This window comes from Phocoena sinus, chromosome 9 (genome assembly GCF_008692025.1).
Source record: "Phocoena sinus isolate mPhoSin1 chromosome 9, mPhoSin1.pri, whole genome shotgun sequence".
Classification (NCBI taxonomy): domain Eukaryota; kingdom Metazoa; phylum Chordata; class Mammalia; order Artiodactyla; family Phocoenidae; genus Phocoena; species Phocoena sinus.
The window spans coordinates 46,727,748-46,963,321 of NC_045771.1; the positions used below are offsets into that span (position 1 = coordinate 46,727,748).

The 235,574-nt window shown below is 42.1% G+C and overlaps 4 protein-coding genes and 1 pseudogene across 14 annotated transcripts; 3 read left to right on the top strand and 2 right to left on the bottom strand.

Moving 5' to 3' along the window:
* Positions 1 to 1,145: 1,145 nt before the first annotated feature.
* Positions 1,146 to 30,574, bottom strand: MTURN (maturin, neural progenitor differentiation regulator homolog). 2 transcript variants are annotated; one of them, XR_004351448.1, is made up of 4 exons: positions 30,067 to 30,574; positions 20,549 to 20,671; positions 6,360 to 6,521; positions 1,146 to 4,974 (listed from the first exon to the last, which is right to left on the bottom strand). XR_004351448.1 is itself a non-coding variant. In XM_032643273.1 (3 exons), exons 1-3 carry the CDS (start codon positions 30,226 to 30,228, stop codon positions 6,411 to 6,413), a joined length of 396 nt encoding a protein of 131 aa, XP_032499164.1. In that variant the 5' UTR covers positions 30,229 to 30,572; the 3' UTR covers positions 1,146 to 6,410. The 2 variants fall into 2 exon arrangements, 1 of the variants encoding a protein (XP_032499164.1); XM_032643273.1 differs by having other exon boundaries at positions 1,146 to 6,521; positions 30,067 to 30,572.
* Positions 30,575 to 44,525: 13,951 nt separating this feature from the next.
* On the top strand, positions 44,526 to 44,857 carry LOC116759705 (annotated as a pseudogene).
* Positions 44,858 to 74,958: 30,101 nt separating this feature from the next.
* PLEKHA8 (pleckstrin homology domain containing A8) lies at positions 74,959 to 150,972 on the bottom strand. 6 transcript variants are annotated; one of them, XM_032643326.1, is made up of 15 exons: positions 150,537 to 150,937; positions 113,174 to 113,290; positions 111,992 to 112,147; positions 110,145 to 110,269; positions 106,853 to 107,011; positions 105,782 to 105,822; positions 103,807 to 103,964; positions 101,284 to 101,443; positions 100,789 to 100,874; positions 96,441 to 96,499; positions 96,185 to 96,247; positions 95,926 to 96,056; positions 95,201 to 95,271; positions 86,143 to 86,204; positions 74,959 to 80,794 (listed from the first exon to the last, which is right to left on the bottom strand). In XM_032643326.1, the coding sequence occupies exons 1-15, from the start codon at positions 150,574 to 150,576 to the stop codon at positions 80,597 to 80,599; spliced, it is 1,626 nt and encodes a 541-aa protein (XP_032499217.1). In that variant the 5' UTR covers positions 150,577 to 150,937; the 3' UTR covers positions 74,959 to 80,596. The 6 variants fall into 6 exon arrangements, with proteins under 6 accessions (XP_032499217.1, XP_032499216.1, XP_032499219.1 ...); XM_032643325.1 differs by having other exon boundaries at positions 106,841 to 107,011; XM_032643328.1 differs by lacking the exon at positions 96,185 to 96,247 and having other exon boundaries at positions 150,537 to 150,972.
* Positions 150,973 to 152,693: 1,721 nt separating this feature from the next.
* Positions 152,694 to 164,076, top strand: FKBP14 (FKBP prolyl isomerase 14). 2 transcript variants are annotated; one of them, XM_032643677.1, is made up of 4 exons: positions 152,694 to 153,062; positions 155,836 to 155,987; positions 158,843 to 158,970; positions 161,771 to 164,076. In XM_032643677.1, exons 1-4 carry the CDS (start codon positions 152,866 to 152,868, stop codon positions 161,927 to 161,929), a joined length of 636 nt encoding a protein of 211 aa, XP_032499568.1. In that variant the 5' UTR covers positions 152,694 to 152,865; the 3' UTR covers positions 161,930 to 164,076. The 2 variants fall into 2 exon arrangements, with proteins under 2 accessions (XP_032499568.1, XP_032499569.1); XM_032643678.1 differs by lacking the exon at positions 161,771 to 164,076 and adding an exon at positions 159,255 to 159,839.
* An 11,180-nt stretch (positions 164,077 to 175,256) lies between these two features.
* SCRN1 (secernin 1) lies at positions 175,257 to 232,704 on the top strand. 4 transcript variants are annotated; one of them, XM_032643404.1, is made up of 9 exons: positions 175,257 to 175,450; positions 194,943 to 195,102; positions 205,770 to 205,951; positions 213,298 to 213,500; positions 214,522 to 214,716; positions 216,892 to 217,057; positions 226,146 to 226,326; positions 228,429 to 230,370; positions 230,498 to 232,704. In XM_032643404.1, exons 2-8 carry the CDS (start codon positions 194,944 to 194,946, stop codon positions 228,585 to 228,587), a joined length of 1,245 nt encoding a protein of 414 aa, XP_032499295.1. In that variant the 5' UTR covers positions 175,257 to 175,450; position 194,943; the 3' UTR covers positions 228,588 to 230,370; positions 230,498 to 232,704. The 4 variants fall into 4 exon arrangements, with proteins under 4 accessions (XP_032499295.1, XP_032499297.1, XP_032499294.1 ...); XM_032643403.1 differs by having other exon boundaries at positions 175,301 to 175,450; positions 228,429 to 228,588; positions 229,025 to 232,704; XM_032643405.1 differs by adding an exon at positions 226,723 to 226,808 and having other exon boundaries at positions 175,313 to 175,450; positions 228,429 to 232,704.
* The last annotated feature ends 2,870 nt before the right edge of the window (positions 232,705 to 235,574 follow it).

The following is a 235,574-nucleotide window of genomic DNA, read 5'->3' on the forward strand; positions in this document are numbered from 1 at the left end:
GTGCCCAGAGGGAACTTGGAAATGAGTCCACACTCTTGTTTTTACAGATGAGGAAACAAAGGTGGGGCAGGGGGCAAGGGGGAGCTGGTGACAAGCCTGTGATCACACAGCCAGTCAGGGAGGAGACTGGGCTAGAACCTTGTCCCCCGGGAACCAATTTGAGAAAGATTCACTGCAAAGCGGAAAGTGGCTCTTTCCAACAGCAGTCCCTGCACTCAGATAGAGGAGCCAGCTTACATCTGTTTCAAATTCTTCGCCCATTTAGGTTGTTACATAATGTTGGGCAGAGCTCCCTGTGCTATACAGTAAGTCCTTGTTGGTTATCCATTTTAAATAGAGCAGTGTGTACAACAGAAACTAACACAACACTGTTAATCAACTATACTCCAATATAAAATACAAAGGTAAAAAAAAAAGTCTACCTGTGAGAGCGCACAACTAACAGTAAGAAATGAGTTCTCTTGTAAGAAAGCCTTTGTCTGAGGTCAGGATCTTACACTAAGTGAGGTCTGGAACGCTTGCACACAGCCGACCACTCAGTACCATCTCTGAAAACACCCATGTCCAAAACGAAGAAGCGGGAATCAAGTTACCTGAAACACACACAGGAGCCTCTAGGCTGTGCCTGTTAAGGCACTCGCAAATCTAATTTAACAATCTATGGAGACCTATTCATTTGGCGAAAGAAAATGGCTCTTGATCAAATAATGGGACTTACCACCAACTTCCAGACTTATTTTTTAAATGCCATTGTTTCTGAATAACAATTGGGCGGAAAGTAATGGGAAATGGTGTCATGTCATGGTAGAAGGACCACAGGTTTCTGATTGATGCCATGAAGGATTCCTAACCAGGACGGGAAAAAATCTAAAGTTCGAAGGAAGAGTGGAAAATTACTAAACACCAGGTACAGCATCAGGATAGATTAATGTCTCCAAATACATCAATTATTAACATCTGAATCATATCAGTGGTTCTTGTAATCACTCCTCCCTTCCCATCCCCCTGCCCCCCGCAGCCAGGCTCCAGCATCAGCAACCACAAAGCTGGCTGATGGTCCCTATTCCCGGTCCTCCTTTATGGCAAGTCAGGCGTCCTTTAGGACCAAACGTGGTGGAGAAAGTAAACAAGAGGCAAATCGCAGCGGAGTTCGGAAGGCTCTTTAATAGCAAGCGTATGGTAATTACATCGTTGGATGAGATCCTCACCCTCAGGGGAGAGGAAGGAGCAGGTGTGGACAGGCTTCAATTCTGCGTTTACACTGCTGAAGCAGCTCATGAAGGGCAACGGTTTTTGGCAACCCATTTCACAGTTTTGTAATTTACAAGAGAGTTCTTTGAAAGGAATATAAAGGCGAAGAAAGCAGAGACACCCTGCATGAAACATTTCTCACCTAAAAAACAAAATCCCCAAACCATTCCTTGCTTTTTCTTCTTATGTAGATACTAAACTTTGCTCTCTTACACAAATTAAGACTGGTTCACAGATAGTTTCAAGTTTTCCCTAGAACTGACGACTTACTTTCTCCTCTAAAAAGCTGGCATTTGTACGGAGTATTGCTCTGTATCTTATCTGCCTAGCTATCAGAAGGTACTTAAAGTAAAAAATGAATCTGAAGAAACAAAAAAGAAAAAAAAAAAACCAGGCAAAGGCAGTCTTACAAGGAACAGACTGTCAGCTCTCTCTGTGGTACTGAGTAACTTGAATACACAGTTCTCAGAAAATGAAATGTTTATTCGTATGTGGCCTGGTGCCTGCTTTTAACTACTTGGGCCTCTTCAGCCATACCGTGCTTTAAGTAGACTTTCTACAACATGAAATGCTCATAGGTCCTCTATTTTTGTAATCCAAATTTAAATGAAAATACCAAAGACAACACATTATTTAACAATTTGCCCAAGGAACACGAGCTATAGATATTTTACCATGGACACCACGTTGCCACGGATACCAGTGGCTACCGGCATTCTGGCAAGTCTGAGAATTATTCTGTATAAAATCTAAAAGACTTCAGCCTTTCATGCCATACCTGGTATCACCAAACCAAGATAACTGCTTGTGTCTTTATGGAAGAGGATTAGTTGTTAATGCAAAAAACCTTGAGGCTTCTCTGGTAATCTGAAGACAGCAATCAGGCAATGACGTCTCTTTGGAGTTAACACTCGCTAGAGGGAAGAGGGATCTGTGACCCACTTGAGTTTTAACTGTGCTCTTTTACAACCCGGAAGCGGAAGCGTGGTGGAGTAGGCGGGCTCTGCCCTCTGGCCAGCTGGGGCATTCCTGATCTGTAGCCTCATCTGCAGCTGACAGCGAGGTCAAGTTTGGTTCCCGTTCTGCCTGCCAGGTGACTGGAGCCCCCTGCAGATCTGTCAGCACTTTGGAAATACAGGCTTCTCTAGCAGCTGGTTGAGTGAGGAACAGAACCCCACCAGATTTGCAAGACACCCACTGTCTCCTTGGCTGGGGGGCATTTTTAAAGCCACAAAGCCACCCCGGACAGAGGCCTTGCCTCTCAACATGCAAGCAGCCCCTTTGAGGAAAGCAGGATCCTGGTGAGATAGCCAGGACGACAGTTCTCTTGTATTTTATATGATAACTGCCTCTTGCGCCTTTATATTGATTTAAAAAATCAGACCCTAACTCTCCCATTCTACCTCACTCATCTCCTCCTACCCCGGGTTAAGTCCTGCCTATTCCTATGTGTCTCGCAAACCAGGAGAGATAAGATCTGTTCATACCACAGCTTCCCAACTTGTACCTTTTAACATGAGGCAGATTCCTAAGATATAAATTCCAATGATGCTCTAGTATCACAGCTCTCCTAGGTCCATACACTTTGTGCTCTTACGAAACAGAAGCAATATTTAGACGTGTAATTGCGCTAGGGAAAGGTTTCTGCTCCCATGTGGAAACACAGTGACTACGAGAGGAGAGGGGTTTTCACTTAAGGACACTGGAAACCTCAATTCTGGCACCAGGACACAAGAAGAATTCCTAAATTAGAGACTTTTCACGTTCTAGGCATGGGGAAAAAAAAGCACTGTGTGTTGCCGGGAGCCTGGGAGACTTGAGTGGACACCGTAGTGTCCGTGGTGGTGGCAGGCATACTGTGGGGTCTCACCTCCCCCCAGAATCTGCTCTCCGACTCCCCGAAGTCTCCTCGGTATGATTATCAGGCAGGGAAAGTAACCAGGTAACCACCAGAAAAATGTCTCTGTGATTCACTCAAAGCTGGGACCAAGGTTTTGGAACGTTATCACAGGTGTGACTTCACAGCTAGCCCACAGTGATCAACAAGCAATCAACCATTCCCCTATTCACACACACACACACACACACACACACACACACAGTCACTTTCTCTGTTACTTCTCTTTCTCTCTACTGGATGACACGGCAACAAAGCACTCATCTCTCACGCTCTTCCAGCTTTTCTTCATGCGAATTCCCCGACTAAGTTAAGTTAAACTTACTCTACTTCCAAAGCCCCAGTCTGTCAGAGCACGAGGCAAATCCATACCTTCCACGGCACAGCAGCCAACTGGGACAAGTACTGATACGCTTTCCATATCTCCGGGGCCCCCCTTTACCCTCTCATCTGAGGACAGAATCTCATCAGCCCCTCAGCATCAGACCTGAGGGGGTTTCAACACGCACAGACTAACACAAACCTGTTCTAAGGTCATCCTGTGGCCAGGATCCTAAGGACAGCAAGATTCAAAATGCATTTGCTTCGCATTTCTCGAAAAGTTTCCTTCACGGTTGCTCTTCATACACACACACATAGTAAATAGTAAGGCAGTTAAGGAAGGACAGTGGTTCAAGCAGGAAGGGCCAACACCCCTTTCTTCAGGCGAGTTAAATGACCTGTCCAAGGGCACGTACATGGTCACTGGCAGAGTCAGGACTAAACCCGGGTCTCTCTCCTAACTCCTGGGTCTACGCTTCTCCTGTGGCACCACACTGCCTCTCGGTAGGTGTGTTTACGTGTTTGTGAGAGTCGGAACTCGGTCTAGCCAGGGAACCACTTCCATAATGAGAACCACAGGCTGCCTGCGTCCCTGAGCGGCCAGGTGAAGCTCTGCACTGAGCCAGTTCTGATGCCACCCACGACCCAAACAGAGAATCCACAGCGCAGGTGAGTGTGTACATGTGCGTGTGTGTCAGCATGCACTGGCTGGGATGTGCACAATCAGAGAAAACGAAGCTTTAGAGGAAACAATCCGATTCGCAACGCCCTCTGGGGTTTTGCCTTGAAAATAAGTAACACACAGCGATGTCCTTTCCTACCCCTGGGGCAGAACAAAGGCCAGATTTCTCCTCAGCCCACTGAATGGCTGAGTCTATCTCAGCTCAATTTTTATCGACAGAGAACATTCACATAATAACACCACAATGCATTTGGTCAAAGCCTAAACACTTTTTTCATAAAATACATTTTATATGTCCATTCCGTTTTCAAACATATGTAAATTTAGATTTTAAGCCTCTACGTACAAAATTCCAGTTTACCTCTGAATGGAGCAAGCCAGTCCAGCTTCTTCATTTCGGTGGCAGAAGTCATTCTTTCAGACTACAGTGTGAACACGGAGCTTTACAGACGTGGGCTCTACCTACGGGAGGCATAGCTCCCAATCACCTGTGCTCAGGTTCACAGCCAATCAGAACACAGGCAAGGGAGCAAAGCACGGAATCCGCTTGCTCCACTGGATAAAACCCCAAGGTTTGTTTTGTTAATAGGCTACTCCAAAGATAATTCATTTCACTTGAAGTTAACCTTTAATATGTTTTTCCAAGGAAAGAAAAAAACATGGGTACTGAAGCACGGATCGAAACCACGAAATTATTTTACCCGATGACTTAAAACTGTAGGACACCATTTTACCACGAGCAGCTGTGGTACCAGCTGTACTCCTCACGGCACCAATCAATTAAACAGAAAATGTTGAGATAATCAGGTTTACACCGACATGCCTGGAAGATATACAAGACTCCCGTAAACTCCGTGGCCTCTGCTGCTTTTTTTTTTTAATCTAAAACTTTGACAACCCAACAGGCATGTGTGTGCATGTTAAAAACAATTCCACCCCAGATGTTAAGTGTTGTAAAAGAGGCATTCTGCATCTTTTATTAGAACCAGAGATGCAGAAGGGTCTAAGCAAAATGAATGTTTTAAATAATTCCATGTTAGCATTGCAAAGAATTTCCCCCCTCAGTGTGTGTTGCTAAATGATGACAGCAGTGTTTCCAGTTATGACAGTAGTTGTTTCTGTGAGTTGTCTGAATATTTGATCATTAAAACTTCCCTTCTGAACCAAGCTAACCCACGATGAAAAGATTCCCACCTTCATACAACTTTAAAACTTCACTGCAGTTGGGTTCCTCAAAGCACTTGATTACAATTTTTAAATAAATTATACAGTGGGATCCTTTCTTGACTTTGTTTTGAAGAATAAAAGTCAGATTAAGAAAGTAAAGAAGGATTCCATCATATTTAAAAAAAATTTATCCTGGTTTATTTTCCTATTAAATTCATCTATGGCTTCAAAGTTTAAGTGGCACTTGGATTTGGGATGTTTTCATGATTTAACAAGTTGCCATCTTGTTATAAAGAGAAGGTAAATGTTTCATTTCATATGTGGGGTGGCTTATAAACATTTTAAAGAAATCAATAATTTATGTCACCCCATTTATATTCTCCACTATGAGACTTTAAAAGTGGCTTTGGAATCAGCATGTTTTAAAATAACTGAACAGGCAAATAATGTTTCTACCTAACCATGAACCAGCTGCTATATATCTAGGTAACTCAGTAATGGCAGAACACTTAAAGGCTTTTTTGCCTCTCTTACCCTCTTAACCCAAAACTAAGTAATTCTCCTTTTCTGCCCTTGTATTTGCACTTGTGCAGTTTAACGACTAGATATTAAAACTCATGCTTTATAAGCAAAACCTTCCATTTACATACACTTAAAAGGTACATAAAAAGTGCAGACTGCATTTCTTCTCTGCCATGCTTTCTCTCAATAATGTCCCCTGTGATGACTCGAAACAGATCCTTAATACATTCAGAGTTCTCTACTTTTGAGTCAGCAAATGTTAGTTCTCCAACATAAACTCAAGAGAGAACAGTCAGCCGCAAAATGGACTCTAAATTCAAAATGGCAAAGGCTACCGAGACAACTCCATTAGAGACCCACTGAAACGGGAGTAAAATTCCGGTCACTTCTGAGCAAAGCTCATCCCAGATATCGTGTGGTCGTTAAAAAGGTATTTCATTTTAATTTGGATGCCGGGAGTCAGACGTCCTGTTTCGAAGTGCTATTGCGAAATGCTAACCCAGGAGCTTGTGACCCCACCTCGGGTACCGCAGGGCCCACTCTCCTTCTCAGGTGGGAGCCCTTGGAAGTCTACTGCTGACTGACCCCCATTTGGGGGTGGTCCGCCTCTGGCTCCTCCTCTTCCACGTCCGCACTGTACTCTTCAAATGCGTCGTCCTCCGCATCCGGAAGCCCCAGTAACTACAGGGGAGAGAAGAGAAGCAGCTGTGAATGCCAAATGGCCCACAGGCAGGAAGACAACCAAAGGCGTCCGACCCAAGTTCAACAAAGGGGGCAAGAATAGACTGTGGAGAAAAGACAATCTACTCAACAAGTGGTGCTAGGAAAACTAGACAGCTCCACGTAAAAGAACGAGATTAGAACACTTCCTCAGACCATATACAAAAATAAACTCAAAATGGATTAAAGACCTAAATTTAAGACCAGAAACCATAAAACTCCTAGGAGAGAACACAGGACACGCTTTGACATAAATTGTAGCAATATTCTTTTGGATATGTCTCCTAAGGCAAAAGAAAGAAAAGCAAAAATAAACAAATGGGACCTAATGGAACTGAAAAGCTTTTTCACAGAAAAGGAAATCACTGACAAAATGAAAAGACAACCTAATGAACAGGAGAAATATTTTCAAATGATATGACTGATAAGGGGTTAATATCCAAAATATATAAACAACTCATACAACTCAATATCAAAAAAACAGCCCAATCAAAGAACAGGCAGAAGACCTGAATAGACATCTTTCCAAAGAAGAAATACAGATGGCCAACAGGCACATGAAAAGATGCTCAACATCACTAATATGAGAGAAATGCAAATCAAAACCACAATGAGATATCACCTCAAACTTCAGAATAGCTATTACCAAAAAGTCTACGAATAGTAAATGTTGGAGAGGGGGGAGGAGAAAAGGGAGCCCTCCTACACTGTTGGTGGGAATGTAAACTGGTGTAGCCACTATGGAAAACAGTGTGGAGGTTCCTCAAAAAATTAAAAACAGAACTTCCATATGACCCAGGAATTCTCCTGGGTATATATCTGAAGAAAACAAGAACACTAATTCAAAAAGATACATGTACCCCCAATGTTCATAGCAGCATTATTTATAATAGCCAAGATATGGAATTAAACTAAGTTTCCATCAACAGATGACTAGATAAAGAAGATGTGAGTTACACACCACACACACACACACACACACACACAGGATTATTATTCAGACATAAAAAGAATGAAATTCTGCCATTTGCAACAATATGGCTGGACCTAGAGAGTATTATGCTTAGTGAAATAAATCAGACAAAGACAAATACTCTGTTATTACTTATATGTGGAATCTAAAAAATAAAACAAATGAATGCATATAACAAAACAGAAAAAGACTCAGATATATAGAACAAACTCGTGGTGACCAGTGGGGAGAGGGAAGGAGGGAGGGGCAAAATAGGGGTAGGGGACTCAAAGATACAAACTACTATGTGTAAAATAAATAAGCAACAAGAATATATTGTACAGCACAGGGTAATATAGCCACTGTTTTGTAATAACTTTAAATGGAGTATAATCTATAAAAATACTGAATCACTGTTATACACTTGAAATTAATATAATATTGTAAATCAACTATACTTCAATAAAAAAATTTCAACAGCACTTAACAGGAATTAGCACAGTAGCTATGGATTTCTCATGGGAGTCAGCTACCTCTATAATTATTTTCATAAGCTTATTAGATGGAAGTGTCAATCGTACAATGGATTAGTGCCCAAAGGACTAGGTTTTACTGGAGAGCCTGGAGATTCTCTACTTTTAAGTATCATCCATGCATACACAAAGATACAATATCTATGCGCACACACACACTGGGCCGTCAGCAGTAGTACAATGAACAGTGCTGACTATCCCATCAAGATGTTAAAAATCTATTCTCTATGTCTTCTTCTCTAAAAATGCATGCTGCTATTATTCATAACACACATATAAAAATATAGAGACTACTGAAATGTTCAACAAAACGGTTAAATAAATTATGGTGCATCCATAAAATGGAATCTTATATATCCACTTAAAACAGTATTTTTGAGCTTAATGATATAAAAAATGTGCTCATGTGTGTAAAAAGAACATGATGAAAATTGCATTTTCATTATGATACAAATTTTTTTTAAAGTATACACAAATGCATAGAAAAAAAGACTTCAATGAAATAAATATATCCAAAATTTAAGAGTACTTTTTTAGGCAATGTGATTATGGGTATATTTTTTCCTTTTTATCTTTTTGTATTTTCCAAATGCTCTATAATTATCATCAGGGAAATTCACAATAAATACACAGTAAACGTTTTCTTAAAACACCGGCTGGTCCTGGGTTAGAAACCGTGAGTGCCCTTTGCTGGGCCTGATCAATATGGACGAACGCTCTGGTGCTGGCAGGAAGCCATGGCTGCAGGCATCTTGCTTGGCCTTGTCTGCCATCACGGGGATGCCGACCCACAGCTCTTTGATGAACCTTTCTCACGTGGTAGCCCCTTGGTTGACCATTTTCAGGCAACTTCACTGAATGGCCCTATGATCCAAACACTAACTGCATTAGGACAAAGTGAGATGGACCATTCCATTTACTCTGCATTGCTTCCCAGGGCCCTGCCACCCACCCCACTTTCCAATCCCTCCCAAAGGCTTACAGGAGGAAAGGGTAAGCAGAGTCCTGATCAAAGTAACACCTTTACTCTTAAGTTCTCAGACCACAACTCTTGCAGGTCTCAGAGAGCCCTCTGAACACTCTCTGAAAATCATCTCTGAAAATCATCTGCCAGGCATTATGGGTCATATGATGCACGTGGCCTGCCAAGGCACTACGGCCAACTGCAGGCACGTGCCTTCCCCTTAGAGCTCAGGGCTACAGCTGTCTCAGAGACACTGCTGACTGGGGGGAGGGGTGGGAGGGGCGCATCTCAGCTTGTTCGCACAGTCTGCACCAATCACGTAGTCTGCACCAATCTCGTGTGTGCTGGGGAGAAGGGAAAAGCCCCTTTCCCCTACTACTGTCTCCCTTCCATATCTTACTGGGTGGAATAAAAGGTAAAGTTTGCCTCTAAAGAGGGAAAAAAATGGCTGGTTACAATGAACACAGATGACTAATGGTGTTCAAGTTTATTTCAAGAGCTGCTAGATGACACAGCAAGGTGAAAGTATCAAAAGAGTGGTAACATAAACAGTTGATAAAATATAAATATTTTTGCCACTACCAAGAACTCCAGAATCACCTAAATGCCAAAAGAAGATGCATTATTTCAATAATAAATATAACTCCTCATTGTACAGAAGGGATGCTCCTTAAAAGAGGAATGGTCAATGGGTTCCTTCTCAGTTAACAAATCTGACTGGATGCCTGGAGCCTTGGGTTCAGGAGGATTCTGAGGCTCAGTGGGAAAGATCCTGGTCAGTTAGCAATGGCTGTCGTGAGTACAGGGGGCGCGGTTGAGGTATGCATCCACATATTTGCCATCTTGTCCTAAAGTGACACGCCACTGATTATTCTTTTTCATAATACGTTTAGATAATTCACATGGACTCAAACTGTAGGTACCCCTTAACACCCACCCTCTCCTCAGCTTAGGGTGGCTTGGTAGAAGAGGTTCCAGCAAGCCAAGCATGAAACCCTTCCCCTCTCTCCTCTGCCTAGCTCTGTACCTTACCTTGATGTGAATCCAAAGCACATAGTTCTAGGTCTGTAGCATCAGCCACATGGGAAGCCCTTCCCTTTGGCAGGAAATCCTCAGATGCTAATTTGAGAGCTGCTCTCCCCCTGTCCTTAAAGGAGGGAGAGAGAAGAGAAGCAGCTCTCAATGGCTGTCAGGACGTTTAAGGCACCTTAGCAGAGTATCTGAAGATTTGTTGAGAGGCTGTGTGGAAAAGGCACTGGACCTCGCGTCTGGAAGCCAGGGCTCTAGCTGGGGACCACTGCCTTTGCTGAGCCTCGGTGTCCTTCTCTGTAAAGTGGGAACCATGACATCTGCTCTACTCCAGAGAAACGATGGAGATTCAGTGAGAAAGTGAATGTGGCCATGGTCTGCAAACTGTAGAGTCTTATGTGAATTATCTAATTACATTATATTATCTTGCTTCTCATCTTAAAGCACAGCCAGTTCAATTATTTAAGGGGAGTTACTGCTGCATCAGTAGACTGTCTCCAGACCCTGCTTCTTCCTCTTGCTTCTGCTGGGCTTGCTTCTGGACTGCCTCATTGTTAATTAGTACTGTAGGAAGTGGGAAGAGAACTAAGAAACTCAATTCTATCAGCCTCTGCATTAGATTCTCAGGCTTACATTCCATGGAACCAACCAATTTTGTCACACTATGGATTCAATGATAATAGTTTATATCGGTTAAGTTACTAACTGCTAGGCACTGTATAAGCAGCTTTTCTGTATATTAATTCCTTTGGTCCTCATAATAACCCTATGGGGTAGGTACTATTATCTCCCTTTCACAAAGAAGATCTGAAGATGTTGAGTAAATTTGCTCAGAGTTGCCCAGTAGGAATCAGAGCAGGATTCAAACACAGGCCAGCAGGTTGTAGACATTACACACCTAACCGCCAGGCTACCTGGGAGATATCCTTCCAGCTGTCCATGCTGCTCCTATAGCTGGAGCCTTCAATGTTTTCTACTCAGTAATACACTTTAAAAAATTCAATATGCAACGTTAATATCAACATTTATGAGTATGTACAATTTGGAAGCATGAGGAGGAAAAGAGAAAAAGCACAAGAGCTAGAATTTGCCTGGGATTCCAAAGGACATCATACAGATATGTAATAATCTAGCATTCCCACCTCTGTCTCCATTCTCATTTATGGTAGGTAAGTCTAACTTCTGGGTTACCAGAGGCAGAGGTGAGGGGAGGGAAAATTGGCTGAAGGCAGTCAAAAAAGTACTAACTTCCAGTTATAACTTAAATAAGTACTAGGGATATAATTTACATCATGATAAATATAATTAACATTGCTGTATGCTGTATAAGCAAGTTGTTAAGAGGGGCTTCCCTGGTGGCGCAGTGCTTAAGAATCTGCCTGCCAATGCAAGGGCCATAGGTTCGAGCCCTGGTCCAGGAAGATCCCACATGCCACGGAGCAACTAAGCCTGTGCGCCACAACTACTGAGCCCGTGAGCCACAACTACTGAGCCCACATGCCACAACTACTGAAGCCCAGGTGCCTAGAGCCCGTGCTCTGCAACAAGAGAAGCCATCACGATAAGAAGCTTGCGTACTGCAACGAAGAGTAGCCCCTGCTCACCACAACTAGAGAAAGCCTGCGTATAGCAACAAAGACCCAATGCAGCCAAAAAAAAAAAAAAAAAAGTTGTTAAGAGAGTAAATCCCAAGAGTTCTCATCACAAGGAAAAAAAGGTGTTTTTTTCCTATTTCTTTAATTGTTTATCTATATAAGACCATGGATATTCACTAAACTTACTGTGATCATCATTTCATGATGTATGTTAGTCAAATCATTATGCTGTATGCCATAAACTTATACAGTGCTGTATGTCAATTATATCGCAATAAAACTGGAGGGGAAAAAAAAGAATAGATTGAATAGCCAGACTGGGAAAAAAATTTAATTTCTGGATCCAAATTTTTAACAGTCAAGAATTCATATCAGAAACAGGACTATAAACAGACTGGGAAGAATCCTGAGTCCTTGCTTTTACTGCACTCACACACTCTTATAAGGGAAAGGAGACAGGCCAAGAAACCCTGTCAAGTATATTTAAATTGCTCCTGATAGAGTCATTCATTCCTACTTCAGTAAATTTTTTTTTCAGTTGACGGGAAAAAATCTTTATGATCACTCTGGACAATAGCGTTGGCACTCCCAGGGTCTTGCTTCTTCAGAACAGTCTCTGATCACATAAGAACTACTGGAGCCCACCCATCCTAACAGGGTTGTACCTGGTGGGTAGAGATGCCAACCCTTGAGGATTAAAGCTCTTCAGACCCAAGAGAGTATCAGTTTTCTGTAGGACTAACTCCAGGTCTTTTTGAAAGTGTTATAAACTAGTTGAGGCTCTATTCAGTTGGCACTTAGCATCTGCTGTCTCTCACTCAAACACTTGCGCTAGAGTGTCGTTTTTTTAAAAAATCTTTTTTTAAAATTAATTAATTAATTAATTAATGGCTGTGTTGGGTCTTCGTTTCTGTGCGAGGGCTTTCTCTAGTTGCGGCGAGCGGGGGCCACTCTTCATCGCGGTGCGCGGGCCTCTCACTATCGCGGCCTCTCTTGTTGCGGAGCACAGGCTCCAGACGCGCAGGCTCAGTAGTTGTGGCTCACGGACCTAGTTGCTCCGCGGCATGTGGGGTCTTCCCAGACCAGATCTCGAACCCGTGTCCCCTGCATTGGCAGGCAGATTCTCAACCACTGCGCCATCAGGGAAACCCTAGAGTGTCTTTATAAAAGAAGGGGAGATAGTATCTAGGCCCTAGAGAGCACAGGCAACCAGCTAGGCCTTCGGGGCTTCCATTAAGTGCCCTGTGGCTTTAGAGGTTCCTGTAAGCTCCTTCCAGAGGATTCTTTTGAAGTAGCATTTCCCACACTTTGCTGTGTATATGACTCACCCAGGATCTACCTAAAATATAGATTCTGAGTCAGTGGGTCTCAGGTGGGATCTGAGATTCTGCTTTCCTAACAAGCTCCCTGGTGACGGGGATACTGCTGGTCCAGAAACCACGCTCTGAGTATTGAGACCCTAAAGCATTTGGGGAATTTGTCACGATTTATCTTAATGATCCATGATGCTGGTGGTACCAAGAAACCTCTGATGGGATCCTGGTCAGTCTGTCTTTTTGATAATAAAGAAAGAAAAAGGTTGGGGGGGGGGGGGGTAGGTGGCAAGACTGATGTAAGACCCAAATGGGCAAGAGTAATAGGTACCCTCTTATTTTAGGGGCTATCGCACGTTCTACAAAAGACAAGGGTTTGAATGTTCACCATATGAGCAAAAAACAAATGCCATGATAAACTTAAATTGTCAACATTCAATGTGTGTGTGTGTGGTTTTGTTTTGGTTTTTTTTGGATGTAGTGGGTTGTTTTTTTTGTTTTCTTATTAATATTTTTTTACTGAAGTATAGTTTATTTACAATTTTGTGTTAATTCAATGTGTTTTTATTAAAACCCACACTTGTGCATAATCTTTCCTACCAGACTTTCTGACCAACTGGGGCAGCTTCCCACAAGTGGATTCTCTCTCTTCTTCCAGACTCTTGACCAGACTAGAAGAGTAGAAGCAAGAATTGAACTTTTTCTGGGACACAAAGGGTTTTCCTGTGGGGTATAATCCCTGGCTCTCCAGCCACTAGTGGCAAAAAAAAAAACAACAACCAATCTTGCTCATGCCAGTAAGACTTAATTAAAGGAATTCTTCTGGTGGAAGGATCTCTGTTTCTCAAGAGAAAAAAACGTGGAGTCATACAGCAACCCCAGGCAGGGGACCAGGGTCAATCAGAGTGAGAAAACCTAGGGAAGCACAGGCTCTCACTCCAGGTAGGGCCATCAAAGCAACAATGAGAACCTGCTGTATAGCACAGGGAACTCTACTTCACTTCGCTGTACAGTGGAAAATAACACAACATTGTAAAACAACTGTACCCCAATTAAAAAAAAAAAAAAACACATCAACCAAAACAGCACAGAAAATCATCACAGCAACAGATGCCTCATGACCCTAATGTCCACAGTGCTAGTAAGAGGAGAATACTCCAGAAGAATAGAGTAAAGCTTTGAGAGAACTGAAAGGTAAAGATTAGTTTTGGTTTTGCAGCTAACTTGGAAATGGTAAGTTCTCTCTTCTTTTGTGAACTGTTTTCTAGTGGGGGGGTGGAGGGGAGGAAGGACTGTTAATCATCACTAAATAAAAGATATAAAAACATGGAGGAAAAAAATGACTGGCATGGCCAGCATTATTTAGACCCATAACCACTATTTCATTATCTAACTCAATCATGTGATGGCTGGCAACTGTCAATCCAGGGCCACTTAAACAAAAAAAAAGTAGGACTCCAACGATTCTCCAATTCGCATTGATCAAGCCTAGTGACAGGTGTCTCCGAAGCCATTACTGGTGCCAGGACATGGATAAACCCTCCTGCTCACAGATGGCAATGACAGCACTGTCATTTGCACACATGTACCATTTGGATATGACATTGCAGCAGGAAGGAAAAAAAAAAACTAGGTAGAAGCTAGGCAGCCCCTGGAGTGGAGCAGAATATAGGTCAGTCCAGGAAGGAAGCTGTCCCACTGCATCCACGGAGCCACATATCCACCCAATAAGCATTTCCTAACAGCAGTTAGGAGCTGGAAATTGAAACAAACCTCAGTGGGGTGGCTGGGCTTTGATAGCCCTCTGTGTTCTGATTTTGAAGCTCCCCATGCATCCACGAGGCAGAGAAACATGTATGACCCCCATTTTAAAGATGGGGGCACAAAGGCTGAACAACACGGGCTGGGAGCCGGCCAGGCCGGGGCTAAGCCACCTTGCCCCACCCAGGGACATCTCTAAGGTTCTCTGGGCTATGGGGCCAAGATGGGCCCTTCTGGTCTTTCTTCTTGGCCGGCCCTCCTCCTGCTCCAACACTGTCCAGATCTCGCCCTTTCAAGCCCCCTTCCTGGCGAAGCCACTGCCAGCACTTTGTTCCTCGATGAGCCCACTCACATCTGATATTCCCAGTCCTTCTGACACATAGTAGATAAGGCAGTTTTTTAAAAAAAGAACACAACATAGTTCCTGATTATACATGTTTTCTGTGACATCATGGAAAATTTAGAAAATCCAGAAGAGAAAATAAATATCACCCATAACCCTGTCACCAGAGGCTCTTTGGTCATATGTCCCTCTGGGGGACAGGAGCATCCATTTGTCCCCCTTGTAGCACTAGCCTCAAACCCACTGAGTTGTACGGATCAGGTACTGAATGGATGGTTATTATTTTGCCAAAACCAGTGTCGATAAACTTTTGGCAATAATACCCCAACACTGCCCCCTTAAAATCTCTTATCTTAGCCAGATGCTTCTGTTAAGCGTGTGTTGAAATCACTTAGCAAATTGTTTACTTCCTCCATCAAAAACCTAAGGGTCCTACGAAAGCTTTCATTACTGAGCTCACTTCTCAACAGTATTTTGCCAAGTGTCCCCATCCCGTGCGTGTCAATGCCAGCATTTACTCAGTGCTTATCCTCTGTGCCTTGCGCTGCACTAAGTCCCCAACAAGAATCGTGTCATTTAATCTTCATAGCAATCCTAAGGTAACTATCATCATTTGTTTCCTACTTTTACAAATGAAAAAACTGAGAAACAGCAAGGTCAAGTAACTTGCCTGAGGTCACACAGCCAGCAAGTGACAGAACTGGGATTTGAATCCAGGCAGCCTGCCCCCAGAGCTTGGGTTCCTCATCACTGTAGTAACCTGATTCTGCCTAACTAGGTAAAGGGACCACAACCAACACCCTGCGGTCGGTGCACACTCACTGACATCCTCTCAGGAAACACTTCCCCAGAGAACCAGCAGATCGGATCAAGCAGAGCAGGGAATGGAACTCCTTTGCACTGTATCTAGCAGAGTGTCTAGACCAAAATAAATGCTCAATTTTGTAACCTGGAGTTTCCCTGTACGTTTTTGTGGTTCTGTCTCCTACCAGAAAGCCAGCTCCTTGAGCGCAAGGGCTAGGCACCCTGCCCTGCCTCTTATTCTCCAAAGCGGTGCTTTGGCAAATAGCAGATGATCATACATTTTGTTGATCATGTGATGAAGGGATAGAGAAAAAAGAGGAGGAGTAACATGGTGAATAAGAAAAAGAACAATTATTTTTTTCTTGTCAAATCAAATAACAGATTTCTTTGGTAGGGCATGGACTTTGTGATATTGATTATTTCAGTGCGGGGAAGGCAAACAGAAAGGGCGGGGGGAAGGCAAACAGAAAGGGGAGGAAAAGCACACAGTCTACAAAATTGGAATGTCCAAAGGTAGAGAGTGCTACTGTGGCATGCTGAGCCTTGCAGGCAGGATCGCTGAGGATGGCCAGAAGATGACTCCATTCTTTGGCCCATGCAGGCAGGCACGCGTGGGCTTCAGCAAAGTTAATTGACCCTGCTTGACTGATGCCCCAAAAGGCCGCAGAAGGCTGTCAACAGAAAGGTCCTTATCTTTCTGGAGAGATTACACAGCATAGGGGCTGGCAATGGGCTGGCCAAGGTAAAACAAGAATTCCAAGCCATGAATGAGGCTGTTCTAAGATGAAGGTAAAAATATTCCTTCTGTGGTTTCCCCAACTATAAACAAAAAGGAGCTACACAGATTGATCAGATTATCCAAAATTTTCAGGGAATGAGGTGCTCAAGCTTACCTGCGTGATAACCTTGTAGCATCTGGGTATGTGTTACTTCAACAAACACTTTCAGCTACAACAGCAGTAAGACCCTTTCCTGGGTCTTATTTCTAAATCCGAAGCTCCTTTATATAAAACAGATAAATACCAGTGGGAAGAAATGCACTCTTCAGTGGAGAGGGAGAGGGTAAAAGCTTCCCCACCGATCTCCAGCAGTCCTTCACCTGGGTCTGTAACACTCCCTCTCATCCCATCTGGGGCACATCCTGACTGAGAGAAACCCAAAGCTTGTGTGCATTTCACCCTCACTAGTTCTGAGGAGGCCTCCAGCCTCTCCCGCAGGCAAAAAGACCCAGCCAGAGTGCCCAGCACGCAAAAGCTTCCCCACCAAAGGGGGCGCCGTGCCAGGTAAAGGCCCCACCTTGGGAGCATCATCCCTGCCCACTGTGGCGGAAGGCTCTGCTTTAGAAATGAACTCTGGAAGCCCAACAGCGTTAAATGAAATCTGTGTGTCTCCATGACACAAAGCAGCTTGATCTGAAAGAAAGTATTCAACCAAGTCAATCGCTTTTAGCTATGCATCTGGATTTTTTGGACTGCAGTTTTTTCCATTTACATGTGGCGGCCTGGTTGCTGAAATACAGCCACAGACTTGGTAAAGCAAGGTGGCAAAAGAAGTCCTGGTGGGAGCTCACCTTCTGCAGTTAAGCCCATTCTGCAGGTAGTCTGTTGCTTGCCCCCACAGATGACAGCCACATACAGAGAATCAGGTGGCAGGCTAATAAGGGGAACCCCCCTGAGGAAACCAGCTGCACAGTGACTATCATTTGCTAATTAGATAGTCTGGGGGGGGGTTAAGATTTGAGGGAACCAATTTTTAAAAAAAAATTTTGCTTGCCTTGATATCTCTAGTTGGATGTCTAACAGGTATTTCAAACACTGACACGTCTATAACCGAGCTCTTGATAGACTCACCCCTAAACTTTCCTCCTGCAGCCTCATCCATCTCAGTCAAGGAACACCATTCCCTTCACTGAGTAGATGAGGACCTCTGGAGTCATCCATGTCTTCTTTTTCCCACACCACACTTCCAACCCATCAGCAAGTCCGGTTGGGTCTACTTTCAAGGTATCTCCAGAATCCGGCCCCTTTCTTCCACCTTCACTGTGACCATCCTGGTCCAAGACGGATGGCCTCACCTGGATGAAAGCAACAGCCTCCTCACTGGGCTCCCTGCTCCCACCCCCACCTCACAGCCTGTTCTCTACTCAGCAGATCCCTCTTGTGCTTAAACCCCTCCAGCGGCTCCCCAGCACACGGGAGTACAAGCCCAAGTCCTTCTGTGACCTGCAAGCCCCTGAGGTTCCTCGGATTCATCTCGATGTTCCTCCCCTCCCCCCCAACTCAGGCCATACCAGCCCCTCCTTGTTCTCTGAACACTAGTTTTCTCTCCCTCTGTGGTCGTATTTGCTGTTCTCTCTACTTGGAAAGCTCTTCCTGTAGCTCTCCTCATGGCTCACATCTCACCTCAAGTTTTACTCACATTACCTTCTCAGTGAAGCCTTCCCTGCTCCCCTAGTCAAAACTGTCAGTGCCTCTGACACTTCTCACCCCGTTTCCCTGACTCATGTTTTTTTCTCCTCAGCACTTGTCACTAACACATTATGTGTTGTACTCATTTATCTTATGTTGTACTTATTTGTCTTATCTCTCTGCCACTAGAATACAAGCTCTGTGAGGTCTAAGATTTTCATCTGTCTGGTTCAACTGCTAGGAACAGAGCAGTAAAGAGTGCCAAGTGCCTACTGGGTACTCAGTAAATACATCTTGAATGAGTGGAAGTGGGATAGACCAGTATCTTTAAGTCAAAAATCTATTTTGAATAAGCCAAACAGGCTTAGAAAATTAACAAACAACAACAACAAAAAGAAATGGTTGGACAAATGATACAAATCAGATAAAGTGACGAAAGCCACTTGAAATTCCACTTTTTATAATGATGGACTAAGTGATAGTGATCAGGACAAACTCCTGCAAAGAGACCTAAAAAATCTAGATTCAATATGAAAAATGCCTTCTTAAATATCTTGAGAATTAGCACCCAGAGGGGTAAACCTATCATAAAAAGCTGCTTTTGTCCTAAGGACATCTGCTGACCTGGAAGAAACTTCTACTGCATCCTTGGCCTACTCTAAGAGCTAGGGAGACCAAAGTCAAACCCAGGGCCTTTCAAAGGAGCAAACTGTTATAAACCATTGTCACTTTAGGCTAGGACCCCTATGCTATGGTCTGAGTATTTGTGTTCCCCCCTCCAAATTCATATGTTGAAATCCCGACCTTCGAGGTGATGGTATTAGAAGGTGGGCCCTATGAGAGGTGATTAGGTCATGAAGCTAGAGCCCTCATAAATGGCCTAGTGCCCTTATAAAAGAGGCCCTGGGGCTCTCTCTGTCTCCTTCCACCATGTGAAGTTCAAGTGAAAAGATGGCCATCTGTCTAGGAAGTGGGCCTTCACTAGATACCAGATCTGCTGGCACTCTAATCTCAGACTTCCAGCCTCTAGAACAATGAGAAATAAATTTTTGTTTATAAGCCACCTAGTCTATGGTATTTTGTAATATCAGCCTGAACAGACTGAGGCTGCTCTCGGAACAAGGATGAACCAGAATAAACCAGGCCTGCAACCTGACTGGCCATCACCTGGAGAGTTCCAAGAACCACAGGTCTCAACCTGATTGAGGGTGGTCTCTGACTGACAGGGCCCCTCCAGCCCTGGCAGAAGCAAATAAAAATCCTCTCTGGAGGAAAGTACCATCATCTTAGGCCTCAACATACCCCTATACATAAATTTTCAAATACAAATATTCAAGCACGCAGAGATAATCCAACATGCAAAGAAACAAGATACCAGGACGGGGAACCAGTGGTAACAAAAGCTGACAAAACGGACTCCCAAACCTTGAAATACTGGAATATCTGACAGTCTCTTATGCAGCCAAGCCTACCATGTTCAGAGAAACAGAAGACAAGTTTGAAAATTCCAGGAAAGAAGTAGATACTACTTTAAAAGATTTGAAAAAAGAAAAAAAAAAAAAAAAAGAAAGAAATCCTAGAGCAAATAACACTGAGCATGTAGAGTATTTATGGTGGGCAGGGAATTGAACTTGGGGCAAATGTCACGTAATCTGACTTTCTCTTCCAATAAAAATAAAGAGAGAAGCAGTCTTCAAATTAGGGGTGAGTATTCATTTTACATGTTTTTCAGCTATAATGAAACAAACTGTCAGCTAACCACAGACATACAGGTTCCTAAATCCTAAGGGGGTTGGGGGAAAGCAAGCTCTCTATAAGAGACTTCATAAAAAGAGAAAAGAACAGAACAACTATCCAATTTCCTCCTTCTCTATATCCATCAACATGGAGGTACATCCTTTATATAGCCTTCTGGCAATTTCCTATCATAAGAGAACCTCCATAGCACTTCCAAGCATTCTGGTTTTAAGTCTACTGGATGAGAACCAGAATACTCAGTGGTCTCATAAAGGCTCTGTTTGCTTCCCACCCAATCAGAGATTCTTAACTCAAGTGATGCTAGAAATAACCATCATCCCTGCAACAAACAGCTGTGTCGCATCCCGTTTCCCCCTCCCTCTCCGCCCTCAGCCTCCCTCCACTAGCTGCTATCTTTAAGCCACAGGGCAGACAAGAGAAAAACAATTAGTCACCCCAGGTTTTGCCCACTTTCCCCACAATCCATGTCATTCAAAGCACAATCACTGGAGACAACAAGATGGCTTTAGAAGCCAAGCAGGCACCTACAGGTCTGAAAGACTTGAAGACTTTTTCCAAGACTTCATGGAGCGTCTTCTTGCCGCAGGAGGAGATATAATCCTGTGCTAGCTGCAAAAAAGGCAGGCAGTCCTCGCTCTCACTCCACACGTGCTACATGCCCGCCGGCAAGGGAAAGGAGAAAACAAAGACACACAGTTATTATACTCAGTTTGAAATAAACAAAGCCAAGAAGATTTTTTTTTCTTTAATTACGTGAATTCGAAGAAGGCCTCCATTCCAGAGTAAAATCCATAGAGTCATCCTTGATTTGTTTGCACTGAAGGAGATCAGAAAATGCATACCCTGCAGAAAACCCCCACGCTTCTGGTCCATAATCTCACCTGCTCAATTTTCCATCAGATCTGCTCATACGCAGTAAAAGCGGCATTGGGATCAATATTCCCCCACCCATGATTTCCACCGCCCCCCTTCTGGTGCCAGCTACGGGGGGTTTTAAAACAGGAGGAAGGAGAAACCGAGAGCCTGTGTAATCCTTACCTTTGCCTTCAGCACTGGCTGAAGGATTAATTAGGCATGGTTTGTAACTGCTTACTTCGAGATATTCTTTACCCAGATTAGCCTGTGATGATAAATTTACTTCAAGATGAAATGAATTCAGGAGAACACACAGAAAAGTCATCACTAAGTCACCAGGAAACAAAGGCTTTCTGAAAGCTCACCTTCCCTTAAAATGCTTTAAGAGGGCATCGTCGTACCCAAGCAACACTTTGCAATGTTAACACGCGCCAAGAGGAGACTGATTTAGGTTTTATTTTTTCTTAGGGCTAGACAAGTGGGGTATTTTTTCCCCAAATGAGGATATCCATTTTAGCACATCTTTAAGACTAGGCTAGTTTCTCCCATAAATGTTCAAGGATCTGGAATAAGTTCAAGAAACAGGCTTGAGAGATGTAGATGCAGAAGGCCCCTGCATATCTGAGCAATGGAGGGGGCACTGAGCTACCAGGATGACATCGGGGTATCAGTCAGGTACCAAGAATCACTGTTTAGAGGGGCCTGAGCAATGACAGCTCAACGTTGGTGAAAGAAGTGTAGAGGAGAGGAAGATATTTGGCAGATGAGAGCAAGGAGTAGGGACTAGGCAGCAAGAGACAAGATCAATTTGGAGAAATGGTCCATGTCAAGCACTTGCCCCCTCCTATTAATACAAATGATTAGAGCATCACCCCAGAAAGTCATATGCCCAACACTCAATAAACATATTTCACTTACTTCTCTCACTGCAGGATCTCCAGGAACTAGAAAGAACTTAAAACACTTCTCAGATCCAAGAGAGAATAACAAGGTGCTAATATGCCATCTTTACCACCCAATTATCTGTGTTTCATAGATATGAAGGTCCATTTCCGACACGTGCTGCTCTAATTCCAGCAGACTTCTAGAGTAGCTATCGCCTTGACCTAATAAAGATAACTTCTAGCTTCTCCAACCTTAGAGAATAGCTCAAACACGATTCCCTATTAATTAGAGGCCCTTAAAGTTGTTGAGCCTCTGAAATGCCATTTATATAATAGTCTCTTGCATTGTACAAAAACATAATAGTACAAAGCGCTTTTATATCCGTTACTGCACTTGATTCTTAATTAGTGGGGATTCTGCAAGACCAATAATAAAGTCCCACTTTATATAAGTTCAGCTCAGCACCCATTTTCAAACTCAAATTTTAAAAAGTTCAAGCATATTTCAAATTCTTATCCAAGTTAGAGATGGGGTTAACACCTAGCATCACACGATGGAAAATTTTAAGCCTGCCCTCCCTAGACTTGTTGTGAAGGTTAGAGAAAAAGTAAAATGTTTATTTAGTGCCTGGCACAGTGCCTGGCTGGCAAATAGTAGATATTCAATAAATGGTGGATGTAAGTCGCCTATGTCCCCTTTTGCATCTGCAGGAGGATTGGGGGGAGGGGTTTCCATCTGCCACAAGGCTAAATCAGACACCCTATGTGACTTCACTAAGAACGCTATCCAAGGCAACTTGGGATATAGTTCATTCAGAAGCATGTGTATCTATGAAAACCTTGCATGGCTATTTTTTAACTACATGTTTTAAAAAAAGTACTTCAAATTACGAAGTAAACTAAGGAAAGTATATCACTCAAACAATAACAGAATCACAGAGTATCCACCACTGCTTGGTAATCAGTTTATTCAGTTTGAGTGTTTCTAGGGCATCTATAGCCTCATGAGGAGATTATTCATGCCACAATTTTCATTACTCCACTTTTGGAGTTGTTGATTTACGAACATATTGGAGAAGAAAGACTTAACACCTGCCAAAGGGCCTTATGTCCAGTGTGCCTAAATCTCCTTCCCGTGGCTCTCTAACTCATCCTGAATTCCCAGTAGTGTTGGTTTTGCGGCTTAAAAAAGAGTTTTAACTGAAGCCCTGCCCAAATGATAACGTGAGGGAGCAGGGGATTTGGAATAAGACAGGCCCAGGTGTCCACGGCCGCTTAAAAGACATCACTTGCTAAACGTTAATTGTTTCACGTCCACTGTATCTCATAATAAAAGGTATTCAGTTTTATTCATTGAAACTGTCCCCTTCTAAAATTAATCAAGACAGTCGGCATACAAGATAAGATGAACTGAAAATTAAGTCTGCAGTTGAGAACATAAAGACAAAGGGGAAACAACAGAAGAAGAAGAATGTAAAACCAAGTGAGATTAGGACCAACAGTGCCGGTAGACAAGCCTGGCACTTGCCACGGATGGGGCACAGATTTGCCTCCACTGCTTTCCAGAGGCCTATGCTGTGCAAAGAAAGACATGCCATCAGTGCCCCGAGGCAGTGCCCACATTTAAAACAGACCAGCTCTTCAGAACTAACAGGAAAGGGACTAGGGACAGGAGGGTTACCTCTTAGGAAAATAGAGAGGCCCATTCCAAAACCAAGGGAAGGCAGAGAGAGCAATGCGGTGGCTGGGCTGAAGCTACTGAGAGCAGGATCTGGGGTCTAGTCTTGTACAAAGACAAATGGGCACTTGAAGACCCACAGTCCTGCACCACAGGGCGTGGCTACAAGGCCTTGGACTTGGAAAATATCAAGCATATGTAACCAAACACCCACTTTGGCCACGAAAAAACTATAGCAGGGAGTCAGAGAACCTATGGCTTTGAACAATGTCATTCCCTGGCAAATATAAATCTGAGGACAGAATGTACTGAATTTCCAATAGGGTAGTTAGAGCCGAGGCAGATCGCAGACCTGGACTATTATAATAGGGGAAATGCCAAGAAAAGGCTTCGCAGAGGAGGGGAAAGCGGTGGTTCTTAAGCTTTAGCTTGCATCACAATCACCTGGAGGCTTATTAAAACACAATTGTTGGGTCTCACCCCAGAGTTTCTGATGGGGGATGGGGCTGAGAATTTGCATTTCCAACAAGTTCCCAGGTAATGCTTCTGCTGCTGGTTCTGGGACCGCAATCTGAGAACGAGAACCAGAATGGAACTTTGACTAACTACATATTTGAGGGTGGGCGTTACATCAAAAAAAATCTAAATGTCATTACTGACTAAAACCACCTCGAATTTTCAGGATGGCATGGGTTGCAGTGAAGTGGCCCACCTCGTACCTACCTTGAGCAGCCTATAGATTCCTGCTCATTTAGAGTTGAAAATCCCCAGTGAGAACTCTGGTTTCAGCACACACCATCTGCGGCCGTTCTTTCTGTTACTAAGTTGGGTCAGAGTTTATTATCAAAGCTCACCCAGCTTAAGACATTATAACAATGTCATCTGCAAACAGGAAAATGAGCGCCTTTCTGTTTTCTGTAGTATAGATGAGAACATCCAGCTTACCCCAAAATGGAATTAGATCATCGAGGTAATTCAATCCCACAAACATCTTATTGATAATCTGTGTGCTCCTACTGTTCTACCACTTGTGGGGATGGCGCTTGACTTCCTGGTGCTTAGGCAGAGCTGGGGGTGGCAGGGGAGCTAAGAACACGCCCGTTGTCCTCCCAGGACTCAGTTATCTGTGTCAAAGGGCCATTGCCAAGGGCCTCACTCTCACTGCATGGGTTTTCTGCTGTCAGCAGTACTGGGGAGTGCATTTCAAGTTGGTGCAGCTTAACACAAAACTGACTGCTCTCCACAGAAGAGATGGTATAAGAGGGTAAGAGCTACAAGCCATCTCATGCCAGCCAACGTATTTCTGCCCAGAGAAGAGCATGGCTGGCCACACCTACCACCTGCTCTTGGTGTCAAACACTGCTCTGTTTTACCAAGGAGGAAACTGAGGCTCAGAAAGGTTAAGCAACTTGTCTGTAGTCACACAGGAAGCAACAGGCAAAGCCAGGATGTCAAGAGAGGTGTCATGCCTTCAGCCTGAGCCTCAGCTCCTTCCTTTGTAGGTCGCAGAAAATAATAATACCCACGGGGTGGATATAAACATTCCATGAGATAATCTGTAGATAACCCTGCCTCTCATTGGGCAGGGGCCCAATGAGTGCTTATTCCCTCCTGTTTGAACTTATATTAGCAGAATTTTACTCTCAGGATCCCCACCCATGAATGATGAAGGGCATATCTGTTTCCCTGAAATAATCTCTCTGTATGAATAATGCATGGCCACTGTGGAAGGCATTACAGCCTACCACTATTGCTCGTTTAATCTGCAAATAATAATGTGATATAGGTATGATTATCCCCATTTGACAGAAGAGGAAACTGAGAATAGAGTTTAAATTTAACAAGAAAGTGCCTTCTTTCCACTATACCACCATGTAAACATGATGCGATCTCATTCAAACAAGTTGTATTTTCTTTCTCCAAAATGAAAAGGTTGTTATTTAGTCACATAGTTAAGAATAGAGACATGCCTAGGACGAAAACGGAGAGAGAAAGACATAGGCATAGGCACACATATAAAATTAAATCACACAGTCCCTCTATAAATAAAACATTTTTCTTCAATACTATGACAACTGCTACCTTTGTTTTTGCATTGAGGAGGGATGAAACTCTACAAAACTGTGGACCCAAACATGTCGTGGACAGTAAGGGAGCACCCCCCTCCTTGTCGGCAGTGCCCAGGCACCAGGGAGGGGCCGGGCAGTGCACTTTGAGAGCTCCTTTCTCCTGGCCTGGGCGAAAAGGGAAACAGCTGGTGCTGCCATGCCCAGGAGCACGTGCCCCTCTGTCTGGCTGGCATGTTAGTGGCTGCCAACACTCCATTCCTCAAGCCTGACCGAGCTCTCAGGACCTTCTGAGCTGGCAGAAGAGGGGAGCACACTGCCTATGTGAGCTGTCGGCCACTTCCCCACGACACCTGAAGAGCCAGGCACAGTAGCTGCGTCCCTCAACTCCCAGCACACACAAGGCACTGGCAACGTTTCATCCCGGGACCTGAACTCCCTGGCCGTCCATGGAGAAAGACCTGAATCAGGACAGCAGTTTGGAAACGGACTGCAAGGACAGGATGGCCTGTGAAGCAAGAAGGGGAAGGAGTGCACAAGGGACCCAGGAGCTGCCAAAGAGAGGGCAGACAAAAAGAAGTCCTTGTTCCTAGGCCTCTGGAGCCCCCAGCCTGATGCTGCCTGGGGTACAGTCTGCATGGCAGAAGGCACAGCCCTCTGGGCTTTGGCTCAAGTCCTGGCTCTCTTCCTTCTTAGTGGCATAGTCCTGGATGAGTCCCTTAAACTCATTAGCCTCGGTTTCCTCACCTATAAAATGGGGATATAATAATACCCACCTTAGAGAATATTTGTGAGGCTCAGTAAGAAGTAGCCCTGGAACCCACAGTCTGAATTGGGTCCCCTGTTGTCACTCCTGTGGTGCTATATAATCACTATATAGCTATATAGTTCAAGTTGCTCTACCATCTATCAGCTGTGGGAAAGTTAGTAAACCTTGCTGGGCTTCACTTTTCTCATCTGTAAAGTGGAGGTGATTACAGAGTAGTTTGTGAGATTACTAAGATCAAATGAGTTCATATATGCAAAGTCTGACACACAGTAAACTGCACTTAAGTGGTAGTTGTCTTTGAAGCTGTCACTCTTGAAATTTAACATCTATCTTCTACACTAGACTGTTAGTCATTCATTCTTACAAACATGGATTGAACGCCTATCACATGTTTGACACTGACACTGTTCCAAGCGCTGCAATACAGTGATAAGACAAGCTCTCATGAAGCTTACAGACTAGTGGGGCAGGCAGAAAATAAACAGTGGACTATCAAGTGCTGATGAGCGCTATGATAAGAATAAAAGGGTGAGGGAGGGAGTATGTGGTCAGGAAGGTTTCTCCCAGGCCACAATGGCAAAAAGGAGCTGGCCATGGAAAGATGTGGGGGAAGAGTATTTCAGGCAGAGGGAACAGCAAACGTAAAGGCCCTGAGGCAGGAATGAGCTTGGCTTGTCTGAAGACCAGAAAGGCCAGTGTGGCAGGAACACAGTAAGCAAGGGGGAAGCACGGTCCAGGATGAGGTCATAGAGGTGGCAGGAGACAAATCATGTGGGGACTTGAAGCCAAGAAAGCTTAGGTTTTATTGAATAATGGGAAGTCAGTTTAGGAGAGGTAGGGAGTGGTGAGAACATGACTTGGATTATATTTTAAATAGATCCAGAGGGACTGCTGTGCAGAGACCCTGCCAGAGCCACTAATATCATCAGCCCCACTTTAGGCACTTTTCCCAAACAAGTCTGCTAGGGAGGTATTAATATCATCCCTATTTTACAGATGTGGAAATCATGTCAGAGAGGGGTTAAATAACTTCCCCCAAGGCTCAAAGTTAGATGTGGGGAGCTGGGGTGCAAACTCAAGTAGCCTGACCCCAGAGCCTGTGCCCCTAACCATTATACAACACTGCCTCTTAGATGAATAGAATGGCCCCATTCTAGGTAGCCCTGGCCAAGTGCAGAGTGAGCCCTCAACAAATGTCTGTTGAATGAATGAATGAATGATATAAAGACACCCTGTAAATTGAGAATTGCTATGTAAATATTCTTATGGTTAACAAATCCTTCAGATTACATTCCCTTCATCTCAAATTTCTTCTAATGTTTAGCAGATTTTCCTCGGAAAAGGAAAAGAACAGAGGTAGGACATTTACTTCATGTCTGAGTTCCCTTAGCTAGAGGCAAACAGCACTTGACAAGTCTGGCCTGGGACAGATTAGAGGAGATGTTTTGGGTGAAGAAAACTCCAGTGGTTGGCATCTTGTCCATTATGGCCTCTAGAAACTGAAAAAGTTCCAGTCTACCCAATGAATTACTCCCCCGCCCCAACGCCCACCATTATCTTTCTTCCCTATCTATTTCATTGAATTGTCAGTGAATGAATGCTTTCAAAAGAAATACTTTCAAGCACTTTACTCATACAGGTGGGAAAACATTTAAAATATAATATGGGTGGCCTTGAAAAAGGCCTGATATACTTAATGTTTCTGAATGATGGTTTGATAAACATATTCAAGGCAAGAAATAGCCTTGCTTTTCTCTACCCACTTATTCTCTTTGGATATGTCTCCTGCAGTGCCAGCAGGAAGGTTGTGTGGAACTCTCCCCCATAAAATCCGGAACCATGAGTGATTCTTGTCCCACCTCGAGCAATAAAGAGGGGGAAAGGTCACTGGCAGTCCAAGGAAGTCCAGGGCTAGAAGGGACTCCTAATCAAACCCTAACACTGCAGTTACTTGGACCCTGATGCCCTTTCCACTATATCCCTGGAGCTTACTTTTACAATGGAGTAAATCCCTTTTTAATAACCTCCCACTGACAATACTAATTTACTTATTTTAACTAGTTAATAGTGTTCTTACATACATTTATAGTTTACTTGCTCTTCACAAGTACCTATGATGGAGGCATTCTGATTAACCTCATTTTACAGGTGAGAAATTGAGGCTCTTAAAAAAGAGACAAGTTCTAAACTCTGGAACCCCAGATCTCTGACCCAAATTTGTGGGGTCCTTGCTGTGCAGTGGAGACTATTAGGTGCTTTATCTATTTGATCACCTGGGGGTTTGGTATTACACCCATTTTTTGGATGTGTACACTGAGCATCTGAAAACATTAAAATGCATTTGACCGGAGTCACACAGCCAGAACTCAAATCTGGCTGTCCCCCAATGCCATCCCTTTTCTAGAGTGTGGCAGGGCTGGGGCCAGGTCGGTTGTTCACCTTTGCGGGGTGGGGTGGAGGTGGTGGGAGGGGCATGCTTTATCGACAAGTCATACAGAAGCCTTCATCTCTCTGGGGCCAAGAGAGACAATCTTGCTGTCTCTGTAACTCCTTCTCGAACTTCCCGTGGGTGGTAGGGGCGCGCGACAGCTTGGACCTCAGCCCAGCTTTGTCTCACCCCACCTGAGGAGCCAGCGCCAGGCCTCGCTGAGGCGCTGCCCCACCTCCGTCCGCAGGGGCGGCAGCAGCGCCAGCTCCAGGCTCAGGCCGGCGACTCAGGCCGGTAACCTGAGCCCATAGCCGCCTCCATCTTACATTTGGGGACCATTATTTTTTCCTCGTCCTTACAAACACTTCATGAAGCGCCATCGTCGCCCAGTCTCTGCACCTCCCAGCCCAACTCCCCGGCCCTCTACATCCCCTTCCTAAACTACCAGCGCCAAGATCCCAGGTGGGCGCAGGATGCAAAGTCGAGGTTTTGGACACCGCAGTTCCAGGTCCCGGTACCTCCAAGCCTGGGGCAGGGCGAGGAGTGGGGTGGGGAGGGGGAATTCCCCCTCTTCTGGAAAAACCGAAGGGCTTTGGCAGGGCCGAGACCGCCGCCTCAGCTGGACAGAACCTCTCGGGCTCCAAACACCTCGTTGGAAGCTCACAGAGAAGCAATGGAAGCACGAGAGGAAAGGGGGATAGGCGTGCCTGTGTGTTTGTGTGTGTATGCGCACGCGCGAGTGCGTTTTTAAGATCCGAGGTGTAATTCCGCAAAGAAGATGCAGGAGATGGGGCATCGCTAGTGTGGACGGAGGCTTTGTGTCCAAACACCAACGAGAATAACATGGGGGAGGGGGACGGGAGCGGGTTCTCCCCGGCGGGGGCAACTCGAGGAGTTGTGTCTGCGTATTTAGAGGGTAACGGGGTTCCTCGCCTGGGCGGGACGCCTGGGTGTAGGAAGCTCCCGACTCAGGATCCTGTGGGAGGGGAGGGTCCGTGCGCCCCGGTCCGCGCGCCCTGGCCCGCACTGGTGCGAGGCTGAGACACCCCCGGAGATGCTCCAAGCCGAGCACAGCGCTCGAGCCGTGGGGTCGCGTCCCGGAACCAGCCCTCTCTAGCCCGGCTCCCCGGATCCTAAGGACGCCCCTGCCTGCCGCCTACCGGACGCACCCGGAGCGCTGACCCCAACGGGCCGGGCCCGAGGGCTCCCCCGGCGGAGCGCGGAGCAGCTGGGTGCGCCGCGGTCAGCCGGTTACGCCCCCCCACCTCCCGCCCCACCGCCTCGCGGCAAGGGAGCTCGGGCGCAGGGAAGCGGCTGCGAGTCCACACTCCCGCGCGCTGCGGCGGTCCCTCCCCCAGGCACTCACAAAATTGTCCCCGCAGCCGTTGTCCGGACACAGCACGTAGAAGGAGACGCCGGGGTCGGCGTAGAAATCCATCCTGCGCTCGGTCTCCTCGGTGGCGATGAGCTCGAAGGGCGTGTTGGAACACCATTTCTCCGCAACGTCAGCCAGCTGCTGGAAATCCATCCTGGCCCGCCGCGCCCGCTGCTCCCTCAGCCTCCTCACGCGCCGCCCGCCTCCCGCTCCCTTCGCCGCCCGCCCTCCTCTCCTCGGGCGCCCTCCTCCCGGGCGGGCAGCGCGCGGCTCTGTGGGCTCTCGGGCAGGCGGCGGGGCCGGGCGACGCGGGTTCCCTCCAGTCCCGGGGCTCCTCCCGGCGGGGACTGTTTACATGCTGTGTGTAACGGGGTGGGCGGCGACCAGGGACAGCGCGGCGCCGCGCCCGGCTCCTCCCCGCTCCGCCTCTCCGCCCGCCCCCTTTCGGGCAGCCACCGAGGCTGGCGCGGTGGCCGGGCGAGGTCGGCTGTGGGCGCGACCGGGCGGGACCCGGCGCGGCGGGAGAGACCGGGCGCTCCGCGAGCTCCCCTGTTTCACCCCCCCCCCCCCCGCCCTTTTTAAAAACTAACCCGGATCATAGCTGGGCCCTCCCAAACCCAGGGCCGCCCCGGACCGTGACGTCATGGGCCCCAGCCAATCAGCCGAGCCTGAGGCCAGCGCCGCGGCCTGCGAGCCCGGTGACGTCACAGCGCGGGCCCGAAATCCGCGGCTCCCAGGTTGCAGTGAAGTGGAGTTATGTGGATCGCGTTTTTCTGCTGTTGGAAGGCCGGGAAAGCGTTTTCCCCAATGCGACTGAAATGCAGGAAAGCTCACAGAATTGCAGATAACGTGTACCTTGTCTGAGGCTAGCAATGGAGGAGCTGACAAAACCTAAGGGAAACAGAGCTTTTCTTTTTCAGAAATCACAGCTCTGTTCTCTGATCAACGTAAAGAAATGTTTCCCATAAATACATTTACTAGACACTGAAATGAATGTCCATTTGGAAAGGAAGATGAAAGTTTTGGGATTTGGGGGGTTTGTGTGTGTATTAACATAAAGCTGAATATTTCTTAGAAGTAAGCCTTATAAGACTAGCTTGAATAGTAGTCACCTTCAATTCATATTGTATAACCTAAAATGATCAACTGCTAATTTGGGAGAGAAGAAAATACATTTTAGAACAGGAGTACAAGGCCCAAAGAGTGCACCTGTTGAATCCTCACTGGCTGCCGGGGACCAGACAGGCATTGCTGGCTTGCAGAAAATGCGTTGGACAGAGCCCTGGCCGGCAGGAAGTGAATGACTAGTAGCAGAGACAGGCTAAATAGCATTCATTCTACAAACATTTAATCAGCTTTTATCTTTAAAGTCTGTCTTCTGAACCAGGCACTGTGCTTTCCTTAGGGATGTAAATATGAATAATATGTAGTTCCACCCTCAAAGAGCTGGCAGACTAGGGAAGGGAAGCTCATGACACCACAAACCCATTGACCACACCACTTCCTCAATAGAATAGATGCGATTCTGGAAAATTGTTTTTCTTGCACATCTCTGGGATAGGAATTCTTTTTCCCTTGACTTCCCTTAATAAAATCAAAGCTGTATTCCCATAGTGAAAGTAGAAAATCCAGTTAATCTTTTGGTAGAGGAAGAGGTCACGATAGTGATCAGCCGAAAGGCATCCTGGGCATTGCATCCTATCTGATCTTTTTCCTGATGGGAGTTGTCCTTACCTGGAAGTTAATGCTCATGTGTAACAATTTCATGACTTCGTAATTTCCGAATCCCTTTAAAACCGTTCAGTTCAGTGAACATCCCTGGAGTATCTATTGAGTACCAGACAAAGATGCACAAGGCCCAGTTTTTGCCATCGAGGAATTTACAGACTGAACTAGGGAGGATTCTAAGATGACCTTCAAGATCCCTGTGTACACCAAGATTCCTGGTATACACAGATGTTCTCCCAATTATTCAAACAACCACTAATCTAGGCACTGCTGTGAGGGATTTTGCTGATGTAACTAAGGTCTCAAATCAGTTGACTTCCAGAGAGGGAGATGGTCCTTGGTGGGCCTGATGTCATCACGTGAGCCCTTACAAGGGACTGGGCTTTTCTTGGAGATTCAAAGCATGAAGTAGATTCATCGTCAGTGAGATTCTCCACTAATGGCTTTGACGATGGAGGGGGCTGCTCTCCTGGAGAGGATTCTAGGAGCTCAGAGCAACCCCTGACCACCAGCCAGCAAGGAAATGAGACTTGAGTCTTACAACTGCAACGACCTCAGTGAGCTTGAAGGTGAATTTTCTGCAGAGCCTCCAGAGAAGAGCTCAGCCTGACTGATAGCATAATTTCAGCCTTGGGAACCCTGAGCAGAGAACTCAGTTATGCCGTGGCTGTGCTAGAAATTCTGACTTACAGAACTGTGAGCTAATTAATGGGTGTTGTCTTAAGTTGCTAAATTTGTTTTAATTTGTTATACAGCAGTAGAAAACTAATACACAGGACAATGAAGGAGACAGACACAAGAATAAAAAAATTCAATACGCTGTTGTGTTACAAAATGCTGCTTTTTTCTTTCTTCTAAATAGGGACACCTCAAGATAGAGCAATTGTCCTTGTAGTCTTACCTGGTTCTGCCACTTAAAGCATTATATGCATTAGTCTGGAAGTTTCATAAATGAAGAGATTCTTTAAATTTGGAACTAAAATATATAAAAGACACAGCTTTTCTTCTTTTTGGAAAGGAGGGAGTTTTACAAATACATGTGTTTTTAAATCCATCTATCAAGTTTGCTCCAAGTGATGGATGACCATAATTACAAAGTTTTATTTTATTTAACAAATACTTTTTGTCAGAAGATGGAAAATTCTCAGGATGGAAAAGAGAACTCTGAGGCTTCCCTGGTGGCACAGTGGTTAAGAATCTGCCTGCCAATGCAGGGGACACGGGTTCGATCCCTGGTCTGGGAAGATCCCACATGCCGCGGAGCAGCTAAGCCCGTGCGCCACAGCTACTGAGCCTGCGCTCTAGAGCCCGTGAGCCACAACTGCTGAGCCCGTAAGCCACAACTACTGAAGCCTGCCCGCCTAGACCCTGTGCTCTGCAATAAGAGAGGCCACCACAGTGAGAAGCTCGAGCACCGCAAGGAAGAGTAGCCCCCGCTCGCCACAACTAGAGAAAGCCCGTGTGCAGCAGCGAAGACCCATCACAGCCAAAAATAAATAAATAAAATAAAATAAAATAAAAAGAGAATTCTGAATATAAAGCAATTGTTCAATAAATTGAATAGACATCGTTGGTTTCCTTAGAAAGGCATTGAGTTTAAAGAGCAGAGACTTGAGTTCTGGGTTGATTCCCACCTCAGTGACTTTAAGTTTCATGTATCGATAATCTGCAATTTACTTAATTGCCCTGAGCCTCAGTTTTCTCTTCTGAAAATGGTGACAATAAGTGAGATAAAGTATGTAAATTCCTTTCTCCAGAACCTGGCACACAGCAAGAGCTCAGTAAATGCCATGATTACTCTTAATCTGCTTCTTGGGAATGATTTGTAGGAAGATCAGCTGATGAATTTTAAAAGTAAAATTCAGGAGTGACATGAGGGTGATATAGCAGGGTGAGTACTGATCACAGATGATGTAAAATATTTTTTCCAAGCATTTGGAGCAGGGTTTCTCAATAGCAGCACTATTGATATTTGGAACTGGCTCTTTCTTTCTTGTGGGCAGTTATCTTTTGCATTGTTGGATGTTTAGCAGCATCCCAGGCATCTACCTGCTAGATGCCAGTAGCCTCCCACCCCCCCACTCCCCCTGCCACTGTGACAACCAAAAATGTCTCCAGACATTGTTAAATGTTCCCTGGAGGCCAAAATCACCCCCACTTGAGAACTACAGATTTAGAGAGAAAAGTCTTGTACTTTTCATGGAAAAGGTGCTCATATAAAAGCAGTGGAAATTAGTTCTGGAAAGTGCATCTACAGAGGCTGCTTGAACCTTGGTTTCCTTAACGCAACTGGAAAAGTCAGTTGCTTAGACAGGAAGCCAATAAGTCACTCTGCTTCCCTTCTGCTCGGACAGAGTCCTGTGAGGTGTCCTGTGTAGAGATGTATACAGGCTCCAGGTACAGGGCAGTGGTCATTCCGGAACTTCAGCCAGGTCTTTTGTGTAGCCCAAGGCTGAAGGAACATCAGGGACCCCTGAATCCCCTTTCTTTTTTTTTTTTTGCCTTTGGCCATTGATCAGAAGGAGAAGGAAAATTAAACCATAGCCCCATTGGCGTGCACAGAGTTGTTCAGGCTTCATTGCATTTAGAGAAATGTTTCTCTTCTTTTACAGTAATCTAGACTTTGCTCTTTCTGAACACTGTCTTTGGGAGATGTGTGTTGTTAAGGAGAGGAGGCATCTTCAAACCTGGCTGGGAGGTCTCAGAAGCCCGAATCGGAATTGCAAAGCCCACCCAAGATTCTCCTACTCAAGCTGACTCTTCCACCCACCCCTGTTCCCAAGTCCTCTGTGCCTTTTATTCTAGTGTGAGTAAGGCTGACTTGGATATATAATTTTACCTTTTATTTACTCCCACATTGTAAGCACATTTAATTAGCCCTACCATCTGGTGAATCTGCTTCATCCACATAGCCTCGTGGTCATGTGGCACAAGGAACGAGGCAGAAAGGGAAGTGTGGCTGGTTCCACATTCACCCTTTGAACCCAAGGTAGTTGTATTGTATCAAGAGGGACTGTAGACGCCAAGCTCCAGGAGGTGACCATCAGTACAGTGGTGTGTGATTTGTTACAGCAGTGACGGGAGAGGTGAAAGGACTCCAGGATCTGGAGACAAAACCCCCAAGAAGTCAACATAAGAGGGATGAGAGCCATCCCCACGTCTTCCCAATACACTCAGGAGAGGTGACACCTGGGCAGTGGGGTGGGGTGGATAAATAGAAGGTAGTCGGGTGAGTTCAGCCTATGCCAAAGTTTATGTTTCATTGTAACTGGAGTTTGAAAAAGAAAATTAACTTGGAAGATCAGCAAAAATGAAAGAATCTACATAAATGGGTCACTGTGACCCAAATACCCCTCAAACCTCAGGAGAAGAATTTTCTTCAGCATTCTTGCCCTCTGGCCAGAAAAATTCATTCTGAATTTTGTTTCTGAATCTGTCGATCTTAACTTCTACAAAATCATTTCTTTTTTATTATCCCTCTAAAGGCTTTGCATCTAGAATCTGAGGAAGCTTCGGGTTACATAATTTGGCTACATTTGCCTTCAAAGCATGTCTACCTGATCAAATTCCCTGATAAACATTTTCCTTTTATATATGACAAAGAAACAGAAATTATTTTTATTTTATTTTTTAAAATACATTTAAACACCTTGGCATTCTATTTTGTTCAGTCATTCCCCTCCTTGCCCTTACTCTCAACTAAAATAGTTTCTCATGTTCCCTGTTTCTAAACATCTTCATTGCCTTCTTTCCACATAACACACAAAACTCCCTTTTCAGCGATATCTCTTTGGTGGTGCTGAAAGAGAAACACAGACTTTATGGTGGCAAAATGGTTGTTTTAATATTTTTCTTTTCCCTTTCTGATCATGATTATAGTTCTGCCTTTATTTTATTTGTCTGCTAGGCTTATTAGCACCTAGTTATATTAGCTCATTCTCTAGCGAGGTGTCCCAAGAGCATTACTCCAGAACTCCTACAAGGATGTAGATTTCCCTCTGGGAAAAGGCATGTATCCAGGAAATTTGCTAAACCAGGACCTGCTGTCCTTAAATTAGCAGACTGATCTTTTATGATACGGCCACTTAGTAAGATACAATGATCTGGATGACAGCAGAGCTTGCTTTACTCCAGCCTTGCCCCAGACAGAGAGCGTGCTTGTCCTCAGCTACAACGCCAGCAAAGTAGTTGATAGAACGAGTGCAGCCAAGATTTGTGACACAAATGGAAGTTGGGGTGTTAGAAAGACTTCAATTAATTAATTAATTGTGACCTTGCATAGGTTACCTAACTCCTGTGAACCCCCATTTCCTCATCTGTGAAAACACAATAAAGGTATATTCCTTGTGAACTTGTAAGAATTTGAGAAAATAAGTATGTGAGTGTGTGTTTAATAGGGGAAGACAGTGCAAAGATCAGCATGCAGTTTTTTAGAAAGTGAGAAATTTGACAATATATCTAAAGTCCTGACAGTAGTGGTCCTTGGTCTATAATGTGTGTAGAGATATTAAATTTAGGTTTTGTTAAATTAAGTATGCCTGTTAAAAAGTTTAAGATGTAACAGTTAGAAATTGCCTTCAGCTAATAATAAAAATCTTAACTAAAGTGACTTGAACAAAATCAGAGTTGGTTTTTGTTTCACATGAATGAAATGTGGAGGTGGGCAGTTCAGGGCAGATTTGGCCACTCCTTGGTCATCAGGGGTCGGGCTCTTTCTGTCCTACTATCCTTAGGGTGTGGCTTCCATCTTCAAAGTTGCCTCAGGGTGTATCATGGCTTTTGGAGTTCCAACTATCACACCCACATTCCGAGCAGGACAAAGGAGGGAAGGACAAAGGAACACAGGCCAACTGTCATTATTCTTTTAATGAGCCTTCCCAGAAGTTCCAACTAACTTCTCACACACTGTTTCCCTTCTATCTTTGAGGAATACTCAGAAATGTAGTTTCTCAGCAAGGTTTATTTCCCAGTTTCGTTGCTAAGGAAAAAAGGGAGAATCGCTATCGCAGAGACATCGAGCAGGTTCTGCCATAAGAGTAACCACTAAATATTAGAGAAAGAATGAGAAACTTCCAAACAAATAGAAAGGAAAATGGGGACCAAAGAAAGTCCATCGATCCAACAGGTAGTGATAGACACAAAATAAGGTGGAGTAAGTAATTCCAGTGTTTAAGTGTACTCATAGTCAATGTGAATGGACTTAACCCACAGATGAGAAGATAGATTGTCAGACAGGATAAATCAAACAAAAGTCATCCATATGCTGTTTATAAGAGACACACTTAAGTTATAACAGAGGAAGTGTGAAAGCAAAGGACTGGGAAAATATGTATCAGGCAAATTCCTGTTAAAGGATGATGTTTTTAAAAGATAATATCATGATGCTTATATAAATAGAGAAGAAAACATCAAAGATTTTATTTAACTCTTTAATTAGTGAGGGAACTAGTAAGATGCTATAAAAGAGAATTCAAAGTATTACACTTTTATAGTTGAATCAGGAATGAATACACAAATAGATGCAAAATTGGTTAATATCTACAGGGTGATAATCAATTACATTTCACTGAACACAATTTTTATATCGACGGAGAAAAACTATTTGCATTGCTATCAGTTTTCTATAAGACAGCTCAGAGACAAGGAAAGGCACAAACTACAGAACCTGAAAGCTCAGCGGGATGTGCTCTCAAACAATGCTTAATTTTCCATTGAAGACACCAGGGAACCTTTTGCTCTATGTTAGTCTTTCACAACGTTCCCTAGTGTCCCCTCTCCTTCTATGACCATAACAATCTCAAAGAAAGATTACTCTTTTTTCCTTTTTTACAAAAAATTATTTATTATTTATTTTTGGTCGCATTGGGTCTTTGTTGCTGTGCGCGGGCTTTCTCTAGTTGCGGCGAGCGGGGATCCTTGTTGCGGTGCGCGGGTCTCTCATTGCGGTGGCTTCTCCTGTTGTGGAGCACGGGCTCTAGGCGCGCGGGTCTCAGCAGTTGTGGCTCATGGGCTCTACAGTGCCGGCTCAGTAGTTGTGACGCACAGTTTTAGTTGCTCCGCAGCATGGGGGATCTTCCTGGACCAGGGCTCGAACCCGTGTCCCCTGCATTGGCAGGCAGGTTCTTAACCACTGTGCCACCAGGGAAGCTCTCAAAGAAAGATTATTCTTAAGTTTGACTGGCAATATCCAGGTCCACAGAGTAATTTGACCAGCTACAAAGTTAATTTTTGTCTTGAAGTTTTCATAAGGAATCCCAGAATGATCTCTTAAAAGATTTGCTCTCCTATGGCTAGGAAATTCCTGCCATCAAATTATGCCTGCAGTATCTATAAATTTGGGTGAATTTCTTTCCTCTTAAAATCTTCCAAATTTCTTAAGGTTCCTGGTCTGCCAGGAAGTAACCTTCCTCACCCCCTGTGAGGCTGGGATCCTATAAGCCAGACACCAGCCAGTTTTCCTAGGAGGGCTTTGTAAGCGTCAGCTCCATAAGCCAAGTCAACCTTAGCTCCCTAAAAGTGGTTGGTCATATCTGATGAAATAAGCATCATTCTCAAATATGGCACTCCAGGAGAGGCCCTGGTTGTGCAGTCAATTCATTCAATTGTATCCTGGTAAGGAGAAGAGATTCTTTCTGAACCTTTGCAAATAATTATATTGCCATGAAAAGCATGGAGAATCAGTAAGAGTTTCTGAATTCTGTGAGATCAGTGGTGATCAAATATAATTTTTAAATGTTCCATTTCAGTTTACAAAAGCAGAACCTACTAAATTTTATAGGTTACAAATAGCTTAAGAAGAAAGAAAAGGGTTTATTTATACAACCAGAATATAGAACACTGAAATAAAATCAACATTCCAAAAAAATAACCACAGTGAAATTTTCCTCATCAGTTCACTCAGTCTTATGTAATTAATTCTTATTCTCTGAGCCTTGGGTTAGTAGTCCTCTTGACTAAAAACAGTCCTGGAGATCTTGATTTGGTCCACTGGTATGGTATGAAAGTTATCTAAGAGATGCCAGCTCAGAAGCATGTACACTAGAGGCTAAGTTTTAAAGCACTGATAGCCTGAAGTACCTGGTACAGTCCTTTTCTATACTGAGAAAAGACTCTGAGACCATCCTTCTTGGTTGAAGACAAAATTGGCCTGTAGCAGGACTTCCCTGGTGGTACAGTGGTTAAGAATCCACCTGCTGATGCAGGAGACACGGGTTTGAGCCCGGGTGTGGGAAGATCCCACATGCTGTGGAGCAACTAAGCCCATGTACCGCAACTGCTGAATCCCGCACGCCTAGAGCCCGTGCTCTGCAACAAGAGAAGCCACCGCAATGAGAGGCCTGCGCATCGCAGCGAGGAGTGGCCCCCGCTCGCCGCAACTAGAGAAAGCCCGTGTGCAGCAATGAAGACCCAATGCAGCCAAAAATAAATAAAGTAATTATTTTTTAAAAATTGGGCTGTAGCTTACAGCAAAGCCTTCAGGCCAGCATCAGAGTAAAATAAAAACTACTTGTAGATGGCAGAGACTTAAAATGGCTATGTTTAATTTATAACTAGTAACCTTCAAATGTGAAAGGTCTGATGAGGGGTGCCTAATAATAATGCAACCCACAAGGAAATTTGGTTGTTTCTATAGCATGCCAAAGAAAGATAATAACGTCACGCCCCTGGCAAAAAAAAGTCTGTCCTTAAGGATAATGATTGAGCTTACATTCAAAGATATCTGATTCATTAAAATGGAGAAACGTAATTTTATGGAGGAAAAATCTTGAGATATAACATAATGATCATAAAACGTAATATACCAAGAACATACCAAGAATAGCAAGTAAAGAGATTCAGGAGTAGGGCCCAGACCTCTGTATTTTTTATAAAACTCCACAGGTAAGTTTGATGTGCATTCCCATTTTGACAACCAGTAGACACCAGGTTCAAATTAAAGAAATAAGACTATGGCCAGGCCAAGGTAACAGGTTAATTACTGAAATTATGATTGAGACTACACTGTTGTTTAACTATACTGTTGTCGAACGTCATCAGGCAAAGTATTGCCAGGACTCTGATAAATACAGGAAAACACGACACACCTATTTCATAAGAGTTTTGATCAGTATTTTCCTTGAGGATAAAAACAGAACACGGGGGCTTCCCTGGTGGCGTAGTGGTTGAGAGTCCGCCTGCCGATGCAGGGGACACGGGTTCGTGCTCCGGTCCAGGAAGATCCCACATGCCGCGGAGCGGCTGGGCCCGTGAGCCGTGGCCGCTGAGCCTGCGCGTCTGGAGCCTGTGCTCCGCGGCGGGAGAGGCCACAGCAGTGAGAGGCCCGCGTACCGCAAAACAAACAAACAAACAAAAACAACAGAACACGGACAGACAGGGCATTGACGAATCTCCAGGGATTTCCTGGAAAGCGTACCATTTCTGAAATATTTATATTAACAATAGTTTATCTGTACAAGTTTAACCTAGGGAAAGCTGAGCTCCTCTTCTGATCTGACAGCTCTACTCATGCAAGTCCTACAATAGTAATGCATTAAACAAATCTAGCGCCTCTCTTTCTACAAGGTGAAAGAACAAGGCTTTGTGACTTCCAGGGAGCCTCTAGGGAACCTCAAGATTGTTTTAGATGTAAAAGACATCTTGATTTTCTGTACACTTTAAAATGGCTAAAATGGTAAGTTTTATATTATATATATTTTACCACAATAAAAAGATTTTTTTAAAAATTTAAATTACAATTAAAGAGTGCCCCCACCCCGAATCCTGATTTTATTTTACTTTTTCTAAATTTAAGATCTAAATTTTGGGGAAATGAAAATAAAAAACTTATCAGAAGATATTTGGATACTTAATTAAGATGGGATCATGGATGACTTAGAAACAATAATTGATTACCTATTTAATTAGAGTCACAATAAAGCATTTAAAAATAAACATAGATGGTAGCAGGATTTTAAAAAATCTGTGTTCTTTCACAAGTGAAGAACCTTGGTTCTTTTTCTTCCTTAAATAATCAAGAATATAGTGAAGTCAACATAAAGCACAGGAAATTATTCTGGTAAAACCCAGAATCTTTGGTTACACAGCAGGTAATGATAACCTTTACATTGTAGGCTGAGGCATTACTCAGTAAATCAAGGCAACAAGCCTACCAAAATTGGGCAAACTTTGCTAAGATTTTAACACATTACAGAGCTACTTTTCAGACTTGAGTATTAGAAACTAAGGCAAATAAAATGTAATTTCCAAGTTCTGTCTTTCATTATCCGTTTTCCTATTCTGAAACAGACTGACATTTTACTTTAGAACAGATCTTAGGGGGGCTGCAAGGTCAAAACTAATTTTATTATAACACTAAGATGTTATCTATGTTAACATGCAGCGCATTAATCATTGCTGTTGGCAAATGAATCAATATGTATTTTTAAAAGTTCTCAGTTGCCACCTTTAATACAGTAAATGTCGATAAGTTATAACCCACATAAACAAAAGTCACTGGGGCCCTCAATAAATCATGAGTGTACAAAGGGGCCCAGAAACTAACAAACAAAAAAAGTCCAAGAAGTACTGCCTTAGGATAAATTTATTCCTTTTCCTTGGAAAACAAAAGCACATCTACAGTTGTACATCTATTTATGATAAAAGCTCTCTAGAAAGTGGGCATAGAGGGAACCTGCCTCTCAACACAGTAAAGGCCACGTATGACAAGCCCAGAGCTAACATCATACTCAGTGGTGAAAAGCTGAAAGCATTTCTTCTGAGATCAGGAACAAGACAAGGATACCCCCTCCTGCCATTTTTATTCAACATAGTCTTCTTGGAAGTCCTAGCCACAGCAATCAGACAAGAAAGAAATAAAAGGAATCCAAACTGGAAAGGAAGAAATAAAATTGTCACTGTTTGAAGATGACGTGATACTATACATAGAAAATCCTAAAGATGCCACCAAAAAAAACTACCAGAGCTCATCAATGAATTCAGTAGAGTTGCAGGATACAAAATTAATATAGAGAAATCTGTTGCATTTCTATATACTAACAATGAACTATCAGAAAGAGAAATTAAGGAAACAACCTCATTTACAATTGCATCAAAAAGAATAAAATACCTAAGAATAAACCTGCCTAAGGAGGTAAAAGATCTGTACTAGGAAAAGTATAAGACACTAATGAAAGAAATTGAAAATGACACAAACAGATGGAAAGATACTGTGTTTAACCCACACACTTATGGTCAATTAATCTATGACAAAGGAGGCAAGAACATACAATGGAGAAAAGACAGTCTCTTCAATAAGTGATGCTGGGAAAACTGGACAGCTACACATAAAAGAATGAAATTAGAATATTTTCTAACAACATATAGAAAAATAAACTAAAAATGGATTAAAGACCTAAATGTGAGACCAGAAACCATAAAACTCCTAGAAGGAAACATAGGCATAACACTCTTTGACAGAAATCATAGCAATGTTTTTTCAATTTGTCACCTAAGGCAAAGGAAACAGAAGCAAAAATTTAAAAATGGGAACTAATTAAACTTAAAACCTTTTGCACAGCAAAGGAATCCATCGACAAATGAAAAGACAACCTACTGAATAGGAGAAAGAATTTGCAAATGATATGACTGATATGGGGTTAATATCCAAAAATGTATAAATAGCTCATACAACTCAACATCAAAAAAACAAACCACCTGACTTAAAAATGGGCAGAAGGGGACTTCCCTGGTGATCCAGCAGTAAGACTCCATGCTCCCAATGCAGGGTGCCCGGGTTCAATTCTTGGTAAGGGAAGTAGATCCCACGTGCATGCCGCAACTAAAGATCCCACACGCCACAACTAAAGATCCCACACGCCACAACTAAGACCCAGTGCAGCCAAATAAATAAATAATTAATTTAAAAAAAAATAAAAATGGGCAGAAGACCTGAATAGATGTTTTTGCAACGAAGACATACAGATGGCCAACAGGCACATGAAAAACTGCTCAATATCATATATCATCAGAGAAATGCAAATCGAAACCACAATGAGACATTACCTCACATCTGTCAGAATGGCTACCATCAAAAAGTCTACAAATAATGTTGGTGAGGATGTGGAGAAAAGGGAACCCGAGAACACTGTTGGTGGGAATGTAAATTGGTGCAGTCACCATGGAAGACATTATGGAGGTTCCTCAAAAAATTTAAAATAGAACTACCATATGACCCAGCAATTACACTCCTGGGTATATATCTGAAGAAAACAAAAACACTAATTTGAAAAGATACATGCACCCCAATGTTCACAGCAGCACTATTTACAATTGCCAAGGTATGGAAGCAACCTAAGTGTCCATCAACAGATGAATGGATAAAGATGATGTGGTGTATATATATATATATATATATATATATATATATATATATATATATATATAGTGGAATACTACTCAGCCATAAAAAAGAATGAAATTTTGTCATTTGCAGCAATATGGATGGGCCTAGAGGGTATTATGCTTAGTGAAATAAGTCAGACTGAGAAAGACAAATACTGTATGATATTTCTTATATGTGGATGCTAAAAAACAAAACAAGCTAGTGAACATAACACAAAAGAAACAGACTCACAGATAAGAGAACAAACTAGTGGTTATCATCAGTGGGGAAAGGAAAGGGAGGAGGAGCAAGATAGAGGAAGGGGACTAAGAGGTACAAATTACCATGTATAAAATAAATAAGCTATAAGTATGTATTGTACAGCACAGGGAATATAGCCAATATTTTATAATAACTCTAAATGGAGTATAAACTTTAAAAATTGTGAATCACTATGTTGTACACCTGAAACATGTAATACTGTAAATCAACTATACCTCAGTTTTTAAAAAGCACATACAGTTGTATTTCTTTGTCGCTATTATTCCTAGCGTAGCCTCAATAACTCTTTTTTTGTGTGTGTGTTGTACGACATTCGGTGATCTAGTTCCCTGACCAGGGATCAAACACGTGCACCCTGTATTGGGAGCATGGAGTCTTAACCACTGGACTGCCAGGGAAGTCCCAATAACTCATATTAATTAAACTTTAAACCACAATAATTAACTTCCATTTATAATGACCCAAAGATGTATCCTCTCTGTAGCATATGAAAATAAGAAGCAAAGTATATAAAATTAAATAGTGGTTACTAGTCAACATTTTGGCATTCTAACTTACCTGGCTGTATATACCAGAAAGCCAAACCAGCTTAAGAAAAAGGAAATACACGGGGTCCGGTAACTGAGAAGTTTAGGAGTGGAATAACTTTGGCATGGTTGACTCTAGCTGCTCAAATAAAGTCACTGGGCATCTGTCTCTTTTCATCTCTTGGTTCTGTTTTCCTCTGAGCTGGCCTTGTTCTTCAGAGCCGTCTGCCTTCTCATGATGAAAAGAAAGTCCCTAGTAGCACTAAGCCCACATGATCTTTAGTGTCTAACAGCTCAGAAAATGGAGATTCAGATCATCTCTTTTATAGTGTCTGATTATTCTCCCTAAAAGGTCCTTAAGTAGCTCTACTTGGAGCAGAAGCCCATCCCTGGGCCAATAGCTGACTCCAGAGGTCTGGGATACTCCAAATGCTCAGCCTGGACCACCTGCCCACCCCTGTGATCATTTAGAATAGGGAGCAGGTGTTCTCTGCCCCAAGCACGATGCTCACTGTTTTCATGAAAAGGCAGTCTTGAAACTTCAGCAGGGCGCCATGGAGGCCTACGAGCAGATCCAAAAGGAGCCCCTGAAGCTGAAAGGCGTGGCAGAGCTCACAGTGACTAAGCGGAAGAAGAAAAAAACAAGGACAAGGCGAAACTCCTGTAAGCGATGGGAACAAGCAAAAAGAACGAGGAGGAGAAGTGGCGCAGCCTGGACAAGCGGACACTGGCCCAGGTGGCCTCTGAGAAGCGGGAGAAATGGCAAATGGAAAGGATCCTGAAGAAAGCATCCAAAACCCACAAGCAGACAGTAGAAGACTTCAACAGACACCTGGACACACTCACGGAGCACTATGACATTCCTAAAGTTAGCTGAACAAAGTAGCCTCCCCATCCGGGGTACGGAGTAGGATCGAGGCAAAGTTGGGATTATGTTTGGTGCCTTTGGCATTTTCTAGAAATATTCTCTTACACACATCCTTACGTCTTCTGCTTGAGACAGTGCTTTTCAAAACTGTTATGTCCTCATTCTGGAACTTGATTAAAGTAAGACTGTCCTTTTACTCTATTTTGATTTCTCGGTAGGATGTAGAAGAGAAAGCTTTTTAGCTTGGAAAGTTTACCCAGAGATTAAGGTTATTTCTGTGTAAGTGCTGTGGAAAAGTGTTTTTACCCCTGAGTTGCATCTGACTCTTTGACAGCCAGCCAGCTGGCTTTGCCTAGATGAAACCAACTCCAGAGACAAGGAGCTAATGCCAGCATGGCCTGCAGCACGTAGACCGCTGTAGGGCCCTGCAGGGGCTGCCTTTCCAAGCTCCCTCTAGCTTGGGGCTCATGCTCTCCCGTCCAGGGTCCAGGGAAACCACTTGTAGCTTCGTGGCCTTCAGACTGTCTCCTCAGCCACCTGGCCACTGAGACGATGTGGCCTGGGAAACAGAACAACCACCTAAGGCAAGGATGGAACGTACATCTTGTCCCTTTCTGAAGCTGTGGCCAGTGTGTAGCCTCTTTCCCCAATGTCCCCATTCCAGACACGTCTAGTGGGTGTTGCCATGGCAGACATTGCCAGTTGAGCACAGAATTCTTTGTAATGGAACCCAGACCCAATCTGCCTTCCTACCCTCCACCCTGGGCTCCAAGCAGCTCCCTGGATTTATTTAGAGTTGGCACATAACATGTTTGGCATTCCTGGCCTCAGGACACCTCAGGGGTGATGGGACCAATGCAGAGCTCCAGAACAGACAGACGTGGGTGCAGTTGAAAGGAAGGACTGAGGTTCCTATGCTGGAGAGCCAGGATCTTTGAGGGCCTATGTGTACCCACAAGATGAAGATCAAATTGCATATGCTATTGGGAGAAAGTGTGTTGACACAGATGCTGAAAGAATAAGAAAGTCAGAAAAGAAAAACCAAGGGTTGGGTTTGGGACTGTCATATGTGAAAGGCAGAATAAAACAAAAAAGTTATTAAAAAAAAAAGAAAAGGCAGCCTTGTTTAGCAGAAAGAACACTAGATTGGTATTCAAAATACCTTGGTTTTACTTCTGCTCTGCCACCTCCTAACTGTGTGACCTTGGGCAGGCAAGTTCACTTCCTCAGACACCAGTATTTTGTGGTATAGAATGAATGGGTTGGATTAGATGATTCCAGACTTAAATGTCTATAAATGTGTTTCATTAATTCAGAAAGAATCAAGGTTTATTTGTCTGTTTGGGGGCTCAAAACAAGATGTAGAAGTAAGTTCTAGTAGTCCTAGTCAATAACAGAAACTTATTCAAGCTAGGTTAAGCAAAAGAAAAAAAAGTCAGGAGAACTTTGTACAAAAATCCGGAGTATCTCACAGAACCCAAGGACAGAAGTGGACGTCACGAAAGCCAAGCAGCAGGAACTAGAAAACTACCAGGAACTATTAGTTTCTCTCAGTCTCTGTCTCTCCCTCTCCCTTCCTACCTCCCTCTTGCTCTCTCTCTCTCTCTAACCAGATCACTTTTTTACCCTTTTCCCTTTATTTTGCACATCAGCTCTGTTCTCCTCTTTAAATGTCTACTTTCTCTGCTTCTCCCGGCATGTGGATGAGAATGGTTTTCCATGATGGCAGGTTCTGCTCTTCAGTTTCCATAACCCTCATTCCAGCTAAAAGGCACAACACAATCATCCCTGAAGCTCACCTCCGAGTCTAATTGCCTCACCTCAGGTCAGGTGTCCATTCGTGGCCAGCAAAGCAGGGTCATCAATCATAAATATGGCTGCCTCATGGAGATGGAGATGTTCTCAATGAAATGGGGGTACTGAACTGGGAAGACACCCCCAAAGGTATCTATTTCAACAGTTAGGCTATTTTTTTTTTTTTTTTACCGACAAGTGCAAGGTACTATTGTTAAGAAAGAGGAGCGCAACAAGAAATAACAAATGTCGGAGAGGATGTGGAGAAAAAGGAACTTTTGTACACTGTTGGTGGGAATGTAAATTGGTGCAGCCACTATGGAAAACAGCATGTAAGTTCCTTAAAAAATTAAAAATAGAACTACCGTATGATCCAGCAACTCCATTTTTCGGTATTTATCTGAAGAAAATGAAAACACTAACTTGAAAAGATATATGAACCCTCATGCTCATTGCAGCATTATTTATAATAGCTAAGACATGGAAGCAGTCTAAGTGTCCATCAATGGATGAATGGATAAAAAAGATGTCATACACACACAGACAAATATACACACACAATGGAATTTTATTCAGCCATGAAAAAGAAGGACCTCTTGCCACTTTTGACCACATTGGATGGATCTTGAGGACATTATGCTAAGTGAAATAAGACAGAGAAAGACAAATTCCATATGATCTCACTAATATGCTGAATCAAAAAAACAAGTAAAACGGCTCGTAGATACTGAGAATAGATTGGTGGTTGCCAGAGGTGGCAGGGGGGGAGTGGGTGAAATGGGTCAAAGTGTGGTCAAAAGTACAAACTTCCAGTTATAAAATAAATAAGTCCTGGGGATGTACAGCATGGTGGCTTCAGTTAATAATACTGTATTGTATATTTGAAAGCTGCTAAGAGAGTAGAGCTTAAAAGTTCTCATTACACACACACAAAAATTGTAGCTACATGTGGTGAATGATATTCACCAGACTTATTGTGGTGATCATTTCACAACACTTGTATATACAGAAATCAAATAATTACGTTGTACCCCAAAAACTAACATAATGTTATATGTCAATTATATCTCAATTTTTTAAAAAGGAAAAAGAAAGAACTTTACAACTATAAGGCTTTTAGATAGATAAACATGAGTCAAAAAAAAAAAAAACTTCTGGGGCTTCCCTGGTGGCGCAGTGGTAGAGAGTCTGCCTGCTGATGCAGGCGACACGGGTTCGTGCCCCGGTCGCGGAAGATCCCACATGCCGCGGAACGGCTGGGCCCGTGAGCCATGGCCACTGAGCCTGCGCATCCGGAGCCTGTGCTCCGCAACGGGAGAGGCCACAACAGTGAGAGGCCCGCGTACGGCAAAAAACAACAACAACAACAACAACAAACTTCTTGGAAGGGGATGGATTCATAGAGTATAGGAAACTGAGCATGAGTCATAATAACACCATTTTAGAAACGCAGTAGGAAAAAAAAACACAGTGGGAAGTGTAACCAAAAGTATAACACAAATAGTTTTAGTGTCTTGTATGATTTATATATATTTGGCAACGAGGATTCTGATATATCAATATGTGGATCTGGTGGTATTTCTTTTCTGAACTCAATTAGAAAACCAGATGGATCAATTTCCAACAGCAGCTCCCAAGCTAATATGTTCTGATCCCACCTCTTAGGAGAAAGGCCATCTGACGGAATGCCCAGGTGGAATCACAAGGCATTTCATACTGATATCCTCATTTCTGGTCATACCTCTTATAGTTACTTATAAATAAATATTTATATTATATATAGAGAGAAATAAATCTGGAGATTTCATAGAAATGGAATCATATAATATGTGTGGTCTTTCGTGTCTGGCTTCTTCCATTTAGTACAGATATGCCACATATTTTTATCCATTCATCAGTTGATGGACATTTGGGTTGTTTCCACCTTTTGGCTATTGTGAATAGTGCTGCTGTGAATATTTGTGTACGAGCTCTTGTTTGAACACCTGTTTTCAATTCTTTTGGGTATACACCCAGGAATGGAATTGCTGGGTCATATGATAAGTCTATGTTTAACTTATTAAGAAACTACCAAAATGTTTTCCAGAGCGGCCGCACCATTTCACATTCTCACCAGGGTTACATGATGAGGGTTATAATTTCTCCACACCCTGGCCAACACTTCTTTTCCGTTTTTTGACTACAGCTAACCTAGTGAGTATGAAGAGGGAATCTCAAGGTGGTTTTAAGTTGCCTTTCTCTAATAACTAAGTTCTTAGGTGTTTGATTGCACAGAAAAGATTGTTTACTCTCAGAGGCATGGATTGTACCTTAGAGGCTTAATATTCTCCGGGCTGAGAACACAGTAGGTGATTTAATCATTACCTGCTGACAAATCTTTCATTGGGCAAACATTTACAAGCAGAGTCTGGGCTTCGTGTGAGCTCAGCGCCAATCAACAAGAGTTCTATTTAGCTTCAGGAGGTCAAAAGATCAGAGCACATGGATACCTTCTAAAGACTCTGACAACAGGCCCCTAAGAAGGCAAATTCACACCTCAACATGACAGAGCAATGGAAGCTTTAGAAGCAATCTGATCCATTGCACCAAATGGTGGCTGAAGGTCAATTACAGTTAAAATCGGTATCGCCTTCTGTTTTCATCTCCCTTTTCACTTTTAATAAAATGTGTCTTGGCAGAAATCTCTTAAGGCAGATGGGTGCCCACTTTGTAGAGGTGTTTGGTGGGTTAATGTGAGCCAAACGCTTCATGATAAGACGTCCGCTGCAACTGAAGAGTCAGGTGCTCTTATTAATGAGACTTTTAATTCTGAGCATTTACTCCATGCAAGATCCTGCCCCAGGCAATTTATTAATAGCTGAGAACGTAATGCGCAGCTTTCAGACATTATCTCAATCTTAATAAATAGCTTTCCTCCGCTGCAGCACTGGCTCTGTCTGGGCTCAGATCTGAGCTCTGCCCCTCACTAGCTATGAGATTTAACCTCTGTGAACATCAATTTCCTTACCTGTAAAGATGGAAATGAAAATGCTCATCTCTTAGGTTGTTTTTAGGATGAGCTAGGATAACCTGGTTAACTTATTACCATGTCTGGTACCTGGAGAGAAGTTAATAATGTTAGCTCTCTTTGCCTCCATTTAGAAGTAGCGATATTATAGATATTATTCCTCCTACTTTGTAGATGGGAGGAGTGAGGCACAAGCCTCACAGTGAATGAGTCATCATCCTGTCTTCCCAGCTCACAGCCATTTCCAGCTCCCTGAGGACTGCACGCCGAACCAGGGTGATGGACCACAGCAGTCATGTTTGTACCACAGGCACGGCCTTCAGGTCATTGCTCATTGAATTGAGGGAGACAGACATGGGATTAAAGTGGGCCAATCAGATTCTTGTGTAAGAATTTGGAATTGAGACCAAGAGACAGAAAGTTAGAATCTGTATGTGGTTAGAACTGTGTCACATAATTTAGAATCTTGATGCCACTATATTCTGGCATATGGATGGGGGAGTGCAGAAAGCTGGTCCTCAGAGAGAGAAGAGGGAAGCAGATGTGCAGAAAGAAGCAGCAATGAGAGCCTAGAAGAGACCCCAGTGGTTTTCCAGTACTTGGTTCTAGTATTTTCTGAGCCCAGCTCACACATTTTCCCTTGGATTCCATGAGACACCCACCTACAGACATCACAAATTCCCTCAGGTTGCTTCTCGGAGTTTGGTGGGCAAGATTTTCACAGGCCACCAAACTCCAGAGAGCAAGTGACGGAACTTTATTTCCTGTAACATAATTACATTTGAGTTCTCATTCCACCTGATGGCAGAAAAGCAATCAAGTTCAGCTTCAGGTAAACTCAGTCATTTTAGCGTTTTTGGGGCATTTTAGGCTTCACTCAATTCAGGGTACCTTCACACATTTCCTTCTCACCGTAGTGTCATCTCCAGACTTCCTGGGCATCCTTCTTGCCAACAAGAGGAGGCACTTAGCCCATGCTCACCTCCCTAGAGAGAGGTGTAACGGCGGTACGATGCATTCCATCTGCTCCGGGGTCATCATGTCCTTGCAGCCACTCTCCAGTCACCTGATTCTGCACCACAGCCCTCGACAGCTCTTTGCTCACTGTCAGACACTTTTGTGCCCCTTTTAGGAACTCGCTAGCATCCAAATCTTTTTATTTTTAATAAAAATGGTTTTGACAAGATCTGAACAATCTTTAATCTGCAGGAAGCAGAGCCTTGTGGTTATCCTTCTGATTTCTTCCTAATATCTTGCTTACAACATAAACTTTGTGCATTGATCTTTTGGGGGGAGAGTCTTTGGAAACTTGAAATTCCTTTTTATTTCAAAAATCCTGGCTGTTGTAAATCAAAAGTGTTAGATTTTAAGACTATTGTTTCTACTATAAATTTCAAGAGCCTAAGTTGGAACTAATCTGAGTTTTAAGAACCTAATTTGGAACTCAAATCCATTTGGCTAAGATACTGCATAGTGGTGACTTAACTGGGGAGGGCCAAGGAATAACTTATAGAAATGCACATTTTGTCGTGCTGCATGGGTTTGCGTTGATTTCTTGATTACTGTGAGCTGGATAAACACTGGCTTCCCAAGAATGCTTTCCATCCTTCGACCCTGTCTGCCTTTTAGAATTTCCAGGATTATCTCCTCTGTAATGTTCCATCTGCTTTCCACAATCTTTGTGTCACTTGGTGCACAGATACTGGTGGGCACATGGAAAGGGTGAGCCAAAGTTAGACCTGCATTTGCAAGACCACGTGAAACCCAACGCTCATTCTCCTGAAGCCAGGCTGCTTTTAGAAAGAGAGAAGAGGAATGCCATTCCATCACGCATGCTTACCATTCCCCAACTTTGGTTTCAAACCATCTTTATACCCTGGCCCATGGAGAAACTTGCCATTAAATTCTGTTCTCTCATAGCCCTTATATAGCAACTGTGTTGGGGACCACTTCAGACATTCCAAGCTTCACTAAGACAGCAATTTTCTAACAAGAAAGCTAGAATGGGGGAGCATCTAAGATTTAGTTGGCAGCAAATTGGAGACCAGACAATATAATCAACTTATTCAGAATAGTCAGTGAAAACAGCTCTACGAGAGACACACAGCATTGTCATGCTTTAAATGCAATGCATCTATCAGATAGGATTATAGGGGTCTTAGAGTAAGTATTCCCTTTGTTACTTCCAGGTCATGGGGTACAGAAAAGTAAATTTAATGAATTTTAATGATATAATAAAATATAATATCACATGAAAAAAGTAGTAAACAGATATACACATATGAATCCAGTTATTCATATATATATATACACAAACACATACACATATATGTGTATCTAGACACATATAAGAATAAAAGATGGAAGCAGTAAACAGTGATCACTTCTAGGTAGTGGTATCATGGGTAGTTTACATTTTCCTCCTAACATTTTAACATGTGGCCCAAATTTTTCATTACTCTTATCAAGGAAAATAATTAACATCATCCTTTTTTAAAGAGTGAAATGGGACTTCCAATCTCATAAGATAAGATGAGGGGAAATGATAATCTGAAAGTTCTCCTGCCACATTGTCTAGAAATGCTTGATAAAATATAGCAAAAGTGGGCTTCCCTGGTGACGCACTGGTTGGGAGTCCGCCTGCCAATGCAGGGGACGTGGGTTCGTGCCCTGGTCCGGGAGGATCCCGCATGCCGTGGAGTGGCTGGGCCCGTGAGCCGTCGCTGCTGGGCCTGCGCGTCCGGAGCCTGTGCTCTGCGACGGGAGAGGCCACAGCAGTGAGAGGCCCGCGTATCGCAAAAAAAAAAAAAAAAAAAAAAAAAATATATAATTATATATATAGCAAAAGTTATTTTAAATCCCTTAGTGAACTAGTAAGAGAGAGGGGAAGGCCCAGGTGTGTCAGTTAGAAATAGGAAAGCCAGTGGCGAGGATGTGAGGTGCTGCTGCAACTGGGATTGGGGTCTGGATCCCTGAATAAAGCAGTCTTTAAAGGGTTGTACTCTCATTGAAAGAGTAGATCAGGAAAAATATCAATCTACTGGCATAGAGACAAAAAGGTATTTGTATGCTTTTCTCTGTGTGGGAAAAATGCCCATCTGAGAAACAAAATCTCCAGGTTTGTTCCTACTCCAACTTTGGAGGTTTAAGTTTGCTGATGATCCAGGAACCGTGATTCTAAATGACTGCCAAGGTGATAAAATGACCAAAAACTTGGTCCAGATATGGTGATCTCTCCGTAGCAAACGCAAAGCAGCTCTTGAGAGATACACCCCAAACCCAGGCCACAGGGGAGTCTCACAGTAAAACAGCCTTCTCTAAAGAGGAGCTCACAAACAAAAATGATGAAATACAGAAGGACAAAATCCTCCATGAGAGTCAGCAGACACAATAAATAGCACCAAAAGATTCCCTAAAACTCTGCATAATAGAATGACAATTTGTTTTTGTTTGTTTGAGTACAGGAGTGGCATGATCTGATGTAATATTCCACTGTATATACGTGACACATCTAGAATGACAATTTGAAAGAGAATGTAAAATAATCACCTTTATAAGTCTTAAAAGGCCTGAACGATGTAATTAAAACACGAAGGAACTTCCCTGGTGGCACAGTGGTTAAGAATCCATCTGCCAATGCAGGTGACATGGGTTCGAGCCCTGGTCCGGGAATATCCCACATGCCGTGGAGCAACTAAGCCCGTGCGCCACAACTACTGAGCCTGAGCCTGTGAGTCACAACTACTGAAGCCCGTGCGCCTAGAGCCCATGCGCCTAGAGCCCGTGCTCTGCAACGAGAGAAGCCACCACAGTGAGAAGCCCACGCACCGCAACGAAGAGTAGCCCCCCCTCGCCGCAACTAGAGAAAGCCTGCATGGAGCAACGAAGACCCAATGCAGCCAAAAATAAATAAATAAATACATTTTTTTAAAAAAAGGGTTTGTTTAAAAAAAAAACAACACCAAAAAAAGAACAAGTCCTATGAAAGGCACTTTGCATGACAGTTACAAGTACAAAATCTGGAGCTAAACTGCTAGGTTCAAATCCCAGCCCTATCACCCATTAGCTGGATGGTACCACCTATTAGCTTGATTTCTTGATTACTGTGAGCTGAAAACCCTGGTCTCCCAAGAATGCCTTCCATCCTTTGACCTTGCCTGCCTCTTAGAATTTCCAGGATTAACTCCTCTGTAATGTTCAGTCTGCTTTCCACAATCATGTCAATTGGGGTGAGTCACTTATTATTTCTGTGCCTCAGGTCCCTCCTCTATAAAGTGAGAATATTAATGGTACTTACATCAATGGGGTGTTGTGAGGATTAAATGTGTTAATATATGTAAAGTGCTTAGAAGACTGCCTATCAAACTATATCACGATCTATATACAGAGAGATGGAAGTGGATAGACATAGACATAGTTATATATTGTATCAGTATATATACAATATATATTCTAAATGTTTATATACTAAATCCATGAATTTAAAAATAGACCCAGATATCAGACACAAAAACCCAGCCATAGGCTGTTCATAACAAGGACACTTAAAATCTAATAACTCAGGAAGACTAAAAAAAAATGAAATAGCAAAAAAATTATACCAGGTAAATACACATTTTTTAAAAATTGAGGGCTTCCCTGGTGGTGCAGTGGTTAAGAGTCCACATGCTGATGTGGTCCGGGAAGATCCCACATGCCGCGGAGCGGCTGGGCCCGTGAGCCATGGCCGCTGAGCCTGCGCGTCCGGAGCCTGCGCTCCGCAACGGGAGAGGCCATGACAGTGAGAGGCCCGCGTACAGCAAAAAAAAAAAAAAAAAAATTGAGAGCACATACTCAGTAGCAACAACAGAGGCCAGAAGACAGTAATTATGTTGATACTAGACAAGAAAGACTTTGAAATTAAAAAAATTTTTTAGATAAAGAAGTTCACTGCAAAATGAAAACATGAACAATTCACTAGGAATATTCAATAGTTCTGATGTTCTAAGCACCAAATAATACAGCATAATTGACAGAATGACATGGTAAAAATGGACAAATTCACATTTAGAATGTGGCAGGCAAAAACAGAATATGGAAGATTTGAACAACACAGTTGACATGACTCAGTGTATACCAAAAAAGTCAAGGTTTTCTGAATACAATGTACTACAATTTGAAATTAGTTAACAAGATAACTCAAAAAAACCATTAAAAACACACTTCTAAATAGTTTCTTTGTCAAGAAAGAGACTTTAAGGGAAATAAATACATATTTATCACTAAAGGACAATGACAATAACACATGATAAGACATGTAGGATGCAGCTAAAGCAGACCTTGAGTCACTATGACCTTAATTGCATACATTAGAAAGGAAGAAAGCCTGAAAAGTAAAAAGAGAAACGTCCATCTTCCAGTTGTAAAACAAATATGACAAACCCCAAAAAGTAGAAGCTAGGAAATAGTAAAAGTCAAAACAGAAATGAATAAAAAAAAAAGTTGTTTTTAAAAAAGTTAAAATAAGATGACACTGAATAGCCAAAACAATCCTGAAAAATAATGAAGTTGGGGGGGTTCCCTGGTGGTGCAGTGGTTGAGAGTCCGCCTGCCGATGCAGGGGACACGGGTTCGTGCCCTGGTCCGGGAGGATCCCACATGCCGTGGAGCGGCTAGGCCCGTGAGCCATGGCTGCTGAGCCTGCGCGGCCGGAGCCTGTGCTCCACAACGGGAGAGGCCACAACGGTGAGAGGCCCACGTACCACACACACAAAAAAAAGATCCCGCATGCCTCAAGGAAGATCCCGCGTGCTGTGACTAAGACCCAATGCAGCCAAAAATAAATAAATAAATAAAAAATAAATCTTAAAAAAAAAAGAATGAAGTTGGGGGACTTACTCTTTCCAATTTCAAAATTTACTACAAAGCTCTGGAAATAGAGATAGTGTGGCATTAATAAACTGTTATATTAATGGTCAATCCATTTTTAACAAACATGCCAAGAAAATTCAATGGGGAAAGAATAGTTTTTTCCACAGATGGTGCTGGGACAACTAGATATCCACATGAAAAAGGATGAAAGTGGACCCCTATCTTACATTATATATAAAAAATTAACTCAAAGTGGATCAGAGATCTAAAAATCTAAAATTCTTAGATGAAAGCATAAGAGTAAATCTTCATGATTTTAGACTATGACTTCTTATATACTTCTTCTCATATAAAATAAGAAGTATATAGACTATGACTTCTCATATAAAATAAAAATTTTGATAAATTAGACTTTATCAAAATTAAAGAATTCTGAGTTTCAAGTGATAACACCAAAAAAGTGAAAAGACAACCCATAGACTGCAAGAAAACATTTGAAAGTCATATATCTGGAAAGGGACTTGTACCCAGAATATATAAAGAACTCTTACAACTCAATAATATAAAAATAAATAACTCAATTAAAATTGGGCAAATGATTTGAATAGACATTTCTCTAGTGAAGATATACAAATGGTCAGTAAGTGTATGAAAAGATGCTCAACATCATTAGTCATTAGGGAAATCAAATTATTTGCAAATCAAAATGATGAGATACCATTGTGCACCCACTAAGATGGCTATAGTAATAAAAGAATAATAATAACAAGTGTTGGTGAAGATGTGGAGAAATTGTAACCCTCATTAATGGCTGGTAAATCAGAAAATGATGCAACCACTTTAGAAAACAGCTTAATGTCAAATATGGAGTTACCAGTTACCATAGGACCAAGCAATTCTGCTTCTAGATACATATCCAAGAGAAATGAAAACGTTTGTCCACACAAATATTGGTACACAAATATTCATAGCGGCATTATTCATAACAGACAAAAGATGGAAACAATCCAAATGTCCATCAACTGGTGAATGGATAAACAAAATGTGGCACATCCATACAATAGAATACTTTTCAGCAATAAATAAAGCAGAATAAAGTACTGATATATGCTACAATATGGATGAATCTCAAAAACATGCTAAGTGAAAGAAGCCAGTCATAAAAGACCAAATATTGTATAATTCTATTTATATGAAAGATTAAGAATAGGAAAATCCATGGAGACAGAAAGCAGATTACTTGTTCCCTAGGGCTGGAGGAATGGGGAATGATTGCTTAATGGGCACAGGGTTATTTATTGATTTTTTTTGCGATACGCGGGCCTCTCACTGTCGTGGCCTCTCCCGCTGCGGAGCACAGGCTCCGGATGCGCAGGCTCAGCGGCCATGGCTCACGGGTCTAGCCGCTCCGCGGCATGTGGGATCTTCCCGGACCGGGGCACGAACCCGTGTCCCCTGCATCGGCAGGCGGACTCCCAACCACTGTGCCACCAGGGAAGCCCCGCAGAGGGTTATTTTTGAGGGTGATAAAAATTTTTTAAGATTAGATTATGGTGAGGACTGTGTAACTCTGTAAATATGATAAAAACCATTTAATTGTGCACTTTAAACGAGTGAACTTTATGGTATGTAAATATGATTGCCTTTTGAAAAATTAAATAAGATGAGATAAATGCAATGTGCTATCCTGGATTGGATCCTGAAACAGAATTCTGGAACAGAAAAGGAACACAATGAAAAAATTGGTAAAGTCTGAGTAATCTTTGTACTAACATTAGAGATGATGGGTGATAATAATACAGGAATTCCGTATTAACTTTGCAACTTTCCTATAAATCTGAAATTATTCCAAAATGAAAGTAAAACAGAACCATGGCAAACCTTTAGTGCGCTTGATCTAGAGATATGGGGCACGGAGCCGGTAGAAGAGGCACAAATAAATAGTTAGGAGTGATACATAGGATATAAACTATAAACAGTGGAGGTGTAAACCTAATACTAAGAACTATTGTGTACTACTGCTGTGCAAGGTAGGTTCCTTCACTGTCACCACCGGAAAGTGCTCTGGGCTCGGGATGACTTCCACAACGTAACACAGTTTGAGATAAGGAACAGGCCCTATTGGGGGAAACCTACAACACAAGGGTCAGCAGAAGAGACGAGAAATGTGGTTCACTGTCTTCCCATCACTGCATGGAGAGTCATGTCAGGACCTAAGCGTGTATCAGTGGGAGGCAAACGACTGCTTGGCAGAGTGATCTGGGTTCAAGTGCTTGATGTTTATAGCAGCTGCTGAGAAAGCCAGTTGCCCAGCACCTGGAAACCTGGGGTTGGGGGTGTGGGCTGTGGGAAGCTGCAGGTGCTCCTGCCAAAGGAAGGGAGCTACTGATCCAGTGGGAAGCTGATTTTGGGTGTGATCCCTCCCTCTAGCAGAAGGTGGTACAGGCGTAGCCTGCTTCTTGTCCAGTCTACCCAGAGTAAGCTCTCAGGGTTACTTTTGCACGGTTGTACTTGACATTCATAACCAGTAAATTGAAAATATACACAAAATGCGTGGTTTCTTAGAAAAATACAACTTAATAAAACCACTCAAGAAGAAATATAATTTTGTCTTAGATTTATAACTTGAACCAGGAGTTTTAAAATCCACCTTCCTCTCTTAACAAGAAAGAAAAGGAAGAAAGAAAGAATAAAACAGCCCATTAAGCCCAGAAGACTTTACCAGACACAAACTTCAAAGAACAGATCATTGTTTTCTGAAACAAACTGTTCCAGTGAATACAAAATGAGGGAACACTGCTCACCTCATTCTATGAAGTAAAATAATTCTGATGGCAAAATCAGATAAGGAAGGTATGAGAAAGTAATAATTAAAGGCTAATCTCACTTCCAAATATAGATGCAAAAATCCTAAATAAAATTTAGTCACATCAATCCAGAAATGCCTATTAAAAATATATCATTACCAAGTTGGAGTCATCTTAGGAATGCAAAGATGATTAAAATTAGAAAGTCTATTAAGAAGATTTATTATATTAACTGGTTAAAGGAGAGAACCATATGATCATCTCAATAAATGTAGGAAAACTTCTGACAATATTCAACCTTGTTTCACAAATATCCACAGCAAACTAGAGTAGAAAGCAAATTCCTTAGCCTGGTAAATGGTAGCTACAAAAATTATAGCAATTTTCAAAATTACACAACAAAAATTACACATAATGGTGAAATGCTGAAGGCATTCCCTTTCAGATCAGGAACAATGGAGATTTGTTCTATCACCACTTCTATTCAGCATTGTATTGGGGTTTTTCACTAGTGTGATAATACAAGAAAAAGAAATAAAAATTATAAAAATTGAAAAGGAAAAACTGAGAAATACAAAAGAATCTACAGACTACTAGAAATAAGGGTTTATCAAGGTTATTGAAGGCAAAACAGATATGTAAAATCAGTAACACTGCTGTTCACCAGCAACAAAAATTATAAAATGTAATTTTTTAAAAAGATAGATTTTCGAAGGCAACTCTAAAATATAAGGTACTAGGAATAAATACAACAAAAAATGCACAAGATCTTTATCACTAAAATTATAAAACTTTATTTATTAAAAAAATTTTTTTTAACTTTATTGAAAAAATAGTAGAATACCTAAATAGATGGAAATATAAACCATATTTATTGATGCGAAGATATAATTTTGTAGCAATGGCAGTTTCTCTCCAAATCAGTCTGTTAGTATGATTATAATAAAAATTCTAACAAGATATTTTTCAGAACTTGAGAAGATGATCCTTAAATTCTTACAGAAGATTAAAGGATGAAGAATAGCCAAAACTCTTTTTTTTTTTTTGGCTGTACGCAGGCCTCTCAGTGTTGTGGCCTCTCCCGTTGCGGAGCACAGGCTCCGGCCGCGCAGGCTCAGCGGCCATGGCTCACGGGCCCAGCCGCTCTGCGGCATGTGGGATCTTCCCGCACCGGGGCACGAACCCGTGTCCCCTAGCATCGGCAGGCGGAGTCTCAACCACTGCGCCACCAGGGAAGCCCCAAAACTCTTTTTTTTTTTTTTTTTCCCAAAACTCTTTTAAAGAGGAAACACAAGGTGTGTGTGTGTGTGTGTGTGTGTGTGTGTAGTGGAGGAAACTCACCACTTTCTTTAAAGAACAGTGTGGTATTGGTCCAGAGAGAGACAATCAAACAAATGGAATAGAACAGAGTCTAGTATTAAACTCATGTATATATGATAGTGGTGGCATTTAAATTACAGGAAAAGGATAGCTCCAGTGGTGCTAAGACTAGTGGCTATCCATAAGGAAAAGATAACATTAATCCAAACTACACCTCATACACAACTTCTGGATGATTTTAAAGGCCTAAAGGTGAAAAATTATAAAATTATTGGGAAAAATATCAATGATGTTCTGGTGATATTTGTATATGGAATTATTTTCTAAACCAAACACAACAAGCACTAATCATAGAGGAAAAATGATAATTTGATTATATTAAAATTAAAGACTTGTTTTATGACAAAGCCATGAGATACAAAGTGAAAAGGCAAGCCACCAACCAAGAGAAGATATTTGCTACTCATATGACCAATATAACCAGAATTAAAAAAAAAAGATAAACAACCTAAGAGAAAAATGACAAAAAGTATGAATAAGCAGTAACAGGAGGAAGAACCCTGAATGTCCAGTAAACATATGAAACCATGCTCACCAATCCCTTTTTTTAAGCCATTTTTATTTCTTCATTTGTGAATTATCTAGCCATAGCCTTTGTAACTTTTTCTATTGTGTTTTGCATATTTTCTAACTGATTTGAGGGAATTCATGTTTTTGAACTTACCATTTTGGTCTGGCTCTTCTGACCTTGTAACGTTGGCCCTGCTGTTTTAATACTGTTGTTCCTTAGAACATGTTTGTTTGTTTGTTTTTAATGACTTTTAAAATTTAAATATGATTTACATACGTTTGAAACTTTGTCTGCTCCAAATTCACAAAGATAGTGCCCTAAGTTTCCTCAGAGAACCTTTAGACTTTAAAAATTTTTACCTTCAGTTGTGTGATCTTGAATTATTTTTTGTGTGGTGTAAGGTATGGATTGAGGTTCATTTTTTTCCCCGTATAGATAGGCAGTTGTTCCAGCACATTTTGTTGAAAAGATCTGCCATTCATCATTGAACTTCTTTGATATTTTGACCAAAATTAATTGACTATATAAATGTGGGTTTATTTCTGAACTCTCTCTTGTTCCTTGATTCTTTATACCATACCATCTTAATTACTACAGCTTTATAGAAAGTCTGGTAATTAGCTAATGTAAGTCCTCCAACTTTGTTAACTTTCGAGATTCCTCTGGTTATTCTAGGCCCTGTACATTTTCACATAAATTTTAGAATTAGTTCATCAATTTCTGCAAAACCCTACTGGTATTTTTTAGACAGGTTTATTGAGATATAACCCATATACCACACAATTCACCCATTTAAAGTTTACAAGTCAAGAGTAAAATTCATGTATGCAATTCAAAGTATAGAATTCATGCAATGAGTTTTGGTATATTGCTTTATTAAGTTAAAAAATTGTGAAAAATATATGTAATATAAAATTTGCCACTTTAATCACGTTTAAGTAAGCATTAAGTACAGTCACAATGTAGTACAAACATCACCAATATCTAGTTCTGAAACATTTTCATCATCCCAAACAGAAATCCTGTAACCAGTGTGCAATAACTCCCCATTACCCTTCCTCCCAGCCCCTGGTAATCTCTACTTTCTGTCTCTATTAAATTTGCTTACTCTTGATATTTCATGTAAATGTAATTGTACAATGTTTGTTCTTTTGTGTTTGGCTTACTTCATTTAGTATAATGTTTCCAAGATTTGTCCATGTTATAGCATGTATCAGAACATCATTCCTTTTTTTTTTATGGCTGAATAATCCATTGTTTGTACAGACGACATTTTGTTTACCAATTCATGTACTGATAGACATTTGGGTTATTTCCACTTTTGGTTATTGTGAATAATGCTGCAATGAATATTGGCATACAAGCGTCTGTTCAAGTCCCTGCTTTCAATCCCTTTGCGTCTATGCTTGGGAGTGGAATGCTGGGTCTTATGGTAATTCAATGTTCAGTTTTCTTTTAGAAACTGCCAAACTGTTTCCACAGCACCGGCACCATTTTACATTCCCACCAGTAATGTACAAGGGTTTCAACTTCTCCATATTCTCTCCAATCCTTGCTATGTTTTTTTTGTTTGTTTTTCATTATAGCCGTCCTAATAGGTGTGAAGTGATATCTCATTGCTGCTTTCATTACATTTCTCTAATGACTAATGACGTTGGGTATCTTTACACATTCTTAATGGCCATTTATATATCTTCTTTGGAGAAACGGCTATTTCTCTTTTGCCTAACTTTTAAATCAGGTTGTCTGTCTTTTTGTTACGGAGTTATGTCTTCTATTTATAGTCTGGATACAAGTCCCTTATCGGGTATACGGTTTGCAAATATTTTCTCCTATTTTGTAGTTCAGCTTTTCACTTTCTTGACAACGTCTCTGATGAACAAAAGTTTTTTACTTTGATGAAGTTCAATTTATTTATTTGTTATTGGTGTTGCTGCTCATGCTTTTGGTATCATATCTACATGCAAGTATTTTTATTGGGATTACATTGAATCTTTAGATCAATTTTGGAAGAAATGACATTGTGATACTGTGATTTATAATAAGAAATATATCGCATTTCTTCCATCTGGCTGTTCCTGTGGTATATCCTTTTATAATAAACTGGTAAGTGTAAGTAAAATGTTTCTCTGAGTTCTGTGAACTAATTTAGCAAGTTAATTGAACCCAAGAATGGGGTTGCAGTCAGTGAGAGGCACAGGTAACAATCTGGACTTGTGATTGGCATCTGAAGTCAGGGGAGGGTAGTCTTGCAGGACTGAGCCCTTAACCTGTGGAATTTGACGTTTTCTCTAGGTAGATAATGTCAGAATTGAATTGAATTGAGTTGAATTGTAGGAAACCCAGCTGATAGGAAAGAATTGCTTTGTGCCGTGATAAACACACACGTACACACACACACACACACACACACACACACACACGTCGGAGGCATCCTGTCAGATCTTCTAACCCATAAACATGGTATAACTTTAAAATTTTATTTTAGGTCTTCTATATCTTGTCTCAGACATATCTTACAGTTTTCCGTGTAGGGGTTTTATACATATTTTATTAAATTTATTCTTGATTTTTTTATGCTATTTTAAATGGCATTGCTTTTCAAATTTCGTTTTCTAATTGTTTTTTGCTAGTATGTAGAAATACAACTTATTTTTCTATACTGATCTTGTCTACTGCAAACATCCTATATTCAGCTATTAGCTCTAGTTGTCTTTGTAGAGTTCTTAGGGTTTTCTGCTGCAGACATACATCCTTTGCAAATAAAAGGTTTTACTTCTTTCTTTTCAATCTGTATACTTTTATTTCTTTTTTTGCCTTACTGCACTGGCCAGAACCTCAACTTCAATAACGAATGGAAGTGGTGTGGTTAGAACAAACATCCTTACTTGCTCCTGATCTTTGGTGAGGGCAGGGCCGGGCGGGGGAAACATTCATTCATATTGTTAGGTATAATGCCACCCAGTGTTACAGGTTGAATTGTGTCCCTCCAAAAGATATGTTTAAATCCTAATTCCTGGCAGCTGTGAATCTGACCTTATTTGGAAACAGGGTCTTCGCAGATATAATCAAGTTAAGATGAGGTTATACAGAGTTAGGGTGGGCCCTAAATCCAATGACTGGTATTATAATAAGGAGAGAGAGATTTGGAGACACAAGGGGAAGACAGCCACTTAAAGATAAAGGCAGACATTGGAGGGATGCTGCCATAAGCCAAGAAGCACAAGGGTTGCTGACAAACATCAGAAGCTAAGAAGAGGAAGCACAACCCTGCCAGCACTTTGATTTTGGACTTCTAGCCTCCAGAACTGACAGAATAAATTTCTGTTGTTTTAAGCCAACTAGTTTGTGGTAATTTGCTACTGCCCTAGCAAACTAAAATACCTAGTTCTGTAGTAAAAGATGTTCATGAAGTTTTGGTTTTGCTCTCTTGTTGTTCTGTCTGTTTTTATGTGGAAATTCAGAGACTGAAAAATTATACTGTTGCCATTCCCATCTTCCCAGAATCTTTCTTCAAGTCAATGATCTTGTTTTATGGTTAGCACATGGTTTAGCTTGGTGAATGTTCCATGTGTACTTGCAAAGAACTTGTATTTTGTAAATGGATGTAGCTTTCTACAAATGTCAATGAGGCTGAGTTGGTTGATAGTGTTTGTTAGGTCTTTGGTCACTTGCAACCAAAAGAGTGCTAACTGGTACAATGTTCTTTATGCTCCCACTTCATTGCCACTCCCTCTAGGGAGCCTTTGTGCTATGCCCTCAACTAAAAGGACACATTCTCCCCTCTGGGATCCTGAAGCATTTTGTTTACACTTTTTGTAGAGCTTGTATTACATTCTGTTTTATAAGAAAGTAATTCAAGAACATGTCTTATCTCCATTCCTAGACTGAAAATTCCTGGGAGAGCACGGTGTGTATGATTCATTCCTATGTCTGCAAGGTACCTATCACGGTGCCTTGCACACCATAGGTACTCACTTGTTTGCAGTGTTTTACTTCCTGCCTGGTTGTGGAGACTTTTGTCAATAGAACTCAGTTTTACAATGCAGGGACCGGCACGGGGCTATATTAGATAGATTTCACTTTTGGTGTGTGATTAAACATCTTATTTTCTAAAACATAAGATATTTTAAATAATTTTCTTTTAAAAGAAACTTCCTCTCCTACCAATCCTGAATATTTAGCAGATTAAAACAAATAACTATAAGAAACTTAAAAGAAAAAGCCTTAATTATAAGTGATGACATTTATGAACAGTCTAAAGATGTCCTTCCTGAGAATGTAATTTCCTTTCTGTCTACGTGCAATTAGAGTGAGCTGAGGAGGAATTAACTACATGTCAGAAGCAGGTACCTCTTTAACCACTCCACCACCACAACTTAACTAGTACTTGCCATGTGCCAAGCACAGTGCTATGTGCTATAGATATGTTCATCTCACATACTCCTCATAACAACGCCATCTCAGTCTTAAAGACAAGGAAATAAAGATTCAAGGGGTTAAATGATTTGCCCAAGATGACCCAGAGTGTAAATTACAAGGGCAGAACCAGAATCCAGACCTGTCCATTCCAGTCCCATGCAGTTTCTACCCTCTCGCTCAGGAAGATAAGAAGGGTACGGATGGATCTGAACAAAATGTGAGCTCCCACTACGTGTCCAGGAGATTCGAATGTGGGCCATGATGAAAATACCTACAAGCTTGTGCCTGTCCAGGTGAGTAAGGCAACACGCCAGGGGATCTTCATACGCTGCCACATTTAATCCCTGCAAGGAAATCAAGAGCAGGGAGTGTCACATCATTCTCTCGGTTTACAGAGGAGAAAGTGAAGCTCAGAGAATGTAACTAGCTTGCACAGAGCCCAGCATGCAGGGATGGCAGAGCTAGGATCCGACTCCAGGTGTCTGCTCTCCTACATCAGTCACTTAGTGATAAGGATGTGGGCTCTGGAGTCAGCCTGTCTGGGCTCACGGCTCAGTTCCACCTCTCACATGCATGCTCCTTGGGCAGACAGAGCAGCATTTCTAAGCCTCAGTTTCTTCCTATATAAATGTAGTTAATAATAATAGCATATACTTGCGGGTTATTCTGAGGGTTAAATGAGATACTATGGAGTTCTCCACACAGTTCTGGGTGGTACACGAAGATTCATGTATTGTAATTTAGGAAGGAGGTAAAGACTAACGGAAAGCAAAGACTCAGCCCAGTGTCCTAGTGCTGCTGCAGAGTCAAGCAGTTATGACTTAACTGGACCTCCGGCTGGCCCTCGTTTAGGCACGTTGCTCCTTTTCCTTCTATTAACCACAGAAGATTGTGTCCACATATCATGTGGAGGTGGAAAGCATTGAGAGAGAAGGTGATAATGGTGCCAAAGGCAAATGTCTTGGACTCACTTGAAAATTGCTCAGGCTTCTTTCAGTTACAAGTGCAAGAAGCAGGGGGAAGTGTTGGTTTGTACAACTGGGAGAGGCGGGCGTGGACCCGCCCCAGACACGGTCTGACACAGCACTCAGCAGCGTCTATCCACATCCTCTCGCTCTCTGCCCTCCGTGCTGCCGTTCCTCAGCTCTCTGCTGCCCCCATCTACCCCTCCTGTCTCAGACCTCCACACGCAGTCAAGGGAGGCAGGCTGCCCATGAGTCATTCTTATGCCACCGTAGGTTGGTAACCCTAGAGAAAAGGGATGCCTTAGTCAGCTGGGGCTGCTATTCCAAAATACCATAGCCTGGGTGGGTTAAACAACAGATGCTTATTTCTCCCAGTTCTGGAGGCTGCAAGTCCATGATCAGCAGGCAGGCTGGTTGGTTCTTGGTGGGGGTCCTCTTCCTGGTTATGTCCTCACATGGGCTTTCTTGGTCACGGCAGAGACCCCTTGCCTTCCTTTTACGAGAGCACTGATCCTATCAGGAAGGTCCCACCCTCATGACCTAATCTAACCCTAATTACCTCCAGAAGACCCCCCCTCCTACTACCATCCCACGGAGGGTAGGGATTCAACATATGAATTCTGGGGGGACACAAACATGCAGTTCATAACATGGATGCTCTCTCCCAGTGTCCAAATATATGATCCTGGAGAAGTCCCAGGATGGGCCCATTCTGGATCACATGCCCACTGCTGTGACCAGAGGGCTGGGCACTGTGACTGGGGGCCCAACCAGAACTCAGACCAGTGAAGGGGCTGTCACTCAAAGAAATCAGTGTTCCAGAACAAGGGGAGAGGAGATTAGGGCAGAAAAATGTATTAGATGTTCTCTGGAGTGAGGGGGAATGTCCTATAGAAAGTGTCAGGTCCACCCTAATGCCCTGTGAGCTCTTCTTCTGGAATCCTCCAACTGCGATACAGCTATGAAGCATCACAGCTGGCTCTAGAACTCAGGCAAGGAAGAGGAAATGCCACGGTCTCCGTGGAAACGGGATTAGGTGAAGGTCTCCTTTTTGAAGGTGGTATGACATTCAGTGCGGGGAGGGGACCTGCCCTAGAGGCAGCACTGGATCCTCTGTGAGAGCAGGGACAAGTGGCCAAATTAAGAAAAGGCTTATTCAGCTAGGAGAACTCCAGACATGATGGCCTTTAAAGTTTTACCTCCTGTTAAAACAGTAATAATAACAACAACTATTACCATCACCACCACCATTTTTGGAGCTCTTACCTTGAGCTTGACGCTGTGCTGTGCACGTTATGTACAATTCCGGATTGGATCCTGATAACCTTTTGGGATACTGGTCATGCACCACACATGAAGGAGTCTTCCAGTTCTACAATCCTGTGATCGTTTTTCTATACTAATCAAGTCAAAGGTTTGGGATTTTATAGAACTGTGTGACAGAGAGAGGGTCCTGAGTTGCTCTCACGCATGCCACAATAGAATATAGGGCTCCCGTGGGTTTCCACCAACATAATGTTGAATGGTCCTGAAAACAGATGCTTACTGAAGACAGGTTACTGCTGCATTCTTGCCTCTGCCATCCCTGGAAGCTGAATTTGATCAGCACAAGCTAATACCGAAGCACAGTTCTACTGACCAGCAATTTCACTTGGGCAGGGGAGGGGCTGACGTTTCATTTCCAAGCTCCCAGAAGCACAAAGAAAGAAATCTTTCAGCATCTCCAATGGACTGCAGCCAATTCATGTGCAAAATTCCCAAGTTGCTGAGTCTTTTTGGCTTCCTCTTGTAAGATGACTGTCAGCTACTCCAAATGGCTTCTTTTCCTATTTTTTTCATGTTTCAGATGCACTGGGCAAGTCAGCAGGTCTCATACTGGGTGTTCCATTTTTTCCCCCTTAGCCCCAAAGAATATAACACTCATAAGCTGTATAAGATGGGATATTTAGATGAATAATATATGAGTAAAGAAATAGCGGCTTATGAGTGAAAAATAACCAGGGGGAAAAGGGAAGTGTGGTGAGATTAAGTTAAAATTTTAAGGTACCTTGCTAGAAGTTATAAAGCAAATGTCACTATAAGGGGCAGCATATGTCAGAGGTCCACTCACACTATACGATGATTTTAAACCTTGTTTTAGACGGGGCCTCCTGCCCTAATTTTAAAATAAAAATATAGCATAGTTGGGCTTCCTTGGTGGCGCAGTGGCTGAGAATCTGCCTGCCAATGCAGGGGACACGGGTTCGAGCCCTGGTCTGGGAAGGTCCCATGTGTTGCGGAGCAACTAGGCCCGTGAGGCACGGCCGCTGAGCCTGCGCGTCCGGAGCCTGCGCTCTGCAACAAGAGAGGCCGCGACAGTGAGAGGCCTGCGCACCGCGATGAAGAGTGGCCCCCGCTCGCTGCAGCTGGAGAAAGACCTCGCACAGAAACGAAGACCCAACACAGCCAAAAATAAATAAATAAAACTAAAAAAAAAAGAAGGTAGCATAGTTATCAAACAAAAGTCAAGCAATATAATAAATGACAAATAAAAAAGTAAAACTACATCAATACACACTTAAAAATAACCATCATTGGGCTTCCCTGGTGGCGCAGTGGTTGAGAATCTGCCTGCCAATGCAGGGGACATGGGTTCGTGCCCCAGTCTGGGAAGACCCCACATGCCGCGGAGCGGCTAGGCCCATGAGCCATGGCCACTGAGCCTGCGCATCCGGAGTCTGTGCTCCACAACAGGAGAGGCCACAACAGTGAGAGGCCCGTGTACCGCAAAAAAACAAAACAAAACAAAAAAACCATCATTAACTTTAAATATCATTCCTGACGTTTTTTTACACAGATACAGATTAAAAAGAATAGAGGATATTTTTATAAACATAGATGTATACTTATTTTTTCAAATTTATTTCTAATCATATTAAGTTTTTAAAAAAGCATTCAGGTAGTTTGCTTGTATTTAGGATAAGAAACTAAACTGATGCCATTACTAAACTTTAAATATTTCTTTATCCCAAGAGGTATTTCTTTCAAGATCCATTCAAGCTTATTAAAAAAAATACCATTATATATATTCTTTATAACTTTTTGTTTTAGACACTATCAGCTCTCTGCTATGAAAATAAGAGATTGGTACTCTTATACCTCCCTTTCCCCACTTTCAACTTATTAGTTATATTATAAAGGTTTATAATATTTGCAATCTGTATCTACAATACAACTACAATTCCCAGTTTGGTCTTGGTTCTTTATATAAATTCAATGCTCACCACCAGTCCTTTTATTTGATTCATTTCTCCTATCAAATGGTTTCTTTAAGAAGGGCTCACGGGTGTTGCATTCTCTGAGTTCTTGCATGTTTAAGAGTACTTGACGTTATATTTGACAACTTGGTTGGCAATAATATACTAATCTTCAGAAAACTAAAAATAGAATTACCATATGATCCAGCAATCCCACTCCTGGGCATATATCCAGACAAAACTATAATTCAAAAAGATACACGCACCCCTATGTTCATAGCAGCACTATTCACAACAGCCAAGACATGGAAGCAACCTAAATGTCCATTGACAGATGAACGGATAAAGAAATGTGGTATATATATGCAATGGAATATTACTCAGCCATAAAAAAGAACAAAATAATGCCTTTTGCAGCAACATGGATACAACTAGAGATCATCAATCATACTAAGTGAAGTTAGTCAGAAAGAGAAAGACAAATACCATATGATATCACTTATATGTGGAATTTAAAATATGGCACAAATGAACCTGTCTACAAAACAGAAACAGACTTACAGACACAGAGCACAGACTTGTGGTTGCCAAAGGGGAGGGAGTGTTAGGGAGGGATGGATTGGGAGTTTGGGGTTAGTAGATGCAAACTATTGTATATAGAATGGATAAACAAGGTCCTACCGTATGGCACATGGAACTATATTCAATATCCTGGGATAAACCATAATGGAAAAGAATATAAAAAAGAATGTATATAGGTGTACAACTGAGCCACTTTGTTGTATAGCAGAAATTAACAAAACATTGTAAATCAGCTATACTTCAATAAAAAAATAAATTAAAAAATATATTTAAGGCACTCTTTTTTCCCCACTCAGAACTTTGGAAACATTCCTCCATTGCCTTCTGTCACTGAATCTCTGAATCTGGTGATAAAGAAGTTTGAGACCCTTTGGTGTTTCTTCCTAACCACTGAGGAATTCTTTCTTCGTTCTTTAAGTTCATTAACTTCATCAGGATACGTTTTGGTGTCAAGTGCTTTCTCTAAGATTCCCTACAACATAGTGTACTTTTTCAATCTGAAGATTCATTCCTTCATTCCAGGAAAACATTTCTGTATTATATCTTTTAGTACGTTTTTAGTTCCTTTTTTTTTTGGATACCAATTAATGTTAGAATACCTTTTTCTTTCTACAATTGTCCTCTCAAGAATTAATCTTGGCTTTTTAAATTCTTCATTCACTTGCAGTCATCTCAAGCCCTTTCTTCTATGTTACCAATTCAGTTTTCAACCATGTTTCTTGCTATTTCTAATTCATTGATTTGTTCTATGATAGTGTTATTTTGGCCAAGTTGTTTCCTTAGCTCTGCAATCTGCCCTTTTATCTCATTTTGTTTAATCAGCTCACATGTGAGCTCTTGTTTTACTGAATTCTTGTTCTTTTGATGCTCTTTGAGAACACAATATACCTGTAGGAACTTTTTTTTTTTTTTTTTTAGATGTTGGGGGTAGGAGTTTATTAATTAATTTATTTTTGCTGGGTTGGGTCTTCGTTTCTGTGCGAGGGCTTTCTTTAGTCGTGGCAAGCGGGGGGCCACTCTTCATCACGGTGCGCAGGCCTCTCACTATCGCGGCCTTTCTTGCTGCGGAGCACAGGCTCCAGACGCGCAGGCTCAGTAGGTGTGGCTCACGGGCCCAGCCGCTCCGCGGCATGTGGGATCCTCCCGGACCGGGGCACGAACCCGTGTCCCCTGCATCGGCAGGCGGACTCTCAACCACTGCGCCACCAGGGAAGCCCCTGTAGGAACTTTTGTTTCTTAGGTTAGCTTTTCTTCCCTATTGGTTTCCTCTGTTCCCCACTCTGCTCCCTTTGCTGCCTGTAGCATATTTATGCGGTTACCAGGCCATTTAACTGAAATTTGCTCATGCTTAAGGTGGGCAAGTCTGTTCAGACCATTTATCTGCTTTGATATGGCGTTGGTATATTCTCCTTGGCATATTTCCCATCTTATTTGACAGCTATTTCTCTTCCTCTGTGAGCTTGTGTTCTATATACTTTCCTGCATGGATGATATTAAAAATATTGAATAACTAGCATGACACAGACACTGAATAAGCAGAAAACAGGTTGACCACAGCTCTGGGGCAGGGGTCTGAAGGCTCCTCGTTAGGCCACAGGTTATCTTTTTAGGTTCCGGATTGTGGGGTGGTCTGGAGTTGGGTGGTTCTCGTGAGAGGGGCTGGGGTCAAAGCAGCATGAGTCACTTCAGAGAGTGATTATTTACTGCTTGGCATAGAAGCATTTCGATATTTTAATAACCCGCACAGTCATACCAGTGTGTACCAGCCAAACCTGAGCCCTGCTTGTCTGCATGGGGGAAGGAGGAAGAGTTGTGTATACAGGCTCTTATTGGAGGGACTGGACTCTGCTCTGCCTTCTGATAGTTATATTAAGTCCTGCACCAGTGTGAACTCCGAATGGAGAGGAGAGATTATCTACTATAGCATGGGGGAGAATACCCTTGGGACGTGGCTTCTTCTCTTAAATCAGGGATGCGCTGGTTATTCCTGTTCCTTATTCACCCATCTCTCCCCAGCAAAATCCCCTTCCACCTACACACACACACACACACACACACACACACACACACACACACACACATACTCACCAGCCCCACTCAGAGGAAGAAAGAGATGTCTACTCATCCTGTCCAACTCTCCAATCTTCTTTCCAAAATCTGAGATTTTAATGAGAATTCTAGATTTTTCAAATTCCCTCAATAAGGGCAGGATTAGGAACTCTTCTCATTCTTGCCAGAAAAACGTGGTCTTTTTCTTTGGTGATCATCTTTTGAAGTTTAGGGCACAATGACAAGGTTGGGCTCCTTCTTTTGTTTCATCGCTGGTGAAATTGTTTTTACTGGTTTGTAATTTAAAAATGTTTACTTTTTATTTATTTGTTTATTTATGGCTGCTTTGGGTCTTCATTGCTGCGCACAAGCTTTCTCTAGTTGCGATGAGCGAGGGCTACTCTTTGTTGCGCTGCGCAGGCTTCTCATTGCAGTGGCTTCTCTTGTTGCGGAGCACGGGCTCCAGGCACGCGTGCTTCAGTAGTTGTTGTAGCACGTGGGCTCAGTAGTTGTAGCACATGGGCGCAGTAGTTGCAGCAGGCCAGCCCTAGAGCGTGCGGGCTTCAGTAGTTGTGGCTCGTGGGCTGAGTAGTCGTGGCACGCGGGCTCCACAGCACATGGGCTTCAGTAGTTATGGTGCGCGGGCTCAGCAGTTGTGTCTCGTGGGCTCGAGCGCAGGCTCAGTAGTTGTGGCGCACGGGCTTAGTTGCTCCACAGCATGTGGGATCTTCCCAGCCCAGAGATCAAACCCGTGTTCCCTGCATTGGCAGGTGGATTCTTAACTACTGCGCCACCAGGGAAGTCCCTCCATCAGTGTTTTTGTTTGCTTGTTTTTTAAGTCCTTCTATTAATTCTAATGTACAAATAGGACTGAGAACCATGAGCTGGACTTTGCCTTCTAATTGTTCATAATTTGATACACATAAGCACCATTAAAAAAACATTTTATTACCTGCATTAACGAAGGCAAAATACAAAAAAGCCCATAAATTATTTATACTCTGAGTGTTCAGTCAGTAATTCTTGAGCAGCCAAGGAAGCAGGAAGGACTAGAAGAGATGTGTATGGCTTTCCTTCAAAATATTTTTATCTAGCTAGATAACAGTAGTAACACACCTGAAGGAACCAGGGAACACCATCAGAGGTAATGCCCAACTTCTAAGATAGTCCTGGAAACCTCCCATGGACAGGAAGGCACTGTTGGGTGCTGGGCACACTCTTTTGAAGAAAGTGAAGTTTATGGTTTAGTGAGGGAGGCGGCTACACTGATAACCAAAACATGCACCAAAGAATTAGTCCAGTTCTCATGTAGTCACACTTCCCAACATCAAGTTCTAATTTACGTGGTATTGTTTAGAAGTGCAGGAAGTGTTTAGAGGTGAAATTGATGGCCGGGATTTACTGCGTCTGGGCAGTTTCTGAAGAGACTCAACCTGGGTTTTCAGGAAGGGGAAAGGGCAATGCAAGTCTGTAAAGCAACCTGAACCATGGCATGGAGTCATCAAGGATTTTCAGAAAGACAGTGACAGGCTGAAAAAGCAGAGAATTCAGAGATCAAGGCTGCAGCCACTGGGAGTGTGCAGGCCAAGACAGGCCTTCATAACAAACTGGGAGAAAAGTGTAGAAGTGAGGGAGTTTAGGGTGTCTGAATTTCTTGCCTGAGAGATGAGAATAATGGTGATGCCACTGACTTAGAAGGCAAAGCTTAAGGGGCAACCACGTTTGGAATTGGGGTTTCAGACGAAGGTAGGACATCTAAGGATCAATGATCAGGAGGCAGATGGGTCTGGATTGGAGCTCCAAGACCACAACCCAGGTGAATGACCTGGTTATCCACACTCCATATTCCAGGTGTATCCACATTCTTGTAGAATAGTAATAAAACAGAAAACGTACCCGTATTCTCAGGTTCTGGAAGAATAGGAAGCAGTGGACATTGCCTCTCCTCAGCTGACCCCTCATTAGCACAAGGCAACTTTGCTCTCCTGCCCACCAGAAATGAGGACAGATGTCCAAACATGGTCTCTTTTGAACCCACCTTGGTTCATCCTCCAGGAAGCTTGTCTTTTCATGGTTTCCAACTGCTGCAGAGGGCGGAGCTGAGGGACAGCGACTGAGTCTTCACACACGCATATCTGAGCACACTGCTCCAGGTAGGTATGGGGGAAGGCAGGAGATGGTCAGCTAGTCCTTATACCGCCATCTCTGGGAGAACTGATGCTTACAATTTGCAAGAACAAAGCCATTCCAAAAAGGCCCCTGGGGTTTTCTGGGGGAATTGAACCTAAGTTAGAATAAGCAGAGCCCATACAGACTGACTTCAGGTCTGGAGAGGCATTTCCATTTTACACGGTGAGAATGATGGTGGTGGTGGTTCTTCGACGTATATCACTTGGGTGTTTCTGGACTTGCCCATATTCAGTGTGGAATAAAGACACACATGCTTGTCACAGGGATTATTTCAAGGAATAGAAGCCCGCTAAAAGCAGCGTAAGCAAAAAAGGCTAGGGTCTTACTGTAAAGGTACAGGGTTCTCAAGGGGAGGAATTCTAGGGCAGGAGCCAGAAGTGGGAAAGGGAAAGCCAGCCTTCAAGGAAAGTTTGCTGGTGTGTGGCAACTACACAATTCCTCGTCCTTGCTTCTCGGTGTGCCTGCACCATCCTTTCCTTTCCCACCAGCTTTCTCTTCTTCCTTCTCTTGCATGTGGCCCAACATGGCCACGCCAGCTCAGACTCCACAGGACCCTCTTGCTTAAACACCTACCACACTTCACTGGTTTCTCTCTCTTCCTCCAACCCTCCCTGTCCCAGTTCTAACTGGCCTAGCTCACGTATTTAAAGAGGTGGCTGGAGAGGAGGCCGTGTGGGCAGGGTTGCACCCCATCGCCAGCCACACGTATCTATCTATCTGCAGGCATCTTGACATCCACCAACAAGTATCAGAGAGTGAAAACCTAACAAGTCCAACCCTACTTCGGCACCAAGTGATTTAGGCAACAAAGTATCTGCTTTGAATGTAACCAAACAGCAACTCAGACGTTAAGCACAGCAAATTCATCTCTTTGTTCTGCGTTTGTGGTTTCTCTGAAAACAGAATTAAACCAGGCCAAAGAACACAGCCACCTGTGACAGGAGCTAGTCTTTCTAGTGTGCTTAGAACACCCAGGGGCAATGCCATTACAGTGGTCATTTGATGTTTCAAAATTACGCTTTGTTTAGGTTTAAATAGTTTGTTATAAAGATTCTGGAGCCTCAGTTTGTAGCCTGGCTCTACTCCTCATCAGCTGTGGGACCTTAGACCAGGGGCTTCCCCAATCTGTGCCTCAGTTTTCTCATCGTAACTTGGGGTTAATAACGGTACCGGCCCCACAGAGTGATTACGAGGACTAAGTGTGTTAATATTTGTAAAGAGCTTGGAATGATGCCCAGCAAATAGTATGTGTTCCATAAATGATACTTATTACTGGCATATTCATTAAGCAAAAACCCACACAATCTTTAAGAGAAGCACTTGATAAAATACTTTAAAAATAAGTTTATTATAACTAATGAATATAAAATCTGACAGATGTTTTCAAATATTTTTGCAAAAAAAGTAAATCCCTCCCTTGTTCCCGCTCCCCACAAGATACAGAGTTAGAACTTGGACAGAGTTTTACATGAAACCTAAACATGAAATTCTCATTTATCAGTTGATCCTTAAAGGCTCCAACACATTATATTCTAAGTAAAGGTCCATTAAAATTAAGGGATCAACAAACCACTGGACACTTGCTTTCTACTGTTGCTTTCTACTGTCATTATGATGCTCATTCAAAATGCTAAAGGACAAGAACAGGTAACATAGGATTGCATGTGACAGATATTCAAAGCGCATGGATCTATGAGATCACAAACAATGGAGGTGAGAATACTGGGGGTAGAATTAAACACTGACTTAAAAAAGCAACCCAAGGAAATCTATGTACATTGTAGCCTTTGGCATCTGGTCTAACATCTTTCTTCTTTATAGAGACATCATTTTGTCCAATCTATTAACCAGATTAAATCAACCTTAACACATGTCTCATCTGACACAGATTGTCCACAGCCAATTTCATGTGAGGTAGTTGGGCTGTTTACTGACATTCTAGTGAAAATTGTCATGACACAAAGGGATTCATGCATCAAACATGCCACAGGAGACTGGCTCATTAGCCTTCTGGGAAGCAACAGAATTACTTCTAGATCACCTTTCTTGTCACCACTGACTCCATATACACCTATAAACAGACACAGATACGCAGGAGTCTGTGGATGAGATCAGCTTTGCAAGGGGTATCAACCATTTCAGGGTGGTTTCTGTTTATAAAGTACAGGGAAGAAATACTGATCACACTTTAAAATATATAAAATAGAACGGACAGTGCTTAAAACAAGCAAGATCTGTTGTGCTCTCACATAGCTTAGCTGAAAACATTTGTTCACGCTCAAAGAGAAGTGATTAAAAAGGGTAACCGAAGAATTTTAAAAACTTTTGCTTTGCAGAGCAGTGGTATGTTTTTTCCTTTTAATTTAAAGCTATATAGAAACAGTGGAGAAGAAAGATCGATGCCTGCGTCAACCGTACCGCTGAGGATCGCTTCCAAGTGCCTTGATGCAGCAGCGCAACAAGAAATCATGCAAATGGCTTCTGTACGCAGGCTACTTACTGCCTGCGCCAGGATAGGACTGGGGACATTTCCAGAGGAGGTCTACTGAACAGTATGCTCATGGAATTGCTGAAAGGACCCTAACACCCCTGTAATAGATAAGCAGTCTTAAAATACTATTAGACAGCTAGTGGGTATTTTTGTCATTCTTATGAACCCCTGGGTAAGCAACTGCAGACCACAGAGGGCCGCCCAGAAGCAGAGTGCGTTTCCAAGTAAAGCACTCTATGCGCATGTCACAGGGACACGGGCTGCCGTAGACACTGAAGCTCATGTACAGAGTCCACCAGATCACACACGGCATGGAAGTCAGCCCCTCCAAGACCAAACATGTTAGCTCAGCTAACAGAACAATGTCTTAAAATGTACTGTACTTATAAGTTCTAAATCTAAAAAAATTTTTAAAGGTTGATAGTTCACCTTAAAAAAAAGAAATGAAACACAAGGGCAGGGAAGCTGAAGAGTTATAAAACCCATGGCTAATATCAGAAGCAACTGATTTTAATCGACGATTCAGAAATGCACCATCATGTAACCAACTTCTTATGGGACGTGGTCGTTTAGCAGAGAAAAACATAAAAAGTGGCGTTTCAGGAAGTTCCCAAAATCACATCGTCTTGTATCGCTCATGACCCTTTGACTCTTCCTACTGACTTAAATGATGTTTCTTCATACATATGACTTTCACAATCAGATTAAGTTTCCTTAATAAGATACCTCTTCCTTCAGCTCTTTTCCTTACTTCAAATTTAATAAAGAAGAGTATAATTTATTTATTGGTCCCTACCACATATTTTTCTTAATTAAAAACACTTTTCCGAAAATATAAAGTTGAAAGCATTAACTTTTGATGAATTAATAATCAAAAGGAGACTGCAAACCTTTCCAGCAGCACTCATCTAATAACAGATCACCTTTCCTAGATGCTACACACCATGTGGTCACCTGCTTTACAGCTACACATGGGAACAGGGGTTCTTTAAGAAGCTCTTGCAGTCTGGGAGGGGAAGAGAATGCCCACTGACTGGGCACCTGACCCTGGCTAGGTCTGTGCCAGATGCTCCACGTATGTGCTAGAAGCTGCTGCTGAGGAATGGAGCAGAACAGCTAAGAAAGGGGACGGATTTGGTGCTCTGATGGGGGCACTGTTCGCAATCATTAGTAACAGAAGAGGAGAGAGAAGCAGCAGGGCTGAACTATGGAGTTCAGATATCCCTCATCGTGGAATGTGACATTTTGGGAGCATTTATTTTCAGAATGACACACAAATAATGATGACAAGGCACCTGAAGCCACTACTTACACATCCTAACAAACGCTGCCTTTCAAAGTCAATGCCCCGGGGACTGATGTGCTCAACATTCCAAGAGCCCCAGTTCTAGAACTACCTGAGGAGCTGGATCAAGAGGTGATGAGAAAATCATTTCTACCTCAGAGTCACAAGTTGGTTCTTCCCCAAAAGGTATCCCTCTAACTTAACATTTTTGTCAAGATTAGGTATAATGAATCAAATCTGCTCTCAAGGACAAAAAAAATTTGCCATCATTGAAAGGATTTTGTTCAGTTAGACAAATATATATTAATCCCTACTAAGTGTAAGGGCTGGCTTCTGCTGTGGGGAGAAGTGCAGACATGATGAAATTATGTGTATGGAAGTGCCTTATAGGAGGTCGTCCAAATGCTACTTATTAGTTAGAAGACACATTACCTTTTCTTTTCCTTCAGGATCTCTCTAAAGGTTACTCTAGAAAGAGAATCCTAAAAACGTTTGAGCAACCAACAAACATACTAGCGTTTTCCCATCTCCTCTCATTGTCAGAGAGAGAAAGCTTAGAGGTCCCAGGAATCTTAGAGGATTATGGAGAGAAAGCCTTATCTTTTCTCTTTGTCCTCGTCTTAGATAGTAAATGTCAATTAGCACACATTATGCCTTTAAATAAAATGGAGAAGCAAATACTGCAGGTCCAGGAGGAAGCTCTGACCGTGCCAAGCGTCAGGCCAAGTTGAATTTGTCATCTAATATGAAGTTCAATTTCCAGAGCTTTACGCATCTTAGGTAAACTTAGTATATGCTCCAGTGAGGAAAATACCTATCAAATAACATTACCCCCTTTCTGTAGGGTTGGAAAAGTGTTGAGTAGGTAATGCAACTTATTCAAGTTATTCAAGCTACTCTGATCTGGGTTCCCAAAGGTCCCAGATAATGTGAAACCCTTCTTTCCCAGAAAACTGGGTCATATACCCCAAGGCAGTACCTATAGAACCGCGCGATGGCCGTGCTGAGCAGCTTTCTTCCTGTGTGTATTCAAAGCCTCGGTGGAAAATCTGAGGTATTTTCAGTGTGCCCACCTCCCTCCCAGAGACCAGACCAGCTCTCCTGAGGTGTCGGGGAGCACCACCACTTGCTGCGAACGGTCGTGCTTCACAACGCTTACAATCTCCTGGCAGCATCCCCACCCAGTGGTGCAATGTCTAATGTGCATTCATTCAAGGTAAAGCAAAGGCTGGTGGCTTTTTCTTTTTCCCTTTTAGGAGGCTCTGTAAGGGCAGGAAGTCTAACTTATCCCCTAGTCCTGCCATCATGTTCACACTAGCCAGAGGAGGAGGTCCGCACTAATTACTCGTGGGAATGGGAGAAGACAACATACACCCCTTAGCAGCTGCTAACAGCAAGCGCTAAGATACAAAAGAATCAACATCACTTTAGCACCCTTTTTCTCCCTAGCCTTAAAATATTTGATGTTGCTTTTCTAAAGGTTAAGCATTTTCCAGAAGTCCTTACTGAGCACAGTATCTGCTTCGTGAATTTGAGCTACATAAATGCCCATTTGTTTAAAGACAGACAAAAACAAATCAATACCCCTCCCTACATTAATCTCTCACCTAAGGAGAGGGTTCTCTTTGCCCTCGGGACAGCATCACCTGTGCCCCTCGAAGGAACTCACCTTCTACCCGGGGAGCTTCCCTTCCAGCTACTTAAAGCGAGTAGCCCCTGACAGGGAGGGCAGCCATGGCCTCTCCCCGCCGCTCGCTCTTGGCAGCCTGGCCTACTGAGAGACTAGGGCCACAGCCCTGGCGTCACACTCTTCAGGAGAACGCCTACACAAGGTTGTTTTGTGAAAGGCTTAAATCCCACCTTTAGGCTGTGACACAGTCCCAGAGCTTCTGAGATAAGATAAGCAGCTGCATTTAGCTTCCTCTGCACCACTGGTGATAAAGCCAAGACGATCAGAGAGCACATTCAGAACTGTGGTCCCTGAAGGCCTGCTGGCTCAGTTACGAAACCTGCCGAGTAAACCTGCTCCATTTCTCACTCTCCCTTTAACTACTTCATTTCAACCATAGCCTCTTCCTCTTTGAAAAAAAGGACACATCATTTAGTTCATGCAGAAGACTGGGAATTCGGTAAACTAGAATTTAATCTCGTAGCTCTTCAACCCTGTGTGCACAAGAATAACGTGGGAAGTTCATTCAAATTCAAGGTTTATTATCCTGAGTCCCAATCCCACCATTCTGGTTCTTCAGGTCAAGGTAAGGCCTGGGAATTTGCTTTTCAAACAAGCGCTCCCTGTGATTTTGATGCAGAGGCGGTCCAGATCACACGTGGAAATCACGCGGCTCTTCTATTTAGTGGCTGTGTGACTGAGCAAAGCCCTCGACCTATACACCTTACTTTTGAAGTTTAATAATAATCCCTGAATGTCACGGTTTTGCTCTGATGTCCAACTGAGATGATGCCGAGGAAAGCAGGCTGGCAAAGGGTGTGCACTGCACAGGGGTCACCTCAGATGACCTGTCCCACACCTCCCATGCTGTCCTCCAGCTCGGGGCTAGGACATACCACTCATCTCTTCAGAGCCAGTCTCCTGGCCCATAAACAGGGGTGGCACTGCTTGGTCACACCAACGTCCCGGACACACTGACTACACAGGCTCTTCTGGCCCACAGAGCCACAGAGAAGAGGATTCTTTGCAGGACGTCTAGGAATAGCAAACTCTATATTTCAATAGCTTCAACAAAGGGGCTGAGCTCCCTCTAAATTTTTAGTCTAATTCTAAACTGATTGAAACACTGGCTAAGAGTTACAGTCCTTGATAAAAAAATTGCTCATTTTCAGCTTGGGTTTGGGTGGCCCATTAAAACTAAAAGCAAAACACAATACTAACAAATTCATTTGTCAAATCTGCTCTTATAACTCGCCGTTCACGTCTGTGTAACAGCTATGATTTGGTTTCCAGGAGGCCCTTTGAACTGAATATATAGCACCTTGATTTTTAAACACACAAAACATATATGCATTTAAAAAATTATACATAAAAGCACTAGGCTTTGCCTCCTCCTCTCCATCCCCCCAAGTAAGGGATTGGAGAGGACTGAAGCTGCTGCTGGAAATTAAGTAGGGCAACGAAACACTTTAGCGAACTTTATTCCCTGAAGTTAGGAGGCGGCGCTGCCCTGCAGACATCATACCACCTCGTCAGACTCCAGTCCGTGGACCTCATATAAAGTGTCCAGTATCGCCAGCTGCTTTTCCATGGCGGGGAGGTAAAGGCTGAGGTCCCTCTGCATCCCAACACTGAAAGCTGCTTTCTGGTGGTCGCCTTCCTTAATGGTTAATGCAGCCACAAAATCTTCATAGGATGGAGCTGCCCTCAGAGCTAACTGCAAAAGAATTGCCCGTGAGAAGCTGCACCACGGCTCGCTCTCTTGCACATTATACTCATGCATAAGCGCACGCGTGCACGCACGCTCACACACGTACACAGCCGAGGGGAGCAAGAGTGACAAAAAAGGCATACAGCCTTTCAGCTGATGGACTCGAAAATTACGTGTCAAGCACCACATCACTAAGGCTAGAGGAAGCAAGTATGTTCTTGGGCCGTCTTCAGGATGCATAATCCCATCAAGTCAGGGAATGCTGAGAGGAAAACAGTTTGAGGAAGGCTCCCTTCTCATTCACAGTGATCCAGCCCCTTCCGGCTGAGCGCTCAGGATGACCTGCATGCGTGCTGCTACCACAGTCTTTGTCGGCACGTGGCCAGCCTGGCAGGGCGCCTCACCATCCTATTTGTATCTCATCTCCACGTACTTTCTTTGCGGGTCTCCTATTTCCCCCTACATGGATATTTCCTTTGTAGTCTTGAATATTTTCTAAATAGGAAGGGGGTTAACATTTGTTGTCTGCTTGTACACTGATGCTTTAACGTATTTTATCCCAGTTAATCTTTGTAAGAACCCTGTACAATTTACATTCCCATTTGACAGAGAGACATCACACAGCTAGTGAGAGCCAGGGCCGGGATCTGAACTTAGAATCATCTCTATGCTTTTTCAACTCCACCACCAACCACACTGCTTCCCTGATGGAAGATTTCCTAAGCTCCTTATAGCTCCCCTCCCTTTGCAGGCCAACTGTTCCCTAAGCTTGCTAAAATCTGCTATCTGGCACCTACTGGTTTGGCTCCGCTGAGTTCTCTGGAGACTTTTTGGAATCTTGAATAATCATTCTGCAGTTGCTTCCCTGAGCTTCCTTATATTGAAAGTCTTTTGAGGATCAACCCTCTCCTTTTTTGCAACCAGAAAGTGACTGGCATTATGCAATGGTTAAAGCACAGGCGTGGGTGAGGAGACCTGGACTTGAATCCCCAATCTTTTACATATTAGCTTGAGGAATTTAAGCAAGGTGATTAAACTCCTAGAACCTCAGTTTCCTCATCTATAGAAGATGACTGAGAGCACGTTCCTCATTTGAGGGATTAATGGGACATGTAGGATGTGTTTATTCTACTGCCTGGCACGTAATGAATACTCAAGTAATGACACGGGTACAGGGAGAGCAGAGAATGAAGGGAAGGCAACTGTCCAAAAATATAATGTGAGAAAGTCTCCCAGAACTGAAGGATATGAGTCTCCAGATTTAAAGACCTATCCAAGTGCTCAGCAGAATGAATGATAAAGACCAAAAGGAGAACACGGTGAAATTTTAGAATGTGGGCATAAAGAACAGATCCTAAAAGCATCTAGAAGGAGGTGAGGAACAGTTTATACACAGTGGCACATTAGATTTTACAACAGTAACACTGGAAGCTGGAGGACATCAGAGGAATGCCTTCAGAGTACTGAGAGAAAATGACTATTAACCTAGAATTCTACACCAGCCAAAGCAACACTCTAGGAAAAAAGGGGCAGAATAAAGATAGTTCCAGGAACTCAAAAATTTACCTCCCTTGCACCCTTTCTTAGGAAGTTACTAGAGTTTGGGTACCATCAAAAAAAGGGATTGGATCAAGAAATAGGAAGTCATAGGACTTGGGAAATGGAATTAGGGTGAGGTGGGGATGGAATATAGGAAAACCTGTGAAGAAAAGTCCTAGGGCAATAGCAGTACAACAATTTAGACTGGAAGAAGAGTTTAGAAAGTGCTGGAAGGGCACACTCCAAGAAAAAAAATACAGGTAATCTGATACATTCGTGAGTTCAGAATGATGGTGATCTGAGAAATCTGATGGTACGGGGAAAAATGTAAACCTCATGTAAGAAAGAACGAAAAAAATCACAGAATTCTGGCTCATCATCATAGTGTTACCTTGTGATATAATTATATAGGGAAGGTGGAGGCAGGGGAGGTGAGGTAGCGACAGTAAGGTCTAAGAGAGCTAATTTCTAACCTATAACAGAAATCAACAGTGATTAACACTGATAAGTCCACAAAGAACAGTAAATAGTTTTAGAATTACAGAGGTATTGGAAGAAATAGTCAAAGCAGTTGAAAGTGGCAGCCTCTTTTAGCGAGCCTGAGAAGTATGGAACAAACTGCTATTTTTTTTGTTATAACCTTTTTGGACTCTGTGATAAAAAGCAAAACAAAACTCTGCGTATATATATTTAAGTAAAAGAAAAAATTTTTAAAGTTTCTCCAGAGTGGAACCCAGGACTACAGATTTCTCAAAGACTCCTAGTGGACTGGGATGCAGCCGAGTCTATCTGGGAAACAATAACAGAACTCAACTGAAGATGAAGCCAAAACGGAGCCACAGAAAGAGGCAGAGCCTAGACTGGCCATCAGTTCCACAGACGGTAACTGTTTGAAGATAAAAGTTCACTATTTGTCTGGTAAATAAGTCAAATTCCTTGAGCGTGAAAGCCACTTCCCTGAGCAACCAGGATTAGTTAAATGAATTTGCCCCTGATAATTTTAATTAGCACATTAGAAAACTCAATAAACTTTCCAAAGTAGGGATGACTTAGAGAATAACAGGAGAGACACTGAAAGGTAGCTCCTCTATTGAAAAGGCTGTTGCCAAATGCTCAACATAATCTATTTTCTTAAAAACCAGCAACTTGAAAAACTATTGGCAATAATATCAAGTCTTCAAAATGTTCTTACTCTGTAACTTTGGGTGTATTACCTCACCTCTATGTGTTTCCGGTTTCTTTGTCTATGAGCAGGGAAAATAAGAGAACCTACCTCAGAGTTATGAGATTAATAACTTTATGTAAGTAAAGCACTTAAAACAACATCTAGTGCATGGTAAGTGCTCCAATTCTAAGTTGTGGCTGTAGTTTCTTGGTATTAGACATAGCAATTCTACTTCTAGGAACGTATTTTGAGGAAATAACAGTTTTAGTCAAAAATGCATAAAAACAGATGCTGTTCTGTCTGTAAAAACAAATTTAGAAGCAGCTGAAATTTCCAACACAGAGATTTGGGCAAATACATTATGGTACCTCCATACTAGGGAAATATTATGCAGTCCCTAAAAATAAGTGGGGAAGACTACGGCTAACACTCCTGTTGGATACACAGCAAACTTGTTCCAAGAGTAAATTCTAAGAGTTCACATCACAAGGAGAAAAATTTTTTTCTTTCTTTTTTTTGAATTGTATCTATATGAGAAGATGGATGTTAGCTGAAGCTATTGTGGTAAGCATTTCACAATGCATGTAAATCAAACCGTCATGCTGTGCACCTTAGACATACAGTAATGTCTGTCAATTATTTCTCAATAAAACTAGAAAATATAAAAAGTTAAAAAGTGGAGAAAAAGAATACAAAATTATACAACCAGCTAAACGTCAAAAAAATTTATGTGCATATACAGAGTAGGTATACAAAATAAAGGTAATTATACACATAAAACAAACATGTAAATATAAAAATATAAGTATCTATAAGTAGATATTTATATAAATATATGAAATGAAATAGAACCATATTGAAGAGGATATGTAAAAGTATATGAAAATAAGAGCTGAGAAGGTAAAACACAAAAATGTTAAAAATCCTTATTATAGAGTGGTGAGATTATGGACAATTTTAATTTTTACCCTTTCTATTCTTCCATAATTAAAAAAATTTTTTTTTTACAATGAGTCTAAATTACTATATATTGGGAAACATCCTGTAAGTTAAAATGTTCTTTTAAAGACTCAAGCTTACGATAAATTTTGTGCCATAGCTTCATTCTTGTTGGCAACATCTCGGATCATCAATAATATTTCAGGATTAAACTCTGCCCTCTATACTGAAAAAATAAAACAACCCCAAACCACATTTATGCTTCTTATAAATGGTGCAGCTCAGTGTTTTTATGCTCTGTCACCTCACCAAGGTACCTGTAGGCAATCACAGTATTTACTCAGGGAGACTGATGAATGCGGCAGCATCCTTTGCCTAATTTCTCACTAGCAGTTTCTCAGTTATTCTGTCTTCACTGTGGAGAGCTGTGATGTGTGGGATGAGCACCAGCCTCGGAGACAGCAGATCTGGGTTTAGACCTGGACTCTGCCACTGCCTCACTCTGGGACTGGAACAAACAGTTCTGAACTTGTAAAATAGTGGGAGTTAATCCTGAGGATTACCAAAGATTGTGAACACAGAAGTGCCGGGCACAGCGCCTGATACACAGTAAGTGTCCAACAGCCAAATGGTAACTATTATTATGTTATTAAACATGCACTGAAGGTAAGTGTGGGCAGTCAGTGGCTGCAGCTGGTCTGGCTCCTATTCCAGTGAACAGCAGGACATAGAGCTAGTCATCTCTATGCTTTCAAAAATGTTTCATTTTCACTAAAATTTGATTTCTTCCACGGTAAATTCTTCCCACTTTCTTTACCTGCCTCCGAGTAAATCATGACCTGAACAGTTCTTACCTTAGGCAAACGATGTCTCCCATGCTTTAAATTAGTAAAAGACCATCATCTGCAAGGGTATGTTTAATCCCCCGACCTTCCAAACAACACTCATATTCTATGACATTTCCTACTGTACCATTACATGAGGCTCCGCCTTTTCATGGCTGCACCTGACTAAGGCTGACCTCTCCCCAGATGAGAGAATAACAGAGTATTACTGCTGACATAAAGGGGCCATCTTCTCCTTCTATTTTACAAAGCAGGCTCAGTGATTTGTCCGGGGGACTATGATTCTCAGGCGTGTGTTCTTCCTAGGTCACGCAGGGAAGGAAGGAGCGGTAGCTAAGAGGAGCCCAAACATATGAATACAAACACCTCCATAAAGAAAATAACTGGGTAAGAAGATATTTCTAGTCCTAGCCACTGGCAATCCAGGTCAGTTAATATTCAAGACAAAATTCAATTTAGGGGAAAAAAACCTGACTAAAATCTGAGAATGAACAGGATTGACTTTAACAGGCAGCAGAGGGAGCTATGGGCTTCAAACCACCACTGGTTTCCCCTCAATGGTGAGCATTCGACAGCTTCCTGCCTATCTCTACACTGACACTCTTTACTACCACATCAGAAGGCAACCACTTCTGAGACAAATCTTCTCAGGGTCACTGGAACTAGATAAGGTGAAGCACATTCTAACAGTCTTTTCTTACTTTTTATTGCCAACATTTCCATACAACAAAGACCTACAGACTTAAATGAAATAAGCAATATTTCGTTCTTATTCTCAAAAACAAACAGAAACACCACACACACAAAGCAAAACAAAACACCTTGCTGTGACCATCAGAACATTAGGAGGCAGAAGGATTACTTACCGCAAAAACCCCTCGAACTACCCAGCCATGGTGTTGCCGTAATGTTTTACCATATGCGTTATCTTGAAAAGAAGAAAAACTCCGTGAGGAACAATTTCATCAGAATTTGATGTGCTATTTGTATCATGTCCTTTCTAATGTATGTAGTAGCACATTCCTATTGGTATTAGAAACTGATTAAAAGAAAGCTGAATTATGAGATTATGTACCCCAAAAGTCTTGAGTAGGAAAAAAGCCTACAGAGATTATTTTTTTAAAGAAAAATTGGTATTTCCACTCTTACCCTCTGTCATATCTCAACTTCAGCTTATTATCATGGTTGGAAAATTCAATACATATAAGGAAGTAAAGAGGGAGGAAAAGATACTGTAATATAGAAACTAAATACAATTTAAAATACACTATAAAAATATAAAAATGCAGTTCTTTGAAATGTTGTGTGATCCTGAGCCAGTCCCTTAGCTGACCTCTCTAACCATCTGTTTCCCTCTTTGTAAAATGAACTCTAAGGTTCTCTTCAATTCTAACATTCTATTCTGGGATGTCAAATGCTTGTCCTAGATGTCCCTATGACCCTGGATATACAGTTTTAAAGCTAGAAACCTTTAAAACTATTATGGAAAGAACAGCTTGAAGTTATTAAGGTAGATATAAAGTAAATGGTGAGGCCTATTGATAAAAGTCATTTACATTCTAGACTTTAAAGATAAAAACCTATTATTTTTGTCCCAGTGAGTTTTTTTAAAAGGAGATTTAAAAACTGCTATATAATAATTTTAATTACCAAAAAAAAATCTCGAGAACAAGATGACTGTATTTTATGCAAGGGATGTGTTCCTGAAGGCTTTGAATAATTCAATATATGCAAAATTCAAAACTGATTTTTCCACAGGAATAAATGCATTCTCAGGAGGGCACAGCTCTACATCACCACAGTGCATTTTTATTTCAATGCTCCATTTTATTTTCTCAGCATCATCTCCAGTGGTCTACAGAGTCCTCACACTCCTAAATTACAGCACAGAGTATCATAGGGGTTGTCTGACCTTCTTTATCATGTTTTACCACATCTAAATTTTATTCCAAACTTATTTATTTTCATGGGCTAGTTTCAACACCAGTACAAGCACCACCATCAACCATTTAATCAATGCTTGGGCGACACTGTAATAGGATATAAAGACATTTTAAATTATAACAAGAGCAGATGTTAAAATAACAAAAAAAAATGACACCAAATCCACAACCACAGGCTCCTATGCAGTAAAAAGCAGTGTGGTTCACAGAATACTGCCAAAGAACATCAGGTATCTGCATTTTACTGGGCAAAACAGCACTGCCATGTGGCTGTAGCTTGAACACTTTACAATTTATTCAAGCTCTCTAGCTTTGAAATGATGTAATTCTTGTCAATTTCTATTTTTAAAATTTGGGTGAGGCTTTATTAATACTTTTAGCATACCATGTATCAATTTTACATAATTCAAGTTTGCATAAAATACATTATATTTTGTATAAAAGAAGACTGTACGTTTGAATTCTAACAGCAGGTTTCGCTGGCTATCTAAAGTTTTAGGAATGGGTTGAAATGCCAGCATCCAGTGTGGTGAAGCTAAAGCAGAAATGATAAAAATCAATAAATTCAAGGGCACAAAGGGCTCTTAGAAATAGCCTAAAGGAGAAATCAAGATTAAATTCAATCTTTTTCTTAGGAGAACAGTCTGTAGGCTAAGACAGTGTCAAAGATACAAGTCTTCAATGTAAGCCACACTTAAAACCTATCTGATTCTCTAAGGAGACAGATGTTATCAGGGACATTTTAGATGGTATCTAAGACCTTAGTGAAGAAAGGGTTGCTAGCATATGGGTGCAGACGGGCAGGAAATACTAGGCACAGCCTCTGCAGTAAATCAGTAAGACAGTCAAATTTCTAACCATCTAAGGAGCCATCTGGGCTGGTAAGAAGGTGTACAGTCCATGGAAAACATCATGAGGTGAGTCACAGAGGTATAGTGGGAACACTTTCTTTCTTGTTATCCTAATCCATGTAAGGTATTAAATGCCATTAAAAATCAGTAGATGAAACTTAGTGCCATTACAATCTGCTCGTAGACATCTGTGATGGAACAGCTGCTCCATTCAGCAAGGATTTAGTGCGAGTCTACCACTGCCCCTTACTAAGTGCAAGGCAGCAGGGATCACTGGGTGATTTAAACTCAGTCCCTTGCCCTCAGGAAGTTCATGGGTTTATAAGAGAGCCAGCCTTTAACAAATCATCGTTATGTAAATTGCCTACTGCTATAACAGAGATCTCTATCCAGTGCTACAGGAAAAGAAAGAGAGATGAATCCAACCTGGGAGCAAGGGCACAGAAAGAATTCTCCAAAGGAGTCTCAAAGGCTGGGTAGGGCAGAGAGTAGGGTGGTACCTGCAGTACCACCTGCAGACAGAGAAAGCTACATGGAGTTGTGAGAGATGGTGGCATGAAGGGGGAACAGTCCAGTAGGGCTGCAGATCACTGGGGCTGGGGCCAAACTGTGAGGGCCTTTTTTATGCCGTGTCAAGGATTCTAAACTTCCCACCTGAGGCACAGTGGTAGTTTAAAATAACACTTACTGCTTTTTTTCTGATTTCACAAATAATGTTCAGGAAAATGCAAAAAGGGAATAACTAAAGAAACCTATAATCATGCCTCCCAGAGGTAACCACAGAGGGCATTCTGGAGATATATTCTCTTAAGTCTTTTTTCCTATACAGACAGTATTATTTTCTTCTACTAACAGTCACGATCATTCTGATTTGGAATTGTGGTAGGGAAGTAAAAGGAGATCAGTATTTCTTTACGGTATGCAGCAAATGCAGCTGACCGCTGTCCTGGTCCCTGAGCCTTCGGCTCCAGAGTTCACCTGGCAGACAAACTGCCTGTTTATAAGGGCTCTGGATCCAGTGCTACTCCAACCTCAGGGGCCTTATGCCTTTCCTACACTTTGCCTGTGAAGTCAACCACTCAAAAAAGCCCAGAAACCCTTCTCCATGCTCCCTTCTATGGGACAGGAAGAAAACAAGGATGCTGTGAGTCCAAGTAAGAGGGGCAGCCTGGTCTAAGGAAGGGAGAGTGTTTGTACAGCAACACGATCTGTGTCTCCCCCCAGCCCTTCTAGAGAAGGCAGTTGTTCCTTGCTGTGCCTGCATCTTGCCAGAGAAGAGTCCCACTGGGCAAAATGTGGGCCAGTAAGTCTAATGGGAGAAGAGGGAGGCAGAGAATTTAGGCCAGGTCCTGACTCAGGCCTAGGAAGACCACCTCCACAATTGAAAACCAACAAATAAAATAAAACTCATAAATGAAAAGGACTTGCCCCAAGTCTTTAGCTGACTTCGAGGGCTGCAAATATCCCTGCCATGTGAGGCTGCATTAAATTAGGATGAAGTCTAAGTATTGACCTATTTTGGTTACCCAGAGAAGATTTGATAATGAAATACATTAATCTTCACTATAATACCCATTCATTATCATGATGCATGTTCTATAATCTGGAAGTATTTTTGGCCTCTGAAAGACATAAATGATTCCCTTCTCCCAGTTCTCTGAAATCTGTCAGTTCCTTAGAAACTGAGTCAAAATTTCTAAGTAGGAAGTGTTGACAATCACCTTGCCCAATTCTCTTCCTCTTACAGGTGAAAAAATAGAAGACCCAGAGAGAGAGTTACCTGCCCAAGGTCACAAAGCTAAAAGCAATGAGAACTTGGGGCATTCTTGTCACATTAAACCATTTTGACAAAACTAATGTTTATTCTTTGTGATAAAACAAAATAATGAAAATGAAAAACGTGCCTTTTCCCAGCCATATCCTGAAAAAACTGCAACCATATTCTATTCATAAAGATGCAGATTTAGGGGCTTCCCTGGTGGCGCAGTGGTTGAGAGTCCGCCTGCCAATGCAGGGGACGCGGGTTCGTGCCCCGGTCTGGGAGGATCCCACGTGCCGCGGAGCGGCTGGGCCCGTGAGCCATGGCCGGTGAGCCTGCGTGTCCGGACCCTGTGCTCCGCAACAGGAGAGGCCACAACAGTGAGAGGCCCGCGTACCGCAAAAAAAAAAAAAAAAAAAAAAAAAAGATGCAGATTTGACTTCTTTAATGGTTAGTCAAAAACTTTCTATGAGGTATTTAGAGATTATGCCTCAACCTATCATAGCATCTGAACAAGAACTACCTTTCCATTACTGTTGGTGGATAGCTATTCTGTCCAGGAACAGAATAGATGAGAGTGTTTCTCTATTGTAAATCTATAATTAGTGAGAATTTGCAAAGTTACTTTGGGTGGTAGAGAGGGCAAAGGAGAAATGCAAATCTAAGTCTTAGGAGGCAGCTTGAGAAGTAGACAAGCAAAGCCAGAAAAGGGTGAAATCAATCATTCAGTGAGCTCAGGAAGTGACAATCATCTCAGTTCTGCAAATGAGCTAAACTAGGAAGTCCTTAGGCAAGAATCACGAACAAAGAAAGGTTTGAAAGTGAATAAGCAGTGAATAAATCTGAAACTACTGAGTGAAAAAGGAAGAATGTGTATAATGTGACACCATGTACATGAGTTTAAAACATGCAATACATTACTAGATACTGTTTGTGGACAAATAAATATATAGTAAAAGTATAAAAGCATTCATTATATAACGATAAACTACAAATTCTGGATGAAGATCTTCTCTGGAAGTAATGGGGTTATGAGGTAGTAGATGGTACTGTATTTACATATTTGGTCAAATGATAAATATCTGATATAATTTTAAAAAACCTACTACTAGGAAAGTACCCCCAAGTTCTTTACAGTGACTAAGCTTTGGGCAAAATGAATTGTATGGAGAAAAGCCAACTCAATAACCAGTTGACAGAGATGGAACAAGTACCCAGAGATATCCTTTGTTACCTCCAGGCACCATCGAGAAGAAAACTTGTACTGTAAGCCAATTCTGCCATTAGAAGCACATGCTGTTAATAGTTCTGGAAACGGCATGACTTGATTCACATTCCCCGGTACTTCCAGAATAATTAGTCAAGTTATGATTTGGTGTCAAATATCTGATTATGAGTTCTAACTTCATCTCTCTCATATAGCTCTCCTTGTTTGTGAAAGCCTTTCATATTAAATGCGTAAGTGAGCCTCCTCTACCTTTTTTTTTTTCCTCCTATTCTGTGCTCCAGATCTTGGTTAGGTTAATGTTTACCTGACATTTACGGAATCATTCCGAGGTGAGGGATGTGGCAATATGCTATCCCACTGAGGGAATAGTGCAGAACACATAATATTTAGTACAATGGTGCATGAAATGGCAGAGCAACTTTTCTTCATTTCACCTACAAAGATGCTTTCCAAAGCCTCTTCTTGATGTGGCATCTGTGAATGGAGGGGCTCAGCTACAGGGTGGACCATTAAACACATTTGCCTTGTGTACCCAACTCTTTCCTTAGAGTGATCTCTAGAGAATGTCAGAGGACACTAGAGTTCAGAGCAGCTCTTGGCATGAGACCACCCAAAATATTCCACTCTGATCATCGTTATGGGGAATTCAGGTGATGGCTCAGGTGATGCAAAAGGGGGCAGTATAAAGCCCAAGGCCTCCTTCCGATTGCTGAAAACTCATTCTAGGTCACAGAACTGCAGCAATACAATGACTATACATGCATTTTCCAGAGAGTTAATAGATGTCAAGGCTTCCGTTGTGTCATTTAGGACTGTTACATATCACCTCCCATTTTCAAAGCCACTAAGACTATCCAAAATTATGAGCAGTTACCTCAAAACCTTTCTTAAGCAGTGTTTTCAAATTTGGGAGTGTCATCCAAGGTTTATCCTTATTTTATCCCTACTAATTGTCTTGCTGTTCCTAGGTTAAGAAAAGTTTTCAGCCATTGGGTAACCAGCCAATTATCATGAAAAGGAGGCAAAATTAACTGATGCTATGGGTAACTAATTTCAGTACTTTTATTCCTGCTTATTTAATAATCACTTAGATGCAGTCAAAATTCCCAAATAACCAAATGTAGCCTAGTGACAGGTGAGCTTCAACATCCCAGCTCTAGATGAATGGGTCTCACACTTGAGCATGGATTAGAATCACTTGCATGACTTATGAACACACGCATTTGCTGGGCCCCACCTCGGGAGTTTCTGAGTCAGCAGGTGTCAGGTGGGACCCAGTAGTCTGCATTTCTAATAAGTCTCCAGGTGATGAAGATGTTGCTGTCCTTGGACCACTCTGAGAACCACTGATCTAGATCTGAGACCCTAGGGAAAGTACTTATCCTCTCTAAACCTCAGTGTACTTGCTGTAAAAGGGGAGTGCTCAGAAGATTAAATAAAATGCTTATGGAGAACCTAGTGTTATGCCAACACTGGGTGCTCTATAAACGGTGGCTGTTATTACAATAACTCAAACTCAATTTCAGAATAAAAAATGCAAGCTAATTTGCCTGTATGTGGCATAAAAATCGCACATACCCACTCTTTTACTTACATACCTAAACTATCTCATTTTAGATAAAATATCAGTTCTGCTTATAAAGCCTGTGACTTCAAAATGAGAAAAAAGAAGCCAGCAATCCGGAAGAAATAGGCAACAAGCAGCCTGTGGATTCTGCATAGTTAATGTGTAAACATTTCTCATAAACCTCTCTTACTTGCTTGCACAGAACTTGTTGTGTCTGTGTTTAGAGGGAAGGGGGCTGGTTAGGGGAGCTTTCTCTCTCCACATTGCAGAGCAGCAGGAAACTAGGGATCCCGGTAAGCAAAGATGATTTAAATCATGAAGACCTCTGAAATAATCCTGAGCATCAAGGATGAACATCTCAAATTTATGGTCCCTTTTCCTTTCCACTGAAAACAGTCTAGCAGGGAAGAAAAGGAAGGAAAAGCTGAGACTGGCTGTGATTATTTCAGTTTTGAAGCAGCATTTGCCCTTCAAGTCTCCTCTCTCTTCATAAAGTCAACATCTCTAGGCCCAGCTTTCAAACCCAGTAAAAGATAGGGGAGGAAGGGGGGCAGAATTAGGGATGGGGGCAGGGCAGAAAGGGTATATCCTCAACTGTCTCTCCACCTCCAAGGGGCAAAGCTTTTCTTTTCACTTGCTGTGTCCGGTAAGCAGCTGGGTTCTCCTCAATCCCAGCTCCAGCAGAGGGGTAATGAGATTAGCATTCCCCACTTGCCCTCACACAGCCAGCCATCAGAAAGCAGTAGCATCCTGTGACGTGTGGAGTCCACCACGCACACAGTGCTGAATCCCATATCTTCTGCATTTCCTGCAGGTGGTGGAGTCTTCCTACCAGTGTGAAACTTCCATACTAAGAAGTCAGTCTGGAGAGAAATTTCAGGCTTGGCAGCTGAGCTTGGTAACGTTCCATTTGTGATTTGGGACAAATAAGTCCCATTTTCTGGTAGGTTATCAACTTTGTATATGTCACGATGATGAGAATATAAACAACAATAGAAGCTAACCTCTATTAAGTGCTTATTATGTACCAAATTTCTAATCTTTTCACATGCATAAATCTATTTAATCTTTACAACAATCTTATTAGGGAAATCAAGTCATCATTCCCATTTTACAGATGAGGAAACTGAGGCACACAAAGGTTAAGTAAATTGCCTAAGGGCACCTATCCAGAAAGCCCATGATCTTAATCACTCCACAAAGTCATCAAGTTTGATAGAGACTGGTTAGGGAGTCCTAATAGTCGTGGTGAATATATTTTTAATACTGAAATCAGGACACTTAGGGGAGGATATAACTGAGACAGTCCTGGAAATTCAAGGATGTATGAGAAACCCCAAAATGCAGGTAGCTCAGGGATGGTGGAGAAGACCTTCTGTGGGAGAAATGAGGACCTTACAGCTGAGGATCCCAAAATGACCCTGCTTCAGATCCTTTGTGGTCTTAGCGTGTCTTTTGATCTTTCAGAATTTCAGTTGCCTAACCTGTAAAAATGGACTGATGTGAGGACTAGGTTGTCTAAATTTTTTATACAGTGTTACAGAAATATCAGCTTTTATTGTTTCATGGCACATCAGCAAGTTTCTATACAGGGAGGCCTGGGAAAATCACACAGGGGCAGGATCCCTCAAGATTCATGACCCAAAGGGAGGACTAACAAAAGGAAGAACTCACCCCTGACATTGATAAAATGCTGTGTGAACACTGGCTCCTCCTCCCCAGCAGAAGTATCTAACTCATTCATTTCATTATTTATAATCATGACTGCCTAGAGCCTGACCATGTGCTTCTCTACATCATAATAATACAGGGCTTCAAAGTAATATGGAAATCTCACTCCCATCTGCTCACCTCAATGCCCATCCTGGAAGGATTTCCTAGAGACCAAGATTGAGAGTTTAGCCAGTCTGTTAGTGGCACTATGAGGATGCTTCCAAGTCTTCAATGTTTTCCAAAAGTGGTCCGACAGGTGCATTGATCCATCCATCTATCCACCCACCCACCCAATGTTTATTAAGTACCTACAACGTTCCAGTCACTGCATTAAGATGCTGGAGATGTCGGATGATCTCCTTTGACCAAGGCCTTCATCCGAGTCTCAACTACCACCACAAAAATGGGGCACATAGGGCACTTGAGGAATACAAGATGATGACCAGCCCTTCATCTTACTTCAGAGCAAATCCTAGGGTTCCCCACACCCTCCCTTTTATGGTCTCCAAAACTAGCTTCCCTCTGGATACAGATTTTAGAAAACTACACAGTTATCTCAAGATTCATTTAGGAAGAACTGACTTCTTAAAAATATTAGGTTTTCCTATTAAGATTAAAAGATGGCTCTTCTATTAATTTAGCTCTTCTTTAAGAGATACTGATTTTTAATAAGTTAGATCTAGACTACCAGGTCACTATCTCGAGTTCTTTTTTAACAAAGCATATAAGAAACAAACAATTAATAATAATGAAATAGAAAAATGCCAAAATCAGATCTTGAAAAGCACACCCTATCTCCTCTTCCAGGGGTCTCCATTCCACATCCTATTCAATTAATCAACCAAAATGTAAATAACACTTACTCAGGGCTGTCTGGATGTCCTTTTCTCCATTTTTCACTTCTGTCAAAAATCCCTTCAAAAATTTGAGACCTCTAAAACAAAAAAGAGGAAGAAATATTATTTTCAAAGTTCACTTATGTTGAATGGGTATGAATAAATGGCAGACATCAGCTTCTTTTTCAGTAGTATCTTGGGCACAGCAATAAACAAGTCAAGTCACATGGCAGTCCTTTCTAAGTCTCTTCCCTGTGATTTCCCTTTAGCTTGCTCTAGACGCTTCTTATCTGAAATACCTACACAGTGGTTTTCAAAATGTGGTCCCAGGACCAGCAGCTTCAGCATCACCTGGGAACTTGTTAGAAATGCAAATTCTGGAGCTCCCCTCCAGACTTACTGAATCAGAAATTGGGTTTTGGGTGGAGCAATCTGTGTTCTTTAATAAGCCCTCCAGGTGAATCTGGTGCCAGTACAGTTTGTGATCCACTGACTTAAAGACAAACCAATCGGCTTTACTGTCCTTTATGATTCCTATCTTATATATTCTATTAATATTAACAATGTTTATCACTATCAAGACAGGGGCCAAAAAAAGTCGATATTCTATTCTTCAGGCCTTCTAGAAAAGGCTATACATGGGTTACAGCTTTCACTCAGAAGCAGCCTCTTTTGCATAACAGTTTTTTTTGGTAGGGGTAACATTTCAACTAAGCTGGATTTCAACTGCTGCCCCACCCCAGTTGCCTCACCTCTTCAGCCACAGGAGGGCTTCTGTAGCTGAGTTCCTAACCTGGGCTACGTCGGCCTCCACTTCGTGCAGCACTATTTTCTGGAGTGTGGTAAACTCCTCTTTGTTGGTTATATACTTCTGATTTACTTTCTGCAGGAGAAGCAGGGAAATAACCTAAGTTAAAAGTGCTAAAGCTGTCAAGCAAGTCAGTTTACTGTTGAGACCTAAGTTTGTCAACCAGGCCTCTAAGAAATCAAAATGAATTAAGCCTCTCTTACCTTCGTCCTTATGCTTTCCAAGTAATCTGTTTTATTTGTTTGAGGATTCTTGTTAGGCTTAAGCTAGAATTAAATAGTTTTAGGGTTTTAAAGTACTGTTTTTAAAGTATTTTTTCCTCTGAGAAAGGTTCTTACAGCTGGCCTATACTTTTCATCCCGAGTATAAAACTCAACAATCATTTGTTTCTGAATGAGATTTCATGCAACTACTCCCTCCAAATATACAGTCTCCACGGAGACAAGCCAGTATATTCACCTTAATATTTCCAACTAGATCCATTTTAACAGGAGCAAACACTGTAGGGCCAAGTTTGTCTAGAAGAAAAGATTGAAAACATCTTTGAAAAAGCAATTTTTTCAAGTGGAAAATATTTTTTATAGTAGCAATGAATTTAACAGGCCCCCCCCACCCCCCGCCAAACTTTTATTTTTTGCTTTTAAATCATTTTCTAAACATAAGCTTCAAAGGTTCCTGCCACACTGTCATTGCTTTTTTCTACTTCACTGCTCTGAAGTGAATAACTATAATAAGGGCCTAAGGGCAGGTGAGGATAACCTTATAAGTTTAGAACGCGCATTGTAATCCTTAGGGCTGCACTGTCCAATACGGTAGCCAGTAGATGTGTGGCTATTGAGCCCTTGGAACGTACCGATTCCAAACTGAAATATGCCGTAAGTATAAATATATAACAGATTTCAAAGACTTAGTACCAAAAAAAGAATGCCAAATATCTCAATAATGATTCTTTTATATTGATTCCATGTTCAGATGATATATTCTATATACCAAGTAGATAAAATACATTATTAAAATTAGTTTTATCTGTTTTGCTTTACAATTTTAATATTCTTGCCAGAAAACTTAAAATTATATATGTAGTCTGAATATTTTTGTTGGATAAGAGCAACTAAAAATAGTAACACAAAGGGGTATAGCCAAAAAGCCAAAAGAGAAAATATAATAAAATTCTAAAAAATACTTGACTCATCCAAAAGAAAGGCAGGAACAAAGATAGGTAGCTAAAAAGCTAAAAGAGGAAATAAAATAGAATACAAACAAATAATTGATTAATTGGGTGGAAATCAAGAAAGGAGTAAACAAGGAAGAACACACGAGACAAACAGACAATAAGTAGCAAGATGGTAGAAACAGACAGCAAGATAGCAGGCTTAAATTCATCCAAACAATGTAATTTATTACATTGAGTACAAGAAAAAAACATGATAATTTCAATAAACACAGAAAAATATATTTTATAAATTAACTCATTCATGATTGTAAAAAACAACTCAATGTACAAGTCAATTGTATCTATATGCTATTAATAAACAACTGGAAAATGAAATACTTTTCATGATAGCATAAAAAAACATAAAATTCTAAAAGTTATTCCTAACAAAAGATGTATAAGACCTTTACACGATACAAAATGTTGTGAAAATAAAGAAGACCTAAGTAAATGAGAGATACAGCACATTCATGGATTAGAAGACTCAATGTTGTTTAAGATGTCAATTTCCTACTAATTGGTTTACAGATTCAATGTAATCCTAATCCAAAAAATCCTAAAAAAACAGGATTTTTTTTTTAAAGAAATAGTAAGAAAATCATATATGTTTATTGAAAGGTTTTCAAGATTCATTACTTCAAAAAAAAATCACAATGGGACACATAGAATAAGCTCTCTTTTGTGTCTTATATAATACAGTATGTCTTATTCAGAAATGCCTCTATCTATTCAAAAAAATCAGTTGGTAGTACTTATGTTTTACTTACTCTCACTAAGTTTTGAGTGGTTTACTGGCTTAGTACAGAAAACCAGTACATTTATCAGAATACTGCATTTTACTATCTTACTCCTTTTTTTATTCCTAAACCATAGTCCTTTTCTGTTTCTGTGTATGTTTGGGATATATGTAATGAGATTTATTTTTATTTATACAGAGAAATATTTATGATTTCTCTGATTTTAAGGTTTAAGACTTAAGACTCCTGGCATCTTCATGATAAGAGGGATAACTTGTATTATTGACCATAACTACTGTGTAGGGTGGAATTGGAGTTACCTTGTAGCTCTCCCATCAGACTGCTATTCTATCCTGCCTCCTACTGTCATACGTGCTTATCAAAGAATGTATGGTCCCAGGAATCCTACAGGAAAAAAAAATCCCCTTCAACCTCTAGTCCCAGTGTGTATATAGACTCGCCTTTCTTTGGCCAACTGGACCATGTGGAAGCCACCTGCATGCCCCCCTACTCTGTGGGCTCCACTTTGTCCTTGCTTATCCTATCCAGGAGAGTGAAGAGGAGTCGTGGAAGGAGGATGGGAACTTTGATACCCTCCACACATCTTTGGAAAGGTCCACTCTAGTACACTGACCCCTGGATACGGTCTTAGTTTTTCTCTTTGATCTGTATCAGGGCTCTTCTTCCTCTCTGGGGTTGAATTAGTGGGATGGGCAGCTTTGCTTTTTCCCTTAAAGTAATGGGAAGCATGCATGGCCCATGATTCTTCCTTTTCCCCCCCCACCCCACACACTGTATTTTATTTTTACAAGAGATAAATAAACTGACACCAAGCATTGTAAATGGATGACCACAACAAAAGCAACATTGATTGCAATTACCAAACATGAAACACACTCATACTATGTCATAATATTGACATTCATTTTAACAGCTAAAATTTATATGGACATGCAAAGGACCTAGAATTGCCAAAACATCTTGAAAAAGAAGAACAAAACTGGAAGAATATATTATCTGATTTCAAGCCTTACACAGTAATTAAGATACTATAATACTAGGATGAGGAAAAAAAAACAGATGGTTGAAACAAAAGAGAGTCCAGAAATAGACCCACACTTATAGGGTCAACTGGTTTTCAAAGCGCTGCCAAGGTAATATAAAAGGGAAAAAAGATACTTTTTCAACAAATGGTTCTTGAACAACCAGATAAAGGAAAAAAAAAAAAAGAAGGAATCTCAACCCTTACCTCACACCACATAAAAAACTGATTCCAAGATGGATCACAGATGTAAACTTAAAATCAAAAATAAAAAGTGTAGAAGACAACACAGAAGACTATCTTCATGACCTTGGGGATAAGCAAAGATCTTTTAGGATACTGAAAGCACTAACTATAAAAGAAGAAAACATAGATAAATTGGATTTAATGAAAATTTAAAACCCTGCTCTTCAAAAGGCATCATTAAGAAAAGAAATGAACAAGTCATAGTCTGGGGGAAAATATTCATAATGAGTATGTCTACAATGAAATGTTATTCAGAACATACAAAGAACTCTTTCAATTCAATAATAAAAAGAAAATTAACCAACTTTTAAAAATAGGTTAAAGATTTGAACAGACTTCACAATGGAAGAGATAGCAAAGGTCGATAACCATATGAAAAAGTGCTCAACATCATTAGTCACCAGAGAAATACAAATTAAAGCCACAAGATACCACCAAACACTCACAGAAATGGCTAAAACCAAAAATACTGACACCACCAAGTGCTAGTGAGGATGTGAAGCGACCAGAATATTCATATTTTGCTATTGGAAGTACACAACGGTACAACCACTCTTTATGAAATTACATGTATAAACCCTACGAATCAGCAATTCCACCCCTAGGTGTTTACTCAATAATGAAAACATGTGCCCACAGACACAAAAACGTTCAGAGCAATTTCACTTATAATAGCCCCAAACAAGAAACTACCCAAATGTTTATCAGTAGGAGAATGAATAAACAAAACGGGGTATAGTCACTTAATAGAACACTATTCAGCAATAGAAAGGAATGAGCTACTGATACATGTAACAACAAAGGTGAAAACATTACACTATCAAGAGTATAATAATGCAAGAGTACGTAACATGATTCCACTTATGTGAAATTTTAGAACACGCAAAACTAATCTATGGTGACAGAAATCAGTATGGCTGCCTTGGGCTGGGTGACAGGTTGTGGACTGACTGGCATAGGGAACATTCTGGGGTGATGAAAACATTCTCTGCCTTGATAGAGGTGTGGATTACATAGGTAGATGCATTTGTCAAAACTCACTGAATTATAACAGTTAAGTTCTATGCAAGATATACCTTGATTTTAAAAAGAGATACAGAGTTAAGTGGATTATATAGCCAATTTCAACACATTAACAATTCCTGGTATTACTGGCTCTATAAAAAGTAAATGTAATTTAAACTTAAATAAAGTTATATATATATATATATTTTTTAATCTGAAAAATGTTTTAGCTGGTAAAATGTTTTTTCATAGTACCAACAGATTTGAAGATCTGTTCCTCAACTACTTTCACTTTTGCTCTTAAGTAAGATTTCTAGAAAACAGAATTCCCTTTTTTCATTACACAACTCTAAGGTCAATATTAATCATAATTAGAAATGAAATAGAAATATGTAATAATGCTTAAGGTCGCACAGTTTTAAGTATATGTGCCTAGTGATATGAAGAGGTAGATAAGAAGGGTCATCTCACTGCACACATAGTTCAGCATATTTCTACTACAAAATAACTGCAGTGAAACAGATTCTAGAGACTATGAATTTAAGGCAAATCCAGCAATCTTACCTAATACTGGAACCACAGCATAACATGATGCTAAGAATGCTTCTGTGGGAATGCCACTGTCTTCCAGAAGTTCAATGTCACTAAAGCTAAACAATTTGGTGATACAGAGGAGGAAAGAGTGAAAACACAACATTAGCATGCTCTGCAGTTCACAGGCAGTCGTGAAAACAGCTGCCCCTCTGTAGGTCAAATCATTTAACTTCATCTCACAAATATGCCCCAGTGACTGTTCTTCTATTATAACACAGTCTAATACAATCATTTTCCAAAGATAATCCACCAAAGCAAGCTAAAACTTGTTGACCGAGTGTACTCTCACAATCCGGTTCCTTCTCATCCACTGCTTCAGGCAAGGTGAACAGTAAACCAGATGCTTGGTATGCCACATTCTCTATTCTGTTAGGATACGCCATCCCCTGAAAGGAACGCCAACATTGACTTTCCAGAAGGAAAGCTCGTATCCGACTGTCAGTGATTTTAGAGAGTACAGAATACCTGGTGTTCATGGTACTAAAGAAAGTTGGGATGACTTCTCGGCCTTCTTCCCAGTGGGCTTCTGGAGAGCTGCTTGAGGAGTGTGATTCAGACTGTGCCAAGTGGCTGTCATGATTTCCCAGGTTTTCCTCTCCATCTTCCTTTATCATTTCACGTTGGACTGTAAAGCAGGAGATACCTATCACCAACCTTTTATTTATGTATTATAAGATTACTATATATATCTATTCATTGTTGAACATTTTTAACACAGAAAAGTATACAGAAAGAAAAATCAGTGAAATACTACACATATACACACAAACAAAATTGAGTTTAAATACATGTAGATTTCCATCCAGCCTGTTTTCACTGAACGGTATATCATGAATATTTTCATTATCATTCAATACTCTTCAAAACATGGTTTTAATGACCATGTAATATTGACTCATGTTTATGTGGCGGGCATTTAGGTAGTTTCTAAACTTTCAGTATTATAAATAGAGTTGACCCTCAATATTAGTGTATTCTGTCTTTGTGGATTTGCCTACTTGCTGAAGTTTATTTGTAATACTAAAATCAATGTTCATGGCACTCTTGCAGTCATTTTGGATATGTGCAGAGTAGTGAAAAAATTTGAGTTACCTGACACGCATGTTCCCAGCTGAGGTCGAACAAGGTGACACTCTGCCTTCTTGTTTCACCTTTCCTACTGTACGCAAATGTGTTTATTTAGTGCCATTTTTTTTTTTGCATTTTTGTGCATTTTGTTGTTGATTTTGCTGTTTAAAAGGACCCCCAAGTGTAGTGCTGCCTAGTGTTCCTAAGCACAAGAAGGCTGTGATGTGCCTTATGGAAAAACACGTGTCATATAAGCTTATATAAGATAAGCTTCGTGGGCTTCCCTGGTGGCGCAGTGGTTGAGAGTCCGCCTGCCGATGCAGGGGACGTGGGTTTGTGCCCCGGTCCGGGAGGATTCCACGTGCCGTGGAGCGGCTGGGCCTGTGAGCCATGGACGCTGGGCCTAGGCCACAGCAGTGAGAGGCCCGCGTACCGCAAAAAAAAAAAAAAAAAAAAAAAAAGAGATAAGCTTCGTTCAGGCATGAGTTATAGTGCTGTTGGCCATGGGTTCAATGTTAATGAGTCAACAATATATATAAACAAGGTATCTTTTTTTTTTTCCTTTAGGAGGAGGGACTCTTTTCTTTTTAATTTTTATTGGAGTAGAGTTGGTTTACAATGTTGTGTTAGTTTCAGGTGTACAGCAAAGTGAATCAGTTATACATATACATATATCCACTCTTTTTTAGATTCTTTTCCCATATAGGCCATTACAGAGTACTGAGTAGAGTCCCCTGTGCTATACAGTAGTTCCTTATTAGTTACCTATTTTATACATAGTAGTATGTATATGTCAATCCCAATCTTCCAATTTATCCCTCTCCCCAACAAGGTGTCTTTAAACAGAAACACACAAAACAACAATATGTTCTGATCAGCTGATGAAAATGTGAAAAGAGGCTTGCAGGAACCTAACCATGTATTTCCCCTAGGAGCAACGGTTCAGTATTTTCTAATTCAGTGTTTGCGGTGACTTTATAGAACAAAACTACCATGAGTAATGAGAATTAACTGTAATGTCATAAAGGACATCCCTGTCCATATATATTTGTCTTTAAATCTGACTATTCCCTGAGGACAAATTCCTAGAAAAAAATTATTGGGTCAAATAAATAATAGTACTGTTTTGACAGAAATTCTCCTGTCTATTATTTTCTCAAGGGATAAGACTTCAGTGATATATGGATTGCTTGCTGCAGGTTAACAGCTATGAAAATGCATCTTTTCTTCCCCCCACTCACCAGAGTAGATGAGGAGGAAACTTTAAAAAAAATTTTATTTTCAAACTATTTAGTACACACTTATAACACAATTAAAAACTCTAAGATGGTTGTCATGGACTGATCTGAAGTTGGTTTCAGTAGCTAGAGCCAATGAAATTAGTAAATCGAAAAGGGCAGCACTTTCAACTACAGGTTATTACCTAAAACTTGGGAATTTGGCTTGATGAACACAGAGACGGCCAGGCGAAAGTCTGATGGTGGCTGGTGAATTCGGACATCCTCAGGCTTCACCAGAAACCAGGAGGATGGAAAACTGAACTGCCATAACTCTGCAGACTCTTAAGCTCACATCATAGTCTATGTTCAATGGACTTTGAAATTCTGAGCAGAAGGCCCTAATACTCATACTCTCTAAAAAGTCAGCACAGACAGCTACGGCTCACTGAAGCCCATGGACATCACAGCTAAGAACAGTGAGTGGGAAACTCCTCTTCATTCTGCCTTTTCAATAGGGGGGTCAGGTGGGATGGCAGAACGTTTTCAAGTGAACTCTGTTATCTTACGAACAGCTGCCTCGGGAGCTACCTAGCATGCTGTCTTGAGGTCAATCCCTATCAAGTGTCGCATCATGGATAATGAATCAAAGCCCCATGATCCTTTTATTCAATGGTTTGCCTCACATCTTTTTTGTTTTTACCTGTTATATTATCATCTGTATTTTCTTCACTTGATATGCTGCGATCTGTCTCTGCAGGTTTCAAACATAAGGAGCTCTTGTTTTTCATTAGGATTTCTTCACCATCATTTATCTCCATATGTAAAGATCCGTTCTCACAGCTGTTTAACTCTGTTTGCCTAAAATTTTTTTAAAAGGAAAAAAGCCAAGAAGTCCAATTATTTGGTCATAAATAGACTGCACAGATAGATCCTATTCTGAGGGATGGGGAAGGGTCCACAACCACAATGACCAACTCCTTTTAATGCTGATTGAAAAACAGAACTGTTAAATCAAGCCAAATCTCTCACCCCACCCTCCTGCCTCAAAGGCAGGTATCCTCCTGTGCTGGGAGCAGGCCTGTCTCCAGGCTGAAGTTCAGAGACCAAAGAGCCATTCATGGCTCTTCATGCACCCTCAGCTGACTCCAACTTCCTGCTCCCCACCAGCAACAGGAAATATTCACTGATAGCACCTGGGTTTTCAATCAGCTTTTCTACAGGTACCACATTCAACACTTTTTCTCACTTTCCTCAGCTTCTCCCTGGAAGGTTTTTTTCCTCTCTCCTCACCTCTCAAATCACTGGCCACTTTCATTTGTTTGCCTAGCAGTTAACTGTCTAGAAGCCACAGCTGTGGTCAAGGAAGACAAAAAAACCCCAGGAGGACACAATACATCCTGAGTATCTGTTGCTCTTTAGGGTAACATAAAAGGCTATTTAACATGCAAGTGAAATAACTGATTCTGTTAAAGGGACAATCATAACATCTTATTATAAATAACTAGACTCAGCCAAATTAGAACAAAACCATTTTCTTCTAATAAGAATAAAGGGAAAAGGTCCAAGCTACATGTTGACTCCAGGAAAAGCATTTGTTTTTCTAAAAAAAATACCGTATTTCAACTTGGCAATTAAAAATATAGGAGTATATTGATGAAATACCTCAAAAGAAAACAAGAAGTCTACAAAGATGTTCCTAGTAGAAATATTTAGATCAGGAGAAAATTATTAACCAAATTGGGGAACAATCCTTGTACTAAAGAAACAAACAACTGTATATAAAGAGATGAAAATATTAAATAATAACTTGAAAGGACAAATACATGGACAATGTCAAAATACAGGAATGCTTATATGAAATAATAACTGAATAAAGACCCTAAATAATAGGAACACAACTGTGTAAACGTGTACTTTTTTTCAGTAGTTCAGATTTTGATATTATGTTCTTTTTCCAACCTGTAAAGCTACCTAAGATTTTTATTTTTAAATGAAACAAAATAGCACTGTCTTTTCTGATAAAACCACATTTAAATCAATGCTCGGCTCCTTCACAAGAGAGGAGGTTCCAATGCTCAGTACAACAGAGAAATGAAAAGTTATTAGATGTGGTGGGTGAGATCCATATCCTGGGGAAATGCAAACATCTTCCCTAGTAGTCAGTGCTGAATGAAAGATTTGCAGTGCTTCAGGTTCACCTCTGGTATCATCTCAAACCATGAGAAAAACCACCACATGATTTCTTTCCTTTTCTTTTTAAAATTTATTTATTATTTTTGGCTGTGTCGGGTCATTGTTGCTGCACATGGGCTTTCTCTAGTTGCAGTGAGCAGGGGCTACTCTTTGTAGCTGTGCATGGGCTTCTCAATGTGGTGGCTTCTCTTGTTGTGGAGCACGGGCTCTAGAGCACGTGGGCTTCAGTAGATGCGGCGCGTGGGCTCTAGAGCACAGGCTCAGTAGTTGTGGCACACGGGCTTAGTTGCTCCGCGGCAAGTGGGATCTTCCCGGACTAGGGCTCGAACCCGTGTCCCCTGCATTGGCGGGCGGATTCTTAACCACTGCACCACCAGGGAAGCCCACCACATGATTTCTTAAAAAAAAAAAAAAAACAAGGAATACCAATATCCTTATTTTATATTTTTAGAAAGAAGAAAAAACAAAAAATGTTACTGTACCTTTCCAATGAATTATGAATTGGTACAATAGGATGTTTCATCTTTAAAAGAAGCAAAGAAAAGAAAATTCACATGTTAAACTCCCAACAGAATATATTTTGAGTTTTATCACATATGAAAGTGGTAAATATGATCATAACACACACTGCCCCACTCAAGAGGAATAATTTTAGGTCTTCCCAAAAGAAAGGAGTCATTGATCCCAACCAGTCTCAAATAAGGATACCCAAATTTCTAAGAAAAAGGAAGATGGTCTTTTGAAGGGCCTAATTACCATATTTATACCCTTGGTGGTTAGCTTTCTTGTAATTACTATTACACTCATTAAATATTATTAAATACCAAACTATGATACAGCATTGTATCAAACACTGGAAGCATAAAGGTAAACAGTATGGGGTTCTTGCCCTTAAGGTACTTTCAATATAGAATAAGGCTAAAATAGGGGTATGCATAGAGGAGGAACTCTTAGCCCAACTAAGGGATTCAGGGAAAGAGAGATTAAATTTTGAAGGATGAATAAGAGCTAAGCAGGGCAAGACAGGTGAGAAGGGCATTCTTGGTACTGGGAAATGGCCCAAAGAAGTGGGGGAGCTACAAGCAGTTAATACATTCAAGCCAGGTTATGAAAAAGAAAGAGGTTGGTGATGTGGGAAGGGGCTAAGACGTTTTGACTTTAACCTGTAGGCAATGAGGGAGCCACTAAAAGGTTTAGGTAAAGTGGCCCAATTTACACTGCATGAACAGAAACACTGTAGGCTGCCTCAAGAGTCGAGCTGAAGGCAACTAGTTAGAAGGCTGTCACCAATCTCAGCAAGACTCCCTGGACAAGGAGGCTGGAGACAAGAAACTAGCTACATCAGAGAGAGACATGTTCAGGTGGTAAAACTGCCAACACTAACTGACTGGATACAAGGGACTAAGGGCATATATAATAGTGGACATAAAAGAAAGTCCACTACAAAAATGTCTTTATCAGTTGCCAAAGGGTGATGGAGAACTTAGCTCAGTATATCACTTTCTTAACTTTTCATCATGCCCTACTGCAGCCAAGCTGACCTGGTCTGTTACCTTGTTGGACTTGAGCATGGCCAGCTGAGGTGATCCTGGGGGAGTGCGATAGAGCAGCTCAGAAGTGAAGGCTGCGTTTGCGATCTGCATGCATTCTTCCAAAGTCTTCAGAAAAGTATTGCAGGTTGATTTCAGCAGAGTTCCCACATCAATTCCCTCCTACAAAACAACCAGGGTGAAGACTCCTTTACCTTGCCAAAAAGGAAAAAGCCCAGTTGTGGAATGTCCTTATAGGTTTTATCCAGCTAATAACGGGTGATAACAATAATCATGTACCCGTCTATTTTGCTGGACAAATATGTGTATCAGTTATAAAAGAAAAAGACTGAGCAAGTCCAACTTATCTATTAATCATACTCAAGCCCTACCCTCAATCTGCCCTTCATGCTCACCCACCACTCCAACTGAAGGCAACGACTTCTCTCAACTCAACAACACTATATGACAGCACTTTTTCAGGTGCTAGGCGCTGAGCCCTTGTGGAGTTTGCGGTCTCTAAGGGGTGGCAGACACCAAACAGAATTACATGGACTAAAGACCAGGGGGATCAATGGAAAAATGTCTCCCACTGTCTGAGTAAAAATGAAGTTCTAGAGTAGAAGCATTAGAAACCACAAATCACAGTACAGATGAGTCTTTCAGTAAAGATGAGTCTAAGAGGTTTCAGCAACTGGAATTATTCTGAATATCTAATCATTTTTTTCTCCAAGTTATTTCACTTGCTCAGGTTGTTTTTCCTCTGGATATTGATATTAATAAGTTGTTCAGGAAACTGAGGCTACCCGCTGACTAGAGAGTTTGGCAACCACATCTTAGTGGTATTAAAGTTACCAGATTGGGCCCAAGATGGAGTCACTCATGCTAAGTCTCACAACAGCAAACCAAAAACTTATCCAAGTTTCTATGCTGGGCTCTCCCAGAAAAGGCAGGCCTAGGTCAACCAATCAGTGCTTGCCTGCTCAGCACAAGTTAGTGAGTGTACTGACCTGGCTCTAAGACTTCCCTTTGCTCCATATAAGAAAAGTAACCCTGCTTTAACCATTCAGCAAATGCCCAGTATAACTTCCTTGTTCCTGTTCACTTTGGTCCATAAAGATCTCTAGCCTGGTACAGCTCTTCACAGCTCCTTTCTATCTGCTAGACTGGATGCTGCCCGATTTATGAATTGCTGAATAAAGCTAATAAGATCTTTAAATTTTACTCAGTTGAATTTTGTTCTTTAACCATAGCCTCTATAGTTTCCTCAATTTTGTATTTCTAACAAGCTAGATGTTACTGGTCGTGAACCACTATTTTTCAGACACCAATTACAATGTGTGGTTTTTTTTCCACACCACCAAGAAATTCTTGGACACCAGCTGGGTGTCTTACAATTCTGACACAATTTACCTGGAAATAGTGTCAGATCTCACAGGTTAAGCGCTCAGTCCTACAAGACTGCTCCCCACCCCCACTTCAGACACCAATGGCAAGTTCAGGGTGTCACTTGTACTACTGACTGACCCACTCTAGAATGAAGATTCCAACAACCCCCTCCTTGTGTTTAGTTACTTTGCCAGAGCAGCTCACAGAACTAAAAGAAACATTTAACTTATTAGACTGCCAGTATATTATAAAAGCATATAACTCAGGAACAGCCAGATGGAAGAGATGCATAGGGCAAGGCATGTGGGAAGAGGCTTGGCACTTCCATGCTCCCTGAGTATGCCACTCTCCCCAGTCAACACATATTCACCAACTCGGGAGCTCTCCAAACCCCATGCTGTGGGTTAGGGAAGCTTCGTTAAATGGGCACGACTGATTAAATCATTGGCCAAGGGTGACTGAAGTCAATCTTCAGTCCCTCTCCCCTCCCAGAAGGTGAGGGGGTAGGAATGAAAGTTCCAACCCTCTAATCACTTGCTTGGGTCTACAGTCAACCAGAGCCTCTATCCTTAGTATTTTCCAATTAACATAACAAAGACACTTTTTATCACCTGGAAATTCCAAGGGTTATTTTTTTGGAGCTCTGTGCCAAAACCTAGACAAAGACCAAACATATATTTCTTATTATAAATCACAATATCATAACCACAGTTTCATAAGCAAGTTCCCAAGGCACTTACTATAAACACTTCCTAGAATTAAACATTGCTGTGTTCACTTTTTCCCTTCCTACTAGACCAGGGCTGCTCTACCTTGGCATCACTGGCATTTGGGGTTGGCTTATTGGAGCAGGGGATATAGGGGGAGTGGCTCTCCTATCCATTGCAGATATTAAGCAGCGTCCGGCCTCTGCCCCTTAGATGCCAACAGCACTCCCCCAGTAGTGACAACCAAAAGTGTCTCAGACGTTGCCCAATGTCTCCTGAGGACCAAAACTGCTCTGGGTTGAGAATCAATGCTCTAGTCTCTAACATCCCAAAAGCAGGACTGAAGTGTTTTGGTACCCCTCCCATCTCCCTCCCCCAGCACAGTATCTTGTAAACGATAGGCAGTTGCTGAATGAGTAAGAGAGACCCCCCAAAAAGTGAGTGAAAGTGAGTTAAACCACCTTTATTAGAAAAACTTAGAGCACATATATCACTAGTAGCATAGTGATACACCACCTAAGAAAAGTAATTTAAACGCATTAATTATAATCTACAGATTCTTCATTTTGTGGGCACTGTTTTTCAGATAACTTCTCTGAGAGCAGAGCAGAGACCCCTCTCTGGTTAATGTGAACCATTCAATACATAGCTTAACACCAGATAGACCTTTTAATATATGTTTTAGAATGAGTAAATAACAATTTCATTAATAAATGATAAAAACCGCAATCCTTGCTGATGATGAAGAGAAATGAAGCTGTGTCTCTATCTTTGAAATCACTAGTCTCTACTCAAGCAGAACATCTATTTCGGTGAAATAAAATCCTGTTACAGTCTCATCAGAGGTGACAGATACATATTACTGACAGACATGATGCTGTCACCTTAGGAGCCACATGCGTAGTATAGAAGTGGCTCTGCCAGACAGCTAAGGTTATATTTTAGAAAGTTATGCAAACTGGGGAGACACATATTTTAGTACATCAGTACTAAAGTTAAAAGTTCCAAAATTATCAATTAATTAATCCTGAATTCATCCCAGGAAGGAAAACTATACGCTTCCATATGCTGAAATGCACACACTTCTCTTTGTTGAAGTCTGTCACTTTTTTTCTCTGAAAAACAGTAAATTCCAAGGTAGGGATTATGTGAGAATAAGCAGCACCTGTAAGCAACATCTGGCGCTACTTGTCACGTGGCTAAGAAGAATGGTATTTTACCTCAGAATTGGACACACCAGTTGCGGTCACTTCTTTTGTTTTATCTACTTGCTGAACAAGAAGATCACAGTAGAGTCTTAGTTCCGACATTTTAGTTTTCAAGTTTTCAGTGTTTTCAGCAAACTCTAAATAACAAAATGATGAAAACGTAATTTAATTCCCAGAATAAATAACTGATATACTAGTTAGCATACTATACAGATAAGTGAAATATAATCTATGCCTAAAGTCAGATGTTTATAGTATGGGTTACAGATATGACATATTTGAAGTTATGGGAGCAAGAAAAAGAGAAAAAGGAGATTTCTAGTCTTCTGAAGTAATCTACACTATTTCTTGAGCCAACATATTTAATGATCACCAGTACAGGAAGAAGGAGACAGTATACCTCTGATCCACTTGTGTCAGAACTGGGAACAGTCAAGGGTTCAGGGTTTTGGTCTCAGTTCTGCCACAGTTTTCCTATCTGTAAAATGGGGTCACAGCTATCTATCCAGTGCTCAAAACTGGGAAACAGTGTTCAGTAACATGCAATTACCACTAATAAGACAGCTTGTGAATTCAGAGGACTGGTCCAGCATGCTGCCTGGCAAGGCGAACGGCACCCTCTGCACACCTGCTGCTCCTTCATTAGCACGGCACTCCAGCCATCCTGGCGCTGAGGGCTCGGCTACAATCATAACTGCCTCTGCTTGCTTCTCCGTGAAAAAGCTGCACATTACCACCTGATCTGAGTCAGAGCTGACAGTGTCTAGAATTTGCTCTCGACTTAGCATTGAAAAACAACCAACAAATAGGTCATTTTACTGTGTCTACTTGAAGAGTTAAGCACATCTGCCATATGTGTCATGAGAAAGGTCCCCTGAAACACTTGTTCCCAGAGGCCCCTCTCTCCCACCAATCTTTTCAGGTGTACATTTGAGGCTGGGGGGCTGGGAAGGCAGAGCTCAGGCAGTAAGCCCTGGCACTCGTGACCCAGGCAAAATAGAAAGTTATGCCATGGTTCTCAGGAGACCTAATGATGTTGAGTCAATGAGCATTAAGCAGCAGCAACCTGACAATTAAGTATCCATCTACCCCAGGAACAGGGCGGGGAAAGCGGGGTGTTACTGCAGGAAATACCAGATCCAAGGCTTCTCTGGCTCAGCTACTCTTTACCACAAGTCAACTTTGTGCCAGACGAGGTACCTCATGGTAATCCTTCTAAGATAGGTAATTACCTCTTTTCAAAATATAAGGAAACTGAAGATTAGAGAGGTTAAGTGACCTATGTCAAGGTCACAAAGCCATGATTTGAACCCAGTTGTATCTGGCTCCAAAACCTGCATTCTTTCTACTATGACATGCTAAGAAAGAAGACTCAGGTATAGACTGTTTAAGGTCCACTGAGATATACAGCATTTGCATGATATAAAGAGCTGGCTATGGGGGCTTCCCTGGGGGTGCAGTGGTTGAGAATCTGCCTGCCAAAGTAGGGGACACTGGTTCGAGTCCTGGTCTGGGAAGATCCCACATGCCGCAGAGCAACTAGGCCCGTAAGCCATGGCCGCTGAGCCTGCGCGTCCGGAGCCTGTGCTCCGCAACAAGAGAGGCAGCGATAGTGAGAGGCCGGCGCACCGCGATGAAGAGTGGCCCCTGTTTGCCGCAACTAGAGAAAGCCCTCACACAGAAACGAAGACCCAACACAGCCAAAAATAAATAAGTAAAATACTGAATACATAACTACTTTAAAAAAAAAAAAGCTGGCTATGGCTAGGTGGTCAGAAGCAAGATAACAAATATGGGAACCCAGAGATGCCACTAGGTGATTCCCAGGGTTCCCAGTCCAGAGGACAATCAATACTTGCCTTTTTCTTTCTGGGTCCTACTGTCTGTCAGGCAAGCCTTGGCTGACCCTAAGGCTACCAGCCACCGTTGTCTCTCAGCCACACTTCTGGCCTTCAGGTAGAAATATTGTTCCCCAGGGATTATCAGGTCCATGCGTGTGTTATCTACAGAATGAACTGGAAGCAAGGCATAGGGAGGTCAGAAACCCAGAAAAGCCCTATCTGGGTAGCCTCCACTCCATCCAAATTCTTGAGCTTAACTGGCGCGCCAGTCACTGAGAGCTTCCTCCAAGAGAGGATGTCAGCCCTTACTACTTCTCCTGGTTTATTTATCTCTTCCTAGAGGTCTCTGCTAATGGAGAAGGAAAACTCTGCAATTGGCTCCAAGGTCTCACCAGGACTTTGGCCTAAAAAAGAATCACCTAAATCTCCTTAGGATCATTTATAAGAGGAGAGAGGAAAAATCTCTCTTCTGGTGTGTGTGTGTGTGTGTAAAGTATGCTGCTCTGCCGCCAAAAAGGCTTGATGCAAACAAGTAAGGATGTACTCTTTCTCTCCTTGGGTTATTGAAAAGCAATCAAGAACACCACATCTTTCCTTTCTACTTTCCTTCACTAGTCCTATCAAAAACGTGAGAATTCCCTTAGAACACTTTAGGAGAGGAAGCAAGTAAGCCACACTCTCCTTCACCCCCAGCCCCATGCCCCAAATTCCCCTCTAGTCGGTTTCTGAGCCACATCCCCTCAGCATGTCTCAAGATTCTCAAAACCAAGAAGAAAAGGCTATTTGCAGGTCTGTTAGGTGTTTGCTTGTTTAGTTTTGAGCATGGTGGTGGTGGTGAGAAGGTGTGTATGCGTCGTGACTTAAACACAGAAGTGTTTGATGTTGCAATAAAAAGACAAATAAGCTTAGCAAACTGCCACAAGCCCGAGGGGAGCAGGTGACCAAGGAATGAGCACTACATGTGTGGTTACTAAGCACATTGCTCTCATTTATTCTGACTTCCTCTAAACCAAGCTCCTTGTAAAAACTCGCTGCAGTTTTAGGTCTGACTTGTAAGACTTTTTCTGGGGGACGTAACATTATATATCTTTATACTATGGGAGCAGCAAAGAAAGGCACACAGAAGCCAGTGTTTTTTTTTTTTATTTTGGGGGAGAAACAGAAAGAAAAATAAAACCTGCAAGTGTCTTGGCTTCTCACCTTGAATTTCACACACCGCCATCTGGATGCTCCCTTTGCAGCCTTTCCAAGCATCTTCAGGAGAATCATAATAAGATAATATTCCCCCACAGAGAAGGAACCACCGAGGCTGCCAACCTGAAAACAGAAGCAAGAGCATGGTCTCAATTACTGCTTCCCAGGACACAGGAATAGGACCTAACAAAGGATGCTGGATTCTAGCTCCAAGGAACTTACATTCTGGGGGAAAATTCTAAGGGAAAGAAATAAGTTAGAAAAGATCTGTATGTTTGATCTCATTTTTGCATAGAAGTCTGGAAGGATCAGCAATAAATATGGTGATGATTCTCTAGGTAATGGGATTACTTATGATTTTTATTCCTTTTTCCCCCTAATACAGTACTAGTAATCTTTGATTTTTACTTTTTCTAAGATAAAAGATTAGTATTTTCCAAAGATTATTGTTAACATCCTTGCTCTCCCTCCTCCCCTCTGGTTAAGAAAAATTATTTCAAACCTAGAAATGAGAGAAAAGATTATGCTGCCCTTTCAACATCATGCGAAGTGCTGTCTAATACGCCTGCCTAGGGTCATATGTTCCCTAAGGAAAGATAACTTTAAACTTACTATTTGGTATTGATCCACTGAAATGGAATAATCTTAAAACATTCAAGGGCTTAACTACTTTTACTTCACAGCATTTCAGGGGACGAACCATATTCAGTGGAAACACACATCTTATCTAGTCCTCTTACACAACCTATGTTCTAGTCAAACCAAACTTACTTGCTGTGTGCCTGCCTCAGGGCTTTTGCTCAGACTGGATCTTCCTAAAATGTCATCCCTGACTACCTCTGCATAAGCCTTGTTAGTCTCCTCATCAGATGTATTTTTTCCTTCTCTGAAATGCCATAGGCTTTTAAGGATACATTTCTCTCACTAGACTCTTCTACAGCTGAGACAGCTGGAGCGAAGGCTGGTAGGCGCTTTGCGCAGAGCCCCAAGGGCTGCTCAGGTACATACCTGATGGGCCCTTGGGAATTGACTCACACCAGCTAAATACGTAAGTCACCAACTGATGTCACAGTAGTATTGTTAGGGAACCACTAACTGAAACCGCCCACCCTGGCCAGGCAGAATAATAACTGCTTGCATGAGTTATCTCACGACAGGAGGTCTCGATAAGAAACACGGAACTGACCAGCTACCACCAGCTGGCAGAAATCGGGAGGGGCCAAAAGGAGGGAGGAGATGCCAGCCATAATATGTCCTGCCGATGTCCCAGAAACCCACCTTGACTGAGAGATGCGTGCGTCACCAGGAATTGGACCAAATATGGGCACAAGCAAGATGACTGGCCAGAGACGACCCGGCAAGCTAACCCCATTACCATAAAACCTGAGATGTGAGCTACGTGGCAAAACAGTTCTCCTGGGTTTCCTTTCCCTGCTGCTCTCCCCCCCCGGGGGGCCCTTCCCAATAAAGTCTTTTGCTTTGTCAGCATGTGTGTCTCCTCGGACAATTCATTCCCGGGTGTTAGACAAGAGCCCACTCTTGGGCCCTGGAAGGGGTTCCCCTTCTGGTAACAGCATCGATTTATTACGTTATAACAGAAGATCAGTGCACTTCCTGGAGCACCCATAGCCTAAGATCATAGTTCAGGGAAATTTACATTTTTAATCAGGAGGCTGAATGGTCAGCACTAAATCTAAGCTCAGGCACAGGAGTTAGGTGGCAAGCGAGATGTTTCACTCATCATTTACTTCATCAGGGTCTGCTTTCTAGGAACCAGAACACTCAGGCCTGCTCAGGTACCACATCTCTCACTTCCTTAAACAAAATTGGATAAAGACCAATTCTCAATATCCACCCTCACACCAGTCACTGAAATACCCTTCCCTATAAGCCTTCTCAATCAAAGATGAGTAACGTATTCTACAACTATGGCTTATGTTCCTCTTATTCCATCTTATACTGGGGACTTCCTTCCCAGCGATGAACCTAGACCCTTTACTGGACATCAGGAGCCCCACGGCCTTATCTCAACACCCCCACAAGTTGATTACTGGCTAGAAAACCTCTTGGGGTGAACTTGAAAATTTTATTTCAGAAGGTGATGCTTCCTGACCTTGGCTTCAAATTCTACGGAAACACAAACCCGAGGGCTACTATTCTTGGCACAGACATTACAACCCAGGAAATCAAACTGATCATCAGATTGTCTTGTTGGGTAGATAACCAACACTCCTGGAGTCAGATATTATTAGTGATATTGTAGCCCTTTGCAAGAGAGTCATTATTTATACCTTATGCCATCTCCCCTCACTGAAACAGAAGAATCAATCCCTAAGAATCTGAGAAACGGAAAGGGCCTTTGAAATCACCTAGTCCGACCAGCTCATTTTACAGAGAAGGAAACCAATCCCAGGTAGATTAAGTGACCTGTCTAAAGTCACACAGGAAGTACGTAACAGAGTTGGGAAGAAAATTATGTCTTTCTAACACTGTCCCTCCTGGCATAACAACCCCCAAACCTTGACTCCCCATTGCTAGAAAGCTATCCTGGTACAGAACAGTAGCATCTTCTCCCTTACAGCTCAACTCCCATGATTATGTTTGGTGTGAACACTCTCCAAATCCACTATGACTCTCAAGTAGAGGGAGTTCAGCATACCCTCAATCATCATATTTTATAATTTAGGACCCCATCTGTATTAGTCTTGGTTCTCCAAAGAAACAGAACCAATAATATGTATGTAAATCTATATATAATTTATTATAAGGAATTTTCTCATGCAATTATAGAGGCTGCAAAATTCCAACATCTGCAGTCAGCAAGCTAGAGAATCAGGAGAGCCAATCTGTAATTCCAGTCCAAAAGTCATCAGGCTTGAGACCCAAGAAGAGCCAGTGTTTCAGTGAGACTGAGAAAACCGGAAAAGACCAGTATCCCAGCTCAACAATCAAGCAGGAGGAGCTACCCCTTACTCAGCCTTTTTGTTCTACTTAGGTCTCCGACTGACTGGATGAGATCCACTCACACTAGGGAAAGCGATTTACTTTACTCAGTCTATCAGTTCAAATGTTAATCTCATCCAGAAACACCCTCAGACACACCCAGAATGATGTTAGGTCAAATGTCTGGGCGCCCCATGGCCCAGGCAAGTTGACACAAAAAATTAACCATCACATACCATTAATTTGAAGATAAACTAAAATATTTGCATGTGATGTGACCGACAAGGCTTAATTTCCAAAATACACAAATAGCTCATACAACTCAATAACAAAAAACAAACAACCCAATCAAAAAATGGGCAGAAGACCTAAACAGTCATTTCTCCAAAGAAGACATACAGATGACCAATAGGCACATGAAAGGATGCTCAATATCACTAATTATCAGAGAAATGCAAATCAAAACTACCATGAGGTGTCACCTCACACCGGCCAGAATGGCCATCATTAAAAAGTCTACAAATAATAAATGCTGGAGAGGGTGTGGAGAAAAGGGAACCCTGCTACACTGATGGTGGGAATGTAAATTGGTGCAGCCACTATGGAAAACAGTATGGGGGTTTCTTAAAAAACTAAAAACAGAGTTACTGTATGATCCAGCCATCCCACTCCTGGGCATATATCTGGAAAAGACTCTAATTCAAAAAGCTACATGCACCCCTATGTTCACAGCAGCACTATTTACAATAGCCATCGACAGATGAATGGATAAAGAAGATGTGGTGTGTGTACACACACACACAAAGGAATACTCAGCCATAAAAAAGAATGAAAAAATTCCATTTACAGCTACACGGATGGACCTAGAGATTATCATACTAAGTGAAGTAAATCAGACAGAGAAAGACAAATATCATATGATATCACTTATGTGTGAAATCTAAAATAAGATACGAATGAACTTACAAAACAGTCATAGACTCAGACATAGAAAACAAACATGGTTATCAAAGGGTTATCAAAGGGGGAGGGATAAATTAGGAGTTTGGGATTAGCAGATGCAAACTACTGTATAGAAAATAGATAAACAACAAGGTCCTAATGTATAGCACAGGGAACTGTATTCAATATCTCTTCTAACAACCTATAATGGAAAAGAATATGAAAAAGAAAAAATATATATATAACTGAGTCACTTTGCTGTATACCAGAAACTAACACATTGTAAATCAATTATACTTCAATTAAAAAAAACCAAAAAATAACCTGCCCATTAAGCAATGACATGATACTCATTCTCAGATGCTTCATGACTTCAGAGCTGTTGGAATGTGAAAAAAAATGCCTAAAAATTGAAAAAATGTGGTATAAACTAGGTTTATCTTACAGGAATCTGAAAAATGTTAAATAACCCAAACACACACACACACGCACAGCACAGCTGCAATATATTTTAAAAGTAGCTTGTAAATGATAATAGTAACTGAAATAATACCTTCTCTGTAACAGGTTCTGTATTTACCTAGGAAAAGTTATAATGACACTAGAAGAGTTTCAATTATTTTATTCTGTAGTTTGTAACTATAAAAACTATGACCAAGAAAAACTTTTCCTTAAAGCATAAAGTTCCTAGAATTTCAGAAGGCGTGTTAAGAGACCACAGATGTCTCATTCCCATTATCTGAGATTTAATGGCAGAGCAATGGAGAGTCCAGAGTAATGTAGAGACACACTGCTCTTTCACGATGTACACTCCTGGGAAGCTCAGATACAGCTCAGGAATGATGCATGAATTGCATGAGAAAAGAGGCATGCATGATGAAGAGGCCATTAATGCACTTCCTGTTTTAAATTAATCTGCTGTTACCTTGGTTTGGGTGATGGCTAATTTTATGTATGAACTTGACTGGCCTACCAGATGCTCAGATAGCTGGTAAACCATTATTTCTGGGTGTGTCTGTGAGGGGGTCTCTGGGAGATATTAGCATTTGGATCAGCAGACTGAGTAAAGATTGCCATCAACAATGCGGGTGGACATCATCCAATCTAATGAGGGCCTGAGTAGAACAGAAAGGCAGAGGAAGGGTGAATCTCCTCTCTGTGCCTGAGCTGCAACATCCATCTTCTCCTGCCCTGGACACTGATGCTCCTCATTCTTGGGCTTTTAGACTCAGACCAGGACTTGAACCATCCACCACCCTCGATTCTCAGGCCTGTAAACTCAGACTGAATTGTGTTACCAGCTTTCCTGGTTCTCCAGCTTGCTGAGAAAAGACTGTAGGACTTCACAATCTCCATAACTGCATGAGCCAATTCCTATCATAAATCTCCTCATATGTATATATATGGTTCTGTTTCTCTGGAGAACCCTAATACACTTGAAAATGATAAAATATTCAAGGTAACAAAATAGCAGATGAAAACTGTGGGTCTATACCAGTCCCTGATCCATTCAATTACCATTAGACTATCTTCCTGTCCAACCCTACTCCCTTTTTTTTTGCCATCCCTTACTAGCCATGGAAAGTGGTGTCAGCCAAACTCCCTGCTCAGAAGATTAGACAAGAAACTTCCATGAGCAGGGAAAAGTTTTAGCTCATATAAGCTACCGCTGCCAGGGATGGGCTACGGGGTTAAAGTATTTAAATGCCAATTTCACATATTTTGTATTATCTTGGATTATTTCACTATAGAAGGTACAGTGGACATTTATTTTTGGCAACCCAGCATCCACCTCCCACATTTCTGTTCCTGAAAACCCCCTTCTGCACACTCTATCCAGGTAGTTTGGGTTGCGCTGACTAGCCCCAGGGTGGGCCTATGATTCAGGCTTAAATGGAGCTTCACATCCCCTTTCCTCAATGATATGTTCCAAGACAGGCAAGGGATCCAACCAGAAATAATTCTGGGACTTTTGCTGGGACTGGGGAAAGGTGGAGAGAAATGGAGACTGTCTCTCTTTTTTCTTTGGTCTCAAAGATGTTTACCTGGAGCTGCTGGAAGTCATTTTGCCATCACATGGACCTAAACATGATCGACACACACTAGGAAAGCGGGTGGGAGGATCTGAGGGAGGCAGGGAAAGGAAGCAAATCTAGATGACATTTTTTGAACACTTCGATCAGACTGTGTAATACCTATAGATAAGATACCCTCTGGACTTTTCAGTTACATGGACTAATAGATGTCCATTTTTCACTTCAACCCTGAGTTGGATTTTTCTTTAATATTTCTAAGGTATCACATGATTATCTCACTAAATGTATAAAAAGCATTTGACAGAATCTAATACCCTTTCATAATAAAAACTCTTAAACTAGGTGTAGAAGGGAACTTCTTCAACCTGATAAAGGCATCTACAAAAACCCCACAGCTAACATCACACCCAATGACAAAGGACTGGATGTTTTCCCCTGAGATCAGGAATAAGATAAAGATGCTTGCTTTCACCACTTCTATTTAACACTGTATTGGAGGTTCTAGCCAGGGCAATTAGACTACAAAAGGCATCCAGAGAGGAAGGGAAGAAGCAAATCTACCTCTATTCACAGACATGCTCCTGTATATTAAACAAACAAACAAAAAAAGGAATCCACTTACTTAAAAAACTATTAGAATAAATGAGTTCAGCAAAGTTGCAAGATATAAGACCAATACATGCGGAAGACCTTCAAGATGGCAAAGGAGTAAGATGTGCAGATCACCTTCCTCCTCACAAATACATCAAAAATACGTCTACATCTGGAACAGCTCCTACAGAACACCCACTGAACGCTGGCAGAAGACCTCAGACCTCCCAAAAGGCTAGAAACTCTGCATGTACCTGGGTAGGGCAAAAGGAAAAAGAGACACACAAAAAAAGGCATGTGACCTGCATGTCTGGGAGGGAGCTGTGAAGAAGGAAAACTTTCCACACACTAGGAGGCCCCCTCACTGGTGGAGACAAGGGGTGGCGGGGTGGGGGGAGGCTTTGGAGCCACGGAAGAGAGCGCAGTAACAGGGGTGCAGAGGGCAAAGCAGAGAGATTCCCGCACAGAGAATCGGTGCCGACCAGCACTCACCAGCCTGAGAGGCTTGTCTTCTCACCTGCCGGGGCGGCTGGGGGCTGGGAGCTGAGGCTCGGGCTTTGGAGGGCGGATCCCAGGGAGAGGACTGGGGTTGGCTGCGTGAACACAGCCTGAAGGGGGCTAGTACACCACAGCTAGCCGCGAGGGAGTCCAGGAAAAAGTCTCAAACTGCCTAAGAGTAAAGAGACCACTGTTTCGGGGTGCGCGAGGAGAGGGGATTCAGAGCACCGCCTAAACGAGCTCAAGAGATGGGCGCGAGCCGCGTCTATCATTGCGGACCCCAGAGACGGGCATGAGAGACTAAGGCTGCTGCTGCAGCCACCAAGAAGCCTGTGTGCAAGCACAGGTCACTATCCGCACCTCCTTTCCCGGGAGCCTGTGCAGCCCGCCACTGCCAGGGTCCTGTGACCCAGGTACAACTTCTCCGGGAGAACACATGGCACGTCTCAGGTTGGTGCAACGTCACGCTGTCCTCTGCCGCTACATGGTCGCCCCGCATTTCGTACCCTGCCCTCCACCCAGCCTGAGTGAGGCAGAGCCCCCTAATCAGCTGCTCCTTTAACCCCCTGCTGTCTGAGTGAAGAACAGACACACTTAGAATTCTGACCTACACGAAGAGGCGTGTCCAAATCCAAAGCTGAACCCCGGGAGCTGTGCGAACAAAGAAGAGAAAAGGAAATCTCTCCCAGCAGCCTCGGGAGCAGTGGATTAAATCTCCACAATCAACCTGATGTACCCTGCATCTCTGGAATATCTGAATAGACAATGAATCATCCCAAATTGAGGAGGTGGACTTTGGGAACAGTTGTAGACTTTGGGTTTGCGTTCTGCGTCTAATTTGTTTCTGGCTTTATGTTTATCTTACTTTAGTATTTAGAGACTATCATCATTAGTAGATTTGTTTATTGATTTGGTTTCTCTCTTTCTTTTTTTATATATGTATATTTTTTTTTCTTTTTCTTTTTTTGTGAGTGTGTATGTGCATGCTTCTTTGTGTGATTCTGTCTGTATAGGTGTGCTTTTACCATTAGTCCTAGGGTTCTGTCTGTCCGTTTTCTTTTAGTATAGTTTTTAGCACTTGTTATCACTGGTGGATTTGTTTATTCGTTTGGCTGCTCTCTTCTTATTTTTTTAATCACTTTTTAAAATTTTAATCATTTAAAAAAATTTTGACTTTAGTAACTTTATTTATTTATTTATTTTTCTTTTTTTTCTCTCCCTTTTCTTCTGAGCCATGTGGCTGACAGAGTCCTGGTGCTACAGCAGGGTGTCAGGCCTGAGCCTCTGAGGTGGGAGAGCCAACTTCAGGACACTGGTCCCCCAGAGACCTCCCGGGCCCTCATAATACCAATCGGCGAAAGCTCACCCACAGACCTCCATCTCAACACTAAGACCCAGCTCCAGTCAATGACCAGCAATCTCCATTGCAGGACACCCCATGCCAAACAACTAGCAAGACAGGAACACAACCCCACCCATTGGCAGAGAGGCTGCCTAAAATCATACTAAGTTCACAGAAACCCAAAAACACACAACCAGATGCGGTCCTGCCCACGAGAAAGACAAGTACCAGCCTCATCCACCAGAACACAGGCACAAGTCCCACTCATCAGAAAGCCTACACAATGCACTGAACCAACCTTACCCACTGCGGGCAGATGCCAAAAACAATGGGAACTACGAACTTGCAGCCTGCGAAAAGGAGACCCCAAACACAGTAAGTTAAGCAAAATGAGAAGACAGAGAAATACACAGCAGATGAAGGAGCAAGGTGAAAACCCACCAGACCAAATGAAGAGGAAATAGGCAGTCTACCTGAAAAAGAATTCAGAGTCATGATAGTAAAGATGATCCAAAATCTTGGAAATAGAATGGAGAAAATACAAGAAACGTTTAACAAGGACCTAGAAGAATGAAAGAGCAAACAATGATGAACAACACAATAAATGAAATTTAAAATGCTCTACAAGGAATCAGTAGCAGAATAACTGAGGCAGAGAACGGATAAGTGACGTGGAAGATAAAATAGTGGAAATAACTACTGCAGAGCAGAATAAAAAAGAATTAAAAGAATTGAGGACAGGGGCTTCCCTGGTGGCGCAGTGGTTGAGAGTCCGCCTGCCGATGCAGGGGACACGGGTTCGTGCCCCGGTCCGGGAAGATCCCACATGCCGCGGAGCGGCTGGGCCCATGAGCCATGGCTGCTGAGCCTGCGCATCTGGAGCCTGTGCTCCGCAACGGGAGAGGCCACAACAGTGAGAGGCCCCTGTACTGCAAAAAAAAAAAAAAAAAAAAAAAAAAAAGAATTGAGGACAGTCTCAGAGACCTCTGGGACAACATTAAATGCACCAGCATTTGAATTATAGGGGTCCCAGAAGAAGAAGAAAAAAGAAAGGTACTGAGAAAATATTTGAAGAGATTATAGTTGAAAATTTCCTTAATATGGGAAAGGAACTGGTTAATCAAGTCCAGGAAGCACAGAGAGTCCCATACACGATAAATCCAAGGAGAAACATGCCAAGACACATATTAATCAAACTCTCAAAAATTAAATACAAAGAAAGAATATTAAAAGCAGCAAGGGAAAAACAACAAATAACATACAAGGGAATCCCCATAAGGTTAACAGCTGATCTTTCAGCAGAAACTCTGCAAGCCAGAAGGGAGTGGCAGGACATATTTAAAGTGATGAAAGGCAAAAACCGACAACCAAGATTACTCTACCCAGCAAGGATCTCATTCAGATTCGATGGAGAAATTAAAATCTTTACAGACAGGCAAAAGCTAACAGAATTCAGCACCACAGACCAGCTTTACAACAAATGCTTAAGGAACTTCTCCAGGCAGGAAACACAAGGAAAAGACCTACAATAACAAACCCAAAACAATTAAGAAAATGGTAACTGGAACATACCTATCGATAGTTACCTGAAATGTAAATGGATTAAATGCTCCAACCAAAAGACACAGACTGGCTGAATGGATACAAAAACAAGACCCGTATATATGCTGTCTACAAGAGACCAACTTCAGACCCAGGGACACATACAGACTGAAAGTGAGGGGATGGAAAAAGATATTCCATGCAAATGGAAATCAAAAGAAAGCTGGAGTAGAAATTCTTATATCAGACAAAATAGACTTTAAAATAAATACTATTACAAGAGACAAAGAAGGACATTACATAATGATTAAGGGATCAATCCAAGAAGAAGATATAAGAATTGTAAATATTTATGCACCCGACATAGAAGCACCTCAATACATAGGACAAATGCTAACAGCCATTAAAGAGGAAACCAACAGTAACACACTAATAGAAGGGGACTTTAACAGCCCACTATCACCAATGGACAGATCATCCAAAATGAAAATAAATAAGGAAACAAGCTTTAAATGACACATTAAAGAAGATGGACTTATCTGATATTTATAGGACATCCCATCCAAAAACAACAGAATACATTTTCTTCCCAAATGCTCATGGAACATTCGCCAGGATAGATCACATCTTGGATCACAAATCGAGCTTTGGTAAACTTATGAAAACCGAAATCACATCAAGTATCTTTTCCAACCACAATGCTATGAGACTAGACATCAATTACAGAAAAAAAACTGTAAAAAATACAAACACATGGAGGCTAAACAATACACTACTTAATAACGAAGAAATCACTGAAGAAATCAAAGAGGAAATAAAAAAATACCTAAAAACAAATGATAATGAGAACATGATGGCCCAAAACCTATGGGATGCAGCAAAAGCAGTTCTAAGAGGGAAGATTATAGCAATACAATCCTACCTCAAAAAACAAGAAACATCTTAAATAAACAACCTTAACTTACACCTAAACCAATTAAGGAAAGAAAAAAAAAAAACCCGAAGTTAGCAGAAGGAAAGCAATCATAAATATCATATCAGAAATAAATGAAAAAGAAATGAAGGAAACGATAGCAAAGATCAATAAAATTAAAAGCTGGTTCTTTGAGAAGATAAAAACAATTGATAAACCATTAGCCAGATTCATCAAGTAAAAAGGGAGAAGACTCAATAGAATTAGAAATGAAAAAGGAGAAGTAACAACTGACACTGCAGAAATACAAAGGATCATGAGAGATTACTACAAGCAGCTACATGCCAATAAAATGGACGACCTGGAAGAAATGGACAAATTCTTAGAAAAGCACAACCTTCCGAGACTGAACCAGGAAGAAATAGAAAATAGGAACAGACCAATCACAGCACTGAAATTGAAACTGTGATTAAAAATCTTCCAACAAACAAAAGCCCAGGACCAGATGGCTTTACAGGCGAATTCTATCAAACATTTAGAGAACAGCTAACACCTACCCTTCTCAAACTTCCAAAACACAGCAGAGGGAGGAACACTCCCAAACTCATTCTACAAGGCCACCATCACCCTGATACCAAAACCAGACAAAGATGTCACAAAAAAAAGAAAACTACAGGCCAATATCACTGATGAACACAGATGCAAAAATCCTCAACAAAATACTAGCAAACAATCCAACAGCACATTAAAAGGATCAAGTGGGGTTTATCCCAAGAATACAAGGATTCGTCAATTCAATCAATGTGTTAAACCATATTAACAAATTGAAGGATTAAAAACCATATGATAATCTCAATAGTTGCAGAGAAAGCCTTCGACAAAATTCAACACCCATTTATGATAAAAACCCTCCAGAAAGTAGGCACAGAGGGAACTTACCTCAACATAATAAAGGCCATATGACAAACCCACAGCCAACATCCTCCTCAATGGTGAAAAACTGAAACCATTTCCACTAAGATCAGGAACAAGACAAGGTTGCCCACTTTCACCACTATTATTCAATAAAGTTTTGGAAGTCTTAGCCACAGCAATCAGAGAAGAAAAAGAAATAAAAGGAATCCAAATGGGAAAAGAAGAAGTAAAACTGTCACTGTTTGCAGGTGACATGATACTATACGCAGAGAATCCTAAAGATGCTACCAGAAAATTACTAGAGCTAAACAATGAATTTGGTAAAGTAGCGGGATACAAAATTAATGCACAGAAATCTCTTGCATTCCTATACACTAATGATGAAAGATCTGAAATAGAAATTAAAGAAACACTCTCTTTTACCACTGCAACAAAAGGAATTAAATACCTAGGAATAAACCTACCTAAGGAGACAAAAGACCTGTATGCGGAAAACTATAAGACACTGATGAAAGAAATTAAAGATGATACAAACAGATGGAGAGATATACCATGTTCTTGGATTGGAAGAATCAGCATTGTGAGAATGACTATACTACCCAAAGCAATCTAAGATTCAATGCAATCCCTATCAAACTACCAATGGCATTTTTCACAGAACTAGAACAAAAAATTTCACAATTTATATGGAAATGCAAAAGACCCCGAATAGCCAAAGCAATCTTGAGAAAGAAAAACGGAGCTGGAGGAATCAGGCTCCCTGACTTCAGACTATATTACAAAGTCACAGTAATCAGACAATATGGTACTGGCACAAAAACAGAAATACAGATCAATGGAACAGGATAGAAAGCCCAGAGATAAACCCAGACACATATAGTCACCTTATCTTTGATAAAAGAGGCAAGAATATACAATGGAGAAAAGACAGCCTCTTCAATAAGTGGTGCTAGGAAAACTGGACAGCTACATGTAAAAGAATGAAATTAGAACACTCCCTAACACCATACACAAAAATAAACTCAAAATGGATTAAAGACCTAAATGTAAGGCCAGACACTCTCAAACTCTCAGAGGAAAACATAGGCAGAACACTCTATGACATAAATCACAGCAAGATCCTTTTTGACCCACCTCCTAGAGAAAGGGAAATAAAAACAAAAATAAATAAATTGGGCCTAATGAAACTTAAAGTGTTTTGCACAGCAAAGGAAACCATAAACAAGACGAAAAGACAACCCTCAAAATGGGAGAAAATATTTGCAAATGAAGCAAGTGACAAAGGATTAATCTCCAAATATTCAAGCAGCTCATGCAGCTCAATATCAAAAAAACAAACTACCCAAACCAAAAATGGGCAGAAGACCTAAATAGACATTTCTCCAAAGAAGATATACAGAGTGCCAACAAACACATGAAAGGATGCTCAACATCACTAATCATTAGAGAAATGCAAATCAAAACTACAATGAGGTATCACCTCACAGCAGTCAGAATGGCCATCATCAAAAAGTCTACAAAGAATAAATGCTGAAGAGGGTGTGGAGAAAAGGGAAACCTCTTGCACTGTTGTTGGGAACGTAAATTGATACAGCCATTACGGAGAACAGTATGGAGGTTCCTTAAAAAACTAAAAATAGAACTACCATATGACCCACCAATCCCACTACTGGGCATATACCCTGAGAAAACCATAATTCAAAAAGTCATGTACCATCATGTTCATTGCAGCACTATTTACAACAGCCAGGACATGGAAGCAACCTAAGTGTCCACTGACAGATGAATGGATAAAGAATGGTACATATATACAATGCAATATTACTGAGCCATAACAAGAAACAAAATTGAGTTATTTGTAGTGAGGTGGATAGACCTAGAGTCTGTCATACAGAGTGAAGTAAGTCAGAAAGAGAAAAATACTGTATGCTAACACATATATATGGAATCTAAAAAAAATAGTCTGAAAAACCTAGGGGCAGGACAGGAATAAACACGCAGACGTGGAGAGTGGACTTGAGGACATGGGGAGGGGGAAGTGTGGGCTGGGACGAGGTGAGAGAGTGGCATGGACATATATATTACCAAATGTAGAATGGATGGCTGGTGGGAAGCAGCTGCTTAGCACAGGGAGATCAGCTCGGTGCTTTGTGACCACCTAGAGGGTTGGGATGGGGAGGCTGGGAGGGAGACGCAAGAGGGAAGGGATACGGCGATATGCGTATATGTATGGCTGATTCACTTTGTTATACAGCAGAAGCTAACGCACCATTGTAGAGCAATTATACTGTAATAAAGATATTGGGGAGAAAAAAAGACCAATATACACATATCAATTGTACTTCTACATAGTTGCAATGAACAATCTGAAAATGAAATTAAGAATATAATTTCAGGACTTCCCGCGTGGCACAGTGGTTAAGAATCCGCCTGCCAATGCAGGGGACACGGGTTTGATCCCTGGTCGGGGAAGATCCCACATGCCGTGGAGCAACTGAGCCCATGCGCCACAACTACTAAGCCTGTGCTCTAGAGCCAGCGAGCCACAACTACTGAGCCTGCGAGCCACAATTACTGAAGCCTGCGTGCCTAGAGCCCGTGCTCCACAACAATAGAAGCCACTACAATGAGAAGCCCGCGCACTACAATGAAGAGTAGCCCCTGCTCTGCACAACTAGAGAAAGCCCACGCACGGCAACGAAGACCCAACACAGCCCAAAATAAATAAAATTTAAAAAATTTTTAAAAAGAAAATAATTTCATTTACAATATCAAAAAGAACAGAACAGGAATAAACTTAATAAAAGAAGTGTAAAACTTATACTCTGATAACTACAAAACATTATTCAAAGAAATTAAAGATTTGAAGATCATTATTCTGAAACTGTTAACAGCTTGCTTTTTTCTCACATAGTGCAAATGTCTTTTTATACTTAATTGACAGCAATTGTTTGCAAGTCATTTTCAGTTCAAGTAATGTTGAACAGTATGTATTTTTTCAATGAGCACAATTTCCTTTAAAAAATGCACTTATATTTGGATCTAAAATGGCATAGCTCATGTTGGTTTTGCACTATATTTTCTTCCTTTTTTATTTCACAACAGTCACCATTTTAAAATCAAAATTTCTAAATAGAGATGCCCTTATTTCTTTAAAGATCCAAACCAAAAAAAGTGATTACTTGTGAGTCATACCCATGTCTGACTATAGCTTTCCTTATTTTTTACTCAGCAGTCTTGTGACAAGTAGCTCATCCAAACACATCACTTAAAAAAATTAAAAAACTATTCCATTCAAAAGACACTTAAATTTTTTAGTATTTATTTTAAAATTTATGCATAGTGAAATTTCTTCTTTGTTTAACAGTTCTGTGCTTTGATAAATTCATAGTTCTCTAACAACTACCATAATAACCAAGATACAGAAAAACTCCATTATCCTCCCCTTAAAATTCCTTTGTGCTACCCCTTTGTAGCCAAGCCCTCCCCCAACACTTTACCTCTGGCCAACCACCGTTATGTTTTCAATTTAAGTTGAAAATATTTTCTAATTTTCTTGGAGACTTCTTCTTTGACCCACAGGTTATTTAAAAGTGTACTGTTTAATTTCCTAATGTTTGGGGATTTCCTACAACTTCCTCTTACTGATTTCTAGTTTACTTTTTGTAAAGACACAGAACATTCTTTTAAATTTGGTAAGGTTTCTACTATGCCCGGAACATGGCCAATTTTAGTGAATATTCCATGTGCATTTGAAAAAATGCAGTATTCTGCTGTTGTGAGACTCTTCTATATTGTTAATTAGGTCAAGTTGGTTGACAGTGTTCTGATCTTCTATATCTTTGTGTGATTTACTGTCTACTTGTTCTATGGATTACTCAAAGAAGAATGCTGAAGTTTCCAAGTTTAATTGTGGATCTATTTCTCCTTTCAGTTCTATCAGTTTTTGCTTCATATATTTTTTTTTTTTTTTTTTTTTTTTTTTTTTGCGGTACGCGGGCCTCTCACTGCTGTGGCCTCTCCCGTTGTGAAGCACAGGCTCCGGACGCGCAGGCTCAGCGGCCATGGCTCACGGGCCCAGCCGCTCCGCGGCATGTGGGATCTTCCTGCACCGGGGCACGAACCCGTGTCCCCTGCATCGGCAGGCGGACTCTCAACCACTGCGCCACCAGGGAAGCCCTGCTTCATATATTTTGACAATATGCTTTTAGTTTGATACACATTTAGGATTCCTGTCTTTTTGATGAATTGGTCCTTTTATAATTATGCAATGTCTTCTTTATCCTTTGCAATTTTCCCTGTTCTGAGGTCTACTTTGTCTATGTTAATATAGTCAATTCAACTTTCTTTTGATTAGTGTTTGCATGGTATACCTTTTCCTATTTTTTTAAAAACTTTTTAAGAAGACTTAAAATTTTTAGAGCAATTACAGGTTTAAAACAAAATTGAGAGGGAGGGAGAAATTCCCAACATGTCCCCTGCCTCCACATGTGCATAGCCTTCCCCATTATCAACATCACTCACTGCAATGGTACATTTTTTTACCATTTACATTGACACACCATAATTTACCTTAGTCCATAGTTTACCTCAGTGTTCATCCTTGGTGTTGTACATTCTATGGATGTGGAAAAATATATGATAATATATACCCATCTTATTCATCTCCCACAACAATCACCCCCATCCCCCCGGCAACCACTATCTCCATAATTTTGCCTTTTCCAGAATGTCACGTAATTGGAATCATTCAGTATGTAGCCTTTTCAGATCGACTTCTTTCACTTAGTAATATTTAAGGTTCATACAGGTCTTTTCATGGCTCAATAGTTCATGTCTTTTAAGTGTTTAATAATATTCCATTTTCTGGATGTACCACAGTTTGTTTATACATTCACCTACTAAAAGATATCTTGCTTGCTTCCAAGTTTTGGCAACTATGAATAAAGCTGCTATAAAGATCCTTGTGCAGGTTTTTGTGTGAACGTAAGTTTTTGTGTAGACCTAAGTTTTTTATTCCTTTGGATAAATACCAAGGAGGGAATTCACTGAATCATATGGCAGGAGTATGTTTAGTTTTGTAAGAAACCACCAAACTGTTCTAAAGTGGCCATCACCACTTTGCATTCCCATCAGCAATGTTTGAGAGTTCCTGTTGCTTCACACCCTTGTCAGCATTTGGTTTTGTCAGTGTGTTCTGGATTTCGTCCATTCTAACAGGTGTGTAGTGGTATCTCATTGTTGCTTTAATTTGCATTTCCTTGATGACATATGATGTGGAGCTAGTTTTCCTATGCTTATTTGCCATCTGTATATCTTTTTGGTGAGGTGTCTGTTAGGGTCTTTCACCCATTTTTAGAGTGGGTTCTTTGTTCTCTTATTGTTGAGCTTTAAGAGTTTTTTGTATATTTTGGGTAACAGTCCTTTTATCCAATGTCTTTTACAAATACTTTCTCTTAGTCTGTTATTTGTCTTCTAATTCTCTTGATATTGTCTTTCACAGAGCAAAAGTTTTTAACTTTAATGAAGTCCAGCTTATCAATTATTTATTTCATGGACTGTGTCTTTGGGATTTTACCGAAAAAGGCATCAAAATACCCAAGGTCATCTAGATTTTCTCCAACACTATCTTCTAAGAGTTTCATAGTTTTGCATTTTACAATTAGATCTGTGATCCATTTTGAATTAATTTTGGGGAAGGGTGTAAGGTCTGTGTCTAGATTCATTTTTTTGCATATAAAAGTCCAATTGTTCCAGTACCATTTGTTGAAGACACTATCTTTGCTCCATTGTACTGCCTTTGCTCCTTTGTCAAAGATCAGTTGATTGTATTTATGCGGGTGTACTTCAGGGCTTTCTACTTTGTTACACGGATCTATTTGTCTATTATTTCACCAGTACCACACAATACTGACTACTGTACCTTTATAGTAAGTCTTGAAGTCAGGTAGCGTCAGTCTTTCAACTTTGTTCTTCTCCCTCAATAACGTGTTGGCTCTTCTGGGTCTTTTACCTGCCCCCAACCCTCCAAATAAACTTTAGAATCAGTTTGTTGACATCCATAAAATAACTTTCTGGGATTTTTCACTGGGATTGCATTGAATTTATAGATCAAGTTGGTAAGAACTGAAATCTTGACAACATTGAGTATTTCTATTCATGAACATGGAATATCTCTCCATTTATTTAAAGCTTCTTTGATTTCATTCACCTGTTTCGTAGTTTTCCTCATACAGATCTTGCCTATATGTTGTTAGATTTATACCTAAGTCTTTTATTTTTAGGGGTGCTAATGTAAAGATATTGTGTTTTGAATTTCAAATTCCGCTTGTTTATTGTTAGTATACAGGAAAGCAATTGACTTTTGCACATTAACTTTGTATCCTGCAACCTTGCTATAATCACTTATTAGTACCAGTTTTTTGGTCAGTTCTTTCAGATTTTCTACATAGGCGATCATATCATTGGTGAACAAAGACAGTTTTATGTCTTCCTTCAGAATCTGTATACTTTTTTGTTTGTTTGTTTGTTTGGCCATTCCGTACAGCATGCAGGATCTTAGTTCCCTGACCAGGGACCTAACCTGTGCCCCTTGCATTGGGAGTGTGGAGTCTTAACCACTGGACCGCCAGGGAAGTCCTCTGAATCTGTGTAGTTTTAATTTCCTTTTCTTGCCTTACTGTATTAGAAAGGACTTCCAGTATGAGGTTAAAAAGGAGTGATGAGGGAGGACATCCTTCCTTTGTACCTGATCTTAGTGGAAAAATTTCTAGGTTCTCACCATTAAGTATGATGTCAGCTGTAGGTTTTTTGTAGCTAGTCTTTATCAAGTTGAGAAAGTTCTCCTCTATCCCTATTTTACTGAGTTTTTGTCATGCGTGGGTGATTTGCCAAATGCCTTTTCTGCATCTATTGATATGATTGTGTGGTTTTTCTTTTTTAGTCTGTTGATGTGATAGATTGATTTTTAAATTTGAACCAGCCTTGACTATCCTGGATCAATTCTAATTGGTCATGGTGTACAATTCTTTTTATATTTTTTGGACTCAGTTTGCTAATATTTTGCTGAGAATTTTTACATCTGTTCATATATACTTTTACTTTCAATCTTTCTTGATCTCTAAAGTAGGCTTCTCATAGACAGCATATAGTTCGGTCTTCTTTTTTTCCCCTGACCATCTGTATCTTTTACTTCATCTGTTTAGACCACTTACACTTAATAGATATAGATCTAGATATCAATATGGTTGGAATTAGGGACAATATTTTATTATTTTTTATTGTTTCCTGTTTTTTTTTGGGGGGGGTGCAGGGTTACTTTGTTCCTCCCTTTTCTGCCTTCTTTCAGATTGTATGAATCCATTTTAATTTATCTATTGGAGTTTTTGCTGTATCTGTTGGTATTTTTTCATTAGTTGCTCTAGGGCTTATGAAATACATATCTAACTTTCAGCCTATTTAGTACTGTTTTATCATTTCAAGTAAAACATACAAACCTAAAACCATGTAAGTCCTTTCAGCCTTCCAACTTTATTATTGTTATCATATATATTACATATACATACAATGAACACTATATCCCCAATGACAATGTTACAGTTTTTGCTTCCAATAGTCATACACATTTTAAAGAATTAAAAGGAGAAAAAGTCTATTATATTTACCCAGATATTTATCATTTCTGTTGCTCTTCCTTTAATCCTGTTCTAACTTCCCCCATTACCACTTCCCCTCAGCTTAAAGAAATGCCTGTAGCATTTCCTCATTACAATTTTCCTTCATCTAAGGATATTTTAATTTTGCCGTAACCCTTGAATACTATTTCATTGGATACAGAATGCTGTGCTGACAATTCCTTTCTTTCAGCACTTTAAAGATGTTGTTCCACTTTCTTCTAGCCTCTATGCTTTCTGAAAAGAAATCCCTGGTATTGAAATTGTTGTTTCCCTATATGTATTGTGTCTTTCTACTCTTGCTGCTTTTAAGATTTTTTTTTTAGCTTTCAGCAGTTTCATTATGTTCTGTGTGGGTATGTCTTTCTTTGAGTTTATACTGCTTGGAGTTTGCTGAGCTTCCTGAATCTGTAAATTTGTAGCTTTTACCTAATTTGGGAAATTTTCAGTTACTATTTTTTCAAACCACGTTTCTTCACCAATTTCTTTCCCCTTTCCCTTTCTCCTTTCCCCAGTGCCAGAATGTTAGACCTTTTGTTATTGTCCCATAAGTCCCTGAGTTTTTATTCATTTTTTCCCAATCTTTTTTCTCTCTGTTCTTCAGACTAGACACTTTCTATTGATTTATTCAAGTTCAGTGATTCTTTCCTGTGTCATCTGCATTTGCATTCTACTAAGCCAATCTACTGAATGATTAAAAAATTTTTTCAGATATTGTACTTTTTAGTTCAAAAATGTCCTTTTAGCCCTATTTTTTCATAAATTTATTTATTTTATTATTTTATGTTATTTTTTTTGGATGCATTGGGTCTTCATAGCTGTGCGCGGGCTTTTCTCTGGTTGTGGCGAGCAGGCTTCTCATTGCTGTAGTTTCTCCTGTTGCGGAGCATGGGCTCTAGGCATGCGGGCTTCCATAGCTGTGGCATGTGGGCTCAGTAGTTGTGGGTCATGGGCTCTAGAGCGCAGGCTCAGTAGTTGTGGCACACAGGCTTAGTTGCTCCGCAGCACGTGGGATCCTCCCGGACCAGGGTTCGAACCCATGTCCCCTGCATTGGCAGGCAGATTCTCAAACACTGTGCCACCAGGGAAGCCACCTTTTAGTCCTTTTGAATAGTTTATATTTCTCTGCCAAGAATCTCTGCCTTTCTGTTTGTTTCAAGAGTGTTGATCTTTATCATGTTGATCATTCAAGTTTTGTCTTCCCTCCCCATTCTGCCTGCTGTTATACTTTTCAGAGTCCTCAAGCACTTGCTTTTAGTACTTTGTTCTGAGCTTTTAATTGTAATCAGTGGGAGAGAGGCTACAGTGGGCTTACTCTTACTCAAAAACAACACTCAAATAGAACAAGTAGTGGGATGCCCACTTAGTGAAACCTCATGTTAGTCAGCCTCATGTTAGGGTACATCATTCTTCCTGTAAACCCATCATAGCCTTTTCAGAACTTTTGCTGATTAGGTGTTATGAGAAGCCAGAAGTTTACAATCTTACTGTTAAACAGAAAAAGAAAATACAGATAAAAATAAAACATTTACACACTGTGAACTTTAAAAAATCCATAATGAAATGTTGCCATGTAGAAATGCAGAAAAACATGAGAAGGAGCTATTTAAATCCATTACATGGGACTTCCCTGGCAGTTCAGTAGTTAAGACTCCACGCTTCCACTGCAGGGGGCATGGGTTTGACCCACGGCTGGGGAACTAAAATCCCTCATGCCATGCAGTGTGGCCAAAAAATAAAAAAAATTTAAAAATCCATTACAGGGCTTCCCCGGTGGCGCAGTGGTTGAGAGCCCGCCTGCCGATGCAGGGGACATGGGTTCGTGCCCCGGTCTGGGAAGATCCCACATGCCGCGGAGCGGCTGGGCCCGTGAACCATGACTGCTGAGCCTGTGCATCCAGAGCCTGTGCTCTGGAACTGGAGAGGCCACAACAGTGAGAGGCCACATACCGCAAAAAAAAAAAAAATCCATTACAGAAACTTAGGCCAAAAGAAAATAAAAAAGTGAAGGAAAGGTGCTATTTCATCAGCCATAAGAAGAAAAAACTAGTGACTATAATTAAGCAGGTATAGAACAAGAGAAACAAAAGGGTTGAATAAGTCCCTAACTTCTTTTGGCTTTAGTTTCCTTTTCTACAAAATTAAAGCATGAGTTTAACAGTCTCTAGTAGTCTCCTTCAGCTTTCAAAACCTGTAAACCTCTATCTTAATACAGAGTAACAGGAAACAATTCTTTCTTATAATCATGAGAAAATAACTAATGTCAAGAAAACAAAGGAAGATTAAATTTCTTGATAGGATTGACAATCTTTCTCAAGTGGTGAGTCAAGACTTAATTTATTCACCACAAATTATGGTTGCTGTGTTCATAATCCATATAATTATAATCCATATAATTATATGATGATTATACCTCACATATTATGAATGTTATATCTATATGTTAAAGGTGAAAAAAACCTACCATTTTAAAATTGAAACAAAGCTCAGTTATTGACCTTTGATCTCCATGGCCTTGGTACTGTCCACTGGCCAGCCCTGGGTGTTCAGCTATACTCTACCTCATCAGGGCCGTCCATCATGACTAAGCTTCCCTTGGGGAGCTCCAGACAGGACAGCAGATAACAAAGCTTTGGGTTTCTTTGTCAGGTCAGTCAGTAAGAGTTTTGCTACAGCTGGGGAGGAAAGAAGAAGAGGCACCCCTAATAGTAACAGATAATAACCAAGCATTAGCTAAATTATAAGCTCCATAATTAGCTCAGAAAGCATTTTTTTTTTGAGCACTTATAATTTTCCAGGCATGGAGATTTAGAAAAAAGAAAATGCCAGCCCTCAAAGAGTGACAGTCTTCTGGAGAGTCAGGCATGCAGATGGTGAGGAGACTATAACTGCAATATATGATACCAAATTCTCTTTAAAATCTTCTGTTAGCCACCTCTTTTGTGTGAGCTTTGGGCTACCAAACTAGGTATTTGTTTTATTTATTTGTTCTAGGCAATGCCCTCTAATATGTCCCACCATCACCTTACTCAAAAAAATAGTCAGGAAACTTTGCTTAAAGTTCAGACTCATAACATCCAGATGTGCCATCTTCTTTTAACATCTTTGAGTATAACTGCTTAACAATGGTGTGTTAGTTTCTGCTTTATAACAAAGTGAATCAGTTATACATATACATATATCCCCGTATCTCTTCCCTCTTGTGTATCCCTCCCTCTCACCCTCCCTATCCCACCCCTCTAGGTGGTCACAAAGCACTGAGCTGATCTCCCTGTGCTGTGCAGCTGCTTCCCACTAGCTATCTATTTTACATTTGGTAGTGTATATATGTCCATGCCACTCTCTCACTTTGTCCCAGCTTACTGTTCCCCCTCCCCTTGTCCTCAAGTCCATTCTCTAGTAGGTCTCCATCTTTATTCCCATCTTGCCCCTAGGTTCTTCATGACCATGTTTTTATTTTTTTTAGATTCCATATATATGTGTTAGCACACAGTATTTGTTTTTCTCTTTCTGATTTACTTCACTCTGTATGGCAGACCCTAGGTCCATCCACCTCACTACAAATAACTCAATTTCATTTCTTTTTATGCCTGAGTAATATTCCATTGTATATATGTGCCACATCTTCTTTATCAATTCAGCTGTCGATGGACATTTAGGCTGCTTCCATGTCCTGGCTATTGTAAACAGAGCTGCAATGAACATTGTGGGACATGACTCTTTTTGAATTATGGTTTTCTCAGGGTATATGCCCAGTAGTGGAACTGCTGGGTCATATAGTAGTTTTATTTTTAGTTTTCTAAGGAACCTCCATACTGTTCTCCATAGTGGCTGTATCAATTTACATTCCCACCAACAGTGCAAGAGGGTTCCCTTTTCTCCATACCCTCTACAGCATTTACTGTTTGTAGATTTTTTGATGATGGCCACTCTGACTGGTGTGAGATGATATCTCAATGTAGTTTTGATTTGCATTTCTCTAATGATTAGTGATGTTGAGCATCCTTTCATGTGTTTGTTGGCACTCTGTATATCTTCTTTGCAGAAATGTCTATTTAGGTCTTCTGCCCATTTTTGGATTGGGTTGTTTTCGTTTTTGTTATTAAGCTGCATGAGCTGCTTGTAAATTTTGGAGATTAATCCTCTGTCACTTGCTTCATTTGCAAATATTTTCTCCCATTCTGAGGGTTGTCTTTTGGTCTTGTTTATGGTTTCCTTTGCTGTGCAAAAGCTTTGAAGTTTCATTAGGCCCAATTTGTTTATTTTTGTTTTTATTTCCCTTTCTCTAGGAGGTGGGTCAAAAAGGATCTTGCTGTGATTTATGTCATAGAGTGTTCTGCCTATGTTTTCCTCTAAGTGTTTGATAGTGTCTGGCCTTACATTTAGGTTTCTAATCCATTTTGAGCTTATTTTTGTGTATGGTGTTAGGGAGTGCTCTGATTTCATGCTTTTACATGTAGCTGTCCAGTTTTCCCAGCACCACTTGTTGAAGAGGCTGTCTTTTCTCCATCGTATATCCTTGCCTCTTTTATCAAAGATAAGGTGACCATATGTGCGTGGGTTTATCTCTGGGCTTTCTATCCTGTTCTATTGATCTATATTTCTGTTTTAGTGCCAGTACCATACTGTCCTGATTACTGTAGCTTTGTAGTATAATCTGAAGTCAGGGAGCCTGATTCCTCCAGCTCCGTTTTTCTTTCTCAAGATTGCTTTGGCTATTCGGGGTCTTTTGTGTTTCCATACAAATTGTGAACTTTTTTGTTCTAGTTCTGTGAAAAATGCCATTGGTAGTTTGATAGGGATTGCATTGAATCTTAGATTGCTTTGGGTAGTATATTCATTCTCACAATGTTGATTCTTCCAATCTAAAAACATGGTATATCTCTCCATCTACTTGTATCATCTTTAATTTCTTTCATCAGTGTCATAGTTTTCCGCATATAGGTCTTTTGTCTCCTTAGGTAGGTTTATTCCTTGTATCTTATTCTTTTTGTTGCAATGGTAAATGGGAGTGTTTTCTTAATTTCACTTTCAGATTTTTCATCATTAGTGTATAGGGATGCAAGAGATTTCTGTGCATTAATTTTGTATCCTGCTACTTTACCAAATTCATTGATTAGCTCTAGTAGTTCCCTGGTAGCATCTTTAGGATTCTCTACGTATAGTATCATGTCATCTGCAAACAGTGACAGCTTTACTTCTTGTTTTCCAATTTGGATTCCTTTTATTTCTTTTTCTTCTCTGATTGCTGTGGCTAAAACTTCCAAAACTATGTTGAAGAAGAGTGGTGAGAGTGGGCAACCTTGTCTTGTTCCTGACCTTAGTGGAAATGCTTTCAGTTTTTCACCATTGAGGACGATGTTGGTTGTGGGTTTGTCATACATGGCCTTTATTATGTTGAGGTAAGTTCCCTCTGTGCCTACTTTCTGGAGGGTTTTTATCATAAATGGGTGTTGAATCTTGTTGAAGGCTTTCTCTGCATCTATTAAGATGATCATATGGTTTTTCTCCTTCAATTTGTTAATACGGTGTATCACATTGTTTGATTTGCGTATATTGAAGAATCCTTGCATTCCTGGGATAAACCCCACTTGATCATGGTGTATGATCCTTTTAATGTGCTGTTGGATTCTGTTTGCTAGTATTTTGTTGAGGATTTTTGCATCTATGTTCATCAGTAATATTGGCTGGTACTTTTCTTTCTTTGTGACATCTCTGTTTGGTTTTGGTACCAGGGTGATAGTGGCCTCGTAGAATGAGTTTGGGAGTGTTCCTCCCTCTGCTATATTTTGGAAGAGTTTGAGAATGATAGGTGTTAGCTCATCTCTAAATGTTTGATAGAAATCGCCTGTGAAGCCATCTGGTCCTGGGCTTTTGTTTGTTGGAAGATTTTTAATCAGTTTCAATTTCAGTGCTTGTGATTGGTCTGTTTATATTTTCTATTTCTTCCTGGTTCAGTCTCAGAATGTTGTGCTTTTGTAAGAATTTGTCCTTTTCTTCCAGGGTGTCCATTTATTGGCACATAGTTGCCTGTAGTAATCTCTCATGATCCTTTGTATTTCTGCAGGGTCAGTTGTTACTTCTCCTCTTTCATTTCTAATTCTATTGATTTGAGTCTTTTCCGTTTTTTTCTTGATGAGTCTGCCTAATGGTTTATCAATTTTGTTTATCTTCTCAAAGAACCAGCTTTTAGTTTTATTGATCTTTGCTATCGTTTTCTTCATTTCTTTTTCATTTATTTCTGATCTGATCTTTACGATTTCTTTCCTTCTGCTAACTTTGGGTTTTTTTTGTTCTTCCTCTAATTGCTTTAGGTGTAAGGTTAGGTTGTTTATTTGAGATGTTTCTTGTTTCTTAAGGTAGGATTGTATTGCTATAAACTTCCCTCTTAGAACTGCTTTTGCTGCATCCCATAGGCTTTGGCTTGTCGTGTTTTCATGGTCATTTGTTTCTAGGTGCTTTCTGATTTCCTCTTTGACTTCTTCAGTGATCTCATCGTTATTAAGTAGTGTATTGTTTAGCCTCCATGTGTTTGTATATTTTACAGATTTTTTCCTGTAATTGACATCTAGTCTCATAGCGCTGTGGTCAGAAAAGATACTTGATACGATTTCAATTTTCTTACACTTACCAAGGCTTGATTTGTGACCCAAGATATGATCTATCTTGGAGAATGTTCCATGAGTACTTGAGAAGAAAGTGTATTCTGTTGTTTTTGGATGGAATGTCCTATAAATATCAATTAAGTCTGTCTTTTTTAATGTATCATTTAAAGCTTATGTTTCCTTATTTATTTTCATTTTGGATGATCAATCCATTGGCGAAAGTGGGGTGTTAAAAGTCCCCTACTATGAATGTGTTACTGTCGATTTCCCCTTTTACGGCTGTTAGTATTTGCCTTATGTATTGAGGTGCTCCTATGTTGGGTGCATAAATATTTACAGCTGTTATATCTTCTTCTTGGATTGATCCCTTGATCATTATGTAGTGTCTTTCTTTGTCTCTTGTAATAGTTTTTGTTTTAAAATCTATTTTGTCTGATATGAGAATTGCATTGCTACTCCAGCTTACTTTTGATTTCCATTTGCATGGAATATCTTTTTCCATTCCCTCACTTTCAGTCTGTAGGTGTCCCTAGGTCTGAAGTGGGTGTCTCTTAGACAGCATATATACGGGTCTTGTTTTTGTATCCATTCAGCCAGTCTATGTCTTTTGGCTGGAGCATTTAATCCATTTACATTTAAGGTAATTATTGATATGTATGTTCCTGTCACCATTTTCTTAATTGTTTTGGGTTTGTTATTGTAAGTCTTTTCTTTCTCTTGTGTTTCCTGCCTAGAGAAGTTCCTTTAGCATTTGTTGTAAAGCTGGTTTGGTGATGCTGAATTCTCTTAGTTTTTGCTTGTCTGTAAAGCTTTTAATTTCTCCATCAAATCTGAATGAGATCCTTGCTGGGTAGAGTAATCTTGGTTGTAGGTCTTTCCCTTTCATCACTTTAAATATGTCCTGCCACTCCCTTCTGGCTTGCAGAGTTTCTGCTGAAAGATCAGCTGTTAACCTTATGGGGATTCCCTTGCATGTTATTTGTTGTTTTTCCCTTGCTGCTTTTAATATTCTTTCTTTGTATTTAATTTTTGAGAGTTTGATTAATATGTGTCTTGGCATGTTTCTCCTTGGATTTATCGTGTATGGGACTCTCTGTGCTTCCTGGACTTGATTAACCAGTTCCTTTCCCATATTAAGGAAATTTTCAACTATAATCTCTTCAAATATTTTCTCAGTACCTTTCTTTTTCTCTTCTTCTTCTGGGACCCCTATAACTCAAATGTTGGTGCATTTAATGTTGTCCCAGAGGTCTCTGAGACTGTCCTCAATTCTTTTCATTCTTTTTTCTTTATTCTGCTCTGCAGTAGTTATTTCCAGTAATTATTTTCCAGGTCACTTATCTGTTCTTCTGCCTCAGTTATTCTGCTATTGATCCCTTCTAGAGAAATTTTAAGTTCATTTATTGTATTGTTCATCATTGTTTGTTTGCTCTTTCGTTCTTCTAGGTCCATGTTAACTGTTTCTTGTATTTTCTCCATTCTATTTCCAAGATTTTGGATCATCTTTACTATCATTATTCTGAATTCTTTCTCAGGTAGACTGCCTCGTTCCTCTTCATTTGTTAGGTCTGGTGGGTTTTCACCTTGTTCCTTCATCTGCTGTGTGTTTCTCTGTCTTCTCATTTTGCTTAACTTACTGTTTTTGGGGTCTCCTTTTTGCAGGCTGCAGGTTCGTAGTTCCCGTTGTTTTTGGTGTCTGCCCCAGTGAGTAAGGTTGGTTCAGTGCATTGTGTAGGCTTCCTGCAGGAGGGGACCAGTGCCTGTGTTCTGGTGGATGAGGCTGGATCTTGTCTTTCTGATGGGCAGGTCCACATCTGGTGGTGTGTTTTGGGGTGTCTGACCTTATTATGATTTTAGGCAGCCTCTCTGCTAATGGGTGGGGCTGTATTCCTGTCTTGCTAGTTGTCTGGCATAGGGTGTCCAGCACTGTAGCTTGCTGGTCGTTGAGTGGAGGTGGGTCTTGGCTTTGAGATGGAGGTCTCTGGGAGGTTTTTGCTGTTTGATATTACATGGAGCTGTGAGGTCTCTGGTGATCCAATGTCCTGAACTTGGCTCTCCCACCTCAGAGGAACAGCCCTGATGCCTGGGTGGAGCACCAAGAGCCTGTCATCCACATGGCTCAGAATAAAAGGGAGAACAAAAGAAAGAAAGAATGAAAAAGATAAAATAAAATGAAATGAAATAAAAGAATGTTATTAAAATAAAAAATAATTATTAAAAATTGTTTTTAAATAATTAAAAAGAAAAGAAAGAAAGAAAGAAGAAGGCAACCAAACCAAAAAACAAATCCACCAATAACAAGTGCTAAAAACTATACTAAAAAAAAAAAAAAAGGACAGACAGAACCCTAGGACAAATGGTAAAAGCAAAGTTATACAGACAAAATTACAGATAGAAGCATATACATACACACTGACAAAAGAGAAAAATGGAAAAAAAATATATGTCTTTGCTCCCAAAGTCCACTTCCTCAATTTGGGATGATTTGTTGTCTATTCAGATATTCCACAGATGCAGGGTACATCAAGTTGATGGTGGAGATTTAATCCGCTGCTCCTGAGGCTGCTGGGAGAGATTTCCCTTTCTCTTCTTTGTTTGCACAGCTACTGGGGTTCAGCTTTGGATTTGGCCCCCCTCTGCGTGTAGGTCGCCTGAGGGTGTCTGTTCTTCGCTCAGAGAGCACGGGGTTAAAGTAGCAGCTTATTTGGGGGCTCTGGCTCACTCAGGCCTCGGGGAGAGAGGGGTATGGAGTGCGGGGCGAGCCTGCGGTAGCACAGGCCGGCATGACGTTGCACCAGCCTGAGGCGCGCTGTGCGTTCTCCCGGGGAAGCTGTCCCTGGATCACGGGACCCTGGCCGTGGCCGGCTGCACAGGCTCCCGGGAGGGGAGGTGTGGAGAGTGACCTGTGCTCGCACACAGGCTTCTTGGTGGCACCAGCAGCAGCAGCCTTAGTGCCTCATGCCCGTCTCTGGGGTCCGCACTGTTAGCCGTGCCTCCCGCCCGTCTCTGGAGCTCGTTTAGGCGGTGCTCTGAATCCCCTCTCCGCGTGGACCCTGGAACAATGGTCTCTTGCCTCTTAGGCAGGTCCAGACTGTTTCCCGGACTCCCTCCTGGCTAGCTGCGGCGCACTAGCCCCCTTCAGGCTGTGTTCACACAGCCAACCCCAGTCCTCTCCCTGGGGTCTGGCCTCCACACCCCGAGCCTCAGCTCCCATCCCCCACCCACCCTGGCAGCTTAGCAGACAAGCCTCTCAGGCGGGTGAGTGCTGGTCGCAGATGTGCCATCTTCAGCATGTCATTTAAGTCCCTTGGGCATTATTTTCCAGTTTATAAACTGGAGAGAGAGATGAACTAAACTGAGTATCCAAGGTTTAATATGTCATCTTCCTTCAGACTACACTGTCTCTCTTAACAAACCCAGCATTCTCTTATCATCTTAGCTCCAAGCCTGAGGGTCACTTCTGCCCTATTCCTCCAGGTCAATCGCTAAATCCTACCCAATCACCCTCATTTCTACTTCCGGCTTCAAATGTTCCACCGTGCCCGCACCAGGGCATGAAGTCATGGAAAGGACATGGGGTCAGGCAGACCTGGCTCAGGACTTATTTGCAGTATTTTTCTAAGTGAAGTGTTTAGCACGTGACCTTGGTTTATTCATCTGTGAAATGGGGAATAATGCCTCCCCTCTTGCCTTCCCACATCATCTTGCCCTTGTATTTCAACCTTCCCTCTTCCCTTATCATGTTTCAGATGGCTGCATCTTCCTGAAGTACTGTTTCTACCTGTCCTTTCCTCCTATTTAGAAACCCCTAGAGATTCCCTACAATAACAACTTGAAACTCTCAGGCTTGGCTTGGTTTAATAATCTAATCCCATCCTAACAACACCCCAGTATAACCTCCTGCTCCCAGAAAAGAACCCTCCTTTTTAGTCCTGCTGGTTTCTTCATTGAGGGTTCCTTCTGTTCCCTCACACCTTACTCTTTCTGTCCAGGCCAATCCCACCCACCCTTTGGTTCCTCCTTTTCCATGAAGTCTTCCCTGACCACTCCTGAAAAAGGATTCTCTACATTTTTCTTGACAAAGGTATGCCTGTCTCCTCAAGTTTTACACCTTCCTCACTTTCTTACTTTCTTCTCTTAATTTTTGGCGGCTTATACTGGCCTCAGAAGTTGAACGGCTGGACTCCATCCAAGTTGTAAATACTGGCCAGCAGAGGCAGAAAAGCAACAGGACATCTGTGGTGTCAACCTGGATGACCAAAGACTAACATTACTGGTCAGGGGTGCCCCAAATTTGCCTTTAAAATTCCAGTAAAGACACCAGAGGGTGATAGGTAACATCTAACTACACCTAGGGACCAGCTATATGCATTGTGGTCTCTCTAAGCCTTGTCAAGCCAGTCTCAGAATAACCACATAGAAGCTTCAAGGTCAAAATCACAAACTTACCTGGAAGGGCATTTTTGTAGTTGAGAAAGATGTTCACTAGACTATGACCTCCTTGAGAACAAGGATCATGTTGTACTCAAAACAGTATTCCCAACAACCCACATAGGGTCTGGTAAGAAGTTGATAAGCAGTGTTTTTTAATCATTTATTCTCAGTAAATGAAAGATTGATTGACTGGGGGCTATTAGACCATGTTAAAAGTAGATTGCTGAAACCATTTCTCTGATATCTAAAGATCAAAACAGAGCCATCCTTGTCTTGGACTATATAGGAACAATTCTACCTGAAGGACATGGAATAGATTCTCAAGCAAATGGAATTTTGCTCCCTCTGATGTGATAGGAATACTGAGAACGGTCAGCCCTCTCTCTGGCTAACTCTGTATTATCCATTTCTCCTTCTCTCCTGGTACTTTTATACCCTCCAAGGCCAACTTGAAAATGGATCTGGGGAGAAAAATGCCCAACCATCATGGTAATTTTTGGACTCACCTTCCCTATTGTCTCCTTCATCTGTCTTGCATACAAAAATAGCTCCACTGCTGGTTTTTTTGGTCTCAAATCTATTCCTAACGGAATTTAACTAGCTTTTTTGCTCAATTCTAAATAAGATGAAAGTAATCGTAACAGGAAGTGGTGAGGATTAAACACTGAGAGTACAGTCTGAGAACAATGGTACCCAGGCTTCTTCCATCCACAGACCACTTCAATCACATAATACTCCATGGATCACTCCTAGTATCTCCAGTCACATCACACATCAGAATCAAGGGGAAGATGGGTATTTCTTTTGATGCAGTGGCAATGAGGCAATGGTTTCACATCTCTTATGTTCCTTAACAAATTATTAATTAATTTTTGCTGGGAGCAAAAGTACATACCAGTGGTACACAGAATTACATGATCTGTAATCACCATTCATCCACAAGGATGACTGTCATAGGGCTGTAGAGTCACTTCCAAAATTCTGATGGGTTATTTGAATCTTTTCCTTTATAATTTATACCCTTCCAACTTCCAAAAGGACGATTTAAGGAATTCAGGATACATATACTCTCACAAACCATAAGGAGCCACAATTCACACAGAGGCAATACAAACTGATTTTTTCCCTGGTATCATTAACCAGGAAAACCTAACCTGAAGTGAATTATGTACAAGGCACATTCATATATGTGATCCATTTCACCTTTATAACAAACCTAGTATGGCTATTATTCTTGCTGTCACAAAACTGAGGCTCAGGGAGATTAAGTAAGAGCTAAACTACAAAAAAACTTTTAGAAAAAAAAATAGGACCTAGGGTTAGGCAAAGGTTTAAGATTTGACACTAAATGCACAAGCAATAAGAGAAAAAAACTGATAAACTAGACGTCAAATTTTAAAACTTTTGTGCTGCAAATGACACCATAAGAAAGTGAAAGACAATCTACAGAACAGGAAAATATATTTGCAAATAATATATGATAAGGAACTTGTATCTAGAATAAAGAGCCCTAACAATTCCATAATGAAAAAATAACCCAATTAACAAATGGGCAAAGGATGTAAATAGACATTTCTCCAAAGAAGATGTACAAATGGCTAAATAAACGCATGAAATGATGATCAACATCATTAGTCATTAGGGAAATATAAACCACACTGAGCTACCACTTCACACTCACGAGGATAGATATAATAAAAGAGATAGACAATAACAAACGTTGGTGAGGCTGTGAAGAAACAGGAGACTTCTTTCATTACTAACAATAATGTAAAATGATGTAGCCACTTTGGAAAAGTTTAGCAGTTCCCCAAACTGTTAAAAGAGTTACCACATGACCCCACAATTCTACTCCTAGGTTTATGTTCAAGAGAAATGAAAACACGTCCACACAGAAACGTGACACAAATGTTTACAGCACCATTACTCATAATAACCAAAAGAATGGAGCAACCCAAATGTTCATCAGTTGATGAACAATCAAAATGATATATACATACAATAGAAAATTATTTGTTAATAAAAAGGAATGAAGTACTGATACATGCTACAACACTGATGAATCCAAAAAAACATCACAGTAGGTAAAAGAAGCCAGTCACAAAAGACCACATAATGTATGATTCCATTTATATGAAATGTCTGGAATAGGCAAATTTATACAGACAAATTAGTGGTTGTCAAGGGCAAGAGGGGGTGGGGGGAATGGTTGATAACGGGTATTTCTTTTTAGGATAATGCAAATGTTTTAAAATTGATTGTGGTGATGGTTATACACTGTAAATATATTAAAAACCATTGACTAGTATACTTTAACTTTTTGTGTGTGTTTTTTTTTTGCGGTACGTGGGCCTCTCACTGTTGTGGCCTCTCCCGTTGCGGAGCACAGGCTCCGGACGCGCAGGCTCAGCGGCCATGGCTCACGTGCCCAGCCGCTCCGCGGCATGTGGGATCTTCCCGGACCAGGGCACGAACCCGTGTCCCCTGCATCGGCAGGCGGACTCTCAACCACTGTGCCACCAGGGAAGCCCTTGACTAGTATATTTTATTTAAATGGGTGAAATTCATGAGAGGTTAATTCATATCTCAGTAAAGATGTTAAAAAAAAAAAAAAAAAAAAAGGTTGACTAGTGGTTGTGAGACCGTGAGAATCTTGCTCTGAATCACTCACATTCCAGATGGCCTCTTGGCACTGTTTACACAGTACAAACATATATGGACAAGCATCACCTTCTTCCACCTGGGGGGGTAAGCAAAATTATAGCACCTCCTTAGACAACCATCTGGTGAGCACGATGCAAGCTTTTGTTATTTTTGGAACGCAGTGCTGCAATTTGCTTGTGTTTTACTGCACTGGAAGGGCCCAAGAAGCCTGCCACCGGCTAGAGCTCATGGCAGAAGCCCCCCTGTGTGCTGAGAGGGCAGGAAAGGGACCTAAAACTGAAAGTAGAAAGCTCAGAGCACAGCTCAGAAAATTTCATTGTGACAAAACATATGCACAACACCAGGCAAAGTCCTCCGTACTCCTGAATTCCTCCCCACCTCCCACTCCCAAATAAAGTCTGCTATTCTAGGTCGACATACTTTAAATATAGGCACATTATGAATCAGCTAGAATTATATAACGATCAAGAAGGAAGGACCTTTACAAGTATTATGTAATGAATGGAAAACAGACACTGCAGCCACTTACTAACTGTGTAACCTTGGGCTAGTTCCTTCCTCCACCTTTCTGTGCCTCAATGTCTTCATCTGGAAAATGGGAATAATAAAGGCAACTGCTTCCTAAAATTGCTGCAAAGATTAAATGAGTTCATCCATGTAAAATATTTAGAATAGTGCCTAGAACATTAGAAGTGTTAAGTATTTTTTTTTGGTTTTGTTTTTTTACTATTCTTACAATTATTAATGGGTAAATCTCATCACTTTTACGGAGGAAGATACTAAAGCTCAGAATGATAAAGTGACTGCAGCTGGCAGTGACAGAGCCGGCACTAGACTTTAGGACTCTTTGACTCAACTAGTGTTCTACTATAGAGCATTAACGTATAACCAAGCAGGTATAATATCCCTTGACTAACTTTTAGGGCTTGAAAGATACAAATAACAAACTTACAGTGCCTAGTGTTATGTCTCATACAATGCAGGTGTTTGTAAAATGTTTAATCCACCCACTTTCCATTCCGGGCTTAATCTTCTAATATGTGAAGAGAGGGCTGGACACTAAATCCCAGAATATCCAATGTTCTACTGCACAAAAGGCAGGATGGCTCAGCATGTTGAAGAAAATACACAGAAGCTCTTTTTCTTTTTCCTTTTCCTCTGATGGAGCACAGGGTACCTGAGTTTGCCTAATATATTAGGGAAAAGAGACTTTTCTTCCTTTCTCTTTCTGTATTTTAGCAGTACACTCATGCAAGCAATTTAGATACTGCTATTCTCAGGGCTTGATGGATGTTTCCAACTTTCAGTAATTGATACCTAACAGTTTAACTCAAGAGGCAAGGGAAGCTCACAAAATAACTACAGTATTTGGCAAAATACAATAAATGTAACCAAAATGAGCTTTTAAACAATCTCACCATTTCTCTCTTACACACACACAAACACATGCACGTGCATGCACAATCACTCCACAGTGTTTAAACCAGCCTATGGGGTCCTGCAATTTCAGGCCTGCCCTCCATCCCTGCAGTCTTGTTGGAGCCTCTTCTCAGCTCTCCAGCCATGTGGGTCTTCTTTCCTTTCCTTACACTTACCAGTTTTTTTTCCTGCTTTAGGGCCTTCACACTGACATTCCCTGAGCCTAAAAAGGTTTTCCTTATAGCCTCCAACTGCACTTCTGCTATGGCCTCACCACCTACCCAGCTTCTGTTTATCCTTCAGGCTCTGCTTAAATCTTTTCCTCAGTGAAGCCTTACCCAGCGACACAGACTAGCCTCTCCCATCCTCTCCCCTCAAATCACACACACTTGGAACTTGCTTCCAACCATGTATCCAATGAATGTCTGTCTCCCCCACCAGACTGTAAGCTCAAGAAAGGCAGGAGCAGTGTTTGTCTTGTTTTTGCCCTGTGCCTAGCACAGAGCCCAGCACACCAGTAGCTGGTGAATGAAATTAACAACATCCACCAAGGATTCAAAGGATCAGCTGATAAACTGTTTCCCTAACCTGTCCAGTCAAATTTGGACATAAGGCATCCCATATCAAGCTGTGGACATGACGGAAATAAACTACACAAACGGGTCATGTACTCCCTTCGGAGAAAAATTCAAAATGAACAAAAACTTAGACTGATATTACATGTATTTTTAAATTACTATGTGCAAAACCATAAGAAAAAAAATGTTACTTTTAAAAACAAGCTTCAGGAGAAGAAAATTAGTGATGTCTTCGTCAAAGCTTGTCATTAACACTCACACTGTGCTCTTCTGGGGAGACTAACTTGCATAGAAGGGTGGAAGAAACAAAAATGCATTTGCTCCAACTAGGCTATTACCGTTCCTTTCCAAAGTAAATGTGTCTCCTAAGGAAAGAGAATGTGCTGAACCGTAATTCTAAGTATACCCAGTGTGATGGGCTTCTATGAACAGTTTGTCCACAGAGAGGTGGCCTGTGGGCCATGGGAACAAGCAGCATGATGTAAGGACAGTCATCTCTGGCAATGGCTCCAGCGCCCCTTTTCTTCAGGGCTTCCACTATGGCATCACTCACAAAATTAACTTCTCTTACTTGGGGCAGAAAAAAGTAGACTCTTTTCCAACAGAACAGATGGTACAGGCACCACATGATAAAGATTCCAAAAGATCCTTCTAGAGAAATTTTGCTTTATTGAAGGATACATAAAAACAGTAAGGGGGGGAAAAAAGATATTTCATGACCAGGAAGTAGGTATCGTACCAAGAGACTAAACCTTCTATATAAAGGAGGAGGAGAAGAAGAAAGAAGAGGCAAAAAAAAAAAAAAAAAAAAAAAGGAGGGGGGGAGATGGAACAAAAGAAGGAAGAGTGTTGAGGATGAAAGAAAACAAGTTAAAAGGTGTGTGTGATGGAAAGGGGGGAAAGACCAAGACCAGCGACTAAATTTCATTCAAGGGCATAAGATTATACATCTTAGAGCTTAGAGATACCTCAAAAGCAAATTACTTGATCAAGCACCCTCCCTTTAGGTTAGGAGAACTTAGCCTCTGACATTCACCTGAGTCCAGCCATGAGGTATCCACATCTAATACAATCTCTTGACATCAAATGAAGGTCCTTGAAGCAAAGGGCAAGTCTTCTAAAATACCCCTCCTCACTCAGTTTCTACTAATGATCACAAAAAAAATAAACAGAACTCATCTGCAACCACACTATGCATAGGGAAGAGATTCTGGGTATACCCAACAGGTGCACTTCTGGCTGTGCTCTAGAACCTCATCAGTCACTATGCCAACTGCTCCTCCCAGACACAAATGTCCTTAAAACACCCCCAGAGGATCACACTACAACCTTAAAACAAACTGTCCTATGGTCCCCTAGGATGGGAAAATACATCTCTGCCACTCTAAGAGACACTGGGAATGTTTCTCATTTCAAATACATTGCTATTAAAATTTTAAGTGCCCACCTCATTTTCCATAATAAAAAGTTTAATTTCAAAAAAGTGCCTAGCACAGTTTCCAGAACACAGAAGGCTTTTATTTATATACTCATTTATGAAAATGCTCGTCCTGAATCATATTCGCAGCTGAAAAATAGTTACGACCTTCTCAAAATATGAAGTACTTCCACAAATTGGAAAGGGGGTGGGGTACTATTTTTAAGCCATTCTGCTTAGCGGGGCAAGAAAAGAGTTGCTAATGCTTGCATTCTATTTTACGGTAATTTCTGAGTCTGTAAAACAAAAAGAAATGCCCAGTGAGAAAACCAAAAACCTTGTGCATACTTTGGAACTGAGACGTAACTCTGATACCTTGGTCTGCACTCGGATGACTCTGCAGGTGACAAAGGGAAAGTGCTTGCTCTGGGGACTTTGTTTGAAAAAGGACCTTTCACCTCTGGGATTCCAGGTTACTGCCGGCATTTATTTGAAACCTTCTGAGACCAGCCCCTTCGCCAGAATTCGAGACTCCCAGAGGACCCCACTGCGGGAATCAGCGCCTCCCTCCCACTGCCACCGAGGGCATCGTGCCTTTCAAGTCACCCCACATCTCAGGATTTCTTAGCTTTCCTCGAAGTGAGGAAAGCTACGGCCCTCACCCAGCCCCTACGGGGGGCTGTGTCTGTATAGCACGGGAGACATAGAACTGCTGTGGGGAAACATTCCCGGTCCGCGCAGGCCTCTCTCTCTGGTCTCAGGAGGGACCATGACCCCGACCCCCTGAAGGCGCGTCCCGACGCCACCCTCCCGCGGCTCAGACAAAGGACCAGAATCCTGGCACGCCTCCCACTCACCGCTCAGATAGTTGGTCCACTTGTACAGCACCCCCTCCATGGCGCCCGCGGCCACCTTGCCCTCGCCCGCCGGCCCCCTCACTGCCCCAGGCCCCAGGAGGCGAGGAGCACCGGCAGCAGGGCCATTGCCCGGCGCTGCCGAGCCGGCCACTCCCGGCGCCTAGGCCCGGTGCGGGGACACCCCGCGGGCCTCACATCCCGGGCCCGGGGGCGGGGTCACTGTGGCGGCCTCCGCACGTGAGGACGCAGCCGGCCGGTGGCCCGGCGCGGCGGGCCCGGCGCGCTGTCCTCAAGGAGGTCAAGGCACTGGGTGGGTCCGAGGGGCGGCTGAAGCCACCCAAGTGTCCCGAGTGAAGGAGCTGGTTGTTGGCGGCGCCACGGCGCCCTACCTGAGTCCTCGACCCACGGAGCTCGGGGCCCGCTCGCGCATGCTCAGTGCACCGCTTGCGCGTCTGTTCCCAAAATCCACCCCGGGGTTTAGAGGCGCCGGCGCCATGGCTGATGCAGTGAGAGAGGCCCGCGGGGAAAATGAGTCCTGGGTGGCAGGCTTGGGACTAAAGGCAGGGTGAGAAGGGAGGAGGGAGGCCTCTGGGACAACGGTGGAACACAGTCCTGACTCAGTGGTGCCGTAGATGGGTTCCATCTCCAGATGTTTGGGAGCCACCGTGGCCCCTTAGGGTGCCCCCTGGATTCTAGTCTTCAGGATTCAATTCTTATTCCAAGGCTAATTAAACCTACGCACTTAAAGACTATTGAGGTACCCAACAATAAGGCGTATAGAGATGATGGGAATTTCACGATAGAATACTGTGTGTGGCCAGCGAGCGTAAACAGATGTTGTCTAAACTGTAAAACCTCGCTACAGGAAGTGTGGTCCGCGCACGGCAGCACTGACATCACCTAGGAGCTTCTCGGAATTGTAGGATCTCGCCACAAGCCCAGGACCTCCCGAATCGAACTTTGCATTTTAACAAGATCTCTCGGGGGATTCCTATGCATATGAAAGTGTGAGAAAGGACTGTGCTAAGGATATTTGACTAGGGAAAATGTTAACTATAGATTTCAGCGGTAAAAGCAGGTTACGAAACACAGTATACAATAGGATCCTAATTGTTTTAGGCGTATGTCACAAAACCATGCACCAAAATGTTAAGATGATTATTTCTGGATGGTGGCGTTACAGGAGATCTTTTTCCTTTCTTTCTTTTTCTTTAGTGTAAGGTTACCAGATTTAGCAAATAAAAACACAGAACAATGAATTCGTTGTTTATCTGAAATTCAAATTTAATTCGGCTCCTTTATTTTAACTGGAAACTAGTGCTTTCCAGTTTCTTCCAAATCGACAATGAACACGTATTGCTTTTGAAATTATGCGAAAAATGTAAAATTAAAATTTTAAAGAAAGATGAGCCTGTGTAACTCGTAACTGTGATTACTACTTCTTGAAAGCGGAGGTCTGCACGTCCTTATCCTTGATAGAGGCTATTATTGACCCTCTACACTAAGGTCCTCTAAAATTATTAGCAACCATAATGTTGTGCGGCGTTGTAGAATGAATCAGATGGTTTGATGGCGGAGCTCAGTTGCTTTTGGGGCTGAACAACCTTAAGCAGGACGCTTAACCTCTCCTAGCTAAAATACACTTATCTTTTAATGGGATAAAAGAATCCGCCTTACCGGCAGTGTAGAGAGGCTCACGAAGAACGGGAAAGCACTTTGTGAAACCTAAACCACTGTTAAAGTCTTTATCGTTCATATCCTAAGTTAAATAATAAGCAATTACTATTGGGGGGGCCTCTCACCAACTGTGAGGGTAAACGAGTCTTTCCTGAGACCTTGGACTTCACACCCTGGCCGGGTTCTTTACAGCTGTGAATCTGTCGAAGTTTCCGGTTAGCTCCGCGTTCCACCCCTCTCTCAAAGTCCGAGGTTGTGGAATTCTGTAATCCTCCGGGCTCCAGGACCTCACCGGGTGGTTCGCCTCTGCGCTACCGCCCTGCTCGGCCGGGTGGTAAATTACATTGTTGTAGAGTCATTGGCTTGAGAGGCTCCTGAGGGACAGCACCGCAAGCCAACGGGAGCTCGCGCTTTCCAGGGGGCAGTGTTGTAAGAGCCAGTCAAGGGCCGGGTTTGGGTTTAACTCTTTAGAGGCGAGTTCGCAGTGCGTGGGAAAGTTGTCGGTGGTGAATGTGCCACGTCTGCTAGGAAGGGGGAGTCATGAACTTGCCTGAGGCTGTTGTCTTTAAGTCTTCAACTACATCCTTAACTCTATGAGGTCGGGGGGGCCCTTTTTGTGTTTTTGTAGCAACTTGTTTCCCGCCCTGGTAACATGAGGCTTTTCTTGTGGAACGCGGTCCTGACGCTTTTAGTCACTTCTTTGAGTGGGGCTCTGATCCCTGAACCAGAAGTGAAGATTGAAGTGCTCCAGAAGCCGTTTATCTGCCATCGCAAGACCAAAGGAGGGGATCTGATGTTGGTCCACTATGAAGGCTACTTAGAAAAGGACGGCTCCTTATTTCACTCCACGTGAGTAATTATACCCTGCAGGTAAAATAGTAAAGAACCCACCCACATATGCCAGCTCTTGGGCTGGAACAGTGGCGTGTACCAGCTTTATCTCTCTTGAAAAAAACTGAAATATCTAATTTCTTAGTTTGGGGAAAGGAAATTGTTTAAAGCCAATCTTATATAACAAGGACTTTGAAGGTCTTATCGGAAACAAGTGGTCAGGATAAAGCAGTAATTTTTTTAATTATAAAAATTAGAACTAGAATTTCTGAAATGCTGTAGAAATATCTAGGTGTATAATTAGGCAATGAGTAGAAAAGCCTTAAAGGAATTCTCAAACTTTGTTCCTGAGGGCAACTAACTCAATTCCATTTTTATTTTGGTGTAGGTGAAATTTACTTAAACTTTTCATAGCAACTTCATGAGCAGAATATACAATCATTTATTTGCTTGCTGTAGGTTATGTTAATGCTAGTCCATTGACCTAACTTTCTGATAGATGCCACTTCGGTCAAGGCACAGGACCACGATTTGTTTCATTATTTGCTTCTTTCTAGAAATTCAAAGACTTCATTGATGGGTGTGGGTGTGGTTATGGAAGATTAATTCAATACCTACAGTGAAGGATTTTCACGTGGTTACACTATCACTATTTCTGTTTTATAAAGAAAGAAATTGCAACATGGAAAACTTTTACAAGTGTAATGATTTCCAATTAGGCATTGATTCTCCAATTCCATTCCAAAAGTATTTACTGAACATTTCTTTACGTTAGGCCCTTTGTTTGACACTAGGGAGATTTTTAAATCTGGCTTCTCTCCATCCTCACCCATTCATTCATCTATTCATCAATCAAATCCTTAATGAGTCAGGCCCTGGGGATGCAAAGACGACTAAGAGTGGGTTCTTCTCCTCTAGAAGAACACTGTCTACAGCAGGGAGGAAGACAACTCATGATGTAAAGTACAGAATGTTCAAAGTGCTCACAAAGCATAATGGACTCTGGACATAATCATGCTCTGAGAGATGGGGAAAGAGAACGACTTCCCAGAGATCATAATTGAGATGGGCCTTGAAAGATGGGTGGAGGTTTCTTGGTGGAGAATGAGGACGGGAGGACATCCCAGGTAGGGGGAATGTCGTGAACTAAAGCAGTGAAGCTTCGTGGCCCTTCCTAGGCCTTGTTTTCTGAGAAACTGCCTTTACTGGGCATTCCGATCTGGTCTGTCATGAGGTTTTGAAGTCAGTGGCACTCTTCTCTGAACTCCGTTAGCCTTTGCAAAAAGTTCCAAGATGAGGGCATGCCACAGAATTCTCAACAGCCCTACCTTTTTTATCAACAAGGCCGGTGCCACAGTGGACAGTAAACAATATTATGATTTGCATTTGAAACTTCCAATTACATTTTTTATTTTTAGTCTGATCTTTTTTAGACCCAGCCTGCTTTCTTTCAGGTCTCAGAACCAAAAGCCTGTGTGGACCCTGGTGGTAACCACTTGACATTATTTAGCACTTTGCTACTAAAGTTCTAGTACCTGAAGAGGGGAATATTGTCATGCAGCCTCCATGTAAATGGCCCAAACCTGCTAACTCTCAGTATTATAAAGAAGTACCATCAAATGATCAGTTTATAAAGCATGTTCATTGTTTCGAGACCCGTAGCCTATGTGGTAAATAGCCTAAGTTCTTTACCATGACAAGAAACGTGCCAAAACTGTAGGCAGGGCTGGGTGGTAGATTCTTTCTTCTTTCTTTATTCTTTTCTAGCCTTCCCCTATTTTCTATGGTTGCCATTTTGCTACTTTGATCTGGGGGAAATTAAGGAAAAGAAGTGATGGCCTTTACCTAGATTTAGTAACCATGGTACCTGTGAAGCCTAGTAGAGTGACTTCCGTTTCTCAACTACAAGACATCCTTGAATGGGACACTTTCCTTATTGCACTAAGAGGGAGCTAACTGGGGCTCAGACACTACTCAGCCCACAAGCCCCTCCAGTAGCTCAGCAGGTTGGTTTTCTTAGGCTGGTCTCTCTCCAACTCATAAGCCAGGATATCTTGACCATTTCCTTCTTCTCCAGTCCTTGAGGGGCCACTCCTCCAGACTTCCTTGCATAGCCCCACAATAAACGCCTGGGGAGAGAACTAGGCCAGGGTCTGAGTGGGGATTCAGGGTTGAAGAGCTGCCTCTTGCACCTATCAGAGCCATCAGCAGGCTATACATCAGGAAAGGTTGTAGGCAGGATATAAGACACTGCGCTCCTGACTCCACTGTGCATGTGGGCATGGACCCGTGAGCATTGGCAGTAAATTCTTAGCTTCTCATTCTCCTTCCCAAACTCATCCACTTTCCATTTTTTTATCCCTTTTCTGCATCCTAGTGGTCTTCCTGGGACAGCATCATTTTGTGATTAAGACTTTGACTTTGGAGTTGGGTCAGATACTGGCACACCCCTCTGTACAATGGGGTAATAATGGTACTTATCTCATATTATCATTGTTAGACTTAAAAGAAGCAAAGCATTTAGGATAATACCTGTATACAGTAAATGCTGAGAGTTTTTATTATTATTCCCTCTGCTAGCTCTAGCAACTTCAGCTATGTGAAATTTGCATCAAGAAAGGTGGGAAGTGAAGTGAATTACTATAGAGTTTGACATGTGCATGTCTGCTATTTTCATTAATTTCCAAACTAATAAAATTAATCAGTCATGGGTGGCAATGTTACACCACAGCAATAAAAAAATAATGATAAAGTTACTGAGGAGTTCTAATGTGTTTTCTTTCTACTGTAGTCACAAACATAACAATGGTCAGCCTATTTGGTTTACTCTGGGCATCCTGGAGGCTCTCAAAGGTTGGGACCAGGGCTTGAAGGGAATGTGTGTAGGAGAGAAGAGAAAGCTCATCATTCCTCCTGCCTTGGGATATGGAAAAGAAGGAAAAGGTAATAACAATTCTACATTTTTACTACAGCATTAGAATTCTTCTCTGGATTAGGGATAGAAGTTACTAACTACTATGTATTTTTTTCTAGAAGTAAATAGAGGACTTGTATATCTTAGGAAAATATAATTGTCTTGATTAGCATTTGAAATAGCCAATTAAGGCCATAATAGGTAAATGGTCAACTGAGCTAATAAGGAAAAATGTTCTGTAATCTCAACTCTATTATTAATATTGCTCACCAATATGGCGGGTTTTGTTTGTTTTTGGCTGCACCACCTGACATGTGGGATCTTAGTTCCCCAACCAGGGATCGAACCCATGCCCTCTGCAGTGGAAGCACAGGGTCTTAACCACTAGACCGCCAGGGAAGCCCCTGGTGGTTTTTTTTAATGGTGGTATTATTTCCGTAACATGATGTTTACCATTTTAACCATTTTTAAGTGTACAGCTCAGTGGCATTAAGTACATTCACATGGTTGTGCCAGCGTCACCACTATCCATCTCTAAGACGTTTTTATCCTCCCCAGTTGAAACTTACCAATTTGTTTTCACAATGCAAAAAGAAAGACTACTCAACGTAATTGTTTTGATGAGTCAAACATTTGAAATATAGATTATTAAGGCATTAAATGCAGTTTTAGATGTGGGCTCTGTGTGACTCACAAATGAAGTCTCCCACGACAGAGCTCTTATGGGAGTTAATTTTCATCTTTGTTTTAAAGTTGTTTTATAAAGTTTTTGATAATTTATTTAAATGAATAATGGAGTGACATGAAATGAGTTTAATAAAGCAGAAGCAAGTGGGCTAGTTGGTCCAGGGAGCCTTTGTGCTAGTTGTTCTAGGGCAGCCAATAACACCTGTTGTTTAGGTGGGAACCCCATGCAGTTTTCCAAAGGGCTATTTACAAGAAGCCTGAAGATGTTTACATGCATGTATCCTGTAATTCCTTTATTAGAATCTTACCTAAGGTAATAGTCTGGTATTAGGAGAAAGGTTCATAAACAGGGATGTCCATCACTTGTTATTTCTTTTTTTTTTTAAACATCTTTATTGGGGTATAATTGCTTTAACTTGTTATTTCTAATAGCAAAAAGAATGGAACCATCTTAAGTGTATAATGAAAAGGGTGTATCTAGATAAAATATGGCCCAGTTATTTTTTAATGGCATTTTAAAGATTTTAAAAATTACATCTAAAATATGTGTGATATAATGTTATATTTATAAAGGTAGAAAATGAAGATATATATATTATGATAGTAAGTATTAGGAAAAAATATATACACATACAAAGTGAATCACAAGGAAATAAGTAAGAATGTTAATAATGGACAGTGGTTCTGGGAGTTATTTTTATTTCTGGTTCTGTCTCTTCCACATTCCCTACAATGGGCACATATTATATAATGAGAAAGAAAAAAAATTTTAAGAAGTTATCAGAACTAGACAGAAAACCACTCTGACGTAGTAGAAACACACACTTCACAGCATCCTGAAGTCCAAGCTTAACCATTTACAAGGTGGGGATTATGATTTCCTAGCCCCAGTGTACTGGGAAGAAAATAGGTGTCATATGTGAAGTATTACATATTCTAAATGCATCTTGCTATGTAAATCTTATGCATAGAATAGGATTTACTAACAAAATCCAATTCTTATTTTCATAATGATCCTTTTAGAGAAGTATCTAGAAAATGTTTCTCTGATGTTTAAACATTTCTTTCACTTTCCTGTATCTTTGTCTCACTTTTAATATTTATGTATATAGTATTAGTCCATTTCTCTTTCTCCATACTCTATTTGACTTGATTTATTTTATAACAAGTAGAGATCTGAATCTGAGTCATTTCCTTCAAACAGAATACCATGAAACTAATTCTGCTAATACATATTTAAACACTAATTTTGTAGTTTTTTAGTACCATGTTTGCATGCCTCCTTTTGGAAAGATACCAGTTTTATCGATGACCTCTAGTGCATGCCCTTCTCTGTCTAGATCTGGAATGGTAAGCTTCGGCACACAGTGTAAGTTTTGTTCTTTTGGTGCTTACAGATGCTCTTTAATGGGATGAGGGGGTGGGGCACTGAGAAATATTTGTAATGTTTACCCGGACCTGTATGTTAAATATAGTTATAAAGAAACACATTGAAAAAAAATTGTCCATGTTTCCCAGAAGTTTTTTGTTTGTTTTGGTTTTGGTTTGGTTTTTTTTAAGATCCCTGGGGCTCTAACAAAGCTCTTTTCACTTAAAAAATTTTTTATCTCCCTTCTCAGAAATTTGCTTTAACGTCTCCCCTCCCATGGAACTTCCTTAACATGTGTTAAATTTGCTTCCAGATGAGAAAACTGAGGCTTAAAGAGGGGCAGATGTGAGCCTCAATCCCAGTGTGAAACCAGAGCTCATTCAGTTATATACTGCCTCCCAGTGGTGGAAACGGCAGTACTATATGTATTTCTAGGCCAGGACTTTTTGACCCAAAAGTTAGTAAATCATTTGTACTATAATTAACTCTGAATTATCTAAAGCCCATTAAGTCATTCTTGACATATAACATGTAACCTCTTAATTATATTTGAAATTTAATACTCAGACCATGAGGCATATCTGTGTGTGCAAAACAATTTTTAATTGCAAAGCCAAAAACACATTGTTTTTGATCTAATAGTTTGGATTGTTCCTTACTTATTTTGTTTGAATAAACTATAAGTAATTTCTATATATGGGACAATCTTAGAAAGGCTCTTTATTTAATTCAATTAAAACAGTATTTTGTTCAGTACCACAAGTTTTCTATCATCAAAACTTTGGGATCTATTTAATAAAACTTAATCCCTCTCTCTCTTCATGTCAGGTAAAATTCCCCCAGAGAGTACACTGATATTCAACATCGATCTCCTAGAGATTCGAAATGGACCAAGGTCCCATGAATCATTCCAAGAAATGGATCTTAATGATGACTGGAAACTCTCTCAAGATGAGGTGATCTTTCCTTTTTCTTTCTTCCTTTCTCTCTTTCCTTCTCTCTCTCCCCCCTCTTCCTTTTTTCCTCCCTTCCTCCCTCCCTCCCTTCCTTTCTTTTAGCTCACTTTTTAAGAAATATATTTTAAAATAAAATTTATTTTTATTTGTGCAAAATGTTATTTATAAGTTTTCTTAAACACTGATGCTTTGAAAATTGACTTTTTTTCATAGGAAATCATTGTTTTGGAGAGAAATATATTGAGACTTTTCATTCTTTTGCTTTTTTTCTCCTTAATGCTTAGGGTTCAGTATATCTTGCTCTCGCCCAGAGTTTTTGAAGATCTGTTTTGCCAAGACAATTCCCGTTTTGGAGCTACGATATAAGAAACATAGATGTCCTGCAAAATATCTCACGTGGACAGTTTCTGTTTAAAACTTTAGACTGGCTGTTAAATGAGTTGCATAGTGATTTTCTAGCAGTTAGCATCAGCAAGCCGATCACATGCTCAGTTTTGCTCAGGTTAGGAGAACCCAGTCTGGATTTTCCACAGTAGAAGACCTTTCCTAGCCCACACAGGGTCCTGGTGTTGAGTAAGGAGAAAGGAAGAAGACTTCTCTCTATAATTTATTTAGGTGTTTGCAGCCGTTGGTACACATACCTGTCTTAGTCTGGCTTCTGTGGGGAAAGAAGTGGAGGTAGATATCTAGCCCTATGTTTTTTGTCTACCCGTATTCTCCATTCTGGCTTGGCTGATCAGAAATCAAGTCCCTTTTTATGCTTTCATCAATTTCATTCTAATGGCTAGGAAATGATTGTCTTTTTTTAAAAATATAAATTTATTTATTTTTGGCTGTGTTGGGTCTTTGTTGCTGCGCACAGGCTTTCTCTAGTTTCAGCAAGGGGGGCGGGCTACTCTTCGTTGCAGTGCATGGGCTTCTCATTGCAGTGGCTTCTCTTGTTGTGGAGCACGGGCTCTAGGCACGTGGGCTTCAGTAGTTGTGGCTCGTGAGCTCTAGAGCGCAGGCTCAGTAGTTGTGGCGCACGGGCTTAGTTGCTCTGCAGAATGTGGGATCTTGCCAGACTGGGGATCAAACCCGTGTCCCCTGCACTGGCAGGCGAATTCTTATCCAGTGCGCCACCAGGGAAGTCCCAATGATTAAGTGTTAAGACATGTTGTTGTAAACCACAGGGTCATGATCCACAGCTACTAAATTCATAACACCTCAGAGTGTTATCAGTCATGGACATTTTTCTATCCAAGATAAATTTGAATTCCCTTTCATTAAAAAAATCTTGAATAAAAAACATTCACATGGTTCAAAAAAATCAATTCAGGGCTTCCCTGGTGGCGCAGTGGTTGAGAGTCCGCCTGCCGATGCAGGGGACACAAGTTCGTGCCCCAGTCCGGGAAGATCCCACATGCTGTGCAGTGGTTGGGCCCATGAGCCATGGCCGCTGAGCCTGCGCGTCCGGAGCCTGTGCTCCGCAACGGGAGAGGCCACAACAGTGAGAGGCCCGCGTACCGCAAAAAAAAAAAAAAAAAAAATCAATTCAATATAAAAAGATTTATTAAGAAGTCATTCTCCCACCCACATCCTCTTCTACCATGTGACCTCTCCCTTCATATCCAGTTTTACTAGTTTCTAACAAACCCTTCCAGTGTTTCTTTATGCAAATACCAGCAAGCATGAATATATATTCTTATTTCCCCCTTGCTTACACAAGAAGTAGCATACTATACATACTGTTTGACATCTCACTTTATTCACACAATATACCCTGGAGACATGCTCTACATTAGTCCATAGAGTTTCATTATTACTGCCCCCCCGCCTTTTTTTTTTTTTTTTTTTTGGTATGTGGGCCTCTCACTGTTGTGGCCTCTCCCGTTGCGGAGCACAGGCTCCGGATGCGCAGGCTCAGTGGCCATGGCTCACGGGCCCAGCCGCTCTGCAGCATGTGGGATCTTCCCGGACCGGGGCACGAACCCGTGTCCCCTGCATCGGCAGACGGACTCTCAACCACTGCGCCACCAGGGAAGCGCCCCCCGCCCCCGCTTTTTAACAACTGCATTAAATCCCCTTAATCTTAAAAATAAATATACACTATATGTTTGCATGTTGGTGGTAGGGGGAGGAGAGAAGATTTGAAAGTGCTGATCTAACAGAGGAATAATAGGGATATGATTCAAAATGAAAATATAGGTTGAATTGCATTATGGTGAATCTAGTAGGTAACTGAGGGCAATATTTTGTTTATATATTTAAATATCTGTATAAAAATGGAAACTCTTAGTCTTAAATACTCATCAGGCTGGATTTTGCTTTAATTTCTGAGATCGGAAGGTCATGTGGCGTGATTACAGCCAGTCCACAGCAGGTACTATTCCCAGACGCCTATTTAAAATTTAAAAAGGCCATCATTTAATCTGATTTTAAGAGAAATATCTGGAATTCTGACCCGTCTTAGAAAACAAGATCTGGATAATTCGGTGGATTGAAAGATAGCAGTCTTTCAAATGCTTGGCTTTATTTAGACTCGGATTAAGAACACGTAATATGCTTTCACTGTGTGTTTTCCCCATGATATAAGCCATATCTTTGCCTCTGAGCAATATTTTGTGTCTCTACTGTAGCACTATAGCAACAGCTTTTAAGGGGAGAAATGCCTTATAATTCTTTTACTATCATTAGAAATATATCATAAGGTAGTTGTTATATATAACTAAATGCACTACCCGTCCAGTCTGTGATACTGATTGGCTCGATGTGGGTGTCCTATGAATTAGAATTATTAATGTGACTCATTATTTTGTAGGTTAAAGTGTATTTAAAGAAGGAGTTTGAAAAGCATGGTGCAGTGGTGAATGAAAGTCATCATGATGTTTTGGTGGAGGATATTTTTGATAAAGAAGATGAAGACAAAGATGGATTTATATCTGCCAGAGAATTTACATATAAACATGATGAATTATAGACACATGTCTGCCCATTTTATATAGCATCCATCCTTAAAAGAGAGGGTAACCATCTCGAAAGAAAGTCTTATTTGTTAACTATGTTCTGTTCATGCTTTGGTCTTTATTTTTATATATTTTTCTGAATATTATTAGAAGAACCCCTTAGGGCTTCTAAGTACCCATTTCTTTCTGGTAGGTTATTAGGAAGAAAAAGTTGATTTGTCCTTGAATAGAAGACTTCTGGACCATTTTCCACTTTTACATATGAAGCCTTGTGTTTTACCTGCTTACTTGTAATTTTAAAATATTGCCACTGGGTGCACGCCCAACATAAGATCAGGTTATAGCACAAATCAGCACCCTCTGTTTCTTCTTCCCTCTGTTTTCTCCAAGTTAGATGCTGATATTTGAAAAGCCTTTTGCAATAGCCCAAGGCTTATTATTTTCATGTTGTAATGAAACAAGTGTGTCTGTAAGTGCCTTTGAGTCTCTGCTTGAGGAAAAGGGGAAGGTGGTTGCTGAGCTCTACGCTTAAGAGTTACTGCTTTACTGAGGAGATGTGCAAAGCTGAAATGAGTAAAGTTAATAATTTATAAATATGTTTGCATTGAAATATTCTGCCTGGGATTTAAGCTACATAAGGTTGGGTTCTTGGTGATGAATGACCTATTGTGATTAATAGAACAAATTATTTATGTGTTTATTTCTTCATGATAAAATGTGTCAAAGTATTGTAGAGGAGGTAAAGAGTTGTACTGAGTCGGTGTTTACCTTTTAAGGCTGGAAGATCACCCTTCCTGGTTCTTTAATTAACAAAGTCTATAACTAATGTATTATACTGTAGTAACGTTGTCTTATAAGAGAAATGAGTAATACAATAAAAATTTTCCTATTTCTGACTCATCAAAAAAATGAGGCAGACCCACAGCAGCTGCTACTGAATACAGGTCTATCCTGGATCAAAAAGTTGATGATTTTATAATTTTATCTTAAATTGGAATATTTCCTTAATACTTTAAAAAAGTGCCCAAATCTCCATTTGCTAAGAAGAATCCTTTATAAGTTTACAAAGTGATCTCAAGTGCATCACTGTCTGATTCTCATTAGTCTGAAGCCTATGGAAAAAAGAGGATAGATCTTAATGTACCTATTTTATAGATGAGGGAATTGTCATTAAGAGAGACTGACTGTTGTGCCCAAGGTCAACAACTAACTTATAGAACCAGATTTCTGTCCCCAAGTTAAGTATGTTTCTACTGCCCTCTACTTTTGAAAAAGTAAAAATTTTCTTTGAATTCGTTGGGCCTAATTCTCTCTTCAGTTTGCTCTCCTAGCAGTCAACTCTGTTTTTTGTCTCTGGGTCCTTATCCTTTGAAGATAGTTAACTGGCTGTTTATGGTGCTTTTGAATTCCCGTGATCCAGAAATGGCTCTGGTTTCATTGAATAATCTTGGGGTGAACACTGAATTGCCTCAAAAAACCTAGGGGTGAGAGGGTCCAGGTGTGTGTCTTAGTCCTTTCATTCCTGTTTACCTCTAGGTTTTGTTTTTTTTTTAATACTTATGAACAATTACTACAGCATATATAGACTACTTTCACCAATTATATATTGACATTTTTGTCACTAAAACATAAAGTTCTTGAGAAGAACATAAATAACACCTTTGTCTGATGAAATCACCTATATTTAGAAAAGTCTTAAGTTGTCACTGCTGTTTTCCTCAACCTGAAGGTGTTATAAGCCACAATACAGAAAGTTTTGGTCTGTATCATTGGGAGAAAGAAAGTAGCTTGTCTTGGGGTGCTATTTTGTATAAACATTACTGATGATGCTATCTGTGGTAGAGCAAGTAAAGTAAAAAGAATTTTGGTTATTCAGGTAGCATGTTTCTTTATCTTGTGTGAATTTGGATCAATTCCCCCCTAAATAGTTAGACACAAGTATGAAATGACAATATATAAATAGGTTATGGTTGTTTTTGTTACCTGCCTTTTTAGTTTAGCTGCATCTCTGCACCTTTTCATTCGTAAGAATAATCAGACATGAACTGTGACTTCACTTGTATATAATTTGACTCAGTAATACTGCTAAGATGTGTCATATTTAAATTTATACAACTCTGTTGTGGTATTCTTTTCAAAATAAAGTTTATTTGGGAAATAATTGGTTTTGTGAAAAATTCTTCAAGCCTCAATTTCCTCAGCAGCTTTATTGATTTTCTTAACTGTTACTCTAGGTTTTATGTTGAAATTAAGTGAGGAAAATGGACAGGTAATGAGAGGACGGGGTATGGTGACATTTTGAATGTGTCTCTGGTTATTCACTCTGTTTAGATATATGTGTAAGGAAAGCTGTGGTGTGGTTTAAATTGTTTTGAAATAAGCATCAAACCTTGAACATTGAGGGCAATAGTTAATGGTGAATTTTTTGGTAGTGGAGAGGTGTATGTGGTGTTTTGCTTTGTTTGGGTGGTAATTATTATTGTTTTGGTTTAGGAGTTTATTGTGTGTCACAGGTGGATATTATGACGACTAATGCCTACTGTGTAAATTAGTGCTATAAAATACCTTATGTAATTAAGTGAAATTCTGGGTTGCCATAAAAATAACAGGAAACAATGATTTCTGATTCAGATGGGTGACTAGCCATTTGAATCTTTCCTTGTGGAAATGAATTTGTACCTCTTATCTTATTTGATATACGGTATTGCTTACATCTGTAATGCTATTTAGATATCAGTATGCTGTCTCTCCACTGAATTGAGGATATGGGTGATTTCCCAGTGTTTGGAAACTACAAGAGAAGAAGGAACTTGGTGAACTGTTATGGGAAAAAATAACACCTTCTCACCTCTTGTTAAGAAAGCAAATTGTCTGAATGAACCTAGAGGTTTATTATACTGAGACAGAGAAAGACAAATATTATATGATATCATTTATATGTAGAATCTAAAAAATAATAAGAATGAATCTACATACAAAACAGAAACAGCCTCACAGACATAGAAAACAAACTTGTGGTTACCAAAGGGGAAGGCAGGGAGGGATAAATTAGGAGTATGGGATTAACAGATACACACTACATATAAAACAAACAAGGATTTACTGTATAGCCCAGGGAACTATATTCACTATCTTGTAATAACCCTATAATGAAAAATAAAGAATCAGAAAATATATATATGTATAACTAAATCACTTAGCTGTACACCTGAAACTAACACAATATTCTAAATCTATACTTCAATTAAAAAACATAAGCAAATTGTCATTATAATCATAACTCTGGGAAAAATAACAAGGGACTTGTTTTCCAGAGATGTAAAACACTTGGACGTAAGAGTTTTGTTTTGGTTTTGTTTCTTACCCACTTTAGTTTGAATTGAAATCTAAAATGTCAATCATGAATATAAATTAATATGTCCATTTGAAAACATTAAAATAATGGTACTTTTATTTCTTAATATCTATAGCATTCTTTTTAGTAGGATTTGCATATTCCCTTTTAGTACAATGAAACCCATACATTCTTACACATGGGTTTGCAGTCTTTATGTGAAGGTAAATTCTTTGCTCTCTTTAAAATATTATTTTGCCTCTGCTTTCAGCTTTGCCTCTGCAACCTCCCTCTCCTTGCTCCAGACTAATAGGAGAAAGAGACCTTAACAAACATTGGATTCATAGCTCAGTCTTCTTCAAATACAGAGAGAGGCATGCTTTGGTTCCTAAAGGCTACAGAAATGTAGTAGTGATTCAAATTTCGTGTACACTACAATCATGTGGGATATGTGTTAAAATTGCAGATTCCTAACCCTTTCCCCAGAAATTCTGATTAATTTGTGGATTGGGCTCATGAATCTGCATTTTAACCCACTTGATAGATGATACCGATGCAGGTGGTCTAAAAACCTTAATTTGAGAGACAATTAACTTCACTAATTCTCTGCCCTTGAATATACAGCCTCCTATGTTATTCTCTTCTACGAATATTCTTTTTTGCATTCTGGAAAACATTGGGCATTGGGACAACTAATTGTGCCTAAAAATGAATATACAGTTAAAGGATAAGTTGTGTGTAGAAACCATTTTCCCCAGGGTTAGAAAGTTTTTATGACTATGAATTCTTACAGCAGAAAGTTAGATGGTCAGTAAATCTATTCTGTGAACATCTTCTCTATGAGAAACGAGAAAAGAGCTCCAGACTTTCCCCCAATTATTCTTCTGTATTATTTTTTCAGAATTATCTACAACCCACCCCTTTAGAAGAATATACAGTTGAGATTTAGAAAAAATGAAACTATTCTCTTGAAAATATATAGACGTATATATGTGTATATATATAGTGCAAACTATATACTGTATATAAACTATAAACTGTATGTATAAAGTATGTGTATGTATATAGTATGTGTGTGTGTGTGTGTGTGTGTGTGTGTGTGTGTGTATGTATAGTTTTGTACCAAACATAGCCATTGAAATGCTCTCTCTAGTACATGATTTCCTCTCTCTGGAAACTTCTTTACTGTGGAAGAAGTCAAACTTCCTTTTTGTCAATTTGGGGTCTGTCATCCTCTACTTTGCTCAATTTTCTGTGTTTCACTTATAATTTAGGTAAAATTTCCTAGTAGTTCTCCATGTAAAACCAACAATAATCTTTTTTTTTTTACCCCTTTAGCTTGAAGGTTGCCAAGGGGTTAAGTGGCTCCTTTTGATATGCATAGATTATTTTTAGGGAAAGGATAAAAACTGTTGGAAGATTCCCAGAGATCTGCAACACGCAGCATGGTGTCTGTGGATTCCTTTGTTTACCAGTTCTTTGTGTCCCTGGACTGCTAATAAAGCCTCTGGCATAAAATGGATGCCTTTAGTGAGTATGAGTCAGCCAATAATTTACAAAGCCAATCTAAGTGCCTGTGAGCTAGACTACCGTCCATTTTATTTTATGATCTAAAAGCAAATGACATGAGATGTTAGCTGAGGTCTTATTTTAAAAATCTGGAGTAAAGTGAATGCTGTTCCCTTGGTCCCTAATAACAGGTAAATTATATTCCACTTGGGGATTTCTGGGAATTTACAAGTCCTTTTATTAATTTAGAATTCCAGGTGGCAGTAGGATAAAGATAATTTCCTCTTCGGTAAACAGTTACAGTAAAAACAATTCCCTGCACAATGTAAATTGAAGTATTGAGGGATAGTTTTCATTATTATAAAGAATGAAAGAAGGGTAGGGAGATCCTTTGGGGCTTAGTTCCAATTTCTTATAGCATTTTCTCATTCATTTGTTGGACTTACTCTGTCGGAGTGCATTTTGTGTTAATATAACTCTGAATTTAATTTTTACCTCTGGGTAGGAGAGTAGGACATTATAACATTCAACCATGTATTGTTGGTTTCTTTGCCCTTGTGATCATGTCTCCTGGAATTCTTGTGCAGCTGTTTTGTGCAGTATATGTTCTCTTTGAGACATCCTAGATTTTTAAAAGTTGGTTCTTAAGTTAATAGCTAAATTTAATAAAATGGGTAATTATAATTGTGTAGAATAACCAAGAAGAGGAGTAGTACAAGTACGGGAGATTTGCCCTAAAATAAGAGACAGCATTTTACTTGTGGGAAAATAGGGAAGAACTTAAAGAGGATCTTGCAATGAAATTAAAGATCTTGCAATGAAATCCTCATTTGAATGGCCAGATTTCCTCCCAGCAGAATTGTTCTCTCCAAGTTTTTCCTTGCACTATTTTGGCTACATTTTATAATATATAATCTTTTACAAAATGTCATGCCACGTACAGTAGTATTCCAGGTTTTCTGTTTTTGGGGGTTTTTTTTGCGGTACGCGGGCCTCTCACTGTTGTGGCCTCTCCCGCTGTGGAGCACAGGCTCCGGATGTGCAGGCTCATTGGCCATGGCTCACGGGCCCAGCTGCTCTGGGGCATGTGGGATCTTCCCGGACCGGGGCACGAACCCGTGTCCCCTGCATCGGCAGGTGGACTCTCAACCACTGCGCCACCAGGGAAGCCCAGGTTTTCTGTTTCGAATCATAGTCTTTAAAGAAAATTTTAAACAGCCTACTAAAGTTAATTGATTCTCACATTAAGACTGAACAGTAAATCAACTCTACGCCCTGGAATTTTTTTCAAACATTTTACTACTATGGCAATAATTCTTTAAAACTATTAACTCTTATCATTCACCTATCTCCCCTGAACTGGGCAATGTTCTTTGGTTTTCAAAAAAATTTTTTTTGACGTGGGGTATTTTATTTCATTTTTTATAAGAATTAATTTGTAGTACACTGATTTTTTTTTTTTAAAGTTCAATAAATCTTAGGACATTCACAGAGTTATGCATACATTACCACAATTTTAGAACATCTTCATCATCCCCAAAAGAAACCCCCATACCCATTGGCAGTTACTGCCCACTTTCCCCGCATCCCCTAAGCTCCCAGTCTACATTCTCTATGTATTTGGCTATTCTGGAAATGTTCTAATAATTTTTAAAGCTCAATCCTTTCTTTATATTCAGGGTAAAGAAAAATCAGTGAGCTGATAAATTCATATCATGGTAAAATAATCTCTGCTTTTAATTTTTGTTTCAAAAAATATGAAAAGTGTGGGACTTCCCTGGTGGCGCAGTGGTTAAGAATCCGCCTGCCAATGCAGGGGACATGGTTTCAATCCCTGGTCCAGGAGGATCCCACACGCCGCGGAACAACTAGGCCCTTGCACTACAACTACTGAGCCTGCGCTCTAGAGCCCGAGAGCCACAACTACTGAAGCCCACGACCCCTAGGGCCCGTGTGCCGCAACTACTGAGCCCACGCACTGCAACTATTAAAGCCCATGAGCCTAGAGCCTGTGCTCCGCAACAAGGGAAGCCACCGCAATGAGAAGCCCGCGCACCACATTGAGGAGTAGGCCCCGCTCGCCACAACTAGAGAAAGCCTGCATGCAGCAACGAAGACCCAGTGCAGCCAAAAATAAATTAAAAATATATATGAGAAGTGCTTTTTGAAATTCAAGTAGAACCAAACACAGATTCCAGCTCTAAGGAATAAATCACTCTACATATGCAAAAAGTCAAATCCTTTGCAAATGTAGAGCTAGAACCAATGGTATAAGAGATTTATTAAGAATAGTAAAAACCTAGGACTTGGTTTATGATTACGGTAGAAAGTCAGTGGAAAGGAGGGTAAAGAATAATCAAGAATTTAAAAACTAAAATATCTCTCTATGTCTAGATTATTCTCAATTCTCTGAAATTAATCCAACAAGAAACGAAATAATGCCAGTTTTTTGGTCTTTTATAGAACACAGAAGAGCACCCAAAACAAAATGCTCTTTCTCTAGAGTCAGAAACCTCACACATTCTCTCAATAGGTGAAATCATTTTATAATCACTTATAGCATGAAGGAAGTCTTCCTTTAACTGAACCTAAAATTCCTACAGCAATTTAGACCAGACCTTGTTTTTTCTGAAGAATTGGAAAACGACTAATAGTAACTTCTGATAAAGTCATATATCATCTCAAGTGAGCGGTGGTGTTAAAACTGTCAACATAAAAAGCTCAACATTTACAATTCAAAATAAGCTTTCATCTATTAAAAGGTGGCCTCAGGTGTCACTAGAATACTAAAAGCAAGCCCTATTTTAAAACCGTACATAGCATAAGGTGAACCTTTTCTACACATGTAAACTAGGAAAACATATCAGCAAGAAAGGATTAGGTTGAAACTGCTAAGTCTGATCAGAGAATCTTCTAGTCTGTCCTTTGATGATCACAAGATGAAGTTTTAGCAATTGTCCTTTAAATTATCTGTACTGTTGGCTAAACACATGAATGATTCCTAGAGGTGCAGCAATGAATGTAAAGCATATATGATAATTTGTTTCTGAAGCCAGGTCCAGAACATTCACGAACTGTTATTTAAAATTAAATAGGAGCCACTCATTGAAACGACACATTCGAATAACTGAACTGATAAACCCATCACCTAATTATATGAGTAGGATTTTCCACCTTTTTGCTAAAATACGTTTATGGTTGTCTAAAGTACATACCTAAAGGACTTGATTGATCATTTAAATTTTAAAAATAATTTTTAAATAGATTTGAATACTTACAATCTCTCAGTGTTGCCTATACTCAACGTGCACAATAATTCTGTAAATTGTTTTAAGGGCATTTTAAAGGTTTGTTACCATGGTAACCAAATTCAGAAAACTAACCTCTTAAACATGGTTGTCATAGGATTAAGGCAGATGGCTGACTAATCTTGACTAGTGCTTTTCCTTCTCATTTTCCCATGGTTTCCTGTCAGCTCCCTTCTTTGGTTCTCAAAAGATTACATACAAGGCAATTACAGAGGCTTTCTTGCCCATACATAAGTGTCTCATTCACATAATATTGTCTGTCATTCATCCCCATGAGAGTTGCCCAATGACAGATCCTTTTCCTCCTGCTATAATTACACACTAAAAGAAGTACTAAGTGGAAAATATCTCTATATGCAATGTGTTAAAGGCATTTCTCAATTACACATGTACTTCAGCTCCTCAAAATCACTGCATTGGGTTCTTTAGACAATAAATAACACTGGTTAGAAGAAAAGGCAAAATCATCATCAATGTATTTTTTTAAGTGGTCTAGGTTTGGGTAACCCTCGTTTATGATCATCTTTTAAACTTGTTTATATTTCCCAACATGCTAGATTAATGTATTTATCTATGTATAACTCTTATGTTACCCTGACAGCAACATAAAATATATGCATATATTACTTCTATACTTAATTAATTTCCCTGCTTGCCCCTGACTTCTTGAGAGGTAGGACTGATATGCCTTTTTCACCTTTGTAGCAATAGTGCAATTCCTGATACAGGTGTCCAATAAATGTTTCTTCTTATATCAGTATGTTGAAGAAGTTCTATAAGTAAACTGTGCATTTTCAGTTCTTAAAATAATGACTCTAGTTGTACCAGGACATTTGGTTCCTTAGGGGCATTAAGATTAGTGTTCCTTGCCTTCCACATCTGCCCATGAAGGAAGAATTGCTATAGGACTTGCTCTCCTATTGGGAACAACTAGAAAACTGGGCAAAATATATGAAACAAATTTTGTCAGACATTGGACAACCAATGAGCAACTGGCAGAGCAGGACTGTGATTCTCAAGAGAAAGGAAACAAATGAGATAAGAGCTACAATTATCCCAGTTTTCTGCTTGGAGGCAATTTCTGAACTATACATGGTAAAAAGGAGGGAAACAAAACAGAGCCCAGTTCTCTTGTGGGGTTGAGGAAACAGAGATCAGAGTTCAGGGAGGTCAAAGCAGCTAAAATTTGTGGGGCAGAGCTCTGGATAAGAGAAAACTAAGCAGAAAAAAACTTCAGAAATTTGCATAAAGGTTTCCTTGAGTCATTGGGTGAATACCAATTGCTGCATGCATATGGTGGATCACCATAATGTTGGGCAAAGAATAACTCCTGAGGAAAGAACAACTACTGGGGAGCTGTGCACAAAAAAATTCCCAGAGCTTACACAAAACTGGGAATTGTCCAAGTTCCTACTAGCCAGAATCACCTTACTGATTACATGGAACATTCATTAGAACCCGTATGTGAGTCATATCTTAGTAAAGAGTTAAAGTAGTCGTAGAGTTAAAGTTACCCTAGAGCTGTCGTAAACAGTTTATAAACAAGTCTCAAATGGGTGAAGCCGATTCTTAAGAACAAAGTTTACAACCTTTCTTTAAAAGAAATATTTTTAAAAATCCATTACTCAACAACATAAAATTCACTAAGTCTGATATCCAATGAAAAATTATGAGAGAGACAAAGAAGCAGGAGATAAAACAACCAATAAAAGATTAAAAATAGATAGAAATGATAGAAGTAGCATACAAAGACTTTAAAACAGCTATTAAAATATAAATATGATCTGAGATTTAAAGGAAAATGTGGATGAGAAATGGATGGTATAAAAGAACCAAATAGAACTTAAAGAGATAAAGAATAAAATATCTGATATAAAACTTTCATCAACAGGCAGTGGCAGTTAATTTCTTTTACCATGCAGCTTTGCTTCACTCCATCTGGACTTTCCTGAAGCTGTGGGAGATGGTCAGGTCCATATCTCGACTGGGCCAGGTGAGGTCTGTGGACCTGAGGCGTCCACTGTAAGGATGGAGAGGGACTGAGAGGGTCCTCAGGCAAGGAGAACTGCAAAACCTCCTTTGAAAAAAATAAAAACAAACACAATGCTGCCACATTAAAAATGCTGGGAGAGGAGATTGGGGGGGGCACAAAAAAAAAGAGAGAGAAAAAAACTTTAATTGACAGTATTAACCATTAGTAGATTAGATTAGAGACTGTAGAAGAAAAGATAAGAAAACTTTAAGAAATACCAAGAGAAATTCAAAATGAAGAGAGAAAAAAGAGTGGTGGGTGGGGAGGGAAAGAATAGATTCTCAGTGATCTGTGGAACAATATCAAGTGGTGTAATATATGTATAACTGGAGTCTCTGAACTTGGGAGGGATGGGGTACAATGGGTAAAATATTTAAAGATGTAATGGCCAAAATTTTTCCTAATTTGATGAAAACGATAAACGTACAGATCCAAGAAGCTTAGTTAGCCCCCATGGGATAGAAACAGGGAAAAAAAACCCAAAACAGAACAAAGTCCATTATAATCATATTGCTCAAAATCTGTGTTATGGAGAAAACACTTAAAAGCAGCCATAGGCGAAAAAAGGACATATTTCGTACAGGGGAAGAAATAATCAAACACAGACTCTTCTTCAGAAACTTTGCAAGTCTTGCGACAATGTCTTATGACAATAGAATGGTACTTTTAAAGTGCTGAAAGAAATGAAGCTCTCAACCAAAAATTATGTATCCAATAAAAATGTTTCAAAAATGAAAGTGAAGTAATGACTTTTTCAGACAAAACTCGAAAGAGCTCATTATCATCTAACCTGCACCTACAACAAACGACAGCAATATCAATAAAGATGGGGTGGGGGATAGAAGTATCCTGCTGAAAGTGTTTTGCATTCTATCTGAAATTATATTATTTGAAGGTAGACAGTGATAAGTTTAAGATGCATATTGTAAATCCTAGGGTAATCAACAAATAAAACAAGAAGTATGGCTAATAAACCAATAATGGGTATAAGATGGAATATGAAAAATACTCAGTTCTTCAAAAAAAGGCAAGAGCAAAAAAACACACACAAAAAAACAAGAACAGAACAAATAGAAGTAGCAAGATGTTACATTTAAAACCCATCATATTGATAATTACATTAAATATAAAAGGTCTACACCAGAGTTTCTCAACCCCAATGCTACTGATATTTAGGAACAGATAATTCTTAGTTGTGGGGACTTGTACTTTGCACTGTAGGATGTATAACAGCATCCCTGGCCTCTATGTGCTAGATGCCAGTAGAGGCCTCCCTCACCTCTGCCATTGTGACAATAAAAATGTCTCCAGACATTGCCAAATGTCCCCTGGGGGCAAAACTGCTCCCGTTTAAGAGCCACTGATCTAAGAGCTCCAATTAAAAGGCAAAGAGTGTCTGACTGAATGAAAAGCAAGATCCAATTATATTCTGTCCAAACAAAGACAATCGAATATAAAGATAAAGGCTAAAAGTAAAAGGACAGTTTCCTTGGCTGGCCTTAAATGCACAGTCAGGTCCCTTTGTGCTCCAAGAGTCTATGACCACTACTGCTCTATCCTGCAGTAACTGCACTGATTCCCCCAGCCCTCTCCCACTATCCATTCACTCCTGGCAAACCACAAGCACAGGCATAACATTCAAAGATGTAAAAAAAGTCTCCTTCCTTGCCCTGCATTCAGTCACCCAGTTCGCCTCCCTGGTGGCATCTACTATTACAGTTTCTTAGGTATCCTTCCAAAGATAGTCCACGCATTTGCAAATGAGTACAGGCATATTTCTTCCCCCACAAATGATAACACATTTACACAATGTTTCTCACATGGCTTCCCCCACCCTTAGCATAGGTTGGAAATCTTTCATATCAGTACATAGAAATAGATCTTCCTCATTTTTTCAACAGCTGGATAGCATACCATTGTGCTGATGTGCTGTAATTTATTTGAACAGTTCTCTATTGATGGGCATACGCTTCTAATCTTTGCAAGCACAATGTAGCAATGGATAACCTTGTACGCATATCATTTCACACCCGTGTTGGTTTTTCTGTAGGATAAATTCCAGAAATGGAATCTTGAGGTCAAAGACTACATATGTATTTGTTATTTGGGGAGATATTGCCGAGTTGTCCTCTACGGACTTTATAAAACTTTGATTTTTGCTAATCTGACAGGTGGAAATGCTACTTTATATATGTATTCGATTTGCAGTTAAGTGAGCTTGAATATTTTTTCACGTGCCTAAGTGGTACTGCATTTTTTTTTTCCTTTATACTATCTCTTCAGATCCTTTGAGATGGTCTTATTAGTTTATAAAAGGTAAAGTCTGTGTTCCGGTAACAGACGGATGGTCATGTCCTGACCAATGACCTTGACGCCAGCATCAACACACCTGTCACCTGTCTCTGGATTTATTAACCCAGGTTTGGAATCTTGGCTTTGCTACTTGCTGCGTGATCTTGGGCGAGTTGCTTAACCTCTTTGAGCTTTAGCGTCTAAGTATCGGGCATAGGGGCTTCCCTGGTGGCGCAGTGGTTGAGAGTCCGCCTGCCGATGCAGGAGACACGGGTTCGTGCCCCGGTCCGGGAAGATCCCACATGCCGCGGCGCGGCTGGGCCCGTGAGCCATGGCCGCTGAGCCTGCGCATCCGGAGCCTGTGCTCCGCAGCGGGAGAGGCCACAACAGTGAGAGGCCCGCGTACCAAAAAAAAAAAAAAAGTATCGGGCATAGGGTCTGGCTTGTCAACATGGCGCAGAACCGTACCTTTAACCCAGGCAAGGAGTTGGCTTGGACTTGAGTCAACAAAGTACCGGACACGTTTCTCCGCGGGGAAAGCTTGCTTAGGCACAGAGGCCCGCACGTAGCAACCCAGACGGCGAAGTCCGGGAGAGGCGCCGGAGAAAGCGGGGCCTGGCTCCTTAAAGCCCGAGTTCTCCCTTTCCAGAAAGCCGCAACCCCGCTGTGACCAAGAAATAAAAATCGCGCAAACAGCGAGCCACGTTCCTCGAGGAGACTCGTCTTCTCAGCCGCCTTTTCTGCTCCCAGGCGCCCCGCCAGACCAGGCAGAGCGCGGGCGCGGCGCGGCGCGGCCCGGGTCCGGCGTGCAGCGGGGGCGGAGGCGGAGGCGGAGGCGGGGGCGGGCCCCGCGGTCACGTGAGCCCGGCCAGCTGTTAGCTGGGGGCGGCGGGCCAGAGCGCGGGGAGTCTGGGGAGGGGAAGCGCCCGACGGCCGCCTCCGCCACTGCAACTGCAGCCCTCGATGTCGCCACAGTGATCTCAGCCGCGGCACCACCCGCACCCTCGCCGGCCTCAGCATCAGCACCGCAGAGCCGAGCCCGGAGCCCGCAGACCCGCAGGTGAGCTGTGACGGGCACTCCTGGGAGTGCAGGGAATCTGCGGCTGCTTCCCCCGGCGGCTTTCACCCGGATCCGCCATCGCCGTCACCTGTGCCTCGTCGCCTCCAGCTGTCCCTCCAAACCCGCGGGTGGGAATCCCGTGGATGCTGGCTTGGGCTGTCTGGGGTCTCTAGGGGATCAGGAGAGAGGGAACCTCAGCCCGGGGTTGAGGTGGGGGACTCCGGCTAGAGGCTGCGGGGGCGCAGGAGAGGGCTGCCCCACCCCAGGGCGCGGGCGCCGCAGCCTGGTTGGAACCTGTCCCCGCTCTCCATCCCCCAACCCCATCCTTCCCACCACTTTTTTTTTTTTTTCCCACCACCTCTTTTGAACTCTCCTCACTCCCCCAGGCCGCTGTGTTTCCATTGCTTGGTATCCCAGTTGCTGGCCCGCTGGGGTGTGTGCTCAGTACGGCCCCCGTCCTCCCCCCCAGACCGCTCCGGGGGTTCCCGGCTCGTACGGGCACACAGCTGGTGGCGGCGCGGGCCAGGCACCTTCCCGGTCGCACCTGCCGCGCGGGCGGGCTCGCGGGAACATGGCTGCCTGGCGGGCCTGCTGCCCTTGGCCCGGCTCTGCCCCCGCGTCCGCCGGTTCTGCGGTTGCGGTTGCCGAGTCGTGTCCGGAGGACTACCCTCCCCCTAAGGGCAAACACGCGTCGGCTCTTGCTGTTGTCTGCGAGGGCCGAAGGACTTGACATAACACCGCCCTCCTCCTCAAGCCACACCCGGGGCGGATCTTGGGGATGGGGGGGTGTCGGGGCAAGTTAAGGCGGTGGCGCCGGGGCACTTATTGGTAAAAGGCACTCGTATTTCTGAGATGATTATCCACTTCAGTTTGCCTTTGCACCCTCGGTTCGCTTGTCTGTCTGGGCGCGGATTATTGGGCGACATCACTTGTGAGGTCTGAGACGAGTGTTATCTGCAAAGCAGGAGGGACACTTGAACTTTAGAAAATTGACGAGAACTAAGATTTAGGGGTTAAAAATGTCCATTCAACTCAAACGCAGAAGCAGTCATTTGCTGTGGCTCCAAACTGTCTTGGTAGTGTTCTGTTAAATAATACAGTCTTTCTGGATTTGCTGTTTAATTCTGGCTTGCAAGTGTCTTGGATTGCGCTTGTAGTCCAGCTTCCCGATGTGTGTGTGTGTGTGTGTGTGTGTGTGTGTGTGTGTGTGACTACTGTGCTCCAAGCCTGACTAGAAGATGCATCAGTTGCAGAGGAAACCTATGTTAATTCAAAATGGCAGCATGAAAAATCAGGCCAGGCGGAAGCAACACAGACCAGAGCTAACATCAGCTGCCCCCTGGCTGAAGCATTGATGGAGGAATCTACGGGAGGGAAGGCCCTCCTGGGTATCGCTGCAGCCGGCCCTGAGGGATAGGAAGTGATTCTTGCAGCAGGCTAGATTTTAGGGTGCTGCAAGGTTCTGGGGAGGTTATGTGGGAAGTTTGGGGAGTTGTAATTATCTTCAGGTGCAAAGACCTGATTAAAACTCTGTGATTTTGATCTGATTTTCTACAGGCTCCACTAAAGTTGATGTATCTGGCTGCCAATATCTGTTTGATAACTTCTGTGCTGTTTTGTACCTACAAGTGGCTCTTAAAAGAGATGAGTGTCTGGTATAAACATCATCCAAGAACAGTACATATAACAAATACCAGGTTCTTAGAGCAAGTTTCATTGGAAGAACTGATTTAACATCACGAGCAAGCACTCAGGCACCAGAGGGTGGTAAATTCTTGAAAGGTGACTCATTTTAGGATTTTTTTTTTTTTAACAGCCTTTTTTTCCCCATTTCACTGCTGTGCTGCCAGCCATCTTCTCTTTTAGCAAAGGAGGAGATGCATGAGGAGGCAAATGTTCAGGGATAATGGGATGGAGGGAGATTAGTGCAAAGGTCAGGAATGGTGAGCTGGAAGCAGCCTGAGAAAGCGCTGTGCTGTCAACCCCTCTTTACAGCCCGGGAGGCTGAATCCAGCGGGGTGAATGGACTGCACCCAAGGTCATATAGCTGGTTGGCAGCTGGCAGTGAGAACTAATATCCAGGTGTCGTAACTCCCCATTTTAGGGTTCCACATGCTGCCTATCAAAGCCTGGGGGAAAAGAGCAAACCTATCATTATTAGCATGGCAAACACTTCATGAAACCAAACTTTAACATGATTTAAAAATCTGTACTATTTAAAGTAAGTGCTCACACGTGTTTCCTAACTTAAGCCCATTTAACTTCTTAAACTGTGTCCACCTCATGTTCCCATTTTCCAGGGACTAGACGGCTTCTATATTTAAGCACCCAAACCATAATTTTATGGTTTTTACATTTTATACTATGTTAGAATCTTTGAGGTGAGAAGTGCATTCTTTGATTGAAAAATTAGTTGCTTGTATTGCTTGTCTGGTTTTGTAAAGAAACCAAGGTGGGACATATGATAGCTTTTGAATATATCTAAGTTAAAGTAATAGTAAATAACAAACCTATTTTAAAATAACTTTGAAGCAGCACTGAAGACAGAGTCTTTTTTCTAGAATTTGAGTTTGAGTTCTCTGAGTCATATACCAGTGTCCCTAGTTCTACTAAAGCAGAAGTAGAGATTGTGTGTGGGTTAGTAAATATTTGTGCAGAGGTGGTGAGAGCAGGGGAAATATTTCTTCTGAGCATTCTGTACCGTCAACCCAGCGATCTGCAGAAGGTGAAGGTGGGTGCGCTACAGGGAACTGAGAGAATAATTGATGGTGGTGAAGCAGATAGGAGCTAGGTATGGATTGACAGATAATGTGGAAATGAAGACAGATGCTGATGGCACATGTGCCGTTAAAACAATAACTTGCATTAGAGCATGAATGTGAAGGTTCATTCATTGAAATTCTCCCAGTATGTCAAAGATACTTAAAACCACAAGTTTTAAAAAAGAGTAAACACGTGCGATCTGTGTTTGTTGGAAAACAATAAAAAATACAGACAAGCCAAGGTTATTTTTCAAAAGCCACCCATGATCCTTTTATTCAGCAATAATCATTCGTTCTGCAAGTTTGGGTATTTTCATTGGAGTGAGAGCCCAGGTTTGTGCTGTCTAATTCAGTAGCCACTAGCCACCGGCCACATGCTATTGAGCACTTGAAACGTGGAGAGTCTGAATTGTGATGTGTTGTGAATGTAAAATATACATCAGATTTCAAACATTTATAGGAAAAGGAATTTAAAACACTTCATTAATAATTTTATTTATTCATTTTTATTAAAGTGTAGTTGATTTATAGTATTATGTTAGTGTCAGGTATACAACATAGTGATTCAAAATTTTATAGGTTATACGCCATTTTAAGTTATTATAAAAGAATGGCTATGTTCCCTGTGTTGTACAATATATCCTTGTAGGTTATTTTTTAATACATAGTAGTCTGTACCTCTTAATCCCCGTACCCTTATCTGGTTCTTCCTTCCTTTGCTCTCCCCACTGGTAACCACTAGTTTGTTCTCTATATCTGTGAGTCTCTTTCTGTTTTGTTATACTCATTTGTTTGTTTTATTTTTTAGATTCTCATGTAAGTGATAACATACAGTATCTGTCTCTGTCTAACTTATTTCACTAAGCATAATACCCTCTAGGTTCATCCGTATTGTTGCAAATGGCAGGATTTCAATGAACAGATATTCATTAATGATTTTTACGTTGATTATGCAGGCATACCTTGGAGATAATGCGAGTTGGGTTCCAGACCACTGCAATAAAGCAAATATCAAAATAAAGCAAGTCACATGAATTATTTGGTTTCCCAGGGCATATAAAACTTAGGTTTATAGTGTAGTTTGTTAAGTGTGTAATAGCATTATGTCTAAAAAAATGTATATACCTTAATTTAAAAATACTTTATTGCTAAAAAATGCTAACTATCATGTGAGCCTTCACACGATAGAGTGAGTTCTCTTTTCTCTATGCTAACATCAAAGAACACTGATCACAGATCACCATGACAAATATAACAATAATGAAAAACCTTGAAGTATTGTGAGAATTGCCAAAATGTGACAGAGACAGGAAGTGAGCAAATGCTATCGGGAAAATGGCGCCCATAGTCTTGCTTCACTCAGGGTTGCCACAAATCTTCAATTTTGTAAAAAATGCAATTATCTGTGAAGCGCAATAAAGCAAAGCACAATTAAATGAGGTATGCCTGTATTTTGAATTAATATTTTGGATATATTGGATTTAAACAAAATATGTTATTTAAAGTAATTTCACCAGTTTCCCTTTACTTTTTTAGATGTGGGTCCTGGAAAACATAAAATTACATATGTGATCCACATCTGTCTTCCATTATATTTCTATTGGGCTGCATCAGTCTAGGTCATTAGCAGAAAGTGGAGGTTGGTTGAGGTGTGTGATACTGTTCATAGAAATGGATGTGGGAGGTGAGAGAAGTTTGAATAGACACTGGAGGGGAGGCGATGGGGTGAGTGGAGAATGACTGACGTGATGTACACGGCAATCACACCCACCTGTCCTCTCTTCCCCAGAAACTCCCAGCATCCTCAGGGCCTCCACCCAGTCTGGGAGAGCAATGAACTGAACTGGGTGGGTGACTGAAAGGGGAGGACGTTGGGGGCCTCCCAGCTTGAGCCTCACTGGAAGCAGAGTGAGGGAGCTTGATACGGTTAATGTTCTCTTCTCCTTCTCTTCTTAATGGTTATATATTTAACCTAAATCTCCCAGTGCTTAATCTACTACCCTAAAGTGAGCTAGGTGTTCTTGAAGGCTCCCATAAGCATTTCTGATCATCGTTTTAAGTTGTATTATTGCCCTCCTCTCTTGGTTGTATACATGAGTGCCTCTTCTTCTAGTTGATGAAGACCTTGAGAAGATCTTTGTAGCTCCATTTTCCCTTAGGTTGCACATGGTGCTTATAGGTGGTTAGGGGCTCAGATTACATATCGATAATTCATATGACTTCTTAAAAGTCCTGGTTAAAATGATGTAGTGATCAAAAGCTCTTCTGAATATCTTTTTCTCCTCTCAAAATGAAACCTTAGTGTATTTTAAAATTGCACTTAGCAGTGCCTAGCGACCTGAAAGAATTAAATGAAATGTCTTAAAATGTCCTTTCTTGAGCACTGAAGTAATCAGATTTTAAAAAATAATTAAAAATCCAATAAAGTAATATGAGCTTGTTATAAAGAAATTTTAAATGACATAAGTAGATGAAATGTGAAGTTTCTATCTCTGTAGCCCACATTTAGTCCCACTTCCAACTCTCAGTTAGATATGAATCCTTCCAGGTCCTTGTTTTTCCTTCCTCCGTTCCTCCCTCCCTCCCTCCCTTCCTTCCTTCCTTCCTTCCTTCCTTCCTTCCTTTCCTCCCTCCTGTCTCTCTATAGTATATACTTATAAATATTTGCATACGTGGGGATATTCACACCCATATATATATGTATTTACATACACACACTAATATGTTCATATATATGTATATAGGTTCCTTTTTGATGATAAAATGGGATACATTTCCTAATGGTAAAAACACAGCCAATGAGTCTAGCATTAATGGGCATTTACAAAGTAGTTTTTAAATCCGTTTTGCTAGATGTAAAGTAACCCTGTGGTTTCATACTAGCAAGATTTAAATTTCTTCTGTAGGAAATGAATGTTTAGCTGATTTTTTTACAGGGACAGAGTGTAAACCACTGTTTTAAGAGTGATTGGGAAGATTTTTTAAAATCCCAGTTTACAGCATTTACAGGTACTTATCAAATCATATTACTGGGAAAAGATGAGAATAGACAATCCATTATTTATATGGGAGAGGAAAACAGATGGTGGGAATAGGAAGGTCATCATTCAAAGCAACCTTGCCAAATTAGTGGACACAATGGCAGCAATGTCAGAAATGAGAACACAAGGAAATGAAGGAACCCTAGATGTGGCTTGTTCAGTAGCTCCCAGGTCTTCCCCACAGGGAATACTTTTGGCGGCTAACCACATACCTGGCTATTTCAAACACATTCTTCTTCCTTTATCTCCATAATCATTACATTCCCAGAACCCTAATCTTTAAGAACCAACCTTTCTTGAATGTTTCTCTATTCCAGATCCTCTGCATCTATTACCACATTTAATCCCCATAACAGTACATAGTAGACATCATGGCCATGTTTTATAGATGAAGAACTTAGTAGTTGGAGGAGCTACACCCGGAATCTGGGTCTATCTGACTCTTTCTTAAAAAGCCATAATGTAACCTCTTGGATAGATTATTCTGACTGCACAGGTCGAATGTATACTATTAATGTGATGTAAGTCATTTTCTTTCTTTCTTTATATTACTGTAAAAGATGGAAAACTGTCTTTCAACCTGCCATGTATTGGAAAACATCTTCCTTAGAGTGAACTTGATCTGACTATATTTTTCTAATTTGGCTAGCTTGAATGAAAAATGAATCCCACTTGTACTCTTTACCTACTCCTTCCTACATTAAAAAAAACTGTTGTATCTATGAGAAATGGATGCCATTCAACTAATCCCTTCTCTTCCCCTCACTCTAAAATTCCTAAAAGCTCTGCAAAAGTGATACTCACGCAGCCTGAGTTTTCTTTTACGTCGTACCATATTTTCAATGCACCAGAGTGATGAACAGATCACTGGGTGTAGTGGAGTTTTTTTTAATGCATTTTTTTTTTTTTTTTTTTGCGGTACGTGGGCCTCTCATTGCTGTGGCCTCTCCCGTTGCGGAGCACAGGCTCCGGACGCACAGGCTCAGCGGCCATGGCTCACGGGCCCAGCCGCTCCACGGCATGTGGGATCTTCCCAGACCGGGGCATGAACCCACGTCCCCTGCATTGGCAGGTGGACTCCCAACCACTGCGCCACCAGGGAAGCCCTGTAGTGGAGTTTTTGAAGGGGGGCCTTGAATTCACATGTGTCCCAACATTGAATGGACACAGAATAAATAATGAGCCATATATATCTTCAGCATTATTTTTCAGATGCTTAAGGATTCTATTACCAGTTAGTACATACAAATGCTTTGAAAGTGTTACTAAATTCATAACATATATTCATTACATATTTTTCCCAACCAACTACAATCACTCTTATGTGGGGTGTCTATGAAAATTTTTTGATGTTAAAAAGTTGGGAAACATGTTAGAATATTTCATATTATAGAGAAATTCTGGAGTGATTTGAAGAATACTTTTGTTAAGTGACCAGTTACCCCCTAATTTAACCTATGAAGCAATGTAGATTTTGAAGCACAACATTCCACTTGACTATAGAAAAGTCTACGTTTCCTTAGTTATTAAGCTGTCGCGTGAATCATTAAGATGGACATTTTGCTTTATTCATATTTCTCATTGTCACCATATCTTGAAAATGAGGCAGAATCAGATGTGGCCAAAAGATAAAATGAATTCATTTGCCATGACTGAGCTGTGGGGTTCTCCTTAATCCCCTAGTCTCTGCCTTATTGAAAGGCCATGTTTATTAGCGGCAATATATTGAGAAAATAGATTATTTCTATTGCAACTCTTCCTCTTCTTCTTTTTTTAAAGTATTTTCATCACAGATTCTGTATTTTCATGTGGGAAGTTTGAAAGTGCCTGAATATATATAGGTTGAGAAATTGCCTGTGTTTCTGCAGCCCAGCAATACTATTACTCTTAAAAATTTTGTTGCATTTCCTTATGATCTTTTTGCATCATCTATCTATATAATATACATAATTTGAATGATACCGTATATAACTTGTGTGACCTCTTTTTATTTCACCAGCTTGTTCTTGCATATTGATAGATTTCCCAGCTTTCCATGATATGTACAGATAGCAAATTAAATATCATACATTTGTTTTGTTTCTGGATTCTTATGATCATCTAAGTGGCTGTATTTTGGGAGAGGGTGATGTACCAGCCGTGGTCCATTACCTGGAACTTTGGTTTTACAAATTTGAAATAGACACTCTTTTCATTTCCTCTAGCTAATCACCTAAATTGCAGTAGTTTTGGAATGGAAGAGCAAATCAGTTTGTGATCATTTCAGTCATTAAGAAAAAAGCATCCAAAGGATATTTCTTTGCAGGTCCTACTGATTTAGAAATATTCAGCTACATGAAATGATATCTAGCTCTTCTTTTTTCTGGCTTAAATTCTTACTTTCTTTCCAAGGCAGAGGAGTCATGGTCATTACCAAATGATTTACCTTGCATCTATGTTAAATGAAGAATGCTTTTTTTTTTTTTTAAAGGTATTTTTAAAGATTTGGGTGAGACTTTATTTTTTTAAAATAGTGAAAACTGCAAAACATTTAAGTAACAATTAACAATCCAGATCTTCCTGATTATCATGTAGTGTGATTAGTCTGATTTCCCAGTTTTAAAGCCAAAGACCAAGAAAACACAGCCTCCTACATCTTTATTTGTCATACTTCTCTCGTTACCCAGGGGTGGGTTTCACCCACCTTCGTCTCGAAGGCAGAGGGTATTGCTGCCATTGCTGTTGCTGAATTCAGCAACATTCAATTAAAATTAAATGGTTTCCTTAGAAATAAAATTGAGAAGCGCGATGGCAGAAAGTTGGTGGCCCCTGCCTTAAGGGAGCTGATTGTACTCTTGTATGTGTGTGTTGAAAGTTTCCACACTCAAAAAAAAAAAAAAAAAGAAAGCTGGGCAGAAAAAAAATGAATACTACTTTAGAGAAGCAAAGAGGTTTAATAACCTATAACTGGATATTCCACACCAGTCTGAACTGACTGCATCAGAATCACCCGGGCGTTTGTTAAAAATATTCTTCCTGGGAACTCAGCTCAGACCCACTGAATCAGAATCTCCAAGGAGGGGGTGTCTAGGAATCTGCTCCTCAGACCATCATTTTGATGTGTGGTCAAATGTGAATCCCATGTATTGAACCACAGCTTGGGAGCACCTTGTCAGAATCAGATTTTCCTGCTCCTTTTCTCTCATTGAAGATGAAATATCGATACCCCTTCCCCTTCGTTTGTTCAACAGACATTTGTTGAGGTCTTATTATGTGCCAGTCTTTGCGCGAGGTGTCAGGGGAAATAAGGATTTACATACATGTCCTTGCCCTCATGGGGCTGATAGTCTAAAGAGCAGAGACAGGCGTTTTAAAACTTGAGGGAAAGAGATATAGCAAGTAGAGGAAACCAGGGGCTTGCCTCTTCCCCCAGTGTGCTAATATACCAAGCCAACTGAAATCCTTCCCCATCCTCCCTGCCCCCAGTAACCCTTCCTCAAAGAGATATCTGAGCCCCCAAATAACTTACTCATAAGTTATGACTCCAAGAAAGCATTTCCTATATTAGATCAGTCCAGTGCTATTTCTAACCTTAAAAGAATTTTAAACATCTTATCATATGCATTACTTCTTAAGTAAAGAGAACAGTATGATAAACCACTATGTACCCATCACTCAGCTTCAGTTATTTTTATTACCTAGAGAATCTTGTCTCATCTGAATTTCCCACCCTTTCTCCTCACCCTGGATTACTTTCATTACATCATTTCACATGGAAATATTTCAGTATGTATTTCTAAAAATATAGGCTCCTTTTTTCGGACATAAATAGAATATCATTGTATCTAAGAAATTAACAATAATTCCTTAGTGTCATCAAATATTCAGTGCGTTTGTGTTTTCCCAACTGTCTTTTGTTTTAAATTTACTTTTTGGCCACGCTGCGTGGCCTTCAGGATCTCAGTTCCCCAACTAGGTATTGCACCTGGGCCACAGCAGTGAAAGCCTGGAATCCTAACCACTAGGCACCGGGAAACTCCAAATATTAGGAATATTATAGTTTTTTTTTTTTTGGCCACGCAGCATGGCTCATGGGATCCTAGTTCCCCGACCAGGGATTAGCAGCAAAAGTACAGAGTCGTCACCACTGGACCGCCAGGGAATTCCCCTCAACTGTCATAAAATTTTTGTACAGTTTGTTTAAATCGGGATCTAAATAAGTTCCACTCATTGCAGTTGGTTGATACATCTCTTAAGTCACTTTGTCTCTTCATCTTTTTTTTCTTGCAGTTTTTGTTGAAGAAATCAGATCTGTCCTATAGAGTTTCTCATAGTCTAGATTCTGCTGATTTCATCCCCATGGTGTCATTTGTGTTCTCTGTAAACTGATGGTTCAATCTAGAGGCTCCACCATTCCAGTCTGATCCTTTAAGCACATTTTAGTTGCACATTGGAACGTGAGTGTGTCTGATGAGCCAGGGGCAAACCATTGGTGAGATGGTGAAGGAGCATAGTAGGGATTGGTGCAAAAGTGGCACACCCATCCCCAGTGAGTAGTAGGAGGGAGGAAAAGGAACATTTATTGAGCATCCCACTGTATACGGCCACAGGACTAGGTACTTTCCATACGATCTCAGATAAATATGTGTGCTGTGTTGTGTATGGAGGATCAGTCCCATTTTCACATGCGGAAACTCTGGCTCAGAGAGAGTTCATAACCTGTCTGTTTCTCACGGTTAGTGGGTGGAGTCAGGATATGAACAAGAGTCTGTTTGTCTCTAAAGTATGTCCTTCTCTTGCCTCTGTACACATGGGGCTACAGGGCCAACCGGGCATTGTAAATGAGCACAATTGACCTGACACTGAAAAAAGAAAGAACAAAAAAAGCAACAGCCCAAGGGTGATGATAGGCAGCGCTTCCAGTGGCCTCAGTGTTGGGAAGTGGAGAGGACTGTGGGAGGAGCCCCCCTCAGCTCCAATCCTGCTGTCATGTGGATCCAGTGTTGCTACGTCTTTTGAGTTTTCAAGAGACGATCAGCATCTGAATTTCTGTGGAAAATCTCTAGATTTAAAAATGTTAGCTGCTAATTCTGATTTAAAAATAAAAAACCCCACACTGTTTAGGCCAGTGCTCTGGACCAAACCAAATGAATGTGCAGCCTGCCACCCCCGTACCTCCCCATGCTGCTAGGAAGTATGTCTGCGGAAGAGTGGCATTGAAGACTGCCTGAGTCAGCTGTCAGAGGTAGGTGTTGCCCTTGGCCTTAGAGAAAGGGAATAGTAAGCAGCTCTTAAAAGACATCAGGTGACAATGGAGCACATCTTCAAAAGGTGAGACAGCCTTTAGATACTGTAAAAAGCCAAGTTTCTGAAGTCTCATCTGTTCAGATCAGACCTTGGCAAAGGAACAGCCTTCATCATGTAACTTTCTTCACCCTCACGGTGATGCGTCCTTACTGTGTCCCAGACAGCATTCTGAGCACTTTATGTTTCAGCTCATTTGAACCTCGCTGCAACCCTGTCATTATCCCTGTTACAGACCGGTAACCCGGGGCTGAGATTCGAACCCAGGTTGCCTCCAAAACCTGCTTCCTTACTTAATACCCTATGTGGTCGTTCTTCCATTAGGTAGTTCCTCATTCAAGGCATAGAATGTTTGAAGCTGGAAATCACTGGCTGTGGAGCCCTAAAGCTTTATGCTCTACTATCTTGAGCTTTCAGTGAAACAGAAGAAGCTTTCTTTTTTTCAAGCAGAGCTTGATGAGTCTGAGCTAATTTACGTACCTTTCATCAGCTGGCGTTTACATCTCAATTCAGGTAGATAATTCCTTTTCCAAACACCTATTTATTCTTTACTATCTCAATAGCAGATATAGGACAGGAAAATAAATATAAGTGAGTATCATTTGTCCTGTTTTCAGTTCAGTGGGAATGTCAACAGTTTAAAAAGTGACTTTATCGATAAGTAATATAGCACAATAAAATATAATAAAATACATTCTTCTTTGCTTTTCTGGAAGGAGGTAATTCATAGACGTTGGCTTTAAGCTTGCCCAATCTTCTCAGTAAAGCTGGGAGCTTGGAGAGTAAGGACATTTGGGTTTCATTTCTTTGTGCAAGTAAAGGTACTTTGTCACAGTTATTTGCAAGAGAGTTAATAAGCCTATAGCTTATATAGACAGTCATTTTCTTCCTCTCAGGCAACTCAAGGCTTCCTTATTACTGGGTATGGTGACTAATGAGGGCCTCTGCAGCTTCACTGAGATAAAAGGGCAGGGCAGTTTGGCATTCAGGCAAAGAAAACCCCTACTTGGCTTGGAGCATTCATGCCCTTCAATAACTACTCACTGAACTTGAGGACAAAGACCTTCTTTCCCATGCAGCTTCCTCCCTCCTTGTCTAGACATTCTGTAAGCAGTCTCCTAGTTACAGGGGTGCAGTGCTCCAGCCCCCCAAGCCTGTACCCAGCCTCCTGTCACCAGTCGGAGGGTGGATGTTGGGAGATGCAGCTCCTGTGCTGTGAGCTCCAGGGACTCTGGAGCTGTAATTCCCAAGACGAAGTCATGAATCCTGAAAGGACTTTGATAAGGACAGTGATGGTTAGAAATTGAGCTTAGGGGTACTTTACCACAGCTGATAGCACGATATCTAAAGCTGTACAGTCCAGTTTTGTAGCCTTGAGCCACAAGTGGCTATTTGATTTTTAAAAAATGTTAATTGTGGTAAAAATACATGTAACATAAGATTTACTGTCTTAACCATTTTTTTTTTTTTTTTTTTGGCGGTACGTGGGCCTCTCACTGTTGTGGCCTCTCCCGTTGCGGAGCACAGGCTCCGGACGCGCAGGCTCAGCGGCCATGGCTCACGGGCCCAGCCGCTCCGCGGCACGTGGGATCTTCCCGGACCAGGGCACGAACCCGTGTCCCCTGCACCGGCAGGCGGACTCTCAACCACTGCGCCACCAGGGAAGCCCCTGTCTTAACCATTTTTAAGTGTAAAGTTCAAGTAGCATTAAGTACATTCACATTGTTGTGCAGCCCATCCCCAGAAACTTTTCATCCTGCAAAACTGACACTGTGTACCCATTAAACAGCTAACTCTCTGTCCTCCTCCCCACTCCCACCCCTGCCTGCTCCAGCCCCTGGTAACCACCATTCTACTTTCTGTCTCTATGAATTTGACTACTCTAGGGACCTCATATAAGTGAAATTACACAGTATTTGCGTTTTGGGGACTGGCTTATTCTACTTAGCATAAAGTACAGATAAACGTACTTTGAAATATTCTTAACAAATACTTCCTAGGACATACCTGTAAGTTTAATTGTCTGTGGGGGTTAAATTGGAGTGTTTCATTAATTGGAACTGTTAGTTTATTGCTAACCTGGCAAGAATCCTAATTGGTATTTACCACAAAGAAGCCTATTCAGTAGACTTGCTTTTTAAGCCTGTTGCTTTTAAAGATTTTTACTTGAAAACCATAGTAAGAGAGAAATGTTATATTGTAACCCAGTACATACATATACTTATATGGGTATATCTGAACTTAAAGTTTCTTGTACGAGCACTTACTCTTACTATGTGAGATGCACGTGTTCTTTTCTAAAAAATGCTGATCTCGTCCACTATATTGATTTCATAACCCACAAAAGGGCCACAACATGCAGTTTGGAAAACACTGCTATAGACATTCCTGGGTTCAGTTTTAGGCCTGTAGTATAACCCTGTACCCACATCCCCACCTCTGGATCCCTGTGGTTCAGAAGACAGCTTCAGAATTGTGCCTCAAAGCAAGCAAGTTAAGAAAAAAGCCATCAGTCATGGCTTTATTTCCGAGTAAGCTTTTTCACTGATTTTAATGCTGGCTTAAGTAGAGTGTAGTTATAGAAAATTCATTATTGAATGGTTATACTGTTTTCCAAAGCTGAATATAAATGATAAAAAAGTCTATGTAGTAAATTTCTGCATTAGCATGTGTGATTGGGAGTTAATTAAATTTTAGTTTATTTTTCTTCGTGGAAGAGATGATGACATTTCATAATGCTGTATAAGATTATAGAGGGAAAGGGAGAAAAATGGTAAAGTCGGATTTTTGTGTTATACATGAATGATTTAACAGTTTATAAAAATCCTGTAAACAGAGATTTCAAAATGCATGTTTTATACAGTATATAGATGAGTTAACTTTTCAGATTTTAAAATCTGGTGTGTTAGCCAGTATTTTGACAAATAATGGGAACAAAATTGAGATTCCTGGAATTAGTTTCAAAAGAATTTCATCTCAGGGTGAGCAGAAAATTGGCTTTCTGATGGGCCAGTTTTTCTTTTCCTGTTTAAGGAGGTGACTGCAGGAGGCCTGCCCGCTATTTGTGTAAATAATAGTAATGAAAATTTGTGTACTCCCTGAGTAACTCTGAATTGGGCAGGCTGTAAAGAAAAAAAAAAAAAGGAAAACAAAGTACTAGAGAATAACTATAATAATGCTGAATAAAAAACTTGTCCTAACTATAACTCAAATAAGAATTTGCCACTTTTGAAATTTTAGATGTTGGGACATAGAAATAGAGCCAAATTTCTTCCTTAAAATAAAATTCCTAAATCGGTAATATCCCCTGGGTTTATTTTTTTTTAATCTTTTGTGTGTGATTATATAAGTATAAATACTTGTAGGAAAATTGAAAACAAAGGAAAATATAAAAAAACCAGAAAGAATTTAGTGGTTAGGCTACCACTTCTGGTCTTTTTCTATGCATATTTTCATGTAGTTAAGATAATTTTTTTAAATAAATTTATTTATTTTATTTATTTATTTTTGGCTGCATTGGGTCTTTGTTGCTGCTCGCGGGCTCTCTCTAGTTACGGTGAGCAGGGGCCACTCTTCGTCGCGGTGGGCAGGCCTCTCACTGCGGTGGCCTCTCCCACTGTGGAGCACGGGCTCTAGGCACGCGGGCTCCAGCAATTGCAGCATGTGGGCTCAGTAGTTGTGGCTCACGGGCTCCAGAGCACAGGCTCAGCAGTCATGGCGCACAGGTCCAGCTGCTCCGCGGCATGTGGGATCTTCCTGGACCAGGGCTCGAACCCACGTCCCCTGCATCGGCAGGCGGGCCCTCAACCACTGCGCCACCAGGGAAACCCTAAGATAATTTATTTTGGACACCCCCCCCCACCTCCCCAAACCATTTCTCCATGCAATTAAAAACTCTTCACAAACATTTTAATGGTTTTATAGTATTCTACCATATAGATGTAGCATAAATTTTTAGCCACTTCTCTGATGCTGGACAGTTAAGTTTCCATCAGTTTTTCACCTGTATAAATACCGCTGTAATGCACACTTTTGTGCGTGAGTCTTGTCCATATTCCTGATCATTTCCTTAGAGTAGATACACAGAAATGGAACTCCCTTCCATCTACTGCTGTCTCCTCCCTGTCACAGCCAAACTTCTTTGAAAAGCTATCTGTGTGCACTGGCTCCATTTCCTTCCTACAACCTGGCTTAAAAGCCTTCAGTGGCTTTAGTGTTTATTATGGGACAGACACTAAAGTCCCTGCTGTTGCCTTCAAGACCCAACATGAACTAGCCTCTCTCCCTGCATCTCCAGCCTCTTCCCTGTTACCTCTGGCTCAGCCACACTGGCTATTGGATGTAATGGCTCCTTCCCCTTTCTCCAGCCACAGGGCCTTCAAACCTGCATAGCCTCCCTCTGGAATAGTCTCACTCCCCCACCCATCTGTCCTTTGTGGACTATAAGGTAAGGTATCTACTTGGAGGAAGTGGTTGGAAGTTTGAAGAGAAGTGAAGGTCTCAAAAGTGCATTTAGGAGTTAAAGAGAGGAATTGACCAGACAAAGTACACAAGGGGTTTCCAGGTAGCTATGAGGGCCACTTTCCGGGTATATTCAGAGTCAGGAATGTGAGCTTCACATCAAGGGAAATGGAATTGTCCTCTAGGGCTATGATCACCTTTAGCTTCTGGAGAAAAGAGCTTTGCTTAAACTCAGTTTACCTGATGAGTTCAGTATCCACTTCCTGTGTTTATTTTTCTCAGTCTTGTAGCATTGTCCTACCTCCTCTTGACTAATTCAGTTTTTGTGGGTGATAGCACGATTTGTCATAGAATAAGTGGAGGACTTTACAAATAAATACTTTTGGGGTCATTGGAAACCTCAATGTGAAAGTCCTCATTTCTGGGTTTATTGGGAAGTTGTAAAGTTGCTCTGTTCAGTAGGATTTCTACTACCCACCTGTGGCTATTTAAATTGAAATGAATTAAAATTTGTAATAAAATTAAAAATTTAATCCCTTAATTACACTAACTACACGCCACTAGCCACTTGAGGCTGGTGGCCACCGTATTACACAGTGGAGATGGAACATTTTCGTCATTGTAGAAAGTTCTGAACAGCACTGATCTAGAGAGCAGACGAGGATCCAGCGAAGTCATCTCTGAGGCTAGTCATTGTGTAGAATGGTGATCCAGGAAAAGTAATGGACAGTTGGCTTTCGCTAGTTTGCTATACAGGTTGTGATACACAGTTTATGGGTTCATCTAACATTAAAAAAAAATGACATAAAAATTCTGCTCCTTTCTGGCATTCCCAATCATTCCCCAAATTCAGCAGAAAAGCCAGCCTCTCTGGGCCCACATATCCCTGGGCTTCCTTTGCCTATGTATTCGTCATGGTCAAGTGACTCAGATGACCTGCTGACCAAGCAGATGTCCAAGCTGAAGAATAAGTGCTAGTCAAAAACTCCTAGGGGCAGGACAGGAATAAAGACACAGACATAGAGAATGGACTTGAGGACACGGGGAGGGGGGAGGGTAAGCTGGGACGAAGTGAGACAGTGGCATGGACATATATACACTACCAAATGTGAAATAGATAGCTAGTGGGAAGAAGCTGCATAGCACAGGGAGATCAGCTCCGTGCTTTGTGACCACCTAGAGGGGTGGGATAGGGAGGGTGGGAGGGACACGCAAGAGAGAGGGGATATGGGGATGTATGTATATGTATAGCTGATTTGCTTTGTTATACAGCAGAAACTAACACACCATTGTAAAGCAATTATACTCCAATAAAGATGTTTAAAAAGAAAAAAGATTTATCTGTTATTTATTTAATTTATTTTTGGCTGTGTCGGGTCTTAGTTGCAGCATGTGGGATCCTCGTTGAGGCATGCGGCATCTTTCGTTGCGACGTGCAGGCTCCCCGTTGTGGTGCGTGACCTTTTCTCTTGCTGTGGTGTGCGGGTTTTTCTCTTCTTTTGTTGCGGTGCGCAGGCTCCAGGGTGCGTGGGCTCTGTAGTTGTGGCACGCGGGCTCAGTTGCCCCGCAGTATGTGGGATCTTAGTTCCCTGACCAGGGATGGAACCTGCGTCCCCCACGTCGTAAGGTGGACTCTTCACCACCGGGCCACCAGGGAAGTCCCAGATTTTTACTGTTTTTAAGGATCGAGTAAAGTAAGGTTCTGCTCATAGATCAGACACCAGCACTTTTGACATGGCCCAACAACGGGGGCAGAAGGGAAGTCCTATTACATACGAGAGTCATACAAACACAGGACAACGCGTTCTTTCCCGATCTTACCTTCTGGGTCTGTTTCACTTGATTTGGCTCAGCCAGCAATTCTTCCCACCTCCAAATTCTAGGAATCCTCTATAAAGGCATTTTATCTTATAATTATTGTAGGTCTTCCTTACACATACAGAGTCTTGGTTTATTCCTCTCTACCCCTCAAGTTTGAAGATAATGTGGTTTTGTGAAAATGGGAAAGGTTAAGAGGAGGAAGAACTGGAGTCTCTTTTATTTTCTTGCCTTTTCTTTCCCTCAAAGGGGCTAGAGGCTATTTTCCTGAGCTAGGAGGGAATTATTTGCAGAGTTATGGAGTACCTACTCCTCTGTGCCCTGGGGAGGGACCTGTCATAAGCACTGCCAGGAAGAACTCTGGCAGCCCGGGGTGTGTGTACACAGACTACCCTGAAGTAGCCTGGATGTAGATGTAGCAATATGGTTCCTCACAAAGATGTTTCTAAACGTAGAATGTTGCTGACTCTGTGACTTGATAACTGGTCCAGTAATGAGTGAGGGGAGTTGATTTTGATTGGCTTCCTCAACAGAAATTTTGAGACACTGCTCTATTTGAGTGGTCAAAACCCAAAGAAAATATCTCGTATACTCACGTAGCCTCTACAAGTTGCAAAATATGTTCTCAAGAATCATTTCATTTGATGCTCATGATACGTCTGTGGGCTGGGGCAAAACATGAGGCTCAGGGCTTCTCTGGTGGCGCAGTGGTTGAGAGTCCGCCTGCCGATGCAGGGGGCACGGGTTCGTGCCCCGGTCCGGGAAGATCCCACATGCCGCGGAGCGGCTAGGCCCGTGAGCCATGGCTGCTGAGCCTGCGCATCCGGAGCCTGTGCTCCGCAACGGGAGAGGCCACAACAGTGAGAGGCCCGCGTACCACAAAAAAAAAAAAAACCCAAAAAACAAAAAAAAATCCATGAGGCTCAGAGTGGTAAAGTGATTTGCTCAAGGTCACACAGCTAGTAGGTGACGAGGCTGAGTTTTGAATCCCAGTTGCTTTTCTGAGAATATTGCTTTACTTCTCATTTATATTTTAATGGAGAAGCAGATGGTAAGGATAGTTCCTGATGCTCCAGTGGGATGGATGATGAAGCTGGCTGCTGAGACAGGGAACCTTAGGAAGGGATCCAGTTTAGGGAAAATGATGAACTCAGCTTTGGATATCAGGTAGGCTGGGTCTGTGGGTCAGGAGCTCAAGGAGAGAACTGAGCTGGAATTATATATGTAGGTCACTGGTTCGTAAATGACAAGCGAAGCTCTGGGCATGGATGAGTTTTCCCAGAAAGAAAAGAGCATTAAATGAGGAAGGAAGGGCCAAGCAGTGAGGATGCTCGATGGCCAAGTAGAAGAGAACTAGCCAGCCCAGGAGCAGTTAGAGGGGCGGGAGGAAAGCCAAAAGGTGCTTGAGTGTTATGTCATTGAGGCAGAGAAAGATATACATGAAAGAGTGGGGTATCTTTCAGTTTATTTCCAGACCCATTTCCCCATGAGCACCCCAAAAACTATCATATGGCAGCCATGCATCTCTAGATCAGAGGCACTTCAGTAGTGCACTGTTACAACGTATATTTATTTATTTTTGTATTGCTGTGACAGATGGCAGCGTGTGTGTTTTCTGCCTGGAACAATAACCTTTCATTCTCCTGCGTCCTTGCACTTTTGGCTGTCACTGCGGTCTGTTGCGAACCTGAGATCCTTTATTCCCACAGAGTACTAAACAATATCTGGTGTCAGTGGTTTTGTGATTCTACTCCAGACACCCCACCTTCATTTGCCAGCTGGGCTCTCTTTTTTTTTTTTTTTGCGGTACGCGGGCCTCTCACTGTTGCGGCCTCTCTCGTTGCGGAGCACAGGCTCTGGACGTGCAGGCTCAGCGGCCATGGCTCACGGGCCCAGCCGCTCCGCGGCACGTGGGATCTTCCCGGACCGGGGCACGAACCCGTGCCCCCTGCATTGGCAGGTGGACTCTCAACCACTGCGCCACCAGGGAAGCCCCAGCTGGGCTGTCTTAATGAGCTTGCTGCACACAGTTCAATACTAGAACTCTCTTAGTGGGTGAAATATGTTTGAAGAACTCACCGGTGGAATGTTCCATGTTAGGCCTGCTTCCATTCTCTCTCTTTTCAGGATGGCTTTAGCTCCTCCAAGTTACTGTTTTGTGGCCTTCCCGCCACGTGCGAAGGACGGTCTGGTGGTATTTGGGAAAAATTCAGCTCGGCCCAGGGATGAAGTGCAAGAGATTGTGTATTTCTCCGCAGCTGATCATGAACCCGAGAGCAAGGCTGAGGTAAGTCACGTGTTACTGTCTCTCAATTAACATGTATTCTCTTTCTCTGGCTTTGTCCAGCACCTTGATGTCTTAACCTGGAAGCCTGCTCACAAGTCAGAACTGTCATGTGGGTTCTGTTGATTCCTGTTTCCATTCAGGTTTGTTCATAGCCTTAAAAACAGGGTCACATGGAGAATTCTACATTCGTTGCTATGGCCCATGTTTTATACTTAAGTAAAATATTTACACAATTCCAAAGTCAAATCTATGAAACAAGATATATTCATAGAAGTCTGGCTTCTGCCTTTGTATCATTCACTCCATTGCCTTTTTCTTCTATAGGTTATCATGTTTTGGAAGTGTGGGGGGTTATCCTTCCGTTTAAAAAATTATATATTAATATATGGAATAAACTACACACACACATACATATCCATATGAATATTTATCCCAGTCCCTTTCCTCCCTTCTTAGATGAATGGTAGCATGCTATATACACTTTTTTCCACTTTGCTCTTTTCAACTAAAACTGTATTTTGCAGGTCACTCCATCTGGTCTCTAAAGGGATTCTTCATCCCTCATTTACAGCTGTGTAGTATTTCATTCTGTGGATGTAATCAGACTTTACTCGGTCCCATACTGCTGGACATTTGGGTTGGTTTCCAGTCTTTTGCTCTTACAAATAGTGCTGAAGTGAATAACAGCCTTGTGCGTCTGTCGCAGTATCTGGTCTCGGTTTATATATTTTTATCATGTTAAAACGTATCCACCAGTTCTTATTTTGAGTGCTCAGTCAGTATTTCTTTGGAATAGGTGCCTAGAAATGGGATTTCTGAGTCAGAGTATGTAAATAGGTAATTTTGTTAGATATGGTCAAATTTCCTTTCATAGCTGGTGTACCATACCATTTTGCGTTCCCACCAGCAGTGTAAGACGGTGCCTGTTTGTTCATATTCCCAGCGTGTGTTGTCAAACTCTCATGACGGCTATTTCATGTTAGTTTTACATTATGCTCTTTTGCTAAATCCTTTTATTGGTTGTGTCAGCTTTTATTATTGATGCTCTTGGGTTTTCCAGGTATGTTGTTACAAAACCTGCAAATAGAGATTGTTTGATTGTTCTTACATCTCTAATTATTTTCTTGTTTGTTTGGCTTATAGCTTGGATTCAGTATTAATAGTGAGGGAAATAATGGATATCTTTGCCTTCGTTCCTGACCTGAGGTGGGGGACAGCCTCTAGTGCTTCCACATTAAAAGTAAGATGCTGGTTTGGGAACAGAGATTTATATAGCTTTGTCATGTTCAAAAGTATACATCAATTCATACTTTGATTGCTTTTAAATCCTCAAGAACAGGTGTGACATTTTGTTAGAGATCTTTCCAGTGATTATGGAGATAATCCCCTGATTTTTTTTCTTCCTATTTCATGATAAGTTGAACCATCTTTGCATTCATGGAATAAACTTCTTGGTTATGGTATATTTAGTTGTACGTGTTTAAATTGTAATTGTTTGTTGAAGGATGAAGAATTTGGATGAAAAAAATGGGAGCTAGTAGATTAACAAACTCTTGCCCCGACATCATCTGTATTCTTTGATGTTCTATGCTTTACAAAATAAACTGATTTTTCTGGTGACTGTGCTAGGTTTTAAGTGAGTATTCATCAGTGCGTATTTCATTTTCTTATCTGAATCTTTACCTGTTTCGATCCTTTAAAAGCATTAAGCATCACCAGAGCAACAGAACTCTACAAGGAGCTGCTTATGCGAGGTGAATTCAACAGAGACGCTGAGACGAACAGGCAGAGTGCATGAGTCTGTGGTCGAGGCAGCGGCAGACTGGCTCCCACAGGATATTCGCCAGAACCACTTGCCTCTCGTGTTGCACCACTAACTTGGTCCAAGCCCCTAAGCTTCAGCGGGACCTTCCTTTCATACAGGCAGAAAAGAGTGCTAGGTTCTCTGGCGCTCATGCTAGCTTTTAAATGGGTATTCAGTAATGTTTGAATGTCCATGTTGTTTGCATCTGAATGTTTCTTTCTGTTCCTGGAACAGAGTGGGCTCGGTATGGATGAAGTTGGCTTGGTTTGCGTTGTTACTGACCTCCCCTGTCTGTCTTCCCTAAATGTTTCTTTTTCCCAGAGAGTCATGCAAAACTGAAGCAACACTTTGATTTTCATGTGGGCAGATTTAATTTCCCAAAGATGGCTATATGAAATCCCATTCCACATGTACTTCTCACAGTGTGATAGACACACCTCCATGGAGTGGAGGGTTTATGCCCCCCCCACCCCTGCCACGAATCTTGGTGAGGACTTCCGATGGCATCATGCAGTGAAGCGTGACGGAGGTGATGCTGTGTGACCTCCAGGGCTGGGTCATAAAAGGATTCAGCTTCCACTCATCTCCCTCTTTTGGAACTCTAGCCCTAAGATCCCAGGCACCATGCTGGGGGGAACCCAAACACCCATGTACACAGACCATGGGGTGGGGCCCACATGGAGAGCCTACAGCTAGTGCCAGCTGCCAGATGTGTGAGTGAATGACATTTCAGTGATTCCAGACCTCAGGCTCTATGGAGTAGAGACACACATCCCTTCTGTGCCCTGTCCAGATTCCTGACTCATCAAATTCACGAACATAATAAACGGTTGTTTTACACCACTAGATTTGGGGTCATTTTTTAGTAGCCATAGTAACTACAATATTGTACAAAGCCTTTTATGAATATGGCTGAAATAAATATTTTAGAAAAAATTTGTTTTCTTTTTTGGGGAATAGGTTAAATAAGTCTGTATTTTACTCACGGTTACAGTCATTTTAGGAAATAGACTAGATTCCTTTCACTAGTTAACCTATGGCATATTAATGCTCAAATACACTATAGGTTACATTATGTCCCTTTGCATAAATAAGTGCAGCTTGATACATACCAGAGTTAGTCCCTAAGGCAGCCCTGACCTTTTTTCTGAGTTGGATATCTGTGTTCTGAGTTGCCTCTGCACGTTTCCACATCCATACTCTGCAGGTAAAATAACTCTACGGATCCAAAACCAAATTCACTTTCCCCGTCTCATCTGTTCCCCTAACAGCGCTATTGTCTGCCGCATCGTTAAATCTAGAAACCAGACAGAAGCGTTGACCCCCGTTTTCCCACTTCTCTGTGGATGCACGGGGGTGGCTGTCACTGCGTCTTGTTGCTTCCTCTCCTGTGTCCCCACCTCCACTCCACGGCCCCCAGCTCATTCGCACCCACCCCCATCTCCCTTCGGCTTTAATCTGCTTATTGGTGCCCAGGTCTCTTTCTCCTGAATTCTGTTCCCTGCAGCGTCACCGGAATTTTCTTTCCAGATCACAGTTTTGTCATTGCCTTGTTTAAAAATGTTTGGTTGCTTATAGGATGAGAGTCCAGGCTGATTTGTATGCCATTCACAACTCTTCCTGATTGGCACCCTGCTCACTTTTCTTTCTTTTCTTTTCAATTAATAGACAGTTTCAGAGCAGATTTAAGTTTCCAGAAAATTGAGTATAAGTACAGAGAGTTCTCATATAACCCCTCAACTCCCCCCAACCCCCTGCCTCCCAGTTTCCCCCATTATTAACATTTTGTCCTAATATGGTACATTTGTTGCAATTGATGAGGCTGTACTGATACATTATTATTAACAAAAGCAGTAGTTTACATTAAAGTTCACTCTTTGTGTTACATATTCTATGGGTTTTGACAGTTTCTAATGTCATGTATCTGTCATACAGAGTAGTTCCACTGCCCTAAACATCCTCCGTGTTCTGCCTGGTCATCTCTCCCTTCCCCTAACCCCTGGCAACCGCTGATCTTTTCACTGTCTCCATAGTTTTCCTTTTTCTAGAAGGTTATATAGTTGGAATCATATAGTATGTAGCCTTTTCAGATTGGCTTCTTTCACTTACTAATATACATTTAAGATTCATTCATGTCTCTTCCAGGCTTGATAGAATGTTTCTTTTCAGCTCTGAATAATATTCCATTGTCTGGATGTACCATAATTTATTCTTCCATTCACCTATTGAAGGACACCTTGGTTGCATCCAAGTTTTGGCAATTTTGAATAAAGTTGCTGTAAAATTTGTGCGTAGGTTTTTGTATGGACATAAATTTTCAACTCATTTGGGTAAAGATACTTTTTAATGTAATTTTACGTTTTGAATAGGTGATATATTGGTGTGGTTCAAAGATTTAATAACATTAAAATGTTTACAGTAAGCAGTCTTAATCTCCCCTTATTCCTGTCTACCGATTCCCACCTTTTATTTATTTGTTTGTCTGTTTATTTATTTATTTTTGGCTGCGTTGGGTCTTTGTTGCTGCGCGCAGGCTTTCTCTAGTTGCGGTGAGCGGGGGCTACTTGTGGTTGCAGCGCGCAGGCTTCTCACTGTGGTGGCTTCTCTTGTTGCGGAGCACGGGCCCTAGGTGTGTGGGCTTCAGTAGTTGTGGCTCGCAGGCTCTAGAATGCAGGCTCAGTAGTTGTGGCACGCAGGTTTAGTTGCTCCGTGGCACGTGAGATCTTCCCGGACCAGGGCTCAAACCCATGTCCACTGCAAGGGACACGGGTTCAATCCCTGGTTGGGGAACTAAGATCCTGCATGCCATCCGGCGTGGCCAAAAGAAAAAAATAAATAAACAAAATTGTGTTTTTTTTTTTTTTTTTTAACGGAGGTTTCTTTTAAAAAAAGAGTCACTGTGGTTGCTCATCTGCCCACCTACCCACCCTTCCACCTGGTCCATCCTACCAGGTGGTCTTCTCTTCCAGTTCGTCCCCTTTCTTACCCTTCATCTTGCACTCAGTCTGTCCATCGGTCTGCTTGCCCCTCTGTCATCTACTCTATGTCCAGTTCACTTTGCTTGAGATGGAGGAATGAGAAATGGGGTCCTCCAGCACAGAGCTCCCCAGTTTCTAAGATCACCCTGCACATTTTTGTTCAGATACACAGCTGGCAGATTGGAACATTTTCTTTTCTGTTCTTTAGTCTTTCTTCTGTGGATTCTGGGTTTTTAACAACTCCTCATCTGGTTGCAGGGTAGGATGGATAAGTATGTATCAAACTGTGAAATCCCCTGTGTCCTCTCTGTGGATGCTATACACTGTGCATCACGGAACTCGTCTCCCTCTGCCTCAGGCCCTGCTTCTCCCTGTGGGTAGGGGCGTTGAAGAATCAGATGAATAATTTCCTGGATTATGATGTTCTGTGTGTGCATGGGTGCATTTGTGTGTGTGTGGATGTGCATCTGTGCTCACGGGTGGGTATAGGTCTATTCTTAAATGGTTAAACCTTCTATTTAAGAAAAAAATGGATCCAACATTAGAATATTTTCCTGGAAGAACCATGGATTTCAGCTACAGTTTACATGAGTCATACTTGGTACCCAAGAGAGTAATTATACCACAATTTATGGAGACAGAATTCTTTTTTTTTTTTGTGGTACGCGGGCCTCTCACCATGGCGGCCTCTCCTGTTGCGGAGCACAGGTGGCTCCGGACGCGCAGGCCCAGCGGCCACAGCCCACGGGCCCAGCCGCTCCGCGGTATGTGGGATCCTCCCGGACCGGGGCACGAACCCGCGTCCCCTGCATTGGCAGGCGGACTCCCAACCACTGTGCCACCAGGGAAGCCCGAGACAGAATTCTTGATAGCCAAGTCAGGTGTGATACATAATGTTTTTTGAAAGATTCTCTTATTATTATATATTAAACCTCACCTCCATTTTTCTCTCCTTTAGAATTCATTGTTTCCTTTTCTTTGAAAGTTAGTTTGAATTTATTTTTATTTTCTACTGTATGAAGTTCAGTGTGGGATTAGTATCCTCAGCAAGGTTATACAACTTTCACGATTGGGGTGGGTTTTTATTAGATCATTTCCCTTTTCTTCCCCAATGAAAATATTTGCAAGAAGAATAGAAAATTACCAATTAATGATAGCTGGTGGTGTTGTTAGTAGCATTGTTTAGGTGGTGGCTGTATTTGTGGTGTTTGGAGTATGTGTGTACATGGTGGGGCAGGGAGTGGGTCCTGAATGTTAATTCTGAAGATTATCCCCTACAGCAGGAGAGCACAAGTCATTCTGGAATCAAAGAAATCTGACCAGAGCTCCATGGCCACTAAGTAGATTGTGTGTCTTTCTTCCTGTTTTCCTGTTTTCTTCTCTTCAGCCCCAGGAGCAGGAGTCCCCAGCCTTCTGTGGGGTCAGAGCGGCTCCCTTGCTCCGTGGGAGAGTGGCTCGGCAGGGGGCTTCCTTCCATCACTTCCCCTTTCCCAATCCTGTTTCTGACGCCAGGTCTTTGCATTGTCCATCCTCAAAGATCTTACAGCTTCAGGGGAATAAAAAGCAGCTCTTCTAAAGTGTGGTCAGCATCTTCTTTTGTCTTTGTTTAGACTCATATGAGCCTTAAGGGCACATTTTCAAAAGTCAAGTAGCAGGCAGGACACTGGAATAAAACAATTAAAAAACGAACAACCTCAGTGATAATTAGCAGTGCTGCTTTAGAGGCACAAATTTTCTAAAACTAAAACTATTTCCCTGAAGCATCCCATTTTCCCTGCCTTTGTTTCCCACCCTAAGAAGTCTGGCTGACTCATCAACTCATTTCACAGTGGTTTTCGCTGGTGGTGCCAGGGTTGTGTTCACCATCTGAGTACAGTAGGAAAGGCACAATGATTGCGTTTCATTAATTGCAACGTCTATTGTGTGAGTGTCTCTATTCCACTTTCACTGGGTGATATCCAGAAATAGTGTGTTCAGGAATGTGCAAGGGGTAGGCGACAGCATGACGCTGATTTTGCTTTTCATTTTGGACACCATCACACAAAATAATAAAGGGTTTGCCCTGAACAAGAATTGTCATTTGTTTTTGCCTCCGGGGCCTTGTCAAGGTTTATTTTTCCATCCTCCAACCTGGCATATATGTCCCCAGGAGCCACCTGAGAGCGACAAGCTCAGTGCAGGTAGTACTTTTAAAAGCTCAGTGATTAGCATTAGGCAGGGCTGACATTTACAAGTGTGCCTCGCCACGCCCCCTGCCCTGGGCATTCTTATGTTGCTGTGTGGCCTTGGCCCCCAGAAGTCACACTAGCTGACAGATTAGTTTTATTAAAGGCTGGGTGGGTGTGGCCATGGGGCAGCAAGACGAACTGCTCCTCTTTTTCTGAAGCCCCCTTGAACAGCTTAATCACCGAAGTGAGGCCTGAACTGTCCCTGTAAAGACTGATCTTCTGAGTGGTGAACGTTTTCTCTTTGCTTTTTTTCTCATAGAAATTTGGCTAGGACTTTTGACTTTAGAACTAAATTGTTTTTCCAGGCTGAAAGAAAATTTCAGGTACTTTTGGATTTTTTTTTCCCAGAGACACCTTTCCTGCTACCTCAAATCCCACTTTTTCTCTGCCTTGTTAATAATGTGGAAACTGTGAGTGTCATTGAGTCTTACTTAAGAAAATGACTGCCTGCAGAGTTCATGTTCTAGATGGCTGGCTTTACAACGTTTAACTCATTACATCTTGTGTAAATGTTCCTTATTTGTGAGGCTTGCTCCCAAACTGGGATTTTAAGTAACCGATCTCTATGAGACAAGTGTGTCCATCCTCCCTACTCCCTCCTACACCTGGGTGTCATTAGACAGATTTCAAACCCAGTGGGCCATGTGTGAATTGCAGCCACAGAAGGGCCCTTGTGAGGCCCAGACTTCTGTGGTCCATGACAAAGTTGCCCCGAGGGGCATGTGTTATAGGCTCACTAAGGCTGGGGTGCACACCCACCCACCTCCCGTTCCCCGACCCTGTGGCCTGTGAGGAGATCTGGGGCATCAGCTTGCAGTCTGGTGCTTGGGAGGTGCTGATTTAGCCCATCTGGCTAGTTGGGGATCTCCTTCCTTCCTCGTGATTCTAAGTTTGGCCTGAAAAGTGTCAGGTTGGCTGCATGTATTTTGGACTCCCACAGAGACCATATGGTCTTTTGCATTCAGTGTTCAACATTTTTATCTGTCAGTACTTATTGAGCTTTTGCAGTCCTGTGACTCAGTGCCATCGTAGCTCCCCTAAGTGGCAGGGTGGAGGACCTCCCTGAACCGTGAACACATTTTTGACATCCCCACCTGTCTCTTCTCAGGCTCTTACCTCTGTCTGGAATACCTCGATGTCTGGCCTACTTTTCAAGATCAACCTAAATGTCACTCACTTGATGAAACCTCTGCCCACTTGGTTGTGTTCCCTTTCCTTTGAACCTCTATTATGCTCCCTCCGACCTGTGTTATTCATTCGTTCATTCACTTATCCATTCATTCATTCAAAAAAAGGTTTATTGATGCCTACTATATACCAGATTTGGGATATGTCATGAACTAAACAGCAAAGATCTCTCCCTCCTTCCCTTCTGTAATCTCTCAGTAGCACTTACATTCTAGCTGGTGGAGATAGCACACATAAACAGCACGTACGATACGTCAGTCAGTTATATAGTATTTTGGAAGGGTCAAAATGGCATGGAACAGTGAAAGGAAAAGGAAGGGCAGGATCGTGTGGATCAGAGTATGAGGTGGGAGGAGGGGACGAGATGCAGTGCATACAGGCCTCAGTGACCCTTACTGAAGTTGGCCTGTGGTCGTAGTCTGCGTATGTGCCTTCTCCTTCTTTCCCAACTGAAGGGACAGAGACTGGGTCTCCTCACTGATTTATCTGCCAGCAGCACTTAGCACAAAATGCCTTGTGTGTGGTCGGTGCTCCGTAGATACTTGGTGAAATGGGAACAAATGTGTCAAAATGAATTTGAGGGCAAATAAAAAGCTCATTTCCTATTTTGCTTTTTTCCTGTCCTTACAAAAAATACTTTATGATAAATCTGTGCTTAAGAACCTGAGATTCCTTGCCTATTTACTTAGTCTTTTCAAGGTAGAGTTTGTCACTGGACCTCAGTGGGTACAGGGGTTTTGGAAAGTGTTGATCAATGCTGCTTTTGGCATGAAATAGTACAATTCTAACATATAAACTTCAATTCCATTTAGAAGAGCACAGAGGACCGTAGCTTGTTTACCGCCTTGGCCAGCCTTTTGCTGTAAAAGAATCATTTTTTTAAAACAATAAATAACTTTCGGGAACTGAATAGGGGAAAACATTTCAAGAGTATATTTTACTATCAATTTGCCATGAAAAATTCAAAGGTCTCTTGACAACCTCCGGGTTTCATTAGCTTTCAGTTTACAGACACTTACCCAGTGAAATAACATCATCCCAGCGCAGAGCAATACCTAACGTGGATCGTGAAGAGACGGATGTCACGTGATCAGTGAGTGTGCATTTCAGCTCTTACCTGAGGTTTAGAGATTATGGAAAATCAATGCAGAGTAGCTTTCTGGGCTGCATTCAGTCCATGTAAGTGGGTCTTGAATCAAAAAATTGATCTAAGGCTGCAGTTGATCCAGTGCTTTCAGGTGCCCAATTTAAAATGCAAATGGCTGCTGTGGCTGATAAATGTCTCCCCTGAGAGCTGAAAAGCTCTGTGTAATTTAGAGCCCTGAGTTCCACACCGCAGCTTCCACGGGACGAGTACGTGTGTCGTAGACTGCTAGCATGTCAGCGTCAGGAGGCTCCTGTGGACAGCCTAGTTTAGTGCTTTTCCAACTGCTCTAGCTGAGTCCTCCCAGGGGCCCGGTATGGGGAGGGGAAAGGCTCTGAGTTATCTATCCCCAGTCCCATGCCTGTCCTTCCATTCACCTCAATACACTTTGACCAGTTTTATTGTCTTTATGCTTTTATGTAAGAGTTTGTATGGAGGAAGTGTTCTGAGGCTAAAAATATCAATACTTGGAAAGAAGTAGCTTGATCTAGATTAGCTCATTCATTTTCCAGGTAAAGACACAGCAGCCTGGAGAAATAAGACACAGCTCTAAGTGGTTATGTACTGCAGTTGTGACAGCAGTTAGGAATATGCCTCTCTGGGACTGTTTCCTTATTTGTCCACCTCATGGGCTTAGTGTGGGAATCAGATGGGACAGACCAGGAAGCACAATGGATAAGAGAGTGTACATTTAATGCGTTAGTTAAATGTAAAGTATCACTATCATTTTCTCTTCTCTACCACTAGAGCAATCATGTGGGTTGTCAAACTGTGTTCCAGGGAGCCCTAGGGATCATTGCAGGAAGCTTAGGGGACCTCTTTTCTTCAGACAAAGCATCTTTCCTTTTATCTGCTTTCTATGTTAGGCATCTAGGTAAAGTTTCTTTTATAGATAGGACTCTATAACTTTTAAAAAGTTTGAAAACCACTGATCTAGAAGGAATTTTGCAAATGAATAGCTATGCTTGTTTAAAATGCTGGTGGCCATCTGTGCCCATTGAAAAGGCTAGATACAGAATATTCAGGGCAGAGCTTGCTTGAATACCTGGTTCGAGAAGGTGGGCTGCTGTAGATGTAAACATTATGCACAGATTGGCCTGAACCAAAGAGACAGAAAACTGAGTGAGTGACAAGACCGAAACTCACTGGCGAAACCTTTGAGCTGCTTTGAGACGTGTGGTGTTTTTTAAGTCTGGGTGTTCCCAAGGCCTTTTATTTCTCTGCTCTGTTTGTAACCGATGTGGTGGTTTAATGTAAGTACCCAGGTGAAAACTAAGTGGTACCTGACAGGTGATGGCCCTTTCTTTCCTGTCTTCATTTTTTAGTGCACTTACATTTCAATCGACCAAGTTCCCAGGACCCATGCCATCGTGATAAGCAGACCTGCCTGGCTTTGGGGGGCAGAAATGGGAGCCAATGAACATGGAGTGTGCATAGCCAATGAAGCCATCAATGCCAGAGAGCCAGCCGCTGAAACGGAAGCCTTACTGGGGATGGATCTGGTCAGGTACTGCCTGGTGATTCTTTGAAACAACTGCCCAGAGCAGGTGGGGTGTGGGGATGGGATTTATCTCCCTCCAAACCTCATACTTCCTAACACAGTCCTTCCAAAGAAGACTTGTGCCTTTTGATATAAACTTGGAGGTGATGGAAAAAAGAATAGATTACAACGGAGTATTATTCAGCAATAAAAAAAATTCAGTACTGATACCTGCTATAACATGATGAATCTTGAAAACGTTACACTAAGTGAAAGAAGTCAGACACAAAAGGTCATTATTGTATGATTCCATTTACATGAAATAGCCTGAATAGGCCAGTTCATAGAAGCAGAAAGTAGATCAGTGGTTGCCTGGGGTTGGAGTGGAGGATGGGGCGTGAGTCCTAATGGATATGGTGCTTCTTTTTGGGGGGTTGGCGTGTTCTAAATTTATATTATGGTGATAGCTGCACAACTTTATGGATATACTAAAGACCCCTGAACTACACTTTTAAATGGATGAAGCTTATGGTCTTTGAAATGTATCTATCTAATAATATATAAAAATAAAAGGAATATATTAAAAATACATAAAAGATAAAGGAAAAAAGAACAGAAATCACTTCCCTCCTTTCCCCCCTAAGTCTTGGTCATCTTTTCTTCCTTTCCCTCCCCTTCCAGCCACAGTGTAACAGAGGGAAGCGGACGTGTAAGCTTGGCAGGATGGGGGTCTCTGTCGGCTGGTTCACTACTGCGTCACAAGCACCAGGGGCTGTGTGCCTGGCACGTAGTGGCTGATCAACGACTGAGTTTGGAAAGAATGACTAATGTAGACGGTGGGTGGGAATGAAACAACGTTCTGAAATGGCTTCCTTTTTTCTGAAATACTGAAATGCAATAGAGTAATGGCTTGATTGAAAGACGATTGGGCTGGGAGCTGGAGGTCTTGGTCTTCGGTGTGGATACTTGTCACTTGTCCGATGTGAGGCCTAGATTGGGTGACCTCCAGGGAGCTTCCCACATGTCACATCCTGTAAAAAGGAATAGAGGTTTTTACATTTTGTAGGTTTTGTAGGGAGAAATTGCACATAGAGACCTCCCTGGCCCATAGCTTGTTCCAGCTGATGGACAGGTCTGTTTGTGACACCCCTTTGATGCCATATTGCCTTCATACCTTCCTCACCCTTCCTTACGCTTCCTGGTTATTATAAACTCAGAAGGAGCAGGTTCCCTGAGCTGGAGAAAAGGAGGGAAAAGCCTTATATTTATAATCAGTTTTCTCTTGATCAACAGAATGAAATGGATAGAATAACAACAAGTTTTGAGCTTATGTTTTGACAGTTGTCCCAGTATTTTTACCTCCGTGCTTAATAGAAATCCTAAAAATGAAGAGTTAACAATGAAAAATAATGTCCCTTTTATGCCTCATTCATAGCCTTGCATTTTGAGTTATCATTGACTTTATGGCAGGGGGTTTATAGAACTGGCAAATACCACCATTTAAACAGTCGATTTCTAAGGGACGACAGAAAAGAATTTTTTAAAAAAATTTCTTCAAAGCCTCTGATGTATCTTCTCAAGTTCATCAACCTATAAGGCAACGAGAGTTACTGAATATCTGCTTTGTGCTAGGCTCTGCGGGCACATGAAGAAGCTCAAAAACTTCAAAGAGATTTAGTCTGGTTGCAGGGAGAAGACAGAAAATTGAGCAATGCAAGATTTTAAGACCAATTTAAGATGACAGAAGGAGAGGTGTGTCTCAAGGCAATCTGAGATTTGTAGCTGCATGAATGGCACAGAATCCCAGGCCCTCAGAAAACACCCCTGGATGTTCAGAGATGATAATGGACTGAGTCTGTTTAGGAATGCTTCGAGAAGAAGTTGCCTGTGACCTGGGTGCACAACGCCGCGGGGATGTAGACCAAGAAGATATACTCGGCATAATTGGGGTTGTGATAGTTACCAAGGTCTGGACACTAACAAGTGTCAGGAGTAGATTATAGGGTGAATTTAACCATAGTCATTTAACTTCAACTCCTTCCCTGGCCACCCATGTCCAGTTATGACGATAAAAAAGCAGGTATGTGAAGAGGACCCTGCCGCAGGTGTCTGCACCTTGAGTGGCTCTTTGTGAGTTCAGGGTCTCAGCTTTATACAAGCTATGATCAGTTCAGCCAAGCCCAGTCAGATAGTGAGGGGCCAGTTCATACTAACCGAATGCTAAAAGTGACCCCTGAGCCAGAAGGCCTCCTAGATCAATGTCTCAGAGGCTCCCAGGTGATGGGTGCTGAAGCACACAGAGCACTGTTTGAGTAGCAAGGTTCCAGAGCAGTGGGTCTCAAAGTGTGGTTGGTGACCCAGTAGCTCTGGCATCACCTGGAAAGTTGTTTGAAATGTAGATTCTGGGCCCCCACCACAGACCTCCTGAATCAGCAACTCTGGGGGGTGGGACCAGCAATCCGTGCTTGAACGTGCCCTCCAGGTGCTTCTGATACACACGAAGCGTTGAGAACCAGGGCGCTAGAGGAAAATTTCAGTCCGTGAGCTGTGTTCTCTCAAATTGGGCTCAGTATCTCCAAGGTATTGCTGTTGGAGGGATCACTACTTCCTCTGTCTGTGCTTGTCTACTGTGCTTGGATGCCAGTTCTTTCCTGGACAACTCCTGGGAGAGCAAGCTCTTTGCATTTTCCACTCTATTTCTAGTGCTTGCTAGACCTGGGGTTGATTATTCAAAGATTATACAGGGCCGGCTGCCCCTCTATGGATTCTGATCTTTTGTGCTTTCCAACAGCACGTCGAATCCAGCCTCAGTCCAAAGGGATGTTAAGTGAACGTTGGTAGCCCTTTATTGGGCACTGAGTTTAAGATAAAAGTATAATCTGTATGTGCTTCCTAGAGGTTTGCTGTGGGAATTCAAGCATTAGGCAATACTGTTTTTATATTTCATTTTCAGTTTATGTTTATGATGTTAAGTAACATCTGCTACTTACGATCCACTGATCTCTGTGAGAATCTTTCAACGAATCCCTTTCTCCAGGGAAAAGGCACATAAACACATATACTCCATTTTTGCATGTTTCAGGAGGTTGGTACCAAGTAAAAAGAAGCTGAATGGAGCTAGCCTAAAAAAATGGGAATTGATTTTCTGGAGGTCGGGGCTCTCTTACAATCCAAGGTCTGTCTCTCATGATCATAATGCACCTTGGCCTCTTGGATGAGAACTAGACAGCTCTTAGAACTCATCCATCAGTGGCATTCTGGTAAATGTTTAATAACCAGACTGGGGCGGGATGGTGGGGGGCAGCTCTGGTTTGTAGCCTTTTCCAGTTTCCGTGGTGTAAATACTCCCACGATGACGGATTTCAGACTACCAATGGTTTAACCACTAGATCGAAATTCTTGACACAGAGCAGTCTGCTCCGAGCTGGCACAGCTGGCCCAGCGCGTCACTGCATTCATTCAGTGTTTCACGCCTCTTCTTCCCTTTCCGTGACTGCTCTGCTCTCCTCTTTTTCTGTAGACTGACTTTTGCTGCTCCGTTTGGGTTTAACTTTGTCGCTAAAACGCAGTCCATCCCAATATTTTAGAGCATCTGATAATTCTGGACACTTTCCATCAGACCCTCAGCGTATAAAAAGACACAAAAGTCCTTGAAAAGAGGCCAGTGTAACCACTGGAAAGGGCCAAGGGTTGTCTTTAGGTTGTGGGGAGTGTGAGGACCCACAGGTGACCTGAAAGGGGGCCCAGCCAGTGTCTGTAGGAGGAAAGAACCTGTGGATTAGAGTTAACTATTTCGCGAACACTATTGTATGATGCGTTTTGCATAGAATGTTTCATTTAACTTTGACAGCAATCCAGTGAAGTGGGTCTGATTACTTCTGTTTGGTAGACAGGAAATTGAGGTTAAGGGACTTGCCTGAGGCTTTGACAGAGCCTGGTGTACCGGGGCCCTCTCCCCTCAGGGAGGCGACCCCTGTCTGTACTAGATCGCAGGTTACTTCTCCTTTCCAGGAGCCAGGAAGCTCTGGATACCAAGAGACAGAGGTTAGTCAAAAGGTTTCCCACATCTTTCTTCCAAATCAGTACAGCCCTTAGCATCTACTTTTTCCCCCTCCTGCTTCTGTCCCTCTGGCTAGAGGCTGGGAATGTTCGATGTCCAAAAAATCATGAACCAAGAGAGGGGCCTTCAGACCCCTGGATTTCCGGGGGAGAAGGAAGATTATTTGCATCTACATCCCTATGGGAACACCAAGCTCATCCCTAAAAGGGAAGGGGAGTTGACTATTTTTATGACTTTCCCCAGGGCAGTGATTATATATCCACGGTAAATCTAGTTATAATTATATATCCACGGTAAATCTAGTTATAACTTAGTTTTACCTAATTGGGATTCAAAGGCACAGGGGTCTCCCTAATGAATGGAGACATAGGTGTCAAAAAGACAAGCAAGCCGAGTTTCTAAACACGAGGGCTTGCATTAGGGGAGCGCACACGGTGCTCGTCTTTCTTAGTGAGCTGTGTTAACCTTTCAGGAATGGGCACAGTGAGCTCGACATACCAGTGAAAAGGTCATGGGCCCCAAAGAGGGATTTTCTCCAGGATTTCCCATAAAAAATAAGGATTTGAATCTGGGAGCATCTAACTCCAAGATCCAGAAAAACCCGGACCAGGCACACCCTCGGAAGGATCTGAATTTCACTGAAGGTTGATGTCAGAGCAAGACTCTTAACATTGGCCCAGTTAATTTCATTCCTTTTCCTGCTCCAGTCAAGCCCATAATGAGGTGTGGCACCCGAAGTGAAAGTAGGCATGGGGGCCAGCAAGGCTGTGTTCTCATTTGGCATCAGATGGATCTGCCTCATCTAGGAGGGGAAACTGTCATGAAAAGCTTAAAACAGGCCTCAATGTTGGGAGACTCGTGGCCTGGATCACCATAGCCTGGTGCATTTGTAGCTCTGAGTCTCAGGCGGAGAGGGTGTAACCACTGTCATTCACAGCTCTGAGTCTCAGGTGGAGAGGGTGTAACCCGCTGTCATTCACAGCTCTGGCAGTTGTCCTGTTCTCAGCCCATGGCAGAGAGACCGCAAGGGAATGGTCAGGTGGGACAAAGGCGTATCTTCTCCCCACGGCCCTGGCGTGAGGGGTGTAATCAGAATCGTGTCTGTGGATGAGTGCTGAGGCGCCCCTGCAGATGCCGTGCAGAGGGCATCAAAGTCAGTCTGGGAGGGCACGTGTGTTGGAATCTCAGCGTGGGACCCAAACAGGCAGAACAGCAGGAGAGTAAGTTAGAAACTGCACAAGAGAACTCACAGCTTCCAGACGTGGCACTATTGCCCCAGCTGGGTATTCACAGGCTCCTAGCACACATTTGCACGGGTAAGTTGGGGCCCTGCAAAGGCCCTGGGCACAGGGTTCTCCCTGGAATACGTACATAAGACGGTGTAACCAGGGGCCACCAGGGACCTGTGGAAAGCAGGGCCCCTCCTGTGTGCCCAGCTCTGCGCTGTGAGAGGTACTCACAGCACACTTGTTTGCTCTGGATCCTCAAGTTAAGGTGAGCACTTATTTCCTCTGGAGAAGATGGCACTGACCAACGGAAGAGTCCACTAATTCCACCTTCTAACGAGTTTATTCTTTTATCACTCCCATGAAGTCTCAGGCTTCAGCTTCTCAAAGCATTGCCTTGTCACCAGTCTCCCTAAATAAGCTTAGATTGAGAAATGCCAAATGAATTGATATACAATTACCTATGAAAATAAGCCGCTTGCAAAGATAAGACCAGAGCACAGAGCTGCATTATCCCGCAGCACAGTGAAACGTCCCTTCAGGAAGAATTAAGCTGGGTGAATTTTAATAACGATTGCATCTCAAGTCGAAAACTCACCCAGGACTGGCCTCTGCTATCATCTTAGCAGGCTCATTGCTCTGTTCTATGCTTCTGCCACCAGAAGTACAAGTTGAATGAAGAGATGAATAAGTAGACATTTACCGGACACCCATTACATGCCATCTTCTTTCAAATCAGCCTGAGAGGGAAGTAGTACTGTTTTCACTTTACAGATGAGAAAATCAAGGTTCGGAAAGTTTACCCCCGGTGGATAGCAGAACCAGAATTAGAACTGAGGTCCCTTTATCTCCGCGTCATTTGTTTTTCTGCCGCGGTGTGCTATGTCTGGAAACTTACTGATCACGTACTTGGTGCTGGGCCCTAGAGCCATGTATTTTCATGTTCATCGTCTCATAAAACCCATCCTCATAGTACTCAGTGATGTAGGTATTTATTTTACAGGCGACATAAAACTGGTGTTCAAGTATATTATGGAACTTGCTCAGGGTCACACAGAGGGCAGTCTGTGCCTGCTTTAAGGGGTCTATTAATTGGAAGGGCTGGGAGGGGACTGCTGTTTCACTTTGAAAGAAATATGTCCTTTTGGACGACTGAAGCTGTAAGCCACACCAGTAGAGGTGCGCTGATAGGTAGGAGGAGAATATGTAGAAAAAGGACTGATCATGTACGAACCAGCCGCCCATCGCTAATGAGATCGTGAGTGAATTATATGCACAGAGGACAATGGCTGGCTGTGGAACACTTTTATTACCAATCAAAACATCTGGTGGGGCTTCCCTGGTGGCGCAGTGGTTGAGAATCTGCCCGCTAATGCAGGGGACACGGGTTCGAGCCCTGGTCTGGGAGGATCCCACATGCCGCGGAGCAACTAGGCCCATGAGCCACAACTACTGAGCCTGCGCGTCTGGAGCCTGTGCTCCGCAACAAGAGGGGCCCACGCACCGCGATGAAGAGTGGCCCCCACTTGCCACAACTAGAGAAAGCCCTCGCACAGAAACGAAGACCCAACACAGCAAAAATAAATAAAATTAGTTAATTAAAAACAACAACAACAACAAAACAAAAACAAAACATCTGGTGTAGAATAATAGAGGTCAAGGCTGGACTGGGCAGAGGTTTCCTTTTGCCTAGAGGCAGGAGGGAGAACAAGCCACAGAGAGGGGGTCTTGCTAAGGGCTGCACCTGAGCTGACCAGCTCTAGGGGAGTCAGAATTAGAAAAGAGAGAGAGAGGTGAACGAGCTTCCTTCCAAGAGGGAGAAGCCACTGGGCTCCTGACTCCTGTCTCTCTATGCAAGGGGGGCGTCCAAAGACAGAAAACGCTCCCGTGATTTTGAACCGAATGTGTGACAGTTGTGTATCTGAGTTCAAGTGCTGTTTATCTGTTTGCGTCGTGGCTTGAGCGCTTAACATCGTTACACACGTTGGCGTTCTTCATAACTCAGCCCCGTCCCAGCCTTTGGTTCCTATGCTGATAATGAGGTGGTGAGGAATGACAGAGGTATGCTTCTGGTTTTCTTACTTCAGGCTTGGTTTAGAGAGAGGGGCAACAGCTAAAGAAGCCTTAGATGTCATCGTCGCCTTGTTGGAAGAACATGGACAAGGCGGGAATTATTATGAAGATGCAAACTCCTACCACAGCTTCCAAAGTGCATATCTGATCGTGGACAGTGAGGAAGCCTGGGTGCTGGAGACCGTGGGGAAGTACTGGGCTGCGGAGAGAATCACAGGTGAGTGGGGTGGCCGGTGGAGAGTTTCGAGGACAGGAAAAGCTGAGGCCATGGTGCCTGGACTTAGAGAAGTCATGCTGCTGTTGCAGACCCTCTGTGCTTCATGTGTAGGCTCTGGAGTGCCTCTCCTTTCTGGGCTTCTGCTTCTGGAGAGGAACGGGGGTTTCCTGAGCCTGGAGTGAAGGATGTCACTGCTTGGGAAGCACACACCTGATATTTCATATTGACTGTTTGCCTGGGGGCAAGTCCCAATTCTTAGTTACAGAAACAAAGTCCCAGAGATTTTTCTCAACCTCAGGCACACCCGTGTGCACACACATGCACCCAGACACATGTATATTTGCATGCACGTTCCATTAATTTAAAACAATTCGTTGTCGGGAATTCCCTGGTAGTCCAGTGGTTAGGACTCCATGCTCTCACTGCCAAGGGCCCGGGTTCAATCCCTGGTCGGGGAACTAAGATCCCATAAGCCGTGCAGTGTGGCCTAAATTAATAAATAAATAAAACAATTCATTATCAGGGCTACTGTGTTTTTCTAAATGTTGGGACCTGAAAAAAACTTGAATGAAGAAGTATCATATTTTATTTTTTAAAAAAACTATGTATATATTTGAGCAGAGGGCAGTAGTGTAAACGGTTCCTTCAGGTGGAGTGAGACTAAATTGGGGAGGAGGAATCTCTGGAGCTGCACTGTTCATGAATCTTGTTAGTAGCACAGCGCCTCTTTCAAAGAACCTTTCACTTTTCTTGTGAGTAGTAAATGCTTGGGGTTTAGTTCGCCAGATCAAGTGACCGTTGCTCATTGAAAATGTGATAAAATGTGTCAGGAGTGGTCACACCTCCTGGGAAATCTTAAAAGAGAACCAAGGATCATCTGTTTCTCTCTTCAGAAACAGAATCCATTCCTCCCTATACTTAAGAGTCAAGTTGCAGGGGAGAGACGCCCTGTAAATTTCCATTTCTTGATTAAGTCTTTGTAAGTCTATTTCTAAATAACTGGGTTTTGCACTCTCTACAGAGGGAGTCAAGTGCATTTGCAATCAGCTTTCGCTCACGACTAAGATCGACGCAGAGCACCCTGAACTCAGGAGTTATGCTCAGAGTCAAGGCTGGTGGACGGGAGAGGACGAGTTCAATTTTTCTGAAGTTTTTTCTCCAGCTGATGACCATCTAGCCTGCTGTGCAGGCAAAGACAGCTTAGAAAAGCAAGAAGGTGAGTTAGTGTATCCCTTACAATTCTCCCTCTCATACCCTTTGTCTTGCAGCTATTTCAGAGACCTTGTTTGAACTTAGGTGGATGAGCAGAGAGGAAGAGTAGAGAATAGACCTTGTATATAGAGACCGACTTGTGCTAAAGTCCTTGCTGTGCAGGCAAGATGACAACTTGCATTCATTTTTACATGATGCTTTCTCATCATGGATGTTTCCTTTTCCTGTTTCTCCTTTAAATGCTGATGTCCTTATGCTTGTCTTTTCGATACTCATTCCAGCCTTGCTTATACCTCGGCATTTGTATATTTGACTTATCGTCTTCATATATTTTCCTCTCCCGTTAGCCTGCTGAGTCTTGACATCAGGGGTGTTGTCTTTTACTCATCTTAGGGTCCCCTTGTGAGGCTTGTTATAGTCCTTTGTTCCATGAACATTCGTTGAGTCAAATTGTTGAACTGAATTCCTTTCATGAACCCTGTATCTTCCACCCAGTATTGACTTAGTCAGAATCCATGTTTAGGTAAATGTGGGTGACTGGGTAGCCTGTTACTTTTACGCGTGAGTGGAAAACCCTTCCACGTAAACACAGTGGCCACATTTTATGTTTGCCATTGGTCCTTTAGAACAGGAGTTGGCACACTATAACTTGTTGGCTGTTCCCTGTTTTGTAAATACAATTTCATTAGAACACAGCCACACCCACTTATTTACCTATGGCTTACGGCTACTTCCGTGCTGCGTGGCAGAGTTGAGCAGTTGCGACAGGTAAGTTATGGCAGAGATTATAGGGCCCATAAGCTTAACATATTCCTATCTGGTTCTTTAAGAAAAAGTTGGCTGACTCAATCTAGAAGAACACTTTAGGACTTCTGCTATAGAACTTAATTAATAAATTCTGGGTAGGAAGGTAAGAAAGTATCCATTTACAATGGGAACTTTATAAAAAACTCTATAAAAGTTTTTCACTTCAAAAACCTAGCTTGGTAAAAGTATATAATACCAGTTGTAAGGTAGTCCCGCCAAAATGTCAAACGTAAATCTGATGAAGCTTCTGGATCTAGCTACTAGTTTACCAGAAATACAGAGGATGGAGGAAAATATTCAAAACACCATCTGCAAAGTCCGTCTTGTGAAGTCCAGAGTATGAGAAACTCAGGAGAAATGGCCCAACAAATAAAATGCAAAGGGGAAAAATGAGACACAGTGACTAAAAGAGTCTTAAGAGACATTATCAACCTGTTGGATCCTGGTTTAAATCAGTAAACTCATTTATGAAACCGTGAGGAAGTTTGAACCCTGGATAGTTGAAGAACAGAAGGGCTTACTGTTAATACTTTTAGGTGTGATGTGTTATGCATAGAGATTTACAAAGAGGATGCGCGTCGTGGTAGTGAAGTTTAAGGCACCTTTTCTCTATGTGATGCTCTGATTTGATCTTTGTGAACACACTGAAAAAATAGCGTTTCAGTGGATTAGAAACAGAGGGAGAAAACGTAGAACCAGGATCCTGGGTAGTAAAAGATTTGTTAGTCTGTTTATCTGAAGTCAGAGCCAATAGTCCTCATGGCTCTAAATATTCTAAATACCTCTCTGTGTATATTTCCCGCTGCAGGGAGGTCGTCCTCCAAATATAGCATTGACTCTAAGCAGCAAGATTGTACCAGAGAGCTTGCTTGGTGCGCTGCATGGATTGCATACTTTCTTATGAATATCATTCAGTCGCACACTGTACTAGTTGAGGAGTTGCCAAGCGCTGTAACACAGAGACCCCAGAGTAATGCGGCTTAAAGAAAATGGAAATTTATTTCCCTCCCATGTTACAGTCCAGACGTATACGGCCAGTCCAGGGCGGGTGGGTTATTCTGCCTCAACACGTGACTTCCTTTTGTGGTCCACTCACTGGCATCTCCCAGCCAGCAGGAAGGGAGGGATAAAAGTGAAGGGCAAACACTCCTTTTTATGGATGTAATGGGGAAGTTGCACGCATAATTTCTGCTCACCTCCCGTTGGTCAGGATCTATCACGTGACCACATCTAGCCACAAGGGAAGCTGGGAAATATAGTCCCTACTTGGGCAGTTCTGTTCCCAGCCGTAATTTCAGGGGTTCTGGTACTAAAAAGGGAAAGGACTGATGGATTTTTGTTACAGCTTGCCTCCTCTCTCTTTTCTTTACAGAAAGCATCACTGTGCAGACTATGATTGACATCTTACGGGACAAAGCCAGTGGAGTCTGTATAGACTCCGAGTCTTTCCTTACCACAGCCAGTGTAGTGTCTGTCCTGCCTCAGAACAGAAGCTCGCCATGCATTCACTACTTCACTGGGACCCCAGATCCTTCCAGGTTTGTCTGAGACACAGTCACACAGGTGGCAAGCGTGTGCTTCCCTTGAGAGCTCACCCAGTAATCACACACTGAGTTCCTGCACCTCCTGCTGTATAGCTGAGTCACGTTTTTTAGTCACCTCACCATGGCCAGTGCAGCACAAAGAGCTGTGATGAAGGGAAGTCCTTGGCTTTTGTCACATAGCGTTCATCACCATCATGGAAGCAAATTGTTTTAAATTCAACAAACATTTATTAATATATATTATGGGCCAGGCATTGTGCTGTATTTGAGGGATGCAAAGATGAATAAGACCCAGTGAGACAGAAAGATACAGGAATGCCCAAGATTGATCAAAACCACCAGTTCCTATGAGTTAGGGGACAGAATGGTCCAGAGGCAATGCACATTGAAGCCACTTCAAGTGTACTGGGCTCTTCTCTAAGACACTGTGTTTTAGGGTATTGCCTTCTGCCCACACACTTCAGCAAAGGGCTTGCACTGCACAGTGTTTAGGGACACGGCGTCTAGAATTGAATTCCACCTCTGTCACTTAGTAACTGGCGAGTCTCTTAACCTCTCCAAGCTTGTGTCTGTCCTGTACCATGGACACAATACCAGCCCCTACTGTTATATGCTTTTGGGGAGGATTAAATGAGATAATCCAAGTAAATGCATAGTAGGTTTAAGTATTATTTATTAAGACTATCTCTGATCTACCAGGTAGACAGCAGCCCTTCTCCTTGGTAACTTTCAGTCACGCACACCACAAATCATGTATCATGTCATCAGTGGCTTAGACACAACCATCCAGTGATTTCTAAATTATCAGAATCACTTAGGGGAGTTTTTGAAAAATACAGATGCCTTGACCCAAACCTATTGTATCAGAATCTTTAAGGTGGGCTTAGGAATCTATCTGGTGAGTCTGATCCTCAGCCTGGAGAGGTCTAGAAGACTGCCCATTCCAGTAGGTTCTTTGGTATTTTTCATGTGCTCCACTGGCTGAAAACCATCATCATTTGAGTGTCGGGTATCAAACCTTTGACTCTGCTACCAGGGAATCTGTAGCTGTTTGATTTCATTCCCTTTCCAGCTGAAAGTATTTACTTTCCCCGTATTGTTTCAGGAATACAAGACAATGGCAGTGTCCAGCTAGGGACTGTTTGATGACTCAGGGGAGAAGCCAAGTACCTTTCCTGACCCTTTGACCTCACTACTGCCAACATCAATAGATCTTTCTAGCAAGACCTATTAAATTCGGTATAAGCTATCCTTAGTTTTTCATTCAACAAGCACTTATTAGGCACCTGCTGTGTACCAAATCTTATGCTTGTTGGGTACTAGAGACAAAGTGTGCGCAAGATAAGAGGTGGCACGAAGGAGACAATGAAGGGGGAAACCACAGAGGAAGAACTCTTGAGCACTGGGGGTTGTAGGAAGAGAGGTGTGTTAGGTGCTAAAAGCAGGAATGACATTCTGGGTAGAGGGAACAGCATATGCAAAGGCAGAGAGGCATGAGACAGAATGGCACACATTGCAGCTGTGCATCCTCTTGTAGTTTATGTTTCCATCCCTCCTCCACCCACCCCCCCCACCCCCCACACCACCCCCGCCCAGTACACAAGCCCAACATTTGACCTCTGCTGGCCTCTGACAGCGAGCCTTGCCCCCTGGGCAGTATTCCAGGCAACCTCTCAGGACACGCCTCTGTTTGACTCCAGCTGCTTTCTCTTGATTTTATCTTCCAGTCCTGAACGCTTGGTTCCATGGCCCCACTCCCACCCCCTTTTTGATCCATCAGATCTGGGGCTTGTCTTTCCTCTCCTTGGTGTCTGACTTCCCCTTGTGGACTCTGACCTCGCTTGCTGGTGGCTTTTGTGAGCACTTCGTGCTGGCCCGCCGGGGTACATGTAGGCATTTAGAGTCTGTCTGGAACACTCTGCTGAGGTATTTAGACATTGTTCTTCAGGGAACAGGAGCCTTTGAAGGAGCAGGTTGAACTGAAGAATGACCACAGACAGCCACCCCCTTGGTTTCTGATGTCTCAGACAGCTGCTCTAACTGTGCTTAGAAGACGGGGCTTGTGATTGCCGGGATGTGAAGATAAAGCAATTCTGTTTCCTAGGGTAAAGTACACGGCCTAATATAATTCTAAAAATGAGCTGCAAAATAGCTTTCTAATATCTAAAATGGAAAATTTCAAGTAATTTTAAAAGAAAGTTATTCATGGTTAAATTAATTGAAAAGACCTTAAAGGCTATTAAGGGCTTCCCGGAAGACATTCATTTTTATCTTCTCTGGTTAAATGAGCTACATTTCCTACTGTGACTATAGAACTGTCATAGATTTTTTTCCACCTATTCAGCATTTCAATGTTTCTCTGTAATTGGGCATTCCCGACATTTTGTGTCTTGTCATCAGGAAGCGTAATTACCTACTCTTGGGCTTTTAGGTAATAAAATTAGGGAAATTTTAACCAGCTTCTGCTAATGCTAGAAACATTAGAGAGATGTTTGCAAGAAATAGTTTCAGAGCAGTGGACTTGCAAAAGATTATGATCAGAGAAGACGATATCATTTATCTTCCTAATTAATGTTAGAAACCAAAGGACATCATCTTACTATCGGTCTGTCTGCTTCAGAACTTCTTGACTCTTTGCTCATTGCATCAATTATAGATCCTTTTCTTGATATAGCCTGGTTCTCACATTCCCTTTTTTTCTTCCTCCTTCCCTCCCTTCTCTCCTCCCTTCCTCCTAATATGTACCAGGTACTATGTAAGTTTGCGAGTTGGAAGCAGCTGCAGAAGTCAGTTTGAGAGTGGGTGGGAGATGCCAAAGACCTTTAATTAATTTTATAGAGCAGGCACATTCCATCACTTTAGTATTCTGTTGAGTCAGCTGGTGCCTTGGTCATCCATATAGGGACACTCATTGGCTTTAGTGCACCGGTTCTGACCTTGGGAGGCCATTTCCTATGTGGAAGCAGTACTTGTTAAAGCTCATCGATATGAAGAATTGGAGAGGGAAAGAGCAGAGAGGTAGCTTCGCATTTGGAGGCAGTGTAAAATTCCGAGTCTCGTGTGTGCTGGAGCCTACGGAAGCTGATGATGTCATCTCTTCCCAACCATGTGTTCAGTGACATCACATCGGTAGCTTGAAATGGGCCCCAGTGGGCGTGTTTACACCTTGGCAATCGGCAGACATCATGAATTAGGGCTTGTTATTTTCACCACTGAGAGGCCCCCGCATCTGAGAAAACACACAAACACTCAAGATAAAGGATGGATAAACCAAGAGGGGGAAAGTGTTAAAAATTTTCCATTTTAAATATTAGAAGGCTATTTCCCCACCCATTTCTTTAATTGTATTAGGCCGTGTACTTTAGCCTGGTAAACAGAAAATAGGGAGGAAGTTCTAGGAAAAAGGGGGTGTTTGACCCACTTTAGTGGCAGGGAATGGGGACATGCAAGGGACATGGTGTGTGTGTGTGTGTGTGTTTTCTTCGTCTTCTCCCAGGTACTAGGCTCGAGAGGCTACGTTGCGTCAGCTGAGACTGTCTTGTCTGGTTAATTCAAATGTTAGTGACAAGGGGAACCTTTTCATTATTGGAGATGATGTCATGGGCTGTAGACACCGTAGTTTACTATGTAAATACAGTGTGGGGCACAGCCTGCACAGACAGACACAGAGCCGAGGGCCTTGCATAAAATAGCACTGCCTCTGATTTCATCCCCAATTCTCCCAACACTGTCTTTTTCCTCTCTCCTACCCCACGGTTTTGACTTTCCGAAGAGTATCTGGATACTCCCAGAGTATCTGGATCCAGCCCTCAGGGTGTCCCATGCTCCAAAAGTACTAGTTCTCTTTCCCTCTAAATGAAAACACCCTTCGTGGGTAAGTTCTGCTCTCCACCAGATGTGGCTTTGACTATATGATTAAAGTGACTCACGGTCAAGCTGGGATGACCCATGGATGAACCATTCAGAGGGACACCTGCAGTTGAGAGAAACTGGTTCTTCCAGGCCCTTTTCAGATTGGTTCAAAGTTTAGCAAATTCATCCAAGCAGGAGCCTTTGTGCTGCTGTTTTCTGCGCCAGCGGATCTGCCGGCGACTCCAGCGCACAGGATAAGCCCAGCTTCATTGCTCGGGGAGTTTCTGCATCTTCAGTGTGAACAGAGCCATGTTTGAAGTCAGAAATGTGAGCTGGCCACTGATACTTAAATTCCAAATGCCAAAGCACAAAAATATTTTGCTTTTCTGCGGTAGCATAATGCGTATATATATATATATATATATATATATATATATATATATATATATATTAGAAATCTGCAGAAGGGATGTATAAGGGTGAGTGGTCATGGGGGAAAATGACTTTAGATTTAGAAGATCTGAATTTACTTCTCCATCTAGCACGTATTAGGAGTGTGCCTGTGGACAAAGCACTTAGCTTCTGTGAGCCTCAGTCATCTCATCTGTGAAATGGTCCAGAAGTTTTTGCCCTGCCTTGTTCACTGCTGCAGGGGTCCCCAACCAACCCCTGGTCTGCAGCCTGTTAGGAACCGGGCCGCACAGCAGGAGGTGAGCGGCCGGCGAGCGAGCGAAGCTTCATCTGTATTTACAGCTGCTCCCCAGCCCTCACATTACCGCCTGAGCCATCACCCCACACCCCGCCGTCCGTGGAAAAACTGTCTTCCACGAAGCCAGTCCCTGGTGCCAAAAAGGTTGGGGACTGCTGCCCTGCTGTATCCCTAGTACTTAGACTAGTATCTGGATCTCAGCATTACACACATATTGAATGAATGAATGAATGAAATTCCATGAGAATTGAATGAAAGCACTTTGAAAATTATGATATATTGTAAAATGTTAGAGACTTTCATGATGATTTTGTCTTCCTTCCAAAGGAAGAAACAGATGAGAGGAAAACAGATTTTTTACACTGGCTTGGTGCATCCATCTCAAGATTTTAGAAAGAAACAGGGGACGGAGACGGCAGAGATGCCTCCAGTGAAGTGCCTTTCTTGGCTGTGGCTCAGTGTCACCCAGGACTAAAATCCTGCAGACTCTGAGACACACCTTGCAAGCCCGTGCTGGCTTCGTGTCGTCGGACTGTGCGCCGCGGCCCTTTGCTTTGTCTCAGAGCTGACGGGTTCAGTGGTGGGGTTCCCTTTCATGTTGCTCATGTTGCTCATGGCTTTCTTTGTTTAATTGTCCTGCTCGAGGGTCCCCTTAGCGTAGCTCAGCTACCTTTAAACTTCCTCATTAACCAGCTACTGGGCTGACCTTTGCTGGTGGAAGCACTTCCCCTTTTGGGCCTACCATCCTGTATTTGTGTCACACCACACCGTGGAGGGGCTGGGTGACCAGGGCTTTTCTGAAGCTCAGTCTGTGAGGCAGCTCTGAGGGTGGGGCAGAACCAGCTTCCAGAGCTCCCTCAGCTGTGTCCCGCCTGCATCCGAGCCACCCACGGGCTCCTCTGGGGGTTCTCCACATGGCTGATGAAGTGGGCACCGCCCTGGCTGGGTGGGCCTGGAGAGGTGGTCGCGACCCAGAGGGCGGTTCAGCTTTGCTGCTGGCTGGGCGTGCGGCCTTGGCAAGTCGTTTCCTCTTTCTGGGCCATTAATTAGCATACATTTACTCAAGTGGCATTTAAGAAGCTACCATCTGAGGTTCAGTGTGGGAAGATGTCAGAGTATCTTCTCACCTATTTGGACTTTTAATGAGATTTTCTGTAAGGATTGGCAGGAGATAAGAACATTTGGAAACTGCTGAGTTATCCACGTTGCCCTTTTCTGGATATGTAGACAGAAATTATCAGGACTGAGTTATAGATAATTCCCACACCCTGGTATATTAGTAGTATTGCAGTTTCTTATTGGCAGTAATCTTATTTATTCAATCTCAAAAAAACCTTTAACCGCCAGACACATCTATGGTTCATGTTTTTAGCAGCTGAGGTTGCTGACTTCCTTATACACTTTGGAAAAAAACTCTTGGAGAGGTTTGGCTGCCTTAGAATATTATGGGAACCTCGTCATATTACTTATTTACTTTTAAAGTTAAAATGGATGGATGGGAGGGTTAAACATATGGTCCCTCCTGTCTTAGAAAGGCTACCAGACACTCTCACTGATGTTAAAATGAGCGTGGACTGGTTTGAAGTTCCATCACATAGAGGGTTCTGATTTTTACTCTGCTATTATCCTGTATATTGGGTGCAGAAGACCATGATTGTTCTTAGCACGAACTTCTTGAAGACACAAGTGCACAGGCCACATGACATAGAAAGAGAAATAACACAATAGCTTTAGAAGTTGAAAGGGACCGTAGAGATTGTTTCAGTCCAGTGAGAGACAGAGAGGGAAAATGACGAGCCCCATAGTTGGTCAAAGGTGACAAGGGGACACACACCCCCATTCTGAGTCCCAGCCCAGTTCCCTGCCCCACTGTCACGAGGCAGGCAGACCTGGATGGTCGCTCAGCAAGACTAGCGCCATCCTTCTCCCTCACAGGGCTGGTGTCGGGACGGTTCTGAGCCGCATGGTAAGAAAAGCACTGAGGTTCCAGAAACTGAGTGACAGATTTCCCAATGAAAACATCACTCCCACATGGCCTTTTGAAGGGTAGAGAAAAGAGGTGCAGTGCGGGGGATTGTATGGGGTAGCATCACACGAGTGAACATCATCTGTGGCCTGGGGGTGGTGTAATATGGGAGAACCCCTGTCCCAAGGAATCTCCTCAGCAGCCCGGGCTCAGCAGCTCTGCTGGACACTGCAGTTTCCCTGGCTTGCCATGGCTAAGCCCGCACCCACCCCGCCTCCAAGGCCAAGAGCAGGGGATCCCCCCGCTCTGACCCTTTCTGCCTAGCACTGGGCCTGGGGAGGAGGTGTGAACTGTGCAGGTTCTGGGGTGCTTGGCAGGAGCCCGGGGCCCAGTGTCCCTCAGGGGCTCTCAGCTCAGGCCAAGGAAGCTGCAGGTCACATCTGCCGGAACACGGTGTGTGTTGTGTGCACTGCCTTTTCAGGAAACCCCGAGTGCTGTCGGGCCCTGAAGGAGAGGACACTTGCCCGCTGTGAGGCTGCTGTGTTGTCAGAGACCAGAGGGGCACAGAAGCAGTTAGTTCTGGATGTCTCTATGCCGGACTCCGCCCTCTTCCACCTCTTTCCCTCCCTCCCTCCCTCTCTCCTCTCTCCCTCCCCATCCATTACCGCCTGCCAGTGAACCCTCAAACTGCCCTTTTGCAGAGTCAACCAAATGACCAATTGGAGAATTCAACTTCATGTAATCAAAATTCTTCAGACGCTTTAAAATTGTGCATTAATTCCTTTCGCTTTCAACAGTCACCCATTCAGCGTTCAGGAGAAGGGAAGAGGAGTGAGGTATTTTCAGGAGGCCGTAGGAAGTGGCAATGTGTGTTCCCCCTGTATGAGGTAGCTCCCCTGCATCCTGGGGAGGGAAGTTCCTTGGGAGGACTTGACCTTGTGGAATTAGGTCCCTCCCACACACCCATGCCTTGTGCTTCACGGTGGATGGGCCCAGCCTCCTGCGTTTGCATCACCTGCAGAACACAGCACTTATCCTTAACCTGTACCACCCACTTCGCCAGCTTTGGGAGCAACTGCTTTCAATATTCAAATTAAATTAGGATGAGCCCCATCTTTCATGCTGTGATCAGGGTCTTCTTCACCTGAGCCCTTTTCCCTTGACCGCCTCAGGGAACGAACTCAAGAGGCCACTGCTCGTTACTGTGGTCTCTGGTCATTCTCCTCAGACTTGGATGTCATCAGTCCCCTGGGGACCTTAACAAGCAGGTTCCATTCAGCAGGATGGGGGTGGGGGGTGGGGGGTGGGGTGGGGGATGGGGCCTGAGGGTGATGCTGACTCTCAAGTCCAGGGACACAGTTTGGGTACAAAGGTCATGGGTTTCCAGTTCTTTGCAGATTGTGGCATAGTGAAAATGTTTGTGTGACACAGTGGCAAGGCTGCTCTGGCCGCCTCAAGTCCAGGCATCTCGGGGCTGAGGGAATCAACCTCCCAGCTCACTTCTCACCCACTGGAGGCACCAGTTAAGAGGAGAGGAAACAACCCGAACCTGAGCCGTACACACAGGGTGCGGGTGTGTGTCTCATTCTCTCCAACTGTTATTGCAGGTGCCCGTGTGGTGTGATTGAAAACAGGCCACCCTCGGGGCCCAGAGGTGCCTGTGCTCTGCCAGGAGGACTGCTTTGATCCAGCCGTGTTCTTTCTGGGTGCAGAGCAGGGAGAGTGAGGCTCTCTCCCTCTAGTGTTACTGTCAGCTGTGGTCACCACAGACCCCGTTGGCCTGGGATCCCAAGATGCAGTTTCTTAGACACATGGCTGTTTTGGGGTGTGTGCGCATCTGGGGGGATGTGTTGAAATGTCCCCAGGTATGCACAGGTGCGCGCACACACACACACACACACACACACACACACACACACACAGAATCATGTCCCCTAAGACATCCCTCGTGCCAGAAGAGCTGAATCAAAGAGTTCTTGCGTTAGCCACCTACTATCCCCTCAGCCTCACTCTCACACAACCAGACTTCTGTCCTCTGTGCTGTGCCCTCTCTGGGGCCCCGGGATTCTTTCTTTGTCATCTATCTTAATCTGTCCCACCTTGAGTCTGTCAGAGATATTCCAAACATTTTCAAATAAGGTAGAACCTAAAAAAAAAGGTTGAGGTCTCAGACCCTGCCTTTCCAGGAGGCCCCTTTCCACAGAGCACGGTGGAGATAGACCAGCTCTGATCCGTGGCCCATTGCACCCTTTCCTCAGAACACTGTGTCTATCTTCCTCCTTCCATGTGACTGAAAGGGGCTCCTAAATCGCCTTCCCAGAACAAAGCCAGTCTGTTTTGATGTCTCCTCGCTGCAAATAGAAGAATTTGCAGCTTATAAACAGCAGTTAGTGCTACTAAAATAGTTACTAAGATATGCAGTTGGGTCTCTCCCTGCAGGCACCCGCCTGCCACCGTGAGCTGGCCCAGGAGATGTTTGCTGAAGGAGAGGGCAGCCTCTGGTGTCCTCAAGCCCCAGGCTCGGTTTGGCTGAAGTACCTCTCCTTTCTCTCCAGGTCCATATTCAAGCCTTTCATCTTTGTCGACGATGTAAAACTCGTCCCCAAAGCACAGTCTCCCTGTTTCGGAGGCGATGACCCTGCCAGAAAGGAGCCTCGGTTCCAGGAGAAGCCAGACCGCCGCCACGAGCTATACAAGGCCCATGAGTGGGCCCGGGCGGTCCTGGAGAGTGACGAGGTGAGCCTGGCTGTGAGCCCCGGGTGCGGGCGGGGTCCCTAGCAAGGAGGCAGGACAGCAGTGAACAAGCTCGTCATCTTCCTCCTCTCCAGCAAGTCTGCTTCCAGAAACCCAGGCTCCCGGGGCCCCTGCTAGAATGCTGGTGGTAATTGTTCCTCCCAGCCTCTTGCAACCCAGTGAAACCAAGCCTCTGCTTTATCTGATGTTATTCTAGAACTCAGTGGGCTAAGCATCTCCCTCTTTTACTTACTGTTCACCTGCAAATAACAGAAACGTGCAGTACTAGTCAGGAGAACTGCTTTTCTGTTGTCGAAAATTCTTTGTGTACTTTGAGGGGTAAAGATGTGTACGTAACGGAGCACTTTAAAGATGCCATCGTGTTGTTTTTTAACAAAGCTCTGGAGACGGTTGGTGGTGATGGTTGCACAGCAATGTGAATGTCTTTATGCCACTGAACTGTACACTTCAAAATGGTTAAAATGGTAAATTTTGTTATGTATATTTTTTCATACAAAAAAGGTTTTTTTTTTTTTAAGTTTCTAGCTTTAAAATAGCTGTTCTTCAAAGTGCAGCCCTCCCTCCTCCACCCAAAGTTCTGATTAATAAAGTTACAAGACATCAATTCAAACAAGGCAAACACTCAGTATACGCCCACAGCAACCCTTAGTGGTGGACTTTCATATAAAATCCAAGCCTCTATTTTGCTGAAGGGAGAAGCAAGGAACCTGGTTGTTAGATGCTCATCTGCTTCCCAAGCATTTATTTAACAACTTGTAAGGGTCCAGTTTGTCCTGAAGAAAGTAACATCTTACAGGTAAATTGGTGCGTGCCTTTTGCGTGGACTGGGTGAGCTTATTTTCTTACATCCAGCACGGTGGGCTCTCTAAAAAGGGTGGCAAGAAAGGACAGCGGTAAATCCAAGTGAATTCAGAAAGTATCTCTGAGAAGGGTAGTCTCACTATTTATAGAACTTGCTCTCGTGTGCCCCAGAAATGACCATTCTGACGTGTAAAAGTCGCAGTTCTTTGACATCTGCCCTCCCTGCCAGACATTTCCCTGGAACCATGAATGCTACCGCTGCATTTCACAGAGTTCTGTCCGGGGCTGCCCTCCCTACCTGTTGATAGTGCGTGTTTTCTAGGTGGATCACAGTAAGCCCGAGCAGGGGGAACATGTCACTCCCTGGTGCACAGTTTTGTGTATGTTTGGCAAACGAAGGCAGGGGCAGAAAGGGCCGTGTGTTCTGAAGTATCCTACACAAAATTTCAAAGAGATGAGACCGATGAGGCTGGGTGGACTTTGAAATTTAGCAATGACCGTTGGTTTGAGTTAAGGCAGCACTAGGAAGTGGTCGATGGGTGGTGACAGCGGCTTCTCTGTTCTGGGACTAATTGGGCAAGTAAAAGCTTCTCATTGTCATCCACTGTATGTAAATGAGTGACTGCCACTTGGAAGAAGAGATGTCACCCCCTCAGAAAAAAAAGTAAATCGGGGATAGACATGCCATGTGATTATTCATTGATCCATTTATGCTTTCAAGAGACATTATTGGGAGTGCCTTCTCTGTCCCAGGCAGGAGGATAGAGATAAGCCCGGGTCTCCCTCCCTGGGAGATCGTGGTCTAATGGGGGACACAGGTAAGTAGACAGACCATCGCAAGACAGAAAGAGAACAACCGTGGCAGAAGGAAAGGCTTTGGATGGGGGTAGCCTAGAGGAAAGGCATTCACGGAAGCCTGAAGGTGGGCGCAAGCTGACCGAGTGTTGAGGGGAGCAGGGTTGCCTGTGCTGTGGCGAGAAAGTATCACGGGCTGGAGGAATGCAGCTAATTCGGTCCGGCTGAAGAGCAAGGAGGTGCGGGAGGCGTGGCAAAGGCGAGGCAGGCTGGAGCCTCAAAGGGCCTTTCCCAACGTCACTCAGCACTCTGGATTTTTATCCTGAAGGCAAGAACTCCAAGCAGAGCAGTGACATCACCACACCTGCATTTTAGAACCATCCCCGTGGCAGTCCCGTGGGGAGCAGATTGAATGGGGTGGGGGGCAGGCCCTCCGGGGGTCTTTCAGTGTCCATTGTAATGACCCCCGCTGTTTTTGTCCTTCTAAGGAGCAAGGTCAAAAGCTGAGGAAGACGATGCTGGAACTAGAGAAGCAAGGCCTGGAAGCCATGGAGGAAATCCTGACCAGCAATGACCCCCTGGACCCCACCGAAGTGGGAGATCTCTTCTATGACTGTGTTGACACGGAGATTAAGTTCTTTAAGTGAAGTAAGCATTCCCTTTCCCCTTCTTATTTAAAATTTCCCACCTTACTAAATTACCAGCAAAACAAGCCGCTCTCCTGTCCGAGTAAAATGAGAAAGTTCAGATGTGTTAACGCCACACTGTTCCCTAGTGTTCTGCCTAGGATCTCACAACGCCCCCTTCTTCTGCAACATAGATCCCCTCCTTCTGCAGTGTAAACATGTATCCCATTTGCCTGTTGTGCGATTGTATGACTGATCGTGGATTTTAAGCTGCTCTTATTGTGTTTCAGTGACAATGGACACGTTAGCCTTTTCATGGGAGGACTAGAGTCCATCAAGCCTTGAAAGACAGGCTCCACTGCGCCGAGTTTGAGGGGAAGGCAAAATCTTTTGAAGTCTTACTCTTTCTCTCAGTAGTGGTTTCTTTCTGGTTAACAAAAGGCATTTCTTTGGCCCAGGGCTCTTGTGTGTGTGCTCAAGGGAGGCATCCTGGCCTGGCCTCCCTTCTGCTGAGCGCAGGCCTGTAATGCAGAATGTCTCCAGCTGTGTCTTCTGAGAGACGAAACAAGCGGGAAGGAATAAAGGGGGCTCCTCTCCAGGCCCAGCTCCATCCCGATTCCTGTGATCTGACAGAACCTGTGCACTGCTCTCGTGTGCGGTGGACCCGCAGACAGCTTCCACGTGCCGTGCGAGCTGGAAGCTGCCCACTGTAGAGATTCAGAGGCGGCTGTGCGCGACGACCCTGGATCGCGGCGCGGCTCTCCCATGAGGCACGGGGCTCTCCCTGCATGGCCGCTCACGTGCCGCACGGATGTGCGTGTGTCTAGAAATGATTCTGGGCCTGGTTACCGCCGTCTAGTTTAGGATTAATTAAATGGCCCTGTGGCAGAAGTTCCACCCCACGAAGCGGCAAATTTCTCAGCTAATGAGGGAAAGAAAGGAGAAATTCTTGGCTGTTTAGATCACAGTTGAAGTAGCTGGAATCTGAGCAGCTACTCCATTATCTCAGCAGACTTTAATTAAACTGATTTGTTTCCCATGTGTGGGCACATGAAGGATCTGACTTACCAGCAGAGCCCAGGAAAGCACGTGAGGGAGACCAGATGGGCCCAGCACGGGGAAGACAGAGGGCAGGAAGGGGACAGATGGATGGAGCAGCATTTGGCTCCACGGTGACAGTCCCACCCCCGCCCTTCCTACCCAGCCTGTTATATCCCCCAAAGCTGTGGAGGAAGCACTTGGCTTTCCCTAGGCCTTCCCTTTATTCCTCTCGCCCTGCATGGCCCATTAGCTGCCTTCAGACGGGTAGCTGAAGTGGGCAGGTGCTGGTGGGGGCGGCGGGGGGGGGCTTACTTCTAGCCACTGAAACTCTCCACCACTCTTAACACGGAAGGGGGCAGAGGTGCTGAGGAGAAGTGTGTGTGTTAATGCCGCAGTGGGAGGGAGGACGGCGGCTTCATTATGCAGCCTCACCTGTACCATGTGGGCCTAATCACCTTCATCACCGACAGGCCTTTCCAAATGGAAATACTGTGAGTGTCAGTAGTCTTGGAAGTGACTTCAAGTTAGTGACTCCTTGTCAGCTGCAGTGTATCATATGCCGTGAGAGCTGGAAGGGGCTTGGGCCCCATACACAGACGTGGACCCTGAGGGTCACAGGTTTTACTGGAACAAATCCTTTTTTCTACCAACTCCCCTGTAAGGGTGTACGCATAAGAGCACCGTGAGCTTTCTGCCCAGCAGTTTTGCAAATTCTGTATGTACAGTCACTGACTACAAGTGGTGAAAGATGGGAGGAATATTTGTGCTGACAAAGTTAACAGCAGCTGTTCACGGTGAGTTTTGTCGGGGTTTGGCCTGGGCTCTCACTGTGGGCGAACTTAGGGTGTCCTCTTAGGTGGCGCAGCCACTGTGAGAGCGTCTGTCTACAGCTGCTGAGTGGGGAAGGGTGAGGCTTGGGGGTGACATATGTACCTCATCCCCTCCCAAGCCCACCTGCTGAGTGGTTATTTAAAACAAGATAGTAAAAAAAAAAAAAAAATAAAAGGGCTTCCCTGGTGGCACAGCTGTTGGGAGTCCGCCTGCCGATGCAGGGGACGCGGGTTCGTGCCCCGGTCTGGGAGGATCCCACATGCCGCAGAGCGGCTCGGCCCGTGAGCCATGGCCGCTGGGCCTGTGCGTCCGGAGCCTGTGCTCCGCAATGGGAGAGGCCACAACAGTGAGAGGCCCACATACTGCAAAAAAAAAAAAAAAAAACAAGATAGTGCAGAAAGCCACTCTAAAATTTCACCATGTGGAATCCTCTCCCCCTATTATGGAAACATTTCATCAGACCTGGCATGTCTGAGATACCCAGGGTGATTAGGGGTTTGACCAAAAGAAGTCTAGTGAGAATAAATTACACCAGAGGCCTGCTTTCATTATTATGGGCCAAGCAAAGGTCACGGATAACCCAGCCAGACTTATGCTATTACTCAGCCATTGTGTAGTGGGAAACATAATGGCCACTTCTGTTAGGGACATTGACCTTATTCCAGCAGCCCAAAGAACGGCCAGCTCTGAGAGATGTCTTGGCTGACGCTATACATCACGATTGTGATGCCACTGTCTTACCACTAGAGGGTGTGGCAGTCCTTTCGTGGCAGAAGTTAAAAGGGGCTGGGATGCTTCCATCAGGCTGTACAGAGATGTTCTATGTACAGTTAAAACCCGAGTAATAGCGGTGGAGAGATTCTTTGTGCATTGGGATGCGAGGGGAAAGACAAGAAGAGAGCAAAGAGCCTGCTGATGTGGCTATACTCACTTCTAGTGACATATTAACAGCTTGAAACATGTAGTTGGATTTTGAGTATGCCATTGCTGGGGGGGATGTTTGTTTTTAAATGCTCCTAACAGACTCAGCTTTTGAAAAGTGCTTATCATTACATGGACGATTTCTTGACCAGGGATTGCTTTTCTAAAGGTAGTATGGGGAAAATGAATATTCAAGATGAACTATGGAAATAATGTTTAAAGGTTGGCGTGTAAATAGCTTCCTAAAATACCATTTGTGTATCCATCAAGACCTGGGGGAGGGGGAGGGGGCTGTGTATGCCTTGTGCAGAAAGAAGACGTGGCCGTGAAGGACAGAGTCTCTCCCCTATCCCCGCGCCCCATAATCAAACACAAGCTAGTTAGTCTTGGCTAGTAGCTGGGATTTACCACTCATACTCTGAGGAGGGGCAGAAGCTCCAATAAAAGTAAATTAGCAAAGCAGAAGTAGTACTCTTTCATCCTTGGAGGTGGTTTGGAATTTTAGGTAGAATAAGGATATACTTGAAATTATGGTAATTCTTTAGTGCCCAATAACATAAGACAGTGTTACTGTTAGAAAGAGTCTTTCTTATAAGCTGTCTAATAGAGAAGGTGTATGCCTATTAGATATTAGCAGTGAAGTTCCTTCACTATTGGGTGGATTATTAGGTATAAAAAATAATTATCAACCAGGCAAAGTACTTTGATTCCTGATGTCATCCCACATGGGTCCAGGTGTTACACAGCTCTGCCCAGCCCAGCAGGAAAGCCAGGTGGGACCAGTGTGTCTGTTATGAATGCGCTAACTGCATTCTTGACTGAGGAACAGTCAAGTCATTTCTGGGGAAGGTCTTCAGCTGAGCTCTCAGCTTTTGGGAGGAAGGAGGGAGGGGAACCCACTGAGCTGGCCTTCTCGTGTGGAGGGGGAGGGGCGGCAGGTCACGTGCACCAGCTGACCCAGCAGTGCCTGTGCTTCCCTGTAGCCCTGGCATTTCATTCCATAGGGTCCTAGGTCCCAACTTCCCCTCCTATGGTTTGTGTCAAATGTGCTTTACCTGATTGAATCCAAACATCCCGAGATGTCACATGCTGATTTCTCGTGGGGATGAATACGTACATGTTTGCAGTCATGTTGTGAGAAGTCAGATGTGTGAGCTGGAAAACGCTAGGGGCAGGGAATAATAAAAAGGAAAACCTTTCTGCTTCCTGCAGTGGGAACTGACCGTGTGGTCTTAATAGCCTTTTGTACACATATCTACAAACCGGATAACTTCCCCAACCAGTGCTTGCCCTTGGAATTGTCTCTAAATACATCAAGCATACAATAAAAAAATACTGAAATTAATGTCTCTTGGCCTCTTCTATCTTGTGTTTCATTAATAGATGTGGGCATTGGCCACAACATAGAAAATGTATGAAGGGGGATATATTTTATGACTGGAATCTTCGGAAGACCAAACCGTTCAGCGTTTTCTCCATTTATCCATTCTGTGGATAAATTCACTCTTTAAAAATAAACACAAAACCATGATATACCACCTCACACCCATCCGGATGGTTACTATAAAAAAAAAAACAAAATAAGTGTTGGTGAGGATATGGAGAATTTGTAACCCTTGTGCACTGTTGATGGGAATATAAAATGGCGCAGCTGATATGGAAAACAGTGTGGAGGTTCCTCAAAGAATTAAAACTAGAATTAGCACATAAGCCAGCAATTCTACTTTTGAGTATATACCCAGAAGAACTGAAGGCAGAGTCTCAGATATTTTTACACCCATGTTCATACCAGCATTATTTACAATAAGCGAAAGGTGGAAGCAAGCCAAGTCTCCGTCAGTGAATGAATGGATAAACAAAATGTAGTATATCCAAGCAACGGAATATACAGCCTTAAAATGGAAGGAAGTTCTGACACATGCTACAACATAAGTGAACCTTGAGGACATTATGCTAAGTGAAATAAACCACTCTCAAAAAGTCAAATATTATTCGATTCCACTTTTTTTTTTTTTTTTTTTTTTTTTATGCGTTACGCGGGCCTCTCACTGTTGTGGCCTCTCCCGTTGCGGAGGACAGGCTCCGGACGCGCAGGCTCAGCGGCCATGGCTCACGGGCCCAGCCGCTCCGCGGCATGTGGGATCTTCCCAGACCGGGGCACGAACCCGTGTCCCCTGCATCGGCAGGCGGACTCTCAACCACTGCGCCACCAGGGAAGCCCCTCGATTCCACTTTTATGGGGTACCCAGAGAGTAGTCAGTCTCATAGAGGCAGAAAGTAGAATGGTGGTTGCCAGGGGCTAGGGGGGAAGGGGAATGGGGAGTTACTGTTTAAGGGGTACAGAGTTTAAGTTTTGCAAGATGATAAAAGAGTTCTGGAGACTGGTGACACAACACTGTGAACGTACTTAACACGACTGATCTGTACCCTTAAAAATGGTAAATTTTATGTTTATTTTACCAAATTTTAAAAAAATCATCAGAATGGCTGGTGCCATCTATGCCGAGCATCTTTATTTTAAAGCCATAGAAGCTCCACTAGAGGAAAGGGTGCCACTTAAGAAAAAAGCCAGCTCTTCCCACTCTTGTGACCTAGAAAGGCCAGATTGCTTCCATGATTTTGTCTCCACGTGACAGGCAAAATGCAAGTGAATGTCTTGTTCATGAAAATAGGACTTAGATACCAGCAACGTGACCTGTGTCAAGGTCAGAGTAGATGATGGCCCCATTTACATGACAAGGAACTGCTGACTCTTTAAACTTTTTTCTCAGCTCTTTTTTTCACAAACTGTAAACTCCTGCAAAGCTCCAAGGTAACACAGCATGTATCTGTTTGCTAGGGCTGCCATTACAAAGGACCACAAACTGGATTGCTTAAACAACAGGGATTTATTATCTCACAGTCCCGGAGGCTAGAAGTCCAAGATCAAGGTGTTGGCAGGGTTGGTTCCTCCTGAGGGCTGTGAGGGAGATTCTGTCCCACCTAGCTTCTGGTGGTTTGCTGGCAATCGTCAGCATTTCTTGGCTTGCAGAAGCATCACCCTAATCTCTCTTTTCATCTTCATATAGCATCCTCCCTGTGTCTGTGTCCAAACTTCCCCTTTTTATAAGGACACCAGTCATACAGGGTGGATTAGGGGTCCACCCTACTTCAGTAGGACCTCATCTTAACTTACATCTGCAACTCTATTCCCAAATAAGACTACTTTCTGAGGTATGGGGTTAGGACTTCAAAATATGAATTTTTGGAGGACACAATTCAGTTCATAACAGAGCAGGTTCATGAAGGATGCCGAGCCTCCTGGGGCACAGTCTGAGAACCTAGAACATGCTTCTGGAGTCCATAGCCCGTCCCATTAAGTTGCTCCCCTCGCCCCTCTAGGCACCACCTCTCCCACCCGGAACTCCATCAGGGGTGCCTAGAACTATGGCCACTTCACATACCTCTACAGTCAATGGCTTTAAAGTCCATCCTCCACTTTGTCGATTATCTTGGGCCATTGCTTTTTTTCCTCCAATCAGATGGGCCCTTTTGGTCATGAAAAAGCTTATCTGTGCCTCTACTAATAAAACAGCAGATGAAACAAGTCAGGTCCTTAACTAATTCAGTTGCAAAGTGTGTAGCAGCTAACTTTGAAATTACTTTCTAGATGAGATTCATTTCAGGGGCATCTATGAACTTTAATTACTGCTCTCTCCTTGTTACCCAACAGCAGAGCTAGTGATCTGAGCAGCTCAGTGAATATCTGAATGGAATGCCTGGAATGCAGCCAGCGAGAGCTCTGTATGTGACTGAATGTATAATAAACAAGCCGCTTGTACCCTAGAGTGTGTGTGTGTGTGTGTGCATGCGTGTGCGTACATGCGTGCACTGATACCTTGGTCTCCTATGACCCCAGGGTTAAAGGCTAGCCCAGGGGTTATGTTACTCCATCTTCACCACTATATGTTTAGGATACATATCTATGCCCCCATTTTACAGATGAGGAAACTGAGGCATAGACTGGCTAAAATTGTTACTTCCCTAAACTTGTAAGATGCAAAATCGAGATTCAGATCCATGTTTTCCCTTAAGCCAACTTACCTATCAGGTAAACCTCATCTCCCCTGTACCTGAAGACACTATAATGGAGATGATTACTGGTCCATATAGGAGAGTTTTTGAGGGTTTGCTTAGTTGAGGTGGCAGTGCTAAGTGCACTTTAGGTTGAAAGCG

What these genes read in the sequence shown, in the direction of transcription:
- MTURN (XM_032643273.1), bottom strand. Translation starts at nt 30,228, where the DNA reads ATGGATTTCCAGCAGCTGGCTGACGTTGCGGAGAAATGGTGTTCCAAC. An exon ending in ACGGCTGCGGGGACAATTTT is followed by an intron (nt 20,672 to 30,066) that starts GTGAGTGCCTGG and finishes GCGGGCATGTAG; the next exon opens with CACGTGTGGAGTGAGAGCGA. An exon ending in TCTTCAAGTCTTTCAGACCT is followed by an intron (nt 6,522 to 20,548) that starts GTAGGTGCCTGC and finishes TCTCCCCTGTAG; the next exon opens with TTACTGGGGCTTCCGGATGC.
- PLEKHA8 (XM_032643325.1), bottom strand. Translation starts at nt 150,576, where the DNA reads ATGGAGGGGGTGCTGTACAAGTGGACCAACTATCTGAGCG. An exon ending in TAGGACCCAGAAAGAAAAAG is followed by an intron (nt 110,270 to 111,991) that starts GCAAGTATTGAT and finishes TTTGTTATTTAG; the next exon opens with AGTTTGCTGAAAACACTGAA. An exon ending in ATTCATAATTCATTGGAAAG is followed by an intron (nt 103,965 to 105,781) that starts GTACAGTAACAT and finishes AAAAAATTTTAG; the next exon opens with GCAAACAGAGTTAAACAGCT.
- FKBP14 (XM_032643677.1), top strand. Translation starts at nt 152,866, where the DNA reads ATGAGGCTTTTCTTGTGGAACGCGGTCCTGACGCTTTTAGTCACTTCT. An exon ending in GGCTCCTTATTTCACTCCAC is followed by an intron (nt 153,063 to 155,835) that starts GTGAGTAATTAT and finishes TTTCTACTGTAG; the next exon opens with TCACAAACATAACAATGGTC. An exon ending in ATATGGAAAAGAAGGAAAAG is followed by an intron (nt 155,988 to 158,842) that starts GTAATAACAATT and finishes TCTTCATGTCAG; the next exon opens with GTAAAATTCCCCCAGAGAGT.
- SCRN1 (XM_032643404.1), top strand. Translation starts at nt 194,944, where the DNA reads ATGGCTTTAGCTCCTCCAAGTTACTGTTTTGTGGCCTTCCCGCCACGT. An exon ending in CAGCTTAGAAAAGCAAGAAG is followed by an intron (nt 214,717 to 216,891) that starts GTGAGTTAGTGT and finishes TTTTCTTTACAG; the next exon opens with AAAGCATCACTGTGCAGACT. An exon ending in GGGACCCCAGATCCTTCCAG is followed by an intron (nt 217,058 to 226,145) that starts GTTTGTCTGAGA and finishes CTTTCTCTCCAG; the next exon opens with GTCCATATTCAAGCCTTTCA.